This window comes from Siniperca chuatsi, linkage group LG12 (assembly GCF_020085105.1).
Source record: "Siniperca chuatsi isolate FFG_IHB_CAS linkage group LG12, ASM2008510v1, whole genome shotgun sequence".
NCBI classification, from domain to species: domain Eukaryota; kingdom Metazoa; phylum Chordata; class Actinopteri; order Centrarchiformes; family Sinipercidae; genus Siniperca; species Siniperca chuatsi.
In genome coordinates this window covers 24,667,103-24,938,033 of record NC_058053.1, presented here as the reverse complement: position 1 = coordinate 24,938,033, position 270,931 = coordinate 24,667,103, and the positions used below count along the sequence as shown (strand labels likewise).

The following is a 270,931-nucleotide window of genomic DNA, read 5'->3' as shown; positions in this document are numbered from 1 at the left end:
TGAATGTGTGCTGGGAGTTTCACTCATTTGTTTTGAAAAGATTTTGTGTGCAAACCTGACATTTTGTCCTGATGGTGAAGGTAAAGATGGTAAAGGAAATCAATGTGACTTTCCGAATGATAAGAGTTCATCCTCCGGGGAGCATGAACACGCTCAGTGCATTTACTCTTGTGTACAAATTAAAATGCTGTCTTGGTTCCTACGTGTTCATGCATTGTGTGTGGTGCCTGCAGTGGTTTCCTCCAGGTGCCCCGGTTTCCTGCATGTTAGGTGAATTGGAGACAGTAAAATGCCCGTAGGTGTGAATGGTGGTCTGTCTATATGTGTCAGGCCTGTGAAAGACCTGTCAAGTGGTCACTTGCCCAATATAAGTGCTGGTTTTGTGATTCTGGGCTTTAACTTTGTCGTGCTTGAGGAAGGGTCACCAAAAACATTATGAATCATCCTCTGGGGACAATGAACAGCCACATACAGTATTGATTATAGCTGCTGATCTGTGGAGTAAACAGCAGAAATGCGGATTTCAAGAAAAGTCCATTTATTCCCTGCACAGAGCAAATTCAAAAACAACAAATGCTGCCCAATATCATTTACAGAGAAATGTAGAATACATGTAAATATTTAGATTGAAAATAAAATGGTAAACTAGTGAAACAGACAAAATAAAAGTAATCATGCCATGACATGTGGAGTCTCAAATGCAGTTGTATAAATATGGGTCTTAAGATGGCAGTAAAGGGTAAACTATCATTTTTAAATTCAAGAGGCAAATTTGAAAATGTCGAGCCAGAGTCTTGGTATCTGTTACAGAAAAACATTACAGTTACTCAAAAACATTTCCAAAGTCAAACAGGTGCTTTTCTATAAATATCAGGCACTTCAGCCAAACGACAAGACGCTTTAAGGACGATGGTAATATTGGAGAAAATGAATCTGTTGCCCTGGAGTTGATACTTCACCAAGAGGCTTTGGAAGTGATTCGTCCACTTACGTTACAAAAGCAGTAGCGAAAGTTCTTACTAAACTGTAACCTTGCTGAGACAGTGATTTGGACAGTGTTTGGCTGGTGGTAATACAGCTGAGACATACTGGAACGTCTGTGTGCTCTATTAAGGAACAGTTTGCCAGTTTGAAAGTAGAGTGGAAGCTTTTCCTGCCCATTCATTAAAAGCAAAACACCACTACAGTATGTCAGCTGTCATCCAGACGCCTTGATTCACTTTTCCCCCTTATAGTTTAAATAAAGGTGCGCAGACCTAAGATGAGCATCTGATAAGAACAATGCTGGGCCTTGATGAAGACGCCCTGGGAATGAGAAGGGGTTGGTATTCTACAACTTTTATAGTTCTTAAAATACCACTCATCAATAATCTGTCTATTACCAATGAAATCAATCAAATGACTACATGTGAAAAGGGGTTTCTTATAGTGACAAACCGGTAGAGAATTATTAGAGAATTAAAGTCTGCAATTCTATTGAGCTTGTTAGCATCTTTTAGCAAATTTCTTTGGTTTTATGGTACATTTGGTTCAATCTCAACGCTCCTATTAACCCTGTTTTCAGCAGCAGCTGTTTTCAGAAAAGCTTCAATAAATCAACTTCACGCTGCTTACCGGCACCAAACAGCAGACAAACAAAGACCAAACCAGAGCTAAAAGGAGAATAAATATCGGTGTACGTTCATGAGGTGGATACAAACAAAACTCCCCCCCAAAAAAGGAGGAATAGCCACAAATGGAGAATGTGGTGGTAATATTTACAACAAAGCTATATGTAGAAGAATAAATGTGGGCCTAAAAAGGAAAGTCAACCATGTAATCACACAGTTGTTCTTAAAGTGAAGTCTTCAGCTCATTTCCTTAAGAGGCTGCCTGTATGTTGGCCTTCGTCCAGGGCTAACCATGTCTCTTTCAGTCCCTTTGACCCTTCTCTTCTGGTTTTCCTGCCTCTCCTCCTCCCACTGAACACATCACCTTATCAGCATGGAAGCCATGTGCAAGCTGCTCCAGTGTCTTTATCCTCTCACTGTGTGCTACTGCCACCTAGTGGACAATATGGCACCTAACAGCTAAGTCATTGTATGATGTTATTGTCAAATGATGTTTCGTTACACCCCATTAAAGCCCTGCTTAGCTCAGTTTTAAGCCCTCTTGCAGTTTTTTTTTCTTGTTCTAATATTATATTCATTCATTCACATAATCCTTTTCCTTTGACTCCAAAATGTGTTTTGCAGACACGAATTCAGAGGGAGGATCCAAGATGTGTCACAAAATGTGAGGTAATATGCAGAAACAGTTACCTCTTCTATCCCTAGAAGCAGGTCATGAACCTTAATGTGGAATTTTAAGCCCACTCTCTTGACTCTCTTTTATTGCTGCTGCCCTCTGGTCCCTCTTGTCTCCAGTCCTTGGGGTTCATGCATGTTGTAAGCCAAAAGAAAACACAAAGCAAACTCTCCTAAAGCTACAAATGTAGAAAGTGTGCAGTTACACTAAACAGCTGTACTTTATTCAGGCATCCTCACACTAGAAAACATTACCCCTGTCAGTGATATCAACTCATGTACCTCATTCAGATTAAGGAAAATAAAAATGCCTGTGTGACTTCCTGTGCATTAGATAAAACATCAAGACCCAAAACATTCGAGCTCTGTTGGAAGAAATGATAGAGAATATCTGGTGGCAGTCCAGTGGTGGAAGAAGTGTTCAGATCCTTTAGTTACGTAAAAGTAGTAACACCACTCTGTGAAAATGCTCCACTACAAGTAAAAGTCCTGCATTGAGCAGTAAAATGCTCCTGTCAGTGTTTTCCTGTTATATCTGATGTTTCTGGATTAATATTACTGCTGCATTAATGTGTTGCATTTTACTACTGAAGGTTGTGCCCATTTTAACTACCTTATATACTGTTGGGTAGTTTAATCTACAGCAATGCATCATGGTCTATAAGATCATATGTTTGTAGTGTCGCTGTCCTGTGAGAACCACGAATCTCTACAAAGTCAACTTTTCATGAGCTCAGATGAACAGCCTGTTTTCAGCTCTGTGATGATGCATTTTCCTGCTGATCCGAGGGGGGGTTAAAGAGTTTATTTAGCTCAACAAGTAGGAGAATTTTCACAACCCATAAAGGAAAACTTCATCCTTCAGTTCATCACAAACATTCACATTCAAAATCACCAATCACTTGAGTAAATGTACTTTACATTCCACCACTGCAGTCCACTTTATATTTGAAGCATTATGTCTCTGTATTCAGGTTCTGAGGGATTTAAAAGTTAATAACTTGAACAAAGTGGCGATATACTCGACAAAAGGGAGGTGAATTGGATTTCTGCTTTACAAACCATCTCTCCCGAGGGCTTTAATGCAAGGATGCAAAACTTTTATATATTGTTATTATGGTTGAAAGCTGTTTCTTCATTGGATATACAGGTTTTTAATCACATCTCAGTAAAGTGAAACATACATATATGAGCTTCCTAAATCACATTAGTCAGTGTCAGACAGCCTTTTATTCTGGTGGACTTTGGCTGTATTTCAGAATCAGAATCAGAATCAGAAATACTTTATTGATCCCCGAGGGGAAACTCTTTATCTTCATTAGTAGTTCCACTTCCCATCAGCCCTCGGTATTACGTAACAGCATACGTTGCACAGAGGCCACTTGGAGAGCAGAGGGGAGGAGTGGGGGGGTTAATGGAACGCACCTGCCCTTGTACACTTTCCAAACTATCATGGATCGATCGGCAGTTGTAGGCTCGGCGCTATACTGCATTTTACAAATCATCAGAAATATCTGCAGACTCATTTCAATGAGGCGAAGGCGTCTTCTTCATTTGATTGCAATACATAGGCACTTTGTGATTAGCTGCATCAGTTTCTGATTTAGAAATGTCTGTTTGTGATCATTATTATGATTATTGCTACGGGTTTATGATATCTTACAAAACAGCAAATTTTCCATGCGTTTACAAATAATGTTGGGAATACAGAAATGACACATTAAACTGAAGACGACAACAATCCAAGTACATTTTTACTGCAATTAGTTACTGCCACCTAACCATGGGTGCATGTTCTTGCACAAAATGCATAACTGCAATGCATTGTGGGTGATGTACACCTCTGAGTGAACTGATCGTTGTTGACTCGCTCCCTCAGCCCTCCGAGGGTCGAGCTCACGAAGTTCACCTGAGTTCTACAGACAATTGGAAGTGTCGAGGGCATGTTGAACGACTAATGAAACGCAGCCTCTGCTCCAGCTTGCACTGGCGTGTCACTGGTGTCAACAGATTGACCCTTGGTTCACCCTCCCAGGTGTTTCCACTTATTTTGAAGAAGATTAGACTTCTTCCCAGGGCTGTGTGGCCGTGTGTAGATTTTGCTTGATTGACATCTCCCTCACTCTCCTGTTACCCTTCTTCCACCTGTTAGGACGGGACACCTTGAAGGTTTACCATTTCGTTTCTGGTACATGGACTTTGATGACCTCACGTACCTTAAAAAGATCGGCTCACATGGGAAAGAGGAGGCTAGCATGCTTAAAACCTCCAGTACAAGGTGATGCAGGTGGGGGTATTTAGTGTTTTGAATCACCCTTTCCTATTTATAGGAAAGGGTGATTCAAAATTTTTCATTTTTTGACAAGTCAATGCGTGACTATAATTTTACTGTTTTAGCTGGTCTTCCCACCCCTCCAAAATGTCACAAGATAATTTATTAATTATTCATGGGACACACATTTGTATTCAATTTTTTAATATATTTTCTAATCTTTGCTTTTTTGTGAAATATTGGAGAGCAATTTAAATTTAAATACAACCACAGATTACACGGGACAGCACACTTTGGTGAAATGACTAACAGCCTGAAATGTGACAAGGGGCCCCAACTGCTTCTTTGTATGGGGCCACAAAAAGGCTGGGAACCTCTGCTTTAATATATAACTGTCTTTTATAAACTTATATGTTTTTATGTAAAATCTTAAACTGAAAAGTAAAAAGTAACTACACCTGTTAAATAAATGTAGTGGAATAAAAAGCGCAATGTTTGCCTCTCAAATGTAGTGGAGCAGAAGTGTAAAGTAGCAGAAAATGGAAATAATCACTAGTAACTCCTGTGCTTTTCCTACTATGACTAGTCAAAATGCCTGCTGTGAAAAAGGCCTGTTGTCCACTAGATAAAAAGACGGCATCACCTATCCACACTTTAATTAAGATATACTGTCTACGCCAATATGTTTGTGCATGCAGAATGTTTCTCTTGGGGCCTTTTTGGCAACTCTTTTTCTGTATTTGGCATCCATGAAAACTACAGTGTGGCTATGACAGACTCAGAGGGGGGAAGCAGCACTGGGGCTGATGATTCACTTGTCCCAGGCAGCAGTTCCTCCTCTCTCTACTTCCGAGAGACTCTAATTGGCGAGTTATTATCTAAATATGTCTGCAGTCTGCGTGGCTGACTCAGCCTGACACAGCTCACATCTCCCCACTGAACATTATAGCTATAACGATGTCCTTTAGGCAAACTCAATGCCATTGTTCTTTCTTTTGCCTTGTTAGACTAAAATAAGGCAAGATGTGTCATTGATTAAACAAGGAGCGCTTTAGTGGTTCTCACCCCACCCTCACCTCCAACCACCACCCAACCTCACCCTGGAAATGTGCTGCAACGCCCTCAGGAGACTCAAAGTGACATTTCCACTGCCTCTTTCTGACATTCATCTCAAAGTCTTGGTATTCATTTCCACTATTATTGGCTTTATCTTCAAAACTAATGACCCAAGATCAAGTTTCCAATGGCTGTATGTCAAATATAAATCTAGGTTAGCTAATAATAGGATTATATGTGCACATTGACTCTGTTTCTGCCCCCCATCCACGTCCCTCTGCCCTCCTTTTCCCTGCCATTAACAATGAGTGATATTACCTTTTTATTTTGTGGCTTGATTTTTGAATACTAGTGATGTCAGTGAGCCTCAGGCTGATCTGCAATTTGCCATAGTTCTTTCCTCTGTGGCTGAGGATTAAAATAGGACTGCACTCAAACAAATCAAAAGCTGACTTTTTTTTTTAATATCTCTGATTTGACGCTGTTATTAAGACAGAAGATTACAGCAGCAGCAGTTTGAGGAGATTTTTGTTAACTGAGGGGTTTGAGGTAAATCAGGGAATTTGTCTTGACTACTTATGACAAATTACTTGTGTTTTGGTTTAGACTCAAACCATCCACATGTGCGTCAGCTGTTTCTTAGTCACTGGGTCCTTAATGTATATTTCTGGAAAAGGTTTAATATGATAACCCATCCTCTGCTTAATTTGTACAGTAGGGGGTAAATTCATGATTTGCAGAGAATACTGTGCTGCTCATGTGCCGTATGGGGTTTAAATTAAATTCAGTACTTTACAATAAAGTGAATTTGTTACCTCTGCCAAGGAGATCATGTTTCTGTTCCTGTTTGTTAATTAGCAAAACAAGTTTCAATGAAATTTGGTCGAAAGTTAGTACATGTGCTAGTTTCTGGTGCAGCTCCAGAGATTTCACAATATTGTAAGAAACAGTGTCTACTGTATGATCATTTGACAATGTTTTCCTGATCTACAGAATTGACTTTAATGGAAAAATGTATGCATGTATCCTGTAATGATCTATAAATCTGTGTATTTTGATGCAGGATCGGAACTAGACTATAAATCATTTCAAAAGGTTTGTGATTAGTAAAAGAACACATTTTGTGGATTGTGCAGCCTCGGTGGAAGTATGTTATCTGAATGCGTTCTACTTTCTTTTTTAAATAACAGAAAAAGGATTAAAGGGTCATATTTTGCCATTTAAATGAGTGTAATACTTCATGAGACATAGGACTTTTTTAAACTATTGAACAATCACACAATGTTAAACAGTTTAAACTGTATGTAATCCTTAAAACAGTTTTGTTTTCTCCTTGGTGGAGGTAATACACTAATGAAGACCACATGGTTCCTGTAGGAGCGTTAGAGGGATGATAGTGAGTTTTCATAACATTTTGACATCTTCCAACAGTAATGTCTTCACTGTGAAAGGATAAAGAGACTGATGTGTCTCCAGAGGTGAGGAGTGTCAAACATAATGCCACCTCTGAACTGCATCCAGGCAGTCTCAGCTTTAATTTTTAATTGTGATTTCACATAATGGATCCCATGTTGCTCATCTTTTGCTGCACCACCGATGATATGAAGAGCAGCATTTTTTACTGGAGTGTAAGAAGCCTGAAACAGTGCAAAGACCATATTGTGACTGCTTGTCCTTTCTCGTCGACTCATATTGCCGCCGCTCCCCTCTGGCTGCCTGCTGATCACAATGAATTACAGTGAGTTCTGTAGGCAGTTTCTGCAATGTCGTTCAGACTCCATCAACAGTTACAAGGATGCATGAGTCAATGTTTATTTTAAAGGCAATTAAGAGGCTCTTAAATGAACAGGAATGATGCAAATGTGTAACACTTTTATTTTAAAAGACAACTCGTTTTCAGCTGGGATGAACTCTAGTGATTCCTGGACTGACGTGTGAGCTGTGAACAAAGTTCTGTTCAAAGCAATACTTTCACTGCAACATAGATTTGATGGTCTGATGCCATTGATCAGTGCTGGAGGAAGCATTCAGATCCTTAAGTAATACCACACTGTAAAAATACTCTGTTACAAGTAAAAGTCCTGCATTGAAAATGTTACTAGTAAAAGTATGTAAGTATAATCTGGAAAATGTGCTTAAAGTATTAAAAGTGAAAGTACTCAAAGCAGAAAAACGTCCCCTGTGACTGTTATACTATTATATATTATATCATTAGATTATTATTGCTCATGCATTAAAGCTCATTTTGAACAATTTTGCATCGGACTGCAGCTAATGATTATTTTCATTATGGATTCATCTGCTGATTATTTTCTCCCTCGATCGATCGATCGATCGATTGGTTTGTAAAAATTCTGAAAATAGTGAGAAATGGCGTCACAATGACCCAGAGCCCAAAGTGACGCCTTCACGATGCTCGTTCTGCCCATCCAACAGTCCAAACCTCAAAATAATTAAAAGGAAAAGCAGAAAATCTTCACATTTGAGAAGCTGGAACTATTTTGCATGAAAAATGACTAAACGATTATAGTTGTAAATACATTTTCTGACAATGGGTTAATGGCCTAATGGTTTCAGCTGTACTTGTACATTGTCACGTGTTTTGTGTGCAAAAATCTTAATTTGCCAAGTAACTAGTAACTACAGCTGTCAAATAATTGTAGTGGAGTAAAAAGTACCATATTTCTCTCTGAACTGTAGCGGAGTACAAGTAAAAAGTGGCATGAAAAGAACATCCTCAAGTAAAGTACAAGTGTCTCAGATTTGTACTTATAGTACTTGAGTAAATGTACTTAGTTACATTCCACCACTGTCATCGATCAAATGCATCTTGTCAATCTGGGTGGTGCACACTGAAAATGGTGTAAGATACTCCACAGTACGTTAAAGCACTGCACTTTCTGGGATCCTATGGTGGAAAACCTAGCATTGGGCCTCTTTGTGGACTGTTACTTATAAGCCATGGCAGTGGTTTTGTTTACAGAAATTATGCAGACTTCTCAGGGTTAATGTGGTAATGATTTATTGATGTTAAAATGCTACACATAGCACCTTTACATGTCAGGGGTCCACAGTAAGGAGTCACTGACAAAGGTTGGAAACCCCTGCTGTTTCCTGTCCAAGTGAATACAAAACTGGAGGGCTCAGAGAGCGAGACGCATGAGTGGTCAGAGTTAGATGCTTGCGAGATGTTTGTGTTTTCGCTGTGATTGAAGAAATCCTTTATTTCAGAGGAAGAAAATAATACATTTGAAACAAGCAGTCAAAGGACACGGATCAAATCTGCAACATCTACACCTTGTCCTGTTAGCATGTTAAAGTTACTGTGGCTAAACAAAAGAAAATTAAACTCTCCAACATTATAGACTATTTAATAAGTCTCAGTAGTATGGCACCATTTCAGGCAGTCATAGAGTCCAGTGTTTTGTGATGAGAGTACTATTTACAATTTAAAAAATGGGGGGGGGGGGAAGAATCAACATAGGAGTTTGATAAGCATGTGTTTTAAAAATAGTGCTTGAAACGAGTGACTTGACGTAAAACTATGTACATACCTGTATTTGTCAAAGCTTGTTTGCCTTTATATACACATCTTTTTTCACATTGTTAATAAGTCACATCAATCATATTAAATATAGCAAACATTTCTGCTGTAGTAAAAAGAAAGGGAAAGAAACGAGTCAATTCGAATGACACGTGTATCACATTTCATCATAAAACATATAACAATAATATTAATACCAATTGTAATGACATTATTTAAACAATTCAATGGAAATCTCTTTTCAGCATCTCTGCTTGATGAAATAATTCTTCTCTGCATCATTTTCCGGTCATTGTGCTATGTACAAGAAACATTCAGAACTGTATCCTTCCAGTAGAGATCTCTTTTTAATACTCACATTTGGTTTTTCAGTGTTTGCCTTTCTGTAACTGCTCCAAGATGCTGTGTAGACCTGAAATTACTGCCCTGATGTATCACCAAGTTTTCTACCATTTGAAAGGAAAAGTCTCACATTTTGGGGAAATATGTTTGTTTTCTAACTCAGATGACAAGGCAGGTGAGAAGATTGGTATAATTTCATTTCTGCGCATCCAGTATGTGTTTCCCTTCCAACTCTGAGTGAGACAGCAAACAAGATGTCTGACTTTTCCTTTAAAAACTCTGGTTTGATTGTACTTTAATGGAGTTGGGTCTGAATTCACTGTAGAATGATTTTCCACTGCTTCCCTCTGGAGAGCAAGTGCAACAACTGCTTAGCTACAGGATGACAAAGCTTTAAATTTTCTTCTTTTTTTGTACAAGAGAATGTCTTACACATCAACTTCAAAACAATCAAGAATGCTTACTTGCTGTAGGACATGAATAAATAGACAAAATGAAAATGGACTTCTTCTAATCGAGCCAGTTAAACTTTTAACAATGACCAAAATAAAAGAGAAAACGCATCCAGAGGTCCAAGATTATCAACATTATCAACAACAACAAAAATAATAATTCAAGTGGTGAAAGATACAAATGATGACACTAACAATTGTATAGAAGTGTTTGTGCTTGTGAGGACATTAACCCATCACCTGAAATGTACCTCAAAATAAGAAGAAAAATGCAAACTGCTCCATGTTGCATCCGTACTTCAAAGATAAACAGGGTCTGTTGTTTTTATAACGCCAGTATCCCTGACTACAGATCTGCATTAAGTGGGTGCTTGAAATAAAGTGCAGGATATATCTAGCCATAATTTCCATATTCTATACTTTTTTCCAAACATATATGGATTAATCTCATTGTTGACAAGTAAAACTGTTCAACAAAGAAATCACTGAACACTGAAAGATTACATTCTTGTAGCATGATGGAAAACTGAAAACTGAGATGCCGATGTCCTGTCGACTGCCAGTACCAAAAGCCTGCAATCACGTTGGAGTTGCACTGACGACGATAGAGCGTGGGTTTGTGTGTGTTTTATTGTGCGTTCAGATACAAAGCAAATCAAATGACCCTAACCCTAAAACTAAATTATAAATAAAATCAGGACAAAACTCAATAAAAGCCACATGACAACGAACTGCATTTGATGCTTGGCCAGATACTAATACTCCAGACCCTGTCCTTTCTGGTCCTGTGTCTGTACATTCATGAAGTGGAGACATATATCAACCTCTCTTTGCCTAGTTTGTCTGCATCCTTTGCCTGTTTTCACATCTTACAATTTATGGCTGCAACCGACGATCATTTTCATTATCAATTAATATGTTGGTTATTTTCTCGATTAATAGTTTTGTCTATAAAATGTCAGAAAATGATGACAAAATGCTGATCATAAATTCGTAGAGCCAAACATGACATCTTCAGATGTCTTGTTTTGTCTGACCAACAGTCCAAAACTCAAAGATATTCAACTTACTTCCATATAAGACAAAGAAAGCAGCAAATCCTGACATTTGAGAAGCTGGAAGCTGCAAATGTCTGCTTGAAAAATGATTAATCAAATTTGTTGATAATCCCTTGATCTACTACAAGTGATATTTATTGGCTTATATACAGCTACCACTGGTAAACTGGTATCAATCATTTACCCAACACCACCCATTATTAACCCAGTATATCCACATTTTTTAAGACATTTGTTCCTTTTATTATCTTGTTCTTTCACTGCGTGCAGATTTTAGATTTATATATTGAATAATTGGTATTGAACCCCCCGCCCAAAAAATCCATAATCCAGTATACTATCCATAATATTTGTTGACTCTGAATCTAAATTGTGCTTTGTGTTGTATCTGAACGCAGATTTGTAAAACTCAAACTCATAATTTACCTCTCTGTATTACTTAAAATAAACTCAGCTGAGCACTCTTGACTGCATTATTGTAAACAAAGGACTCATATGATAATATGACTTGAAATACAACACAATGATCCCCTCCCCCCACAAAAGAATATTACAAATTCGAAACAAAATAAAGAAAAACATATAGGCCTACATTTATTAAGCTTTGCTTGTCGTGTTATCTAGATGTATAAGGCTGGTCCAGTTATTGTGTGTTTCTGGCCATTAACAGTGTCCTGCTGCATGACTGCTCCTGATCAGCTGGTCAGAGGTAGAAGCCGGTGGCTGGTGGGTCGGGGAGGCTGGACAAAGTCTCAGGGACGGGCATCTGCGCAGTAGGGGGCGCTGCTCCGTTCCTGTTGGGCAGAGCACAGCCTCCTGGGTAAGTACTGTTCAGGATGCAGCCATTCTCCATCTGCACAAGGCAAGAGGACATCATGAATACAGACAGCGGGTTAGCGAGTAAGCGGAAGCAATGGTCTTAAAATAGAACCCTTGTTATGTAGATTTCAATCCCTCAACATCCAGTTTTGTCGCTGGTAGCTATTCAATAAAGCTATATGAAGGAAATATTCAAACCCAACTGAATGTTTTGTCATTCCATCAAATGGAAATGTGCATCATTTTATACAATATGGTATCTCCCCAGAATTCAGTAAAAACGGACAAATTAATTCAAAATAAAGTTCTGTGGATTTGAATAATTTGTCTGTTTGGTCAGACAGTTCGGGACAGTGGGATTGACAAGGATGTTTAACATATATTCTGAAAGAAGATGTAGCTAAACGCATTTTGATATATGTTGTGTATGAAGACTGAAAACTGTGGGAATAAGGGTAATTTTCCTGTTTGAAAAAACAATACAAGCATATAAATGTCATGACGTCATGTGATGACCTCACACACTTGCTTTATGTATGCGTATATCGAGATCTGTGTCTGCCTGAAAAATTCAGTATTGATCAGTCTCTACAACAAATGCTCACAAGTTCTGAGCACACAAAGTGACATCTTTAAATCTATATCTAGTCTGACTAACAATCCAAAAACTTAAAGCTATCTAATTTACAGTGATGTAAAAACAGAAACCCCAACATTAGAGAAACTAATGTGAGTCTGTTTACCAAGAAAAGTTTATTTTTTACTTTTACTGGATAAATTATAAAAATCACCAATTCATTATCAGAATGGTTTCTGTCCATTGACAAATCCATTAAACCACCAAGTGTTTCAGCACTAAATTTGAGTATGTTATTTTGTATTCTCCAGCATAGAAACATAGAAATACTACTATATTTCAAACTTTCTGTTAAATAAACTGGTATTTGTTGGATACATTTTGTAATCAGTCTTGGTCTCATGCACCATTTGTTGGTGGTTGAGAAACCCTTCACTACATTAACGAAACCTGATACTTCTCTTCTCATCCTGTCTGCAAACACTTTCAGTCTCTGCAGCAAATAAAAAAAACTTTGATTTTTTTTGTAGGTCACAGAGAGAGAGGAAACAAATTGCGCCAGCACATCATATCTTTTCAATCTTCAAAACTTTGAGCAATGACTCTAAATGAATAAAACAAACAAGACACAGATGTAGAAAAAAAGACAGCTCTGTGCCTCTTCTTAGGTTTCTGCCTTGGGTTGGCAACTATGGTCCTATTCCGGCATATAGACATGTTAGGCCTTCCACTACCAGGGTGTAATGATTTATCTGATTTGATTAAATTTTTATAAAATTAGCAAGGATTTAATGTAGTGTACAGTACTGTACTATGTAACGTTTGAAATATGCTACACATATTTTATGAGATAAAAAGATGTTCTGTAAATTTGTGTGCACAAGCTACTAATTTGAGAGAACAAAAGTAAGTAATTTGGGTGCAATAAACTATTTTAATAAAAATAATTCTATAATTCCTTATACAGTATATTGCAATACAAAGGTAGCATACATCTGTGTAACTACCTTTAAAAATGTCATGACATTTTTAGAAATGTGTTAATGTGTACTTTAGTCTGAGTTTTACAAACTTCTGTTGGAAATTAAGATGCACTGATGCACAAACAACAACAAACAATATATTGTACATATGCTGTCATTCAAATGTAAAACACCATAAACTGGCAAAATGCTGAACTGACAAAAGGCAGATGTGATGCTGTTATGTGATAATAGTGTATTGGTAATGCATCACGGGAGACAGTATTACAGTATATTCTGTGTGACTGGTCAGGCATCACTCAAATTCGTAGGGTCCTTCAGTGGGGAACATTCATTTTCTCTACAACTGTCATGGCTGTCTGCCCGTTAGAATTTGATATATCATGTATAAAATGTTGACAGATTACGCTGCGGGTGGCACACCTGGCAATTTTAGGCTAATCATTGAAAGGAAAGGTCAAAGTGTGAACAAAATCATTCATCCTCTGTGTGTCATGAATATCCACAGCAAATTTAATAAGAATGCGGTATTCGTTTTTTAGGTATTTTGTCATTAACTGAAATGTTGGACAAGTGGAAAATGTGAACTGTTGGTGGAGTTACATGAAAATTCTGCAGATCACCAAAGTAATTGGACCAAAGTATGGCTGCAACGATCGATTATTCGAATCGATTAATCTACATATTATTTTCTGAAATTAATCATTTTATCAGTAAAACTGTGAAAAAAATGTCAATCACAATATCCTGTGACATCATTAAATGTCTTGTTTTGTCCGACCAACAGTCCCAAACCCCCAAATAATTATTTTACTATAATGTTAGACCAAGAAAAGCAACAAATTCTCAGATTTGCGGACCTGGAATCAGCAAATGTTTGGCATTTTTACTTGAAAAATTACTTAATAACATTTTCAGGTTCATACTTTTATTTGAGGGCCCTACAAGAACAGGTTTACATGCTTTAATGTTCAAAAAACACATTATTTTTCTCATACTATACATTGCTGCAGTACCTCTATTCACCCTTTGTCTGAAATGCTCCGTTTTAGCTCCCTAAAAAGCCCAGTCTGCTCTGATTAGACAAGCAACGGAGAAAAAGGCAAAGTACAAACGAGGCATTTCAACCAGGTCAAGAGCAGTGTTTTCTGTAGGAGACATTAACTCCCTAAGGCGTGGGCTGTGTAACTTTGCATAATATGGCCTCTTTAAACGATTCATTGATGATCAAAACAGTTGCCAATTAATTTTCTTTTGATCAATTAATCGACTAATTGTTGCAGCTCTAAAGTATTGGACAGACCCCTGTAGCACAACTACTAGTGTGGCTACTAACAAAAAACATGATGATAATAATGCATGATCATACAGCAACGCTTTTTGAAAAGTTTTGAGAACCATTTCCCCAACAGTATGTGTTATTTTGCAGCTGGATACTGTGAAAATCACTTTTTAGCTAACAGTGTGAGATGCAGTTGAAAGCTCCGGAAAGCTAGCAAGTATACCTTTTGAGCTTGCATTACACATACTGTTCCAGAATTCAAGAATGAACTCAAACAGCTTTAGCTAGTTATGATTTCGACACCATAACAACATATCAGTGTTTCAGCAACCTCACCTTATTGGGACTGGGGTCATGAGGGATCTCAGAGGTCACCATGCCATAGTGGTCCAACTGCCGGCAAGGCTTGCTCACTCCTAGGATCTGCTCCAGGGAAGCATTGGGGGGAGGGCGCTGTGACAGGCTGGAGATGATCTGGGTCAAAGGAACTGGAATCTGCTCCTGCTGCCGTTTATGGTTCATCCCCTGGAAGGATGAAACTGTGGACTCAGCCCCGTGCTGTTGTCCACTCCTCCCAAACAAACCATTTCCACTAATAGTGTAATCTGCATTGTCAATATCAGGCATGCTATAATCCATGCCAGAATCTAGTGAGGTGCTTGTCAAAGGTTTTTGGCTGTTATCAAGGCAGGGGTGGCTGTCTAGACCCTCGCTGAATCCATAGTCCTGCCACTCGGATTTTCCCGCTGAATGCTCTGTGCTGGAGCTGCCACACAGTCCGTTGAGGTTGGCTGCCTTCTGTTTGGCATGGCACTGCTGTGAGAGATGGTTCTGCATCCTGGGTTGCTGCTGTTGCTGAAGGTAGCGTTGATGCGTTTGCTGCTGATGAAGCTCGTCATCCAGTTCTGAAGCCTTGCCATTGAAAATAGTCTGTTGTGTGTTATAGTGTCCCGGTTGTATCCCTGCACTGACTAGAATGTCTTCAGCTGTCCATTGTCCGTTCGGAATAGATTGATTTTGCCCCAGCAGCTCTCTGTTAACTATCGTGTTAGCCAAACGGTCACTCTGCTGGCCCCAGTCATGTGCCACTTTACCCGGTCGCATGTTAAGGTGCTGTTGCATCTGCTGGGACAGCTGGACGATGGGAGCCTGCCCCACCAGGGGACTCTTATGGTGAGGAAACAGCATTTGCACATTAGTGTCAGAGGTGGGATTACTTGCAGGTAGTGACACTGTTGTGGCTGCCGCTGAGGCAGTACTGAGAGGCACTTGTCCTCCATGGTCTGTGGAATCAGTCTTACCTTCTATAGAGTCGTAGATATATGACAGAATCTCATCGTTTGTCAGCAGATCGTCCAAGGTGGGCACATGTTCAGGGTCCATCTCAACTCTGATCATCCGTTCATCCAGCAACAGCAGCTCCAGGTCCTCGGCACTCAGCCCAAGCCCTTCCAGAGCTCCAAACAGCTCGCCATTTGAACAACCCCCCTCTTCCGAATCCACAACCTCTTGGCCTTCCAGCGAGAGGGAGTCCAGAGTAGCCAGCAGTGGGTCAAAACTGGTGCCTAGCTCTGCGATGCCTGGACCCAACACACCATTGCTTGACTCTTCCCAGCTCCTATGCAAGCTGGAGGGTTCAGAGTCAGAGAAGCCCATTTGGTCTCCAAAGAGGCTGCTATGGAATGACATTTTGGGCTCCAGGGCAGGCTGGCAAACGTATACCGACTCATCTTGACTCATGAGTGCCCCTAGAAGAGAGCCAGGGTCCACGCCATCCCTTATCAGCCTGTCAGTCCGGCTCTTCTTTGACTTACTGCCATTTTTCTCATGGTTTCCATCTCTAAAGCCTGCTATGGGATGGTTGGACTGGTAGAGCAGGGCCTCACCTGTAGCATAGGTAAAGGGTAGATGCATGGAGCGCTTACGCAAGTGTTCTCCTCCCTCTTCATCCCTAAAAAGACAGAAAACATGATTATTGTCTGGAGATATCGCCATGGAAATTAATTTACAAAGGATCAAAGTTGCTAGCTTGGTTGCTGGCAGAGTTGCTGGTTTAGTTCTTTTACCCACTTTTCCATGATTGAATGTGTCTAATAAGTATCATACATGTTTGTGTGTCACATCATAACTGAAAACTATACCTACTTCCCTCTCAGCCCATTCTCATTCCCAGGGCATCAAATACGAACATTTAGTCAAAACCCTCTGCGTCAAATAAACATGCACAGAAAGCCTTTATGAAATCAGGTGACCTAATGTAAAGAGCGACAAAGTCTGCTTAAGGAGGAGAAGATGGGGTGGTTGGATGGGCCAAAAAAACCCAGGACTTTCACCGAGGACACCGGGGTGTCCCTTGTGAAACTAAAAGGGAATGTTGACTTTTAAGCTTTTAGTTTTAAGTTACATTACATGTCAATTATGTGACTTTTGCCACGTGACTTCCTACTGCCTAACCAAGTGGTTTTTTCCCTAAACCTAACCACACTTTTTAGTGATGTTACATCGTTTCTGAAGGTGTCTCCTACTAACGCCAAAGGGTACCCTGTGCATGTTAATATGACACAGAGGGGCATGACAAAACGTCTGCCTGGGAATGAGAAGGTGTTGTCCCTCTTTGAATAAACTTTTAAACTCCCTGCATAAAATCAGATTAAAATACACAGGAAATTATTATTCATCCCTTTTTGAACTTTGATTTTAATATACATGTGCAGTATATTATATCAAGGTTCTGTTACAATAAGCTTGTTTTCTGTCTTTGAATACAACATTGGTACATTTTGTTGGTTTAAACCACAACATAAATTAATAGGAACATACAAAAGAGGCCTCTGGGTGGCAATGATGTAGTCTGGTTTGCCGTTCTTGTACACCAGCCTGGCATTGGCCTGGACCCATTTCCAGCGATTCTCCTTGGTGAGGAGCCTGAACACGGTCAGACCACTCTCTCCAGTCTTCATCACTACAAATATGGAACACAAACACAGTTATAATGAGTAAAATGAATATAAACCTACTGAAAGCACTTCATTTCAGCAATGAGTCGAAAGCTGTACTTTGTATTTTTGTATATTGGTGGCTCCAAATGGCATTAAGGGGTACTTACATTAAATGGAAATTCAATCGACAAAAATCCTGTAAATCCTTGTGAACAAATGGAGGTTGTGGCTTGCTGATGGCAAGTTAGCAATCATCCCTAGCCATGAATATCAAGAGAATCTTTCATTGACATCTGGACAGTTGTTGAGAAATTTAGTGATGAAAGTGGTGGAGTGACGAGCCAGCTCATCTTCTAGTGAGTTATTAGTTATTACAAACATGTTTATATATTGTGTTTTCACTGCTTCATATTACAAATTACTGAGAGTGAAAAAGTTGAGTTCTACTTTGATTATGAGCACTTATACGGGATCATCTTGATATAAAAAATGCTCCCTTAAGCAGTATGTCAGAGCCCATAACTCCGATTCTATCTTCCTTTGAGAAGCATGGAAAGTAAATTGGGAAAGCGAGCGGGGCCATAAAATCCTACTTCAACATAATATGTTAGACTGAATGGAGAAGCTCAGTTGGCTCTTCCGTGTAGAAGTTCGACTTGTTTTTACATTGTGATGAAACTACATTGACCCTTGCACTACAGTAAGGAGAGAGCGGTCAGTAACATAACTGACCTCTGAAGTGTTTGTGTGTTGGTGCTGCTGTATGGATCATCTGTGCTGCTTTGCTCATGCAGTGGATTTGTGGACCCTATCCTCTCTTCTGGCAGCTCTACAGCTTTGCTCAATCTGCTCCGTAATCCAGCAGGATTACTTGCGAAAGCTGTCTGAACTCCCTGACCAGGTTGGACCAGACCTCTTCAACTTTTTGACTAAATCTAAAATAGCAACATGTTTCTGTCAGAAAAACATCAAAGAAGGATGGATTCTTATTATATATTCTCTTCATTATAAAACAGTTTAAGACTACATAACAATCATCTCTTTTGGGCCACCTTAAAACTGTGTTCACATCCAACAGCCAACTTTATTGTAAGGCTGCAGTATAGAGGAATATGTTTTTGCCCATTAAGTCTTAAAACACAATGGTATAAAATCTGCTAAACTGCTACCTGTGAAACACCTATGTGTGTTTATCCTCAAAAAGTAGTTGGATCTGGCACTTAGGCACATTGTCCTTAATTATTTTGCATGTAAAAAACATCCTTATATTCCTTATTTTTTCAGTTGTTACCCAATAAAATGTCCTTAAATGTGATTAATCAGGGGTGTCCTTGTTGTCTAGGGGTTGAAGGCGCTCACCAAGTAATTGCAGCGGCCCTGGTTTGACTCCTGCTGGTGACCTTTGTTGCATGTCATTCCACATCATTTCCTGTCAGCTCTCTAGTGTCCACTGTCTTCTAACAAAGGCATAAAATTCCCCCAAAGTACTTGAAAAAATTGATTGTGTCGATTCAAGATATGTTTACATGGGTGAAGTCTTGAAATGACCCTCATCAAAGTATTTGGAGAATACTGCTTTCTGTAGCTTGTTTTGAATGAGTTTCTGTAGACCAGTAAGACTTTAAGTGTGCTAAGTGGAGAGAGTTTCTTTGTCAAGAAAAGGCACTATCCCACTTCAAAATCTGTCTTTAAATGTATGTTGGTCAACGCTTTTATTGCCATACTCTTACATAATAGATTATTATGTAAAACTGTACACTTGGGGTGTGCCAATAGAACTTACTTCTGACGTGGTTCTCTGCGCAGTACAACATATCTGCTGCATGGATGAACTGATAGCCAGATCCTCGTACCCGCAGTTCAGCTTCTGTGTACCCCAGCACTATCTTCCCCCTGTACAAAAAGACCATACTTCATACTTGTTCATTGTACAAGGCACATCTCACATCCATATCTGGTGAATGATCCTCAAAGTATTGCAGCAAAACAAATACACAGGAGAATGAAACCACACATGCTATTTCAATCAGCCTAATTATGAAACTTCTCCTACATGAATGTAACATTAATTCCTGTAACTATTGCTTTATCCTCACAAAAATCAACCACCTTAAAAAGCCAAGTGACAATACTAGACGTGATACAACTTATTAAGATACAAAGGACTGAGAACGAAGAAATTTTACATTAAGACATGTTTACGTGTATGTTGCATGTCAGTATCATTACTTTGCATCACAGGCCATGGGTGTGAAGTCCAGCTTGTGTTTGGTTCTGAAGATCATGTTCTTGGTCCTGATCTCCAGGATGGATGGAGGCTGCAGAGGAGTCGCAATGGCGAAAAGGGCGAGCTGAGGCGGGGCCTTTCCTCCGTTTTCTTGCCGCTGGTTCTGTCCATGCAGAAACTTCAGTCTGCCCTGGATGTTCAAAGCCTGTAAAGAAAGGAAAATAAATTAAGTTTAAAATAGTTAAAATAGTCCTTCAAATGTGTTAATATCTGAGAGACTGCAGAGCCCCATTCAGCCCCACAGTAGCTTCCTTTACTTGCACATAAAAATCCAATATTAGCAATTACCATTGCAAGGCATTACTATGATTGACATTTTTCCATTGGTATCACAATAAATGGGGGTGTATTTTAGGAATTTACACTCCCATCTAACCCCACTAATGTACTGAATTTCTATGACGCCCATGGCTTTCAGCATAATCCAATTCTCTGCTGTCCATCCATGTGCTCCTTATGTTCTGAATGCTCACTACAATTTTACTAAAAATAATGTTTTCATCTAAATCCTCACACACAACATACTGTAAAATACCAGAGAAACAAGGAAATAATACTTTAGATTCTCCCTTCTCAACATGAAGCTATTTTTTTTTAAACATTTAAAGGCATTTAAGAAGACCTACCTGTATGTTTTTGTTCATTTCTCTTAAAAAAGTTTAGTGACAGTTGTAGTATTTCTATAATCTATAAGAGCCACGTGCACAATAGTGAAGACAAATTTTAAATTTTAAAAAACCTCATTGTGGGTGGGAGGTATCAGACAGGAGTGGGATGGTACATCGTGGGAGCAGGTGGAAATGGTGGGAAATCATGTGGGAGATTTTGGACTGTATGTCTACGAAGCCCATTGCATCAAAAAAAATTAAATAAAAAAAAAGTATAGCAGCAGACAGGTACATGTCAAAAATCCAAATTTTTAAGTCTCCAGCTCAGGTAAAAATATACATTTAGCCTGCAGGTTTTCTCTCTTTTGTTTGAACATTTAACCTACCAGAAAGCCGGAGGAGTTGTCCAGTAGGCAGCGAAAGCGACACATAAATCTCCTCTCCAGGAAGGACGAGTTCTCTGGGGGAAGCTGTTCAGGTTTGTAGGTGACCACAGTTGAGCTGCTGTCCGGTTCCATCTCTGTAATTACAAAAAACACGAGCTGTCAGTGACAATGACTATAAAATATAGTCAGTTTAACTTGGGAATTCAATAATCCTCCACATCTCTCTACAGCTCCGTATCGCTCTGTATTTGATTCTTATTGGAAATGATACCCAGCTCACATACTGAGTTTCACTTGGAAATATGTCACTTTATGGAAGCTAAAGATAGTCTAACTGCCATTCCACTGTTACTTAGATTACAAATAATACAAAGATTGGTTTGGACATGTACTGAACATCTCTATAAATTAGACTTTCCAAATTAACACAATGAAGCAGTGTTTCTTGATTCCTTTTGTGTTGGAATGCCTTAATAATGTCACAAATGTGAAAATTAAGAGCACATTTTAAGAGTAAACAGTGGCCTGGCATCATGCCATCCTTTGTATTTATTCTTGAGCTGGACTTTACTGTTGTCTCACATCACCAGCTGCCCTCCATTGTATAAAATTATCTTATGTAATGAGGCCTGGAGCTAACTCTGTCTTAACACACCAAGTAACAGCATCTGTTGCAGTTAAAGGGGTGAAGTTTCTCAGGGCAGGAGTGGGTTAGTTCAGTTAGTGTCAGGACTGTGGGTCTTACACTAAACACATTGCTCAGAACCAAAGCACACAGACATAAGCATCTTAAAACCCAAATACAGATCTAGAACCACTTCACCTCATAAACCACAGTGAAGATTACAGGGTCATGTGACCTGACCTGAGGATGGTCTTATAGCTTAATGCCTAAACTGTGTGTTCTTAACCGTCTGACATTGATGTCCAAATGTGAATTTTCACACAGGCTGTGGGCTGCAGTGAAGCGAAGTGAAACGCATTTTGTGTGGACAAATACAGACGCTTTACACAGACACCTGTTCAAAGCAATGTTTAACTTTGGTAGACCACTGGGATGTATAGCTTGCAGGTCATGCAGCAAATATTCACAGAGACTGATTTCACCAAACCCTTAGAGTTCGTAATTAAGTTGTAATAAATAGCACATGTACAGTGACTTGTAGGAACTTGTGATTATGCAAAAAGAGGAGTCAATTCATTTTCAACCAATACCTGCATTACGCACTCAAGTATCATTGCAAACTTTACAGATTTAACAGCCCTTTCTGCATAAAATAATACATTTTGCAAACACTACTAGGAGCTATAGTCAAATAAAATTGACATACCAACCTGCTTACAAATATGATATTGCCTTGACAAGGTGTGTTTTTTGTGCTTGCCCATCAGTTTAAAAACCTGTATTCAGTCCCACCAGGATCTCTCAGTATTGTTGTGTTCTTAATAATAGACTCATGTAGGTGGAGAGAGTGATCACCTTGGGGGGAGTCCTGGGTAATGGCAGATGCAGTGGCAGGAGGATTCAAAGCCCAGTGCAAGTTTCTCCTGAGCTCCTGCTGGTCCTCCGTATGGACCAGTTCATACACACTCTGGTGCATGACATCTGTCTGAGAAAAAACAACGAGAGCAATAATTAACTTATGCCAAAATAAACCACTTACATGCAAGTAGAGACATACAGGATGTGGACAAAATTATACACCTGAAAAAGAACTAGTATGGGGATTTCATTTACACTGTGACTCATTGTATACAAAAGTCAGTCATAATGTGCTTAATATTAATAATCCAAAAGCAACAAACCCATCATGAAAATATGAATCATATCAGGTTGCATGGCAGTCAGCAGCATTTGTCAATCTTGTCCATATAGTATATACAGTTTATCATCTCCCTGAATAGTCCCTGTTTTCTGTGTCTTTACACTGGTGCCTCTGCAGTTGGGACTGGGAAAATGTATCCTCTTTCATGTTGATATCAAAGAGCTGATTACCTCTTTATATAGCTGACACATGCTGCTAAGTGGCTTTCAGCATAATAACAATGACAAACAAAAGGTTAATACTAAGTTTCTTCAGAATGTAACTCCCCTTCCTTATTGTGGATGTGGTGTAAACATTATGTCTAAGCGCATGCCATATCCAGTTGATTATGTACAATGTGGTACTTTGTCACGCAGAATACAATGTTGCAAAGTGAGAGCGTGGCTAACGTGAACTGTTTCTTTGAGCAACAAATACAAACTACAAAAGGTTAAACTATCAGAACAAGGTCTATGGATGTTTGCTGTCAAACATCACTAGCTGGTTGCTGGTTGTCTTGGTAGGGTTGTAACTATGGTGTTGCTACATGGCTGCTAAGGCATTGCTAGATTGGGACATGTGTTTGGTAATGTTGCTAAGAGTTACTGTGGGGTGTCTGGGGAGTAGCTGTTCAGTGGGTGAAGTGTTTCAAGTTGGCTACAATGGTGTTCTGGGTGGTTGCTAAGGTGTTGCTAAATGGTTGCTAAGGCATTACAAGGTAGTTATTAGAATTTTTTGGATGTTCCTATTGTGTTGCTTGGTGGTTTCTAGGGTGTTTGGGAATAGTTACTAGTCACCTGGGTGTGCTACTCCTACTACTACTACTAGTGGTAGTAGTTGTAGCAGCAGCCGCAGCAGTAGCATTAGTAGCAGCAGTCACATAGGCTCAGTGCGTTTGGCTCCAGCAGTATGCATGAGAAAAATCTCCCTGTGGTGTTTACTTCTTCAAAACATGAGTGTACAGGTGCACTGAGCTGTCCAAAGAGTCTCAGTGTGTGCTGCTCAGTTGAGCTGTGGGGCAGAGATGTGTTGTTCACTGCAGCCCACTGCTGTGACTGGTGGTTTGTACAAAAGGCCAAGCTATAAATAGGTCAGGTCTTTTTGCTGTTGTTTGAGCCTCTGACTCTGCACCATGCAGGGACCAGACCAGTGGATCAAAGACCCCCGAGCAGCTCCCAGCAGATGCTGCACGCAAGCCATCCATCCAGGCCCAGCTATCAATTGCTAAAACAGAGCTTCTGGATGTTTAATGTGGTAACATATGTGCCTCTATAGATTTGCACCTCTCTGTGTCTAACTATGCTCCTGAAAAAATAAGGAGCAATAAATAAGAATGATGTAATTAAATCTTGGCTAGGTTAGACGATAGTTAAATGTCAATTAATGTGTTAAAATCCCAAATGTGTCACATACAATTGATGTGTTTTTCAATTACACTCTAAATCATAAGCATCAACTGTGTGTGTGTTGGTGTGTGTGTCCTAAGCAGTGGGTGTCGCTACAGCAGCTACAAGCTCTTGCCTTCACGCTGTTTTCTTCTACCACTAGCGATCCAACAAGATGCTGGAACAATTACCCAGGTGTCTGACTTTGAAAGGGAGTCTCTTGAGTGTCAAGTATGTGGGAAAGATGATAGACATGTGACAGAAAAGGTAGCCAAGCTAGCACTAGCCCTTCACTGCTAGCTTATGGACCCAGGGTGTACTTAATGTACAGGTTTACAGGAGTTCAAGCCCATAGCCCCAGCATTTTGGAGGTCCCCAAAGAAAGAAGAGCTAGCGGGGGAAGGATCCTGCTATGGCAGCTTGTCTGCAGCTCAGGTGAGCGGCACACTAGGCATTACCTAAATTAAAAATTATCAATCATCAGTAAAATTGTAACAAAAGGGGACACTGTTAGCTGTGGAAGACAGAGAGTTTTATTTTCCTTACTGATTCTGCTCAGTCTGATTGTTGCTCTGATGGTTTCACAGCACTCGTAATTTTCCTTCCAAAAAGTAACCATATAGCCAACTCTCTCCGTGCTTATCATAGCAGTCCCTCAAGAGTCTCCTGATTTTGGAGACACCTCAGCCCTTCCTGAGAGGCGAAGCTAATGAATACAGACTGTAAGTCAAGCCGCAGGTGTTGGTGGTGTATGAGCATCTCTAGACCCAGACCACAGTGGGGATTACGCTCCTTACCACATTAGAATGATTCTCCTTACCCCTAAACTGCTTCTATTTCTAATTCTGGTTGTGTTATCATTGTTGAGGAGAGTGTTGAAACAATTATTGGAGGTGATTAAAAGTCAGAGGTATAGAAAAAGACTGGTAGTGATAAAATACCTGGTGGAAGCCCAAGTAGTCCTGGATGGTGTGAGAGGAGTAGAAGATGGTCCCACTGGCAGTGATAACCAGGACAAAACCGTTGAGAGCCTGTAGGTCAAACAAAGGATACACACAGACAGTTAGCAGAGACATTCTCTCTTGTTAATGATTTAGAACAATTATTTCTCATTGTGTGAGAGCTTTCAGTCAAGAACAAAAGTCAAAAGTTCACCTGTGTAATGTTGCAGTCAGTAATATTTTCCTGGCTCTGAACCTTGTTGGGTCTCTATAAATAATATTATAAAGAGCACGGTCTAGACCTGCTCTATAGGAAAAGTGTTCTGTTATGAATTGGCGCTATATAAATAAAATAATAAATAACCACCAAAATATTGCATATGAAAGGAAGGTTTGCAAGTGATCCGGAAAAATGTCAGTCATATAAGGGTTTTCTAAACAGGCAGAGATGGCCAGCTCTGTGTACTCCCCCTGATCTACCCTCGATAGCCTCTGCATTGTGGTAGTTTTGGTGTTGACACTTCCTGTTTTATTTTGTAGTAGTCTTCTTCTCTTGTGTGTCTTGTGTTTTTACTTCTTGTCTGTGTTTTTCCCTCCAGTTTTGATTGTTGGTCCTCCCTTGATTGTTGGCACCTGTGTCTTGTTATATCACCTCCCCTAGGGTATTTAGTCTTGGTCTTTTCTTTGTTCAGTGTCGGATCATTGTGGTACACATGGTGTTGTTCCTTGCCAAGCCCTTGACTGTGTTATCTTGGATTCTTTGTTCTGCGGTGGACCTTGTTTGGATTTTGGATTTTGTCTGCTCATTACCTGTCTGCTCACCTCTGCCTGTTCTTGCTTACATTCCACCCAACAATAAACACGGTAGTCATCCAGCTACTTCCGCTTCCTCGTCATCTGCTTTTGGGTCCACGTACCTGCATATAGCACCTCGCCATACGACATGCATTTGGTTTCCTTTCCAAAACAAAAGTGAACATTGGTGGATAATTTGAAAAGTGGAGGGAGTTTTAGCCTTTGGGTTTGAAATATCTTCATCACTGACATGGAGTTGGCCTTATATTTGGATCATAGATGGCCACATGTTTGTCGTTGATGCAACACAGCAAATGTCAGCTCGCCACAGTATCACATTCACTATGTAACATTTTACACCAGCTGTGGTCTCATTGTCTCTTGTCTTGGAGGCAGCATCCTGGTTCCTGGTTCTGATTTGCTGTTGAATTGTATTGTGTTATACTGACAGGTGTTTCTATTATTTTGTCCACCCCATTTATATCAATGGGGGTAGGCTGAATAACAGACACCTGCAATACAGTTGCACAGCACCACAAACTTCATCCTCCAAAATGATCATTCAGTTGAATCAACACCTCTCTAAAACATTTCCACCAAAAATTGAACATTATAACCTTCATGAAGGAAGGACTTATTGCAGGACTGTTGCATTTGACTGCATTTTAGCTAGGTGGACCCTATAAACTGGCAACAGAGTGCATGTTGCCTGCATATCTTGGATGATGGTCATTGGATGCACTAGCACGTACTGATTCTGAGGCATTATGACTACAACATCGAAAATGCTGGATTCTTTCTGCTGGAACTCTTTTGTCATGTTAGGGCCCTGACACACCAAACCTGCCATTTGGCAAGCTGCTGGGCTGTGTATGGCCAGCTGTATACCTTTGTTTGCATTTGCCTTTCTTGGTTGCTTCCGCTCGTCTCTTAGTGGGAAGTGATATTGAGGAAGTGAGGAAAAGAATGGGGGGTGAGTGAAGAAGAGGACAGAAGTGAACAAAATCGGGGCAATTGTTTTCTTATATTGTCACAAAAGTCTGCATTCAGTACAGTTAAGGTGGCACTATCACAAACTTCAGTCCAACACTAAAACACAGACCTTTAAAATGCAGCAATGTTAAAAATAAACATTAACAGAGTTTCTAAAATAATTTTTTTGTGCCTAGATGCATGTGGATCTTAGCGAACAAAGATATATGAAGCATATTGGCATACACATATATATGAATTATTTAATTTCTTCAATTTCTGTAAAAGGAAAAAAATTCTATAAATTTCCTCCATTTGTTAGCCACAGCTGCAGTTGTTGACCAACGTGGATATTCAGGTTTGTGATGTGTGAGTAGATGGCAGCACTACAGTAAAAAAATTGCTTGGCTCACAAAGGGAACTAGGAAGAAGGGAAAGGAAGATCTACGAAAGGAAAGGAAAGGAGGAGACTAGAAAAGAAAATGTGGAAGTATGTTAAGTGAAATGGAGCGCACTCGCTTCAAAGTGGAACAGCTGGTGCAAAATTTCCACCTCACTAAACGCACACGTGCCCTCCCACCATATGAGAACACTTTGTAAACAAACACACAGACATGTATCAACAAAGACAAACACACACACTGTCCTCACACAGCCACAAACATCTGTACAAGCACAGTCATCTCTTCTAAAGCAGCCCACAGGGTGCAGGTATGACTAATGCTGGAGACGTTATTCTTTTTGATAATACACCAGTGATTCACCACAATTATCTGCCACACTTCCTCCAGAGTAAACATAAACACCCAAATGTCAAGGCTGAGTTTTTCACATAAACGGGATGCAAAATTTTATGATATTTCAGTTTTTCAGTTACTGTTGCTACACTGATTTTGAAATAATTGAATCTCTTTCCCGCAATGTTTGTTCTAATGCTCTGTTGCTACAGGAACCCAATTTGATGTGAAAGGCTGCGCAACCATCAGAAATGAGGCCGTTTCTTTTAATGCCAGATAGTGTATTCATGTGTACTCATTAACCTCCCAGCTGGAAATGAATTGATTTAGTCATGAGTATGAGCAGAAGAAGAGCAATGGCAACAAATGGTGTTTTAAAGAAACAGAACACTACTAAAAGAAGAGGCCAGTCATTAGAGTAGGTTGTTAAAGGTCCGGCGTGTAGGATTTAGTGGCATCTAGCGTTGAAATTGCAGTTTGCAACCATTTGAATACCGCTCAGATCACCCTCCCCTTCCAAGCGTGTAGGAGAAACTACGGTGGCCATGAAACTCGCGAAAAACTCAAAAGGCCCTATCTAGAGCCAATGTTTGGTTTGTCCGTTCTGGGCTACTGTAGAAACATGGTGGTGCAACATGGCGGCCTCCGTGGAAGGGGACCCGCTCCCTCTGTAGATTAAAACAGCTTATTCCAAGGTAATGAAAACACAACTTATTTTCAGGTGATTATACACTCATGAAAACATATTTATAAATATTATGTTCCATTTCTGCCAAAATGTTACACAGTGGACCTTTAAGTCAGTTTATTTATATAGCATAGTTTAAAAACAACCTGCGGTTGACCAAAGTGCTTTACACAATACAGATTATGACATGGACACTTAATTATATACTTGTAAAAAAAAAATTTAAAAACACATTAGAAAGCCCAAGAAAAAAGGTGAGTTTTTAGCCTGGATTTAAAACATTTGGTGGTGGGGACTGATCAGACATGTAAAGGGAGGCGGTTCCACAGTTTGGGCCTGGCTGCAGAAAAGGCTTGGTCACCTTTGGTCGCTCGAACAACTATCTGGGAAGACCTCAGTGTTCTAGGCGGGGATGTAAAAGGTCACTGAGATATGTTGGAGCTAGCCCCTTCAAAGCTTTAAAAACAAATCTTTTAGTCAACTCTAAATTTCACTGGTAACCGGTGCAGACATTAAAATTGGAGTAATATGACAATTTTTTTAGATTTGTTAGCAGACGTGCGACCGCATTTTGCACCAGCTAAAGGCGTGACAGAGTAGTCTGAATGACTCAGAGATGTAGTGTGCTGCAGTATTCCAGGTGGGAGGAAATAAAAGCATGGATTATCGTCTTAAAATCTCTAAAAGGAAACATATGCTTGACCTTGTTAAAACTCTAAGATGATATTCAAAAAACAAATGTCAGTTATTGTCAAAACTGACCAATTCTGCGTGTGTTTATTTTCAACAATGACTAAAAAGTAAAAGCACCAGTAATACGTTCTGCCATGTGTCCTCCATTTTCTGATTCTGAATAATTGATATGCTCACAGCTCCTCTATAATTCACCTCGGTCTGAAGTGACGAACAGCAAAGAAACCGGCTCAGACTTGGGTTACGAAATAAACCTCACATTCTTCAGCCTGTGAACCACTCGCTGTCCATCTCCCTTGTCCCCAATTAGGAGGAGGAGGAGGAGGAGGAGGAGGAAGAGAAGGAGGCCCCCTGTGGAACACTCACCCTCTTTTTCTCCAAATGAGCTTTCATTTCTCATTACTAGGGGAAATGTAGGCTTATCAAAATAATGAAACCTCCCCGGTAGAGTCGGGGTATGGCGAGCAGGCTGTTTCCTCTCCTCTCCTGGAATGCCAGTGTGATGCACATTGGGAGGAACTGGACTGGAAAATCAATGACTCCGGCAGATCCCAAAAAGATCTGGCAGGCAGCGAGCTCCCTCTCCACTCAATCACACATACAGTACACAGAGGGCACAAAAACCCCCATGAACCAGGAGAGATTCTTTCCCCCAGTTTCACTGGAATGTTGATGGCCCTTTCTTAAAAAGCTGAACCGTGACCTGAAATTCCAGCAAAATGTAGAGATTTTCAAACTGAAAGATGTTCACTTTGACAAAGAGATGATTTATCAATGATGCTTATTTGGATTTTATTCGATCGGAATGTTTGTTTGTCATATTTTAGCTGATAGCACTCTGGAGCAGCTCTTCACAATCATGGCATGGTTAAAGGAAAATCCATTTCTTAAATGCATGTAATTTTGTCTTTCATTCCTCTTGGTAGCAACATCACTACAACAGAGCACAGTAGAGCAGCAACATGTAATGTCAGATGGTCAGGCCACAGTTTAGTCATTTTCTACACTCTATGACCAAAAGTATGCGAACATGTAAAGCATTACACCACATATGGGATTGTTGAACATCTCATTCCAACACCACAGTCATTAATCTGCTGCTGAAGAAGCCTCTGTTCTTCTGGTTTCAGGCTTTTCAAAAGATTTCGGAACCTGGCCACCTGTTTCCCTAAACCTAACCAAGTTGCGTTTGTGCCTAAACTGAACCAAACCTTAACCATTGTCACATAAAACAAATGTATTTTTCAACAGTGATTTGTAACGGTTTGGGGAGGTACAGACAAATGATGTCATCCTGCCGATAGAGGTGTCAGATCAGAAAACGCTTCTCTTAGATGAGAAGATTGATACCACTCTCACGTCTGTATAGTAAATATGAAGCTACAGCCAGCAGCTTTTTAGCTTAGCACTTGAGCTTTGCCTCTTGTGTGTTTGACTGTCTCTTGAGTCAAGTTTGGGATTTGTGATATATAAATAAAATTGACTTGACTGACATAAAGACTGGAAAAAGGGGAAAACAGCTAGCCTGGCTTTGTCCAAAGGTGAAAAAATAATAATAATAAAGTCTGACAACAAGGCCTTCCTGGAGTCCTGTCACCATGTGTTACCTTTGGATAGAGCCAAAGATAACACAAGGAAAGAGTGTTTCCCAAAATGTCTAACTATTCCTTTAAATGCGACCATAAGTGACAGGAATGAAGGCCCAAACTACAAAAATATGACCCAAGTTGTAACAAAAAAGAATCCATGTTCAAAAGCATCCATATTTAGGCAGCAAGTTATCCCAAACATAACAAACTCTTTAGGTCAAATTCAGATAAGTCCCAGGTGCAAGTTTTACCCACCAGTTCAGCAGCAGAGTCGCTTGACTAAACAGTAGACTAATGTTTCATAAGGGCACAGCAGACTGTGCCAGAAGTATTGAGTGGTAAGCTGCCCTGAGCCCCTGAGCCTCAGTCATTGGTCTAAATGGATTTTGGGCACTTGTCAGGAGGAAAAAAAACAGAAAACACGAGAGCGGTCCAGACGCACAAATTAAATAAGCGCAGCTGCCCAACAACAGTTGCTGTCCCTCAAAACATATCGAACATACTGAACAGAGTGGTTTGGCTGTTTGGAAACTGAAGTGTGAGTTAGCAACAAACACTCTCAGATATTGAACCTAAAATCAATTAAAGAGTTGATAACTGTACAATATATTGTGGATAAAACAGACAGAATGAAAATAACAATAAATCCAGGTTTAATACTGACCTGCAGCAAAAGTTCGCCTTCAGGAATCTTGGTCTCCACCACTCCTGCTGGTCTGCTGTCGTCATCTTCCACAGCAGCTGGAGTCACTCCGTTCCGACTGTTCAGGGCGACTGTATAGAGGGACAGACACACAGGGCGGTGGTGGTGGAGGTAGGGAGAGGAAGACATGTTTTAGTCCTGTGATACTGTTTGCAAAGCACTGCTGTCAGATTGCCATAAGATGCCGCATGCACGCCCGATCCCAGCTCATTAGATGCAATGTGAAAGTCTAATTCACCAAATCCAGACCTTTATTTTGTCTAACTTGCTCACATCATGATTTCTATGACATCAGCACATCAGTGATATACATTACAGAAAAACACATTTCTTTTTGTTGTTGTCCTAAAGCTGCCCTGTTTGATGTACTGTATATACTTACTTAGATTGACTGAAATGATGAATATTAGTCTTTGACATTCTCAACACCACAGTATTTCCTGATATTTTATTTTACAACCTATATAAAGAAAGTTAATCTGCAAATATTTTGATTAACAATTAATGTTCTTAACTGTGAGTATTGGCAGATTTTCTTTGTCTTATCTGATAGTAAACAGTATATATTTGGGTTTTGTTGGTTGAACAAAACAAGTAATTTGAATTTGTTTTAGGCAATTGTAAGACATTTTGAACTGGTAATTGTTGCAGCCAACACCGCTCTCAACCCTAATGTTCTGTTTGGGGTCCTGGAGACCCCGGGCCCTCTTTTAACGGCTCAAAAAGCAGCACTGCAGCACTACCCATCTCAAATCCAGAGTAAATCTATTTGGATTTCTGTTACTGCAGTCGTATAGCAGTTTGTTCATAAGGGGACCTCTCTGGAGTCTAACTGACCCCAATTATAGGTAACATTCTGTAATGAAATAACATACATTTCTGACCTTTTGGCAAACAAATGGAATATATACTGTATTTGTTCACGCATTGCCCATATTACATATAAAAACATGAAAAATGTTCATATTTGGTGTAATAGCAATGCTTTATACTAATTTCTGTATCTTGTCACCTTTGTCAAATATGCAAGCCCAGTTTGTGGCAAACAGATGGGTTATCACTCTACTTATTGACTTTTAATTAAGTCAGAAGAAAAGAAAATATATATTTGAAGGTAAAAAGTGGTTGACTTTTCAATTATTATTTTTACATATACAGCAGTGGGGTCTAAGGCCCCAAACGACAAGGAAGTAAAGCCAATGTCAACAAAACACAAGGGTTAACAAATCTAATTAACACATTTAGCCCAAACATTTGTGTTTTAAGTGTGTTTGTGTGTGCAGGTTTCACAAATGTTCCACACACACTGATGAGAGAACAGAGCTGTTGCAGAAAAGCTTTCTGTTTTTCTCAGAAATGTGTTGTTGCCACATTCGAGTGACAAGAGGCGACAGTTCGTTCAGGCGTCACTGTTTTTGCACTTTACTGCTTGCTCAGCTCAACTCAACTCCCCTCCCCCTCCTATCCAGTCTCAAACACCCCCCCACCCCCACCCCCCTCTGCTGACCCTCCCCGTCCCTGCCTCCCAGTCGTTCATTGGCTGGTGGCCCCAGCTGTTCTTATCCTAATGGGATTCTCCCTTCTCCAGCGTGACGTCATAACTTTTTTTCTTCCATCCAATCATCTCTGGTGCTCCAGGCATGTGAGAGGGCGAGCAGGCTGGTGGGTTAAATAAGTGGAGGGACCACTGCTCATGTAGAAACACTTACGTGTTTTCATCAAAAGACAATTATGTGCACTGGTAAACTTGTAGATTAAGCTTTGATTAGAATAATATGTGCATCCTGAGTAAGTTCAAACCACCACAAACATCACGCAGACATCTCGATTCCACAGAACTCAATTCAGAGAGAGTTGAGCTTAAATACTTAATTTTAGGAAAGGCATGTTTGAAATCCTCCTGTTTGCAATTTTACCAAAATGAGGATAAAATGATGAGAGTACAGAACAATTTGAATTAAAGCAAAAACCATGAACATTGCACAGCATTTAGCATGGCAGCATTATACTATATACAGTGTGTTTCTGTCTGCACACCAAACTCTGATTACCTTCCTGCGTCGCTGCCTAAAAGGTAATCTGAGTGAGTTTGATAATCGCATTGAGAAAAAAAAAAAAGCAGCTGGCCCAATATAATTTAAGAATATGAGCTTCACTAATCATAATGCTAAGAAACTATTACCCAGTGTACCACAGGTTGAAAATAACCTTGATAAAGTGAGATATTTAAGTCATGATCATGAAAACTAATTAGCACAATATAATTAATAATAATAATCATAAACCATTTCCTATTCCTGCACAAGAGTCTTTTTATAATAGTCTTTGTTGTCCAGACTCATTTATGATGGTATAACTGTACAATCCAATACAAAAGCCCTGCAAGAACGTCTACATGTGTAATGGTTATAATGTTCAGTGTTTGTTGACACTGTGCGGTTATTTATATAACAATAAGAATATTATTTAGTGGCATATTAGTTATTTATTTTTTACTTACAAATAGTCTATTAATCGATTGCTTGAATGACAAGTCTAATGACTCATTTATTAAGTTAAAATTCCAAACAATTTCTGTTCAGGCTCTCCAGTGTGAGGATTTGCTGCTCGTCTTTGAGTTGACGACTGAATATTTGGACTGTTGGTCAGAATAAAAACCAGTTTGAAGACGTCACTTTGGACTCTTTATGAAAGACATGCAGTTATGACATTTTTGACAGTCTGACTGAAAACATCAATAGCTGACAATAGATCATCAGTTGATTAATGATAATAAACCAAATTGTTAGTTGCAGCTAATATTCTCATTTTGTTATGTCTATAACGTGAGACAATGAGCTGCGGTGATGTCACAAGCACATTAATCTCTGACCCCTGCAGGATCACCATGCAGCGACCTGTGATGACCTTTGACCCTGAAGGTGATGTATGACATGATTGGGCGACTTGGTTCTGGGTCAGATCTTTTGTTCTCTTCAAAAGGGGGTTAACAAGGAGTCCATCCGAGGTGGTGCAGTGTTAGGGGTGTCAGAGCAGACACTGGATAGCATATGGGCTTTGTGTTGGGAGTCCGACGTGGCTTGTACCTTCACACGAGACAGAGCTTTGGTCGAAGACCCCTGACCTTATTCCCATACAGACATCTTGGATCGACTTGTAGAGGGCCGCTGAGAACAATGTGGCACATCGTCCAACATATTGGTGAGGAAATGGTGTGAGAAATGCATCGCATATGCTAGATAGGCTCGAGTGTGGCGTTCTTGTCCCACGGGGAAATGCAGGAGTTACTCACAGCTGACAGCAAAATAACGAAATAAAATGTCCATTGGTGATGCAATGGCTCCCAGACAGCACTGCATCATAAATAAACATATATAAATAATTTACCAGTAATCATTTATTGGAAATTTGTTGCTATTTGTTTAGTTTAAGTGTTCTTATTTGAAATAATTTTTTTCCACAGATGCTGTGCTGTTGAAATTATGTATATTCTTGTTGTATGACGGTGTAGTCCCTCATTCGTCCAGGAGTGTTCTATCGTAGAAAAGGTTTCAGTCGTAGTCATCTGGACACTGTTTTCAGAATCAAGACGTTTCGGCTCCCATCCGGAAGTCATTCTCAATTGTGAAAAAATTGGACGGGAACTGGAAATTTAAGCTACTCTGTGTTACATAAGCCCCGCCCTCAGGAAGGAATCTGCCCGAGTATCTGTTAATAGCTAGTTTCACCTGAAACTGACCTAATAGTTTGAAGATGGCCCAGTGATCAGTAATCAGGCCTATTGTTCTCTGGCTGCATCTACTTCATCACTGTTAAGTGCCTGATTAGCATGTGATAGGCGTGACCAAGGTGATAATAGATAATATTATCACCTTGGTCATGGCCATGATGACTACGACTGAAACCTTTTCTACGATTCTTGTTGTATACTAACTGCCAAAAGTGCATTGTCAACATGTCAAGTTGTGTCTTTTATGATAACTATCAAATAATCTCATCTCAATTTCATAACGTGCTTTCCTCGCTTGTGACCCCAAAACGATTATGTCTGGATCACAAAATTACATAATCATTATTTTGTGATTATGACATAAGCTTTATTTTGTCTTCTCGTCATTATTATAAAAACATGTGAGTCTCTGGTGTGATAATTGGCAGACATAAATCAATCTCTAATCTAACTAACTGCTCCTTACCACAGTCAAACAGGCACATTATGAGTTGGTAATTATATTATTGCAGTGATGTTTCTGTAATTTGGTCACTATAGACTACTGTAAGCGTATTGTCGACTACCACAGGCTCACTATCAATCACTAAAACAACACTGCAGGAACATTATGGGACATTCAGTTTGGTTGCAGCTGCAGTTAGAATCACTAAAGGTCAGTCTCTGGCAGTGACGTCTGCTGATGATTACCGCAATATAATCTAATGTTTTTATCCAGAGATCACAGAGACACATTTTTGGTTAATGCCAAGATCAAACTGTTTTGTCATCACTAGAAAACAAAGGTTATTATATCTTTATCATATGATAATTATGAGAAAACAGAGGTTGTTAAGACCATATACAAATCAGATGTACGGTGCTCTCTGTACATCGTGTGTGTTGTGGCTGCACTGCGTTTGTACTTTGGTAGTTTACACATCAGAAACCACAGGTACGCCGCAGCTTCAGTAGCATAATTCAGCCAGAAGAAGTGGGCCAACACAGAGCCTCTTCAATGGCCAGAGGAGGACAAAGCAGCTCTTGTTATCAAGCTTCAGTGGGCAGAAGTGTATGTAATGAAAAATTTACATTCCCACATACATGTGGCATAGTAGTGCTCCAGCAATCACCCAGAGGTGTTTCCAGTGAATTAAATAGAACAGCTTGGCTTTCCCAAACATGCTTAGCTTTGCATAATCAAGCTCCAAAGTTACTTGACAACGAACATACATCAAAACACAGAAGTGGCCTAATATGACAGACAGGTCAGCCCCCATATCCTCTGTGACCACACCAGGCCATCCTCCCTTTTCATCCCTGCACAATAACTTCTGTTTCTCTGCCTACACTTTGAAACAGATGAAAATAAATTTAAGTAGACTTTATTTCATTTAGGGGCACTCTGTCGGTCATTTTGAAGGAGACAGACACAGCAGACAGATTTCCTCATGTGCTCTGTCTATAAACCTTAACACTGCAAATACGCACTATACAATGTACACAATATGAAATTATATTAACTTTTCCAAAATAATCACTTTTTCAGATGACAATTACATAACTAATAATGTTTTGAGAAGAAATAAGTTGACATTTCGCTGTTATGGTGGTTTCTTACAGTAGTTTATTCTTGGGGGTCCCCAGGAACCCCAGTTGGTAGTCCTGGTGTGTTAAATATGTTGGTAGGATGACGGGTAAACTTGCAATGATTTTGTGGGCAGCGGAAACGAGTCGTGAGCACAACATTGACATGTCACCTTTTAAATTGATATGGCGAACTTGTTAAATAGTTGTTTATTTACACATCAAGCAGTTACAGTACTACTATTATTCATTTGGAGTCATGTTTGTGTCACCTGATTAAATCCAATATTCACTCTTTTTTAGTTCAGTTTTCGGTCTCCACCAACTCCTGAGGAAAAAATGTGGCTCTGTAGTTACTAAATGTTGCACTATGTTCATCAGCTGGTCTCTGTCTGCGGTTTGCTGCTGAGCAGGCAGTGTGCAGTGGATTTTTAAGAGCTTTTTTGTTACAACAGCCTGCTGCGGCAAAAAAAACCCCCAAAAAAACGATGCTATGTGTTATAGTGCGTCGAGCAAAAAAGCAGGAGTACAATGAAACAGGACCCAAACGCAGACTAGCAGGTAGAGCTGGTGCAGATTAATAATTAATTAACAAAAAGGCTTACACTGAATTGGTGGGCAAAAGCAACTCGCAGCAGGTAAGCAGTCCAAAACAGAAAAACAAGTCCAACGCTGAGCAGGCAAAATCCACAAACAGGCAAGGTACCAGGGAAACAAAGACTCCAGAACTCACAGGCACAAGAAACCAGGGCGCTAGACAGAGATACAACAACAAACTGACAAATGAACAACCAAGGACAAAGAATGAAATACACACCTAACCACAGGTTAGGGAGACAACGAGACACAGGAGAAAACAATCAAAGCAATCAAAGACAGGAAGCAAAACTAAAAGACACTTGAGGGAAGGAGACTATTTCAAAATAAAACAGGAAATGACTGAACACAAACCCCAAAACCATGACACTATGAGAGCTGTGAGAGTGAACCAAAACAGTAAAGTTGTAGCCGGACAGCTAAACAGTGAACTGAAACTCACTATAAAGCTCCGTAAAGCCGAGGCGAGCTGCAGCTGCAGCTTGTCATTCGATACATTGCTATCAGAGTTTCCCTACGGGGATCAATAAAGTATTTCTGATTCTGATTTCTGATTCTGATCATAAAAACGTTGACGTTATTTTCCTGCGCTGCAAAATCTCCATCCTAACAAGTCATGTTTTCTATTTTTGAATCCTAAAAATCTTATTTTCTTATTTCCATTACAGTTAGTTATTTTTTTATTTCTGTGCCATACCTATCATTTAGCCCATATGTGAATACAATACACCTCTATTTATCAAACATTAAAAAAACATCATTACAAATCTATTTCCATCTGTTTCAAATACAAATCAGTTCTTAGAAGATTTTTTAATAATCATGTGTCATTTTCTAAATACTAGTGGAGTGATAAACCTCATAAGCAGCCTTTAAATGGAACTTTTATTTTGAATTTAAATAGTTCAGTGTTCTAGGCAATTGATAACAAAAAATGTTCACCTTGTTACCTCTCTGTGAATGGTGTAGTGAGTAGTAGTAGTTAGAGGTTGAGTCTTGTTGTTGTAGATGTTTAATTTAGCAGTTTGAATGACCAACTATGGTGCCATGTTTTGCTCTGACTGCAACAGCGAAATGTTCTGAAAGCACCAGAACTCTAAATCTTCTCAAGTCGGAGCCATGAAGTCTCCATCTGTTAATTTACAGCAGGGGAAAAAACATTTGCAGTTTTCAGAATTGAAAGATTAACGTAGTTTAGTATTATCTGCTGTCTTCTTTCAATTCTAGAAAATTCCTGAAACAAGGGAAAGAATCAGAATAAACCCAGTCCACTGGCTGAAATGTATGTAATGGGAGGCTCAACCTCACATGAAATGACTTACTTGTTACTGTCACTTAATGAATTTCTTCAAGCTTTCAGAGAAATCTAAATCATTGATTTGGTAGTATGAATGTGCTCCAGAGCTGCAGTACAGTGATGGAAAGGAGACAGTGTGGGTCTTGCTTTCACTGGGCCCCATGTCGGCCCTCGGCTAACGTATCTGCTCCAATAACTGAAAGATCAAATCTGACAAACAAGCAGTGACCCTAAAAATCAGACAGTTTGTCATACTTCAGCTGCCTTTGGAGGCCTTTTATTATTGCATGGTGTAGAAGATAGTGATGCAGCTGGAACCAAGAGGTTTATTATAATATTATAAAATTAATTTCACTAATTGTCATTTATCCAAGTAATAAAACTCTCAAGTCAAGGCTTAGGAGTGTCAAAAGGTACATTATGGTTTTTTAGACTTTGCAGAATGGTGCAGTCTATCCAAAATAATTTATACTAAATTGTGGGACCAATATTTTAGAGGGTGGCATTACAGAAACCATCTGATTTTTAGTACTTTACTAAATATCTGCTGTCCATGTGATTTAATAATCATCAGGATAAGGTAGGTTGCAGTAGGCTGAAGTAAACTTTTATTAGACATCTATCTAACATATAACAGTAAAGCACCTTTGTCCTTAAAAATAACGACAACACACACAGAATCCCCCACATTTCCTCCTTTTATGACTAAACTCCTCGACTGAAGCCTTGTGATTGTATTGCTTGCTGTGTCCTACAAACTGATCTACATCTTGCCACTTGCAGAACATAACTTCAAAAGCGCCAAATGCTCTGTTAGCATTTAGCTCGCTCACTTTAGCACAGCCCATATAGCTAGCATCATCAATGTGGCATACACAACTGAGGAGCCTCAGCTTGAAAAACCTCCATAATCTTTTATATCCCACTAATTAGGAAAATTGTGATCTTGGTTAAATACTGAAAATACTGACTTTTTCTAACCAAAACCACGATCTTGCCCTGGCCTTAACCAAGATGTTTAGTGTCTCAAAGCCAACCACACATGGTACGCATGATGCAAACCCCAGTCTCTGGTGTCAAAGTCCTGCACTTTGCACTTTGCCAACCATCCACCACAGAAGAACGTGGCACTTCCTGAAGAGCAAAAAACTTTGCCAGTGGTCATAATCCAGGCAGCAATTTTGTTTCTTCCTAGAATATAAATGTCATTTTTCAGATCCGCATAGACCCGCCAAGCCAAATGAAGTCCAGTTGTCGACACTTCCAGAAGACAAATCTTTCTGTCCTGGGACTGTGACCCAGAGGCCAGCTTGGCTCTGGTCCCGGCCTTCATCATAGAGCCTCCAGCATAAAGCTTACTGACACCGCTCCACGGAGAGCCGGGTCTGCTGGGGTTTACCTCACAGAGGGCTTTTCTTTGCTGGAAGCTGAGACCCAAAAAACATTTAGCACACTGCAAATATTTATGAAATATTTGACCACTTTCAATTTGTCCCATCATACTATTTACAAAAGGATTAGCGGGGATGTTCTGTGCTTGTATCGCTTCAATTTCCTGCCCAATCCCTACATGCCACGCTGGCATCTTTCCACGTTACAGGTCACCATGTACCCTTGGAAACAAACAAACACACGCACGAAGCTGCCAAAAAGAGACTTAACAAAGTGCTTGCAACCAATCACAGGAAAGATTCAGGATAAAATGTTACTTAACACCAACCAGCTGCTGTTAAAACCAACACTAAGTGACACTTTCTCTTGTCGGTCAGTATTGAGTAATTTTTAGACAGCTGGAGCTGCGCAGACTCACCATGATTGACAAGCTCAAGCTACAGTGTTAGATAGTGTTAGTAAGTTGGTGGTGGTATGGAATATCTTTATTTATAGATTAATTAACTAATCAATTAAAATATACATATAACCCACTGCTTGCTTCTCACAGTCAGTGACTGAGCAGTGCATTTAGCACTCAGAACTAACTTGTTTGTTTACACCACATAGTGTATGTCTCTGCTGTCAGGTCACATGAGATAACAATAGCAGGAGCCCGAATCATGAAACAGTGCTATATTTGGACAGCGTATTTAAGCACACACACACACACACACACACACGTGTGTTATTGGGCCGCAGTGACATGCTCAGCCGTTGTGTTAATGCTGACGGTCAGAGGACATGCCCCACCCCACATGGCCCATACTGGTTACGTTGTGGAGGGTGGTGGAAGCGCTGTAGTTTATTTTGGATCCATGCCAGGACCGATTCAGACTGCAAGCAGCGAGGACGAGAGCAAAATAAAGAATTATGGCAGTCAGTCATTTGTGGCCAAAGCCATCACACATCAACACATCACACTTCATTTCTCTTACATAATATATTTACATGCAATCTTGCATCCTGGTTATGTGTCTTATCCTGATTTTAATACTGTCTGCTGAGTTTGTTTCTTTTGTCATCTAAAGCCACAATACTAAGCTCATCCTCCACATTACTGGTGACTTTCACATATAGATCATTCTACGTATTCTATCTATCATTCTATCACCTATGTTTATTCTCTTATTTTTGGCTGTTCTCTCAAACTACTTTGTGAATCAAAAATGCACCTGCAGAAAGTAGACCGTGGATCTAGGTTAGGTTTATTTGCCTTTTTGAAAATGCATAAACATATTTGACAAATGGGTAGTCTTAGGTAGGCTGTACAATAGAAAATCAACAGATATTTCCTTTGCTAAACTAACACAACAAACTCTTCATGTGATTGGATGAACATGCTACTTGCTGGTCATTTGTCCTTGTTTCTGATGGCTGTTCAGGAAAACTTGAAATGTCTCCATAATCACCAAAATCTGTTTCAGAATCAGTTTGAGATGAGGAAAAGGTCATGGAGTTGCAGATTCATGCTTCATTTTAGACCTACAGTACACAGCCTAGTTTTAAAAGTTGTACATTTGACACAACTGATCAAAAGATTGAATCATCCTTTGGTTGGTCTTTCTGATGCCTTGAAATGGAATCTGTAAGTTTGTGTTGTCACTGGGGGAAGTAAAGTATGTGATATGCCTGACATTCAGGCGGCATTGCCATGCTCTGAAAATCAAGTAGTCATACAAAGACTTAAGACTTCAGTATAATATTTCAGGGAAGCCTATCGAACATTCAAATCCAGAATGCAGCGCACCTAGAACTGAGTTTGCAACATCTCTGCTAAAGGTCTGTGTCACAGTTCACGATACATCAGTGGGTTAACTGCCCTGGGCTCTGACTGCAGGCTAGCCTGTACGATGGAGGCTACAGGACACGATATGCATCCTAGTTTGTGAGAAAATAAAAGTTTTGTACCATAAGCCATGCCAAACTAAACTTGAGGATAACCATAACAAAACATAACATAACCAAGCAAAAGTTGTGAAATATAGTCACATAGAGTTTTTAAGAGGTTGTGAGTGAAAACAGTAGCTGTCTCACGAGATCACAGCAGAGATGTGATTGGATCACTTATGGCACATCCAGGGTCAGTTTTTCATAATACATTACTGACATTGTTAATGTATGCTGAGTAAAGAGGTAGGTTCCCAATCAGCTCCATACCATTTCACTATTATGGAAAGAAAACTGCAAAATTATTGTATATTTATGGGTTGTTAGAATTCTCTACATGGTACAAAGGGCTAATTTATCGTACACATACATTAATTATTCTACACCTGGCAACACTGCATTCAGGTGGTTTAAGTTATTAGCTGTTAGCAACAACAACAAAAATGAACAATGGCTTCTTCCCTTTTAAATTTCTTTAAAAAAAATGCATTTCATGATCTTTTGGAATGAGAATAAAGTTGACTGATGAAAGAAAATGTAACCTGACAGTGTAAACCACTTCCATGTGAGCTTCTTTTAGCACACTGTCATCACAGGAAGTCTAAAGTCACTGCAACGCTCTTTAAAACTTTCTGCTCAGCTCAGGTGTTAATCTGTACAGTAACGTGTTAGCAGCTAATCAGGAAGTACAGGTCAGGATGTTGATACTGTAGCCGCAGAGAAAGCACTCTGGATGCAGATCAGAAGTGACATTTGACGTGCTGTCTGTGTGTGCATGTGTGTGTGTGTTTTCTTTTTACAATTCTGTGCTGCTTTTTTACTGTGCCAATCACAGTGCAACCAGAATTCAGCTAGTTTTTAGGTGAAATTATGCTTGACTATGACTTGCTGTTTGCAGTGCATCGAGGAACACTTACTGCTGCTGCCTTCGCTTTTTCAGCAGTGCTATTTATGAGTGGGATGTTATGATTTAGTGAAATGCATCTTTCTAATACAGCTTTTTTGATACTGTTTCAAATTAAAAACACGACAGCATTAAAAACGTTCTAAAATATACAAAACATTATATAATCTGTTAGGATCCTAATCTGCATTACGAATGTAAAAGAACTACATACCATCATAGCATTCAACCATTGAAAGTTAGCAAGCTACATTTCACTTGTGCACAGAAATTATTATATTTCTATATCCCTTCACTGTGCTGGACAGAGTGTAGGAGCTTGAATGTGTGTGTTAGCATGTACAGACAGTACAGTGCATGCATATAGTATGTGTGTGTTTTTGTGTTAATTATTCTACCAGAATGTGAATGGCAGCGAGTATATATAGAATGTTTCAACTCCTTCACCCCCAAACAGTGCAGTAAATGAACACATGATGCACACATACCTCCCCCACATCCTTTAACATACACATGGATGCACGCAGCAGACACATACAGCCACACATATAGAGGCTGAACATGAACACTCGGGCACTAATGCATATTAACGTATGAGGGGTGATCCAGAGAGGTGGGACGTGGTGAAGGTGATGAGGAGAGATGGGATTTGGGCTGGGTAGGGAAGGGAGGGGTCACTACTGATTACCAGGTTTTCCCTTTGGTGGCCTGCATTCCTCGCTGTGCCGTATCGTGATCAGCGGGGCTGGGGGATGGGGTTCAAGCCCTGTAGGGGAAGGACGGAGGGAAGGACGGGCAGAGGGAGGGAGCGAGCGAGGGAGGGTCGTCATGAAGGGATGACCTACTGCTGATCATGTAGCCCAGATAGCTCTGCCTTTCATTTGTGTGCAGATAGATGACCCACAGGAAGGAGGGGGAGGGGAGGCGGTATTTCAAATAAAAATACATCGCCATACATACATGTCACAAGACGTGCACAACAGCCACACACGGCCCTCCTGGAGCAGCAGCAGCAGTGGCAGCAGGCTATAGAAACGTTGTCGAGTGCAGCTCTGACAGATATTTCCAGCTGTGTGCCAATTCTATGCGTGCCACGAGATGTATGGACATTCATTTCATTAAAACTGAGTTGTTTGGCCTCATTTTCTTTAAGACATCAGGCATGTAGCAACACGTTCTGCAGATGTACACACACTGAATTAATTTGAATTGATTGACGAGAATTCAGCTGCATTATTTGCCAATTGACTTCTTACAAAACAGTCAAGTGATGTTTTGGAGGAAAACAAGAGATGCATGATGCTATTTAGTTTTTTTACTATTGAGATGATAAAGATTCATTTCTCCTCTACTGCTGTGTTATTCTTTTGTTCTTTGTGATTTGTGGCTTAATAGATTAAAAACAGGAGAAAATCAGGTGGAAAAATGTAAGAGTTTAGGAGTTTAAAAATTGGATTATATAATTACCATGTGGATATAATTGGAATATATTCAGAAGTCTTGTTTTCTCCTCACGTTTCTCTTTACTTTCACACAGTAAAAGCAGGTGTCCTTACCACACGAGGACCCTGTTAAATGTAAATGTGTTGAAGGCCGTCAGCAGGAAACACTACAACTTTGTGCTGTTTACGAGCATTAAATTATATGGAATGCAGTTTAAAGGTCCTGCTCCTAAAATAAATTCTGAGTGACTTAAAACTTAAAATATGTTCAAGCAACACACTGCTTTGTTCAGTGATGGAAGAAATATTAAAAATCTTTACTCAAACCTGCAATAACTGAACACATTTTTTGGCTACTTTGGGGCAGTAAAACAGGCTGTAAACACGAACATTTACTAATTATCACTTCATAAAGTTCAAATGGCACACATGTTAGCAAATTGTTGCTGATTTACACATCCAGCAGACACAGAGCAACATTCATTGTTGGTGTCATGTTTTATGAATGTAAGTCCAATATTCACTCCAATATCTGGCTCTCCAGCTTGCGAGATGCTGCACTGTGTTGACCAGCTAGTCACTAACTGTGTCTGCCTGATGTTCAGTGTTGGGCAGGTAGTGTACAGTGGGTTTATCCGAGCTTTTTACTAAATGCAGCTGCCTGCTGCATCTGGAAACGTTTCTGATAGGAATGGTGAGAGTGAGTCCAAAAAATAAAATTGCAGATTGTAAAACAAAAACAATGAGCTGAAGCTCAGAGGAGCTGCAGAGTCAGGTGATCATCTTCTGTGGGTTTGTCACTACGAGTGACACCTTTCACATTACACATACTCATTTGACCCGCTGTCCATACACAAATATTGATTCGTGCAGCTTTAATGTAAACTGTGCTGAACCTCTGGCAGGAGGAAACATCACAAACTTATGATGTATGTGAACATCAAACACTATTTTATTTGTATTTAATTGATCCTTTATTTAGCCAGGAAGGTCCCATTGAGATACAAGATCTCTTCTTGTTAAAACAAGTACAATACATAAAAGCAACACCAGGGAAATAGTAAAAGAAGAGAGGCATACAGGCCATACCAGCAATATCCATAACACATTCCACCTCAAGTCAAGAATTATGTAAAACAGCAACGTGTTTCCTTCAGGGCAGTTTGTAAAAGACCTTTAAAGGTATCCAAAGGTGGGAGTGCTTCTAAGGTAATGGTATTTTGGAGTTCATTCCATGCCCAGAGTGAATAAAAGGAGAAAGCATTTTTACCAAGCTCTGAGTGCACCCAGGGGACATTAAAAGAAACACTAGTGGAAATCAGTTAAAAAGTTGTACCCCTATTCAAATATTCCACGTATTTTTCTTTGAGATTCTGTTCAAACCTGAAACAATATGCTTTACACTTTCAAGCATTATACTGAACTTGAACTTGATACACACACAGCCAACACCAAACCACAGTAAAGTGAATCCCTCTGCAGTCACAGGGATTATTTTTTCTAATCTCTTCTATATTTACAATAGAGTGTATCTGAAAGAGCTGCAGTTCACTTTAACAACAGGCATGCTGCTATGATAAAATCACAGGAATAATCATAATTTCATATCCTGTCCACTATAGGTTTAAACTGTGATCTATGAACTGCCATCTGACATGCATCTGCCAGAGTACTGGTTATGCAACAGCGGTCACGTGACGGCAGGTTTGATTCTTGATGCCTCTAAAACTCAGGGATCCTTTCCAGAAAAACGAGAGTAGCACCAGAAGAGATCGGGCGTGAATCGGGGGGGGGGGCAGGAAAAAGCAAAAGGACAATCAAGCCGCTTGGCTGCAGGCAACGGCGACTCTTCCAAGAAACCCAATAGAGACCTTATTGGCTTAGTTGTGTCATCCCGGATCTTGTCAGGGTTTTCTCCACTGTAAACACCGTAACAATTTCCCCACGGGACCAATCCTCACTAAAGAGAATGACCACTGCTCATCAGCTGGAACTAACAAGTGAGAGAAAAACGTAATAGCTATGCTGTCATACACACCGGGCATGTTTTGAGATAATATTCAATGCTGTCATATTTATTGAACGTTGCCACAATTTCTTTTACTTTGCCCTTCAACTTAAAAAAAAGAAAGCATACTAAGTAAGATGTACACTAAGTGAAAAATGAATTGTACATTGTAGAACAACTTGAGAAGGTGGATGGAAAAGTTTTACAGGAAATACATGATAACACAATGTTGGAGCAGCTATCAGCAGGAGAGGCCATTTAGAGGAGGAAGAAGAGGAAACATCTCCAAAGTTATCTAAAAACAAAACAAGCTGCTCTCAACATACAATAGCTGCATGTACTGTACAGGGCAACTTGTATTTTCAAAGGAAGCCATCAGTATCAGCATGCCTTGACAACACTGTTGATGGTTTGAAGGCCTGAGTTCCTCATAAAGGCCACAGTGTTTATTATACTCCGTATCCTGAACTTACTCGACCGAATGGACAAATGCTTACAGATAACTCCATTCTCAGAGTGCTGATAAACAAGCTTTTATGAATGTGCTCAGCAAATATATGTCTATCTGGCCATTAGTTTTCAAGTTACTTCACGGAACAAAATGTTGGTGAGTGGAAAATTTGAGCCTGAAGGGGGCACTAGAGGGAAAGTCAGGGTGTCTCCCAAATAATTAGAGAATTGTTAATATCCATACAAAATTTTATGGCAATATGACCACTAGTGATTGAGATATGTCTCTCTGGACCAGCGTTTGACACACCGACTGGAAAACTCACACCACACATGGATAAAGAGGAGAGAGCAGACCAGTACTAATAAGCATATCATTGATTCTCCACACCAAATTATCTGTGATAATACTAACACAGATGGAAACACTGCATGTGGCCTTTCAGTGCAGAACTGTTACAAAAGTTACAAAACCACCAGAAATTTGGTTTCAGCCTCAAGTGTAAATCTTGCAGGATGTGTTGGCATCACAGCGCTGGTGACAGTCGCGCGTGATGCATTAGAGGAAAACACATGAACACTCTGACATCCGTCGACTTCTAACCTGGGGCTACAGCACCTCCAGGGACACAAAGTGATTCACAGACAAATTTCAATACTTAACTCTTCAGCTACCACAGTTCTGTTGTCACACACGGAGCATAAATGATCCAAAAGGCAGACAACAGCTGCGAAGATGCTTGTTATGACTGAGAGCTACCTCACACCCAGAGTGCAGAGTTATCGGTTTTAAGAGAGCTAACGCCCTCTCTTCAGACTAGCTGAGAGGGATGAGCCCATTGTAGCTCCTGACAATAACAAAGATGGCAGCTGGGCTGGATAATACTGTCGGCCAGATTAACTGCCAGGGCTTTGTTCAGCTCCGACATGTTCAATTACATGCACAGTCATGACCGGGAGTGTTTGGGTACAACAAAAAGAGATACAGTATCCAGGTAGAAAAACTCTCCACAGCACAATGCAATTCTAATGCATTTTAATATTTCATGTAGGTGAGCCTCTCTTAGCGTTTAACAATTCCTCTAAACATCCAAACAGAGCAGCGACAGCAGAGTGTTGAAGCAATGGCAGCGTTCCCAGAGTGCACTGGAGCTAAGTCATCGCTTCACAGACCCCCCACTTTCGGATGCTTCTGAGAAGCAGGATTTGCTCTGTTTACAAACAAGAATTTATGGCTGACCACAGAGGCAGCCCGCAGCGATGGGCCCTCGGGGTCCACAGAGCTTTCTCTCTGTGGAGCTGCTTCTTAATGTAGGAGCCCTGAGCTCGTTAATTACTCAAAGACCGTCCAAGAAGTAGACTAATGAAGTTAGACAAGAGGGTTTGTCTATAGGCCACACGTTGACCTACTGGTACTGAAATCCACTATTAATAATTCACTCTGACAGGTCGAGTAGGCGGCAGGCACGTCCATATGTTATTGAATGGGGAAAATAAACACAACTTCTATTAATAGCTCTAAAATGGTAATCATAGAAATTTGTCAGAAATAAAACAGCTTCAGAGAGGACTTCATCTTGTGTCTCAGGGCCTCAAAAGCCTCTACATATACACAACATATGAATCAAGTAGCCGCACAAAATACACAAGCACACACACAATAAGAATATGAAATGCATTTGCTACATCCGCCTAAAACACACTCATATCACCGGTGCTGTGTCCTGTCCGTCTCATCCCAAACAGCCATCTCAAAACGCCGCTGCCTTAAACAAACATTGCTCTGCCTCCATTTCATAAATTCTTTAAACTCCAGGGTTTCTCTCAATTATTTATGCTTCAAGAGCATCTGACGGCCGCATTGCAGCATTCTCTTTGAAAGATCAGCGCTTAAAATAACAATGTCTTCATGCCACATAGTAGAGAAGATACTACACATCCATCCGTTGGCATGCAACTCCGATGCTTTGGCGTACAGTTTTAATGGACACCAAGCAAAGCTCCATCGCCTAATCCTCGAATAAGTGATGTCACACACACACACACACACACACACACAGACATGGGTCTCAATGAAATATTGAGGGCCTTTCCCTCGGAAGAAATCATCTGAATAAGGTGGTGGCTGGTTGCTCTTTTCTTGGTGTGGTGATCTCCACATCTCGGGTTGATGAGATGAGCCATGAGATGTCGGGAAACACATCCAGCACAAATAAAGAGCGAGAAACTCGGCGGTTGTGACATTCTTGTAATGGTTGGAGGGACCAAAGCAATGACTGAGGGGCATTTAAAAACAGTCACCCACTTTAAACTGCTGCCTCCTGTTTAAATGTATCACTCACTTCTCTTTATTACAAACACACAACTCTGCCAAGATGTTAAAGAGCTGCAAGGGTCCTGTGTATCAATATTGCTTAAAGGAAATCTGTAGGAAATCTTCATAGGCCAAATTAAGGGGGAAACTGCTAGCTTAACAATGTTTTCAAGAAGAAAGAAATGTACTTTGTATTACACTTGTCTTATTTACACATTGTCTAGTAAGCTAGACACTAATCCATCCAAGAGTCAGGTGGGGTTTAATTCAGAGTTAGAACAGTGTTGAACTAGTTGAACCAGCCAGTGGAACAGAAGCTGTTCTGCGACTCCTGTTAGCAATGCAATCTCTCATTAAGAGTTCTTTCACTAGTCTTTCTGAAAAGTGAACGGTGTTCCTGGGGTTTAACATTCATATTCCAAGATGAATCAGTATCTACTGCAGCACTCGATATTGGAATTGTAAGCCTGTCGTGAAGATTTTCTAGTGTGGCAGTGCTTGTATTATACATCATATGTAACTGTTTGTTTCTCCTTTGTGCACAATATCCATCCACATTCTCATTTATACTGGCCAGCCCTTCCTGTCCTACTCGGCCACCTGACTGGCCTAACTCTGTTGAAAGTAGTGATGAAAAACCCTCAATAATAATTGTGAAAAAAGGTTTTTTGTTGATGGCAGGCTGGCTGTTTGTTGTTATATTGTAGGGCTGGATTTTCAGAAACTGCATTATTACTGATGTCAATGTGATTTTGAATTATGTTTTCTTACTTCTGAAACAGAACCCATAAGTTCTGGTTTAACTATGGCTCTCTTTATCAGGACAGAAAAAAAGCTGCATGCAGTTACTGTGTTCAAGAAAGAACTCCAACACTAACTGCTCCTTTTTCCACGACTGTTCACTACGCTGTAATAAACTGTAATAATGTTCGTTAAGATGTAAAGAAGACAATTGTGGGATTGATGGAACATGTATTTTTTTCACTTGATGATGGAGCTAGGCTAGCAGTTTCACCCTGCTTTCAGGCTTTGCGCTAAGCTAGGCTAAACATGTCTCTCTGTGCTGGACTCATACAGTAGCTCATTTATTTGATTATCATTTCATGGCAAACAAGATGATTTCCCAAAACTGTCCCACTAACTGGAAACAGGTTTATGTGACAGACTTGATCAATGTATCCATATAACTAATACCAAACAAATTAAGATAGTGCTAAATGACATGATATTAGATATGATAAATGAGCAGTGTTCCAGGTTCGTGACAGTGTGTGACCTTTGACTACGCTAGGAGCCATTCCTGTTGTGTGCCAAGCATCAATGATTCAGTTCATGTTCTCTTAATTGGCAAATTTACCAGAGAAGAAGTTCTTGGCTCGCAGGTAACTGACACTCAGGCGGAGGATGGAGAGTTTGTCCAGACTGGTGGTGACCTCCTCGGGGAAAGGCAGCAGGCTGGCCAACCGCTCCAGCTCCCCGTTCAACCTGTCTCGATGCCTTTTGGACGGGTTGGACTTGGCCCCATCAGCTGGTGGCTGCTTCACCCTGACGAACATTAGAATTGGAGAAAGAGGTAAATCATCAGCAGTCACTCAGAGCCCATTTAGGGCTCCTCAGCCACCAGGGGTCCCCAAACAAATTTAAAATCATTCTGTCAAGTTTTCATACTTGAGCTGAGGATATTTTGGATCAAAAAACACATTTATATATTATAACACCTTGGTGGTACCAAATTTGGGACATTAAATTCTGGGATTATACATTTTTTAGTCCACTATAACCAATTTGGGGATTTTAACAACTAATTTTGGGGACACTATACCACATTTTGGGGTTTGAGAGTTCTATAACAAAGTCAGAAAGGGTATTTTAATGTTATAATAAACTTTTTGCATACTTTTATTTGCGCTTTCCAAAAGAATCACACAGTATTACTGTAAATTATAACAGCAATATTTTTATATTTAGTTTACATTTTTAATTTTTGCTGTGTATGTGTGTGTGAGTGTTATCTTTAGCCGTATAGCTTTAGTTGATGACATGTCCCATGTCCCATTTCCCATTTTACATAAACTGTCACCAATGGCCTGCCATTTCCAAAGACACCAAATGTGTCAAACTAAATTTTGGGGAAATGTGAGACAATTTAATTGAAATATTTCACTCAGAAGAAACATTGTAAAGCTTCAGTGGTGTTGGAATTAGCAGATTCTGTGCTGCCAGCAGTCTGAAAAGGGGACATTTGAATGTCTTAAAAAACATAATTTTCACCCGGGCCTCCTGAGGCCCATAGCTAATATTTTTCAAAATACAACACATGCACGATGGGAGGAGGCAGATTATCTCTTTACTGTTTTATTGGCCCATACTCATCTCTGATCAATGAATCAGTATCAGTGATTTTACCTGCTGTAGGTGTTTGTTAATGTGTGTGTTGATGTATTTGTTCATGTTTAATAAGGACATATATTATTTCTTCATAAAACAAAAATGCTTCATATAACAGAGCACAATAACTTTTCTTATTTGTGTGTTTTAAAAATGATTCCAGTATTTAACTGAGTAATTTTTAGTTATGTAATAGTTATCTAAAAAATATCTTAATGAATAAATACAAAGTAGTGTAATCACTTCAGTGACGACTGCCTCAGAGAAATCATTTATGGTCTGAAAGGCAAATCATTTCAAATGATAAAAACTTTATATAGCAAAGCTGAAAGAAGGGTTTATATTGATATTTGGAGATTATTGGAACAATAAATGATCCAAAAATGTTAATATGTTTACAGTGTCAACACACAAACTATTTCCCTTCTACCATGATGCCAAATTGATCAAATGTTTTTCTCTGATGCTGCATATAATATTGGCAGTTTAATGTGTTTCAAAATGCAGCTATAATTAAAGGTAAACTGTTAAAAGCACAATGATGAAGTATAGTTGTCCAGAAATGATGAATTTTTGTAGTAAAACCCTGAACTTTGCTCCATTCAGACTGCAGAGCTTTGGTGGAAGTTCTGCAAAGGGTTTTTGAAGAAAATAATCTCTTAAACAAATAATTCTGACTCATGATAAAAACACACTTGAACCACACATACAAAGAATAGAAATAGAAATATTAAAAGAAAACAGTTGACATATTTGTGGGTGTGATTTATGTCATGGAACAAAATATGTTTCAGCTTAAATGAACCACAGACTTTATTTTTGCCATAAATGAAAATACCCCGGAGAAAAATCTGGAGAGTGAACCCTCAGCTCAAATACTACAAACAGAGATATGCAAACACAGGAATAAGAATATTCACAAGTTAATCTGATGACGGCTGGTAGATGAAGAGTTTAGGCAATGATTCAATAATGTTCTCACAGTGGGAATTCTGACCCTCTGCTCTTTTTCGATAGAAGTCTCTGCAGGTCAACACATAATTATTGGACAGCTGATGTATTCAATACAGAGAATGAAAAAAATCAGGTAAACATGTAGAGATTATGGTGTGTTTTTTTCTTAATTAGATATTTATTTATATTTTAACCAACCCACGTAATTGTTGTTGTTTAATACTATTCATATATATACAATTTATTATCTTGACCACCCCATTGTATTTGTATATTCTATTTAATTCAGTATTTTTTGGTTTCTAAGGTATTTCACCCTCAATTAGTTCCCAAGTCACTGACTACAGAGTCATCGTCTACAACAATAAGAAGTTCTATTGACAGAGCAGAGTCTATACGCAGTCTATAACAACAGTTCCCAACTGGGGCCTGCAAGAGACCTCAGCATATATTGGATGATTAACAACAAAAGAAAAACCTGCACAAATGTAGGTTTAATCTTTCCTGTTTGTTTTAAACAGTGGACAGCTTTATCTCTTCAGGCCTGTGAGAAGTATTTAAATGAAGTAAGTACTTCACAGTCGGTGTTGATGGCTTGATCTAATAAAGAGGATAAGGATTAGATTAAGTACATTTATATTCAAATAATTTAAACTTTAATTTACAAATGTGAGCATTTTGTGTTCCTCTTTTGAAAAGAGACCATTTTATTTGTTGTTTACAAACATTACGTATGAGTGGACAGCAGGTCATGTGTCATGACTGTTCCTAACTCAGACACACTGACACTGTAACATTTTATCACGGGGCATGAATGTGGATGGAGATCTGTTTCTATTAGATTACACTGATGGGATGTCACTGTGCTTTACCTGCAGTGCTGTTCGTTCTTGTGTGTGCATGTATACGGCTGTAATAAACAATTATTTTCATTATAATTAATCCACTGGTTTTAGGTTGTTTTTTTTTTCTATTAACTGCTTAGTCATGAAATCATATGAAATATCTATCAGGAGTGCAAAGTAATGTATCCAAACTGCTTATTTGATCTGACCAACAATCCAAAAACCCAACGTTGCTCAATCTGGAGGATTCAGAGATCAGTTCGAAGGTCACTACTCGAGTGGCAGACCACGCTTTTCACCACACTGATAACGGACTCGGGGTTGCTTGATTAGGATGGGATCATGGTCATTTCCATCATTCATTCATTATGGATAAATAAAGTGAACCTTGATTCACAATGATATGAAACACAGTGAGCACAGAAAAGCAGTCATTTTTCTAAATTGGGAAAACTGCAACCAGCAAGCGATAAATAAACGGTCGTTGATCAATCAGTTTATCTATTTGTGTGTGTGTGTGTGTGTGTGCGCGTGAAAAGCCTCGTCATGAACCGCAACCCGACACTGTTCCTGCTCTGCCTCCTCAGCTGAAAACCTGATCCACTAAGTCAAGTCTCAGCATCTTTATAACCTAAAGTGGCTCACCTATAGTTTTAGTCAAGCATGCATCTGTCTCATCACAAAGCGGGATTATGGGGAGTCTTCCATTTTCAGACGCCGAGTCTCCTTTTTAGGAATTATCTGTGCACTAGAGATCAGGTTCTGCCTTCAAATTCTCCCAGATGAAAGCATTTTAAATGGAAACAGTCTCACTGCCTGGGTAACATGTTTCACTCACAGGTTGAGTCGTGGATTACTTTAATCAAAAATGACTTCACTAGTAGAGCAAAACCCACAGCAGGGCCATCATTTATTGACACATACTGTGGAGCTGCAGTCATTTCATACAGCATGTCCTCATCAAGCAGCAGCTGCTGTCTGACTGTTGTGTCTGAACTGTGCACAGTTTGGAGCTTTTCCAAAATCAGTCACATATGATCCCATCTTAGAACAAAGACGATTCTTTGTCTGTTTGCATTTTACTTGACTTTTATTTTATTTATTTTTTTTAAATATTGACAGGGAAATGGCGTCAGTTTGACGATGATGTCACACCAAAGCAGTTAGCCTGCTGTAGCTGCTCAGAATTTCTAATAACATCAGATGGTTCATCTTTAATTTGGACGATCTCATCATCACTGCTGATGATTTAATCAGACGTTTATGCTGAAAAACGAGACGTGTGTGGGTGTTCCAGTCAAGTCAAAGCCTTACAGCAGGTTAATTTAATGAAAAACAGTCAGGGCCGGTTGGAAAATGGTTTTTTTTCATATTAAGATTTTAGCCCAACAAACACATTATTTTATTAAGAAACTACGAAACATTTAATATCTTAAACCTATCAAAACAACCTGACGAGGAGAAAAAAAAACGGTCCCTCTAATCCTCTGAAGGGCGTTTTGACAGAAAATGGCGCAACACCCTGCATGAGGGTCCCAGTGAGCCAGTGAATGTTTTGGGGGGGAAAGAATGAAAAGGAAAAAAAACTAATGTGTTCTTTTCGTTTATGTAGAAAACGCTCTATAAATAAAAACCAAAGAGAGACGTGTTGAAGGTTAAAATCAGGCCGCAGTTGCAGGCCTGCAATAATCCGCAGGCATTACCAAAGAAACCCTGCCCAACATTTTACAACGCACAGAACATTTCCTCCCTATAGTTCATTATATAACCTCACGAAATATTCTATAAGGAAATATAAATATTCAGAATATCGCAGGTGCATTAAAATGAATGCGTTAAGAAGCAAACGAAATCATAAAGTAAAATATATTTCCTGAATCGATTAAGAAACTGTTTTCCTTAAAAATACTATAGAACTCTTCAGGCTTGTCTCAGTTTGTGCATTTAGAAACTGGCCTCACAATTCATACAGGCTCGCCAGGTCAATTTTACATTTTAATACGAGGCTATTTTCAGTGAATTGCATTAGAAGTGACGATAAAAAACAAAAATAAAATGAACTTACGCTCTCTGGACTGGCTTTCTCCTCTTGCGTCCTGCATACATGACGGCTCGTCTTATATAAGCCTCTGATAATTCCCTCAGAAATACACAGAGCCTTTCTCCGCTACATGTAAGCCACCAAGAATATTCTGCTATAATCCTCCAGATCAAGACTGTAAACACATTTTTTTTTAAGTCTAAAAAGCAAATAAAAAGCAAAAAACACAGCCAGACACCAAACGAAGTTAGGTCGAGAGGACGTCTTTTGCCTCGTTTTTATGGGCCGCTCCGTTTAGGAATTAAATCTAAATCTGCACCAAAAAAAAATTTAAAAAAAAAACAAAACAAGGGACAACTCAGAAAATACCGAAACAGTCGTTATCCCATCAGCCCTACGGAAAGATGAACTTGTTCCAAGTAAAAAGGCGATGTTGAGTTTTCATCCTCAGAAAGAAAAAAGGGAGAGATCATCAGAGAAGAGGCGCAGCCTGCAGAGAAATCCTCCTCATCATTCCTCCACTTTATAAACACAAGAGAACTTCAAATAAACGCAGTAAAAGCTTCGCGTATTTACATCTTATAATCTACATCAGTGGTGCACTCCAATTAGCGCCGGACGTGAGCTGCAAGGAGGGGGGGGGCAGCGGGTGCGCGCATTCCACTGGCGAGCACGCCAGACACAGATTTCTGACGAGCGCGCGCTCAAGAAGCTTCTTATAAATTACAGCAGGGGGCAGGAGGCACGCGCTGGCACGTGGGAGAGTCTCCTGGAAACACAGGCCGAGCGCGTCCACGCCGGCGCGTCCCCGAGCGACTCCAGCCGTCCAATCAGCGCTCAGATGGATGTGCTGAATGTGGGTCAGGGGTTAGACTTTTAAATAATGCAACTTCGATCATGTAAATTCATTTCAACATTCAAAAGAAGTCTCTGTGGGTCTTTACCTGCAGCGATGGGAACGCTGGACAGTTTATCTCAGCTGGTGGGAATTAAGAAGAACCTGATCATCATGAGGCAATAAACAATGAGTAGAATGAACTTAATAATAATTGAGATATATAATGTATATAAATAATTGATCTGCAACAGAGATATTAAAAGTATTATTTAAAGCGGCTATCACTGATACTTTTGCAATATCGAAATGTATCTCATGACAATGTGACCTACAGAGAATTAGCACCTGAATCGCAGCTCCCTGGCTTTACAGAGCTTTATATTGAGTTTCAGCTCATTGTTTCGCTGTCTGGCTTCAACTTTACTTCTTTTGGTTCACTCTCACCCTCTCACTGTATCATTTCCAGCTGCAGCACTGCCCAACAAAGACAGGGAAGCAGAAGACAGATAGAAAGTAGGCTGAACATGGATGTAAACGATGCAAGCTTTAAAATACTTTAAAAATCAGCATTGCAAGTGTTTTATGAGGAAGGAAATGTACTGGACACAATGTGTTTTGGTGAGTAGCTAACACTGAATGTAAACATAATTTTGTTTGTTTACAGGAAAACTCCACAGGACACCTTTAAAGTCCAACTGAAAACAGCATACATTTATGGTCTGTAAATCACTTGTCCTGTAAATCAGAAACCAAAAGGGAGAAATGTATATATTATATTTTTTGGTTTCATGATGGCGTCTCCTTAGGCTAATTCAGAACAGAACACCGCTGTTCCGGTCTCCGTCCAAGTAGATGGGGACCTTATTTCCGTACAGCCAATCAAATCTTGCATTAAGCCGTTTTCAGAGCAGACGGTCATACTGAGCCAGAGAGCAGCCTGCTACACATTAAATACTAGAGATGGGAGGTTTGACTCTTTTTACTGACTCGAGTTTGTATGAGTCACTCACTGAAGAGAGTCGTTTTTCAAGTCACTCAAGTCACCCAGAGCATGGCGAATCCCCCAGCGGCCCCAGCGCCAGGGACTTCTGCTGGCCGAGCCGGCTAACTTCCGGTTTAGCCCTTTGCTAACTTGAATGGGATAAAATAATTTAATTGTGCAGCTCTTCTAGACTTCCCAAATGTTATCAGACTAAATGGATCAAATTCTAATAGTGAAATGATTCATTTTGCGGGGGGTTGTGACGAAAAATGATCCACCTTTTTACAGCTGCGCCTTTTCCCATGATTGTGCACGGGAAGTCAGTCCCATAAATCTATGATCGGAATGGCATCCATAGCAACACAGTCAGACAAATTAAAATTCATGGATGGTAAATGACTGTGGCATGGAACTGGTGGGTGAGTGATTCGTGCAGCCTGAGTCAGACCTTCAGCTCAGGGCAGGGATAGCAAGTAGGCTACTGAGTTGAAACAAGCGCCAAAGTGGTTGCTTTTCTCACAGGGCTAGGGTAATACAATAATTAACTTGATACATTTCCACAAATACCCTGCAGTTAATATAAGAGTTGCACAATAGTGTGAGTGACACGTGGTCTTGCCTCGTCTTCGAAGTTCGCACTAGCTAGTAGCAGGTAGGAGGGGCGAGTCAGTGAGCGAGTTACTAGACATGAGGACTTGTGACTCCCCAGTCAGTAAAAAGGAGGTTGGGGTGGATAGATGGGTCAAACACAGGGTTTATTTCAGTTGTCTTAATTTTTTATGTCTTTATTGCTGAAACACGTATTACCTTTTCATTGGAAAAGGAAGCCGGGGTTTGGATTTAAAAGCAGCGGACCTTGAGATGATCCACCCAGCCAGATTAACTGGACCAGACACCATAGCAGGTGCTGTTTGATTGCCCCAGGAGGAGAGGAAGAGCTTGGATGGGAGCCAAGCTGGCCCAGTTTGGATATAAGGCTGCTCCTGGCTAATGTCTTATAATACAGTGTTTTACCTTGTGGTATTGCTACTTTAACTTAAATAAAAGTTTTGAATACTCCATATTAATATGGCTCCATATTAATGGACTTCCAGGTCAAAATATAATAAGTGATCTCCCCTGGGGACTGATGCCTGTTACTATTCTTTTTGTACACCTTGCAGGTCAGAAAAGGGGGTATGTTTCTTATTTCATACATGAGAAGTAAAGATGGATGACAAATTAAAGGGAAGGAGGGTTGAACACAATTCTTCCAAAATATATTCCCTCATTTGGTGTTTTGATGATGGTGGCGGAGAGCGATGTCTAACACCAAAACCTCCCAGAGGTGTTCAGTTGGGTTAAGATCAAATACAGACTATACCCATCTGTGTATGACCATATAAATTAGAGTTATTCATATGCAATTTGACTAACTAGCAATATTAACAGCTCCTTACATGATAACATCTACATTCATAAATAGGAATCAATGCAATGAAACTAATATTGTTTTTATTGTTATTTATTTTTATCATCATCATCATCATCATCATGAAGCACAACAAAAAAGGAATCAGTGAACTAAATTAAATATAGCCTCCTGTAGCGCCTCCTGGAGGGCAAGAGGGAAAGTCTCCGTAGCAGAAGCGTGCTACCGTGAGTTCCCTTGGCCCTGAGACACATGCTGAGACCACGTTTTCCGGCAATAGTCTTTATTTATTTCTTTTTCTCCACATACAATTTTTTCTTTCCGCATCAGCCATTACTCCGACCGCCTCTGCTTCTTCTGTGTCCAGAAAAGCCAGCTTCCCTGGCTGGCTGTCGTCTCCCTCAGGTCCAGCATGCTACTGTATTTAGGGAGAGCATAATTAATTCACTGGCTTCAGCTGTGCCAATTACCTCTCCCTGATGCTGCTCACCTGAGCCACTCCACCACCTCTCCCTCTGCAGCTACCAGCTACCAGCTACCCATACCCACCTCCACAGTCTCCTCAGGAAGTAGAGCTGCTGTTGTGACTTTTTGACCTGGGTGGCGGTGTTGACGGTCCAGGAGAGTTCCACTCCACCTCTGCTCCATTGATGCTATCAATGCCATCAGATCCTATCATCACAGTGTCATCTGCAAACTTGATAAAGACTTTGGAATGCCTACTTTCTGAGCTTTTGAGACAGTTAGCTCACTTAAAAAAAAAACACAGAACATTTCCTATTTTTCATTGTTTGTACACCAGAATAACGTAATGTTTTGTCAAGCCAATTCATGAAAAATCTACAATCTTAAATTGTCATAGTATTTAAAAAATGGGACTTACTTTACGCTTATCTCAGATAAGACACCTCGTAAAAACTATTACCCTCCTGAACATTTTGGAATCTGCCAATTTCAATAGATGAGATCCAGGGCCATGTTTGTGGTTAATATGTAAATAAATTTGACCTGTTTAACACTTGAGGGAAATGAGCCAGACTGGTATTCAAATGAGGTGGTAAAAAAACAAGGAGACTCCTGCATGGGGGATTTCAGTGTGCTGTGACTCATACAGATTTAATGAATCTAAAATGCAGCTGGGAGCATGACCCTGTGATGTCTTACGTTTAAACAGTAAAAGCTTATTCCTCCAGTTTCTTTCAAAAAGTTACTCAAAAAATCGAAACATTTCTCAGGGGAGGGATACAACAGATAATTAAGGTTCAACAATGGCCCAGTGTTGTCAGCCTGTTCCGCTGATGGGCCAAAATCAATTGTTAGGTGCAGTGCAGGAGACACATGGCTATTTCTTTAATACTTTTGCTCGTTTAAAAAATACTTTTCAGAAATTGTCTGCTTGATCTAAACCGGAGCAATGTTTTGTTATGGTTTCAGTAGGCTAGAAGGACAGCAGTTTTTGCTGGGGTGAACATAGAGCTTGAGGAGGCTAGTTAGTCAGAACAGAACAACAGAAAAAATCAGACTTCAACAATGCTAAAGATTCATGAGCCCTGTCCACTGATAGACCAAAATCAATTGTCTGGTGAAGTACTACTGACATTGAAACTATCAGGTGGTGGAACAGACATTTAAACCACGAGATTCATATGAAAATTTGGCTCTGGCAGTAGTCACTGAGGTAGTCAGAGCAAAATCATATAATTTGTCAGTGGAGGCTTCAATGCACTGACAGGAGGGAGGGATACAGCAACAGAAAATCAGAGTTCAACAATTAGGTTAGGCCATGGTCCAGTTTTGACAGACAATTTTTGGCCAAATAGACATTCAGGTGCAGTGGAGACATGGGGCTATATTTGGAATTGTTTTGTTTGTTCAAACTATACTTTTCCGGATGTTTCTTGCCTGAACTAAACCTAAGAGGATTTTTGTTATGGTGTAAGCAGGCAAGAAACACTTCAGTTTTTGCTGGGGCTGGGAGGATTTCAAGGAGGCCAAAGTCGGTTAGAGGACTGAGGAACAAGAGGCAGGGCTTTGACCAGACTGTTCTCAGCAGAGGAGGAGAACTATTGACAGACATGCATCAGTAGACCACAAGGACTGGAGTGGGGATGAGGACAGTGTGTGAAGAGCTTGAGGAGGTCTCATGCAGGTTCTGGCAAATCGTCAAAAGGCGGAGGAGGAGGGCTCATGGGAAGCTTTAGCCATCTTTGTGTCAGAGGTCACTGATGTCGTCCACAATGGCAACCCATCAGGAGTGCCTTGACACCATGGCCGTGGACTAAGGAGCAGTAAGGAATTATCTGGGAGGGAGGGACTTACACGGTAATCCTTCAAATTTTTCTCACAAAGTGATGGAGAAAAACTTAATTTGCATGGGAGCCTTTAGCATACAGGAGGGAGGGATATTTGATAATCAGGGTTTGATAGTTCACAAAAGGTTTTCAGGTGCAACGGAGACATGTGTTAAATGCCAAAGGAGGTTGAGGACATTTCGTTTAGCTGAGAGGACTAATGAATCAGGTATCAGCAGACTGGAAGAACTGCCGCAGAGGTGGAGGGTATGGTGTAGGAGGAATACAAAGAGGGCATAAACAGGTTCTGGTGAACCGTCAGAAGATTGAAGAAGGAGTGATGGGGCTTTGTCCAGGCTTTTCACAGCAGAGAATTACTGACACAAATGTATTGGCAGGCTAGAAGGACTGCACCTTCTGTGGTAGCAAAAGCTGCTGTGCAGGATGAGTTCAAGGAAGCCATGAACAAGTCCTGGCAAACTGTCAGATTACTGAAGGTAGGCTTTGTCCATGCTGACTTCGACCTCAGAAATAGTCGGGAAGTGGAAGGAAGATTTGAATGGTCAAAATGCCCTCTGTGAAGGAGGAAATGCTGGAGGGCTCAGGGCAGGTAGTGTACAGTGGAAAGGCATCACAAGTGCCTTGCAACCACCCCCATGTAACAACCACCTACCTGGCAACCACTAACCCCCTAAATCCAACAACTGAAAGGTTGCTTTTGCTTTGTCCTCATGTACACATACATTTTTTAAGGATTTTTTTGTTGTTGCAGTTTTTGTTGAATTTACTCTGCAGCTCATTGTTTTTGTTAATGCAGATATTAGAAAGTAGTCTGCATGGAAGCACAGTGTGGTTAGCAGAGACTGTCCTCGCCTGAGTGACCACAGCAATTCATTCAAATGCCTAAAACAACCTATTTGCATGTTTTTTCTGAGAAGCAACCTGTAGTGTGATGTTGTTATAGCAGCCCTAAGCCTCTAAGGGAGGAAGTTGGGATGGACGATGGTTGGTGGTTTTCTATTTGTTTTTATTTTCCTTTTTTAAATGTCCATCCATCCATCCATCTTCTTCCGCTTATCCGGGGCCGGGTCGCGGGGGCAGCAGTCTAAGCAGAGACTCCCAGACTTCCTTCGCCCCAGACACTTCCTCCAGCTCCTCCGGGGGGATCCCGAGGCGTTCCCAGGCCAGCCGAGAGACATAGTCCCTCCAGCGTGTCCTGGGTCTTCCCCGGGGCCGCCTCCCGGTGGGACATGCCCAGAACACCTCCCGAGGGAGGCGTCCAGGAGGCATCCGGATCAGATGCCCTAGCCACCTCAGCTGGCTCCTCTCGACGTGGAGGAGCAGCGGCTCTACTCGAGCTCCCCGTGTGACTGAGCTCCTCACCCTATCTCTAAGGGAGCGCCCAGCCACTCGGCGGAGGAAGCCCATTTCGGCCGCTTGTATCCGCGATCTTGTCCTTTCGGTCACTACCCAAAGCTCATGACCATAGGTGAGGGCAGGAGCGTAGATTGACCGGTAAATCGAGAGCTTTGTCTTTCGACTCAGCTCCTTCTTTACCACAACGGTCCGATACAGCGCCCGCATCACTGCAGACGCTGCACCGATCCGCCTGTCAATCTCACGCTCCATCCGTCCCTCACTCGTGAACAAGACCCCGAGATACTTAAACTCCTCCACTTGGGGCAAGGACGACCCTTATGGATTATTTAAAATCAAGGCCAGTTACGTCGCCCGGATTGGCGCTACCGGGGCCCCACCCTGGAGCCAGGCCTGGGGTGGGTGCCCGACGGCGAGCGCCTGGTGGCCGGGCCTTTCCCCACGGGGCCCGGCCGGGCACAGCCCGAAGGAGCGACGTGGGGCCGTCCTCCGTGGACCCACCACCCGCAGGAGGATCCGTAAGGGGCCGGTGCAGAGAGATCTGGGCGGCAGTCGAAGGCAGGGGCCGGCGACCAGATCTCCGGACACAGAAACTGGCTCTAGGGACATGGAATGTCACTTCGCTGGGGGGAAGGAGCCTGAGCTTGTGCGGGAGGTTGAGCGTTACCGGCTAGATATAGTCGGCCTCGCCTCCACGCACAGCCTGGGCTCTGGAACCCGTCTCCTCGAGAGGGGCTGGACGCTCCATTTCTCTGGCGTTGCCGGGCGGGAGAGGCGGCGGGCTGGTGTGGGCCTGCTCATAGCCCCACAGCTCAGCCGTCACGTGTTGGAGTTTACCCCAGTGAACGAGAGGGTCGCGTCCCTCCACCTCCGGGTGGGGGACAGGTCTCTCACTGTTGTGGCGGCCTACGGGCCGAACAGCAGTGCAGAGTACCAGGCCTTCTTGGAGTCCCTGGGAGGGGTACTAGACAGTGCACCACCCGGGACTCCGTTGTTCTACTGGGGACTTCAACGCCCACGTGGGCAACGACAGTGACACCTGGAGAGGGGTAATCGGAAGGAACGGCCCCTGATCTGAACCCGAGCGGTGTTCAGTTGTTGGACTTCTGTGCTAGTTACAGTTTGTCCATAACTAACACCATGTTCAAGCACAAGGGTGTCCATCAGTGCACGTGGCACCAGGACACCTAGGCCGGAGGTCGATGATCGACTTTGTTGTCGTATCATCTGACCTCCGCCGCGTGTCTCTTGGACACTCGGGTGAAGAGAGGGGCGGAGCTGTCAACCGATCACCACCTGGTGGTGAGTTGGATCCGCTGGCGGGGAGGAAGCCAGACAGACTTGGCAGGCCCAAGCGTATCGTGAGGGTCTGCTGGGAACGCTGGCGGAGCCCTCTGTCAGCAGGGTCTACAACTCACACCTCCGGGAGAGCTTCTCCCAGATCCCGGGGGAGGTTGGGGACATTGAGTCCGAGTGGACCATGTTTTCCACCTCCATTGTCGATGCGGCGGCTCGTAGCTGTGGTCGCAAGGTTTCTGGTGCCTGTCGCGGCGGCAATCCCCGAACACGGTGGTGGACGCCGGAAGTAAGGGATGCCGTCAGGCTGAAGAGGGAGTCCTATCGGGCCTTGTTGGCTCGTGGGACTCCCGAGGCAGCTGACAGGTACCGGCAGGCTAAGCGTGCTGCAGCCCGTGCGGTCACAGAGGCAAAAACTCAGGACTGGGAGAGGTTCGGAGAGGCCATGGAGGAGGACTATCGGTCGGCCTCAAAGAAATTCTGGCAAACCGTCCGACGGCTCAGGAGGGGGAAGCAGTGCTTCACCAACACCTTGTACGGTGCGGGTGGAGAGCTGTTGACCTCGACTGGGGATGTTGTCGGACGGTGGAAGGAATACTTTGAGGATCTCCTCAATCCCGCTGTCACGTCTTCCGAAGAGGAAGCGGAGGCTGGGGACCCGAGGCGGACTCATCCATCACCCTGGCCAAGTCACTGAGGTTGTTGGCAAGCTCCTTGGTGGCAAGGCTTCGGGGTGGATGAGATCCGTCCTGAGTATCTTAAGTCTCTGGATGTTGTGGGACTGTCTTGGCTGACACGTCTCTGCAACATCGCGTGGCGGTCTGGGACAGTGCCTCTGGACTGGCAGACCGGGTGGTGGTCCCTCTGTATAAGAAGGGGGACCGGAGGGTGTGTTCCAATCACAGAGGGATCACACTTCTCAGCCTCCCGGTAAGGTCTATTCCAGGGTACTGGAGAGGAGAATTCGTCCGATAGTCGAACCTCGGATTCAGGAGGAGCAGAGTGGTTTTCGTCGGTCGTGGAACACTGGACCAGCTCTATACTCTCCATCGGGTGCTCGAGGGTTCATGGGAGTTTGCCCAACCAGTCCACATGTGCTTTGTGGATCTTGAGAAGGCATTCGACCGTGTGCCCCGGGCGCTTTGGGAGTGCTCTGGGAGTATGGGGTCCGGGGCCCTTTGCTAAGGGCTGTCCGGTCCCTGTATAACCGGAGCAGGAGCTGTGTTCGCATTGCCGGCAGTAAGTCAGACCTGTTCCCGGTGCATGTTGGACTCCGCCAGGGCTGCCCTTTGTCACCGGTTCTGTTCATAATTTATATGGACAGAATTTCTAGGCGCAGTCAGGGGCCGGAGGGTGTCCGGTTTGGGAACCACAGGATCTCATCTCTGCTGTTTGCAGATGATGTCGTTCTGATGGCTTCTTCAAACCAGGACCTGCAGCATGCACTGGGACGGTTTGCAGCCGAGTGTGAAGCAGCTGGGATGAGAATCAGCTCTTCCAAATCTGAGGCCATGGTTCTTGACCGGAAAAAGGTGGTTTGCTCTCTTCGCGTGGGTGGGGAGTCCTTTTTTAAATGTTTTGCTCTCTTATTCTCTTTTATTTATTCTTATTTTTTATTTGGTTTTATTTCATTTTGTGCCTGCAGTGAATGGATAGATTCATCCAAAATCTAATTATATTATTTTTGGGAGACAAAATTCTCACATAATTTCTGGGGAGTGACTGCATGTTGTGATATCAAGGGGACTATACCTACTCATCCACTGCTACTGCAGTACGTAGATGTGCATCCATTTGCAACACAGTCTGTCTTTAGATCTTCAGCTTAACTTTTTCTGACATAAAATTGTGAGAAGACACTGTTTATCAGACATAATACGGGACTAGTTTATGTTGTGTCTGGTCTATTAGTTAGCCCTCTATGTTATGTTGGGCTAATAGTGAGTATCTCCCTCCAGATCTGTCTATATTTGCAAGTACACCAATAGTAGAAGTATTAGTAGTAGTAATAATGTAAGTTGCAGCAGTGATAAGGATAGAAAGACTGACATGACTGGTTATGAGATAGCAGGCTAACCCCATCAGGCTCAATTCTTGAAATATCTTATAAGCATTTCAAACTTTGGTAGGAAGTTATATCTAGTCTAAGTGGCATACTTAACTATAATTCTCATACAGGTATCATGGTGTTCAGTCTCAGGTCCAGTCATTATCAACGTTTTCCAAGATCCTACTTTTCGGGGGGCATCAGACCCTGTAGACCGTTTATTAGAGATCAGTGATATGGTGTCCCTCCCAGTCCCAGGTATCAATAAACATGCACCACTCAGGAGCAAAGCACACACTATGTCCTCGTCAAAACTGCATCATTCTGCTCTGTAGGATTTTATCCATACTATTTCCAAACCAAGTCTTGTGTTATTCTGCAAGAACATGAGATATAGTGTTGCACACTGTGCCTGCCCACAGTGGCAAATAGGCCAAGTACTTGTGGCTGTGCCTGCCTCAGGTTGTTCCCAGGTTCAGCAGGGGAATCCTACCCGTCATAAGCGAACCAATCTTCCATACTTGCCTGTTTTTTTTTTAAACATGTTTTTCTTATAAATTTTCTCAGCCTTTTTCTCCATCTTAACATCGCCTGTCAAACCACGTCCTGTGTTCCTGCAGATTGTACAAGAAGTCACAGTGTTCTCGCACACTGTGCCTGCTCACAGTAGCGTCGAGGTCAAGTACTCGTGGCTGTACCTGTCTTAGGTCGTCCGCAGGTTTCACAGGGGGATCGTACCCGTCAAAGGTTAACTTCCACACTTGACCCTTTCGTATGTGTGATATGATCACATTTGTTTTTGGGAACATATCAACCAGCTTTAAGAAGAATCTGAATGTGCCTGACCTGACTGGTGCAGAATCAATACTTAGATGATAGATGTCTCTATCAGGCCTTTTAATATTGAACGTCTTATTCTAGCTCCTTTGAGCCACCCTATACAAACACTTGGTTAGGGTTAGGTTAGGTTAGGTTAGGTTAGGACAATGCACAATGCTATTTGACTATCAAGTTTGGTTGTTTGGTTATTTCTAGGTGGTTGCAATGGTCTTTCTAATAATTTACATTTCCTTACCTCAGTTCTATCACATCTTAAATGTTTTCCGTATTGATGTGTATGCGATTGCTTGACCTTAATATGTTTTGTGCCCTGTTTTTTATGACTTACTGGGAGTGTTTATGTTGCGGCCTACCTCTGTGCCACTCTTTGTCTCTCCCTGTTCTAGATACCCTTTTCCCTGCCTCTCGTTCTTCAGTCTTTGCCTCTCTTCTTGTCTCTCCTTCTCCTGGTCTATTCCTTGCTGTGACACTAACAGCTCCCTCCTTACATCGTACTGCCTCTGTGTCTCCTTCGGTTTAGTAGTGTCACCTGAAACTAACAGTATATGATAGGTTAAGTGCCCAATTGTACACCTGCACCCCTCCCAACAGAAAAAAGTCAAAAATAAAGTGAAAAGTAATAAAACGTGACATTTTTGTCACTTTAAGTATTCAGATATGCAGTATCTATAGTTTTTTTTTTCTAGTTGCGTGATCATATGTTATATATCTTATGTCGCTGAATATTACTTTTTGCCACAGCAGTAAATTCATTTCCCACAGTTTCATCTCATGTCATATTGAAGGAATAGTTCAACATTTTGGGAAATATGCTTATTCACTTTCTAGCCGAAAGTTAGATGAGGACATACTTCACTTTCATGTCTGTGTGTTAAGCATAATAATAAAGCATAATATAGCATCCACATAATAGAAGTACACATTGTGACAGTTCAGTGTATTCTTTGCTCCTTTTTATCATGATTTACACAGGAAAAAAAATCAGGAGTCACACAATAATTGGTGTAGGTTGAAAATAAATATTCACTTTTACATTGCAGTTGTGGCATGATATAAGGATGTGAATACTTTCATCATGTGGCTCTTACTGTAAAGCTGCATCCGATTTGGGTTTGGGTTTTTTTGGCCACTTGGGGGCCTAAGAACACCACACCAAGCTGACAAACACTCACCCCGGACATATTATTGCCCCATAAAATCATTTTGGTCACAAAAGTTGCCTATTACAGACATATTTCAGTCAGTACTCAGAATGTATTGTCACTCAATAGCCCAACCTACCAATCCAGTGTGGTGAAGATGCTAAAACAGCATTTAAACCTTAATGATATTTACAGAAAATATACACAGAACAAATAAAATATGAATCATATAAATAATTAAAAAAAATAATTTGGTGCCTTGGGGGGACTTGGACTTATGACTTCAGTATTTCAGAAATCCTGGCTACGGCCCTGCACAGCTGAACACCATGAACATGTACAGTAGCTTGTCAGATTTTGTGAAAACAGACATGCAGAGGTTTAACACAATTGTGCTTTGACAGCAGACAAAGACAGATATGTCTAGATGTTCAGCTATGGAAATGCATACAATGAGTTACATGGCCAGATCAGACCCCCTAGGGTGCTGAAGACCCCCACAACACATGTAGAAAGAAAAGTAGGCCACCATGCTGATAGGTTGTATTGTAGTCAACACCATTTATTTTCTGCTTCATTTGTAAAGCACTCCTCTCCTCCTTTTTAGGATGACATATATTTTTATTTTGTAGCTTAAAGTCACACATTTTTGACCCATGGGAGGTGGGTCCAAGGATGGGCAACATGACCTCCATGAAATCTGGTTTAGATATTCAAGCTTACTGGAGGATTAACACTTAGAGTTAGGACATTTTTGGTAATTTTTCCCTGTTTTATCCTCTTAACAAAATGCACATAACATATATACAATCTAATAGGCAGCTTGCCATAAAATTTACTGAGCACATTCATGTTCCCCAGAGGACAGACACTTGTCTTTAAAAGGACAGCCTGATCGTTCATCTAGGGCTAACCTCAGGAAAAAACCTTTCACTAAAACTAGCTGAACAGTGTGTTGTTTGTTGCAATGTAACATTGGAGCCACTAGGGGCCAGTATAGGCTTTAGACTTTTAATCCCTCAATTTCTTGAAATTGGGCACTAGCACAAATACCTGGCATAAATTCTATTATTTGATCTGAGCCTTCATCCAGTTGCTTCTGTATTTCTAAGGACAAAAAAAAGAGACACACAAAGACATTCAGCAAAACACTAATTTATGTAAACCTGTTTTACTCCTCAAACACCACCAAACACAGTCATATGTAAGCGTTCCTTTTGACGTTGACCTGACTGTGTGGTGACTACCCCATTTGTTTAAGTGTAAATGTTTGTGTTTTTTGCCTGTACACACTGCTGCAGAAAACTGTAGGCACTTGCCCTTCATGCCTCCAGGAGCTGAGGGTTGGGGACAATGTGTGTGTCCCACGGGGCAGATGCCACCACAGCTGTGAATGTGTTTTTCATGCTCTGAGCCCAACAGAACGAGGAAGAAAGAGAGCTGCGGTCTTTTCAGTCTGTCTGCTAGTCACGGTCGTCCTGTCGGCCCGCAAGGGAGCCGTGCACTCAGCACAGGAGTCTATTCAGACTGAAGGAACACATCAAGCTTGTAGGTGTGGGACGGCTACAGTATTTCTTCCATGTTGTGTGGATGGAGAAAACCCCCACCTTGTACCCCCGTTTGGTAATATAAAGTTAGCCCACAAGACAGCTGCTACATGTCTTCCCAGGCATTATTCAAAGTTATACTTCAAGGTGGTTCTTAGAACACATACTGTACAACTGCTGTATAGTTCAGGTTATGATGTACGTGTTAGAGGTTTGATTGTATGTTGATTGTACTTTTGCCCCATGTTTTAAGAGAACCGTACTTAAACTAGGAGACACTTCAACACTGGTGTATCAAATTTTTTATCGAGAAAAGTTTTGGCGCAGTGGGCCCTGCAGGAAAGCGCCTGACCCTGTCCGTGCACACAAGCAAAAGCATGTTAAACCACCTGTTAACAATTCTCTCAGCTTCCTGATTGGTTGGTGAGCTCTCAGTTACAGATTACGTGGGGTGCTTGGACCCCAGTATACTTGCTTGCTTGCTACTACTATTTTTACTTTTACTAAAATTATAAAATAGATAAAGTACAAACATTTTTAGAGCAAACACATACGTAGGCCTATATGTTCACTGTCCAGTTTTAGTTGTACCTATATACATAGATGTACATCCATGACTTAATGAATCAACTTATGTGGAAACAGGTCAGTTAAATGCTAGTTAAATTAGTCAGTCAATTTTTGAAAATTCAAATGTAATGCAATGTAATGTAATGTAATATTTTTTGGCCACTTGGCAGCAGAAGAACCGATAAGCTGATCAACCCACAACCTGACCATGTTACCTATATGTTGGCTAAAGTGTTAGCAAACAACTGACTAACTTCGATCCAGCAGACGTGGAGAAACATTAGCATTTCGTATATAATCAGAAGGAATGTAACTTCAATATTCACTCTCCTTACAGCTTTGGTTTGTCTTCACCAGCTCTGGGCATTTTAGCTGCAGTTACTTTCCTAACCTTGTCTGCTGTTTGGTGCTGGGCAGGTAGCGTACAGTGGGTTTTTCAGAGCTTCTTTTTTTGTTGTTGCTGAAAACAGGCCCTGCTAAACAGACCCTGTGGTGAAGCCATACTTTGGAATAGGTTTCAATACGGAAAAAAAAACAGAATGCTGGCCCTTCAGTACCTCATTATTGTAAGTTTTAGGACACTGAAACTATTAGGCTTCATCAAAACCAATATTCCCCTGACAGTTAACCAGACAATCTTCAGATTTTGACTCCATTCTTATAATTTTATGACTTATGACTGACTATTGCTAATATTATTAACTTTTTCAACACTATCCATAATATACCATTAATATATGCAGGTTAAATAAGGGAAATAATAAAGCCCACTGTCCAGTATCTATCAGTAAAACAAATCAAGCCTTCAATCTTTTGTGCCTGTGCAGCATGTTGCCTGGACTCATTTTGTAACTGTGTGTCTGTATGAAACACAGCCTGTAGGGATAAATGAAAGGGATAGGCAAGAGAACTGGCAAATCAAATCACACAATCAGCTGTATATAATATTACATTAGCATGCAGGCTCTTTGTACTCCAACCCTAGAATGTGCCTTTTCAGTGGAAAAAAAAAATAAACTACTGAAAAATGTATGAGGGTTGTGGCTTTGTAAGTGATCATTTAAATTGTGGCTTTGGGCCCACTTCTGTTTGGGGGAAAAAAGGGCCTGTTATTTTACAGCTTTCAAGAAAATACCAATTAAAATCCCTTTACAAAAGTATAACAACATGTAGCCTTAATGAGTACACAGTCCACAAAATGTATTTGTTCTTTTATTCTGAATAAAACCACAAGCACTTGCTGTTAAGGAAAATAAATTGCTACCATATAGTAGTTTTAAAATATATATATATATTTTTTTACAATTCTTCAGGTAAATAAAAGCTGATGAAGGATTCTTCACATTAGTTACCAATAACAGAATGATGTTGGGGGCCTCAATATCAAGCATCAAGGACAACATATTACTGTAGTATGCGGTACTGCAAGAAAACATACTCCCCTTGATTTTCCTGCACAATTTGTTGTGCTGCAACAGTAGAGTAAAATGTAATGTCTGATATAAAAGACATTGTATAGAAAAAAAAATCTGAAATGAAATACCTGATTTTTAAAAAATATATACATACAAATACATCATTACAAAATACATCTTTAAAATGAAATGAAAAAATTCAAACCACACGATTGAACCCTACTGAGTGACAGTAGGCCAAACTGTTAAACGCAATTTAATGCATGTTTAAGTCAGGATTACCTGTAAACGCAGCAAAAGAAAAAGGCCTATCGTTAAAAAATCAACTCTTTCATTACACAAAAGAGTGTACCTGTAATTTATATGAAGAAAATGTTACTGATTTAACTGTAGTTATCAGTAAGAATGCTGCATTTCATGAGGACAGCATAGGGACAGGCTTACGACCATAGCTGGGTACGTTTACTCAAGTACTGTACATTTCAGAGGAAAATATTGTACTTTTAAATCCACTATATTAATTTGACAGCTTCAGTTACTTTACAAATTCGTTTTTTTTAATTAATTGCCAACTATTTTGATAACCGTCATTTTCCATGCAAAAACATTTCATGGTTCATCAGCAGAGTAACCCATAATGAAAATAATCATTAGTTGCAGTCCTGTATAAATAGTTAAACAATTAGAAAATGAGCTCCACCTCAACCAGCTACAACAGTGAAATCCTGCTTTTACATTAATGCACGAGTACTAATAATCTAATGATATTAATATATAATATTAGAAGAGTCACAGGGGCCATTTTTCTGCATTGAGAGGTTTGCTGTAATACCTAACTTTACCCAGTTTGTTCAATCAGTGGCAGCTGATAATAACCGTTCGTTTATTAGCTCTTATTTCAAATACACAGTGGCTGGAATATTTGTTCAAAACTAGATTGAGTATTTTGTTATGTTTGCCATGAAATTTGGCAGATGATAATAACTTATTCTAATGCGTGCCTTGGTGGCTTTGTTAATCATGCAGATTTCTCTTATCGATTTATTGTTCCATAAGGCACGCCACCTGAAGTATTTCACTAAAGTGAAATGAAATGTCAGTTCAGATTACAGGCTCGGATAAGTTTCTTATACACTGTTTAAAATATAGCTTTGTTTTACTTTGTTTCATATATGTTAAAGGAGACAGGAGCTGTCTTTGACAGTTAACTGCGTTTGAAGTAGTAAAAGTAATAATAATCATTTATTCATCTAGCACTTATTTATATTTCAATATTTATCGATATTGACGTGACCCATGACTCATTCAAAGACTTCAGGGCTAAACCCTGGATCTCCACTGACCCTAGAGGGGCCCCTGGTTTACAATATACTAGTGTTGTTTATGTGAGACACTGATGGGTGAGTACGGGAAGAGTGGGCCCTCTGGTGGATAAACCATCATTTCTAAGAAAACCAGCTCAGAGTCTTTCTTCCCTTCTTCGTCACATGACCAGTGTTGTGTTGTGTGTCCCCTTCTTTACGTCTGAGCTAATGTGCCACCTCGGATGGACGAATCACATTTACCAAACGGGACATCCTCGCTCACACTGGGTTAATTTTGAAGACAGTTATTCATTATTCATAATGCACAGGTGGTTTAATTATGAACCTATAATTTACATTTTGCACACATCTAATAATTATTGCTTAATAATGAATAAAACAGAGATGATGTTATTGCTGCCATTGATACTGTTAGTCAGATTGTTTTTAGTGTTCCGACTAAAGATTATTTTCATTATCACATCTGTTGATTATTTTCTTTATTACTATAGTAACTAATTGATCTATAAAATGTCAGAAAATCTCAATTTCCTTAAGCCCAAGGTGATGAAATAGAACATTTTATTTATATAAAAAAGTTGTAGAGTCTCCAGTTTTACAGGCTCTATATGCTCATGTACTTTTGTTGACTCACACATTTGTTTTGCCTTTAGTTGTTTCAAATGCACACAAACACTGAAAAGGAGAGAATGAATAGCATTTTAACGCTGTTGCACTTCTGTGATGGTGAAGTGGTCTGATCAGTTTGTGATCAGACCACTTCATCTGAAATGGACTCAGCCTTTTATGACAACATAAGCAAACAACTGACCCAACTCTGTTCACTTGTCCCTTTCTCCCTTCTTCTCACTTCCCACAAGTCACAGGTGGACATGAGGGAGGAGAGGAAACAAGCAGGAGGAAGGACAGATATCATTGGCAGACAGATACTGTCTCCAACAACCTAAATATGACATTTAAGGTCTGGCAATTAGTGTAAAAAGCTCTAATTTAAGTTTAGCAATGATTTGTGACTGGGGTCTGTCACTGACTGTGCTTCAGTGAATGTAAATGAATCCATTTACAGTATAAAAGCAATCCTTGCTGTCCCATACTTCCTGCTGAGAGCAGCTAACTAGTTTTGCTGCAGCAGTCACCAAATTTCCCTCCAATAAAGTTTCATCTGATCTTTAACATCGATTTTATAAAGATATGAGCCAAACACAGTTTTATTCATTGCACACATATATTTATGAAAAAGCATTTAACAGTGGACAAAGGGTGGTTATTTGTTTAACATATATCATGATATAGATAGGATAACTACTTGGCTAAATATAAGTCATTACATTAAACTGAATAGTTGTGATTTTTTTTTCCTTTTCTTTTTTACAAATAACAGATATATGGCAACTGTCAAGGCACGTTAGCTTAAAAACATTAACATCGCTGTGAATAAAACATTTGGCTCCAGGTTTTTCATAGTGGCTCCAGTCATGACTTGTCTGTTTCAAAGTCCAATATCAAAGGCTTATAGGCTGTCCTTAGCCTCCACAGTCTTCTTCACATTGAGATCCTCTAAGTGAGGTTTTCATCACTGCTCTTTCAACATTAAAATGAGCAACCAGGACACAGGAAAAGAGGCTAATCTGCCATAAGACCCTTAGGTTTTTTTCCTTTAAGATTTCAATTAAGATGGTCATTTTTCCATTTTTGAACATTGTACTTGAAAGGTATTTCCAAAAACAATAGATTCTTGAGGAAAGGTAAAATACTAAGTGATTTCCCACAGTGCGCAGCAGGAATACGGTAAAGCTGCTATGTCAATCCAAACCATTATTGTTGTTTTTGTAGTGTGGATATTACATAAACATCTGGTGAAAATCAGTTAAAAAAGGAGCCAAAATAGACTGAAGAGTACAAACAGGAAACAGACACAGCAAAGTAAATGTGATCTGAATGCATTGTTAGACCAGTTAAAATCTCCACATTCTTGATTCTAAATACTCTGCTTGGTACATTTTCATTCTGTCCATCAATGAAAGAAACCTTATCATCTCTTTAGACATAGGTCACGACTGAAGTGAAGTGTTTTCCCTTATTTACATTGTTAAAGATGTTTGTGTAATTGAAAATGGACTACGAACATGGCTTTCCTTAAATTAGCAGCTCCAAAGGATTGCCTTGTAAAAAGAACTTGTGAGTAAAATGTTATTTTAAGATGGTTTATACAAGAAGGCACAGATATATTTATATGGATATACTTTTCAGCTGCTTATTCAGCATGAAGACACAAGAAAATGTATATGGTCATGCAGCTCAGCGGGTATATCATATACATTTATGTTTGGGTTAAGGCAGTATACATTTTAGGCTGTTCCCATGTAAGATCAACAAGTATCTGAGAATGGAACAGAAATCACACACATCCCTTATTGTCCGTTTGAGGGCAAGTTTGCTGTGATATAGGTGAATGTTTTCGACTTACAAGTTGATGAGGAGCTCCTGAACGCACCATTAGTTTTGGTAACTGTTAGAATGGCTGTCTCATTTAGAGGGGAGGTCCATGTTCAGTGTGGACCCACTTTTTGTTGGCTGCATCATTCAAAGGAGTTGGCCAATGAAATGGGACACTGCATCGTCAGTGAGGTAGAGCATTTTGAGAAAGAATAAGTTGTTGAGTTTGACATAGAAGATACAGGCTTCTACTGTAACTCATGCCATACTCCAATTATTAGACTTTCTTTTTTTGCAATCACTAAGCATTTTGTTGAGATGAGTGCATGAATATGGTTCTAAAATATGGTAAATGTTTTTTTCAGTTTTTAATGTTGAGAACGCACACACACACACACACCGAGTGTGAGTTTCAGTGCAAATCTGTCAAAATTAAACTATGAATTTTCTTTGGGTGGTGCCGCTCTGACGAAGACACGGTATTTTATGACTTGTCTGTTTTATTTTGCTGCCTTTGTGAAGCACTTTGTAACACAAATTTTGACAAGTGCTCTATAAAAAAGATCATTATTATTAATATAATTATAATAGTTTGGTGGCAACCAAACCATGTTTCCCAATTCTGATTTTCTCTGATTATTTCTGACATGTTAACTGTTGGTCTCAAATTTTGGGATTTGAGACATCGCTGCATCCCTAACTGGAAAGTATTCTCCATAAAGGCACATTTATACTGCACACAGATAAACACATGTATAACATGTTGATGTATTCTGTACATATGAAATTTTTGTGAGCCAAACAAATACTACTAGTACAGTGAATTACAGGTTGTATTTAAACATTTATGTCAACCACACTTAAGGGTTTAATTTAATATATACAGATTATTTTATCTATAATAATATTCATTTGAAGGTACAGCTGTCAGCTTTCGATCACTGATTTTTACATAGAGGAGGACTTTCAGAAAAAGCCTCCACTTTGTCAGCATCAAAGTTTAGATTGATTATATAAAAAAAAACCCATCATGTTCAGATTCTTTGTATTTTTAGGTTTCCCTTATAAAAAGATATTTCTTTGGCTTTTTGGATTTACTTGATAAATCCTCCTAGCTGGATCAAGCTCCATCCTGGTAAACGTATTTGTGGCTTTATACTTCATTATCATTATTATTATCTAGTATCTTCACTAAAAACTGATAAGCAGCAGCTTTTAAACTTTACAGACCGGACAAAGTATATATGATACAAGAGTGATATAAAACATACGACAATAATGGTAAGCATGAGAGGCTGTGGATAAGCACTGATACAGGCAGACTATACTGTGTTTTGTCCTTCTCCTGGACTTGATGCAACAGAAATAACAATATGGCTTGGCTCTACTCTGACAGGTACATGGCTACGTCACGGGCAGGAGTGGCGAAAAATCCATTACGTTCAGCGCATACTCTTTCATCCTGCAGAATAGAGCGAACAGAGCAGAGAGAATACATGATTAAAGAGTTGTTGTTGTTTTTTGCAAACAAGCACAAAAAACACTAAATGGAAATCTGAAAAACAGAAAATGGAAAATAATCATGCACACTTAGCCATAAAATTAAACGTTACAAAGAAAATGCTAATTAATAAAGGCATGTGTATTTTGAAATCAGTCTGTTATCAGTATTTTATGCAGCACACAATAAAATAACATTTGCCTCCACTGTTTTTTAGTGATAGGGTGAACTGACCCTTTAAGCTTTTAACTGAAGAATCTTACATTTAAGATTTTACCTTCAATATTTCTGGTTTTCAATTCCACTTTCAATTGTCATTTCAAAATCAAATGTCTTTTTTGCTTTTTAATTTTCTTTTCTTTATTACATTTAATTAGTGCTGCAACAGAAAATGTACTATTTTTGATAATCTGTGTAAATTATTTTCTAATTAAAGCTCCTCAAATGTGGAGAATGTGCCACTTTTCTTTGTTTTATATCATAGTACATAGTATATCTTTGGGTTTTGAACTGTTGGTCTGACAAATTAAGCAATTTGAATATGTCACTTTGGGCTCTTGCAAACTGTAAATGACACGTGTTACTATATTCTGATATTGTACAGACTTAACAGTGAATTGATAAATTTTAAAAATAATCGACAGAATTGATAATAAAAATAATCCTTGGTTGAGGCTCTACATTTAATTATGGCCTGAAATTATTTTTTAATCATTAATTTTCTCTTAAAATTTCCTTGTTGGGTGAAAGTGGGCCTGTTTACCTGTGTCTGTCTGTGGCGTTCCAGGTAGTGCTGAATGCTGACTGTGTGCTCTGAAGAGGACACGATGGGCGAGGCAGTCATTGGACTGATGTTGGCGTTCTGCTGGTCGATGGCTGTCGTGCCTACCACAGGCTCACTGTGGCTCCACTGGAAGTAGCAGGAACCTTGAGGGGGACTCTGATCCAGAGACGTGTCAGCCCCCCTCAGGCCTGAAGACCCAGAAAGCGGCAGGATGTTGCCTCCTGCTGGACTGGAAGAAAAGTGCTGGTCGAACATGCAGCTGCTTTGAGAAGCTGCCTGGCCACATGCCAGCCCTCCCTGTTGAGTGTGGTTCAGTCCGGTGGCACTCCTTGGCCAAAGGCCAGCACGTTGGAATGTTTGGCTTTCTGAAGTTTGGCTGTGGCATGCTGGCATCAGCTCATGTCCATTATGCATGATGCCAGCATGAGGCAGCTTCTGCTGCTGGCTCTGCGGCCACTGCTGAAGCTGGTGGTTGTGCGTTTCCAAAGGAGGGCTTCCTTGCAGACAAGCTGTGGCAAAGGGAATGGAAATATTAGGTGTGCTAGAGGAATTAAAGTCATTGCAAGGAATCAGGGGTGGCAAAATGTCCATTAGGCCGGGTGCTACATTGGTTGATTGGTGAAGAGAGCCCTGCAGAATCTGTCCATTTGCTGCCATTGCAGGAGCTTGCAAATTGTTTTGGGGACACAGCAGACGTTGGCTGGACTGTGTCTGTCCAGAAATCCCCTGAGGGCAGCCCATGTGGCTGATAGATGCCTGCCCACAGGATTGAAAAGGGGCTGAGGCACCAGGAACAGTGAGCTCTGGGAAGTCTATAGACGGTCTGAAAATGTCCTGGAGCTGCAGCTGTTGAAGAGGGGGCAGGTTGGTGTCAGCCTGAGTAATCAGGGAACCATGGTGGGAGAGTTTCTGGGTGCTGCTGAATATCTGAGCAGACTCTGCTAAGCTTTGCCCTGTAATCACTGGTCCATTCATCGTATCCTGCTGGGGAGCATAGAGACCATTCACTGGAGAGTAAGTACGATTAGGGCTCGGTGTCTGAAACAACTGTGGCTCACAGAGGCCAGTGGTTGAGGGCCGGACAGCCTGAGTGAAGGGGACCTGCTGATTATTGTTGACTGCTGTGAGGCAGCTGGGAGGGCTGGAGTTTAGACAATCTTCTCCCTTCTCCTTGAACAAAACATTGTCAATGTAGTCAAATATGTCATTAGTGAGTATGCTGTCCAGCTCAGACCTGATATTGTTCTGCTGATTCTCATCCTGACTTAATCTCTTGACGGCGTTTTCCCACTCCATCAGCTCTGCATCACCGACCTCCAGATTCTGCAACACTGTACAAAAGTCACCATTTTGAGCTATTTTTTCCAGGTTGTCAATCACAGCCATCACTGACTGTTTGGCCTCCTCTTTCACTATAACAGGGTCACCTGTTGTGGATATAGCCCCACTTTCCTTCCATTGGTCACTGGCAACGCTGACCAGGGCCCGGCTGTCCATGAACACCTGATCCACAGGTAAGGGGGTATCCACTGTCTGGGTGTAGGCCGTTTCATCCTGTCTCAGGAAGCAGTCCACCAAAGAGCGGGGGGCCGCATCCTTGTTCACGTCATTGTTACTAAATATTTTATTGAACTGAAACTGTGTGATGTCCACTGTGGGGCCGGAGTTGTAGAGGACGGCCTCTCCTGTGGTGAAGGTGAAGGGAAGCTGCAGCCTCCTCTGACGCAGATACTCCTCACCCTCAGCGTTGCTGAAACGGACCAAAATAGCACACGTTACATTACTGACACCAAGATCGGAGTCTTACTAAGCTTAGTAAGAAACGTAGAGGAGGTGTCTTTTTTCCCCCAACCTGTCCTGCTTGACAGTGTGCTATTGCTATCTAATTTCACAATTTTAGCAACCAATAGAGCCACTGACAGTGAAGTTATTAAAAGACCAAACACTCACACTAAAGCTCTCTGATGTGCAATGATGAATTCAGGTCTTCCTTCTTTGTAGATCAGCTTGGCATTGGCCTTCACCCACACCCAGCCACCCGACTTACTCAGGAGCCTGAAAACAGTCATACCGCTCTCTCCTGTTTTAATCACTGTGATATAAAGACAAAAACAGCACACAATGAGAGGTTATCAGTATAGTGGCAGTAAATGTCTGTTGTAACTATTCTTAAAAGGTAACCATGACATGTTTTATTTTTTTGCCTGTTACGGTTTATTCACCATATACTGTGATGTACTGCTCTTAGAGCTTCACCAGAAGTGGAACTAAACATATAATGTTTTCCTTGAGGATGACCTTAGAAAAAAGGCCAATCAAAAAGTTTCATCCTTTGGGTGGCATGAAGACTGTGCAAATTTCTTTGAATTTTCCTGTCAGATGTTTCTTGACTCCAAGCAGAAATTACTCAAAACATCAGGATTAATTCTAGGGGGGCCACGAATAACAACAATAAACAAAGACAAAATTTCATGTCAATCTGGGCAGTAGATGATATTTCATCTACTACTACTGATGATATTTGACTTCTCCAGTGCTTTCAACACCATCCGGCCTGCCCTGCTGGGAGAGAAGCTGGCAGCGATGCAGGTGGACGCCCCCCTTGTGTCCTGGATTGTGGACTACCTGACTGGCAGACCACAGCACGTGCGGCTGCAGCACTGTGTGTCAGACAGCGTGGTCAGCAACACTGGGGCCCCTCAGGGGACTGTCCTCTCTCCCTTCCTCTTCACCATCTACACCACGGACTTCAGCCACCACACAGAGTCCTGCCACCTTCAGAAGTTTTCTGATGACTCTGCTGTGGTGGGATGTATCAGCGGTGGTGATGAGACGGAGTACAGGGCTGTGGTGGGTAACTTTGTTTCATGGTGCGAGCAGAACCATCTGCAGCTCAATGCGACAAAGTCAAAGGAGCTGATTGTGGATCTACGGAGGGCCAAGGCACCAGTGACCCCGTTTCCATCCAGGGGTCAGTGTGGACATTGTGGAGGACTACAAGTACCTGGGAGTATACTTAGATAACAAACTGGACTGGACCAAGAACACTCAGGCTGTTTACAGGAAGGGCCAGAGCCGCCTCTATTTCCTGAGGAGGCTGAGGTCCTTCAACATCTGCCGGACAATACTGAAGATGTTCTATGAGTCTGTGGTGGCCAGTGCTATCCTGTATGCTGTTGCATGCTGGGGCAGCAGGTTAAAGGTAGCGGACGCAAACAGACTGAACAAACTGATCCGTAAGGCCAGTAACATTGTGGGGTGGAGCTGGACTCTCTGGCGGTGGTGTCAGAGAGGAGGATGCTGGCCAAACTACACGCCATCTTGGACAGTGTCTCCCACCCGCTCCATGACGTGCTGGCTAAACAAAGGAGCACCTTCAGCGGAAGACTCATCCCACCAAAAAGCACCACAGAGCGCCACAGGAAGTCATTCCTGCCTGTGGCCATCAAACTATTTAACTCCTCCCTCTAAGGATTAGTCTGTTTGACCCTAGGTCACTAAACTGGTCATTGAGCATTACATCTCCGCCATAATTAATAATAATTGTGCAATATTCTGTTTACTCCTCAAGTGCAATATTAGTTTTCCCTTGTTAGTTTTTCTTATTTATTGTTACGGATATACCTCAATTACTCTCGACAGTACATGCACCTCCGCTTTTACTATTATTTATTACATAATTAGTGACATTGTATTTATACTGTACTTCACCATCTACCAGTAAACCCACTTGGTACTCGACACTTAGTTTATCTTATACTTATACCAACATGTTACTCAATTTATTTATTTCTGACCTGTTTATAGTGTATAATAATATCGTTTTCTCCTGTGTGCACTGACGTAAAGGCGAGCTACTGTAACAAAGAGTTTCCCTACGGGGATCAATAAAGTATTTCTGATTCTGATTCTGATTCACTCTGGACCAAAGTGTGATCTCAGTTTTGGTAAGAAATAAAAAAAAAAAAATGTAAACCCCTTGTTTTCTTTTTTATACAAATCATTTTTATACAATTAACATTTTAAAATGGCAACACAAGCTAATTCTACAATTGGTCTCCACACTGGAAACAAGCATTTAAACATGCTGTATCATGTAAAACAACAGGACAAAAAGCCATGAGTCTTGCTTTATTTTCTTAAAAACAAGTATTTTTCTTTTGAATACCTTTCTTGTGAGAAACAACTCTACATGCAAATAAGTACACTTGACTGCCTGTTTGATCACCTCTTGCATCACACAAACAATGTGAATGTGTTGTTGCATCTCCATCAAACACCAAATAATATTAATAATTATTATGTAAAAGTCAAGTCGAAATTGCCAACATACTGCGGATGTGGTTGTCGGCGCAGTACATCATATCAGCTGCGTGGATGAACTGGTAGCCGGAGCCTTTCATACACAGTTCGGTCTCTGAATAGCCCAGAACAATCTTACCCCTGGAGAGAGACAAAAGAAAAAAAAAAACTTTGTTCTGCTGAAATAGAACTTTAGTTAACAAGCAACAGATGAAGATGAAGAAATGAGTCATGGTTAAGTGTATTGTAATAAGACCTAGGAAAACTGCCCAATGTTGGAGGATGGTGTTTTGAGATGGAGCATCTGGAATTTTTTGTTACACAATTTATTTAAAATGATCTTTTTTTTATCACCTGTTAGGTTGGCAAAAAACTACCTAAACTAGCCAAAATAATAAATGAATAAAGCAGAATGGAAGAATTTGTAGTACCTGCCATCAATGCCCGTGGGTGTGAAGTCCAGCTTGTGCTTGGTTTGAAAGAGGAGCATTTTAGCTCTGATCTCCACAATGGATGGAGGCTGGATGGGCATAGCAATGGTGAACAGTGCCAGCTGAGGTTTGTTACAGGTCCCGTTGTCCTTCTGGCCATGGAGGTACTTCAGTCGCCCCTGGAACTTCAGAGCCTGGTTTGGGTAAAAAAAAATACGAGATGAGTAACTCAGGGGGTCTCAGTCTGAATGTTCGCTGCAGGTAACAGCTCTGAAGAGATTTTAAAGGGGCGAAAAGGCGAAAAAGCTTACTGTGTGTTAGTTTCTTGAAATGGCTCCTAATATTTTACAAGAACTGGCAATGGCAATTTTTAAAATTAAAATATTGTACTAACCAGAAAGCCAGAGGAATTGTCCAGGAGGCAGCGGAAGCGACACACAAAGCTCCTCTCCAGGAAGGAAGAGTTCTCTGGGGGAAGCTGCTCAGGACTGTATATCACTGTATTACCACAACTCTGCAAGACTGAGAACACAGGTAGAAATAAAACATTACATGTCGGAACCATTTACCTCAACCATGAACCATTGATTTATGTCTACCACTTATTTCTTCTCTTATTCACGCAGCGGTGTGGAAACTGACCTCATGTCAAAACCTCGTGGTTCAAACCCTGAATAAAAAAAAGCCTTATTTTTCATTCACAGTTCTTACCGTCTCCACTAACAGTTGGAGGGTTTAGAGCAAAGTGAAGCTGCTGTCTGAACATGACCCGGTCATCAGTGTGGATGAGCTCAAACACACTCTGATGAACCACATCGGACTGTCGGCAGAGGAGAGAACACAACACTTCATCAACAATTCAAGTCATTTAGACACGAGGTGTATACCAATTCAGGAGCAATGTATTTAGCCATTTTTTGGCAAAACCATGAGTGTTTAGAACATACTGACCACATGAAATGCCAGCTCAAGAGTGGTTTATACTGAAGGAGTGGTATAAGAAGTTTCTATTGATGTTTTGTTACAGGGCACAGGGGCTCACTGAATGGTTTGATGAATATGAAAATGATATGAATCATAAGCTAGGGCCTTCAGTCACTAGATTCGAAACCGACTTAACATCTACGGGAGATTTTTGGACCCAAGTGTTAGACAGCACTCTCCGCCACCACCACCACTAATTTGTCATCCCTCTGTTAACTGACATGAATTCAAGGAGCAAAGCACCAACTTTTAACAGCCACATTTCAAGCCTACAAAGGATGACTCGAAGACCAGCATCTCACCTGATGAAAGCCCAGGTAGTCCTTGATTGTGGCCGAGGCATAAAACACAGATCCCTCTGACGTGACCACCATCACAAACCCGTTCAACGCCTGCACAGGGAACAGAACAGTCAGTCAGCACTCAGAGGTTTCTTAAAGTAGTGCATGCACATGTCTTTAGGTATATTACTGACACACAGACCAAGGAGGCATGCACTTCACTCAGGTATACATGTCAACTTTAACAGGCACAAAATCACTCATAGCACAAACATATACACAGGCTTAAGGGTGCAAACACATTGTACAATAACCTCATTATGTAACAAGAAGCTGTGGATGATTGCACCTCATTTTTGCTTTTTACCTTTGTTTCATTGAAATTACAATTTCTAAAAAAGGAATAGTTTGGTACGACAGGTCGTTTTTGAAAATGACTTAACTTTTCATAGTACCAGCAGTCTGAGAAGGTGATAAGGTTTTCATCTGGAATTTATTTTTATATGTATGACAAAGTTTGCTGCTACCAGAGGGCAGTTCAGCAGAGTTTACAGTAAACAGGGTCCTCTGGTGACAAGGACAGCTCAGAATATGCTTCCACTAACTGTAAGTCCCCACAGAAAAAAAACAGCAACTACAGGTTTGACTTGCAAGTAGCATTTTATAATCAAAAAAATAAACATAGATTAAATCCCAATCTGTCAAAATTAAAACTGTTTTGAATTTAAATCACTTGTAATTTTATGTTTTATGTATTTTTTAACTACAAACCATTTTTCAGTCTAAGCGATGCTTTGCAGACACTGAATTGTAAATCCCGCTGCTTGTTCATTATTCGAAATCACGTCAACAGCTGCTGCTTTTCAAATTCAAAATTTTTATTACATATAATCACCACCTGTTGTGATCATTATGCAGAACAAAGTGTGAAAATGAAGCTGACAGTAAGAGTCAATAAACAAGGTGCAGGGTACTTGACAAGCACAGGTTTTGTTAAGAACCACAAAGCGTGTCCAAGCTTTGATAAGACAAGCAGCCTCACCTGTCACAACTTCCTCCTAAATGGATAGACCTGGATTAGCTCCACACAACACGACTAGTGCACAAATAAACACAGTCTGACAGTGCATTTATGCACCTGCTAGCCTCAGGCTGTTAAGTTATCAATCAGGCCGTGGGACTTTTTCTTCAACATCCAGTAGTAACATCACTTAAACTGTGTAAAGGTGTATTTACATTATTTTTACAGTGTCTGTCTGGCTTTAATCTATTACGCTGCCGGTTGTTGTGATCTTCATGTGAGCTGTCTTGTGCTGCTTTCCTACTGACACAGTTACACAGCTTTATCCTGTGTTGGCAGTCGATCAGTGAGTAAATGTACGTCATCTGACCTGGCTTCATGACTTAGCTTTGAAGAATAGGTGTATCTTTCAGGGATGGGGAGTTTCTCTATTGTTCTTTAAATCTTAATTACATTTAGTCTATGTAGCTACTACAGGACAAGTCTAAAAATATCAAGAGAAAAAGAGCGACAGAGTGCAAACAGTAGGCAAACAGTGCAAGTGCAAGCATGTTGGAGATAGTAACCAAACCAAAACTGAAACCTAATTTTATTTTAAACTTATTTTGGTATTGAATTTTATTTAATCTTATTGAGCACAATTTTATCTAATGCAATTCTGTGTAATATTGTGGTTTGGAAGTGTGTATGGAACTACAGTTGAAGACTGGAGTCTCTGTGAACAGTGACTATCAGTGACAGCAGTGCTATATGAATAGATCAAATATGCACTTACAATAACCTGTCATACACGGTTCTCCTGTATGAAAGGATTAAAGGTAGCTTCATCTGAATAGCTGGACTCACGGGGTTGGCTCTCTGTGGTTTTGGGTTGCACTTGGTGCAACACCAAGCCTGCTTCAGGCCAATTAATATGACCTCAGGTGACTTCAATAATGACTCATCAAAATTCAGTTTCACATATTTTCAGTGAAAAATACCTAGGATCTTTGTTGAAGTTTATCTTCAGCTATCTTATGTTCATATGCATATAAAAGTTACAGTATCTGCTGCTTGCTGTAAAAATAAAAGCCAAAAGTAACAAGCCCCAAACATGGCATGGCAGTGTACGGCGGCATTAGGATGAATAATTCATGTATGACAAATGTTACAGCTATTACAAATGTGACCCTTTAAGATACATTTACATAAGGTGTCTGAACAGGTGTTTTCCCCCAGAGGTTGACTTGGGCCTGTCTTATACCTGGAGCAATAGGTCCCCCTCAGAGAAGCCAGCGGTGTCCCCGTTCCTGTTCTGCCCGTTTACTCCAGGAAACATCAGACTGCTGTTACTGCTCTTCACGGTCGCTGCACAGAAGGTGACAAAACGGTAATATTAACATCGTTTAAGGTTTGAAGCATTCTTAGCAAGGTTACACATTGTATCCCTCAGCTAAATCAACTTTGTGTGACTGACAGCGATGTGATTAGGATTTCAACGGATGAAAGGCTTAGGTGGGGGGCACCAGACTCTCTCTGGTGTTAAAAGGAACATTTTGAATTTGTCTTTTTTGACCATCCTTTCCATTAGTTATACTCTAGTTATATTTTTTTCACCAAGATACAGTTATTGCTGAAATCTGGGAATGAACCAACATCTCTGGAACTCAACACAATAGAATAGTGTTGAAGACTGATTGCACACAAATCCACATTACTCTTAATCTGTATTTTCTTAGACCTGCTTCTTATCAATCATCACTGACTCTAACAAAGTAGAGAGCCATGCTCACATCCAGGGCTCAACACTAACTTTTAAAAGTGGTTGCCAGGTTGGCAACCAGGCATCAGCTTTTGTTTTTTAGTCACTTCATATTTTGATTTTGTAATTAAGATACTATGCAGTTATATATTATTAAGCATAATAATGAAAATGTGATATAAAAGAATGTTTACAAGCTTTATTACAGTAACCAAACCGAAGTTTGTGTTTTATCTGATACTTTGAATCTTTAGTGTTATCAGCTAACATGTCCACCCTCAATTCCTCAATTCAAAATACCAGCATTCGTTTGTGATGTTGACGGGTTAGTTGAACTTTTCACCCCACAGTCAAACAACTTAATTTGCTTTGCCATTGTCTCTAAAACAGATACCTGTGTGCGCACGCTAGTAAAAGCACCAACGCATGTGCAGCGTTGTCTGGTTACGGTTCGGACTATATCAGCAATATTTAAATATCACTAATGCAACAAATATTAAACATGTATCTATTTTGGGGTGCACGTTTTGCTGTCCCTATTTTTTATATGTTAAAAAGTAGGGGTGTCAAGATTCTCCAAATCCATGATTCGATTTGACTTTTGATTTCAAGGTCACGATTTAATTCTATTTTTGATTTAAACTTTTTTTTTTTAAGCACTGGCGGCTATGCCATTGTTAGACTATCGTCTGCGTCAGTACAAAATACTTTTTGGTTTTCACAATCACTCTGCAGAATTGGACTTCCGAGAATTTTGACAGAGTGAAACCTCTTTTCAGAGTTGCAGCTTTGTAATTTGCCCCAGAAAGTTCGGCCTCAAGTAATAGGACACCAATAGCATTCATTTGAGCCACTGGGTGTCAGAAACATGCCAGCCAGAGAACAAAGCCAGTTTAGACAACCATTTCCAGTTAAGGGATTACGAAAAACTTGGCAACATCTCTTTTGTGTTTTTATATTAGGGAGATGTGTGAGATGTCTTTGCTGCAAACAGATAACCAAACTTCCAGTGTAGTGATGCAAAAGTTGCAAAAGTTGCATCACTACAGGCACTGTTTGGAGTTAAGCAATTGTTCTAAGAGATGTAGTCGTGGGAAAAATTTTTGGTTGTTTATGGTTGAAATGGTTGGACATGCTTGTGCTGCATGCTTTAAGCCTCATTATGATGCAAAAGTATGCAAATAAAAGTATTAGTTAACTGTGGCTCACACACAGCAAGCCAAAAACAGCGTTTTTAGTTCGCTGTTGCAGCACTTGAGTTCATGTGCTTGGTTACATTCTGAAACTGGTTATCATAAGCTAGCACAACTTAAGATTTATCCTGAATTCTTATGGCTTGTATGATTTTAAAGGGTAAATCCACACTAAATGGCATACTGTTCCCTTTGCTTGTATGTGATGCCTTTTACTGTGCAGACTGCATTTTTGCATCCCTGTGGCCGCCCTGTGGACAAGACTCTTTTATGGATCTATAAATAATCTGAATATCAGATCACGAGTGTGCAGCAGTGGAAAAAAACCGCAAAACTGGCTCTCTGGCTTGAAGCGAGCTTCACTTATTGTTGGTCCCCCGCCAGAAGACAGGTTTTCTCATTGGTGGAGAACCGATTTGGCAGCCTGCATTTCTGCACACACATAACACATAGGGGCCTACACAAAAAATAACACACACAAACACACTCAGTCTTCTTGCATCTGCCCCTAGGGGTTTTTTGTAAGCAATAGCCGACAAGAGCGCTTCCCTTATCTGGACGGCCACTACAGGAAAATCCCAGGATATGGCCTCTCCCAACCCGTCCGTCCAGTCCAGTCACGCAACTTCTTTAAGGAGGGAAGGGCCCCCTGAACACTCCCCCTCAAACACAGACACATAGACACCCATCAGCTATAACTCACACAGCGTTTACACAAACACCCAGACCTGCACAGCCTGACAAGCACACATCTACACCACACAAAGCTGCAGGCCTGACACACAATGCAATCCACTGGAGAATAACTGCAGCTGCCCTGACCAAACCAGATCGAGTTGCAACTGCAGCTTTCCATGCAAACACTGATAATAAGAACTGAAACCCCAAGTCTCTGTAGACTGATTTAATCGTGTAACACCCATGAACCCCAAGACAGTAGTAAATTTTGTCTTTGACATCTGATTATTAAAAAACAAAGAGCAAAAGAAAGAATGTAACATTGTAAACAGCTAAAACAGCCCGTTTACTATATTTAACAGTAATGACACAGTGTCATACAAAACATTTTACAGCTGCCGTATAAGTTTCTTTCAATACGTTCAAACTCTTTTTCAAGCCAAGGTGTAATTTGACACCAAGAGAGGTCACTTTTCAGCATCAAACTATAGCTTCATGTTTCAGAAAACAGGCCATTATAGGATTGGTGAAACGCAGAGCATGCTTTTGATACAAGATTCACTCCAGGCAAACATCCCTGTCACTCAGAGAATGAGATAACTTCTAAAGGATTTGACGTCTTTTCATCATGGGGTAATTAAGTGAAATCCAAAGAACTATGAGGGGCCGGAGTTTTTCTACATGCAATCCAGTTTGACTATTCAGGGAAACAAGTTAAAGCAACGGAAAACAAGTTCAGAATAAAGTAGTGGCAGTGAAGCTTGAAGCACTGAATAGTAAAAAATTAAACGCAGACATAACTGGCTTAAGTCTTATATTTTGGGCAGTGTTCAACATGACGGATGGTGAGAGAAAAATAGAAAACAAATAATGAAAAATAAAACTGAAACCAAAAAACTCAATCTTGAAATGTTGAACTAAAATGACCTATGTACACAGTGTCTACTTTAAAGTATTAGCATGTGATATGGAGTTTGGACACACTGAAGGAGAGAAAGGGGAAATGCTGTCACGGGTTGGAAGTCTGCCAGATTCAGAGAGAGTATGAAGCATGCCAGCAATGCATAGGGGACTATTATCTTGATTTGAAAACATTTAGTTCCAGTAGATCCTGTACAGAGATCTCTGTTCTCACGCAGAAGTGCAGGAAAGGGCAGTGTTTGCAACAAATAACAGCCAATGAGCTGGGTCACTCACTCCATAGGTTCAACCTCCTATTAGTCTTTTGATTAATGTCCCCGTTTACTTCCATGACTTCAGGGGAAGGAAACACCTCCGTTTTTTCATGATCAGACAAGAGTGTCATCTACGCATGTCAAGGAAAAGAAGGAAAGAGCAGCTCTGGATGGAAAACAGAGGTTTGCACAGCCAGCCCAAGGCTTATTATGGCTTTGGAGGCACTATTTTGCAATAATAATTTAAAGGAAAAATTACAAGTTACAAAATCCTATTATAATGGACATTTTTCATTTGCAATGACAATGTACAACAGATTCAGTTGTACCAGGTATTTTTTCTCTGAGTGATTTTTATTTTCATCAATTGTAGGTAACTGTGTTGGTCATCACACCTTCTTTAGGGCCCCAAAAAGCTTTGAGCCAGCCCTGTAAATTTGAAGAGCTTTGTGTACTGCAGCACAAAACCCACAATCAGACCTTGACGATCAAAATAAACAGTGATCATATATAGGCCTGTCACGGTAATCACGTTATCGACTTATTGTACGATACATGGACGTGACATCGATCATTTTTGCTGACCTCAATATTGCCCGTTGTGTTTACATGCGCGTTTGTTTACATAAGAATGTCACCAACATTTTAGCCAACATGATGCCAGAATAAATAGCACGGTTTTCCCTACCATTATAAGTTTTGGTGCCACACACAGTGCCTAAGCCCAAAATAGAAAAAACTATGCTGGGACACGTTTTTCTCTCATTTCTGGTCGCCTTGCTTCTGTCCTCTCGTTGTCTGCCCTGTGTGGAGTTTCACCGTGGGCGGGGCTCAGGCAGCTCCACCACACACACACACACACACACACACACACACACACACACAGTGGCGGCTGGGCAATAGAGGGCGCTAGGGCGTCGCCCTCCTTGAGCCTTTGAGCCACAAAATTAATAATAATAATAATAATTAGAATAAATTAAACAAATTGTCGATATTTGTGTGTTTGAACTATTGAATAATATGAGCAATATGTGTAAAATATGAAAATCATCTGCGCAACATATATGTGTTTCCTACACGTCCCCTCCACCTGTCTGCATGTCTCACGGGAGGCAGGTCTGAGTAGCAGTTTAGCCAAAGATATGTATGACATATGTATGTAACGTATGACATAAAATTTAGCCAATCAGCGTCCTCAAATCTAATCTGAAAAGAGCGATTTTTTTATCGCCGCAAGCAAGCCACTGCTGTAAGGACCTTCTTTTAAACAGTCTATGGTTAGGACCTCTACAGGCGCCATTTTAACTACATGATAATGGTGAGTTCGATCACAAACTTACTCCTCCAAGATCCAACCCTAACTCGGTAAAATCTCTCCTCCAAGATCCGTTTCAGAGGAGAACTTTGGCAGAGAAGCAACAGGTGAAAGAGCTAGGCCCGGATCAAACTGACCTCGCAATCAGACAGCAGGTTAGTGAGAAAGGGAAGCAGTACATGCGAGGCTGGTACACCAGAAATAATAATAAGCTTTATCTATATAGCGCCTTTACAAACCAGAGTTACAAGGTGCTTCACAAAATAAAATACCATACAGATAAAACAAAATATTAAAAAGCATACAGATAAAACAAAATATAAAAACAAAAATTAAAATATTTGAATAGGCATAAAAATATTATACAAATGCTAGTCTGTACAGGTTTTTAAAAGCTTTTTAAAGTGAGGTACTGACTCAGTACTAAAACAGTAAAAGCATGATCCCCTCTGGTTTTGAGCCTGGGCCGTGGAACTTTATCAACATTTGATTTTCTGATCGGAGGGGTCTCAGAGCCGAGTAAGGAGTTAAAAGATCTGAAATTTACAAGGCCTGGCTAGCCGGATGCAGTCTGCTTTTTAAAAACAACGGGGACAGATCCAACATGGACAGTTACGGGACTGAGGGATATGAAGCACCTGTCTGAGAAAGTAAAGAAGCTTGAGAACACCAGGGCACACATGGATAATTTTTTTCAAGCTACCTTTAGCCACATTAGGCAGAGTGCTATGCAGCTGGAAGACGGCCACATGATTGCGGTGAGGAAACACAATGAGGAGGTGGATTAAAACATTTTATCCAAAATAATCGATTGTGTGAAGTTTTGTGGGGGCTTTTGAGTTGGCCTTGCGTGGGCATGACGAGACGGCTGATATTTCCACCCACTGCCAGCTGGTGATTGTGCTAAGCTACATCGATGCCAACAGTAACATCCAACAGCGTTTTTTTCGAGTTCATTTCCAACCGCCAACACCATCGCTACAGCGCTTCTGTAGAGGCTGAGCACCATACTCCCAAATGGACATTGAATAACCAGGTATCAAGCAGATGTAGTCAAACTTTGACTGGTAGTGTACATTGTTCATGTTCAGCCCCAGTGTGCGTTTTTGTGCGATGCGCATAGTTGACATTTTAAAAAAAAATCTCAAATTATTCCATGTGTTAGAGGTCAATTGAAATTTACAAGATAGTTATTATTTGGGGTATTTCTGTCTGTTAACTGTTTTGTATTGGTTATCACGAACCCCACAATTTATTTTTGAGTATAATTCAATTTAATTCACTTGTGAGAGAGTTTTGAAGCAGAAGTTTGCTGGAGTTTACCATCTCTACACTATAGAGCACTTGACTCTCATGCTTATGTCCATTCAAGTGTCTGCAAATTAACACCACTAATTGCACTTCATGTTTACTTCTCCTGATCTTTACCTCCCTATTGGTTTCCCCAACAAAACAAGGTCCATAGGGGCATCTCAGTAAATAAACATTTTCTATTACATGTTTTATATTATACTGAATTTGCCTGTGTGGGGGACCAAAATAAGATGTACTGATGTGTTTGTCAAGGTGTTACTTACTGCTTTATTTTATGTTGGAATAAAATAATTGTAAAATATTTAAGTGCAAAGTAGTAAATCCTTTTTGATACATTCACTTCTTTTGCATTAAATCATACTGGGATGTTTGCTGAAATTGATTGGATATGGCACAGCCCTACCTAGAAAATTTCCACCAGCCGCCACTGCGCACAAACACACACACACAGTGTTACCAACTTAACTTTCTCACTAGATTTAGCGACTTTTCAGACCCTCTTAGTGACTTTATCTCTAAAAAGCGACTAGCGACAAATTTAGCGACCTATTCAGACCACCAGGGAAAAGGCAAGAAATATATTCATATATTATATTGTTACTTATTCACATACATACTGCTCAGAGAAATCGCAGTAGTAAGTGTCTGATTATTTGGCTATTATTATTTATGATTATTAAAATTATTATTATATATATTATATTATATTGATATATATATTATTATATATCAGTCTCTAGGTGGTCAGTCAAAGCTCTCAGAAGGAAGGAATCATGTAAGGCAACAGTTTGAGGCAGAAATACCAACTTTGTCTCCTACAAGATGTCAAAATTTAGCCCTGGCAAATCAGATAGTGAGTACTTGCATGTTGAAGCTGCTGGCAGATGGAGATGAATATAAATGTTTGAAGTCTGGAAATATATGCAAATTACAATCAACACTAAAAGCTAATTTACTTTCCTAGGTAAAAATCTCTGTTTATTTTTTCAAATTCCTTCCGAACCCTAACAGATTTGAATCATAGTCGTTGCAATAATAAATCTTCTGTGTTTCTGATCCTCCAACCAAACTTTGAGTGGGATGACAGCTGAATTTGGTTCGGCACATAAACAAACAGCATTTTTGGAAGACTCTAAATGTCACAGAAAGCCTTGGTGGGCAAGCTCGGCTCCGGCCAGCAGGGAACCAGTTTGGGTATGAAGGGAGATGTAGCGCTGTGGTTTAAAAGCTGGAGAGAACAAACCTTCCAGAGAATGGAAATTGGAAAAAATGAAAACATGATTAAATCTGTCTCCCAGTGGTTGCTTGCATTCTCACGATATACTGAAAGGCGAGTCAGGAATCAAGAGCCAACAGGCAACTTCTGTCACCCCAGTAACATGTCCTCTTCTTACATATTATGATACTGAGTTGACAGGTGAATTATGCTGAGGTTTTAAGGGCACGTATATGTAAAACGCACTTCTTTAAAAAAAAAAAAAATCCTCATAATGAGCCCATCGGGATTCAATAACAAACAAGACTGGGCTTCCCCACACTGATACTCTCTCCTCCAAGCTGCAAACATTTGCCAGGACTTAAAATGTTGTTCTTACCTCTTTATTCCCTCAGTTACACTTGTCATGTGTATGGGTTTGTGCGTACATCGTTCAGATATCCCAAATACCAAATTATATGAAATTATAGCACATGATACAGTGTTACCACATCAACTATGATTGCTAACAGGCCCTGGATGTTTTCAATGAACTTGGAAAGCCAGTCCACATTTTTCTCAAATTTCTAACAGCGTCACACAAATATGTCAGCAGCAGTGAGCCACAAGCCTTTCAAAATATCCAGTACTGCCTCATAAAGTCACGCTATGAGGCGAACAGGCCAGCTTGCTCAGAGAGATCTGCCATTTCAAGGCAGCCATAACTAGCTTGTTTCATTATCAGGTCTTTAAATCTCACTCCTTCCCCCTGAAATTGCTTGTGTTTGTTCTTTTCTCTAAAGCCTAAAGTCTTTAAACAGTTTATGGGATCCTTATCTTAAATTCTAGGCATGCCCCCACTTGAACACCCATCCCAGGCTTATGTTTTGACTGGGATAACCCCAGAGAGTCAACCTTGGTGATCTCGTTTAGATATATAGCAAAGACTCTGTTGTCTGTCTAAATGCGAATTCATCTTGTCCAACTTCATACAATTGAAACTATGGCTAATTTTAAGTTTTCCCACTTGGTGGAAGTTTAGAGCTTTTCATACTGCACAGCTGTGTGCAAATCTGTAAATGTGTATTTACTTTCTCACAAAATCTTATTTTGGGTGAAATGTCTGCTGACTTGGTATTACATTGCGTGAATCCAATGATTTTTAAGCCATTTCTCTCCAGAGTGTAGAGGTCTTTAAACACATCTCCAAACACTGCCCATTCTTACATCAAAGCCAGAGCATTCTCAAACATACCTCTAAAGTTTCCTTATCATTTGATCCTGCCTCTGTAGCGCTGTCCCCTACATTTCCTTAACAGGGGAATGTGTGTTTGTTTCATACATACATTCACTGGTAAACATGCAGTGAGTTGACTGCTGGGTATAGTGCACTTGTTAAATAACAATTAAAATTCACACTATTATGAAACAAATGGTATGGTATCTGTACCAAGCTATACCACCTAAAGGAAACATAAGATATCGAAAGATAAAACTTTCCACACCACATGCCCTCATTAATCTCTTTGTCCATTTCCAGATTTCACGGATGAATTTAAGCTTGCTTAAATGGCTGTCCATACTGAGTAGCTCTAGCAGTTTGTGCCCAAAATGCTATTAGAGCTCTCATTAATCATTTCTGCAGCCGCAATAATTCTCCACAAATAAACGGACAAATGAAGTGTTGAAAAACAAAGAAATCTTTGTGAAACATAAAACTAGGAACCCCAATTACTTGTATGCTTATTTACACAGGACTAATGTCATCAAATTACCATTGGGTTTGATGAAATATGGTATAGCAATCTGTTGTGGAGTTGTACTGAACAGATAATGTACAGCACTATAATTATTACTAACAGGACTCCGGTAAACACTAGCCCTGTGCCATTAGGGTTTTATTCACAATCTGTATTCATTTAATTTATGAACGACTATGTTCTTGAAAGGCTCAATATATAATCTGAGAATGTCCCTTCTACTAGTTTGCAAAGGTCTTATGGTTTAATATTCCGTCCATCATAAGAGTAGCTGCAACAAAATCACAATAATCTTGCAATAAGCTGATCAAGTGTCTGAGAAATCAGTGCCAATATACCACCTGATAATGAACAACTCACTTTTTTTGTCTTCCATTGTGCACTTATCAAACAGCTGTGTCATCAGTACAAAACAGATCCCTTTCAGCTGAGCTTTTCAAAACACTTAGTTGGCACACAAGAAGAATATTGTTGCAGGTATATCATGTGTCACATCCATGCCAGGGCCAACAGGTAAAGGGTGACAGGCTGTGTCTATAAGAATGTGTTTGGTGCCTGTAAAAGCATTCAGGGGCGTTCCATTTTAATCCACACCCTAATACCACTTTCACACAGGAGACAGGCGTTTAACCTGTGTTAAAGGTTAGTCTCTGACTGTTACTGTTAATAGAGACTCCAGTCTGCTGTGTAGTTAGCTACAATTTACTGCTAAACCATAGAATTATGCACAATTACATTACATAAATACCAGTCAAGTTTCCTTTTTCTGGTTCTTTCGCTCACCCACACGTACGCCCTTTCTCTCACTCTCACTTTCTTCAAGGAGTCAACGTTTAAAATAACCTTTAAACATCATCATTGAATTAAGTTTACATCCCTAATAAAGAACCCTGGTCAACACAGCTTCAACAAGGTCAGGAGGAGTGTCATGGCTGGTGTGTTGACCCAGATTTGACCCACACCACAGTGTCTGAATAGGGCATCAGTAATCAGAGGCAACCTTCACATACATCATAATGCAATTAAAGGGGTAGTCCACTGATTTAGTATTACAGTTCCTTAAAGTTAGGGGGCTCATAAGAGACAGATTAAAGAAAGAACAGTCGAAATTAAAGCAGCAGAGGCTGAGGTATCCAAACTTTAATGGCTAGTGTGTGTCAGGCTTCAAAAACATTGGATCCTACATTTCTCAAAATGTTACCAATGGCATCTTTTCCCTGCCAGGAAAACTCTTAACTATATATTTTCAGTTAGTAACTAAAATGTTCTGTTAAAGCCGAGATTATTTCATTAGACTTGACAAACTGCAGAGGCACCGGGGGCATTATTCAACTGTTTTCACAGGCTGTGTAGCACTTGCATAAAGCACAATGAGCAGAACTCCGATGTCAGTGTTATGAAAGTGCCTGTTAACACAATGAACCATCTATGTTTTCACACAGCAAAGTAAACTGCTGGATGAAACATACCAAAGATGTCCTGTTAATGACATGCTTCAACCTTGTCTCATCCATTGTTTTTGTTTTTTATGCTCTCAAGGCTCCAACAAACTTCCTGTTCTTCCAGCTAACAGCCTGCTAACAACTATTTAGTGAGTGGTGCGTCTTTCAGAATACAATGAATATCTTGAAGTGGAGGGGGCGTCTTCAGCCAGTAACTCACAGACTCAAGCGCTGAAACTAAAATTAATGGAACGATCCTGGAATCAACTAATTTTACCCAGAGCAATACGGTCTGATTATTGGAACTGGATAATTGTATGTGTATCTACACAAATGAATGAGTAACTGACCATTTAATCAAAGATTACTTCTTATTACCTGCTGAGACAGCAGAATGAAATAGACTTGTAAATTGTCTACAGTGAGCGCAGATCTACTGTGACAAAGCAGCAGTATTTATGGTCTGATGAGTTGCACATGGGCAGTGTAATGTGACATGTGATTTTGATCCTGCCCTCCACTGCTAAAGGGTACAGACCGTCTTTTCAGTGTGCCTGATTACTGCTGATGTCAAACAAATTGAAGGAGAGGCATAAAGAGTAAGGCAGTGTCAGGGAAGCGAGCAGTGGCATAAACACTGAGAAACTGCAGGGAAATATCTGCAAGTATAAAGCTGCACAAAGAAGAAAAAGAAAAATAACCCAATGGCCCATCACATTCTCCATGACTGTCTTAAGACAGTTATATTGCAAGTTTTTCAATGAAATTTCCAAATGAGATGTTCTACAAAGACCAAACGCCACTGAATATTTTAAATATGCAGTTGTTAGTGTTTCTCACCATTTTAACGTTTGTTTGTGGTCATACCTCTAAAATCCGACACCAGACAGAAAACAGCATGCATTCACAACCAAAAATGATTAAGGATGTCATTTTTTCCTGAAACGACTGCACATGAATGCACCATTACCGCAGCCTTTTAAATCAGTACACAGTTTCAACAGCATTTTTATGATATACAAAGGAAATTTTTGCGGGGGTAATTTTGGAAAGGCTGCCTGATATTGGAAACACAGGTAGTTAGGTCAAATGTCACTTTGGTACAGGGATGTTTTTGGTTGACCTTTAACTAGTGCTTTGTGGGTGAAAATGAGGGTGGTCGGAGAAGAATGGCAGTTAAATGTAAAGGGCAGTGCTGTGATTGGTAAAGGACTCAAACTCTTCTGAGACTTATAAACAACAGAATCTGAGGCTACATGCATAAACTCAACCACTGCCCAAAGCCAGAACATGCATAGCTATTCTTTGCGTCAGATTTATAAATCCACATGCACACATTGGTCTGTTTTATACTGGCATAATTAAACTTGCTAGAGGTGTAGACTGCAACATGCACTGACATTGGATTTCAGCCTTTTTAGATTCACTCTCTCATCTTAATTTATTTTTACTTCATTCTAGCACTTGTCTGGTACTGTAAAATCATGTGTTTGCATGGTCTGAGGCATGTGTGAGGTGCACATATTCTCACTGCATGTCCCTCATTTATCAATACCAGTATATGTGTGAGAAATTGCATGTGTATAGTTTTAGTGTTTAAGCATAATTTATACATCTGGCACCAGGTGTTAGATAAATTGGCCCAAAACTCCTGTAGTGTGAGCCCAGCTTTAGGCCACTTCCTCAGTACTACAGATTTTGTTGACGAAGAGAGCACAGATTTAATGGTACATGTCCAGTATAACTACAAGATCACATAGGCAAAACAATGCACAGAAAATGTACCAAAAAGCAACAAAGACAAGACACATAAATTCTAACGACATCAGTAAAGCCAGAGGCCACCAGGCTACTTACTCAGCAGCCCGTCTGCAATCACCTCAGCTAAAATGTCTGTTTAACTGAAAGCTATCATCTGCGGGTGGTGGAGATGTTATATGCGTGACTCACATATAATTGACTCAAACATGACTCATCAGGTTTTCAAAGCCATGGTGCCTACAAGTTTAATCAACTTACAGTGAAGGCAGTTCATACATTTCTTTGAGTGATTATCAACAGTGATTATTGTAGGTGTTGCTAACAGAGAGGGTGGAGTAAAGTTACAAGTATTGAGGATGTGTTGTTTCCTAAAGCCAGATTCCTGCATGCTTCTCATTCCTGCCTTGGCTGTCAACTGTACTGCTGGTGCATTTGCATATGTTACTCTCAAATCACTTCCAGTTCCAGTGTATCAGTGCTGGCCAAGTTTTTTGCCCATTTATCCAAGCTTTAATTCTACGTAACCCACTCTACCCAAGATTGTATCCATATATGTGTTAATCCATATAGTGCTAAGGTGTTTAAGAAGATGGGATATAAAAAGACTACGAAACTATGCACACTAAACTAAAATTATTTGCCAATGGAACAAAAGGCAATGGCCATGTTTTCCTTGAATTATATTAATATGCCATTATTCTGAATTAGCAGTTATCTTACGTCAACCTAAACAGTAGTGTGAAGTTCATATAGTGCAGTGTAAAGTAATGGAGGTCAGAGTGATGGATGGGCTCATCAGGATGTGTCTTAACAACTCGTGTCCCAGGTTCACGTCCTGACTCATGACCCCATGAAGTCAATGTTAGCATATTTTTTTGACATGGTTACATGAAGGAAATTGTAGGAGATACAGTTACAGACTTGGCTGGTATTTGACCAGCCTGGTCCTCACCTTTGAAGTAGCTCTTGACCCTCAGGTATCCCACACTGAGGCGAAGGACCGACAGTTTGTCCAAACGAGAGCGGACCTCATCATGAAAGGGCAGGAGGTCTGTCAGCTGGTCCAGCTCCCCATTCAGCCGATCCCGGTGGCGCTTCGAAGGGTTCGATTTAACAACTTTATTACCTTCAGAGATCTTCTTTCTGTGGAGTAAAAAAAATATAGCTGGTTACTGAAATGTTAAATATGCTGTTTGAGAAAGCCAGTGATTGTGGACCAAGACTGATTCAGTTCAGGCCTGGCTAACCGGCCCAGCCAGAGTCTGCCATCTGTTGTGGGGTGCAGTATGTCACATGCCAATTAAGCATGAGCCATATTAACGTTTAGCAATGTTCCAAACAGCTTCGAACTTACGAAGGGAGAAGAGAGGCAGCCATAGATGTGACTAATAAACACTGCAGTTCAGGTGAGTCAACAGTACATCAGCTCCCATGATGAGTGTTAGATACAGGAATGCTGTCAAAGCCTCATGAGAGCAGTAGTTGTTGAATGCCAACACAATAACAGAAAATTTCAGAAAGATTGAGCAAAGAAACCCTTCATGAGGAAATACACAGAAACAGAGATAGTGGAACAGAAACTAGCTTAGCTTTTTATAGAGGGACAATATAAAACTGTACCAAGCATCACAAACATATCTTGGTTCTACATAAAAAGAATCACAAAACGTGATGTTGTCACCATCCTCACAGGGTTTATTTTTGCACACCAGTCAGAGAAAAGTCAACTTCTTACTAAACTTGGCTTATTTCCTATAGAAGTAAGTCATGCAAATAATGTAAAAGTTTTTTATATCTGACTGATTATACCATTGACACCTCCTCAATTTAGCTGCTTGAGCTAACCTTCACAGACTGAGAGGATGAACTAATTAACAGCCTGAATCCTTTAAGTCTCAATTAAGAGCTATTAAGGTGATAAGCATTAAACAATGACATTTGCAGCTTAAATTTTCAACTGGTGGATTGTCTACTGTTGGCACTTGACAACTACCTAGCTACAGTAGCTAGCTGCTAACTACCTGTCTGAAAATAAAGTAATGCCATCAGTGAGATTGTTTATATAGAGAAAGATGGACCGGTTTGTTTCAAACATGAAAACAAGAGAGCGGGTTTTTTTTTTCCTCAAGGAAACAATCTTCAGCCCAAAATAAATAGTAGACACCAGCATGCAAAATATACAACGTGACCACAAGTCATTCCATTGGCTACTTATGTAGTTTGTCAAAATGGAAACCAGTTTTTTACCATGACAGCTGCTTTAGTTGCTCTGCTTGACTTTCACTTTAGGGGCAACAGGGTTTGAGACCACCCATGCTCAAGTACAAAATGCAAACTCATAAGGCTTGCTGGAGATACATGTCATTACTCACAAATCAGACACACATGCTGCACCGGGAGTGAAACCAAGTATCAGTGAAAGAGAGCAATGGGGACGGCATTCCTTCACTACACACAGCTTTCAGGTCCTAAAAAGCCTATATATTCATATTGACTACATGTGATGGTAAAGAACCTTTTTTGGAGTTTTCAGAAACCACCCACCTCAAAATATATGGAAACTCATTGCTGCCAGGAAAAAAGGTCTCAAGAGTATAGTAAGTATCTTACAATTATGATATAGTAAACCAAAATTATGATAGTATAGATATGCTTTCTTAAATTGTAGTATCTCACATTCATGACAGAATTTAATTTCCATCATTCTTAATTTTTCATATATTTATTTGTTTACTTAGTAGGAATAATCTTGTACAAGTTCAGTCTAGTGAATGTCAAAATGCATACATCCTCAGATGGGTGGGAAAATAATCCACATCCTTAGATGCATAAAAATCTCGATTGAGACGATTCTCTGCAAAAATGCCGGCTGCCAGCTAAGATCCGACTACTCGCCTCTGCCAGGCCTGCTTATTTTATATACAGCGTTAAAGTCACATTTTGCAGAAGGAATGGGGAGTCTAACAAGGTAACAGGGTTATTTACCAAATGAGATAAACGTGATGTTAATAAGCAACAGCCACTCTGCCCCTCGATGTTGTTTAGTTACCATGTTTAATGAAAAAATTCTGAAAAGAGCCAATACCTCTGCTAAAAACACATCTTTAATCTACGTACTGACAAAAGCTTTGCTGCGTGCACTGAGAAAGCGATTAAAATAATGGCTATGCTCTGCTTATGAAATATGAATTATTGAGGTTAATTAACTTAATTATTATTAAGTTATTATTATAAGTTAAGTTATTAACTGTTGATCAGTCAGGAACACTCTCATCACAGAAATGCAATGCAACCCCCCGGTATACAAGAGTGGGCCTAAGAAAGACACAATACCATTTCCCTTAGAGCCAGGTTAGGACTTTGACTAAAAAGGTGGAGGCTCTGGTGGTGGAGGCAAAGCTTTGCCAGCAGCAGCGGTCAGTGAGGCAGCATTAGTGTAGCAGAGATCAGTGAGGAAGGAGTCATGTTTAAATGGGCCGCCTTGTTATGAGAATGGGCTGTGATTGGTGTGTGACTGATTAGAAACAAGGATTCAACCAGCTGGCAGTCAGCTGATTACAGCTGGGGCGTATGACTTCAGTGTCCTGCATGAACTAACGCAATGCTTCATTTGTCATTTTATGATCAGACCTTACACTTACTAAGCTACTGTAACAACTACCATACACATCTTGAGCGGGAGACTGATTGTGGACTCTAGTCACTGTTTTTTTATTTTTTTATTAAAGCCAGAGTCTACAGCTGTTTAAACTGACTGAGACCCAGCTGATAGCAGCAGGCTGTTGCTGTGTCCTGTCCAATCACATACATGTATATGATGTAGCATGAGACACCCAATCATTGCATCCCTCTGAGTGACAGCTGAGCTGTGACAAATCTATGTGTGGTAGAGATTGCACTAAAAGCAGCAAGCAATGATGATCAAGACCTAACCAGAATAAAACTGTATACATTTGATCTGTTACATTAAAGACCCTTGCACTGTAAAAGTATTATTATTGATGGTATTGAATTTATGGGTGTCAACTAAGTATGCTCTGATTGAAAATCATCTGATTTTCATTACAGATTACCCTTTGGTTGGAAAAAAAATATGATAAGGCAAGTAAATAAACATCCCCCAAACAGCGTTTTCATTGCCTGATCTGTCATGGTTACTGATCTCAGTAGCTCTTTTAGATTTTCTTAAAAGGTCCAGCGTGTAGGATTTAGGGGGATCTAGCAGTGAAATTGCAGTTGGCAACCATATGAATACCGCTCGCCTCACCCTCCCCCTCCAAGTGAGTAGGAGAAACTACGGTGGCCGCGAAACCTGCGAAAAACGCAAACGGCCCTATTTAGTTAGTGTTTGGTTTGTCCGTTCTGGGCTACTGTAGAAACATGGCGGTGTAACAGGGCGACCTCCGTGGAAGGGGATCTGCTCCCTATGTAGATAAAAACGGCTTATTCTAAGGTAATTAAAACACAACTATTTTTATTTTCAGGCGATTACACACTAATGAAAACATACTTACAAATATTATATTCCATTTCTGCCAATAGATCCTCCTAAATGTTACACACTGGACCTTTAAGCAGGAGTTTTCTCTGTAAATATTTAGGAAGAGGAACCAATCGGTGATCTCTATCAGACTCTATCTAATTCTAATCACATTATCAGTTGGTTTCAGCCCTAAAACACATCAGAGTATCCTTAGCGTCAACAACTTATCCAGGTCAATTACCAAAGCATGTCTGCAGTTTCAGGCTGTAAATGCTATAACTTTCCCTAAATTTCTCTCTTTACCGAAACTTTGGTTAATGATAGGCTATAAAATTTCCTCCACTGCCACTGAATAGTCTGCAGGGAATGCAGCCTGAACTTGATTGCTGGCTTCAGACCCGAGCTGTACCTTCTCAGAAATGGAGCAGGACTGATCTCACTCTCAAGAAATGCCTAGCAGAGACAAAAGCCAGCATTCAGAACCATTTTTCCACCTTGATTTGCTATAGATCTCGGGGTTGATCAGCAGACATCAGGGCGTTCATTGTAGGAAAGAGGAATGTTTTACCTCATCCCTCGAGTTCTATTTGGATTCCTTATCTCAAGGACAAAAGAGAGACAGAACTCAAGCACATCTGTCTCAGAGTCAAGGCAGCCCATGTTGTACTTAGTCTGCTGTAATGAAACTGACACACATTTGCTCAAAGCAGGCAACACTGCCAGATCCAGAAGGATGACTCAGTGGCTCAAAAACATGGAAAGCATGCTTTCTATACACATGTTTGGCAAACACAGACTGCAAATTTGGAAGGAGGATAGTTTACACAAGCAGGCTCTAGTCTACAAAGAGCTTTCCAGACAGAGAGGTAAAAAATAGAATAGAGAACTCCCACAAAATAACATATTTTGTACATAAATGTACAAGAGCAAAGATGATGAATGGGTTACAACAAAAGTAGTTCTATTTAACAATATCCTACAGAGTAGAGCAAGGTTTTCTGTTACTTTATGCTCATACTGAGAGAAAAACCACTCCACAGAAAATGTGGTGAATACTGCTCTCCAGTTGCATCATACAACACAAAACAAAATTAAGAAGCGGCATGAATGCGCACAAAAACCAAGGACAGATACAATCCGAGGCACCACTTTGCCAAGAAATTGCTAAATTCCCAGACCAGCTTCAGAGCTATGTAGAGGCAATAGCGTGACACGGAATATTCAATATTCAGCTATGTTCTGGAGAAACTATGGATGTGGAAGAGTGTTTGAAACATGTGGAAACAGTGGAGAACTGGATGCAGAAGTTTCTATGAGAAGTGAGAAGTCCATTGAAAGTACCATCCTCCGGGAGGGAACAAGCCACATACTCTTTCAAACACTGGCTTCAGCTCAGGTTTGCACCAAAAGTTTTTATAAGCTCTTGGGTTGGGACTGGTTTGGGCTAAAACTTCTGGCCTGGGTAGTACTCTGGGACGCAGCCTCTTCTGTTGTCCAGTAGGGAAGGGAGGGAGGCATGCTGGTTGCTTCTCTTATTGTAATTTTTTTTTACTTTTAGAGATGCTGCTCCACAGTACTCAGACAGTACTCGTGTCTGGAAAAAATCCCAATCTGTTACAAGGAGTCAAAGACACATCTGTTCAAAACTAAATTTTTTTCCCTACACACATCAGGAGCAATTTGGGGTTCAGTGTCCTTTAGGGCACTTTAACATGTGGACAGGAATAACCAGGGATCAAACCTCCAACCCTACTTTTAATGGCCTACCAGCTCTACCACCTGAGCAACAGCCTTATTTGTTTTACCTTGCTCCACCATGCAAACACAACATAATGATATATGACTGATCGAGAAACATCACAGCTTTCAAATTTTAATGAGATAATGATAATATAACAATAAAAAAATGAGTTTAAGCTACATGAATTGATATTCTTACACAGCTATAGTATTTGTTATTCTATTGTTAGCTGTTAGCTATGTACACTCACCATTTAGGTTTAATTTCAAGCTCTGTCATAAATGGAGACATTTTTCCTGTAAGAGTGCTAGACAGCGATAAAAAGTGTTTAACGGGCGTTTGTGAGGATTCCTCTTTGAAAATGAAACAAAGGGCAAAGAACAAAGAGCAACTTTGTTGCTGTTCACCGGGCGTGTTCTGGTGTTCTGCCAAACCTCTTATCAGCATGTCTGCCTGTGAGTGTTTCTCACAATCCCTTTAGATTACTGTGCAAAAAATATTTGCATTGGTGAAGCATATTATGCATTCTTATTAAGGATACACTTGCTAAAATAAATACATAGTCACATTATAAAGTGTTTAATTTATAATCCACTTAGTTTTAAGTACGCACTCACACACACATTACCACTGTACTCTCAGGGGGGCATTTTTGACATTGGAAGTTAAGTACATGACCCAGTGGTAGTTAAAGGTTCTGTAAATGAGATTCTGAACAATAACATAGCGGCAAACAACTCTTTGCTATGTAAAGATATAGTGAATTAATGGCGTCCTGAGCAGAGAATGACGTCACACTCCCTCTGCCTGTGTTGTTACGGCAGCCTCTCTGTGCTTTGTTTATACGTCTGCATCGGCAGCGCGTGCACGTGAGTCCCTCTGTGAAACGGTCCGTCCGTGAGGAGAGCGATATAACGGCTGTTTCTTTTCTCAACTAACACGGTGAATCAAGGATTTATTTCGAACGAACCTGAGTCGGTGGTTGTTGGAACAGTGGAAAGACTAACAAAAACGGTTTTGGTGAGTTTTATTTTGTGTCTTTCCAGTTTGAATGAAGTGTGTTTTATGATTATCTGCGGTAAAATGACTGTTTTTCTCAATGGAGTCTGGTGGGCCGTAGCGCCCACTTGTTTTGATCTGAGATGCTGGTGCTCTAGTGCGACATTTAGTGGCAGTGAATGTCACTTACAGCTCCTTTAAATGCATGAGAACAAAGTTGCTTGCAAATTGATTCAAAGTGGCTGCTTTAAGAGTGGAAGGCTTGTTCTCTTTTGAAAAACGCTACGTCGAATACATTACATGGGTAGTTTTTTATAATATAGTAGGACGCGTGGCAAAGGGGTCCGGGTAATAAAACAGAGAATTTGGACGGCCATATCTGCCATGGAATGCCCCTGTGTAGTGACCACAGCTTTTTACAATCAGGCTCAATGGTGCCTTTGTGCAGCTGAGCCCAGCTGGCCGTCCAGGAAACCTCAGTCCTCATTGCACAGACCCACATCTTCAGAAACACAGACGTCTGCACACAGGCCACCTTTTTATTTTGGGTTTTTCACTGGGAACAGCCTATACGCAATTTGCCAGATCACTATAAAACATATCTATAGCCTACTACACTCTGTTGACTCATAGTGCATCTGTGTTTATCAATATGATTTAAAATAATTGTAAAATGGTAGTTGTAACCGCTACATGATACACAAATACTGCTTATGTAAACAAACCTCTACTTGGATTTAGTTTGTTGTCTATTGTTAACCCTGTATTAAAAGAGACATCAATCAATTCAAAAGTAATAGCAGGAAACAGTCCTGTGTTTTGATTTGTGGAGGGCAAGGCCTTTTGTTTACAATTGGACCAGAAAAGGTGCCTTTAATTAACTGTAACTATACACTATTGCTAAGAATAACATTTGGGGTCAGCTGACGAATGTCCAATATTCCCTCTCCTTTTAGCTCTATTTTGGTCTCCACCAACTCCTGAGAAAAATATCTGGCTTTTCAGCAACTAAGTGCTCCACTGTGCTCACTAGCTAGTCGCTAACTTTGTCTGTCTGTCGTTTGGTGCCGGGCAGGTAGCGCGCAGTGCAAATCAGAAGTGTTTGTCAACTTGTCCTCTGAGAATGTGATGGACATTTGGGATGAATGATATGCAAAAAATAAAAAATAAATAAATCATATTGTGATTATTTTGACAGATATATGATGATGATGTGATTTTTGCTGGGGTCTGTACCAAACAAGTATGTTCCCTTACCTCTGGAGAATATGATTTGTAGGCCGGGGCGTCTCTGTAGCACCACCATGCTTCATTTAGAATGTTATGTTGTGACACATTTAACCTTTATCAAAAAATTGCAGCTCCTGCGATTTGAATATTGCACTTGGCCATATTGCATTTCGATAATATTTGGATTAATTGTTCAGCCCTAATGGACATTTCAGAAACCAACCCATTATTTAATTAACTGAGAAAGTAATGTGCAGATGAATCGACAATAAAAATATTTGTTTGTTGCAATCCTACATATAATGCGTTTTAAGAAGTCCCACAATGCAGTAGTCAGACTACAGGTGGACAAGCCCCAACATTAAAATGCTGCTTGTATGTCAATGCATCAATAATTCAACACTGAAAAGGAGCAACTCTTCGACTATTGTTTGAGTACATTTTGATGCCGGAGTAAGAAACTAAAACCACTACTGCTACTATTTCTCTGTTGTTGTATTGATACGTTTACTTAAGTACAGCATTTGCGTACTTCTAACTAACTGTAATGTCACGGTTTGCCGTGAAATAAACTTTAAGAAAAGATAAGAAAAAGAAACAAGAGGGGAGGAAAAGCGAGGAACAGGCACTACAGCTCACACACACACACACACACACACACACACACACACACACCATGAAGCTCGAGGCCGTATCAGATTACAATAACATACTCGGAGCCCCCCCCCTCCGCCTTCCTCGGAGCATCGCGTGAGAGCAGCAGCCGACTCTCCAACTTGATTGTGATTAATGTGCGAGGACAAGATATCCATGCCAGATCCAAGCTAGACACATTCTTAAGGTAGTCCGCAACAAGTGGAAAACAAAACCAGAAGAGACCATAACCGTCAACACAAAACCACACATTACCGGGTCTTACTCGTTATTCTGGCTAAGTTTTCTCTCTAAGTTTTACCTTTGAGTTATAGATATTTAGTTGACATATCGATGATAGGAGTTTACAAGAGGATGCGGTTAATTCGGTGAATCTCTAATTGGTTTTCATAACTTGCCGAATATGAGCCAGTCTAATTTATAACAACTTTTCAAAATGAAAGCACTAATTAAATTCTTTACCCACCTTTCTATAACTCTCAGCATTGTTAAGTACACTGAAAGTTAGGTGGGCTCTGGCTCTAGCTGGTGCATTTGCTGCACTGGCCAACGTGAAACGTACTTAAACTTTATCTTGGACTTGCGTGCGTAACGTTGCAGTTTCACGTAGATATAATCGGAGTAGCCACAAAAACGGCCATCTGAATGCATAAAGAGAAGAGCTCTTAAATCACATAAATCTGTTCAGCACAACAGTTTCCGACAAGTCTTACTGTTTGAGAACAGGCTTCTTCCTCTTCTTGTTGGCATAAGACCCTGGGTTCCCCAACATGGTGTCACTTCGTTTAATGCTCACTAACTTGACGTTAGGCTAACAGTCGCTTCACTCATCCACTCCTTCGCTACCAAGGCCTCCTCTATCCATATGGCGACAGTCGGTGGTCCGTCGTTTATTCAGCCAGTGAGTCCAAAACTCCCAATTTAAAAAGCTGCCGGGGCACGCGCAGGTTTGGTGCCGCGTAGACAAATCCGGTGGGCGGTCACTGTCGCTGACCTTGGTCGGCGGTGCGGTGCGGGTGAGATTGAGGCAGTAGACTGAATGCTGCTGGTAAGTTTTGTGAGAGGGAAGAAAGGGAAATTTTTTAGGGAAGTTTGGCGCAGAATTCAGCCTATGTCCAACCCGCCGTCTTTGGATAAACAAAGCAGGCTTATTGCTATTATTCAGTCACTTGAGTTTTCCTTCTTTTTCTTGCACGGGGCGTTTTCAGGAAATGTGTATGTACAGTCTGTCAGAGCTGTGTTTTAAGGTGGACTGGACTCTATGTGACTGTCAAGTAGGCTGTTTCTGCTTTTGCAATATCCCGAATGTGTGTGTGTGTGTGTGTGTGTGTGTTTTAAAACTTAGTCGGGAAAATATGTTCTTTGGCTGAGTTTTCTCACCACAGCAGGAAATATCACAGAAAAGTTTCCCTAATAACTAACATAATATCTGATGCACACATATCATCGTTTGTAACTCGCTACAACTACTTTAGAAGCATCATCATCATTTAGCCACTATATTACTGTGTGCTGTTGTAATCATATATTAAGATACAGAACCCATGTACTTTATTCTCTGCTAGATAGAATAAACTAATGCTTACACATTCATGATTTATTTAAACAAATAAAAGACATAACAACACAAACAAACAAAATCCAATGGACTCTTATTAGAAATAATTAGGATTAGGTTCGGTTCTATATATATTTATGAATTAATGAATTACATCTCAGCACCTGTGGTTGGCACAGAGCATCAAGCAATACAATGTCCAGTATGGCCACTGGCTGCTTCAGGTTTTATACAAAGGTGACGATTGTTCTAGTACAGGGTAAGTAAAAAAATAAATAAATAAAAGTAACTTGTAAACTATGCCCGTATTTCATACTACATATTTTATTGCATGGCTAAAACTATGTTAACACTCAATCAAACTAATCATTACACCCATATGTGATTTAGCATCTCATTCCAAAACAATGGGCATTAGTATGCTAACATCAACCTCCACTCTTTCTGGAAATGCCTTCCACAAGATTTTGGACCTCGGCTGCAGCAATTTGCTCCTATTCAGCCGCAAGAGCATTAGTGAGATCGGCCAGTGATGTTGGCCGACGTTTCCTCTCCAACGGGCTTGAATCTCTTCCACGCTGAACTGTAAAAACCATTTCTTCATGGACCCGGCTTTGTGCATAGGGGGCATTGTCGTGTTGAAACAGGAAAGGGCTTTCCCCAAACTGGTGCCACAACAATGGAAGCACACTATTGTCCAAATTAAAATGCTGTAGCATTAAGACTTCCTTTTAAATGTCTTGGAACTAAGGAGCCTCGCCCAAACCACTGAAAAAAGCCCTAGACCAAAAGTACTCTGATGTACGTGGACAGATGTGTCCACTATCCACTTACATTTAGGATGCTATTTGGTAACACTGAGCATTTCTAAGCAGCGTTTAAACATTTAACGAATGGTTTATAACAGCCTCTAATGTAGTTGTGAGCAGATATAAAGACATCTTTAAGTGTTTATTAATGTACAGTATTTGTCGACAGTTATGACATGAAGACATTCAATATTATTACAACTGTGTTTTTACTATATTGTCATTCATAATATGTTTATACAGCAGCTTCCACTTATGAGTGTCCACAGGGGGAGTTATAATTGTTAACAAATACATTAATAAACACTTATATCTGCTTACAGCTACATTATAGTGTGTTATAAACCATTTATTAACTGTTTATGTACCGCTTATAAATGATAATCGGGGGATGTAAAGTGTCACCCGCTATTAGCCAACGATGCAGTGCACAAAGGAAATGGAGCTGCTTACTGCTTCAAAAAATTCAGACATACACTCAGTTGCCAGTTTATTAGGTGCACCTAGCTAAAACTAATGCAGTCTAATACAACAGTCCTGCTAGAGATCTTACCTTCATGAAGATTATAATGGTTTTTTTTTTTTTTTAGAGGTGTTGATTTCAACTTTGCTTCTATTATTTTGCTCGCCCATTTATATCAATGAGGGCAGGCTGGATAACAGAAACGCCTCTCTGCATACCTGTTTGATGTTTTGATTTCCTCAGTTATTTGAAAAGCAGCTTTCTAACATTTGACACAAGTTGTTGAAAAGGTGATTTACCTCACCACACATCAGTGACAGCTAGAGACATGTTGCCGACAGTTCCCATGGAGACCATTCACACCCTAAGCTTTCCCCAGCCCGCCTCTGTAAACAGCAGTGTTTATCTTGGGCACACTGTACTTCCTCATAAGAGCTGTCTGTCATGTTCACATTCCCTGCTCGAAGTTTGTCACTGGTTCAAGTACTAAACTCTGTTTTCTTGATGGCACAAAAGAAAGCACTTTAGCTTTTGATCATGACAGGCTGACATTGTAGAAAATCCTGACTGCATGATTTCACTTTTGTGTCACAACTAAATTATTTCACCTCTAAATGCATGATCTGATTCGCTATTTTGAAACAAGAGAGTTTTTGTTTTGCTGCCTTTAGTAAGCGGGTGTTTAGTGTTTTTACAGACACAGCTTTATTGTTTGTGTCACTATTGTCAAAACAGTGCAGTGTTGTTTCCGTATTGCCCTTTGAATAAACAGAAAAACTGTAACACACACACACGCACAGCAGCAAACCTCAAAGTGCAATACATCTAAAAGAGAGGAAAGCAGGCATTTCATGCTTTCATTAGGCACTTTAGCAGAGTTTGCAGCATATCTTTGACAACTGAGAGTCTGACTGCTGGATGAGAGAGAGACACCCGAGGTGGAGGCTTTGACGTGGAAGCTCTGCCATGTCTCTGTCTCTGTCTCTGAGCAAGGATACTCTTTGCCTTCAGGCAATAGAGTGCCGCAGGGATGACATATTTTTGTAGGCCAGCCCGGAAGTTAGCATTGCCCTGGCTCCCTCGACAAAAAAACCTATGGGATTTTTCCATTGCATGTTGGATTATTGCAGAAACTAAGCTCTATGGCAAACAAAAGTTTATGATACTTACACATTTTGCTCAGCAAGATAATCTTCACAAATGAACACCACTTTATGATTTTTGAAGTGTAAATTCGCAAGTGGGATATTTACTGACATATTTTATGTTGTGGAAGAAAACGTGGAAAATCTCTAAAGCTCGGGTCAACCACAGATCTTATTTCAGGCATCTCACCAAAAACCCATTAAAAACCCCCATTGACTTCGAGACGAGGGAACTGGAAGTGCAAAAATGCGAACTCATTTCCGGGTTTTAGGACTCATTCCTGCAGCATTCTGTAGGTATCAACAATCTGAAAAGGACATGATCAGAGTCATGATTTTGAGGTCTGGCATCAACTGTATAGACGGTACATTTTTATAAACAGTGGGCAAACATAGTAAATAACTTGACTTGAAGGAATTGTTTTTAGTTGTTGGTTATTTTAACTGATGGACTTGTTGGTTTGTTGGTGGGTTGGTTAAGCTGCAGACTTTAAACCTGTCTGATCACTGGTGTTGAAGTCCTTTTGTAAAGCTTTGTCTCACAGAGTACGTACCCCCACCCCCCACCCCCACCCCCAAGATCTCTGCAAGGATTATTATCAGACAATGTAAAATATAATAATATTAAATATAACTTCATAGGGGATAAATCATCGGCCCACGGCTGCAAACTCCACAAACTATCAGCGCCTCGTGAGAAAACATGCTCACGGCAGGGGTGGTGGAAAAAGAGCCACTTCCTGCTAGTATAATGGTGAGAATACCTCAAGTCCTGGGGCCGGTTCCACAAAGACAGACCTGTCTGTAGTGTCAGACCAGTCTTCATTCTGCTCTCAGATTAGTCTAATGCAGTAGTGTTTAACAAAAATGAAGACTGACCTCTTTTAAGCCGAAAACGTTTACCACCCTACCCACAGGCTAACTCGGAACAAAAAGCCATGTTTCCATGGTAACAATCAGTGACAGTGGCTGACTAGTGTTTCCTTGGTAACAATCAGTTACATCAAATGACAAAGCAAAAAAATGTGCCTGATATGAGACAGAATTGTCAACTCGTTACACTCCATTTCCACTTCCATCATGGTGGAGTGGGCAGAGTCAAAGGTCTGCAGGCAGGCAGACAAAAAATGACTCGTAATTTGTGGTTTGCTAACAATGTTGTGGAGCGAGCAATGAGAAGGGAAAGACTGTTTAGAGACCGCAGTAACCTGTTGGACTATTGTTTGTGAAAAAAGTCTTAATTTACCCAGAATTCATGGCAAATTAGTCCTACTTAAGATACTTAAGAGCTAGACAGCTTTGTGCAACGGATGAATTTAGACGTCTATCTGAAGTCCGACTACTTTGATCGAAGCCGTAGTCAAAGTCCATCTGTGTGAGACCAGCCCCTGCTGAACGAGCTAAGATTAGATTTGGAGGGGCTGTGCAGCAGCAACACTGGGAGAAATGAAGAGAGTCAGGCTAGATAGTGCAGAAAATGTCAAATTCTCAACAAGACAGCGCGAATATAACTGTCACAATAATGCTGTTGTATTTTCTGAAATATCTTTTTTCCTGACATTTCTAACGCTGCCTCTGAAAAACAAAAGGGTAAATCGAGTTTCTTCCGCGCCGTCAATTCATCTTATATTGACGATGGTACCTCCATCCGGGCCGCTCCCCTGAGGGCAAGTCAAAGCTAACCTAGCCACCCGCAGGCTGTGTGCAGTGGCAGAGACCCCCACACTGAGCAGGATAACAAGGCAGCCAAGCACTGAGGAAAATGGCAAATGTGAATATGGCAGCTGCCGTACCACAGAATTTGGCGTGTGGTTGCTGGTGAGCGCCATGCAACGGTTCCCATGCGTTTAACCCACTCTGTGTGCTTGTTTATTTGGCCTCTGTGCATTCCTGTGTGACAGCCACCAGTGCATGGCCATCAACACCAGGCTCAATGTCTTTATTTCACACTAACTTTAGAGCAATGTTTTCTTCAGCCCAGCAGTGGTTTTCATTTAGGAAGGCCAGCCACCTCACTGCCTTTTATTGTTCTCCACCCATTGCATAACTTCCCTCAAACTTATTACAGCACTGCTTTTTACTGTTTTGATTTCATCATTTGAACAGTTCAGTCTTGTCCTGGGGTCTGTTGCGCTCAGAGACAAAGTATTTGAGGCTGAGGCAATGAGGCTTGGACGCTTTCAGGGATGTGTTAGAAATCCTCTGTGATGAATTCTTTCCTTTGCTCTGAGCAAGATGTATGGAAGCTCATTCCCACCAGGTAAATAAACACATTTTTAAAGAATGATTTATGATAAAAATACAAATTCTCATTTGACAAAATGAGGTATCAAAGTCAAAATTAGTCTTAGAATAATGATAACTCTCAAAGTCAAATTTATGACTTCTTATCTCATAGTTAAAACTGTATCAAATACATATGACATAAGTCATAATTATGAGATACTCAATTATAGTTTTAAGATACAGAGTCATAAATAGGGGAAGACTGTGGCTTACTAGGAAGTAATTATGAGATATTATCTCATAATTATGACTCACTAAGTCATAACTAGCACGGAAGTGTGAGTATTGAGCGGGGCATTGAATGCATTAAGTGTAAAAAAGAAATGAAATTCTGTCTCATAATTTGAGATTCTACCTCATAATTTTCAAGTCAGTATCATAAAAATAATCAGGCATTTATTTGAGTCTTAATTCTGATTTACTATAACATACATACTGATGAGAGTTTTCATTTTTCGCCTTTCAAACTTTATTAGTGTATTTGTTTTGGTGGTAGGAATGGGTTTCCATAAAATTTGATGCTGAAGTAATAAGTGGGAAAGTAAACCACTCTGCATCGCCCATCAGATATTCTGTTGGCCATCAGCTCTCTCTGAACTGCACAGTCCTTTTCACACAGACAGAGGCTTGACAAGAAGCAGGACTGCTGCCTTCTGGGAGGGGAAGGATCGCGTGTGAAGGACAGGAGGGCAGTTTTTAACACAGTGGGATGTAACTGAGATCCATTATACCCTCAACCACAGCTCCATTAAAATGAACATCAGGTTGTATAAAGCACCCTGTGAGTGTCATTATTTCTTTTCATTTGCACTTGTGTGGTCAGATAGTTTCAAGTGTGATATTATTAGTTAGGTATGGAAGCTACTACTGTGTGAGAGACCCCACTGTCAGGAAAAAGCAGAGAATTGTACCTTTTTGAGTACAAAATCGTGTCACTGGGGCAGGAAGTACATAATACAAGTACACATACAGTAATCATGGGTTTTCATCCTGAGTCCCATATGTGGTTAGGCTTACTGTATGCTACTTAAACTCCTGTTTCAGTGCTGAAACATGATGCCGAAGCATGGGCATGAACTTATTAAATGTCTTACCAAGATCTCAAGTGCTGTAGTGTAAGCTGCATAAAATGGCCATCAGTATGCTTGTAGGGGAAAGAAATGAAAGGCATTCACAGTTACAGATATCTTCAAAGTAAACATTTTCATTTTGCACTGGCAGCGAACACTGACATAAATGTTTCATTGTGATGAGAAAAAAAATCTGGGAGGCATTATGTTTAATCTGAAATGTATTAGCCAATGCAAATTAGTTGTATATGTTTAGGAGACAGCCACGTGGGTCCTCTGATTGACACCGAGTCACCAGCTGCTTCTTTTCATGTGACAACACTAACAAAAACACTTTGCCTGTAAGATTTTGACACATTTTGGTAGGGTCAATATTGTGGCTGCGACTAACTAATTTTCATTATTGATTGATCTGCGGATAATTTTCTCGATCAATTAATTGTTTAGTCTATAAAATGTCAGGAAATAGTGAAAAATCACAATTCTAATGTCATCAACTTGCACTTCAAAACCTAAAAATAATGAGTTTACTCTAAAGACAATGACAAACTGCAAATCTATTAAATTGAGAAGCTGGAACTAGAGAATGTTTGACATTTCTGCTTGATAAATGACTTAAACGATGAATAAATTATCTAAACAGTTGCCAATTGTTTTCTGTTACTAGACTAAAAAATTATTCGACTAATCATTTCAGCTTTAGTCAATATAACCCACATCAGAAAAACTGTAGCAAAACGTTGTGAACGCTTTGTAAAACAACAACACCGGGTTAACTGTCTGATCTGACCAGTATTATTGTATTATATTGTTTTCTAAGCGGTTGCACCACAGTCTACAATTTAAAACAGTGTCCATTAACATAACACTTTAAATCCATGCTGACATTTTAATGTCAGTTAGTCAATTTCTTTCAATTGAGAGATGCACTACAGATACAAAACACAATCAGAACCACTGGAACACAGGATCTTATGTTTTATAATCACTGTAAAGTCAAGATGAAGCATGTTACTACTGCTGTAGGTTTCTTTGCACGGTTTGAGGCAGGTGTCGAGTGGAGCAGAAAATGTACGCTACTGTTTTCGTTGCCATGCTTTTGAGTTGTTTTAATGAAAAACAATGCAGGCAAACCTCCTCCCTGCTGGCACCGTTAAAGCCAGTCCAAACTGCAGAGGAGCGAAATAAAACTGCTGTAAAACCAGGGGAAATTTGGCAGAGAAAGATCTGCCAAACCCCTCTGCTGGCCTCACAGGGCTTCAGCCGTGAGACCTGAATGTGGAGTATTGTTGTTTTACTGTTGACTAATTACTCTGGTTCCTGTGTGTGTGTGTGTGTGTGTGTGTGTCTTTGTGTGTCAGGATGGGTACACAGGAAAGTGTTGGTACTGTACTGTAACAGTGTGTATGTGTGTGAGTGTGTGTGTGTGTGTTCATCTCTCAACGTTGGCTGCAATGATCTATTGCATGCATACAGAACGTTCCCCTCACAGTGTTCCTCCGCTTTCCCCGCACATTACAGCTGCTATCGGCCCCACAGCCGTGAAAGTTGCTTTGGAGCTTCATAGCCCCCAGAAGATGAAGATGAAGTGTTATTGGTCCCAGGCCTTTCCTCTAGTGTCAACATCAGGTTAAAATTTCTGCTTGCACAAAAGATATCTCAGTTCATGAAATTTGCTGAGTATGTTCTCCAAACCCCTTTGGTTTATGATGACCTCCCTGGCTACCCTGTCTCCTAAAACTTATGTTTATATACTACTAAATAGTTTTGCCTAATAATGTTTTGGAGAAAACAGAATTCATGTGTGGATACATTTCATGGCAAAGTTTTTCCAGCCCTCAAGCTGCTATGTTCTTGTACCGTGCAGAAGTTATGGATGGTACAAAGTACAGCGCTTAGTTAGGGTTAGGGAAAGCTCGTGGTTTTGGTTCAATATTTAAAAAGTACATGTCTCGTGTCCAACCAAAACCACAAGCTTTCCCAAAATCTTAACCAAGCGCTTTAAGTTTCCTAAACATAACCTTAAAAAACGTAATCATCCTTTAGCTGCCACAACTCAGAAACGACTGCAGACTGTACAGAACCCAGCTGCTCGGCTGTTAACCAGGACCGAGAGGTACGACCTCATCACACCTGTTTCAGCCTCTTTACATCGGCTCCCTGTTGGTTTTAGGATTGATTTTGAGATCTTATTGATGACTTTTAAGGCTCTTCATGGCCTGGCTCCAGATTATATTTTAGACCTTGTAATCCCTCATGAACCTTCACGTAGTTTGAGATCTTCAGGCAGGGGTCTCCTGTCTGTTCCTGAGTCCGGGATGAAAACTAAGGGGGACAGAGCTTTTGCTATCAGGGCCCCGAGGCTCTGGAACAACTTGCCTGAAGAAATTAGGTTGTCTGAGTCAGTGGCTTCTTTTAAGTCTCCTGATTTGACCTGAACTGGCTGCTTATTTTATGTATTTTCTTTTATATTTCATCATTAACTGTGGTATTCTATTTCTCTTTTTGTGAAGCACTTTGTACTTTGTTTTGATAAGTGCTCTATAAATAAAGTTTTATTATTATTATTATTATTACAAGTGGATATTGTCGGGAAAACAAATAACATATGCTGCCATTGAACGTTTTGCAGATAAATTCTGTATGAACATAATGCAACTTTGCAGATCATTAACAGATCCTTATTATGTTGATAAACACTAGGAGACAGAGTTTCTCTAGCTATCCTCAGTTTAATCCCACTAGTGTTTATGCCCTTTCATGTTGTGGGGTGTAATAAACATTATAGCCTCTAGGGGCCACTACTGAGGCTTTAGACTTTTAGTTTTACAGGTACAGCTAGCCTACATTGTGAAAATTGTTTATCTAAAACGTGTTATGTCTCAAATAGATCAAAAAAGATGGCCACTTAGAACATGATGTAAGATCCAAGGTGTGTATTTGACAAAATCTAGGGAGGAAGAGGACTCTGGGAAAAAGAAAAGCTGGGAAACAGAAATAGATGCAAAAAGGAGATGGCTGTTATTGGTGTTATTATTTAATTGGATTTCGATCTGCCAGTGGGTCTGTACGAGCAGACTTGGCCGTGCAAAGCTGAAGCGCTGGTGCTCATACTGAATGGCCTATGAAATAAGAAGTGGTGAAGCTGACTGTCAGCCATGTTTACATTGGTGGTTTCCTAGCCTACAGAGGAAACAGCCAGTGAGTCACACTTGTATGCTTACAGGCTGGAGGGGTTATGTAAAGTATTGAGCATTTCAGGTGTAAGCATAGTGAGGTTGTAGCTGCAAGGGAGAGTGCAGGGAAAGATGAGCCTAACCAAAACAGAAGGTGATTGCATTTGTGTGAAGTCATCACTATCAGTGTGAAACCAGAGAACAGAATTATTTATAATCATTTGTTTGGGTATGATTCTCTGACATCATGTTGCTTCAGGTTCCACACGGGGGGGGGGGCATTACCTCCCCCAGATACACACTGTGTTTGTATCTGCACCACATTACCCTGCCGTAATGTGGTTTAAATCCTGCTGTTCACACCATCACATACAAAACCTCAGAGATACAGAGCACCTTTTTGAAATTAGTTTTGTTTGACAGTCAGTGTAGTGTTACAACCATTTACATTTCTGTCAAGGGAAAACAGACCGAGCTAAATTGTTAATCTCGTTTGTCTCATGAGCTTCGTCCAAGCCAGTGCTCCAACTTTTAACTGTTCCTGCTAACCTCGGGGATGAAAACCTACAGGGGCCCGTCAAAGAAGGGGCCAATTTGTATTCCAGCCTACTTTTTCATTTCAGATGGTCACACTGCAATGAAAACGTTTTTTATGAGTAGACGCATTTGGGATTTACTGACATCAGAAGTGAGGCAGGTTTATTGAAAACAAATCAATACTGCCACCTGTTGGTAAAAACACAGAGAAACACACCAGGCATGGATTTAGTATCGGATTTAGTATCCTTGTGAGGGCCCACTAGGACTGCTACCATGGAGTCATGGTAGTAGTCCTAGTGGGCCCTCACAAGGATACATTAAAGTGGAGTCTATGATCAGAATAAAATATAATTACAAGAATGATTAGTCATTCTTATGGGGAAAAAATTGCATGTTAGTACACACATATTTGATTATAAAACTCAAATGATAAGCCAATTAAGCGATTTGTAGATCAACATAAAATGAATTGTCAACTATTTTGACAATCTGTAAAATATGCCATTAGCTGGTTGCACCTTATCAAATGCGAGGATTTAAAGCTTTTCTTTGTAATAAAAGGAATATCTCTGAGTTTTGGACTGTTGGTCAGATAAAACTAGCAACTTGAATATGTCACCTCTGGCATTTTTCAGTGTTTTCTGACACTTTATAGGCAAAACAAATGATCTGTTAACAACAATTTATTATACACTGTAGGAGGGCTTTTAAATTGGTTGTTTTGTGAAACATAATTTATTCATTTTGACTTTTTCTATCTATATACTTTTATCCGCTATGTATTATATGATAGATTTGTGCAGTTTCATACATGTTGTTTGGTTCATCAAAAAAAAAAAAAAAAAAAAAATAAAAAAATAATAATAATAATAATAATGATCAGGCAACAACGAGACATAGTCAAACGTATAATGTATGAGACAACATTAAGCAAAGGCCCTTCCTGCCTCTGACGTATTATTCAGGCGCAGGGTTGCGGTGATTTTTCGGGTCAGGTCGGAGGGTTTTTGGAGGACAGTTAATCATGTCCCTGCGGGTGATCCGACTGGTCATCCCATCGGGAGCAAATGCCTTTAAAGCGGCGAACGTTGCACAGAAGGTAAGGACAGGAAACACACAGACACGGACCATTATTTGTTCTGCAAAACGTTTCAAGTTTACAAGGGCAAGCTAAATTTGCTAGCCAGCTTCCTAGCCTAGCTGTCATCACAGTCGGTCGCTAACATGCTAACTTAACCTGCTGGTTTGTTTATGATGTTGTTGGCAGTAGAGAGCCAAGTGGGTTAAAACAAGCTGACCGTACATTAAGCAAATGCAAACTATTTTTTTTTATCGACGCATACATGACGTTCCCATTCAAGCATGTCGACATACCACCGTGCAGTGATGCTATTTGGTTAAGCTAGCCGGTCCCGATGTTGCCAAATGCAGAGTTTCGACCAAAAAAAAAAAAAAAAACCCCGAGTGTTTAAAGTTGTCTTTAGCCGCATTTGTTACATCAACACTGATTGGGTCACATATAGCGTTCCCAATGCAAACCCGCGGTGGGAAAGGCTCTTTCTTTAACCTGTTATCCAAACGAAGAGCTGCGTCTTCAGATGTAACTTGTTTACGTGATCTTACAGAGGTCAGCTCTCTCCCAGTGATTAAATGTTTGCTCGGGGCGAAATCAACGTTTAAATCCAGTGTTTCTACAAAATGTGAATCTCGATGTGTGCCCGGAGACTAAGTAGTCCTAACATTATCGAGATTAAGGAGAAATCGTCACATTATCAGTGAGCTGTATTGCTGTGTGGTTTGTTGTTGGCACTCCAAATCGCTTTCCACAGGGAGAACAGTGAAACCATGACAGCCAGTAAGATGTGTTTTCCATAGTCTTGTCTGGACTACCAGCTGAGTAAAGCGGGCAAATGTGCTAGGCCCCAGGTTGTGAGTGAACCAATTACTTTGTGGTAATTATCATTAATTGCAAATTTGTTTGATAATATGTACCCCTAAAACACAATCAAAATTGAAGTGGCAAGGGCCCTGTGGTGGTTTGTGCATTTTACCTAATGTTGAGGCCCTTGTCTTGTAGAGGGGCCTTGTGTCATATCTGGTTTTAGTACCTGTAATAAGTCAGTTGAAATGATGTTTACATAGTGTATATTCTCAAACAAATTTGAGTTGAAATTTTCACAAACTAACTTACTTACAGTAAACCTGGGGCGGGGTAGTGTTCCTGTGTAGGAATACTTAGTTGGTTGGTTTTTGTGACTTTGGGCAAAAGTATGGGCCCATTAGTGGATTAACCTGGCTCTGGTCTGTATTAACCCCATGTTATCAATTAAAGGTGGTGTGTATTTTGTCATCCAGGCAGGTGTACACACAAGCTCAGTTAGAGGCCTACGGTATGGCTGGTGGACCTATGCACTGGGCGAGAGGACGACGCCACGATTAAACCAGTACAGCAAAATCATCTCCGTGGATGGAAACTTGGCCTCAGGGAAAGGAGCACTGGCCCAGAAGCTGGCTGACAAGCTGGGTAATTATCTCACTGTAGGGAATATTTGTTTTTATTTTTTATTTTTAATCATAAACGCACAGCTTAAACATTTTTGAGCCTTTAAATCTGGTTATTAAAAATTGTGACCAAGAAATGGACTGAGTGGGACATTTTACTGTTGAAAAATAAACTTGTCATAACTCTTGATATTTTGGGAAATATGCTTGCTTGTTGTCTAAGTGGGAGGTATACGATTGGATTGTTGGTTCACATGTAAACACAGCCAGTGTCTGAGCTGCTTGGATAACTCTATGGGACAACAATGTGGACAGTATTCGTTTTGAAAACTATAACTTATAAGTCTGTATCTACAGGGATGCTCTACATGCCCGAGCCCGACACCTACTACTTGGACAAGATGACCGCGGAGAAGGAGCCACTTCCTGTTGACTTCAACGGGATGTGCAGCCTGGAGAAGTTCTACACAGACCCCAAAGCTGCTGATGGAAACAGCTACAGACTGCAGCTGTGGATGTACACCATGAGGCTGCTTCAGTACTCTGACGCCATCGAACACCTGCTCACCACAGGTATCACTGACTCCGATGCACTGTTGTTTCCTCTGCTATGCTAACATGGGAGTCAGACTTGGGATTAAGACTTGCACCTCAGTGGCCTGTTAGGTCACTTACATGGTAAACAGCGGGTTTGTACGTATTTTGAAAATCATGTTTGTGTGTCATATACAAATATACAATTAAGTTTGCAGCCCTTGTGATATCAGTAGTAATAATAATAATATTATATTTCAGTAATAATATTTAGAAATGGGTGTATGTATGACAGGATTTACAGTGTATTAACGGAATTACTCATCTGTATCCTGATCTTCTGTGTTCAAGGCCAAGGAGTAATCCTGGAGCGTTCTCCCTTCAGTGACGTGGTCTTCCTAGACGCTATGTTCAAGCAGGGATACATCCGGAAGGAGTGTGAGTATTCAGTGTCACTAAAGATGCAGGCAAATGGTCTTGATTTAACCTCCCACTGAAATATGACAGCACATAGCAAGCACAACCATCAAAAGTATTGACAGGGATTTCCCAGTTCAGTTCTGTTTTCATCTCATTTGGTTTCATTTGGTCAGACAAAATGATAAAATCATAAAAATACATGTAAAATGTGGGCATGATGTGTATTGCAAAAACAAATTGCGGTCCACACATGACACATTTCTTAAAGAAATGTCCTGTGGCTTGCAGGTGTGCAGCACTACAATGAGATCAAAGGCATTAGCATCTGTGAGTTCCTGCCGCCGCACCTCGCCATCTATGTTGACCTGCCAGCTGAGGAGGTGCAGAAGAAGCTAAAACAGAGCAGCAAGGTAGCGAGACACACTCACTGAAACCACAGGATACTGCCATCTCTTTAGGATACTCTAATTATGTCAAAATATTTCAGTCTCACTCATTCACTCTCAATAGAGGGCATAATCTTCCATTTTCAGTTGGAACAACAAAAACACCTCAGAGGATTGGATACGCTGATTCCAAATAAAATGTTTATATAAAAAGGACAGTATAAAGTGGGATGTTCTAATCAGGCTTTTTAAGCTTCATGTTAATCATTTATTAAGAGGGAATCTGTTTATTCTCAGTCTTATCTTCAGAATGTGCCGCTGACATATCTGAAGAGCATTGAGGATAGCTACAAGAAGTCGTTCCTGCCCAAAATCAGGTTAGTAGTTAAACTTGTGAAAAAAGACTGTGTAATAGATCTCTGACCACTGTCAAATTACATATGTGTCTTTTGTGTGAGTGTGTGCCTAAAGCGAGGTTTCTGTGTTTGTCTTTTAGCGAAACATCAGAAGTGCTCGCATACGATGCAACCCAAGCCCAAGATGTTGAAAGGGTAAGGCTATAGTGGACAGTAGCTGGTGAATCATTTTTGGGTTGAGTTATTTCGACCCCTAAAAACTATTTACTATTTCTGTAGACAGCTTATTAATTGTGTGCTGTTCACAGGTGGCAGAAGACATCGAGTATTTGAAGTTTGAAAAGGGGCCGTGGCTGGAGCAGGATGATGTCACCTACCACCACATGAGGATGTTGTGAGTTCTTAGTGTTATAAGCTTCCTAACTGAAATGCAAATTACACAGAGAAACATCTTCAACAGGTGAAGTCAGATTCACACCAACATATCACAGCCTCAGCCATGTCACACTCATTATGGGTAAATATGCAAAGTACCTGAAATGAATCACACGGGGAACTGAAAATGCAGATTTGTTCTGATTGCCTTTTTTTATACTGTACGCCATTCATACATCAGCTTCTACCAACACTTTGCTATAAGCTGATTTTTTTTTTTCTCCATGTTTGACAGCGTGGAAGACAAACAGAAGGTGGCAACCCTGACCCACATACCAAGGTTTCTACCAGAGATAACCATCGGGGCCCACGAGTACGATGAAAAATACTATGCCTATAAATCGGTATGTACAGATAAGATGTTCTTTCTCACTTGCCGGTCTGGCCTGGTGGCTTTGCTGCATGTCATTCCCCATCTCTCTTTCTATCTCTATCTAAAGATAGAGATATATTAGATAGATTCTACACAGAGATGTCTCTCTTCAAGTTGCACACATGCCATGTTAGATGGCTGCTGCATGAAGCAGAACAGCAGTGGAATGAGTGAAAATCCTAAATGATTTACTTGCATTGAGCCAATCCAGTTGAGATGTATATTTCTAACAGGAGAAAAGCTCAGCATCAGGAAAATGCAACCTGCATCACAGCTTTATTTGAATGTTTTCCTTTAATTTGGGTTTTGTGTGGTGTCCTGTAGTTACTTGTATGGTATCTTTTTTTATAGTGTTTTGTATAATCATGTCAGTTTCCTCTGTAGTGTCCAGTAAGGTTATTGTGGGGTGTCCTGTGGCAGTATGTGTCCTCTATAGGTTTGTGCTCTATATAGTGTTGCGTATAATATCTGTGGAGAGGAATGTGGCTCTGTTGTGGCAGGAAGGTTCTCTCTTCGTCCTCAGCATGAAAAAAAACAGCAGCACGTTAGAGGCATGATCTGAGAAATGCTGAAATTGACACAAAGTGTGTGTTTATTTATTTTTTTTGTTTTTTTACTGCAGTAAACGAAGCAAACAATGGTATTTATTTTTATGGTTCATTTTGCAGTTCTTTGTATCAGCGTTGTGTGTTAATATTTCGAGAGAGCGTAGTGACACAGTTTGTGGTGTTTGAACACAATGGCTCACAATATAGCCCAACTGATACTAAATTTAGGCTGGTACAATAGATATGTGACTTCTGTGAAAATCTGATAATGATACATCGGCCAATGTAATTGTGAAGTTAGAGGACTGAGGAACAAGCTGGATCCCTTAAATGTACCCTGTGGATTTTTTGACTGCTTATGGTGCTATGCAGCAAAATTTTTACGAGCAAGTCCCCGTTTGTTTTGTGGTCGCAGGCTTCAAGGATACACACAAAGCATCTTGGATTGGAAAACTGAACGTAAACAAGACTTAATTTGTGTACAAGAAAACTCCACGGGGTGCCTTCTTTTTTTAATCTTTTTTTTTTTTATCTGGTCAATAAAAAAATGCAACCAAGATGCCTTGAGGACCCCCCCACTCCGCTCAGAGCACCGCGAACGTCCGCGCGTCAGCACGTTGGCTGACATACGCAAATACAGATGTACTGTATCTTTGATAAGCTAATATTGGCTGATATATTAGCCTGCGTCTCGTTCACAGTACACAAAGAATAAGAAATGTTTCCTTGTTTATTAGCCAATTTTCTTTTTTTTCTGCCCTGATCAGCTGGGGACATCCGTAATGAGACATTGCTTGCTGTGTTGTGTTCAGTTGTGTGGCAGGAGGAAGGGTTGGTTTTATGTTTTGTTATTATCTGAGGATAAGTTGCATTATTGTGTTTAATGAAACCTACCAAATCATATTGAGGAGCCCTGCCTCTGTCTAAATCCTCACTGTTTATATTAAATACTTCTATTTCTCTACCCTTTGCCATATGAAGCCTGTGCTGTACTGTCAGCCTAATGACACTCATTTCCTTCCGCTAAAATATCGAACAACTCATAGTTACAGAGAAGGCAAATGCCAGATGTGGAATATTCTACAAGGCTTTTGGTATCATCAGTCTTGCAGGGAAACATTTGGGTCTGACCTTTTCTGTTTATTGACTGGAGACTTTTTTGTCTCCCCCTGCTGCAAAAATCAGGCTGCATAATGCTACAGGAGGCTGTGACCTGACATTTTGTTCTGAGCCTGGATCTCAGTGGAGAGAATGAGAACTGTGGTGGCGTAATCTCCCTCAGCACATTTCAGATGACAAAGTAAAGTCATGGAAGGACGTTTGCGACACTGATGTATTGCAGCTTCCATTGTACATTTTATGAAAAAGTATTGTTTAAAAAAACCTGAAGGTATTACATTTAAAGGTGTAACAAGAAAATGGTTGGTTGTTGTTTTTTACTCGCATGATTTAACTTATTAATCAGCTGTCATAATTGAGTCATTTTCTGCTGATCAAATAAACAACCTTCCTGCACTTGTAAATTAAATGTCTTTTATATTTAGTGTTAAAAGTATCAAAAAATTAATCAAATAAATTTAACAGGTAACCCAGTTATCTTTCAGCTATTTCAATTAGAACCAGTTCATTTGAAATACAGAATTATACTTAATTTTCCAACATGCCTAAGTTGTTTTTTGTAACTTGTATGTGATTCTGCTGTTTTGAATGTTCAGTCTTGTTCCTTTTTACTTGAATTGTTCATTTGTGTTTGTCCTTGTAGCTCCCTGGGAAGAAGTATGCCCCTGGTTATAATGCAGACGTCGGAGACAAATACATCTGGCTGAAGTGAGTCCACAGGCCTGTCACTAATTCAGCCCCTGCCACTGGCTGATCAGCTCCCTGAGTGAACCCTGGGCCACTTGTCCATTATTGATCCAGCTGTCTTCTGTTGTACATCCTAAATAATATGTATGTATTAAAAGAATAAATTTTGAATCTACAAAATGTGTTGTCTTCTGTTGTGACTGCATGCCAGAGATGAAGGAAAGGTAGAAATTCTACTTTCTTACATGGAATCATGAAAAGAGGGTGCGTCACTGCCATAATGAGAGAAGAACTGGGAGACAGCTTGAACAGTCCGTTATTTTAAAATGAACGGAGCAGTGGAAAGTCAGACTCCAGCCGTATTTAAACACAGCTGTATTTCAGGTGGTTTTGTTTCTAACACTGCTGTATTATTAAATAAAGTGCCAATATTAAATAAATAACTGATCCAATAAAGTGCAAAATGCTGTTCTTTTTAAAAAGTTTTATTTCATAATGATGATTTTCCTTTGACATTTATTTCCTAATAAGCATTTTTCCAATCGCCAGTCACCAATCACCGCTCCCTTATCACTTAGCCAATCACAGCCTCCTTCAAAGCTTAACGTCTGTGTTCTGTTAAGTCTACTTATTTGGTCTTGTATTCTGAAGGACTGGGTCAGCGCTCCCCTCTTTGAGAGAGATTATTAGTTTGTGTTCCTATTTGCTGGCGGAGGCTCTTGTTCTAATCAAGAATTGATCACCAGCACAGATACAAGGATAAACTGCGTTCAATATCAGAGTATACAGGAGAGATGTGGGGAAATCTCCATTAACTTGCTTCCTGCTGCCAGTTCTTAGCAAAGATATCACTCAATTATACCTTCATCCTCTGGCTCAGCTCCCTCTTCACCACAACAATCTGGTACAGCGCCCAGACTATACAAACTAATCTAGCTATATTAGATTGCTCACCAGTGGATAGTGAACAGGTTGCAGCACATCCAAGACCCCACAATATGTCTCCAGCTCTCCAAGACACCCTCTGGAGCCCTGAGGATGAAAAGAAGAGCGAAATATGAGGCAGAGAATACAACAGGACACACAGAATCACACTATATAACCAGATGTGAATTGCAATGTTAAGCTGGATGTGTGAAAAAATTATATATCTGTCATTCGTTTGGCTTGCCATGTTGAAACGACCTGAAACCTAGAGGCTGAATTATGATGCCTTGCTTGGCTCTGACTTGAATGGTCACATGATGGTGGATTAGTTTGACCTGAAAGGTCCCCAAGACATCAAAAGCCCTGAGCACATGTAGAGAGTGTAGTTTTCCTTTTGCTGCCGTGGAAGCAGTTTGCGTACTGCTTTTATTAATGAGTATTAAATGCGGCTCAATATGTTACCATGAGTCTGCTAAGAGAATGATTAAAACCACATATTCTGTACCTGTTGTATGATGAGCCGAATCCTGACCAGAGACAGTGGTCTGCGCCGCGTCTCTCCATCATCAGGAGTTTTTTCGTAGATCTCTAGCAGGCCAGACATGGATGAACCAAACCAAGCTGTTCTTGTCTTGCCCTGATGTTCTCCAGCATGGCCACCTGGGAGGAAAAGAGAAGACAATAAAGCTACTGTCGCAATCCTCCATTTGTATTATGCTGACAGAGCAGACAAAAGCTCTGTAAGAAAATATGTGCTGCCCAAACAGTCCAAAACCTTATCATCAAAACGACTCAAGCAACCTTTTCCTCTGAATTCCTGTATGATGTAGGGACAGGACCCGCTGACAAGAAGGCCATGCTGATTGCGATAATGACTGCCGTCTGAAACAAAACTCTGCCACCTGCAGTTAATTGAAAATTATATCTATTATCTCACCAGAAATTAGTTTTCAACATAAAGAAATAGGGATCTGTTCTTTTGAATTATAGGCCTAAGAATATTCAAAGAGCAATCATGGACATTGAAAAGAAGAAGTGGTGATTAACTTCAGCCCCTTCATTATCCTGTCATAAAAATGACTAGCTCCTAATGTTCACAGTAAGCCTCCAGCCCCACACTCCTCTGGCACAAAACATGCTGCTGAGGGCTGCTGGACTTGACATGCTGTATGACGTAGGCAGCTTCACAAGATGGTCCAGGTTCTCAAAAGTTCTGCTTTCCAGGACAGCGGAGTAGTTTTGAGCCAGGACAAGCTCTGTGAGGAAGCTCCCAGAGAGAAGTCTGGTTCAGCCTCTGTAAACTTTGGAGGTTGATGAAAGTTCTGCCTCCTACAGAAGTGATGTTATTCTCTTTCCAACACTTCAGACCTCAAAGTGCCCAAAAGGAGCCCCAGGGGAGCTCTGTCAGAAGGTTCCTTGAACAGATCCAAATACGTTGTGTTGAATGGGAAGTTGCTCAGAGCAGTGAAGAAATTTCTGTCTGAGCAGTTGCTATATTTCAGGTCTGGGAGACACTTAACATCCCTTTTAACAAGCTTAAACTCCCAGAAGAACCGAAGAGGCGAGAAATGATAGTGAAGGAAAAGTCACCTAAAGGCAGAAGGGAAAAAAAGAAATATATGTCGTCTTACAAAGTTTCCTAATCTGTTATACTGTTATAAGTTAGCATACAGTATATAAAAAACTTATTACACAAAGCTACATGTATCTAAAGACCTACATTACTGTACTTCCCATGCAAATTGACTGATTACATCAACAAAAAAGTTAAGTGTGAACAAAACAAAAAAAGTACTTTGCAGGTCACTCAAAGTGTAACAAAGTAAAAAATCTACTCTTACTAGTCAGCAGACAGTGGAGGCCAGATGACTGCCAGGAGCTGAAAAGAGGTTGTCTACTTGCACTCCCAGTGCCAGAGCATCAGGGCTACTCAGACAAAGGGAGTGTGAATAATTGACAGCACAGCAGCCTGTAGCCGTCACATTGAGCTAATGGAGGATAGAAAACATGACCTCTGGAGAAGGGAAGCTGGCACCGTATCCTGTCTGGTATAATGTAACACAGAGGTCTTTTCAGGCAGGGGAAAAGGTGGATTTTTTTGTAGAACAGAGTTGTAACTCTACAGACATTTCTGAAGTGGGACTGATCTGGAAGCAGAAACAACTTAGTGGTGGAGTGAAACCCACAGTCTGGAGAGAAAATAAATGCAGCACCAATGATGTCACTTTATACGTCTGTCAGGGGACATTTTAGGGCCTGGAGTTTGTTTTTTTTTTAGCAGAAAAACCTAATTTTGTGGAGAGGGCCTGGGTGGGACAGGCAACCAGCAGTCAGATACCTGTACTTCAAGAAGCCACAAGTCGTTAAGAACTAATATTTACTGGAACAGTGTTTCTCGTGGTGGTGTGACACTTAAAACCTCAAAAAGCATTCCACAAGAACAAAAATGTTTCTAAGCAGAAGCCCAATGCAAAAGGCAAGAAGTCAGTGACATTATAATAAAGCCAGTCCGCAGCCTGCAACTTCACTGTTTGGGTTCAGTTTCACCACTCTCGTCGACCTTGTTTCCAGTTGCAGCAGATAGCTGTTTTCAGCCCACAGCACGCTGTACCTGCTCAGCACCAAACAGCAGACAAAGTTAGCAACTAGCTGGTGAACAACATAGTGGAGCATTTAGAAGCTAAAGACCCAGATATTTCATGGGTGGAGACTTAAAGAGAACAAACAGAGTGAATATTGGACTTACATTCATCAGGTGGCCAGCGATACCACTCCAAGTAAATGCAACTGTTTGTTAACACATTCATAACAACTTTAAAAGGCGATTCAGCTTGTTTCCCTGCCACCAAGTGGCCAAAAAAATCAAATTCTAATCTAATTTAAATGACTGATATTGTTTTTAAAATGTAATACCCAATTCAATATTTATATTTGCCAGTTATGTCTGTAGCTCCATTCATTGATCCATCCATCCATCCTTCCTTGAGGGTCATGGGTCCATTCGTTGAGGTTTAAGTCATTTCTGACTTCATAGAATCTCATTGGTTAAAACCATGATGCCAGTCCAATTATTATTCCAATTATTTGTTTCACTTTGAACAAATAATACTGTACTTGATCTAATCCCACCGTGCCTTGCCTTGGCCCAAGAGATTCAGCGATTTACAGTTAAATACAAATGAAGATTAGAATTTTGGAGATTTTAAGAAAATCCTGTCATTAATCAGTGGCCTGAGTTTGTACCAAGAAACTGAACGTGTTTATAGATTTTGGAGGCAAATGATGGCTACAGGAGCTTTGTCATGTATTAGGGATTTGGGAATTGACATCCCTGCAGAGCACTCCACTAAAAGCCTTCTTTAAACTTTCATCTATAACTCACAGCTTCCAGGATTAAAACTAATTTAACGCTATACAGCAGACTGATATTGAATGTGTTGCACCAGAAAGCAAATATTCGTTCCATAATAATGCCTTGGGAAGCTTTGCAATGAATCAGTGATGAAACTGAGGGAAGATTATTGGTGCTGGGGTTCATTTCTCAGCTGCAGTGAGCTGCAGGCTGCTGCTCTGTATCATGGGAGCCCCTGAGCCTGGAACAGAAAACCAGAGCAGGAGAGAAAAGGAAGGTTAAGTCATCGCAATCAACAGGGCTAATTACCATTCATTAAGCACTTGAACATAACTGCTTTGTAAAATTATTTCTTCATGTCTTTTTCAGGGTGTCTGTGAAAGGCAAAAAAGGAAGCTGGTCTGATGATAACCCATTAGGCTTTAGTCTGGAGGCAGCAGATGGCAGTGTTGCTATCTGGAAGCATGCGGTCTGAAGGCAGTGTCTTGAGAAGGTATTGTTTTTACAGTATGTATGTAGCTCTGGGTATATGTGCCTCTGAGTAACATGACTGAATGGCAAAATACACGCTCTCAGAAACGTGAGTTACTGTGTGAAATTTGTGTGAACACCTTTCTCTCCTCACATTGGATGTTGTTTGCATTGTAGGTGGGTAGAGTTGCAAAGTGAGAAATATTTCCTGCATTCACTGCATATTCCAATTGTAAGTTGTTTTACTGATATCCTCAATATTCATCAATAAAAGATAGAATCACAGGATACGTGGGTATAGAAAATGGATGGATGGATAGACAGAAGCACAGGGGATGTCTTGAATGATTAACAATACTACCGGTATATGTTGTCCATCAGTCTAAATAATTTCAGCTTTGGTTCTGAGAAATCATTGTTTTTTTTATTCTTATGGCGGATGGTTGTTTCAGTTGGTAACAAAAAAACGCTGCAGCATAGTTGCTGACTTCATCCAAAATTGACCCAATATCTGAAATGATATGTTAATTGATTTAAACTGCTAAATGTTGTATCTGGTTTCTACAAAGCATAAGCTTTAGCTCTCGCTCGCTGTTAGCATTGCACGCAACTGAATCTTAAGCTTGGTGATTGGTTGTTTCTAACAGAAATGCTCGTTGGGAGTCGTAGGTGACTTTGACTCTCCTTAAAGGATGATGCTGGTGTTTTTCTATATTTTGCCTTTTGTCAATAAATCTCACAAAAAGACCAAAACCAACAATGCGTTTTCCAACTTCCCTACTCTGTCTGTGGCACTCATCTGTAAGCCCATTCTTTCCTACTTAAGATGGAAATCTATAAAAAAAAATGTCTCGCATAGAAGTTTCATTTCTGTTTTCAGCTGTATAATATAACAAGAATACAGATTTGGTGCAATAGTGAAAACCAGGATGGTTTATGTGGGATTGACTAAAACATAAACTACCTTGCCCATGTTCATGGTTATGCAAGAACATGTCACCCAGTGCAACAGTGTGACTTATCGATGTGTTTTTAATACGTTTTGGACATCAGGGCCTATGGCACAGAGCACTAAGCTAAATCAGGCTCTGGATACAAAGACAATATTTGTAGCAGGCACTTTTTATATTCGCAGCTTGTGCCTTTTACTTTTTTATCACAGAACCTGAAGTTTTGTGGCACTGTTGCTTATCTTTTGTACCGATGAGTTTTATGTTCATCCAAGCATTGGGAGTGTTCTGATTGTAAGGCACTTACCATTGTCTATGCAGAAAATGAATGGAACGTTTACTTCCATAACTCTGATGAGCAAAATAACCTTCCACTTTGCATCTCTATATGGGTGTATTTTTGACACGTGTAGTAAAGGCACCTGCACCTGGTTAAGGGGCTTCACGCTTCACCTTGTCATGGCAGAAAGCTCACACAGAATGTGTGAATGTAACAACATGAGCCATCCATTTAGGTTGCTAGCTGCAGAAGAACTAACAACAAATGATTTTTGCAGGCTGTTGTGACGTGACATGGTGGCAGGGTTCACTGTCACATCCCCTGGCAAGTCATATAATAGGGTTATTGATAATCTGTCACCTCCGGTACTTTATGTGTTGCTGTGGTTCAAGTCTGAGTGAAAGAGCCTCCCGTACTCATGGATGTTTCCACCGGCATTCAACTGTACACTTTATTGATGCCGTGCACCATTGATCTGACCTGTTATTTTCATTCTATCTGATTCCCAAAAGTGTAAGCAATATTTTTCTCTATAATATATGTGCCTGAGAGGTATGTGGGCTTACTATTGGTATCTAAAAAAGGGCCAGCTACTTGGCCAGACATCAGTAAAATCTCTGATAGGAGCAAAGTGTAACCTTAACCATAACCAGATATGGATTGATTAGGGAAGATGAGCTGCGGACGCGGAGCCAACAGCTTTTATTTTCTTTTGTTGCTGTGTTCTATATTCTGGCTTTTATTACTTGCACGTCAAAACTTTTAAGGAGTCTATTTTCACAAAATCAGTGTTTTTTCCTGTGTGCATCTGCTGCCAGTTCCTGAGTAAAAACATTTAAACCGAGACCATAAATTAATAAGTGTTACAACACTTTTCTTTCTGTATCTCTCACTGTTGTTGACTTCCTGCCTGCTGTGGACATGTGGCAGCAGGAAAGGAGCAGAGTGTCCAAGTGGCTCTGCAGGATGTACAATACATAGGATGAAGAATGGGTAAATGTATCTTGTCTTTTGTGCAAAACACCAACCTGTGTGCCTTTTTCAAACTGTAATTGCCACCTGTAATTATCTGTCCCTGAGCTGCTTCAGGCAGTGCATTGTGACACTTCTTTTGACACACTTTCAAAAGATATCTCGACAATATGTCATCTGAGCGTTTTCAAAGAATATTGGGCTCAAGTGAAGACTTCCTCTTCTTTGTCGGCTTTGATTTTTCCTCATAACAGTTGAAGTAAAGAAAATTTGATTGCATTAGTTGCACAGCATCTATCTGACAAATGGTCCTATACACTTTGTACTCTATGTCCTGAGCACAAAGTGTATGAATCTTCTGCTAATTAATGTGTGTGATATAGGCTTGCAGAATATATTTACAATTGGTTCTTGATAAGTCTGCAGAGGATGATAATGTGAATAGAAATTTCCTTTGTTATCTCGTGACTGGTACAAATGGTTGTATAGCAAATGTAATTTCCAAGCCATTTCCTTATCTTTGCCTTGCTTTCCCTTATAAAAGCATTGCTTCTTATATTGTAGAGGAATACGAACATGAGATGAATGACAACTATCCCTTTGTTTCATCTTACAATTGTGGTGGTGTTTTTTCATTCTCAATTCTTTCTCTTGGAGCACTTCAGCAAGGATATTCTGAAGAAGTTCCAAGTGATGGACACGAGTAGGTGCCCTTTGCATGAGCTCAAAGAACAAAGCACTGAAAAGGAGCAGTGAGTTGCCTGATTGACAAGCTACAGCCAAGCCCTCTGTGGGGTTGTTAATCTTCCCCTGTGAGTGCTGGAATTATCTTGCTGGACCTACTGCCCTTTCACTAAGAATAAGAAGTCAACTTTGGGAATTAGACAGCACAAGGACGTGCTTCATCATGTTTAAGCGGCACAAGGGAAGAATTTTAGGTGAAATCTCATCCGTCTAAATAACAAAGTTGGGCTGAATTTACCTACAATTTCCTTCAATCTAGATTTAAACCAAAATGTAACAATACAGTTAGGTAAAGGGGAAGGGATAATAGCTTTCTGGGGAAGATTGGGGTGGAAAGAGGTCTTCAAGCTGTCAAAAAGAGGCTGATAAACACACACTGCATCTTTAGTGAGCAAATCCAAACACAATAAAAACTTAAACATGTTAAGAGATGGCATGTGCTGCTTTAAGAAAGCGCCAATCAACATAGTATCAAATTGTGACGTCATTTTAGGAAATATGCTTATTTGCTTTCGTGCAGAGACTTAGATGAGAAGATCGATACCACTCTCATGTCTGTACTATGAATATGAAGCTACAGCCAGGAGACGATTACTTAGCTTAGCATAAAGACTGAAAACGGGGAAACAGCTAGCTTGGCTGACAGTGGTATCGATCTCCTCATCTAAAGCAAATAATCGTTGTGACAAAGTGGTGAGAGCACACCATTTGTCCCATGTGCACCTTTATGTGTTTCTAATCATGCTTGCTGTTTATTTGTTTAACCAGTATAACTATCTATATCTTATATCTTTAATCTGTGGCATTGCAAACACTTACTATCTGGATTTTATTTTGTTATGGTTAAAAAAAACCTCTGAGACACATTATCTAAAGATATAGTTACTCTAGCTGGCATTGTCCTGGCCTCCAGCACCACCGTAAGGAACCTAGAGTTATCTTTGATCTGGATTTGTCCTTTAACTCCCACATGAAATAAACTTCAAGGACTGCCTTTTTTCACCAACGTAACATTGCAAAAATCAGGCACATCCTGTCTCAAAATGATGCAGAAAAACTGGTCCATGCATTTGTTACTTCTAGGCTGGATTATTGCAATTCCTTATTATCAGGCTGCCCAAATAAGTCCCTTAAGACTCTCCACTTGATCCAGAATGCTGCGGCACGTGTACTGACAAGAACTAGGAAAAGAGATCTTATTTTTCCAATATTAGCTTCTCTGCACTGGCTCCCTGTAAAACCCAGAATAGAATTTAAAATCCTTCACCTCACCTACAAAGCTCTTAATAGTCTGGCACCATCGTATCTTAAAGAGCTCACAGTACCTTATTACCCCACTAGAACACTGCGCTTCCAGAATACAGGGTTACTTGTGGTTCCTACAGTCTACAAAGGTAGATTGGGAGCCAGAGCCTTCAGTTATCAAGCTCCTCTCCTGTGGAATCAGGTCCCAGTTTGGGTTCGGGAGGCAGACACCATCGCCACATTTATAAGTAGGCTTAAGACTTTCCTCTTTGATAAAGCTTATAGTTAGGGCTGGCTCAGGTGAGTCCTGAACCATCCCTTAGTTATGCTGCTATAGACCTAGAGACTTCCCATGATGCACTGAGCTCCTCTCTCCTCCTCTCCCTCTCCATCTGTATGCATTCTTATCCCAATTAATGCATGTTACTAACACGACATCTTCTCTCTCCCGTAGTTTTGTGCTTTCTTGTCTCTCTCCTCTCTCTTTCTGTCGCTTTCATCGGGCATTTCTGCCTCCAGAGCTGCAGAGTCTGGATCTATGATTGCGGGCCACCTGCTGCCCCCCTGCTCGACGACTGCTGCTGCAATTATTATTATTAGTCTTATTACTTTTACTATCATTATTATTCCTATCACTATCATTCCTTTTATTATTATTTTATTAATATTAATATAACCACTACCATTACATTATTATTACTTAAACATCATACAGGTATGTGGAACTTGCATTGTGCTTTCCCACAGAAATTAACAAAACATTACTGACACAAAATGAAACTGAGAAACACTCAAAGAGCAAATATCTCTAATAAGGCTGCACAATCCTGTCCTGATAATCATATATGATTTGCCATTTTATTTCTCTTCATTATTTAGTTCATAATGTTCTGTTCGTGTTAGTCGTTTTCTGTTTTGGTGGTGGTGTTATTTTGCCGCGACCAATTAGTAGTAGTGACTGATGTATTTTTCCCACTGACATCATTTACAGTTGACACAAAACCTGCAGTAGTGGTTTTTAGGAGCAGTTAATGTTTCTCATGTCGATTGAGGAAGTATGCAGATTTAAGAGTTCTTATTTCTGTAAATTGATTTGAAACAACCTGTACAGCTGTGTCAATCTCATCCATGCTTGTTGCCATTTTTTGCAGCCTGCTGTTTTTTTAGCTTTGGACATGGATTCAGCATTCAGGTGTGCGTGTTCATGAGAGCATCATTCTCAACCAGGAAGTGAAACTCTGAGGAAGCAATGGTTAGAAATAACAGCAAACAAGAAACCAAATAAACAATAATCGAATGAAAACATCCTGACTAAAGCAGATACATTAATTAACTAAAGTGGATCCAGAATTGATATGCTAAATACATATTACATAGTAAAAAAGTAAAAAACATGTCAAACTAAGCTACTGAATAAAAGGGCTTTTCACTTGATTTGTAAGGGAATGAAAGAATCTGCCTCACACGTGTTAGGACAAGTGGTAAAAAACCTATTCACAGCCAATCTAAACTCAAGCTGAGCTCATTGTTACAATTTGCATATAGGTTGTCACTGATTTCTGCATTACTTGAACAAGACCAACTGCCCATTGCAAACAATAGGCAGACATCTTGACATGTCACAGTAGGAAAAACACGGTGTAATTATTAAAATTAATTATGGCTGAATTTCATTTTATTTTAGCTTCAGTTCTAGGGTCCTGGTGTTAGTCATGTTGGTTCACTGTCACACTGTCATGGCTTACTGACACACTTTAATAGAATGGAGTCATTGTTAATGTTATTAGTATAACCTGTGCTTTTCTCAAGTCAAAATGTGCGCTGCGAAAAAAAAAATGTAATGGTCAGATTGAGAGGGCTTTGTAACATGTGGAACGAATGTCTTCTGCCTTGAATTGAATTATATTCTGTTAAAATGGAAATGACAAATATTAAAGTAACAGTCCCATAAACAACCCATGTAGGCTGTGTCCGAAATCCCTCCCTTGCTCAGTCATTCCCTACTCTTTATATAATGGACAATCAGTAGTTTACTCACTAGTGAGCAGTAAAGACACTTACTTATCATCATCATTTTTCAGCACTAACAGCTGTTGAGTTGCACAACTGTAATTTTCACATCTATAAAATGTAGCGCATTGAATTGTAGGATTGTTAGTAGAAAGTAGTGTACATGCCATGGTACTCTTTTCATTCATTATGGCTTTTTTGAGGACACTATATAGTGGATCAATTTTCACACTTTCAGATTCAGACACTCAAATAAAATTGTGGACAGTATATGTAGAGCACTATATAGTACCTAGGGAGTGTTTTCAGACACAGCCATAGAGGGCCGAAGTGAAATCATAACTTCCGGGTTCTGTTACAGAAGTTTGAAAACCTCATTCAAAATCCCATTGATATTTGTAAATTACTAAAAATCCAGCCTTGAAACCTAGCTGTTCTCAGCAGTATGTCACATGGTTCTGTTTTTAGCTGCCTTTATTGAACACCATTTCCCATATGCCCTAGACCGCAGGTTAAATGTAAGGGCTCAACAAAAGAATCAAGTCCATGAGAGAGTCAAGAAGCCACGGCTAGTTCGGACATGTCTGTAATAACAGCAGGACAGAGAGGAGCAAACGGTGTAGAAGACAGCAGAGAGTATGGCTAGAAAGTTGGAAATATGACTTTAGAAGACAGCGTTGGTGAATTTTATGGATATGGACAAAACCAAGTTACAATGATGTAACCAAGGTTTCAGTGTCTAAGAGCAACTGCTATAATGGATGCCGATTTGTCTTAGAATATGGAAAGTAAGCCCTAGGAACACGTTTCATTTTTTCAGAAAGGCCAATGAAAGAAATGCTGAATGAGAGATTGCAGTTACAGAGGCTAGTGGAACAGAGGTGCTCGGACGTGACGTCACAACTTCACATCTGAACTGAAGTACCTGGACTCTTCTCTTCATTAACTGATCTTGGTAGCAGTAGGAGTATTGCAACTTCCGGGGTCATCACGTGATGTACACTGGCCCAACAACATTTTTTCCACACCCAATCATTGGAAAAGGAGTGGCTGTAAAACAGTGAATACATTTTTCTTAGCGCCACAAATACCCTGAATGACTATTTTTATTATCCGAATTTGATCAATTTGGTCCAATAACCTTTGGAAAGTTTAGAAGAACCGTATGATTAGATTATTTTAACCCATTCATGTGTGCGGAGAGCCAACAGGAAATCAGCCAGCTCGGCTAGCAGAATTCTCAGATCCGCATGCTCTCAATTAGAGGACTCTGTGGGCCCCAAAACAGTGAAGCGTGAGGAAGCCCAGGGAGGCTTTTTCGGCGAATGCGCCCAGTGAGAAACTTTCATAAGAATGAATGGGGCATCATCTGTGAACACAGTATCCAGTTCTTCTTAACATCCCTATGGTTTACACATCCAGCTGACATGGAGCAATATCATCATTCATTTGGAGTAGTGTCCTTTATAGCTTTATTCGTGGTCTCCACCAGCTACCGAGGGAAATATCTGGCTGTGTAGTTGCTACATGCTCCGCTATGTCCACCAGCTAGTCGATAACTTTGTCTATATGCCGTGAACCAAACAGTAAACTTGTGGGCTGTAAAACCCAACCAATGAGCTGAAAGATGCTGATACACTCCATGAAGATGAAAAGGAACTGCAGAGTTGGGTGGACATTTTCTGTAGGTTTGTCAGTACAAGTGACCCAGTTACACCTAGTTACACCAGTTTTTTTTTTCGATTGCTGATATACAAATATACATTAGTGCAGCTTTACTGACTATACTGTGATTATTATGCACATGTAACCACACCCATTCTGAGTACAGGTGAGGTTATTTTTAGTTCATCCTAGTAAATTCTAGGTTATTTGTTATAGGAATGTGTTGTAGCTCCTGCAGTCAATGATCTGTATTGTTATTCCAGTCTGGTATGTGCCTGTGCTTTTGTCTGAGTTTCTCAATCTCTCATTTCCACTTCAGAGCAAGTTGTTGGTTAATTGGAATTTTGTTTTCTTTGGCGAGCAAGAGGAGACATGCAGGCTTGTGACAGGGGTAGGGCACACACAAACACACACACACACACACACAATGCATACCAGATCCATTAGTATTTGGCTTTGAGAATATGCTAATTATCATTGCTACACTCCACTCTGTACTTGTAATTACTATCATTATGATGATGGAGTTGATAAGGGGTTGATGTAAATCTGAGTGTGAGAGAAAGCAGGTTGGAGAGCCAGAACCATTAACACCACTGATTATACTGTAAATATGACCAGCAGGTGTATCAGTCACCTCAAGCACTTTTAGTGTTACCTTTCAGTGCTGCGCATACATGTGCAAATGAACATTAACACTTAATAATAAACTCATCATGTTTGCTGATGTTGTGTTAAAACCTTGTAGCTCAATCTCTGTGACTCATGTTCTGGTTGTGGCTGAGAGCCTGCATGATGTGCAGCTCCCTCTGACACTGAACTCAAGAATGCATGATGGTAAGGAGAAGACTCTTGCGTTAATTTCCTAATTTTTTGAAGAAGCAGAGCGTATGAGGGTACATAAAAGGCTTTCATGCAAAGAGAGCAATAAATAAAAAATTGCTTTTTTAAATAACCCCACTCTTCCTTGGAGGAGTGCACACACTGTGATGGAGAATGAATAAAATCTGGCACAAATTAGGATTTTAATTTCCTTTCTTCTTTCTTCTTTCTTTGGTTTTTCCTTTTTTTTCCTGGCTCACACTAATTCTTAATGTTAAACATTTTGTATGATTAATATGTAGTACAGCACACAAGTGTGAACAGATTTCAAAGACAGTCCCAGAGGCCTACATAGTCACAGACATAACTACACAGGTGTTTTCACCTAAAATAAAGGTACTTTTTATCTATTCCTGAACATGTCACGCACATCATATATGGGGACATTTTACTATGTTGAATTCTTCACATCAATTCACAGAATGTTGTTCACAGTAATGTCAATGAATACATTACTAAAAATACTTTCAACACTATCAACAGCAATCATGTAAAAAGTAATTAATATTCGCAGCATCAGGAATACTGGTACAGATGGTGTTACTTGTAATAACAGTGGAGGTGTCCTGAGTGTGGAGCCTCCATTGAATATTAAAATAATAAATAAAATATCCTGAGAGTAGAGAAGTGTTTTATCCACAAAGCAAAGCTTTTGAAGACAACTCCAAACTTTCTCATCTTCCTCAAAGAACAAGTCATTTTCTTTACTACTTTCAACCATATGAAAAAGAAAAAGAAAGAAAGGCAAAGGACAACAAACTCTGGGAAGATCTCTAATCTTTTTGTTGATCTGGGCAGGCAGCGCGGAAGGCAAAGTTCAAATGAACTATGACCTGGAAGGGGTGGAAAATCACATCAGTTGGATGCTAGTAGCAAAGCAAATATCGACATCCGTCTTTTATCTACTCCCCAAACCGCTGCTAAACTCACACATGAAGTTCAGACAACAGATCAGTCTTTTGTCTTTTAATGCAGCCACATTTCTTCTTTTGCTGCCCCTCCTGTTCCATTTGATGACAGTGACTTATTTAGATAGCAGTGGAGCAAAAATCCAAAGGCTGGCCAACACACTCTGGGAGCAGTGGAGATGCAATGGAATAACTTTATTGGTCTGCAAGAAAGCCACAAATGAGCAACAATAGGAACATTCAAGACACCTCGTCATGTGACATCGAAGCTAGAAGGTATGACCTACTCATATAATCACCAAAACCTTTACAAGTGATGATGTAAAAGTCAGAGAAGTGGAACTGAAAATAGTTGTGGTACAACTATCATTCTTCTCCTAAACCACACACTGAATGACTGGTCAGTGATGACCCGCAAATCCTGCGAGAACGCCAACAGTCGCGTATTCTTGTACCAAAAAAAAAAAAAAACATGGACGGAAGCTTGCACTGTTTATATGCAGTGCTGAAAATACCAGAAAGGCTAACCAAGCTAGCCATTATACTAGCTGCCGGATGCTAACATGTTTCTAATACAACATTCTAAGTGTTAATTTACTGGTGGGCTAACTTATTTAGCTCTTTTACTCTTACTCTTGTGTACTCTATGTGAATGTTTACTAGATTACTGTCATACTTCCCATGGGGACTTAATGTTAATCTTGACTGGTGATACTTTGTTTCTTCGTGGCATGAGGGGCAATGCATGTAATTTGACAGCTAGTATATTCTTTAGTAAATCCACTTTCCTTGTTTCTGTCCTAATTCATTTTAACAATGCCTTTTGTCTAACTGTTGTTGGTACCTACGCACATAATAAGGGCAGAAGATTCTCATATATTTTAGTTTAAGTAATTGTAATTTTCAGCTCAGTATTTTACGCCCTAAAAAACTCCTATCAGATGCAGCTCCTGCATTAATCTGTTTTCACTGTGGGCTGAAAAACAACAGTGGAAGTAGCAGTGAACTGTTTTTGGATTGACAACTCGATGGACAGCTAAGTGTGGGAGTTGTCGGAGGTTCATGGTGGCCGCGCAGTGTTCTGTGTATTTCTACCAGGAGTATGGAGCCTCCACAGGAAGCATTTCATCAGTGGACGTCTGCAGGCAGGCTGTACTGAAGTCCCACCCTGTCACTTGGCTAGACTCAGTTAAACCTGCATCAGTGTATAGAAGGTTTCTTTTGTCATTCTCCCTGAAAAGCTGAAATATGTTCTTGCGGTTTTCTGCTGTGTCCAGTATTTGACGTTTTAGAAGCCTAAATAAGCCTGACTTAGTACTTACTGTTGCATGTTTTTAATGTATTCTAATTCGTTTTCGAAAGTCTGCCTCTCAACCCTGCTGGCACAGTATCTGCAGGCTGTCATTAGACGTACAATGAGTACCTGAAATAATTGTAGAACAGCAGCAATCTCTGAGATACTGCTTGCCTCTGTGAGTCACAAACCTCTCCATATGTACCGCCACAAATATAGTGCAGCTGCATTATATGTGTGTTGGCTTATGGAGAAGTTCATGCTGCAAAAATACTGCAGCATTGCAATCATTATGCACATCTTTACATTGAATCCTCTAATATTTTAGTTTGCAAACTCAGTCAAGTAGCTCCCACACAGGAAGTTAAAAGTGTGCTTAAAAGAGCATCCCATACACCACAGCTCATTAACTTGGAAGTTTAGGGGAAAGAAACTTCAAGTTTTCTTAATGCTAAAAACAGTACCTGTGCTCCCAGGAGTTTGTGTAGGTGGCCCTGAAGTCAAAACAGAAAGTGCTGAATCTAATGAATAAGCAGTGGAGGTGATTCTAACCACTTCATCTCATTTCCTGTTGTATATGTGTGTGTGTCTGTGTGTGTATTAGTGTCTCAGGGACAAAGGAGGGAGAAATTCAAATACATGAAGGCCAACAGTTGGTGAATGGGATACATGTGAAACCATCTGGGGTGATTTAAAATGAATACCAGCTGCAAGGCCGTTCCCTACATGGAGTCATCACATCTATCATTTCATTACATCAAACTGATAGATGTTCACCAATCACAACTTGTGCCTGGTACTGTATATTTTCTGCCCAATTTGGCATGATTGGTATGGCTAATTATGCATAGTAACCTCTATTAACACAGATGGGAGCCCTCTCATAGAGCTCAATAGTCTGCACAGTTCATCTTTGCAAAGATGAGTGCTGAAATTAACATACCAAAAGGTTCTATGACTAGCATGATCATTCAGAGATGTGGCTTGACTGTAAGGCCACATTAATTGACCGTGATTGTCCAATATAGGTTAGTGAGGCTTGTAGGTCAAGCTTTGGAGTTTTCACCATGTTGAAGTAAAATTGATAGCAGTTTTTTTCAACTTTCCAAAACCAAAAGCTCAAAACAGTGTGTTTGTCTGTTTTAATCTTAGTTGCTAACATTAGCATGCCTAGCTAACTATCTTACCATGCTACCCAGAGTAATAACGTAGCATTACTTCCAAAGCCAGTGGGTAGCATATTATTAGCTACCAGTGGTGGCAGAAGTTCTGAGATATTTTACTCAATGTAAGTAAAAGTACCAATACAATAATGTAAGAATACTCTGTTACAAGTTAAAGTACTTCATTCAAAATCCTACAGCAAAATGTACTTAAAGTATCAGAAGTAAAAGTACTTGTTCTGCAGAAGAATATAGGCCTTATGACCCATATATTACATATGACATTATTAGATTGTTAATACTGATGCATCAATGCATAAGCAGCATTTTACTGCTAGTGGTTGTAATGGAGCTAGTTTTGACTGCTTTATGTATCAAGTAGTTTAGTCCAGGGGTTCCCAACCTATGGGTGTGCCCCTCCAAAGGGGCCCCAAGATAAATGTGAGGGGTTGTGAGATGATTAATGGGAGAATAAAGAGAAAAAAAGAACTGCAGGTCGTCATCGTTATCATTATAAACTGCGTAGATGCCATGCTAAGTGTGCAAGAGTGCAAAGCTTGACAGGTGTAGCAACAGTAACTAGGGGACATAGTTACTGCAGAGAGTTAGCATGGAAAGGATACTTAAACCTCTTGGTCAAGGTTATGAGGGTCCTGGTTAAATGATAAAACTTTCAACGATGACACCTTTGTGATTGGATGTTAACCTGCTGTGGCAGTGTCAGACGCAAACACTTGACCCATTCCTCACCTCGACTTTCACACATTAAATACCATTGCTACTGCAGAATAGCTGCATACAAACGTAATTTGTAGAGCACAAGGTTGTTCGGTATCCATAGCATTTTACTGAACTGTGGACCAAAAGGGGATACTGGTTAGACACTAGGTGAGAGACTGTTACTTGACAGTACAGCCTCCACAGCCCATCAACACCTGTGTAGAGCAGCAGGTGAAAAGCACAGCATGACATCAGAGGCAGAATAAAACCACACAGAAAACCTCTCACACCTACATGTACCAGCCTGTTGACACAAAGCTGTTATAGATGTATAAGTATAAGAGTTGAAATGTATAATTGCATGTTACATAGTGTCACACATGGGCTACATTTTTGTTACCATAGCAACTTCAAGAATATCTATGCTGCTAAGAGGATTGACTCTGGAATACAGAACTGTTTCTACTTTATTCTAACTTTTAGACAAAACACAACAAAGCTCACCTCAAGTGTTACCACATGAGTCTATGTATACATTTGTATGTCTGCCTACTGTATATGCATGCATGTGTATGTAGGTTCACAGATATTAGTGCTGGTCTGATGTAACTATTAATGTATATTCAAAAACCTAGTGTCAAATAGTTATCTTTTTTCCCATTTTTTCTGTACTGTGCTGCAGAGCTGTAGCCATGAGACTTGGGACTTGGTCTCGAGTTGGATTCGAGTTGTGAAACTGAAGACTTGCGACTTTTTTTGACTCTTTTGCCTTGAAGACTCAGCTTGTCTTGAGGGCAAAAATCTGAGACTTGACCTCGGATCAATAAATATTGAAAGATTCTATGATGTGCATAGTTTTGCATTTTGCAGCCAATGCCAAACTGCCATGAATTATTAAAAATGTGGAAGGAATGTGCATGCAATGTTTCCATAATGTTTTATGTAATGAGAGTTTGAGAGTTTTGTCATGTTAGACAATGCAGCACACTAAATCAATTGAACCCACTTCTCACTGTAAACCCTTGTTTAATTGTTCCAGGAGCTCAAAAATCAACAATGATGGGAACAGGAACAGGGAGAAGCCATCAATTGAACCCCCCAGTCATGATGATCACTCCTTCTGGAGGTGCAGCGGCTATTTGTAGACTTGATTTGACTCCAGTCTCAAGTTTAAACTATAAAACTACCATCCTCTCAATTTTGAATGAAGTTGAATTCCCACTGGTTTAGACCATTGGATGTTTTCCAACCTGCTTGATTTAAGAAGGCCATTAAAGTATTTGCCTGTCCCTCATGTACACTAATGGTATAAGCCAGTGAATTATGTGGCAGCAATATTAAGCAATGCCAGTGTACTGACACTGAATACTTAAAAAAAAACAAAAACAAAACATAACTCACCTCAAGAGTGGTTAGGAAATTGATGTGTAAAATAGAAAATGTGAAGTCATATGCACCAAGTACAAATGCAAGTTTGCCATGAATTTGCTTAATGGTGTACACACCTTCACTGGCCTCACTGTCTGTGCACACAAGACCTAGAGCTGTGTGCCTGTTGTTGTTATTGTGCTGTTACAATAGAGCAATTTATGTGATTTTTAGAGTTGCTTTTCATTCCTTGATCCAGGCTTAAAACTAAAGGAGACTGTTTCTGAGGTTGTGGTTTCTAAACTTTGGAACTCGCTCCCTTTGGACTTCTGTGGACACCTTTAAAAAGCAGCTCAAGAACCATGGACCTGTTATACTCTTATTTTAATTTAGGTCTCTTTTTTTGGTGTTTTATTCTTCTGTAGTTATGTCTGCATTTATGTCGGTTGCCTTGTTTCCTTTATGAAGCACTTTGTGATGTTCTGCTCTTGAAAGGTGCTATATAATAAAGTTATTTATACTTACTTACTTATTCTTAAAGTTTGAATTTAACTACCGTCCTCTCAGTCAAACTGAAATCCCAGTGGTTTATGTATGTAACAGCCCTAACATCCTGTGTCAGCAGGAGATATATGTAAAAAAAAAAAAAAAAACAATCATGAGAGCTGCTTTCAAAAAGGTCATTAGATTAGTTGTAGTCCCCCATGTGCAGTCAGAGGGCACTGGTTGGTTCTAGTATAATTGCTAGTGACACTGATGGTATAAACTGCTGATTGTGGCAAGTTAGGATTTGTAGCTGCTTTTACCCCTGCTGAGTAACAAAGTGCCCAAATCACTATAACTTATGTCAAGAGTGATCAAGATAATTATTTGGTGTAAAATTGCAGCCATTTGTAGTCTTGCAATGAAGTAAGTTCATGTGTGCTGAAAAACAGCAATTGTTGGGAATTACATATCATTAAAGAAAAATACTGACAGACTTAAATCCACTGACACTCCCTCCATTCTTTCTCTTCAAACCCCAGCAATGCTATATGGCCAGACAAAATAACTACTTCACCCAAGTAGAAAGATTACCATTAGGAGTTATGGAATCATGACGATGTGTCCAGTGGCTGCAGTACATGTGAGGTCCTTGATATGGCAAGTCTCCTCTTTCCTCTCGTAAGCTCATGTTGAAAAATCTAAACTTTATTCAAATGAGGGCAAAATTTGTGTGGTTACGCAGTGTTTTTCTGAAAAACTGACAACAAAAAGCAATGCAGTGGTGGGCCAGCAAGTTTAGTTTTTACCTGATGTGTCTGTGAAAGAGAAGATGATTACTGTACTTTCTGGAATCCCTCTTTTCTATGTCCCTGGCCTCCAGGATTACAGATACAAAACAAAACAACAGTGCTACTTGGCATAACTTCATGTAAATGGTTGGTAGCTGACATGCCCACAGCAATGAGTGAGAAGTGGAGGCAACAGCGTTGCGTCATTTGTTGTGCCAGTGGGTCTTTCACTGTAAAGGTCCTTTCAGACACAACGCGACAACACCACTGCGCTCTGAATCCATTATTTCCAATGGCTTGAGCCACGCAACAACAGCTTTTCGTTGATGCACAGTGCGCTGCTTGCGCCAAAGGCTCTGTCTCTTTCAACCCAACTGGCAGCGGCAGATGGCCACCCACCCTGAGTCTGGTTCTGCTCGAGGTTTTTCCTTGCCGCTGTCACCAAGTGCTTGCTCATGGTGGGAATTGTTGGGTCTCTGTAAATAATATTATAAAGAGTACGGTCTAGACCTGTTCTATAGGAAAAGTGCAATATGATAACTTCTGTTACGAATTGGCGCTATATAAATAAAATTTAACTGACTGCACAGCAGAACATGTGCTTGCATTTCAAAGGTAATGCACAACACAGACACTAAGAGGCATACAGAACATAAAAAGGAGGCTTAGAGTAGCAGATACTCAGCAGCACCACATACCAAATAATTTTCTTTGAAAATATCTGTACAGGTAGTTTTGAATGGATAAGCAGTACAAAATAAATACATTTACATAAGCTACAAATTGTTTCTGGTTTAGACTGTTGGATGCTTTTCAAAGTCCCTCTGTACATTTAGCTCCTTACATCCTGTGTTAGCAAAAGATACAGTTTGTGTAAACAAATGTTTGTGATAGCTGCTTTTTAAAGGTCATTAGATTATTCTCCAGTCCTTCATGTGTACTCAGAGGGCATTGGTTGACTTTGACTCTAATGTTATAAACTATTGAATGTGATAAACATTGTGTTGTAGCTGCTTTTACTAAATAATAAAGTGCCCCTCACTACAGGATATTTTATATAATCATTATCATTTATTTCAAGAGTGGTCAGGAAAATTATATATGAAATTGCAGTCATTTGCTGACTTGTAAGTAAGTTCACAAGCACTGAAAGGAAGTAAATGCAAATGGATTGCTCTAACATCTGCACTAGTGATCTGAGTCTGTGCACATTACCTCACTTCTTTCTCCATTAGGAGTAACAAAGTAATTTACATGTGGCCAGCTGCTGCAGTGTACACCAGTCTCATGATATGGCACATTGAGCTGTGTTTTGTTTACTGTAACTAAAAATGTAAAAGCATGATGTTGAGATTGATGTATGACTTTTTATGAAATCAGATCCAATTATAATTATAGCTGCTGTGCAGCTGTGAGTCGGGGCGGGCATTTTGAGGAGGAGGAAGAAGAAGAAGAAGAAGCAGGAGGAAGATGAAAAATACAGTTCATCAGCAGAACATCCCGGACCAAAGTTATCAAACCTTAAAGTCAGGCTTCTCTAATCCACACAACACAATGCCTCATTAGACATTAGCATGTTTATTCTGTAACACCCAGGACTTGAGCTCACAACACAGTAAGGGCAAGTCATGATCTTGCTGAGCTACCTACCAAGCAAGAAACCATTTTTTAGTTTAGTGTCAACTGAGCAAAAATGTGAGAGGAAGCAGCTGAAGCTTGTCTGGGGCTGGATAATGAGTTAATAATTAGAATCAGGTGTGTTAGAGTGGGGAGCTACCTAAAACATGCATGGCAGTAGCTCTCCAGGAGCAGGGTTGATTACTACTGATATAAGATGTTCATTGTGCATCACCCTGGTTTTGAACTTACAACTTTTGTCACCAATGGCAATATAATATTCCATAATGTTTTCCATGTAATTGTCAAATTAGCATAGGCGTGGTGTATTTGACATAAACTGCTTAAGTAATTTATAGCAACATGATACATTTAAATGCCAGTGGTTAAGAGTCTGACTCAAACTTTTGCAGAATTCATCTTTTTATTTCTGGACATGATTTAGGTCATAATTGTCTATCAGTATGTATATTTTGATGCAAATCTGAATTTCCTAAATACCAACCGTTTGGCACAATGATAATGAACATATATATATATATAGTGAAAAGTCTAATCTTCAAAAGGTGTAATTGCTTCCAAATTAGAAACTTTGCTGCTACATTTCTTACATTTTTAAACCCCTTTAGCAGCTATATTTGAAAAACTAAACAAGCAATACATCTTTTCACCTGCCAGCAAGGACCTTGGTTGGGCACAACATAGGAGGTTCATTCAATCCATCTCCAGATCCCACCCCCTGCAGGTCTATCCAAGTAGTGCAGCAACAAGGGATTACGTCCCTCACTGGCTTCCCACCCACAAACACCGTGAACAATGTTGGACTTTTGATTGAAATTACTGCTGTGCTGCCACAGGAAAGAATACAAGCCATTTAACAAAAGATGATTAACAATATATTCACTTTTATTATTAAATTATACATCTATACAATAGATCCTTAATAAAACTGCAGCTATACAAATCATTAAGAAGAAGTAACTACGTGATATTACCCATTGCAATAAAACCAAAACACTCTGAGAGGTATGTTTTCATTCACTGACACTGGAGATCTGCAAACTATCACATCTTGAGACATACTTAGATAACAAGGACATGCACAGATGGGGTCCAAAGGATCAAGACCCTATCTTTTGACCATGCCACTCTCCTGTGTCACTTTCAGTCACGTAATCTTTAGCCATGGTAGCGGTCAGGCTCCAGTAAGGGTGATATTGTTTGTCAGTCTTTCCATCCAGCTGTCCATCCATCAGTGCATTAGTCCAAAAATTGGAATCAAATATCTTCATAATTGTTGGATTGCTTTCCTTGAAATGTTGTACAGACATTCATGATCCCAAGAGGATGAATTATAATGACCAACACTTTAGTTCATGACAGGATACTCAAGAAAAAAAAAACAATTAGGCTACTGCATTCCTGTCGGAATTAGATTCAGCTTTTCTTTGGGCTTCACCCTTATGTTTAGCATTAGCAAGAGCAGCTGAAGCCAATGGATAATGAGCTAAATCTGATAATGCAGAGCTGAGCCTGACAAGCTGATTTTTAAAATTTAGGTAACATCGCTTTTCCTCTGGCACCATCTTCAGGTCAAACTTTATATTTTTTGTCCTACTAGTGGTAAGGATCTAAAAAAAAGCAAAGTCATCTCCATTTTTCATCCATGCTTTATTTTTGCTGTCATTTTTATGTGTATTACAGGCTCGCAGGACCACTACGTTGGCTTGGTTTGTGTGTGTGTATGGATTTTTACTTGGATCAACCAGTGAAAGATGTATATAAAAAGTATTCTGACTGAAATATATAGAAAACACCACTTATCCCTGTAATTGAAATAATATATAAATAAACAAGGTAACATAGTGGTCCTTTTCTTGGTTGCAAAAAGCTCTAAGCACTGCTGGCTAGCATTGCAAAAATAATGGACACACTAAACTTTTGTACCAGTACTTGTTGAGGTTGGTACACACCGGGTCTATACTGGTACGTAATACTTCCCAGAAATATCACAGCCTCACAGTCTTAACACGGCCCACCTTCTCTTGCCAAGCTAGCAACTGAGATAAAAGCATTACAACCTTAAACAGTGGTACAAACTCACTCAAGTACTGTGACAGAAGTGTAGTAGAGTATGTTGTGACTGACACATTTTACACCGGAACTTAAAGTAGCTGTACAAGCCCCAATAAACTTTCTGCTGTCATTGTTTCATCCTACAGCAAACTTGACTCGACTTGCATGCTTGTTAAACCAGCTTCCGTAAGTACTTGCTGGACTCAACACTTGCTGTATCAAATTGATGCCCATCTGCCAAAGAACACCAAAGATACCACTTGGGAGCTTTGTGGTTTACCAGATTTTATACCAGAAGTATCACTATACGCAGTGGTTTTCAGCCTGTAGATGCTATTACTGGCTATATGCAAAGTTTGGCGAGATTCTCGACTGCAATTTGGTTGATAGTTACACCCCTTCCTGTACGTGTTTGTGTAAATGACTGTATTTATTTAAATACAGTAATCCTCTCCATTAATTTCTTATTTCTGCTACTCTGATGATACAATATACACAAGTGTTTTTGGATTTTATGTAATACACAAGTAAAATTTACACAAATAAATATAAAAAATCCATGATTTCATAAGTTATCATTTAAATATTTCCTACAACTAAATATATGTGGCCTGAATGGTGTACAATGCTTTCTTAGGGACAAAACTTGAAACCCTGAAACACCTGAAACACAATTGTTGAGAGTTACAGACCTGGTATGTATCCAGTTAACAAAAGATTACAACTTCCTGGATTTAATGGACTTTTTAGGTTTGTCAATTTCCATTCAAATGGTGCAGTGGAAAACAACTCAGTGAAACATGACTGAGAGTCACCCATTACTAATGGTCAACTGGCAGATGTTGTGCATGACTGGGAAATTCAAATTTCCTTTTTATTCTTTGTAGTGCGGGGTGCAGAAGTGAATGACAATAAGCTCATCTCTGTGTGAATGTGACTGCTTTTGTGCAACTCACATGAATAACTTCTGAAATGTTAAAATAAAAACTTGTATGCAAATTAGGCACTCATACAGTATAGGCAGTATTGTCCCCTTTTCTTCTTCTACAACATTCACCACCACTGGAAAAAACAAAGACAGCAGCAAATGCACGCAGATCTGACAGGCCTGGCTTACATTTCCTGCCTTGCAAGTACAATTTAGTGAGTTCCACTGAAATTTGGAAATATTCAGCATATGAGGGTTTCCAACAAAATGTTTTAAGTTGTGCGCATTCAGGATGGACAGCCGCTTTACGCTCACTGCACTCATGGTGTTCCTCTGTCCACCCCTGCAGAACATTCATCTTTTGCTTTACACATTTTGCAATGACAGAAACCACAGGAGCTTGATTCTGACAGTTTCACCAACATCAAATACACTAACAGCTGTAAAGATTCAGCCACTTGCTTGTACTGGAGCATTATAGGAGTGGAGTACAGGCTACAGGCTTTTGCAGTGTTCCTGAGAGACTTCCAGGGCACAGAGATGTTTTGTTGTAAGAAATCCTGCAGCAGCACATCCACCTGTTAGTCCTTTATAAGAGAGAGGTAAGTTTGTGGCTTAGGTCCACAGATTGCACACTGTGGTCAGATGTAGTATTCCTTCATGTTGTCCCTGACTGAGTTGTGGAGGTGCAGCTCTGTCCTGTAGTCTGTGTACATGCTGTGTCTGTTCTCCTCTTTGATGCTGCTGCTCCTCTGGGCCCGCCGCTGCTGGTAGAGGAGGCGGCTTATCACAGCCAGAGCACACACTGCGATGAAGACCACCGCTGTGACCACACCTGAGAACACAGCAAGGAAGATGGTTTAGTAGGTACCAGGGTACATCCGAATCGAGGGTCTAAGGACAGATTGTAAAGCCCCTTGAGGCAAATTTGTGATATTGGGCTATATAAATAAAACTGACTTGACTTGACAATGCTGTCAACCAGGGCTGTTCTCATAAAGTCTCTTCTGATCCTGATATAAATTGGTTACAGTAATGTCCATTTGCTTTGACTCAGTTGTCAGAGAATTCTTACCTTTAAACACAAAATGCTATGCTTAGATACAAAGTACAAAACCCTACACCACACGCTCACTTGTAAGAATACAGCAAACCAATATTAGCACAGTGTTTAGGTGTTTATTACTGGACATAGAGATCATTAATTCAGTGTCTTGTACTTTGATAACACTGCCCAGCTGAGAAGCATAATCGGTAGTTATTTCACCACAGCTGTACTGAGGTTCTTTGCATTTAAATTGTGGTTTATTTTTTATGCTAACAATGTAATTGCAGTGTCCTTGATTGTTTTGTGTTTGCCAGCATTCAAGTATTTACGTATTGTATTTCAGATGATTACAGCAAACCTAGAAGTGATTGAAATATCTAATGTTCGGTATAAAAAACAACAACTTTGTTGAAGGTGTAGAACATAATTTGATGCATTGAAGTACCATGAAAATCATGATATTAACAAGGGTAATATGTAGGATTTACTGCAGGAAAATCGTCATGTATGTATTACCAGAAAGCAATAATAATAATAAGGTGGAAGGAATCATTATACAACATCACATGAAAGTATTAAGTAAATATCTAATCGCTTTTTGTGTAATCTAAACATGAAATGACCAATGAGTACTTTGCTTTGATCAGAATTAGATGCAAGTATGTATGCATTACCTCATTTGATATAACTGTTTAAATTCTCATGCTAAATGAGAATTTTGCATTTTAAAATAGTTAGTTAGCTTTATTTGACAATTCATACAAACAAGTGTACACAGTGCAAACATGGGACACAGTAATGCACACCACCAATAAAGTTGATTAAGATCCACATTATTTTGCAGGTTTAAACTGAAACACATGTTGCTATAATAAAAGGTCCAGAAATTAAACAGGCTTTATAGAGGTGCTTTTGACAAATTAAAAAATGCCTTCATCTAATCCTCAATCCTAAAGGAAAAGTTTGACATTTTGAAATATCCTTATTCCTTTTCTTGTTAGATTAGAAGATTAGAAGACGGATACCACTCTCATGTCTCTATTGTAAATATTAGGGACCAGTGACTTCCCGGAGTCTCCGCCGGTTGCCGGGCAACTGGTCCCGGCCAAGAAACAGTCCTGCGCATAACCCCACATAAAACGGAAAATTTATGTTTTTTTGCTTCCGTTTTTGTAATTAAACAAACAAGATAGAATGTGTTAATTAAGGAGCTTTAGAGGTGCTGGGAGGCAGATTTTGTTACCTTTGGACAGAGCCAGGCTAGCTGTTTCCCACTGCCTCCAGTCTTTATGCTAAGCTAAGCTAACAATCTCCTGGCTCTAGCTTCATGTTCACAGTACAGACATGAGAGTGTTATCGATCATCTCATCTAACTCTCAGCAAGAAAGCGAATAAGCATGTTTTCCAAAATGAAAAACTATTGCTTTTATCTAAAACGCAATGTTACATTAAAGAGACAGTTCACCCAGTTATTTATTGTGTGTTTTGATTTGCTGACAAAAGCAGCAGCGTGTTGATCAGCCTCTTTTTGACTCCTGTTTAATCCAAACTAAACTCCTGTTTAATCCAAACTAAATTTTACACAGACACGAGTTCTCTAGACACCAGTTCATTAGTTAGCTCTATTTTCCTCCCCCAAACTCCCCCAGAAAGCTATTATTCCTTTATATAACTGTATTGTTACATTTGGGTTTAGTCTACAATCTGCAATCAAACGATCTGCAACTTTCTGACGTTAAACTCTGACAAAACTGAAGTTATTGTACTTGGCCTAAAACGCCTTATCGAAAGACATTATCTAAAGATATAGTTACTCTAGCTGGAATTGACCTGGATTCCGGCACCACCGTAAGGAACCTCAGAGTTATCTTTGATCTGGATTTGTCCTTTAACTCCCACATGAAATATACTTCAAGGACTGCCTTTTTCACCAACGTAACATTGCAAAAATCAGGCACATCCTGTCTCAAAATGATGCAGAAAAACTAGTCCATACATTTGTTACTTCTAGGCTGGATTCTCCAGTTGATCCAGAATGCTGCGGCACGTGTACTGACAAAAACTAGGAAAAGAGATCATATTTCTCCAATATTAGCTTCTCTGCACTGGCTCCCTGTAAAATCCAGACTAGAATTTAAAATCCTTCTCCTCACCTACAAAGCTCTTAATGGTCTGGCACCATCGTATCTTAAAGAGCTCACAGTACCTTATTACCCGACTAGAACACTGCGCTTCCAGAATACAGGGTTACTTGTGGTTCCTACATTCTCCAAAAGTAGAATGGGAGCCAGAGCCTTCAGTTATCAAGCTCCTCTCCTGTGGAATCAGGTCCCAGTTTGGGTTCGGGAGGCAGACACCATCTCCACATTTAAGAGTAGGCTTAAGACCTTCCTCTTTGATAAAGCTTATAGTTAGGGCTGGGTCAAGTGAGTCCTGAACCATCCTTGTTTATGCTGCTATAGACCAGACCTAGACTGCCGGGAGACTTCCCATGATGCACTGAGCTCCTCTCTCCTCCTCTCCCTCTCCATCTGTATGCATTCTTATCCCATTAATGCATGTTACTAACTCAACATCGTCTCTGTCCCGTAGTTCTGTGCTTTCTCGTCTCTCTCCTCTCTCCTTCTGTCACTTTCAGCAGGTATTTCTGCTTCCAGAGCTGCAGAGTCTGGATCTTTGATTGAGGGCCACCTACTGCCTCCATGTTCCTGCTCGACAACCGCTACTACAATTATTATTAGTCTTATTATTATTATCATTATTATTCCTATTATTATTTTATTAATATTATTACTACCACTACCATTGCATCATTATTATTATTGTTATTTTAAAATCCTATGTGGAATTTGCATTGTGCTACTGTTTCCTCTTCTCTCTCTCTCTCTCTCTCTCTCTCTCTCTCCACTGTCGCCAAAGTGCTTGCTCTTGGTGGGAATTGGTCTGTCTGTGTAAATAATATTATAAAGAGTACCGTCTAGACCTGCTCTATTGGAAAAGTGCAATGAGATAACTGCTATGAATTGCCGCTATATAAATAAAATTGAACTGAAGTGAATTGAATCTAAAGTATTTCCCAAAATGTCGAACTATTCCTTGATTTTATTGGTCTAATACTGATCTTGCAGATCAGCTTGGGGCATCTCTATTTTCAACAACAATACAGTTCAAAAGTAAGGAGAAGTCAAATGCAGAGCAAAGGTTTAGAAAGCACACATCCTTTAACATTATCATCTTCAACTTAAATTTAATTTCAAACAAAACAGTGTGACAGTAATGACAATGAGCTTGAGCTAAAAGTGAGAGAATGACAAATAGCAAACAGCTGGAACTCATTTTCGATTAACCAAAGACAAATAAACCAGCACAGAAGAGAGAAAAACAGACCTGCTATTACAGCCAAATCCTTCTGGGTGCCGATGCCATGCTGCTCCTTATCTTTATTTGCTGTTACAGTTTGATCTGGAGAAGCAGAGATGAGAAACAGACAAATACCCCTCATTAATGGTCCTATCATATAGGAGATGCATGTATGTCATCTTTACCCGTGAAGTGTTGTTTGTTACACCTCACTGCCTGGCTCTAGAATTACACAGAATTATATTACATGATAACCAAATTAGTTTCAGTTTCTCTCTGTGTAAGCACCAACATATCTATAGATCTCTCTGGTTGGTTAAATGACTTAAATATCATCGACATCATCTCATCTCAATATCATCGACTTTCAGTTTCAATCCCTAATAGAGACTATTAATGGTCGTAATCGTTTTAACTAATTTTTCTAGGATATTTTATGATGTATATTTATATATGTCGTGGCAAAATGGCATTGGCTAGATGTAAGCAACTTCCAGAACCTGTCCGTCCTATGAGAGTCACTGGCACTGCTTACTCTGATGAAGACTTAAAGCTTTTTAATAAGGTACAGCAACTAATGTTTCAACATGAAGCACTAACCGCAACTGTGTGCTCCATTATACTGCATCCCTTCCCATAATTGGAAAAAAATAAGATTTGACAATTGTGTCACTGTTAAGAGGCTGGTGTAGACAGCTCCATTGGTAAAAGAGGAATTACATCTGTTCTGTCAGAGAGACGACTGAAAACACAGCTGGTGTCTGGTTTAGACAGATTTTTATTAGCTATATTCACAAGTCACTAGTTACAAGTCAGTTTTAAAAGCTGCAACAGTTTAACAGGCATTTTTAGATACTAAGCTTCTCTATGAGATGTAGGTGAAACTCACTCACTGGATCACGATTAGCTGGGCGCACTCCAATACGTTGTTTGCAGTCACATGATTCTGATGAATCCGAAATTCAGAATGAGGCAGGAAGTGAAAGGCAGAACGGACGAGATGGAGGAAAAGCCGTACTGTGCTAGTTATTGTTTACTCATTGCGTCGTCCCAGTCAACATGTGTGTGAAATCCGGAACTGCCCAATTAATAAAATAAATAAATTATGGCTAAAAACCTATTTTGAGGTCACAATGACCTTTGACCTTTGAGTCAAGCGTGTCACCTATTCAGTGTCCAACCAACTGTGAAAGCTGGTCACAATTTTGCCTTCTGTTCCTGAGTTATAGTGTTGAATAATGATCAAAAAAAGTATTTTTCCTGGACATTATGATGTCACAGTGAAGTTGACCTTTGACCTTTTGGGTAAAAAATGTCATCACTTCATCGATCAGTGTGAAATGTCATAATTACCGCATCAATTCTTGAGTTATGGCCAAAAACGTTAATACTTTAAAACGTTAACGACAACCTGAAAACACAATGCCTCCGGCCACAGCTATCGCCGATGCGGAGTCATACAAATGAGTGGGTTAGCAGCTATTTTTGAGGCTTAACTCCTTGGTATCACTAAACTATATCACTTTTAACCAAGATAGATCACCATAGTATCTCATGCTGCATAAAGCTAACCTGCTTAAAAGGCGGTTCAGTTCAGAGGATCAGTTCAAAATGTGTAAACTATCTACCTTTTCCAAAGTAATTAGATCATTTCCGCAGGATCCTGACATGGACAAACAAGTGGCTCTATTGGCAGCAGTTCCTTCAATAGACACTAGATGCTGTCTCCAAGAAATAGCTGCAAACTACTTGTGTTGGATGCGCGTCAAAACACCCACACCTATTGTTTTCTGTGTAAAATCCCACACACAAGACTCTGCCTTGACTTCTGTCTGTATGGTGTGTCCAGTGTGTGCTACAGGCGTTAAACGACGTGACACTACACGATGCCGTGAGTAGAGTTTCACTGCAGCCGCCCTCAAGTGAAGCAGGGAGAAGGAGAGAAGCGGCAAGAAAGAGCCAAATAGCTAAGCAGCAGCAACAACAGGCACTTGAAGTCTTGGTAAAGGCCAAAAGGAAGAGAGATTAATTAGGTCTGCAGCTTTTTTGTTGTCGATTAAAGTGTCAGTTTTTTTAATCGTTAGTCTATGAAATGATAGTTAATTGTGAAAATCATCCTCATTAATTAATTGCCCATGGTGGTGACATTCACTCATTCAGTTTACAGATATTTAATATACAACGATTTAAAGGGACAGTTCACCCCATAATCAAAAAATACATATTTTTCCTCTTACCTGTACTGCTATTTATTATTTTGGTGTGAGTTGCCGAGTTTTGGAAATATCAGCCATAGAGATGTCTGCAGTTTTTGAATATAATGGGACTATATGTATATGGGACTATAGTTCCTACATGAAACTGCTCACAACAAATCTGTGGATTATCTTCAGTAATCATCAGTATCATAATTTCTGGAAAGAGACATTGCTGTTGAGTTTTTGCTAAATAAATAACTGGAAAGATGAATAGATTTTTTTGTCATCAACTAATTGACTGACAGTTTCGAATACAAACATTCAAATGTTTGTGTCTGTGTAACAGTTACCAGCTTGTGTGATTCCCAGTATTTGTTGCTTTGCATGTAGCTCAACCTGAAAACTACTATTTAGTGCCAGTGTACGTGGATGAGTTCCACAGCAGATTGTGTGAGTGTTTTACCTTGCAGTGTGTGCGAGGTGGACTCTGCCAGTGCTCCACAATTTGACTGGACCAATGGACCACGGATGGTGACTAATGAACTTCCTCGATTCGTCAGTGCTGCCTTTAGCGGCGCCACGTGATTGAACTGGACCGAGGAGAGGCAGCCAATGAAACCTTTAGAAGCTGCTTGCATTACTTCCTCATTGAAGTTCTCCATCCCTACAGAGATACAGTCGATAGGTAAACATATATGTTGTTACTGTTGGAGACATGTTTGATTTTTTTTAATTACAGTAATTTCTGAGTAGCCAAGTCAAGAATGACAAAAGAATGGTGACAGGAAATTGTGACTGGTTAGAACAAAAGAGCACAGAAAAACAATAGAGGGATGACGTGGGAGTTTTTCAGCAATTTTCTGAACATCATGGGAGGACTTACTGGTGACTTTGCCCAATGTCAAGGATCTGATTAAGATCAGCTCTGCATCAGATGACAGTGTGTACTTTGTGTGGATGTCCTGGTCGATCTGGTTGAGTGGAGAGAAATCAAATAACAAGCTGATTACAAGAAATCTAAACCGAGGAAACACCAGCAGCAGCAGCAGGGAGCGCATTTCAATACATTATAGATTGCGAATTGTGTTCTCTACAGCTTCACACAAAACCATAGCCGCCCACAGTTAGCTTTAAAGTGGTTTAGACCTTTCACTTCTGCACTACCATGCTGACTCAGTTGCATCACTTAACTTGATGATCTGCAATAAAACAGTGCAGGATTTTGATGACGTCCATTGCTGTTTCTAAAATGCCTACAGTGGTACATCTACAGACCAGCCGATGACCCAGCTAAGAATAGATTTCATTGCAGTGGAAAATTGATTTTTAACACCATCTCTCTATTGTTAAGTGTTTGGATAGCAGGTAGAAAATTGTATTCTTGTTCCTTCCTTATATGAGTTGTCATTGTACAGAATTAGATTAATTAATATATGTGTTGCACATCGTTTGGTGGCTTATTATACTAGCTTATAGTAGGCCTTTCTAGTATTTTATAGCAGGCAAACTGGCAATGATGAATCAAATATAAATGTAATCTGGCTTTGAGATTGACGAAATCATGTTTACTCAAGATCCACTTCCTTTCAACCACAGAGAATCAGATGGTCAGTCTTCATCACCAGATGGAGTTTGCTTTAGTCATCACGTGTTGTAAGTGTGGAACTTCAGACATGCGATAACAATCATACAAGGGGGAGATTGTAATCCTCGCAATCACAAAACTTTTTGTTTTGATTGGCTGACTCAAGATTGACAGAACTATAACTTTTTTGCATTGGAAAGACAGTTTGGGGAAAAGCATATTGTCGTCCAGATGCAGTGCCAGTTTAGGGAAACTACAGAGGAGAGATGATGTGAAACTTTACATGATGCATTTATTGGTCAATACTTCTTTCAAAAGGCCGAGCTCCGATCATACACACCCACTGGCTGTGAACACATCTGCAGCTGCTCTGCCTGGCTGCGCTGGTTGAAGCTGCGACTGTGGATATGGTCATTGCTCGGTCTACGGCTGCATTTGTGCTTGCAGTAGCTGTATTGTGACTACAATTTACCGCTCCTATTAACATTAGCCAAGAAAGCATCATCAAGCAAAAATTTCAGCAAAGAAATTGCCACCGTGACCTTTCCGGGGCTCCGTACTGCTCACCTGTACATAGAGGTTTTTTCCCACTCGGTGGATTCTGATTCGATGGAGTCGTCCATCTGCCAGGTTACTGAGGGTGGGGCTGAATACATCTGGACTCCTGTCTCTCTGAAGGTGATACCAGATCTGCAGACTCCCTGGACACAAAGCATGAAAAGACATCTCCTTTAAACAAACCTCTGTAAAAATCCTCATCGGAGCACTTTATGATCATTGATTCACTATTGTGCTCACTGCTCAATGCGAATTTTAAAGCCACAGACTCAAGTCCAGTCCACTGACATGAAAACCATATTTTATATTAAACATATCCTACTTAGGCTTCAAATATGTGTACATTGCATTATAAAATATATAATGATGTGGCTGCTTATTTATAAATAGGCCGCTATATCCAAACTTCTTCAATTGCCTTTTGAGATATTTATCTCATAGCTCTTCGCTCCCACACTGAATAAGTCAATATGTTCTCAGTGTTCCTCCCACACACACAATTGCTACCAGATCAAAGAGTCAGAAAGATATGCATTGTCAAGTGGAGCTGGGTCTATATTACAATTCCCGGTCTGTAGGTGATGGCTTTGTGTTGTGTTTCATTTCAAATCCTAAGAGTGCTCCTATGGATGAAGGTCACTGTCGCTGAAGTGTCTCCTCTGCCCTTCAGTGTTTACAGAGACCTGAGAAACATGGGCGTTGTGATTTAACACAAAAGGCCGACTCTAACAACTGCACATAGGTGTCACTCAATATGATACTCTAAAGTTTGGATACAGCTTAAAGGCTGTCAGCTTAAAGCTTTGAGGCCTTTCTTGTGTCAGAAGCTGAAAATACTAAGAAGTGCGATGACAGCAGGAAATACCCTGTAAAGTGTTACAAATGTGAGGACTTTTTCTGAAATTTTCTCCAGACTTATAGTGAAACAGTAAAGACCAAGCGCTTTTGGGTATTTTTGTTTTTATTCTTTTATTGTTTTGTTTAGTGAGAACTGTCCATGGTCTTTTTAAAAATTGTTTTCTTTTGGATAAACGAGTGCTTTTATTTTACATATGGACTAGTTTAAGTTTATTGGACTTTCCAAAGATGCAGAGGAGGAGCAGAACCGCGAAGGTTAAATCTATTCATTAGCCTATAATCAGTTTGTGCAAAGGTGTGGGGGTGGCTCCGGTATTATATTCATGCTGGCAGCTGTGGCACCAGTAAAATACATATTAACTGCCTGTTCACTGTCAGCCTCATTTTCTGTTCTGCTCAACTCCTTTCAACATGCAAATAAACTTGAGATTTCTAGGTTTTCAGGGTGTTAGGTGTAACTGGAGTGCAATTTGATTATGACTGAATAATTTTTATTTAAGTGGATTGCTTTTTTTTTTTGGCCTAAAAAGGAGTATCTCTGTCCGCTTCCAGGTGAACTCTGGTTTATCTCATTTGTGGTGTGAATGTAAAGTGGACCAGCACACTGTCAAGGAAGCAATCTCCTATGTAATTATGCAAGGTCATTTGGTAACCATGGGAACACATTTATGTCAGCCTGTGAGTACAGGGATTTTCCTGAATATCATTTACATGAACAGGGGTTAAAACAGAGAACAGAGGTGTGCTGAGCTTGTGTCCTACTCCCATGCCCTGTTTTGGTCCAGTTTCTAGGTTACCTTCCAATGAAGTAAGGTTCGTAATAAGTCAGTGTTTGTTTTTGTTTTGTTTTTCTTTGGTTCGAAAGTGAACCAAACTACAGGTGTGACAACATCTTTACGGCCTGGTCACACCAGAAAATGGCACAGCAAAATGAATCCGTGCATCTTGAAAGTCAGACAGAGGAGGTTAAAAACGACTGGATGGTGCCACGCAGCTAATAAGCTACAATAGCTTCCTCCATTTTGGACTTTCCGGCTCTCTGTTCCCTCGAAGGTCAGCACAGTCAAGCCAGCTTGCTATTGGTCAACGGCGCAAATTTGCGGGTCAAAGGACGCCAAAGTTTGCACTGATTCCATGATTAGAAAAAATAATTGCACTGATTTACTTCACCCACGAATCCACTAATTGGGGAAATTCCATTGGAATGAATTGATTTTGTTTTGCAACAAAATCAGGACCATGTCTTTAGTTTTTGTTTTTAAAAGGATTTAAGGCCTAGTGGGTTACAAAAATTCGAAATAACTGAGCATAATTGAGCTTTACACCTGGTTTGGTCACTGAGCTACTTAACTGGAAAAAGTTTTGATTCCATGACTGCTCATCCCATGTACCCGGAAAAAAAGAACTTTGAAATCACAGTCATCGCGTTAAATCCCATCACTGTCATTTCAACTGAGGGCTGAAGGCCTGTGGGCAACGCTGAGGGCTTCACATATCAAACAGTATGTTTCCATCCACGTTTTTGCTGCCATATTATGATGCAAACTATACAACATTTTATCCGACAGGATTCGAAATGGTTTCAAATAGCCGTGGACAAACGGCACAGATATGATATTTTCACAGATATGATATTTTCATATGAACATAACAGAATATAAATGCATAAAATATCCAGTGCATAAAGGGACTGTTTAGCAACATTGCTTTGATGTATGTAATTAAGTGGAAGATGTGTTTGCTAACAATGCAGCTGCTAAAGTTATCTGGCTGCCTGCATAGGCTAATTACTGTTTTCTCCATGTCTGTGATGAAGGCTAAAGATCATATTCAAAGAAGTATATAATCACTTAACTACAGTATATATATCATTGCCATAAGTTATTACTGTGTAGCAGGTAGTTTTTCTTTGATATGTATGTATAAATGTAAACCTGTATGTACCGTTCTTGGCCAGGATGACAGTGATGTACTGCTGGTTGAAGGTGCTGACAGTCAGCAGCATGGTGGGCCTCTGGGAGGTGACGAAGCTGAAGGCCACGTCCTCTCTGGCCCTGCTGCTGCTTTCTGTGGAAACACTGGAGGCCTGCGAGCTTCTGTTCTGCATCACTGAGAAGGGCTCCTGGAAGGTGTAGGTCACTGAGGACTCCATGTCAAAGGACACTGACACTTCTGCACACACAGGTACACAGAGAAAAAAAGGTTTCAGTGCAGGGAGCTCTTTTAGGGCTCTTTCTGAAACAAGATTAAAAGACTAAAACCCAGCTCACGGCCTCCAGAGGCTGCAATGTTCATTATTCCACATAACATGAAAGCGAAAAATCAACACAACCTTATCAAAAGTGGGGTAAAAAATCTTGTTTACCCAATGGGTACAACTAGACGGAAGGCACTGTTCTGAATGAAAATATGTCCAAAAGCAATGTCTTCCTTCAGAGGTGCAGCAGTGTGTATATACAGGTACATGGGAAATCTCTGCGCAGGTGGATTTACTGTATACCTTCTTAAAAAGAAATATGCATTAGTGTCCATCTTGCAGAGCAAGGCTGCAGCAAAACATGTTACAATATTTTGTGTACTCTGTGGTGTTTTCTGCACACAGGAAACTTTCGTTCCCTGACTTTTAAGGCAGTCCTTCCTGCCAGGCAACAGTGTACCACCATAAGTGGCACCAAGCCTGAATAAAAGTGTTGTCTTAAGGATAAACTTGAGGTACAAAAGCCCATCCCGCTGGCTGTCTTTCTGTAATCTACAAACTTGGTGGAGGGGAGTAGCTAGCTAATTATGCACACGCACTACTACAATTAAGAAGCGAACACACCAAAGCACATTCTTAAACTTCATTAAAAAGAAGAAAAACAACCCAGAAACAAGCTAGCAGGAGGCGCATCTCCATGAGGAGACGATGACACAGATAAAATGTTGACAACAAACCAGTGGCTGCAACAGCACCACAGGGACTCAAGTGTTGTCGATCAATGCCATTCAGACCAATGTTACCTCAACAGGTGCTGACATTTAAAACTCCCTTAAGCAAGCCTGTGTATCCTCTTATTTATATTTTATGGTGTTTTATGTCTGTATGTATGTTGGATGCTTTATATCTTTTGTGAAGCACTTGACATATCTGCTCTCGAAAGATAGCTATATAAATAACGTTACTTACTCCTCTGTGTTTTGGTGTGTGAAAAAGCCAAATTTCAAAATAAATACATAGCTCCTGGAGTAGGGGATGGTGGAAGGGATGGAAGCCACAGTATGCCAACTTACTAAGATGCCATTACAACACTCTCTTGTTTCACACTGCTGCAATAACACATTTACAATGACAGTGCCTCAGTAGTACCACAGTCTCTGCTAGTAACACGTAATCTCTAGGCTACTGCTGTTCAGCTGCATATCATTGCTGGGTGCCTTGTTTTTCACAAAAGTACTAATGTATTTATACACTAAATAAATACCAGAAAACAAAACTGCTTTGCAAAGTGGCAACGTTCATCATGTGGAGTCAAAACTTGAACAACACAGAGCATTGAAAATCTGCCATTATACTATCATCCAACTGAAAGCATTTATCTTTTTAACTGCATTTTATTCCTGAAATTTCATGACGTTTAACTCATGAGAGAGACATGGAGTCTATAACCTACAGGTGACATATCTGATAGGCTCTTCAACCACAATAACACAACTAACTGTGGCAAGATCTAAGTTGTAAGAAACTAGAAATATCTTTGAACAGCAGTCGGATTAGCAGCATCCTGGCATGGGTGCCACTTTCATATTTAACACAGTGAGCAGGAGGAAACAGTGTAAATAGTGCAGTGTGGTTAGCCACATTCACAGCCAGAATTCTCATCTCTCGTTGTTCAGAACGCGCCTTCAAACTGTTTCTCTCTACCATGTCTACACGGCTGTTTGCTCAGCCTACTGCTATTCTATCTCTGTGTCGGTGGGTTTCAGTTGCCGTCTGTGCTCTGTTCTGTGCTCACATTTTGCAGGAGATAATTTGGTCTAATGCATTTTAAATGTTCTTGGAGTCTGGAGTCAGGACAAGTATTAATTGCCTCTTGCATTACTCGCATTTGTATTGATGCGCTGTAATGGAATAACCTTGACAATGATCGATTATTTGTTTGCTGTAATCAACATTAATCTATTAAAAGAATTACATTAAGTGTGAAGCTTTTGAGATTGATCAGCACTCACCTTGGTTACAGGTGGTTCCCCCATATGCGGACTGGGAGCAGTCGCACACGTAGCCATTGCTCTTCTCGATACACCTCCCTCTGTTGTGGCAGAGGCTGCTGGAGCCGCTGCAGTAGCCGGGACAACCAGAGCTCACCCCCGGCGTCATCTTGGCCCTCTCCTCCAGATCGAAGCTCACGCCGTTGATGGTCAAAGTCCTGATGCAGCCCAGGAAGCCCCTCTGCTGGGTCGCTGTTCCTCCTGAGACGAGGACAGCCGTTAGTCACATCTAATGCTTTCTGGCTGTGCTAAGAAGCATCTTTGATGACTTTATAACCACGATTCCCTTTAAGGCTGATGAGGATTTACGACAGACATTTACTTAATTCCAGTGTGCAACTCTGTAGCCACTTAAGCTTATGAAACCTCATTAAGACTAAATATACAATGCAATGGACTAGACAAGTTTCCAAGAGATGTCCCTGTGAGATGTGGGAAATGTATCAAATTGTTATGCCTATAATTTATGTGAGAAAAAACATACAAACAGGTGGGTATAATCTCCTTTCATGATCCCCTGAGGCTGATAATACTTGTTAAATCCTGTACTATTTCATACGGAGTGAAACTTTGCTTGTTTATATTTCAGGCATTTATTATACGTTTGGTGACTTTAATTCAGTGTTTGGTATATTTTGATGACAAGGGTTGGTGACACAGCAGTGCTTCCATACATACTAATGTTATTACTGGTAATATCTAGCAGGAGAGGCGCGTCTATCGGGAGGGGGTCTCTGTGCTCTGGACATATCATACATGCTAATGTCACTGGTAGTTATATATTATGTGAGGTGGCTTTCATGCTATCTAACTGTGCTGCCTGTTGATGGTCTGGGTCCTGGGACACACGCACACCATTTCTCACTACCTGAAAGAGCCAACTTTGTGTCATTTGAGTTAGCGTTATAATGCTACTAGCCGTTTCTCACTGAAATTACATTTGTCATGTTTAGCCTTCAGATGCCTATCACACTGTGGTATGTTGTAAAAACCTGTTTGAAATGCTAAGATGAGAACCACATATAAATGTACGTCTAAAATGTAATTGTACTTGTTTCTGTCAAATTGCATTATTCCTACTGTACATGCTAAAAATGTCGGTATATAAGCTAAACATGTTTTCTGCCCCAGAACTACATTCGTCCTCGGTTGTTTGCAAACTTGAAAACTGTCTATATGTGTTCAGGTCGACTATCAGAATCAAGGCATTTAATACAGCTTGGGGTTGCAGCCTTTTACAGTGTAATTACAATGTAATTAGACAGAAACATTATTTAGTACAAATCTTGTGTTACTTAAAGAACAGGATGTATCTGTCACTGTTTACTAAAATCTATAAAAAATGGAAGGAGCTTTTAAATAAATAATTAAAAGCCCTACTGTGTTACATAATATACTGTAGAGCTACTGTATATTTAAAACATTTTCACAGTTATAATCCTATGTGGAGTAAGTGAGAAATTCAACATTCATGTCAGTATAGTGCGCCTCGGTGTTCCATTATCCATCACAAGAGTTGTTTGTGACCAACGAGCTACATCTGTCTTCTGTCGAATAGTGCTAGTGTTAAACGTCTTGGATAAAATACGACAGAAACTAATACAATGTTATTTTTTAACCTTTCTGGTTACATCAAGATAAGTTTTGTATAATACAGATTTAGAGTACTATGTAGGCAAAATCACATAATGTTATTTTGTTTGTTTCAGCAAATATATGGTATGTACTTGTAGACATATTTTTTATATTGAAAATGTTTTAAAACAATCAATAAAACTGTGTTTTTTGTTATCTTCCCACTTCTTATTTTATAAAACGTTAGTAATTTTTTTTTTATCTACTGTTTCAAACTAGCAATCAGTTTTAAAATGGCCGGAAAGCCTTTAGAACCGACATAATCACACATTCGTATTAACTTTGTATTCTGAGAGAATGGATGCGTCCTTTCATCTAATGACAAGTTCTTCTGAGGTCCACAGAGGATTATTGCTTCCATTTGTCATTTCACTCCTCTGATAAATTATTTCTTAAAGTAAACGATCCATGAAGTGCATGAACTGAGGCCTAAAATGGAGAACACGTGAAAAAAACCCCACTTTTTTAAATGGTGTCTCTGTCTCCTCCAAAGGGCTGGTGTATTATTAAGGAGACACATTAAAATGTCAGAGGGGGAAAGGCTGCTGGAGAAATGTGAGAGGAGAAAGAGAGCAGCCATGCTCCTGAACCAGAGCAATAATGAAATAATAATAAAATACATTAGTTCTTCACAGTAGCTTACAGGACAGGTTTGCATTTTTTCAAGTCTATATTAATACAGTACTCACAGGACAAATGTACGTTTAAAGAGTTATTGTTATCTGTAATCACTTCTCTCCGTTCTGGCTGTGAAGAGACACCTTTGTAGTACGACTACATTGTAAGAGATAGAGGACAAAATCCACAGTCCTTTCTCTGTGTAAAAATGCACTTTAAAGTTTAGCCAAAGCTAATATGAGACTTCTGTAGTCTGAGTTAGCCAAATCAAGTATCTTTGTCCTGGTAGTTGTGCATACAGAAGAGGAAAACACAAAGAGGAACATTTGTACTACAAAAACTATAACGCCCACTTGATTTGGAAGCCTCATCGTCATTAAACAGCAAGCCTGGAGGACTTACATGTCACATTTCTTTCAGTGTAGTTACACTGTGCTACAAAAGGATGACTTCAAGGCCAGTTTGGAGAGGAGGAATGATTACAGCGACCAATAACTCTTTCAAAGTCAAAGCACATAGGCTATGGCATGTGAGTGTTGTGCTGAGACAGACTGAGACTGAAATCTGAACCTTTCCTCTAAAGCAGCACTATCATTAATTGTTTTTATATTAACAATGAAAAAAAATGATTACGTGCAATGTGAAAAGTGTCGCTCCTTGTGATAAACCCACAGAGAATAATCCCCCGACTCTGCAGTTCCCTTCGGCTCTCCGGAGCGTCTTACTGTCTTTCAGCTCACTGTTTTGCTTTTAATTGCCCTAAAATTTACTGTACTGGTTTCATTCTCCCCACTCTCATCAACCTAATTTCCAGCAGGGTTCTCCACTAGTCACTTTTTTTTGCTCCTGCTAGAAGTTAGCAGCTAGCAGGTGAACAGTGTGGAGCATTTTGCAGCTAAAGGGCCAGATATTTCCCTCAGGAGTTGGTGGAGACCAATAACAGAGCCAAATTACTGCAGATGTTACTCTGTGTCTACTAGATGGGTAAATAGGCAACTGTTTGCTAGCTTGTTAACCATATCAGTTTTATAAGGTGATAATATGTCAATGTTGCGTTTACGGCTTGCTGCACTGCTCCCCCAAAATGCACAAAAAAATGAATGAATGCAGGTTTATATAAACCCATCTCTGGTGGAGGTTTAGTCAATCTGATGACGAGCCTACCTACAAACAGCTGGCTGCTGAGCCGTAAGCGGGGGTGTCCGTCAGCTGGAGCCTCCAGGAAGCGGAGGGGAAGCTGGTCGACCTGCAGGGATGCCTCCTTCACATTGCGCTCTGCCCTCACGTAGTGCCACTGTCTGTCATTCAGAGGGAGGTGGGACTTCACGGACAGGACCACCGGACCGTTTCCCACATCAAAAGAGAAAGTCACCACTGAGGGAGCTGGGAGGCCCGTGGGGAATCATACACACACACACATGACAGCCAGGTCAGACTGAATGTGATATTAGGTTTTTTATGTGCTACTCTATCCTCCCTCTCTGATGCAATGTGATACAATGCTGCTGGGAAAACTTGATGACCTGAATAGATTCATGAGGGGGCTCAGCTGACAGCTCGTCAATATTTCACAATATCTCTGATGCTGCAGTAATACATAGTGGCTCCAGATATCCTGAGAACTCCTCATTCAGGTTTGTAAAGAAAACACAATGTAATAAAAAAATTCCACATATTTTTAACACCTATAATAAATAAACTAATCCACTGATTCTTGAACCACCTCTCTGAGGACTGGACATGTAACCTGTGCTTATTAAACATGCTGTTTGGTAAGTACAAGCTCATGTCCCTTAATTCTTTAATGCAAGAAAGATTTTGCCTGAGGGGCAAAACGGACTTATGAGCATAGACTAAGTGCAATAGCGACAGTGTTTTGTTATTAGCATGGCAACGTAGCAGTGTGAAAACATACAATACACAGTTTTTATGAGGCTTAGCACATACACTGCCCCAGTTTGTTGCCTGGCGGTGCTATCAGAGTTTAGCCTAACGTAAGAGCTCTGACCTGCTGTTTGTAGTAGTTGGGGAAGTTTGGGAGTGGGAGTGCCCTTGGAAGGCAATGGGCCCAGTGCATTCTGGTTGTTGTAGTTTTTCTACCTTTTGAACAACAGGGAATACCACAGCCCCTTTTCTCTGGTCATGTATTACCAATTTAAAAAATATTTTATAATATCTTTCTACTGCATAGACAGCCCAGTTTTATGAAAATACCACCTTTCCAGCGGTGAAATTTCCCTTTAAGGATTTCAGATTCATTACATGGGTAGCAAGGAAATGCATTTAATGTATACTATGACAGCCTGACATTGCTGTTGACTGTGTCATTAGGTTCATGCTGTGCAGACCTGACAGCCTGCTTCTTGCTGAAATCAACTACAGTACAGCTAGCATTTCCATGTGAGAAAAAAATAAGTCGCTGACAGCTTTTGTGGGTGTTCTAATGTATGGCTGTTCCTTTTTTTGCATTCTGTGTGCATGACCTTGTCATGTTCTTTGTACATGCTGCACTTCTCTTATTCTGGTTGACTCACAGCTGAGCTCCATTCTGATGAAGTCCTTGAGGCCCAGGTTCTCCAGAAACACTCCTGAAGGAGTGCTAGTCTTGAAGTAGAAGGCGATATCAGAGGCGAGCTCGCCCTGCAGGGTGGGGAAGTAGAGGTAGGAGGACTCCTGGTAGAAAGACGCTGCATTCCATATAGACTCTGAAAGAAGAAGGAAAGAAAAGATGACCGTAAAGTGGAGGTAGGAGAAATGTACCAAATAAGGTGAGTCTCATTTGTCTAAATTGTCTCCCTCACTTGCATTCTTTCCTCACATTCACAATGAAGAAATACAAGACAGGAGGGATTTAATGAAACATGACATCTGATCTGTCAAAATGTTTCTAATGTTGACTTCTGGTTTCTGGTGTCACACACTTTGTACACTCGACAGTCTCAATCTCCTCTCTGAGAGGTTTTGCAATTGTATAACAATCACTGTTCTAATGGAGGAACACAGCCATTTGCAGAATTGCAAGAGGTCCATTGTCAGGAAAACATCATAATAGATAGTTTTAAGCATTTTAAGCATTTGAAACAACAACCAATGCTGTTGATTTTGTGGTGAGACAGTCTTTGTATTTCACAACGTATGACGATTTCCACCAGGTGCCAGCTTTTCAATGAGCTGTTTTATTGGAGCACATAAAAAAATTTAACTTTTTTTTTTTTTTTTTAGGAGAACTCATTGTTATGGGATGCTGTGGTACCAGAGTTAAATGATGTCAAAAAATACCATAAGAGTAACAGTTTCCATTATGTTTGAGATTTTTGTTTTTTATTAAGCAGCAAAGGACTATTTCAAGGTAAAAAATACTGGCTTTCGTTTTGCTGCATTACTAGAAACTAAATGCAAACTGCCTAACCTATTTCTACTCTCAGAAAAGTGTTTGCCATACAATTATTTGCATCTGCTTTTATATAAAAACAAATTCATTTACAGTTCATGTTCATATATTCATAATAGTCCAGATTATGATAAGAATGTCTCATACACATCACAGGTATTGTTCCTGGAAATATTCTTGATAATAATACATTTTAGACATACTTCAGCCTGACATATTTGATGTCTTTAGGAAACATTGGTATCTCCACTTGGATTTAAAGTTTAAATCATGGGGGTTTGAACTACATTTGACTGCAAATGAGCTACTAAAAATTCCCTGCCCTATGTCCACAGCTCACTCTGGGACATGAAGCTGTAAATGTCTACAATCTCTTTCATGTTCCAGTGCTGCTGTCCATCTTTGACCCCCCATTTTGGCACCCCTGCCTGGCTGCACAACATGAGTTTGTAAAGATGGACCCACTGGTAGTTCCAGCTGATTTTAAGAGGTTATAGTCCACACAGCCAGGTGTCCAACTTGTAACAGAACAGATGATGTTCTACTCTCTATCCGTGAATAAACACATGAGGCATAACGACATCATCTGAGAATGTTTTGTCTCTGATCAACACTAAGCCTGTAAATCAAGGTCTCCATCTGCAACCAAATCTGGCACAATAGCTTCCTCACTGAGGTGATCACCTACTGTCTCCATAACAACGCAGAGGGCCGATGTGGTAGACGGCCTGCGAGCCCGTTCTGTTGGTGTCTCCAATCACTATCTGGCTCACTGGTAGGTGGTCTTTATAGGAGAGGATTCCTGTGTCATTAGCCCTGTGACACAAAAAATAAATAGTAACACAGAGCCCTTGGGACTGGATGCCTTTATGGGGTCCAGATAAAGGCATCCATTCCTCTGCATTAGCACAGAATGCAGAGTAAACACATTAAAAAGGCAGCAATCTATCACAATACAGACAACTGCCTCTGGAAATATGCAAACTGAGCTGAATCGAGAGAAGCTTTGGAATAGATTAACATATTGTAAACAAAGACATTCAGAAAACGTATAATACAAAACTATAATGCAGCCTTTGTTTCTTCATTCAGTGCTTAGAAATTAATCTGATTAGTTTGATCATAACTGTATATTATGAATGAGCTGTAATTAATCATTTCAGAGTACCTACTGGTATATGAAATTGTTGAAGAAATTCAGACACCATCTAAGGCAGATAATGAGCTCCAAAAATGACATGAATATTTTTTACATATACATTCATTTTCAAGAAACTGAATATTTATGTAGAAAGATGCAGAAGAAAAACACTGAACATATTCTGGACTCTGAGCTGCTCTTGGTGCTCTGTGAGTGGTTTTAGCGATTTAGGAATATTCTCTCTGAATAGATTTTTGTTAAAAGCCTAACTAATTAGGCTTAAGTATCTCAGGATGGTAGTTTATGGTCAACCACAGAGCAATTATGAGAGATCACTGATATTATCATATGTAGTTTTTTTCTCTAGTGGTCTTGTCTCTATTTCTTTTTTTTTTTCATGTTTGTTAATTATACATATTTGGATCCTCATATTTAGAGCAGGATGGGGATCCTATAGGTGTGGGTTAGACATACACTCAGTTGCCAGTTTATTAGGTACACCTAGCTAAAACTAATGCAGTCTAATACAACAGTCCTGCAATACATTTTTTAAACTAAATGTTCAGTTTTTGTTTAAACTATTTCGAGAGGTGTTGATTCAACTTCATGATCACTGTGGAGGATGTAGTTTGTGGTGCTGTTGAACTGCATTATACAGAGAGGTGTTTCTGTTATTTAGCCTACCCTCATTGATATGAAAGGGGTGCACAAAATAATAGTGTTTGCACTATGTACCATGCGTCTGTATCAGCATCACAGTTGCAGAAGTAGTTCATGTCGATGCAGTTCCCCTCCAAGCTGCAGGAACACTGCTGAACTCCAGACAGGAAGCCTCCCCAGTAGCTTCGTCTCTCTCCTTCCCGGTCCAGCCACCAGGAGAGCGGACTGCCATCTGCAACAATACACCAGACAGTCAGCGACCACTGCAGCAGCCTGATGCCTGCCAGATCCCAGAGCTCAAGCTCAAGTAGGTCAAGGTCATGGGTTATATTTGAAAGATTGTATTGCTTTTGCTTCAATGGCTTTATCTTAAAATGCAAAAAAAAATATGTATGGAAGTGCACTGGGAAAAAAAAAAAGATTAACAAATACACCAAACAAAAATGAAAAATTTGTAGATAAGCATGCTACAGAAATCCTGTTCTGTCAGAGGCAGCTGTGCCGAGAGGCTTACATAACACGAGACGTTATAATGAGAATAAAATCAAGCAAATAAAACTGGGACTAAAGGTAAGTAACCAAACCTCACAACATAAACAAAAAACACAGGTTTCAGATAATTAGAAGATTTTGGTCAAAAGTCAGCGCATCAAGTGTTCAAACACTGGGAAAGACAAAAAAAACTATTCAAGCACACTTAATTTGTCTATTTGTTTGCACTTAAAAATAGAGCAATATGCAAGATATAATATACACATCAAGATATTCACATACACAAACACAGCTACATATACTGTACACACATACATAATACATTTCACATACTGTATTCATACTTAAAGTCACACACACACACACACCTAGATGTCACTGTTTGCAGTCATATGCAATACATACACACATGCATATAGATGTGTAGATTGTTCGGCTGTTTTAACCCAGAGCCGAACCGGGGACGGGGCTGCAAATCAGCCACAGCTAGACGCCCCGTATACGTTGCATCTGTTGCATTGCAACTAGAGTGTTGCATTTGTATGTAACAATGTTTATCTGAATGGTCCCTGTTAAATAAACTAACAAACAAACAAATAAATAAAAAACCTGTGCTTATACAGAGACCTTTCCGCAAAACTCAAACCAACATAAACACATTGCTTTAAATATAAATAAGAATAATATGGGATGGAAAGTAAATTACAGGACAAACAGGGTAAAACAGGAATTAACAACTAAAGAAAAAAAACGTGACTTAGTTACAGAGCTTTCAAGTCAAAACAGTTCATTTCTGATACATTCTTTTTAAATGTACAATTACCTCATGAATCGTGCAAATGTTATTTCATTGCATGAATTTATTTGTTTTGATTTTTTTGCTGACATTTCATGACACGATGTGAATGTCAATGAGGCCACAGTGAAGCCATAAAGGCACAATTTGTTAATTCCACTATGGGGTCAAGTGGTCCAGCTTCAATCATCTGTCACACAGTGTGACCCTGCATTGGAGATGAGGCCAGAAAGCGAGAAAAAGCCCATTAAGCTACGTGTCACAATACTTAATCAAGTGTCACGCTTCTGCTGCGATTTCTTTCTTCCCAGCATACATTATAGCTGTATTAGGCAACATTTTTATATATGGATACACATGTCGTATTAATCTAAGTCACCAGGTCAGTCTGAGACAGCAAAGAATGTTCCATCTCCATCAGTTCACTCTGTTTGCCCATGTGAAATTCTGCTCTTGTGTAGATAACACTCAAATCTTCTCCAAACAGGATCTGATGGCCTTCGACTAACAATGCCACAGTCTGACCAAAATTGGAAAGACAAAAGTTGGTTGTATGCAATGCTGAAACACAGACAGGATAAGATCATGTGGGCTAGAACAATGGTGGCTAGACAGCCTCAATTTGCATTACAAAGGTTGATAATAACACCTGCTTTATTGTCTTTACCCTCTATCTCTGTCACTCACCGCAGACATACCGCATCCCTTTTCCTCCTATTCTGCAGCTTGTTTTTAAAACACTATCCAGACCCTGAACAGGTACACAAATAAGAAAAGGCAACAATCAATACTTCCTGAAGGAAAGGTGAGTCTCACCCTCTGCCTCAGATTGGCTGGATATTGACAGGACTTGTTCCCAGCAAGAAAGCAAATGCATCTTACTCTCTCCTTTACTGGAATGACTGGAAATCAAACTTCTGACAACTGCTGCATAAAGCCCCACAACCAGCCAGAGCAGTCAGGTGGACAAAGATGAGTGTGTTGTAGGCTTTAATTAAGGTTTTCTAAATGCCAAGTTGCCTCATACAGTATACCCACACAAACAAATACCTAAACAAATGTAGCAACACTGAAACAATATTGCTGGATAAGAATGTGAAAATAACAAGCAGGACTGAAGAATAGGACAGCGAGAAGAGCAGTCACTAAATTGCTGCTGTGAATGTTTGTTTCTTCACTATCATGTTAAAAGCCACAGAGTTGCCTCAAAGCAAACTTAATTCATTACAGGTATTGAATAAGAAAAAAAAACAAGTGTTTAACAATGCAAATCATTACAATGTAAGGCAAGTTTATTTATATAGAATACTTCAGCAACAAGGCAATTCAAAGCGCTTCGCACAAAACATCAAAAGCATTGTGACTAAGTGCAAAAGAAACACACCACAAAAGGACATCTAAATGTCATTAAAGAGCCAAGAGAATAGAAAATAAAAACAAGATAAAATAGAAACTAAAATAGCATAAAATACAACAACAGAAGTTACAGTGCAGTGTAAGAAATGAATAATTATTTGATTTAATATAAGGCAGCGGCACACAGAAAGGTCTTCAGCCTTGATTTAAAAGAACTGAGAGTTGCAGCGGACCTGCAGTTTTCTGGGAGTTTGTACAGCTAAACTCTACAACTGGAGGTGAACTTCAGAACTTCTTGGCACATGCCTGCCTCTGTAATCCCAGTAGGCTACTTCGAACAGCTGCGGTTGTTGTTTTTTTATCTGTAAATTAGCATAAGTGCAATTTTGTCCAATAATTAATTTTAATATGCTGTAAAGTACGTTTGTTGTCAAGAGTGATATTGTTTGTGTCGACAAGTGAAGCATAAAGAGACGTTTCACCTTCTTCCACAGGAGATGTCTGCGCTCACACAACAACTGTTTCTGAAAGTGTTCATGCAGCTATAAAATAGCCAGATTTCTGTCTCTCTTTGATGTCTGGTGTGATAATGAACTTGTTTGTTTGCACACGCATGGCACCAGGGGAATGGCGGAATCTGGGACTTCATGAATGTTTCATGATTTAAGAGCAAATGTTTGGATGTTTGCGACACCATAGGTGCCAGAGGAGTTCAAGATGAATGCACACAAAAAGATTGGAGAGCGCCTTTCTAGTTATTGTATGAATATAACAAGAAGAGCGAAGCAGAAGGCAGGGGGTTGAAGGGGCAGCAGCTCCTAATGTGACAAAACACAGACGGCCTGACTTTCAAACACTCCCCTGATGCTGCAAAGAACAGAACATTCAATACACACAACGTCCACACTGTGGCCATGTTCAGATTGACTTTAACTGTGTGTGAAAAACCTGCCTCAACTTTTGCCCCAACACAATGCAACGTCATCTGGCAAGGTGCTGCATTGACGTGCAAGTGGACATTTCTGGTAGAACACTGTAACAGGAATGCTGTATTTCTACTGTTTAAGTTGCGATCGTCACGACTGATGATAAAACAGTAAAGAAAATCCTGTCTCACAGTATTGTAAGCCATTTTGCAGTGTTTTGGCGTCTGATAAGCCTTCAAACGCATTCATCTGTTACTCAAAATACACTTCCTGTTCGTATTTCATGTCTCAACACTCCTCCACTAACGCAGGCCTTTGCATTTTTTAGTTTTTCAGTTTTCAGTCTGAACACCAACTAAGTCGGCTAAATCTTTAGGTCTCCAAAACAAAAGGACAGCAGCAAAATCTCGTCTTTCTTCTCCTCTGTTGGTCGGCAAACTACAAAAGTGTGCATCGTCGCCAATGTGTGGTCAAGGGTGGGACTGACAGCCTGGTTACTCAAATCTCAGCTGTTTAAAGTGAAATCAAAAAAACATTTTAATTTCTAGATCTAATCCCGTATCCCTGTTTAGTTATCTCTTGGTAGATCCGAAATATATGTGAAAAAAAAAAAGAAAAAAAAAAGACCCCGCCCATCATATAAAACCCAACTTGACTGTTGGCTTGTGAGTTGTAGCAGCTTGCAGAGCAATATCTTCATTAGAGAACATAAAGACATTCTAATTTCCATTTCTGGCTTTCAACCTTCGGGTTTTAATGCAGCCACACCATATTTTATTTTCACATATTTTACAGTTTTTGTCAGCATAAAACAATGATGTGATCTCAGCTCATAAATCCTACAGCTCTGTGCAAGTTTCACATTCAAAGGAAAATAATACTCACCTTTTGTATTAAAGAGACGGGACTTCTTGCAGTTGTAAACCACTTCCTGTTGGCACTGCTCTGACCCTGATACGATGGCACGAAGTTGTTCAGGTGACGTGCTGTAGTTGAACTTCAGGATGTGAGGTTTGCGAAAAGAGGAGCCCTGGACTGTAACTGGAGCTGTGCTGTTGTGCGTCAACACCGTCCACACCTTCTCCTCTAAATGAAAAACGTCTTATTGTGTTAGCATGAACCCACTGTATACACAGATACAGTTAGATTGTTAGCATGCTCTAACACTTTTCATCTGCAAACAAAAACAAATATGCGTTAGCCTGTTAGCATGATCCCACTGTGCTCACCAACAGTTCACACCTTTCACTGTTGTCATATTAAACAGCAGCATTACAGCTTTCACTAACGTTTCGATGTCTATATCTGTAGAATATGTCACAGACATGAAAAATAACTTTTTTTCACACTTCCTAGAAAGACAGGGCTGGCGGCAGCAGCAAGGTAGCCGTCACGCACAGGTAGAGGTAGGCCAGGTGTGGCCTGGGCGTTAGCCTGGTAACATGAACCTAATGTCCTTATTATGTCCTTTAAAATGAAAACTGTTAGCCTCTGAATACAAAAAACATGTCACTCTGTTAGCATACTGCCCACACCTCATACAGAAGAACTGCGAAAACCTGTTAGCATCAACGCTTCATGCGTACCATTTCCTCTAAACACATATTTTTTTAGGTTTATTTCCTAGCGCAAATGACACAATCTCAATTGTCATGACGGGAAAACGTGATTTATAATTTTCAGCACTCATTGCTGTTACATTAAATCATTAAATCTCACATCCAGGGTTGACAGAAAATTCGCATTTCGAAATTCAGGTAATCGATGTAGCACCACCATCACAAAAAAATGTGCATTCATTTGGATGAGACGGGGCCACTGGGGTAAGTTTGGTGGACAGGTGCGCTTTTAAGAAATAAAAACAAATTAAAGACTAAATGAAAAATATATGCTTTCAAGTAATAGAACATATAAAACATAAAACAAAATATAGACCCATACTTAATAAGAATGGTTGAATTGAACTAAACAGTCAAGTTAGAAGCTGCTGTTTAAAGTCCACAAATAAGGGCATTAATGAACTGATTAAAACTAAATCATTTAATACAGTAGGTGTTTTGATTTATCATGTTGCTACGCAATTGCTATTGACAGTGATTCGGTGTTGTTGGATAAACCATCTGTGTTGCTGGTGAGATTTCACAAATCTTTGCAGTTTTGCATCACTGAAAACCCAATGAATGCACTTGTTTCCAAGCAACAATTTGCCAACCTTCTCTAACCCCAATCTATGAACCTAAAACCTCCATCATCCTGAAAATAAACCTTACAGTTCCACATGACACCATCTTATCACAGCAGAAGAACTCTTCTTTTTTTTTGCCAGCAGCATTTGTGCATTATAGTATGAGACACTTGACTTTGAATTTCTAACTCTTGTTGATTGTGAACTGACTGATTTTATATCAATTTACATACAAAGGGGAGTTAAGAGTTTGTACAATAAAATCAGACGAGGAATCCATCCTATTTCCATCCCCACTCGATTTCCATTATGTGGATTTTATGTGTTTACTCAGCCTTAGAGAAAATCCCTCTCCACTTTGTGATTATTCACATCAGGTTGTCAGGCTTAGAGTTATTTACATTTCTAATAGATTCCTTAATAGAGGTCAAGTTGAGGCACATCTGCTGCCGAACAATTCAGATCTGTGAGGAGGAGACTGAAAACACAAAATGCCAGAACCAGACAGCGAGTGGTAGCAGCGCTCTCCTCTGTAACATCACCGGGACATTAACCTTGGAAAGGACAAAGTAGCTGAGAAAGTTGTGACAGCTCGGTGATGAATACTGTCTCCACAGTGTCAAAACTTAACTGAATATGTTTTGTCCTATATGTCATGAGGACCACGGATCAGGTTGTGTCCCTCTCCCTGTCTGTCAAATGTCACATTTCAGGTGACAGTTCAGGTGATACGGAGCACATTGTGTTCTTGCCATCAAAAATCACACTGATACAGCAGGTCTAATGGGATGATAAAATGTAAGGTCCAAGTTTCCAAATTCAAAAGACCATTGCTTTTAGACTGTCAACATAAAACTAGTTACACAAATCCAACTGTCCTGCCAAATTATACTAATTGTATTCTGTAAATAATTAAAGGTCAAATGGGAATTCCTCGTCTCCAAAACTCAACAGATTGCCATGAAATTTAGTATGGATATTTGTGCTGCCCAGAGCATGTTTTGTTATGATTTTATTGACTCCTTACCCTTAACGTTAACCGCTTCTCCTTGAGGAACACATTCATGGTATTTCAAAAATCAATGGGCAAATTTCTGTGAAATTTGATGTGGATATTCATGGTCCCAGTTGTACACAGGGAAATCCAAATCTAATGGGTAGTCTGTTGTGGAATTCATTGAGAAATGTATTGTATATATATATATATATATATATTGTATATATCAATGTATTTCCATTTTGGACACTTTTCTACAGGACCACCCTTAGTTCAACATGTCAGTCTTGCACACAAACTATCTCATAATTTAATGGCAGACAGCCGTGAAATTTACTGAGCAGATTAATGCTCAGGGGATTAACCCTTTTGATTTTAATGACCCCATGCTCTAATGAAAACTGCAGCCTCTAGAGGCCACTATGGGAGCTTTAGACTTGCAAGCTTGTTCAGTTGTAATCTTTTCATGACTCTTTTTAATTTGAGAAGCCAAAACTTCTACATGGCTGATTTCAGTGAAACCTGAAAAGCACAAGATGCTTCTTGAACCGAAGGGTGCTTGCATTGTTGGGGGAACTAAGATAACTTGTTTTCCCTTTTAATTAAAGTTTAAGACAGGAAAAGGCAGGGTGTTGTATAAACATAATGACTTGTCACACTTTATCTGGAAGGTTGTTTTCTCTTATTTTAAGAAAATAAGTGTTTAGGACCATTAGAGGGTGCTTTCACATCTGTAGTTTGGTTCATTTAGCCAGACCAAGGGAAAATATTATACATTGTTGCATTTAAGTTCTGGTCTGGGTCGTGTTCACAAACCAAGGGGAGTAAACATGACAGGTAACTTACTGATTGGACAGTTTTGCTTATTGTTATTATCCTGTATCATCAGCTTATCATCAGGACCCACGTGGGGAAATCAAATTCCGGCGACTGACAGCAGGTCATGCAATGATTCTAATGTTAGTTAGTAGGCTAACATTACATTAGTAGGCTGCAAATCGACTGCAATGACAAACAGATAGAGACAGGACAGAAAAGAGGCGTACAGAAATATTCTCTTACTTTTTAATGGACCTAATGAACTGGCAAAGTACACGGAGTAGGATAGAAGCACAACACACTGCAATTTTAACCACTTTTGACTGTCTGTTTGATCAGGGAAAATCCCCATACTCACTTGCTGACGCGCATACATGTTACCATGGTTATCAAAAGATTTACATACATTGCTTATACAGATTGATTATAGGATCGCTTCCTCAACAGCTCACAATCAGAAGATGGATTTAATAGTAGTTTAGCTTTTGAAATCATGTTAAAATCTCATATCTACTATCAAAAAATATTGTGGTTGGTCCGTTTGCTTTCACACCACAAACAAACCGCACCAGAGTCCGCTTGGAAGCGAAGTGAGACCCTGCTGTTCAAGAGGTCTCGGCCCGATTCTTTGGGCCGCACCAGGGTTCGATTGACAGCTTTTACACCGGCCCAAATTAACTGGTCTAACTGGGCAAATGTACCAGGGTTTGTTTTAACTGAACCAAACAGGTTAGGTGTGAAAGCACCCTGAGATGCTGAATTGTTGCAGTGTAACCACATGGACGGTTACAATATTGATTTCCCACAGATATGTTCTAAACTCTCAGGAACTTCCACGTGGCCGTAATGATTTCTTACTGGATGGTAAATTGTCAGATAGCCGTTGTGGTATGGATCGATGCAGTGCATCTCTGTGAGTGAGTGGACTCTTTACTCTGTGCTTTCTGCCAGTTCTCAGTGGAACTCAAAAAGAGCAAAGGTGACAACATATGAACTCCAATGATCTCACCTGTCATGTTGCAGTATACCTGTGTGGGCCCCAGGGGACCACTCCCATCTGGATCAATGGAGTAGAAGCCCGAGGAGCTGCCAATCAGCTTGTAGGCCTCGCAAGACGACTCGTAGATGGCTGGAAGAAGCGGAGTGGGGACAGAAATCAGTTATTCCTCCAAGAATCAGCCCACGCTCCAACAGCTTTCTACTGGCTGTGATCTTTATTTATGAACTGTTCATAAGTTATTGTTTTCATACTTGTGAATAAGTGGCTGTTGGTGACATATGTTTCTGCTCTTTCTATAGCCTTTTTGGATACTACAGCTGTATATATGACTACTGAAAGGCCTGAACAGAATTTATTCACTATATAATTTTGAGGTGTATTCACTGTCCAATTAAAAATCTCTTTGAACAGGATTTATGAAAGAAATGTAATTTTATCATTGCTTAAAGGACATGTAATCCGCCACACTAAAGTATCTGAAATCAATCACCAAACTGAATGTTTGCTGATTCCCACCCCCGTTAGTTGGGTCATTATACGAAAACGTGCCATTTCCCACTTTTAATGTTTGATTTTCAAAGTACTGTTTTGAAAATCTTTAAGCCCCTTTTTGGATGAAGTAGATCCTTACCTCTCAGGGAAATGTGCCGTGCCATCTCAGGCTATCTTATTTTTATAATTTTTTCATATACCAACATAAATGTGTGTGTTTGGTCAACCCTGTTACCGACATATTAATTACTTTTTGAAAAGGTTTTAAATACATATATAGAACAAATCTGATATACTGTGAAAGACAATCCCCATTGTTACATTAAGAGTGTTTGTGAATTGAGAATATTGAAAGTTTTATCTTTTTTAGTGGATGAATATATTCATTTACAAATGACACTCTCCCAGCATCTTCTGTTTTAAGAAAAATGTATGGAAACAAAAATAAAACGCCTCAATTCAATTTTGAGTGGATTATTAGTCTCCCTTACTAAACATTTACAATTAGTTGGTTACATTTTTATTTTCATTTTTAAATGATATTAGAATATTATACAAGTAACAGGGTTGACACATCAGTAACAGGGTTGACAACAGTTACTGTATTGGTTACAGTTATGGTTGTAATGGAGTCTTAATTGGACATTCATAAACCTTTAATTCAACATGACTAATTAGCATATTTTGTAGAATGCTCTATTGAGATATTTTAGCATAAAAATTATGAAAAATTATGATGATTCTGCGGATGTAAATGTAAATCAATTGTTTTATTAAAACATTAACATTAAAACATTAACATTACATTGCAATTAAATGACCAATTGAACATGTTTGGCCTTAACAGAATAAGCAAAAACCACTAACGATCACTTACTAAAGGCCACTATAAAAAAGTATAAAAAACAAAATGCAGATCATAGATCAAGTGTGTTGTAACATGGAGGAAGTAAACTGGTGAAAAATCTTATGTCTAGAGAAATTGGGTTTCAAGATTAGACACATATCGACATTTCAGAGTGGCCATTTCCTGATTCTATCCTGAAGGTGAATGGTGATGCAGTGATTTCTTTTGTTAACCATTCCCGCCCAGTAGACAGTCGTTAGTCCTCAACTACGTCCACAACAACGTTTTAAGTACTGGCGCTCAGGACCGGAGCAAAGGAAAAGCTAACTGTTGAACATGTTTGGCCTTAACAGAATAAACAAAAGTCAATGATCACTAATGATCACTTAATGTAACATTCCTGTCTGCCTACCCAACAAGTTTTGACCAGATGTCTTTCCGTATTTCTACGTGCCGTGCTTTCTGTGAAGGTTTAACAGTGTATCAACAAGAAATCTCTTCTGTTTTTTTACTTTGTTTAGCGTTATTGTCTGTTTTCTCCCAGTGGTGACCCGACTGACATCATCCCGGTCATAGAATGCTCTGATACTTGATTTTATATGTGTTGGAATGCGGAGCTTTTCTTTCGAGAGAAAGAAAGTGTATTTCCATCTAAAGTCTTCCACCTTCTTCTTGGAAGACCAATGGCACTCTGTCCATATTTCTGCATGCGGTACTTTTTCAGTCATTTAGAACTAAAGAAAACCCTTGGATGAGAGGCAATATCTTCAAATATGGAAGTACCAAGTCCAGTTGCCCTTGATTTAATCCTTCTTGGGTATACAACATGGGTAAGACACACAAAAGCATACTTGCGTCAACCCTGTTACCCTGGAATGGTAACAGGGTTGACGGTAACAGGGTTGACGAAAAGGTTATTGGCGGCCATTACTAGCCATGAGGTATAGGTAATGACACCACATTATGTGCCTTAATGAGAGGCTTAAATGTTGTTATATATGTAAATTTTTAAATATGTACAAATAACTTTTAACGTATGCTTTTCTGGTAACAGGGCTGACACAATGAGCGTGTCCCTGTCTTTCAGACATTACATAAACTCAAAGAAAATTCATTAAAAGAAGAGAACACTTCCTTGTCTTCTACCATCAACTTCATGAAAGGCAGATGATGTCACTTCCTGGAACTGATGCAACTTTTGGAAAAGTCCATTATCTTTAAAGAGGGTTTTCATAAAAAGTAACAGGGTTGACGAGAACCTAGGGACCCGACTAAATTGTATTTTTTTAAATTTGACACATGTTAAGAATAAAATCCATTCATGACTAATGAACTGACACTTAAGGGTTTATAGAAGTATATGTTTTTATGATGAGTTTGACTTTTTGGCCTCGATAGCAAGTAGAAGTAGAAAAATCCTACAGAGGACAGGCCATTTTCAACATTTCTGCAAGATGCTTTGCACAAAAATGTGATTAAAATCCTTTAAAAACAAAAGAAACAGAAATTAATTTATTCTTATATTTTGAGACATATTATGGAAACTAAATTATAAAATATTTTATTTGTTTCATGGTTTATTAAGATTTACAGAGCTTTTTTTTTCTGAGGGACACAAAATGGCACGTTTTCGTATAATGACCCAGTTACTGTTGCTATGCCTGTCGCTTTGTGTTCGTGTACAGCAGTTTACAGTTGTAACGGTGGCAGATTTACCACTTTGAAATTCTCTCTCTTCATTGAAACAATGGCTCCTTGATTTCAGACAGAGGTAGACAAAAGCAGACTTCAGATATTTAGCTGGCGACTGTCATTTTTGTTGGCTGAAATGACATCTAGCAGATTTTATCTGTTAGCTGTAGCTAGCTCAATACTTAAGCTAATGTTAGCTCCATGATTTGGTTGACTTTTTTATGTTTCCAGCTGACTCGTTCTAAAATGAGAACCCTGTAAAAGGGTCTTGAACATGCATTTGATGACTATATACACCATGCTAGAAGACTGAGGCTAAAGCTAACCGGTCCCAGGCAAAAAGTCAACATCCTCACCAGTTGATGATCCATGTAGACATGTAAATAAAGAAGCAGCGTTGCTCTTGTAATGCAGCATGGAGCTAGTTAGTACCAGTATCATAAATATGATGAGGAAAGATCAGAGTTGTATTTCATTATAACTTGGCTTCTACATACTTTGTTTGTATTTTAAAATATGTTTCAGTTTGAACGTACCAGGCTTACAAAAGTTTGGGGAATGTAATGCTATCTTGGATAATGAGTTCGACTGGAGGTGCTGTAGTGGAAACTTGCCCAAATGAAGTAAAGAGAAGGACAGAGCCGCTAACATTACCCGACACTGTGATATAGCAGCATCCAGGATCAGCTTCCAAACTGTGGGGAAATACTACGCAGTGGATGTGCTATTGCATTTTGTTTTTTTAATGTAACCCTACTATAGGTAGTAAGATGGTTAGCTATGCTAACATTTGCAGCTCACAGCAGAGCAGAAAAACACACTGTTTAATCCATTCCTTACACTTTTGCTCTTGTATTTTCTGGTTTTGGAAAGGCTAAAGAAGACACCACCTCACACGCTTTACATAAAGAGTATTGCTCCTACTACAGCCAATGGTCAATTGGCAAATGGTTTCAAATACTCAAGTTTCATATATTCAGGTTTAAGCTGTAGATGAAAAAAGTTGATTTTATGTGTTTTTTGGGGAAGTTGATGACTGTTGTGGTGAAAAGAAATTATAAATATTTTGAACTCAGCAGATGCTCTCATCTGTCATGTTCCCTCTGACTTGCAAAGAAAACTGTGTTTGCCTGTATATAAGCAAGAAATCAGTATTCTGGGACAGGGGAATTTCACACAGTTTCCAACAGCCGTCTCCACAGCAAATATCAAGGCGATGTTGCAGGATGTCAAAAAATGACACCCGTAAGGAAATACTCCTACATGTAGAGTCAGTCTAAAGTAAGCAAGTCTAAAGCTATTTAAAGAAATAGTAAAAATCAGATTCTCAGACATTTGAAAGTGAGAATAGCAGCAATGATTGTAAGGTCATGTCAGGTTGAAGCAGGACAAGTTTTTGCTTTGCCTCTCAGTTGCACAAAGCGAAGAAAGCTCTGAGCAAGACAGGTAAAGATGTGTGTGTCGAATCAAATGACACAGCTCAGTAGACCTAGAATACATAGGGAGGTGCAGAGGGTATAATAGCAGGTTTGAGACTAGGTGAAGAAATGAAAGTGAGACGAACTGCTCACAGTTGTGACAGGTTGCTCCAGAGTATCCTGTTCCTGAACAGTCGCAGGAGAAGGAGCTCCATGTCTGAGAGCAGCGGCCTCCATGCTCACACAAGTTAGGAAGGCATCTGAAAAAAGAAGTTTTTACACGACCATTAACTATCAGGAGATTATTTTCATTATTGATTAATCTGGTCATTACTTTCTTGATTATTCAATTAATTGTTTTGTCTATAGAATGTCAGAGAATAAATAAAACAATATACATGCTTGTTCTGTCTAACCAGCAGTCGAAAATTGAAAGATATTTAATTTACAATGATATAAAACAGAAAAGAGAGGCAAATGATCACATTTAAAAAGCTGGAACAAGAGAATTGATTATCAAAATAGTTGCTAATAGATGCTAATTATGTCGGTTAACTAATCAAATCATTGTTTCAGCTGTTTACTGCTAATACACTTTTATCTTCAAAGTTTGCCCAATTTCCAGCGCTTTGATACTTTCAGAACAAATATTAGGAGCAGCACAAAACAATAACAATTTCTTGACAGCAAAACAAAAGATCATACAAACCTCTCAGGCATTTGTATTAGGTACTAATAGAGACACTTCTTTTGTTAGGCTTTGCAAACCTGATCTTTTATTTATCAGGTAAGCAAGACCCCTGCTCACTGTTCTCTTTATTCTTTTGTATGCAATTATGAACACACGCTTTGGAACTCACCCAAAAGACAAATTTGCTGTTTATTCATGTTTCATTAAAAATCCCAAACAACTGTGAAATGATGGTGTCTCATACTGTGCCCTTGTCTGAATTTGAAAGAACTGACACGCTGCAGCGTTTCTCTAAAAATAAAAGCATTACTGTCACCTTCAGACTAGAATGCCTGTTAATGGGATTTTGACACAATGAGCGCTTCACAGAAATTTCAAACCACACTCTTCTGATTAATAGTCCCTTCCTCAAGCCTCCTTCAGTTTCACATAATTGCCAGCCTTTCGAGCATGCATCTATAATTTCATACACTTTCATCTCCCACCTATTAACTGCAGCGGAGCGGGCCAGTCGCAACATGGATAAGGTTGCAGCCATTGGTTTAATTACCATCAAGCTATTTTCTGTTGTGTTCATGGGTGCCCTTACAGGTTATGGAATTACAGTAGCCAGCACATCTAAGTGCACAGTGACTATAAACTGAGTCACAAGATTTAATTAGACAAAGAGAAAAGGAGAATAATTCTGATAAACGTTAATTTTGTCATATTCAGGGGTCATTAAATAGGCCACAGTAAGTTAAATCACACTACCGGAATAAACATTTGCAAAGCTGAGTACAGCAGCCTCACACGTCATGTCAACAGATTATAGCACAGGATGTTGCAAAGACATCAGAGATAATGTGTGGATAATGACACCCGCTCACATACGTGCATACCTTTCTTTGTTGCTATATATACATATACTGCATAATGCATGAAGATTGGTTGCTTCATTTATAGGATACATCACAAACTTTCTATGCTCGCATTTTTTTACGAAATAAATTATGCAGTGACTATTAATATTTTTCAAAAATTAAGAAAAAACTACACTACAGTAGAGTTTTTCACAACTCTTAAAGCTCCATAATCAATACTGTTTATATGAACAATAAGTGAAATGACTACATGTTTTGCAAAAGCAGCCATTTGAAGTGACAAACACAAAGAGAATTATCAATCACTTCTGCAGCTCTAAGGAGCTTTTTAACCTCTTTTTGCTTATCGGTTTGGTTTTATGACACATTTACAGTTGTAGTTCAGACTCACTGTCCTTATCAACCTTGTTTCCAGCACCAGAAGACAGCTGTTTTCAGCAAAAAAAGCTCTGATAAACCCACTGTATAGTATCTGCCCAGCACCAAATGACAACCAAAGTTAGCATCTAGCTGGTGAAGAAACTAGAACATTTAGCAGCTAAAGAGCCAGATATTTCCCTCAGGAGTTGGTGGAGACCACACCAGAGCTAAAAGGTGAGTGAATATTGGACTTAATGATTATGTTGGTCTGTGTCTGTTAATGTGTAAATAGGCAACACGTTTGCCATATCAACTTTACAAGATGATAATATGTGTTTACATCCAGCTACTCCCTCAAAAATGTTCAAAGAATCAATTAATGCAGATTTAAACCCCTGTCTCTGGTGTAGGTATGGAGGCAATTGTTGAACTGTTTGCTAACATGTTGGCCATAACAATTTTATATGAAATAATATTTCGGGCTGTGTCTGTCAGCTTGTTTTGGAGTTATTCTGCCCCTAGTGGCCAAAAAGTGATCAGTGTAGCTTTAAGGATATTTCTTGATTAGAATGTTTAGAAATGTGTTTTTTTTTATCCATCAGAAAGAGTTCACCAAGAGCTATTTAAAATATAAAAACATTTTACCCCAATTGCCACACCACTTTTGCGCTTATCCATCTATATACAGTATACATTTTTTGGAAAAAACCCAAAACATTTACACATGAAAAAGATGAATGCATCTTAGCTTGGGAAAAGAAAACATCTCATTCCATCGTTCATTTCCTACAGTGCATCACTTCGGCCACTGACATAACTGGCAACGCTGTTGTGTTTGCATATCCTCTGACAGCGAACAATCTAGACAAGAAGCAGGTAGTTTGAAATCTGACAAAGGAGAGACTCTCCTCAGGGCAAATACAAGGAAAAACTGCAGTTTGCATGTTTGTCTCGTTCCTATAAATGTTCAGAGCCACATGCAGTCATTCAGGAGCTCATAGGTCTGCCAGTCCCATTCACAGGGCCCACAACTGTGCAGGGTAATGAGGGCTAGGGATAGGGAGGGATGCCACACAGGACAGTAGGGAGCAGATTGTTAGCATAGTCCTTTGCCAGAGAAGGTGTTGCCGAGTTTGTTACAATTTAATTGGATGATCCTGTCAGCGTTTGTCTCTATAGGACAAGATGTCAGTGACTTTCAGGCAGCTCTGCAGACAACACACTGCGATCCACAAATTAACAATGTGGGCATGAATATCTCTCTGCTGCCAACTTGGATAATGTTTGACACATTTATTGTTTGACACATTTTGACTGTTGAATGTCAAGGTTTTCTGTGAGATATCTGTGAGAACTGTTTCATATTAGGAGCAGCACAAAACAATAACAATTTCTTGACAGCAAAACAAAAGATCATACAAACCTCTCAGGCATTTGTATTAGGTACTAATAGAGACACTTCTTTTGTTAGGCTTTGCAAACCTGATCTTTTATTTATCAGGTAAGCAAGACCCCTGCTCACTGTTCTCTTTATTCTTTTGTATGCAATTATGAACACACGCTTTGGAACTCACCCAAAAGACAAATTTGCTGTTTATTCATGTTTCATTAAAAATCCCAAACAACTGTGAAATGATGGTGTCTCATACTGTGCCCTTGTCTGAATTTGAAAGAACTGACACGCTGCAGCGTTTCTCTAAAAATAAAAGCATTACTGTCACCTTCAGACTAGAATGCCTGTTAATGGGATTTTGACACAATGAGCGCTTCACAGAAATTTCAAACCACACTCTTCTGATTAATAGTCCCTTCCTCAAGCCTCCTTCAGTTTCACATAATTGCCAGCCTTTCGAGCATGCATCTATAATTTCATACACTTTCATCTCCCACCTATTAACTGCAGCGGAGCGGCCAGTCGCACATGGATAAGGTTGCAGCCATTGGTTTAATTACCATCAAGCTATTTTCTGTTGTGTTCATGGGTGCCCTTACAGGTTATGGAATTACAGTAGCCAGCACATCTAAGTGCACAGTGACTATAAACTGAGTCACAAGATTTAATTAGACAAAGAGAAAAGGAGAATAATTCTGATAAACGTTAATTTTGTCATATTCAGGGTCATTAAATAGGCCACAGTAAGTTAAATCACACTACCGAATAAACATTTGCAAAGCTGAGTACAGCAGCCTCACACGTCATGTCAACAGATTATAGCACAGGATGTTGCAAAGACATCAGAGATAATGTGTGGATAATGACACCCGCTCACATACGTGCATACCTTTCTTTGTTGCTATATATACATATACTGCATAATGCATGAAGATTGGTTGCTTCATTTATAGGATACATCACAAACTTTCTATGCTCGCATTTTTTTACGAAATAAATTATGCAGTGACTATTAATATTTTTCAAAAATTAAGAAAAACTACACTACAGTAGAGTTTTTCACAACTCTTAAAGCTCCATAATCAATACTGTTTATATGAACAATAAGTGAAATGACTACATGTTTTGCAAAAGCAGCCATTTGAAGTGACAAACACAAAGAGAATTATCAATCACTTCTGCAGCTCTAAGGAGCTTTTTAACCTCTTTTGCTTATCGGTTTGGTTTTATGACACATTTACAGTTGTAGTTCAGACTCACTGTCCTTATCAACCTTGTTTCCAGCACCAGAAGACAGCTGTTTTCAGCAAAAAGCTCTGATAAACCCACTGTATAGTATCTGCCCAGCACCAAATGACAACCAAAGTTAGCATCTAGCTGGTGAAGAAACTAGAACATTTAGCAGCTAAAGAGCCAGATATTTCCCTCAGGAGTTGGTGGAGACCACACCAGAGCTAAAAGGTGAGTGAATATTGGACTTAATGATTATGTTGGTCTGTGTCTGTTAATGTGTAAATAGGCAACACGTTTGCCATATCAACTTTACAAGATGATAATATGTGTTTACATCCAGCTACTCCCTCAAAAATGTTCAAAGAATCAATTAATGCAGATTTAAACCCCTGTCTCTGGTGTAGGTATGGAGGCAATTGTTGAACTGTTTGCTAACATGTTGGCCATAACAATTTTATATGAAATAATATTTCGGGGCTGTGTCTGTCAGCTTGTTTTGGAGTTATTCTGCCCCCTAGTGGCCAAAAAGTGATCAGTGTAGCTTTAAGGATATTTCTTGATTAGAATGTTTAGAAATGTGTTTTTTTTTATCCATCAGAAAGAGTTCACCAAGAGCTATTTAAAATATAAAAACATTTTACCCCAATTGCCACACCACTTTTGCGCTTATCCATCTATATACAGTATACATTTTTTGGAAAAAACCCAAAACATTTACACATGAAAAAGATGAATGCATCTTAGCTTGGGAAAAGAAAACATCTCATTCCATCGTTCATTTCCTACAGTGCATCACTTCGGCCACTGACATAACTGGCAACGCTGTTGTGTTTGCATATCCTCTGACAGCGAACAATCTAGACAAGAAGCAGGTAGTTTGAAATCTGACAAAGGAGAGACTCTCCTCAGGGCAAATACAAGGAAAAACTGCAGTTTGCATGTTTGTCTCGTTCCTATAAATGTTCAGAGCCACATGCAGTCATTCAGGAGCTCATAGGTCTGCCAGTCCCATTCACAGGGCCCACAACTGTGCAGGGTAATGAGGGCTAGGGATAGGGAGGGATGCCACACAGGACAGTAGGGAGCAGATTGTTAGCATAGTCCTTTGCCAGAGAAGGTGTTGCCGAGTTTGTTACAATTTAATTGGATGATCCTGTCAGCGTTTGTCTCTATAGGACAAGATGTCAGTGACTTTCAGGCAGCTCTGCAGACAACACACTGCGATCCACAAATTAACAATGTGGGCATGAATATCTCTCTGCTGCCAACTTGGATAATGTTTGACACATTTATTGTTTGACACATTTTGACTGTTGAATGTCAAGGTTTTCTGTGAGATATCTGTGAGAACTGTTTCTAATTAAATAAAGGTGTAAATAAGAAATTCAAACTACTTTACCTGTCTCTTATATTACAGGTGTCAAACTGAAGCTCATTAGAATTTCCCAGCAATCCTTGCTGTACATGACTGAGATTCATTGGCTGGCTGTTGATGAAAATGAGCCGCATACACCCCTGGAAGGCCGGAGTCAGGTGCTGACAGTCCATGGTGGGACAGCCTGGATGGAAATAACACATGATAGAAGATTTCAAGAAATATACTGTTGCAGTGTGTGTTAAAGAGAAAAAATTAAGTAATCTTGCATTGTGAGAATCGACTAACCTCCAAAGTAAAAGTTGCCTCTTGATTCCAGTTGTTCCCACAGCTCAATTGCGGAGGATGACTCACCATCCACAGTCAAAGTGATCTGTAGATTCCTCGTGTTGAGACTCACAGAGTGCCACAGACCATCGTTGACTCTGTGACCTAAAGAAGAACATTTCACATTAAGCCTCGCTGAAATGGCAAACAGTGGTCTGTAGCACAGAAAGAGATATTTGTTGTGTCCATTTTCCTGTAGACCTGGAGGCTGTGAAGAATTTCTACCACTGCATTCTGGTTCATCTGAGTGTGATATTGTCAGTGGTAGTGTTTCCACAGCAGCCACCAGTACCTGTGTTATCAGGGCAGCACAAACAGTGGCAACAGAAAAAGATGATAGTTTATTATTAATTTCACCTTTGTTTGGGATTAGTTGAAGATACACTTCTTATATACTTTTAATTTTGTAATAGTTGCCAATACTGCCGACAAATCCCCAAATTTCCTCTCAGCACAGTTCCTTCACACAGTTCAGTTGACACTGAAACAAGAGAACAAAAATACCTCCCTCCGCTGTGTCACTTGTCAACAAAGCTGTAAAATCAGCTTCTTTGTGTTCATTAATTATTGTCAACAAATACCGTACGTGCATTACTACCAGTACCAAGTACTGTACTGTATTTTATACTTCTACACTGTACATTGCAGAGGGAATTCTTGTACTTTTTTCTTCACTGCAGTTTTTTTGAGAGCTATAGTTATTAGTTACTTCATAGATTAAGATTTTGGAAGCCTATGAGCATATCAAATATGTAGTATATAAAATATTTAAAATTAGCTCCACCTTGACCAGCTGTAACATTACAATGCTGCTTACATGTTTATCTCTCAGTAATAATAATCTGATAATATAATATAAAATAGCACTGTGATAAGCTATTTTGCTTGCACTTTTGATACGTTTGGTACATTTTCAAGATAATACTTCTTTATTTTCTTTTATTCAAGAAAACAATGGAATGCAGGACTTTTACTTTTTTATAAAAGTAAAGGATCTGAATACCTCCTCCACCACTGATTACAGCCAACAACTAGACTGGTGTGGAAGATATTTTTGGATAAATGTCCATTAGGTGTAGGATATAGTAAGTGCACTGTGTGTTTGCATTTTTTAGCCATGACACGCATTCTTACCTGGTGCCATAAATGTGCACGAACCAAATCACTTTTAACCATTAACCTCTCACATATAATCACCATCAAAAAGGCATAAAACTGGCTCAAATATTCTTATTATAAATTATAAATCATACATTTTCCCTTCGAGTGCCATTGGGGGGAGGGAGGGGACCTTCTGTTAAAATAGCCAAAACCTGATGTTTGCTTTTTACACACTTTTTACTGTTTGCTTAACCCCAAATTTTAATACCTAAAAATCCAACTAAAAATCAGTTTAAACCCATTCAATCTTTAAAAAATCTGTCAACCGTAAAAGATGAGTAATAAGGCAACTCAGCTTGATCCACAAACCATTGCTTTTAAATTGACAGTGACGGCTCATCTCACAGAGCTGTAGCTTTCAAGAGGACAATGCCCCAATCACAGCTGTGAATGGAAATTACTGAGCCACACCTCCATTTTGACTGTGTTGGTCCCAGACTTAATTAGCATCCAGATTGAGCTGTGCTGTAGCTTGGGAGCTCAGAGGGGACAAGACGGTCATGCAGAGTGCACACTGGGAGTTATTTTAGTTAGTCTAAAATCAGATCCATCCAGGCTCTTGGGGAAAACTTGAGAATTTCACTCACAATCCATGCAATGATGCCTGTCGTTTACAGAAAAACCTTTTATCCCAGAAGACTGTGAGCCATGGGTGTTTTTTCTCCACTCCATTGACTGTTTCATGGAATAAGCAGTGTAGCCATGAGGGACTGCTGTCGAGCATCAGTGGAAGTTTCCCTTCCCCCTTTTCAGCTCATATATATATATATATATATATATATATATATATATATATATATATATATATATACATCATCTCCATGCTGCCCTGCTGCTGACCAAGCTTGAAGTGTCAAAGTATTATCTAAGACACAGCTCTAATACTTTTTGTATCACATCAGTGATCTGCATTACTGTTGCTCAACTGTTAATAAAAATAAAACATTTGCCTATGTTTCCTCTTTCTGAGACGACATCTCTGAGCCCCACCGCTGCCTCCAGGAAATACACAGTTTCATATGACAGTTTCATGTCATTACTGTACCAGGCTGCAGTGGCAGCTGCCTCAAGTCCTTGACAACCCCAACTGGCAGTAGATGCAGAGTGAGGTGAATGAAACAAAAGCTTTGCTTGTGTGAAAATCAAGCCCATACTGTTGGTGCAGATCATTTCTGGGCTGAACAGAAGAAGATACAGATCAATATTTCCACATTAACGCTCTTGAGCACTTAGCTCAAGTAGCACTTTATCAAGCAGGGCCAATTGCATTTCTCCTTAAGCGATTCTACTGTCTACTTGTCAAACTGAAAAAGAAACAGTTTTAAAGAATGAAGTGACATTTCTAATAAACTGAAAAGTGAGAACAACATAAGGTTAAATTTCAAAAAGTTAAATGATTTGCAACAACTTTGGTGAGCCCTGCAGCTCAGCTTAATGATCGCACTGAGACATCTCTGCTGCGCAACATTTGACATTGCTATGAGGTATGTGATACTGTTGGGAGGAAAGTGGTGGGAACGGTGAGAATATTCTGTAAATCTATGAACTTGACTTACTTTTAATTAAAATCCACAGTTTGAAGTTCATATCTTCCCTCTTTCCTGGGTGTTAACAGAGCTTGGAATACATATAGAAATGCATGAATTTTCTCTACTGGAGCAACAATTTCATGTTATTAATAATTCTGATGATTTTGCAGCTGAAGATAATGTCACACAGTATTGAGGCTCCAAATGGCAGCAACAGGTAACTTTTTTTTAACTTAAAATAACCCTAACCCTTCACAACACGCTCATGCGCACTGACCCAGCCGATCTTCAAGCACCACAGGAACGATAAAGATTCATCAGCAGTGAGTCCAGTTTTTCTCTGCTTGGATCTCCTAGTATCATGCACCCTTTTCACACTGGACTAATATTACTTCCGAATGAAACTAAGGAATTTACCCCCCATGTCTGTGTTTGATGCAGCAAATCTGCAATTTACACACATTTACAGACTAGATCCCAGGGATTATCTCTCGTACGTTTAAAATGTTACCGGTCTCTGTGCTGAGTAGCTAGATGAGCCCCCTCAATTTGTAAGCAAGATCCTATCGGAGTTCTTGCTCAATAATAATTTCAGCTGTGACCTCCAAAGATCCACCCAGGAAGAAAAAACTAGGAATCCTAAAGAAAACAAGTGGGTAAATAATAGATAAATACCCCAAATTTCTGAGAAGTCAGCTCATATCAAACTAATATCAGACTCTCTCTCTCTCTCAGACTCTCTTTACTCTGCTAAATTAATTTGCAGTGAAAGTTTTACTTACACATTGTTATTGTAAACAACAAGAGCACTCCAGGTCATGCTCCTCATGTGCTGCAGCTCTAAGGCTGATAGTCCCAAGTGCAGATAGGTAATTTAATGCAGCTTGAGGTAAACTATATAAAAGGGAATATTGTTCCTGCTGTGGTTGTCTTCTCCATCTATATTTCCCTGCAGCCCACCATCTGCTGAAAGTCTGGCTTCCCCAAACAATCATGGTTATCTGTATTATCTTTGCTAAGCAATCCAATACAGATGATTGAATGATATTTTTCACCAAGTAATTCCAAGTTTATTGAGTACAAAGGTGATAAAAGTAAGTCGGATGAAATTACTTGCTCAAGCTCTGTCTTTCTTTCTACTTTGTCTTAGTAGAGGGAAGCACACAAACAAGCAGTCAGGTGGAGTTGGTGTAGTCCATATCACAAACGGGGCATTTTGGGGTCAGCATGATCGTGTGGATGTGTGTGTCAAAGTAAGATGAAAAATATGACCCAACGCACTCATCTCTAAGGTCAAGTTTAAGGTTATAGGTCTTAAATTTAGCATTAAGATTACATTACAGCCCAGATGTATTTGAGGTGTGGTTCCTTCACCAGATTCACCAAAGTTTTTTAATTAATACAGAAGATAAAGTCAGTGGTTCAGTTAAAGGTCCCCTGTGGAGTTTTCTTGTAAACAAACAATTGAATGCATTTCCTTCCTCCTAAAACATTTACAAAGCTTTTTAAGTATTTCAAATTCAGCATTGTTTAAATCCATGTTTACTTGCTTGCGGTCTTCTTCTTCCCTGCCTTTGCTGGCACATTGCAGCATATCTTGGCGTGTTACCACCATCTGTAGATCAGTGGAATAGTGTGACACGATTAGTAGGACTGTGTATCGTGTCAGAAAGGTCAGAAACGCCACAGGGACGCCACCTTTAAGCCAAAAAACGTACTAGTTTCATCCTACTACATAAAGTACACCCTTTAATATTTCAAATGTAATTTTGAAGATGTACACAGAATGTAATTTAAGAGCTTGTGTAGTTTAAAAGTGAACTGATCTGTGGAGATGATCAAATCCACTTACAGTATATGCACAAAATGTCTTTCATGTGTGTTTTTTGTATGCATGGCTTGTGGACTCACCAGCAGAGACCTCTGATTTCGGTCGTCCTGAGCTGTGGAGGGTCAGGTGCAGCCGGCTGTTGCTGATCTGCAGCTCCAGTCTCTGGGTCTCCGGGTTCAGCTGCACAGCGAGCAGCAGCCCGTCCAGATTCCACGTCCTGAACTGGAAGCGAACAGAGAAACCCCCTGTGGCAGATGCTGCTGATGGAAGTGTCAGGAAGCTGCTGCTGGAGCTCAGAAAGGTGCAGGCCACCAGCTGGGGCTGGGAACATGAGAAGGTCACATTGCCCTGGAGGACGACAAACCCACGGACACAGATTTAAACGTCTCTTCAGCTACTTGTTGAGGTAAGTTGGTCTCATGGGAAATTCATTGTGACATGTCTGGAAATGAATGTCATGGTGATATGCACAAAAATGGAACAGGTGGTTAAAGAACCACGAGCAAAGCCCTAACCCCAACCAAAATAATTAAATGTAACCTTTAATCAGTTGTCAATTTATCATCAGCAGCAACTTGTTCTACTTAGATGAAAATATAAATTCATAATAATGATACAATGTAGTGCATGGGAAGGAAATTTAAACAATTTCAGTAAAAAAAACCCATCATGATTAAAGGGATAGTTTGACATTTTGGGAAGTATGCTTAAATGTGTCTTGCTGAGAGTTAGATGAGAAGATCGATACCTCTCCATTTCATATTATCCAGGGGATGATTTGCTTAGCTTAGCATAAAGACTGGAAACAGGGGGAAACAGCTAGCCTGGCTCAGTCTCAAGGTAACAAAATCAGCCTACCAGCACCTCTAAACATATAATGTGTTAGTGAGCTTTAAGCTGATTTTAACTTGGACAGAGCAAGGCTAGCGGTTACCCCCTGTTTCCAGTCTTTATGCTAAGCTAAGATAACTGGCTGCTGGCTGTAGCTTCACATTTACTGTCCAGATACGAGAGTGGTATCAATCTTCTCATATAACTCTTGACAAGAAAGTGAATAAGCATATTTCCCAAAATGTTGAACTATTCCTGTAAGAATGTCATATGGATAATAATTTGAATATTTCCATTTCTTGTCATTTATTACTTCTTTGTGAATTAAAGACAGATGTTCCCTGCAATAAAGATGAAGTCCATGTCGTTCAGAGGCTGTCTAAATTAACATCCATCCAAATAAATCCATCTGTGTATTTGCTCCAAACCAATATGGTAGAGCAGCCAAGATAATAAAACATTAAGTTTACAGTTCAGTTTAATTCTGTGCAGTGCAGAGGTTGTGTTAGGTACATTTAAACACAGACTGGTCATGTCTGCTAAGGTCAGAGTCCTATCAGTCCCGGTGCCTGCAGGGCAGCACAGAGCAATCACAGCTCTTTGACTCTCAATGTGATTCTTTCCTATCAACCTCAGGGAGATAGTCCCATTGAAATTCCATTACAGCTTCCATCATGACAGTCTGTCTCCACCTCTCTGCTTCTGTTGTCAGTAAAGACCTTTTAATGCAGCAATCACACTTTAAAGGCAGAGGGTGTCTCAGATGAGATGTGGCATGTGGATCTTTGGGCGACCACTCTGATTTGTGTGGGAGGTTGACTCTACAGATGTATCCATTCACACACTTGGACTTAATGATATGTTAGTTAGGATCACAAATGGATGTCATGATTGTTTTCACGTTATTCTCTCCTATAGTAGTTAGGATCATAATGGATGTCATGATTGTTTTCACGTTATTCTGTGTGTTTTTTCCAACGTCTGACCAGAATGCTGCCTTAAATCTGACTGGTCAAATATCGTCACAAATCAGCTGAGAGAAAAATGTGAAACCTCACAGCAATGAGAAATAATATAAAACATCAATTTTAACTCCACTAGCGGCATGGCTCTGGGAATGGCAATGCATGTCTGTTGGTCGGTCGGTCCACCATTTTAGTCCAGACAGAAATGGATTGCCAGGACATTTGGTAGAGACTTACAGGGTCCCAAGATGATGAATCCTAATGACTTTGGAGAGCCCTTGACTTTTCCTCTAGAATCACCATGAGCCTGACATTTGTGGCTTTGAATAACATTTCACAACAACTTTTGGATGGATTGCCAGGACATTTGGTACAAACATTCATGTCCCCCCTGGATAAATTGTAACAACTTAGGTGATCCTGACTTTTCAACTAGCGCCATCATCAGGTCAAATTTTTAAGTTGTCCAATACTGTGGTTTATGACAAAATACCTGCAAAATGAATAGCATTCCCATCAGCCTCAGCAGTACCTTGTGTTTAGTGCTAATGTTTAATGTTTAATGCTAAACATTAGCATGTTAGCATTATCACATGTTAGCATGCTGATGCTAGCATTTAGCTCAAAGCACCGTTGTGCCTAAGTACAGCCTCACAGGGCCGCTAGCATGGTACGCTTGTTAGAATTAATCTTTTTGCGCTGAGTGGTGAAGGACAATTTACTGCATGTGTCTTATTGTTTTATAGCTTTGGCCAGTGTTTAACCACAACCAATTTAGTTTAACCAAAACATGTTGGAATTGAAAATGAAACATGCAATATTACAGACTGAATTGTAAAATCTATATAGTAGAACAAAGTTGAGCCAGGAAGAGATTTTGCAATAATCTAAAGGGCATTTACAGTTAACTCACAGCTCGCAAGCTGCATTTGGATATTTTCCTGCATATATATGGCTCTTTTATTCATATACTGTTTTCTTTTTTATTTAATTCTAAATCACTTTATTTATATCACAGCCTATATATATAAATCATTACCCGAAGAGAGTTGACCTCTTGAGTTAATGAAACAACAACTCTTATATACGGCTGTCATACAGGAGACGTATATGAATGTACATTCAACACACATATATGATTATTAACCCGTCATAGGTTAATCTCTGGTTGTCACTCTTAGCAGAGACTCTAGTATGCAATATAGCATTACCAAATTAAGCTAAGTTACAGTTTTACTTTTCTCCTCTCAGTATGCTCTCCCACTTTCTCTTGCTCGCCCACACATGTGCTCCTTCTGTTTCTTTTTCTCTCTCTAAATATCACTGAATCAATTTCCATCCTTAATAGAGATGCTCTGCTCTATAAGACTTCACTATCAGATGGCAAAAGTGCTTTCTCACATCTCTGAACTTTTTAAATGCAGTAAATCTGTTCTTGGAAGAGAAGCAAAGGACTATACTGAGCTCCAGGAAGTCATTTGAACAGACGCAACCTGGATCTACAGGGGAAGGTAAAGATTTTTCCTGACCTGGTCTTTATCAGCAATAGATTGGCAGATATTAGCTTGTTAAGAAAAAAGAAATCATTATACAGAAATGCAAAAAACATCAAATTTAAGACATCTTTTAAGTTAAGTGCTAATGTAAAAAACTGAATATGGGCCATATTATCAGATTTTAAAAATCTCAAGCATTGATATCTGTATTTGCCTCAAAAATCCAGTATCAGTCTGGCTCTATTCATTCAACTCAAGCTCTTCAGAACACATCTTCAAAAAGAAGATCTGACGCATTTTACAGTGCATGTGCATTGATTGCAGGTGGACAAGCAGCTGACTCCCTAAAAGTGCATGCGGTATGCAGCACTGTCTAAAAGTCGGGACTCTGAATGAAACACTATGCAACTCACCACGCTGTGTATCTGTGGCTTGCGTCTCTTTGCCAGGTCTATGATATTGATTCCGTTGTAGTAGAGGTTTTCCATGCAACCGTGGAAGTTCTTCCTCAAAAAGGTGCCAGGTTTACCAGGCAGTGGGATGCCTCCAAAACTCAGCTTTGATGAAGGGAAAAAGAGATAGACCCCTTAGCACTAGATGCAGAAATTGATCCAATATAAACAAGTACAAAATGCATATTCATTTATGCTATTTTCATAAAGAAATATAGAAAATGAAAGTCACATTCTGTTCTGTATTTTACTGCATGTTAAACCATCACCATTGTAAATGTATATTTAAATGCACACACCAGTTACTGCATGAACAACTAGTCAGCCAGTGATTCAGCATGTGAGAAAACAACACTCACTCACTGGATCCAAACATACACTGCAGAGCAACTATATGGATACAGTACGTGTACTTCCAATCTAGGGCTGTTTTTCATGGCTTGGTGCATGTCGTTTAGTTCCAACAAAGGAAAATCTTAATGCTACAGCAGTTTGGGAAACCCCTTTCCTTTTTTAACATGACAATGCCCGCATGGACAAAGCGTGGTCCTTAAAGAAATTGTTTTCTGATTTTAGTATGGAAGAACTTGGCTGGGCTGCAGAGAGCCTTGGCCTCCACCCTATCAAACACCTTTGGGATGAACTGGAACTCTGACTGTGAGCCAGACCTTATCGCCCAACATCAGTGTTGGACCTCACTAATGCTTGTGTGGCTGAATGGGAGCAAATCCCTGCAGCTTGGTTCCAAAATCTTTTTGAAAGCCTTCCCAGCAGAGTGGAGGCTGTTGTAGGAGCACATTAATGCCCGTTTGGAATAACATTATTGTCAATCACATGTTGGTGTAATGCTCGGGTGTCCACATGTAGTCCATCCAGTAAGTATGTATGTTGTATTTAAACATTGGCTGCAATTGTGCAAATTCAAACTGCATCTTTGAAGTTGATATTTTTAGGAATTGACCATAGCTAGAATATTTTTTCAGCTCTAGCTAGCTTGCTAATTAACCTTAGCTCCCTGAGTTGGTGGAAAACACTCTCTCAGGCTGATTCATTTAAAAGGAGAACCCTGTAAAACAGTGTTAAATATGCACTTGATGGCTACATAAATTATATAATGCTAAAAGACTGAGGCTAAAGGTATCCTCTTGAATTTTTTGGTTTTGGAAACGCTAAAAAAAGCCATCCTTTAAACTTTTTATAAATAGAGTTTTGTTCTTAGAGCCCCATGCACACCACTTATGTGGAGAAATCCAAAGCTTGACAGGCCTGCCTTGCAGTTGCTAAACTATGATTGGACAATAGCTGTCCAGGGGGAGGGTTTTAGTGAATGATCAATTAATGATCATTAATTACTAAATTACTGAAGAGGGCATATCTCGTAATCTCTTTTGTTAGAATATGGTTTCAATATGTTTAGAAAATTGAATATGTTTAGAATATTGAAGCTGGAATAAAAAACAATAATGCAAATTGCAAATGATTCCTATTTTTCTTGGCTTAAAGCAAAATGGCTAAGTTTCCACAGCATGCGATCCTTTGAGACAACAAAAATAACTTGTCTGCTACTTTTCTGTTTCTTTCTTTTCTATCATTCATTACGGAGACATCATTTCAAAACATGCCCCCTCCTGAGGGCCAACATACACTAGACTCTGTTTACCATAGTGCTCCACAGCTCATTACTAACTCCACTGCTCATCACTGTGTTATTAATGATAGGGTTGTCTGGCCCTTGCTGGATAAATTCACTAAGTGATACACTCACATTTACAAAGCTGTTCTTGCTATGTCACCTCCAATTGATGTAGTTTTATCATTCCATGTACTCACCTCATAGTCCACCTCCAGTGAGTGTCCTTCTCCTTTGGTCTGGAAGTGCTGTGTGTGGGAGTCCACTGTGAGGTTAACCTGCTTGTTGAAGCGCTCTATATGAACAGAGTGCCAGTGCTGGTCATCCAGCAGACTGCCCACAGTGACGGCAACGCGACCGCTGCTGAACCTCAGCCTGCTGTCGTCTGGAGCAACACAAAGAAAACAGCAGGAACACAGTGAGTAGCTTTACATCTTCCACAGTGAACCTGTAAACGTGTGAGAGCAGACAGGCTGAGCTCAAAAACCCACATACACACACAACGATGTCCTATCCCTTCACTGATGTATACATTCATATGATATATACTAGAATAGAAACAGGTAAATTGGTGTGAAGGTAGATATGTTCTGCTTAAATAGTTATTTGGACAATGAATTACTCTGTCAACAACAGTGATAATCAATTACCATTCTGATACTCGAGGAATTGTTTAATTCATTTATCATCTAAAAATGTTAAACATTTTGCTGGGTTAAACTTTTCAAATGTTGCCAGTTTCTTATTATCTCTCTCTCATATTGTTGTGATTCAAATGCTTAGCTTGGGAAACAGTAATCTGACTTGAATATACTTATACCTCTACATCCTTTGTTTGTTTTTTTTACTTTTGGTCTGACAAATGTAACAATTTGAAGACATAACTTTGGTCTTTGGTATGCTGTGAATAGACTATTGTCATTACTGGGTGGAAATGAGGTGGGATGTACAAGGATGTACAAATGACAAATGAAAGCATAGTTCACCCAAGTTGAGGTAGAGGTCCAATCGTCCCCTGTGAAGCTCCAGGGTGATGTAATCTCCTCTCTGCCCCTCTCCATGCAGTAAAACACCCTCGGCCTGATGGCTTTTGAACCGCAGAGAGATCACGTCCTTCACTGTTGACATGGACTTCTGGTTGAACCGATACAGCAATGAGCTTCTGCCGTCAAAGTCTGCCACATATGACTCTAAAAGAAAATCAGAATAACTCTTAAATCAGTATGGCACACTGAAATTTCAATTAATTATTTAATAAAAATTCTACATGCTTGTAAAAAACTGGAATTAAATGTAGTTGCTATAGTGTCACGTTTTGGAAAATTGCTCTCACAATTTAGTCTGATGGATCGGATGAGACGACCATTCTGCAAATATGGCGCTTTAACATTAAAGGAAGGCTTGACTGAACAAATGTGTCATGATTTATGAACTGAACGCGTCATTAATTGGCTACTTCAGGAAATATTTTAATTACTTCCAAATAATTTGCCAAACGTAGCCATTTCATTTTACTTTTAACTGTTAATTACTGAATCACATGCATGATAAAACACAAGACAATTTCTAATGGTAAATAAATGTTTATTGTGTGACTTCTCTGAACTAAGGAGGCAAAGAGTGCATCTATTTCATGTGTTCAGAAGGTAATCTAACATGAGATGGATTCATTTTTTGGGCATCGATCCTATTGACGCTAGTGTCTATACTCAAAACAAGATTAAGTATCGTTAGTATCCATACTTTGGGGATCAATCTGCCCACCCCTAGTGATAAGCCATTTAATTTAAGGCATAACATAGCCACTGGCTGCAATAATATGTAACAAAATCAATTTAACACACCACAATAATCCATTCAGCATTACCAGTATCAAAGAATCAAAAATTAAAAATGTAATTAAGTAGCAGTAACAGTCAACACAGTCTTTCCACAGTCAATACCAAATAAGTGCACAGGTTTATCAGACGTGCAGTTCTGTTGATCACTGTTTGAAAGTGGTCTGGCTTTGTGTTGTCACACCGCAGCAGTGCTGGGAGCCTGGCTGTTATACAGTAATCTGAGTGAGAAAGGAAAAGAGAGCTGTACTCATGATGATGCGTTTGTTTACAAATGTCTTTGCTCATGGCACCCAAACCAGCGGTCAAAATGGAGAGAATCTCAGTCTCTATTACACTCTCCCTGTTTCACCTTCCTCATCCATATACAATTGATTTCAGGGAGTCCTGAAGAATATATCTGCGATCAGTTAATAGTATGGGGGCATTTTCAGTGTCACCTCTATATAATCCTGCTTCAGAGAGACACTCCTGCATAGATTACAGTCTGTAATGCAGCAGAACGAGCTGCATAACAATGTAACCTCCATGTGTCTCTTTCTCTGTCTGTCTTGCCTGATTAGTAGTTTGTGTAATTAAAGTCATTCATCAGTTATATTGTAATTTATATGGTATTTTCAGTAGTCTATATACATAGGCAGACACATGAATCCAAAAATGAAAAAAAAAGGAACAAGGGGTATATGAGGCAGCTTTAGTTTTATGCCTTCTTATTCAACGGTAACACACTTCACTATTGTGTGGTGGTTGGGCATCATAAAACTGATCAGTGTGGGATATTCTGACTGTGTTTCACAGTGCATTAATTCACTGGCTCATCTAGTTAGTGCTGCTTCACAATGCGTGGGAGAGGTGTGTCAGTGAAACCCCATTATATGTATTTTATTGAGGATTGCTCAGGATATAAATGTTACTGTGAGTCTGAACAGAATTTTTTTCACAGTGGGCCAGTTGGTTTTTGCATCTTACTACAATTACAAGTATGGAATTATTTTAATGTACTCTTTTATGATTTAATCTTTTAAGACTGTTATTCCCAAATAATAATTGAATTATGTAATTTTGAGAATTAAAATAATTGAATTATTTAATTGTCTTAAGATAATTAATGGTAGTCATAAAGCCAAGCATTAAAGGGACAGTTCACCCCAAAATCAAAAATACAAATTTCTCCTCTTACCTGTAGTGCTATTTATCCATCTAGATTGTAAATAGTTCCTACATGAAACTGCTCACCACAAATCTGTGGATTATTTAGATGGATAAATAGCACTACAGGAAAGAGGCAAAATATGTATCTGTAGACATTGTTTACTATCTAAGCCCACACACCAGCGGTGTCTTGGCATGCGTCTTCACAAGCTGATGCTCCAGAAAAGCAGCAGTTTTCACATTTGCTCCCAGGACTGGCACATCTGTTGTGTGCTTCACTACTTGAAGCCAGCCGGTATGTGTTGCACTTTATGAATAGCCCCAATTAGTTACTCCTTTGTCATTTTACTGTGTCCTTTATGTGGGACACATTTTTTTCTGTCATGGCAGAGAGCAATGATGAAACCCACATGCCTGGATAGACTCCGAAGTATAAAAGCATGTTATCCTGAGATAAAGAGGCATTTAAGTTGTGACAACCAGAAAACAATGTTTAACATCTCAAGATATTTTTACAATGAAATTGGTAAATTTTGAATATAAACAGCATTTCACATCATGAGACAAGGAGATAATTAAATATTGGGAAAGACAAACAAGCAAACAAAATTATGATTTTAGTATTAATCGGCGTAAGTGTAAGCAGTAAAGGCATCAATATTAGTATCAGCAATGTAATGATCTAAGCTGCACTGGGCAGGTTTTTACAGTATCCATCTCTACTTTGTGTTTTTTTAGGTCATTATAGTTCTTACTAATCATACTGTACTTTGCAAGAAAATCAGGTCCACTCAACACTTTGTTGTATTTGTAGCTGCTACAGGGTAAACAAAGCTATAAAATAACAGGTAGCCTGCTATCTAAACTAGCACAGACTGGTCAGACGTCAGACAGAGCATAAAAATTGGGAAATAGATAGAAATAGAAATAGCTTGTTTTGGAGTATTTTGGAGTTTTTTCAGTTTGCTGTTTAGCACATAAAGTCTATAAAGCTACATACATGTTCAAAATAATATTCCCTTTCACGGTCAAGATGATATTGTTGTTTATTGTACTAGTATTTTGCTAACAACTGAAATCCAGAGCCACAGTAGTAGTAAGTTTTTATTTCTGGAACAGAAGAGGTGATGTGCAAATACTGAATGTTTCACACCCTGGGTGTCTGGTTTTTGATTCATCATGACACAGCTGTCTGGAGTATCAAACAGCATGTTAAAACCAAGTAAAGAGAAAATAGGCCTCATTACTCTCCATCAAGAGTTTAGCTGCAAAGCCGGATGTATAAATGAAGAAATTCCTTCTAGGTGGTGTAACTACAGAGGTTTGATGTGTAGACTGAGTGCTTTCAGAGTGTGGTATTAACTGTAGGGTGTGTGTGACTCACTGTAGGAGCAGCCGTACACCTCCACTCTGAGGCCCATCCAGCCACTGGGGTTCCAGCCAAGAGGGACGAAACGCAGGAATCGCGTTCTCACTGGGTGGGACAGCTTGTTCTGGACAACAGTCTCTGAATTCACATTCCCGACAAATCTCTGTAAGACCACAGACGGAGAAAGATTGTGGTTATAATGGCAGCATAAAACCAGTGACCAAGGCTCCACTGAGAAACAACAAATGACCTCAGATCCGAAATGAATAATGAGTAGAAAAGTTTAGCTGAATACTTGAAATGTAAGCAGAATAAAAATCAAAATCCTTGAATAGTGCAGACAACAACAAAGTGCTGACAAAGCAAACCCAAAGGCAATGTCTTCTTCCTATCCTTGAACATACTATTTGATGTGAACTGATGAGAATCATCGTGTGGTGTAGAAATATGAGAATATCCATTCGAACAGGTCCATGTGAGACAGAGGAAAAATCACCACTGAGGCAGCCAGGGGCAAAATAAGGGCTTGCGTATTGTGTTTTCTCCCTGCAGAGCTAAAAACAAAAACCTCTGAGTACAATTGTGAGATGTCATTCTTTGTTTTTCCTTTACGCCCCTCCTCTAAAGCCAGGGGACATGGACAGAGAAACAGAGAACGTGTGAAAGATGGAGACAGAAACAGAGACAAACAACCTCTCCTCTCAAATGACTGATTACCAGCTTCTTCATAACCGATTCTAGGCAGGTGACATATCAAATCAATAAGTACTCGTACTATAAAGAACCAAACATATGGATCATTGGCAGTGGAGCTCCAGGCTTTTGTGAATAGTTCAACACAGTCAGACAAGGCCAATAATTCAGCTTTCTTTAACAACAGAAACACAATGACCAGCGGCACAAATGACCGTCCGATGCTTTTAGAACGCTGCAAAGCAGAAGCATCATTAAATGCACCAGGATCCTGCCTCTTGGTAGATAATCAAGGCAACAGTGCGACTGTTAAGGCTGTTATTGTGATTTATGCCAGTGCTTTCCCATTTTGAGCTGTTTGCTGAGTGGAGCCTTGTGGCTGAATCTTAACACATGTACAAGCTAGGCTTATTTCCACATGCACAGTAATTCACGTCTGCACAGGAAGGATTAACAAATGGCACCGGGGCTTATACATTTGGTCAAAGCAAATTTATTACTTCAGTGCTGCAAACAGCTTTTAGAGCAACCGAAATAAGAGACACCTCGAAAAAAACAAGACCTACATATTCATGACACTTCGGTTTTCTAAAAGCCAAAAAATCAAATGTAGTCTTTAGCGTTTTATCAGGAATGAGGCTGATGAAAACATGCTGCTGTGCCTGTCATACAGGGCGCCATGACCATGTTATTTTCAGGATTTGTGTAAAACACACTGCAGTAGACTATTTGATTGCTCTGCATACAACAGCTGTAATTTAAAGCCCCTGAAGATGGGATTTAAAATCTTACGTTTTTCCTTATAACATATTCATATAAAATATTCATGACTAGATAAGCAACAATCAGAATTAAAGTTCGGAATAAAACAATCTTTAGTAATTATTTATTAGTCAAACAAGCATTCACAGCCTATGTTCTTCTACATATAATGTCATTATTATTATTATTATTATTATTATGATTAATAATGATAACAATTAACTCCTTCTACATTTTTCAACATAGAAACTTCATTCAAACATCAAAATATTCAGCTCAATTAGGAATGGTGAGCTATTATTCAGATTTTTGATAACTTTCATAATTTCCAAAATATGTAAGGTTTTCCAGGAAATTTTCCCCATTCAAATGAATGGACAGAATGTTTTTCAATGTTTTTCAACTCTTCTCTATTCGTTCATACTTTCAACTAGAAACTCCATTCAAACATCAAAATGTCACACATCTTCTGTACTTTCTGGGTATTTGTGGGAGAAAAACTTGACATAAAGGTTTATGGGTGTAATAGAATTTATAAGGGGTCTAATAGAATGCGTGGTACTTGGTCTGACAAATGGTTTCCACAAGAGAGACACTAAGGTCGTATGTTTATGTAATTTTGGGTCAACAGGAGCCGGCTGTCTGAGGTTGTTGATAAGGTGGGCCTTGGGGTAATCGCCTAGACTCCTACTGTTCTGATTAGTTGCACATATTGAATCAGTCTCTGCTTTACAGTTGTCTCCTGATTTATGATCTGTATGTACCTCCCTCTTTTCCTATAAGTACTGAATGTATTTGGATGTAAGGCTGAGTTTTGTGTTGGCTGTGCCTATGTGTACACGCTGCCACAGTGCTTCTCTGTCGACGGATTTGTTTGTAATAAACATATATTCATGTAATGCCAACTGGGGCTTATGGGCAACTGGGCCTCGAGTTATTCCTTTAATCAACTGAGGCCATCTCTTCAGTGCAAGTTTTTCTTCAACAGTATTATTCAACCTTTCAAATCCCATTAAATCTTTTAAAAAGTTATTGTTTTTTTTTTGTTTGAAGTAAAGTTACAATGGCAGTCAATGAGAAACGCCTTCAAACTCAATCATCTTCAAGCTTTTACCACTAAAACATACATTAACGTAGAAACTCCATTCAAACTTTAAAACGTTCACAATCCTTGGGACTTACTCACATTAATTCAACCTTTTCATATCTTTCATACCTTTTACACAATCACAGTTCAAAACAGAACAAAAAGAGTTTACCATGAGTGTGTATTGGGTGAGATGTTCAGAGTTAGAGTGAAGGACCAAACTGTCAGAGTGCAAAGGAAAAACTCTTCTCTTCAACTTGCTGTCATTCCCACAATTTGAAAATGTGTGCCGGTCGCAAACATGTAACTATGGAGTCAAACAAACTCAGGAGGGAGGGAGGCAGAAAAACTGACTTTTCTAACCTGCTCTCATTCCCACATTTTTGACACTACACGCACAAATCTCACACAGCCTCTGCAGCAGGTTTTCCTCTCTCTTACGCTGTTTTAACTTTGGCGAAAGGAGTTACGGTCTTTGAGCTAGAAGCAGGAATATGAGAGGTGCGCCTCAGCTATGTCTATGAAATGAACTCATTCAGTCAGAAGTCACACACAGCAGTTAGCATCACCATGGCAACCTTGGATCTCAGGGAAGTCACAGCTGATTGACTGCTAATTAGTGCAGTTTGACACACACACACACACACACACAAACACACACACACACACACCTCTTTCTGTCTCTCTCGGTCTGACTGTCTCCCTCATCTTTTTCAGTCTGTCTGTCTGTCTGTCTGTCTGTCTCTGTCCATCTCTCACACTTCCTGTCTGTCTGTCTGTCTGTCTGCTTATCTGTCACTCACTCTCTGTCTGTCTGTCTGCCTGTCTCTCTTCAATAAACTCAATTTCTGCAACCCCTGCATCTATTTAGCTACAGAAACCATACAAATATCAAAATGTTCAGCTTTTTAATGACATTTATGCTATGGTTCAGCTATTTTCAACCTTTGGTCCTGTAAGCCAGTGATTCCTCCAATGGGTACTTCTGCAGTTACCAGGGGGTATGTGGAAAAATTGTGCAGCTCAGCTAATTTGAAAATATAGAAATTTTGATTTGATGATATATATCCACATATTTTTGTTTAGGAGAAAAATCAACACACATGTAAGATTACAAATTTATGTGATGGTGATCTTTATAGTTATTGTCACAATAACTTACCAACTATGGTAGTCTGTACAAGACATGCCTCCATTTTCCACTAACCTGAGTCAATTGCAAGTTGATTAAGACTGCAGAAAGTCTACTTAAAAAGATAGCTAAAAGTAAAGTAAATGGTTGAAACAACCAGTTTCTGTTATTCCAAATGGCAGTAGTACAATTGTAAACTTGGCCAAAACTACTGAAAAATACCATTGAACAATATCATAAAGTCATCCCATCCATCAAAGGGGTACTTAGGCCCATCTGATAGGGCTGTGTGGGTATGGCTGACAAAAAAGGTTGGGAACCACTGCTGTAAACGACAATCACTGCCACTAAATGTCGCACTAAAGAACCGGTATCTCAGACCAAAACAAAAGGTAGCTACAGCCCACCAGACTCCATTGAGAAAAACAATAATTTTACCTCGCAGATGTACTGGACAGAAATAAAAAATCCTAATTCATAATTCGAATCTACCTCTGTCACACACACACACACACAGTGTCATTTCAGATTTTCAAAATAAAAGCCCAAGATGGTGAAGACCTCCATTCAAACCTTATGTTCCACATCTTTGATACATTATTGCTACTATTCAACTTTTAAAGCCAGCAATTCAGTTTGACGTCAGCTTTTCAACAAACCTTAAAATATTCCACATTTTTCAGACATTATTGGTATTATTCAACATGTATCATTCAACAGCCAGCATTCACACACAAATTGCTTCTCTAGTTAATCCAGTCTTTCCGCTTGATTCCCAGCTGAACGTCTGGAAAATCTAATAAACCAAATGAACTCTGATTGAGGCTGCAGTGCCGTCATTCTAACTGTTCATTAGCTAAGAAAAACTCACATCAGCATGAGTTATTAGTATTCAAGAGCAATACCACTACAAGAACACCACTGAGGCTGTCCTGAGCTATGACGTTTGTTTTTTTCCTCTGTGGATAAACTTGCAACAGAACATCCTGTGTGTTCCAGCTGGGAGATGAAGTAAAGTCTTGGAATAAAGGCCTGAGGGTGCAGAAGATTTTCCAGAGGTCCAGAGGACCGAGGTCGGTCCTTATCCACATAAACAGTCCTCACCCCACAGTGACATCATTATTTCTATGTATGTTTCTGTCTGTGTGGAACTGTTTCCCTCTCCATTCATTAAGACTCTTTATGCGTCCTCTCCAGTGATGAGCTCCCTTGTGTCAGTTTTCCTTTGTGTTGCATACAGCACAGGCACAAAAGTTTATTTTAATTAATTCACTGGGGGATAAATCCTGCTTCCGGCGATGAAGACGCTACAGTATGTTCCAAAAGGTCATTGGCCAGTTAAACAGCCTAAGGGAACACATAGTGAAGAGAAAGCTACAGTTTGCTACATGACCTTGTGAAAATACTACAGCATTCCCTGATTGCCAGTTAGCCAGAAGTCCACTGACCAGGATTAAAAATGCCTTATATATTTTTTCAATATTATAGGTAGTAAAAGAGGGGGGTCTTAGATATTTCTTTGTCTAATGTCTAATACACCTATTGAGTAAAATTTTGGGTAAAAGTTAGAGTTACAGTAATAAGGTACTGTCAAGGTTTTTCTTTAACTAGTGCAGTGCCCATTCAGGGCATGGCCGTTAGGAGCACATGCCCGTTTGGAACAGGCTGATTGCTTAAAGCATGGCCACTCAGACATCATATCTACACATGTCCACCAAATGTGGTTGCAATAGCACAAAGCGTTCAGGAAGAAAACAGGCAAGGCAGGCAACTGCTTGGGGCCCCAGGCCGTTACGAGGCCACCGAGGGCTGACAAACTTTACTCCACAGCAGTGTCTCAAAATGTGGCTAACACCGTGAACACATCCCCCTTAAACACTGGACTTTTTGAAATTACATCTGTTTAGAAAACCTCCCTGAAGGGGCCCCATGTCATTCCCGTCAAACTTGCATGATACATAAAGTTTGAACTGAAAGTCAATGAAAATGAAGTGAAAAAAGAAGGTAGTAAGTGGTAAGTGGAGCAGATAATGACAAGTTATATAACAGTAAATAACTGTCTGAATGATGTTATTTAGCCTAACGTTAGCCTTAACTATGGGGAAGACACTTGAATAACTTCAACTAGCATTAGACTAATGGTGTTTATTCTATCACGTTTTTTGATAGTTAACCAGCTCCTCTGCCCGTCACACTTGAATAACTTCAGCTTGCGTTAGACTAATGGTGTTTATTCTTTCATGTTTTCTGTTAGTTAACCTAGCTAGCGGAGCTGGAGACTCCAGCCTGGACTGTGGGTCCAGGTCCGCCGTTAAGTGCAGCACTCCACTAAATTGCTATCTAGCAGGATGGAAGAAAGCGAATAAGCTACAGTATTGAAACTTCACACAACCATTCAACCATTAACATTTTCTCTGGCATTCCTAGAGTAGACCTTTTGTATGAAACAATGGAGTGATTCGGAGGGAAAAAAACAGCTAACTGTCAATAGCTTTTTCTGCAACTTCACTGATGAAAGCTGTGTCCAAGCTAAGTTATGAATCCTGTAAAAGCTATGAATAATGAAAGCTGTCCAAAGAGAACATTTGAAAGTTGTACTTGAGGAATTAATTATATAGTGTGAAAGCATTTTGAATTGACATGCTACTAAGTATCATATAGGCTACTATATCACTTTCTTATCTCTCCTCAAGATCGTAGCAAAGGTTTCAGTCATAGTCATCTGGACACTGTTTTCAGAATCAAGACATTTCGGCTCCCATCCGGAAGTCATTCTCAAGATCATTATTGAAGTTTCTGACCGCAACAAAAGAGGAGGATAAAGTGCCCCTTCCAAATGCTGATAATGAAAACTGTAAGTTTAGTATTCCACTTTAATTGATAAAATATACCATGCCCTCTTAAGATTCTTCATGACAGTATATACCCTGTTGTTTTTTTGTCATATCAGTTCAACGTCCACCTCCAGTGGGATGATGGCCACCCAACCTACTGCCTGTCATGAGCAGGAAGATACACCAACACAGTCAGATCAGTGCTGATCTAACTGTTCATATAACTGTGAGTTCAATACATTTCACTTTTATTGAAAACACATACCCTAGTTTCTTTATGACAATATAACCCTGTTTTTTGTTATATCAGTTCCTGAAGTTATTTAGTTGTTGCCTAGGGCCCAAACAGACTGTAGAATCGCCACTGTGTTGAGGTCAAATTATGTGAAACATGTAATGTATGTAACATATGCACACCCATATCAGAGGCCGCTCTACAGTTTGCACTAGATGACACAGTCTAGAGCATGATCCAGGACACCACTGTCGACGTCACAGATGAGATCAATGGATTCAGTGAGTCTGTGGTGGATTTAATTTGTAAACCAACACATCACAACCCTGTACCCACAACTACAGTTAAACCATTCCACAACCAGAAACCATGGATTACCAGAACTATGCGGGATGCCAGAAACATATGCACTGCAGCCTACAACTTAGGGCTACAGTCTGGAAACATGGACAAGAAGAAGAAAGTGAAAATACAATTCCAGAATCCCAGAAGCATGTGGCAAGATCTAAGAACTATGACAAATTACAAATCCTCAAACTATGTGCTGACCAACTAGCGCCGGTGTTCACAACGATATTCAACCTTTCCCTGGCTCAGTCTGTCATACCCACGTGCATTAAGAAGTCCATCATCATTCCTGTGCCCAAGAAAACAAGACCAGCCTGCCTGAATGACTATCGCTCAGTGGCACTCACCTCTGTACTGATGAAGTGCTTTGAACGGCTGGTCAAGGATTACATCTGCTCCTCACTACTAAGCACACTGGACCCACTACAGTTTGCTTACTGTCCCAACCGATCAACGGAAGACGCCATAGCACACATCCTCCACACGACCCTAACTCACCTGGACAACAAGGAGAGCAATGTGAGATTGCTGTTCATTGATTACAGTTCAACATTTAACACCATAGTTCCCTCCAGGCTAGTCACACAGCTCAAGGACCTGGGATTAACACCTCACTGTGCATGTGGATCCTTCTGTGGATCCTTCTACCCTGTCTAAAGGATATTTACACCAGGCGCTGCAAGAATAAGGCTAGTAGAATCATTAAAGATCCCAACCACCCGGATAACAGCCTTTTCTCCCTGCTGCGGTCTGGAAGAAGGTACCAGATACTCCAGCCCAGCACTGAAAGGCTCAGGAAGAGCTTCTGACCTCAGGCCACTAGGATCCTAAATGAGGTCACTGCCTAAGACTGCCCCCCACCCTTCACACATATTTATTACTATTCCTATTCTTTTTAATGCACAAATTGAAGGAACTGGCGAGATTACATTTTACTGTGATTGTACCTTATATGATTACATGTGGCACATAAGCTGTTTTTGTTTTTGTGTTAAACAACGGCAAGGTTAACATGCTGATGTATAACAGGTTGTGTTGACAATGTTCACCATCTTAGTTTAGGGTCTTAGCATGCTAACGTTTGCTAGTTAGCACTAAACACAAGGTAGAGCTGAGGCTATATTTAGTCATAAACCAAAGTATTGGAAAAACTTAGATTATGATGATAGTGCTAAATGAAAAGTCAGGCCATCACACCAAGGTTATTATAATTCAAGCTCTGGGAACCTAGAATATCTGTACATTTCATGGCAATCGATTCTACAGTTGTCGAGATATTTCAGTCTGGACCAAAGAAACAAGAAACACACACAGAGATCACATTTTTGTATACATATTTATGTTTGAATTTCCTATGAGATACGGCTGTATAATATTACAGGCACAATCATCATACAAGTCCAATCAGAGGTGTTATTGTTATGTGTTATTAGAAGAAATTAAATTGGGAGCAGAAAATTACTCAGATAAAAGACAAATTAGCACTCAGGCAAACAAATTTTAATCCTTGTTAGATCCCCATCTACCTGAACAACTAACAAGCATGAACATTAATGCTTAAATCTTCCCCTTAAGGAATAGAATTTGTTTCACACATTTATTCACAACTGCAGTAAAAATAGATTTTTAAATAAGGCTTTTCAAGGATAATGAAGGTAATCTGGAACCCCCTGCTAGAAAACATTCCTCTTCCCACCTGTGAATATTTGCAAAGAGCATCCAGCTAATTCACCGTGGAGTAGATTGCAAATGTTATACAGGGAATTAGGTTAAAGCAGGATTTAAATCAGGGGCTCTGCCATTTTTAAAGAGTTTACTTTTAAAAAGTACCATCAAGCACAAACCTATTTTTTCACACTTTCAAGAGTAAATCTTTGTAAGTCAGTAGTTTTTTCACAGCACAAGGTGATACAAGTTTCATCAACGTTTCCACAGATTTTCTCCCCTGGCTTGCACTAATTAGGTTATTATCAGCTTGTAGAGTAGTGTGATCCTGTTGTTTCACATGTTTCTCTTGTGAAACAACAGGCTTTGCTCAGGAACACACGGTGATGTCAACACTGTTACTGAGGTCAGAGAAAAAACAGGCTAGTGAATCATTAAAGTGAGACAAAGAAGTTAAAAAAGGGAGAAACTATGGAAACTTAATGTTTGCACAGGAAGAAGAGATTATATGCATTTATGTTTTGTTATATGTCAAAGGCTATATGCGATTTAATTTCCATTGTCACTGTTTTTACTTGATTTTGAGTGTATTAATACTGAGTGGTGCAGCTTAAAGGGACAGTTCACCCCAAAATCAAAAATACAAGGGAACGATCTATGGAAAGAAAATAGTTCCTACATTAAACTGCTAACAACAAATCTGTGGATTATCTTGAGTATCCGGGTCATGATTTCTGGAAAAAGACATTGCTGTTGAGTTTTTCAAATGTATTTTTTATTTTTGCACTTTGAACAACAGTACCATATACTCCCATTATAATCAGAAAAATGCACACATCTCTATGGCCAATATCTCCAAAACTTGGCAACTCACATCAAAACAATCTAGATGGATAAATAACACTACAGGTAAGAGGAAAAATGTGCATTTTTGGATTTTGGGGTGAACTGTCCCTTTAAGGATGAAGTGAGTAATTCCTGATGAAGTCAGTAATTCCTGCCAACACTTTGATCTAGGGAAAGATATGTCCATATGTTCAGATTGCCATAAAATGGTCCTCAGAGGACAGCTGCCATTGATTTTGGTGACTCTTCGACTTTTTCTCTAGAGCCATCATCAAGGAGAAATTTCCCCCAAAACTAATCTCAAAAACTGCTCGCCAGATTTAAGTGAAACGAGACAAAAATGTCAACTTTGCACACAAAATACAGTATCTAATAATCTATTAAGAATGTAATTTATGCTCAAGAGGATTAAACTAAAAATCTAGCGCCACCCTCAGGACAAACTAAATATTATATTATGTTATATATCATTATATATTTTAAGACAGACTACTGTAGGGACTTTAGAAATATCAAAATTATCAGTACTTGTTTGTTCCATACCATTTTGTTTTTAAACATTGCAGGAGATGGAAATGCCAGCAGGAGAGTCGACCTTTAGCCCTGTTTTTTACAGAGGTAATTTTTCTATGGAGCTAATTTGGTTCGGCATTAGCTCAGAGTGGCTGAGAGCTAGCATTCATATCAGCAGCTGCTGCTCTCTCATTAGTGCCCCTCAGTTCAGTTTCTGGCAGTGAGCCGTTACCTTTGAGTTTCACTTGTTAAAATGCCAGACGGATGTGAGTTAGTATCAGCAAGGTCTTGGTGAAAGCTGTAGTTAGTCAGCTTGGGTGAGAGTTTCATTAGAGATTGCAGACTAATTGGCTGCCATTCATCCTGCACTATTTTAAGTTAAGTTCACATGAACACCCCCCCTCCCCCCCAAAAAAGGGGGAGGCGTGGGATTTAAATTGTCTGTGTGTGTGCATTTAATACACATCAGTAAATACAAAGACCAGTCACACCTGGTTTTAATGCTTGCCAAGTTTCAGAGGATGATGATGCCTGTTTTGACTCGTATGACAGGCCACTGAATGCCATGGTTGAGTGCTATATGAATTTAAAAATTTGACTCTCATGAGTCACTTATAAAGGGTGATAGCTGCAGGTCATGTTGGTGATATCTGTACATAAGGTCTTCTCTTTTCACTACACGGCAGCTTTATTTTCCTTCTCAAACATAATGATATGAGGACTGACAGTGTGTGGAAGAAACTGAGCTATTTATCATGATATTTCAACCGGTCAATCATTGGCTCACACATAAAGAAAATGTCTGTAAATATTTCATATTATTTGTGGGGAACTGTACACTTTTATTTATATTTTGACACTAATTCAAAATTGAGTTCTTACTCTTACTTTGTTCTTGTTTAAATAAACAAAAAAACCTCTGGTTAAATATCTAAAACGACAGCGAATGATGCAAAGCTTGTGTCATGACCAGACTGAGCTGCTGCTTAACCACACAAAAAACCTCTGCTCATAATTTAAGTGTTTAAGTACTATTTTTTGTTATATTTCAACCCTCCATAATAAAGAAGGAAGTATAGCTGGAGTTAATCATTGCAATTTAACTTTGTTTAAGCAATTTCTTTTGAAGTTGAAAACTACCCATCATAAATTCCTTGTATGCTGACTTAAAAAAGGCTATATACTTTTCTAAAAAAAAAAGCTGGGCACTGTAGTTTTTAGTAAACGTTACTCAAACAGAAGTAAAATAGTGTGTTCGTTTGTTGGGGACTATTGTCAGCCTTGGATTGAACACATTTTGTGTGAAATTTTTACAGGGCTTGTGGAGGGAGATTCTGACTTGGCTTCAAAAAAGAGTTGACCTGTCTCAGAGTTAGAACCGTCTTATTATTGTCTTAGTGATTTTTCATTTCATTTCTAATTCATTCCAGTAGATAATGCATTTTTAAAAAGATAGAGGAAGATGAATAATTAAAACAACACACAACACATTTCAACACAATGAAAAAAGACCCACTTTGCAGCAGTGACATGCCAGTGGGCAACTAAACAGTCTGTTAATTGGACTGCCAAGTAGAAAAACTCACAAAAAACCAATTTAACATCTTGTCAGCAGCCCTTGACATAACTGGGGCAAGCACAATAAAGACTTAATGACATGTGCCAACATTAGGCTATTTTCTTAGACCCTGAGTCCTTATAAAGGCTGGCATAACAACTTGTGACTGGCATTACATGGAGGACAAAAAAAGCTCTAGAATAATTGCGTTGACACCAAACACTTCCCACACCTTGAAATGTGTCAGAAAAAGTGAGAGGATGTGCTATCTGACCTTGACCTGCAATGTCATCAAAAGATTGGTCCCGAAGAACAGAGCATGAAAAAGAGATATCTCATGTGACAGAAGGCTAAATGTAATTCTTACTGTCCGTGTTCATGATGAGAATAACTCCTGCAAAAACATTGCATATATATATATATATACATATATATATATATATATATTATATATATATATATATATACACTACTGTCACAGCCTACTTACTGTATATTATTTGCTTTTCTTGTTTGTTCAACATTTGTAAATGAAAAAAACCCCAATAGTTTGCGAAATATGCTTATTCGCTTCTGGCACAAATTCACAGTTGTAAACAGTAAACAGCAAATCAGCGATGTATCAGTCATACAGAAAGCTGATCAAATTAAACATCTGTGTGTAGACTCACCCCTACACTGTCCTCATGCCTGTACTGTTTCCAGGCATGGCCTGTGTCACTGTAGAGCAGCAGGTAACTGCTGACCCAGTCCCAGCTGTCATACCGTCCTTGTGTAGCCACAGCCGTCACCTCCATCTGCTCCCTGAGGTCCACCTGGAGCCAGGGGTCTTGGTCGGTCACCATGGGAGACCAGCCTCCTGCTCCTGAAGGAGGGCAGAGAAATACAGGCAGAGGGGATCCATTAAACATTGATTTTGTTGACTAACAGAGGATTGTTGTGGTTTATTCTCAGTCGCCGCTGGGCTCAGATTGCAAAAATGTATAAAGTCCTGATTTGTACACAGGGAGTGTTTGCATATGGAAGGCTTCAAGGTGAAGTTACACTCCAGCCGCCACAGTGGAGGTCCTCAGTTCTTCGCTGATAGCTGATTCATTTTGAAATGTGTACAACCTAGCTTGAAAACGTATAGAGAGCAGAATCCTGCTAGCTCAACAAGCTAGCCTCTGTTCCACAATGTATTCCACAATATTGAGCGTGTCTGTCATTTGTCTTTCTGGAGACTGAAACATGAAATGTTAGTCTGTTCATATTATAAGCCATCCATTAATGCACCTGCTAGTAATATTTTAGTACCTTTTCTACAATCTAAAAATGATTATCTTTGTATTCACCAACTGTAATTCTAATTAGGTTTAGATGACATACATGAAGTATGTCCAAAGCTCATGGGAGCTGTAGTTGTTGAATGCTACTTATTCAACAGCAGTTCCCTTTTTACCTCAGAGGCTATAAATTGTATCAGAGGAGTGACTGAGACTAAAGGAGCAAGAGATGATGACAAGCCAGTTTACTGTTTCACAGTACATTTTAATGAAACAGCACCCCTTTGAATTGCAACATGTGGAAATGCAGCAAGTCCTCATACCTCATTTGTCATTGCCTTCAAAGACAACCCATTTGACCATTACAAAAAGGGGTCATATGAGTGTTTTATGTCCTGCTACGTCTATGGTTTAGTTAGACTGGTAACGGCTGGGAGAGCAGGTGGGTGGTGCGTATCTGAAGCATGTGGAAATATTGAATCCATGCGAGTACTCACCATCTCTTCTGTTGAGCTTGGCGTTGTGAGCAGCATAACTGACTGAGGACTGAGAGGAGCTCTGAAAAGATGAATGGGGTAATGTGGATAGCAGAGGACCATTGCAACTATCTGTGGAAGAAAACAAAAAGAAAACATAGATAATTCAGAGGCCATTAACTTCAACAATTTGTGTTTTTTTAAATCTTGTTGCATATAGTTCATATAATGTATTTCACATGTGAATCTGACTATTTGAAGAATGGTCCTGAAGGGTTTCACTGCTTGCCATACTTGGATTTTTTCAGCTGACAGAAATAATAGAAAATGCATCCTTGAGAAGTTAAACATGTTGGTTCAAAGTGCATCTTTACCTGTCGGCGGTAGAGTTTTAAAGAAAGAACCGGGGAAAATAACAGGGCTGGCTCACTTATCCAGTTCTCAGACACCTCAAACTGTCTATTAACACATGCAGTGACCCTTGAAAATAGCACAGAAAACACTACGGCTCCCTTTGTGTGCATGTGGGTGTATGTGTGTGTTCTTTCTAATCCCATAGTATGAGATTACATCACGTCCAACAGGCAGGAGCAGATTAAGAGTCCAGTAATCTAAACCTGTCAGTCTCATCTTCCTCTGATCCACCCTGCCTGCCACAATAAGAGCAGCGAGTCGCACAACAACAGCCTCTCTGCTGTTTGGCTTTACTTTAGTGCAGAGCTACATTAAGGCCTGTATCTGAGAACGTAATGAAAACTGGCACCAGCCTGATTACAATTATCCCTGTACTCTCTCCATCAGAGTGCAGTTCACTCCTGAGTGCGTGAGGCTTTTTGTTTTTGGATGCCTTTCTACTTCGAGTTCAGATGGATTCTGAGCACATCTGGAGTGGCAATTGGCCATCCATCTGCTAGACAAGAGCACAGCAGAACTGACAGCATGAGCTCGTTCTGCTTTTGGGCGTCCCCCTGAATTTCGACTGACCTGATTTGACTGCTCTCAGATCGGTAGCCAAGAGATTTCTCTAATCCTGATTTCAAGTGTGACTAAAGTGGATCAAGCTGTTTTGTCCAAGACTCAAATTATGGCAGAGCTGCAGTTGCAGATGTTCATTGGGGGAATGAGAACAGTGGCATGCAATCTTAACACACCACTACTGGAACTGCGGTTATTATGCAAGCACAGCACTGTTAATCTGTCAAAAGTCTCCCAGATGCTACTTTGATCCCTAAAGGGTAACTCTCACTCCTCCTATCTTTTTTTCAATCTGTATCCATGCATCCTTTCTGTCATGATGCATCTCTGGTTGAAGAGCTGACAAAACCTCTCCGATGTGAGGTTACACATCCAAAGCCCGGACAAATGCTTTGCTCCTTCACTCAATCCACCCTTTACACCATCATATACAACAATGAGACCTTGACAGCTTAGAAAAGGTGAAACAAACCAACAATATTTCGATGGTGTATGTTCTCATATTGACAGGTGATATGAGCTGCTGTGCAAGTGCAGAGAAAGTTTCTCTATGTGCAAAATGACCCTGTTGTTGTTTACAGATTTGGTCTTGAGCCAAATGCCTGGCTGTCAGTCAGGAAGACTTATGGATGGAGGATGATTTGTCTGCAAAGCTGCTCCTTGGCCTGTGGGATAACTGAAAATCCTCTGAAGCTGACTCACGATCTCTATGCAAGGCTCAGGGGCTTGAATGTCATAGCCAAATGAACCCAGACGTGCATCTGCACACATAGACATAAACACATGCACACAACTGCAAGACAAGAGGGAACACTTAATCTCTCTTGAAATCACAAGTACATCAACTGCTATAGAGCAAGAGCTTTCAGTTTCAGTTTGCTAGGATGATATTTTTCTCTACAGACCAACAGAAGGCCAGCACAGAAAGTGTCATGTTGACGCTCTTGGGTTTGAAGCACACCAGAGATAAAAATAATAGATGAAAAAGAGTAGTGCCTGCAAGCTGCAAATTTATTTGGGTCAAACTTGACCTGATGTAGTTCTGACTGAAACCAAAATGTTGTCTACTTAAATACATTTGTGGTTTGGAGTCAGTGTGCAGTTTCATTAAAGGTTAAAGGGACAGTTCACCCCAAAATCAAAGACAAATTTTTCCTCTTTCCTGTAGTTAAATTTATCCATCTAGATTGTTCTGGTGTGAGATGCCGAGTTTTGGAGATATCAGCCATAGAAATGTCTGCATTTTTTTGAATATAATTGAACTATATGGCACTCGGCTTGTGGTGCTCAAAGCGCCAAAAAATACTTTTGAAAAATCAACAGCAATGTCTCTTTCCTCTAATCATGACCCGGTTACTCGGTAGAAAGAAAATAGTTCCTACGTGAAACTGCTCACAACAAATCTGTGGATTCTCTTGAGTATCCCGGTCATGATTTCTGGAATGAGACATTGCTGTTGAGTTTTTCAAATGTATTTTTTTGCCGCTTTGAGCAACAGTACCATGTACTCCTATTATATTCAAAAAACGCACACATCTCTACAGCCAATATCTCCAACACTCTTAGCCATTTATTCCCCAATGAATGACTGCAAACACGTATACTGTAGATTCAGTGAGCTCTCACTCTGCTCTTTGGCCTGTTGTCATATTGAATGTAAATAACAAATAACCTTTTCAACTCAAGGACATCAGGCGTCTAAGAAGTGAAGCAGAAATGCTGTTTGGCTATAGGTTTCACTTTAAGCTGGGATAACATGAGATCTTTGAAACTTCCCACTCATCCTCTTCATTGTGAGATTCATTGTTTGATAGTAACTCAGCCATACTGTACATACAGCCCTCTTTCCAATGCTTTCCTCTGCTCATTAGCAAGCCCGCCTTAACCTGAGTGCTCAAAAGAGATGATGTTTCAATCAAACTCAATTATCACAACAAAGTGCCCTGTGTAGCACACACGGCCTGAATATTTGAAGCTCTAGTTGCAGAGGCATAATCTCACCTGAAGACGACTATACACCAAATCAAATAAACATGGCTCACCAGATATAAGTAAGCCTGAGTTTCCTCTTGGATATCGAGTCTCAGGAAATGTACAAACAGTTGAATATGAAAAAATGCCAAAGGGATTTTCTAAAAATAGAACATGCAATAGAGATAGGCAAAGGGCAGAGCATAGCATAGCAGGCTTCTCAATCTGACCCGATCCTCTTCTCAGGGTGGATCAAACCCATATGATTAAAGTTGCAGCTGCAAACTCAGAGTGCAACTCACACACATAGCTCAAAGAGACAATATTGTACAAATTTAATGAGCTTCCAAACCAAACAATTGTGACATCAACTGGTCTCAGCAGCCTGTAACTGACACAAACAATAAAGTCACTGTACACAGAGGTGAGCAGTAGCAATGATAGTGGACAGATATTTGACTTCTGCCAATTAATCAGAGTAAGTGATGCTAATAACAAGTGGTGGAATGTAACTGAGAGCATTTAAGTACAGCACTTAAGTACAATTCTGAGGTGTTTGTACTTTACTTGAGTATTTTCATTTTATGCATCTTCATAATTCTACTACACTATTTTTCGGAGGAAAACGTGGTACTTTTTACTCCACTACATTTATTTGACAGCTAAAGTTCCTAATTACTTCGTAGATTTGGATTTTACATACAAAATATATGATCAGATTAAAAAATACGATGCGATTTGATTAATTGTAATCAGTATATACAGAAAAATATTCACAATTATTGCCACTTTGACCAAATACGACATCGAGTAGCAGTGATGGAACTGGATTTTTTATATGAGAGTATGTACTGTACAAATGTATACAGGGTGGTCCAATGAGAGCAGTTCCCCCTGTTTTGCATGATTGCCTTGTGTACACAGGACAATTAAAGCAAAAGCAAAAATCCAACATATAGAAAAACTGCAAAAATCTAAAATGCAACAGTTTGGGATAAATTATTTGTCTATAAAAGGTCAGATGCCTGTTACAAGTTACCACAGCCTATGTTTTCAAGTTGCTAAACTTTTCTGACACACAGTCCAAAAAAACTCAAAGCCTTAAATCGCAAAGCCATGAAATAGAACAAAGTTGTCATCTATTAATGTTCTGTGAGTTATTTTGACACAGAAGAAAATATACAGGCTAGAAAGAGATTATTAAAAGCAAGATATTAATTACTCAGTTATTATCCACCTCTGGAGCGGTCTCAACCATTACTTCACTGGTATTGCTCAACAAGATATACACTATTATGCTAATGATTTCGTTTTACTGTCATAACATAAACAACCTATGTCAAAACCACCTAGACATAACACACATGTCCATATATTATATCATGAGCATGTTCTGCTATGGGGCAGTGAAACACTTAAAACCATATATAGCACCTTTATAGCAGTGATAAACCCCACAAGAGCAAACACAGACCACAGGGTCAATAATATCAAAGGGTACAGAGATATCTGGTAGCAGAGCAACCTCAGACCTCTGTGTGGTATTGATGAAGCTTCATATGATACCTCACATGGACTAACAGGCTTTGGGGCTCAGTGACCTCTGCTCAGCAATAGCCTGAGTAGAGCTGAGGTATCGGTTGACAATTAGTCCCAAATGCTGGCTGAATTCAAGGAAGCACACATCAATACAAATGATTGAGAAACACGGCCTGGTTTACTGTAGCACTTCATTTCTCTGAACACTGCATATAATCTAAAGGGACCTTTAAGCATTTACAGGCAGCATGCAGGATGTTTTACTGGGCTATCGACAGCTTCAGTAATTATACACATCTCATCTGTCAAACATTAATTATTCAACCCTCATTCAGGAATGTAGTGAAACAGCGTTTGTGTTAATTTTTTGTAGGATTGCCGGGGAGCATTTTACATAACAGCTTGGTAACGACGAGGTAATAATGGGATAATGTCTGATTAACAAAGGGGTAATAATGTGTACTGCTGTGGTAATTACAAAGGTAGTAACCATTAGTGGCTAATACCTTGGTAATACATTTATGATATATTTGTGATATTAGGGTTGGGTTTAAGTAATAGGGTAATATTAGGGGGGAGAATAACATCATAATAATGTTTGTCTTTAACTGTGTTTATTGCATGATTTGATTGCTCGTGCCTTTGTCTAAAAGTGGGCAGTTTGCTTTAAAATAATCTTAAACTAAAATGAGGTTTCATTGAAATCATATCCTCCAGGTATCATTTGAGTATAAAGATCTCTATAGAAGCTCCATTTACTTTTGAGTAAAAACACACTATATTGATTAAGTAGCTGGATTTTAGTTGAGACAAGAGGAAAACATATTTGGAGAGAGTGGGTCCCATGGAGTGGTATAGATTAAAAAAAAGAGGCTTTGAGTTTCGGTCTTATAGCGTTACATAGCATTTTGTACGTGAGTGTGGTGGTGCATGGGCAGTAACTCAAGAAACATTTATAGATATGGTGCCTGTGTCACTGTGCTACCTTCAGTCTGTCTCAAAGCTGCTGCAACAGGCTGAATGAGCCACAACAAAAACAACACACAGTAAAACCATATTTACGCACTGTAAGAATGTAGACTGCTGGTTACCTATAAATGGCTACACGTCCTCCAAATTAAAATACATTGTCGTTCCATGCACTCCTGAACATGTCTGGAGTCTGAGTGACAACAGGTACATATTAGCTGATTAAAAACAAGTGGGCTCTTCCTAATGGCCAATGTCTAAATAGTGAACAGAAGATATACTGAACCAAAAAATACATTGATTTCTAGTATGTAAATATCTAGACCAATGTAAGGCAATAGGCAATCAGTTTTTATGTTTGTATTGCAATGTAATATTTTGATTGGGGACACTGTTGTACATATTTGAAAGGTGACTATTTTCAATTTTTGCTGAAATGAACTGAAACACTGCACCATAGTCCCGAAAGTGCAGCTTCCTTTTCTTTAACTCTGCGTGCTGTTGATCCTGTGAACCAGCACGTCCAGATAATAAGTGTTTATTTCAGTTCCTTTTGAATCCATCACAATCAATATCAAATCATAGTGTGAACATGCAGGCCTGTGTCTGATTCATAGATAATCACACAATATAATTACATAATATAATAAACTGCGCTATACGGAATGTGAAATCTGGCTAGGCACGTATGAGCAGGCCTTGGCACTTTTTTCCTTTTAATTTAACACCTAATTTTTTCATTTTTGAGACTGAATGTTCAAAACATCTTTTTTTTTGTCTCATTTTTCACCACCGTAACCGTCCCTTGCTGATTATTGCATCAGTCTTATTGGCACAGTCAATAGAAAGTGGGTGTTGATAATCCTTTCAAACCCTCTGCCAGTAACACTGAAAATAAATAGAGGATGAAACTTACAGAGTCTACAGCTGTTTGAAGCATATTCATTGCACTCTATAGATTGGGAATTGGTGCAGCGTCAGTGTGTGACCAATACAGCTGGAAATGGAAAGGCCTCCACTGGCGCCACATTCATCACAATAGATTTTTTCTGCTCCTGAGGGACCAGGCAGAAATTATTTCTCTAAATAGTCTTATATCATGTGTCCATTGTATTTTCTTCTTTCTCATTACAATCAAAAAGCATTTTGTTCTGTTACACTGAATCTGCAGAGGACAATAGTATAAAAGCTTCCTTGTACCATTAGCTTTCTGAAGACAGTAAAAACACACATACAGCATGGCATTTTAACTGCTTCTTGTCCAGTAAGGGTGGGTGATATAATGATGAATATCATGACATGATATAAATTGGTCTACTGTCAAAGATTTTGCCACAAAATGGTATCTATCCCTTTAATATCTAATATCTCTTGAATATATTTTGATAACATATAAACATTACATATGCTGTGATACCACACTGACTGTAGTGTAGAAGTAGAATAAATTACTTTACCAGCAACATTTCACGCACTCAGATATTGAGTTGAAAACCTGAAATATCAGCGTGAAGACAGCAGCATCTGTCTGTGTATCGTCTCCACACCACACAGCCAAATAATTCAATAGAAATGGATCAGAAGAAAGCAAATACTTTGGCCAAGATAAAATAAAAACTGTAAAGTTTCTTCATGTCTCTGCAGAGCTGCAGTTAGTCAGAGAACATGCAGAGAGCTCAAAATGCTGTATTTACTCAATTTAACCGAATAAACAGTCCTCGGCAGCAGTGCTCTTTATTCAACTTTAGCTTTGAAAATCAAGTCACACTGATGGAGATTAATCGGGAAGGAAATATAATCTTGTGGATTTATCACATGACGTAAACCCAGTAATCTATCCAGAACCAAACAAAATATTATAGGAACGTAGCAGCTGCACTAATAATAATAATTCTAATAATAATAATAATATACTTTATTTATTCAGCCCTTTTCAAAACAAAGTTACAAAGTGCTTTACATAGTTGAACCAGTTTAAAATAAATTCAGGAGGCAATCAGGCAAATAAAAGCAGACAATTAGAAATAATACAAAAATGAAAATGGAATAAAATACCCAACAATGATATAAGATAAAAACAATAACAATAATAATGAAACAATGAAAAGATAAGACATGTTGTAAATAAAACAGTGTGCTAGCACTAATAAAACGCTTTTCTTAAAAAGATAAGTTTTGAAAAGAGATTTAAAAGATGTAAATGAGAGATATTTACAATGGATAAAATAGTGGGACCAACGCTGGTAAAAACCTCCTTCAGAAATCTGACAGGCAAAACATCTACAGGACTTGATGAAGGCTTTAGTTTGGCACTTGTGTCCCTTAAAGTGCACAATGAAAGGGCCTCAAAATGATGGCGTAAAGCAGAGGGGTCGCAGTGTAAAGAAAGGACCTGGAGTATGATTTCATATATTTTGTTTGTAAAGAAGTGCCTGGGACACACAACTGACTGAGCAAGATTAAAAGAATTCACAATGTCTATAAAATCCATAGTAAAAGACGAACCAGAGGGGCAGCAATAGCCAGTTTAATAATTACTTTAATACCAGTTTTAGTTTTAATATGACCTAACAAGATAAAATTTTAAATAAATAATTGACATTTTGTACATATAGTTCACAATCGCTGTGGGATCAGGGTGATGAGGCTCATATACTATTTCTGTATATACTGTCATTACATTGCATCATATGTCATGCAATATAATGACAATTATATCACATTGTGAAGCCAGTATATCTGGGTGAACTGCACATTGCTCCTAGTTCGTTTTATCTCTAAGATGAAATGTACTGTATGTTTAAACATGAGGAAAAGTGCCTGCACTGTCACACAGCAGTGTTCTGCCTCATTTACCTTTTGATAAATTCATCAGGCCTTGAATATGTACAGCAGTAGGTGTTCCTTGAGTGCCTACTTCTCATTCATTAGCAAGAATCTGCAGCTGCATCGTCTCCATCACACACACCGTCACTTCTGCTGTGATGCTGAATGCCAGCTCTTCTCCAGCATGTTCCAGGTGCTTCAGATGGGAAATAATTAGTTGTGAAGTATCTGCTCAATGAGCTAACTTGAAGCATGAAATTTTAAGTAAATATATGTGTGTGGTGCTTTGCCACACCGGAAAGAGATTCTAGCTCATGAAAGATGGATGCCTGGTGCAGCAGTCTCCACCTGCTGCGAGGGAATCACTGACAGTGTAGCAATATTCCTCCCACAGACCTGTGGTGAAGAGTGTCATATTATCTGGTAATAAAAGCCTTCGCTTTTTCCAGCCAAAAGCAAACTTTAAAAAACTCGTGTTTCCACTCATAGCAGGAAGCATTCCCTTAAAGGAAAGCTTCACATTGGCCTATGACAAGGCCTAGGTAGGCTCTATACAAAAAGGTGATGTGCTGGGTGAAGCAGATTATATGAATTGTGCCACAGCACTACAAGAATGGTGCAACAACAGTGTATTGGAAAATAACATTGGGAAAACAAAAAAAACGTCTCAGCTATACCAAACAGGATATGACAATCACCCCTGTGCTGATAAATGTGTAACATGCTGAAGTTATCTAATAAAAATATCTAAATACATTAGCATTGAAACTGTCAAGTAAAAATGCCAAACAGCTTCTCCAGTGTGAGGATTTGTTGATGTTGTTTTTTCGATGTTTGATATTGACAATTAATGATTAATTGATTAATCAAGAAAATAATCAACAGACTAATTGTTAAGGAAAAGAATCATTGGTTGTACACCTAAGATACATATTTGTATAAATTGCTGTAATCTATTACTCATAATGTAATACTCATTGAAAAAATGATTACATTACTCAACAGCAAAAGCATTTAGTTGCATTACTTATTAAATTACTATCTGTTATTTAGCCCACTCTGCCAACGTTGCCTCACAACAGCTCCAAAGCTGCCCAAAACACACACTGCCACGTCTTCTGTTCACATACCTTCCGACTCTAAACAAAACTCAACGTAGGTTATAAATAGGACAACTTGGGAGTTATAAGAAGGCGTATTTCCTCCTCTTTTGGGGGGAGGCAGCCTCTAGCCCCAACGCCGAGCTAAGCTAAGCTAAGTTCGAGTCTGTTCACTGATTGCAAGACAAAACTGACACCAACCCTCCCATCCAAAAAATGTCTGCGTAATGGAGCTTTAAATTGTTATCCCTTACACTACTTGTTACTCAGTATTGTAGTAATGCACATGGCTTTGGTGTCAGCCAGAATATTCTGGACAAGGCACTAGTAAAAAACAATTCAGCATCCTGGCATGGACATCTTAGTTGTAAATATAAAACCACTCTAGTAGTAAAGTAATTAAAATAACTTTAGAACCAGCAGGGGAATTGTGCATGGAACTGAATACAAAACTCCATGTATTTTAAAAGAAAGCACTCAGCAGTTTTCTCACTTTTACTTTTACTGATATAATTGCTGGAGAGGTTTGCTGTTTTCAAGACAAATTTTCACTAGTGGACAATAAAGTTGTATTGTACTGTGTTAATAAAATAATTGATAAAGGCAAAAAATCATTGTTTCAATACATTTGTGAATAGCTCCTCTGTTGCCAGTCATTTGGCAATTACTGTAAAGGTCACACCAATACATTATCAATTAACTCCTGCTGAAAAATGACAGATGGAGTGTTGATGTATCGAATTAATTACTTGTTATTGTCGATTTGTAAAGCCAAAGTGCGGAGAGACTTCTGAGAGGAAGTGGCTGCCACACAAGGCCACACAAACCAGCCATGACACATCTCTGCTCCCCTCCTTTTATTTCTCAGTTTTAAATATGAGAGCAGCTCTTTGACCTCCAGGAGCATCTCTCCATTTCATCTCAGCACAGTATGTCAGACCTGATCACTGCACACGTTCGAGAACCAAAGGACTGTCATAAATGAGTAATGCAGCTGTCAATTTAGCTCAGTTAGCTCATCTTAACATAAACTGCTAAAACCCCAACACAAGCCTGGTGTCACACTCGCCCTCAGAGAGCATAAACAAAAAGATCAACTGATGTCATGCCTCTGGTGTATTCATTTACTGTTGGGAATCACTTTTTACATGACAAGATTTCAGGCCAGGATGAAGTGACTGAGGGGGATGTTAAAAATTGCGAGGGGGTAATTTTTTTTCATAAAATAAAATTAATTGCCTCAGAAAGGCTAAATAACAACAACATAAGGCTACTGTTTCAAAATCAAAGAATACTTTTATTAATCAGAGCACTCAAATAAGAATGTAGCACTAGCAGAGCGCTATATATGTTTTGAATTTATGAACGATTCTCTGTCAAATCAGCAGGGGGAGGCGCGTAGAGACAGCAAAACAGCGCTGTCCATGGCTCTGAAACAACAGCTAAGCGATAGTCACGTGTATCTCGGCCAATCATTTTGTTATTTTTGCTATCTTTCTATAGATACATAAAGCTTAAACAGAGGGGGCAAAAAATACAACTGACACAAAAATGTTATGTGAAATGAACACTATACTGATGATTTTGTTATTCTTAGTAGTACATACGTCACGGGGGTCATTAAAATGTGCTCACCAAAACACATTTAAATCTGACCATAAGATTATAATTTTAAATTAGATTATATTATTGTGTGAATAAATGAATGAAAGTGGAGCTAGAACAAAACTCACAGAAAGTCCAAAATGGAAATAAATGGAAAGGTTCATCTTCTGGGGAGAATGAATGCAATTTAAATCAGTAAATTTGCCCATTAGATTTTGTGTAAAAGTGGAGATATTGGCATGAATATCCACAGGAAACTTCATGAAAATCTGACATGTAACCCATGGAACAAAGGGTTGAGTTGGTCATAATTTCAGCTATCTACCTCATTTCATTATTAAAACAAAAATACGAATTTTATGTTAAAACACATAACTTCCTTTGTGCCACCGTTTTCTTCCAGGTAAAGAACCAGTACCAATACCAGGGACATGTGGGAAACCAGATTGAAATATTAATCAGAGAAAAGGCAGGAGCACAAAACATACTAATATAAAATGTCAGAATATTCCAACCTGGGCCCTGTTCGTCGTACGTGGATAACCGAGTTATCAGTATTAGAATGTTGACCATTTGACACGAGTCTGGATTTTTTGGTTCTTCTAAACTTTCTTAAAATTCATCTGGGCTGGTTGTCGGAGTAACTAGTCCTTAAACCCAAACCTGCTAAAATGCAGGCTTATTGACAGTTATCTGGATCATGACCAAGATTTTTTATGGTGAACCCCATACATGAAGTCATTTTCAAATTCAAAAGGCTTGCTTTCTTTGATTTAGAATGAAAGAGTGTTGATATAATAATGATTTTAAAAGATAACATGCAGGTTATTAAGAAATCATTATAATCTGTTGATGTAATTATCACAATATAATTTTCATAATGAAGAGTTACCTATACTTAAACATGATCAAATATACAATACAACAAAATAAAAGTTTTGTACATTATAAAAAAAACCCAATCCAAATGTAGTTTGAGATACTGTGAGCAAAAATACATAAACTCACATAAAAGATTCTGACTGTTAAAAGACCAAAGAAGCCAGAACATGTGGCATTTGATTTGAAATTAAAATTTGTCATTTCAGCACTGAAACTTATTAAATTATTAACTGCAGAACTCACTTTACTTAAAATTGTTAATGCAATTAAAGCTGCTTTTTTAAAGACATTTTTAGTAAAGTTTCATTTTCATAGCAGGCTTATGATTATCACTTAAAAGTCTCTGCGCGTCCATCGGGGAGAACCTCACCAATCATGCCCCAACATCACTTGTTGTCTGACCACATTCACTGGTAATATCTCATGTTTAACAGGGATCACAGTGTGGAAACACTGTGGAACAAAATGAAGGAACACACATAAAATGAGACTTATGAATTAATCCACTGCCCCAGTGCATGCTGGGAGGGTTCCCAACACACCCACCTCGTGTAACTGCAATCACATGATTAGCACTCAACCAATCATATGAAAGCTGATCATGATTTCAACAATGTACTCATTTTGTCTTTATTTCGAAATAAGCACACACTGTTACTCAAGATAACTTCATCCATAATTAACAAATTAATCCTCGAACTGCTTTCAAAGAACCAAATTAGCTGGATGAGAATAAACAGGATTATTTTAGCCTGATAACAGCATGTTAGCCTGACTTTGAAGGACAGGGTCCTGGTCTGGTAATAAAACCTATTGTGGCATCCAGGTTCACCACTGACAGAATGAGCTCTTATAATCACTGCTATATGTCTTATGGCTGTTCTTATGTTGGCAGTTGGGATTTTAATTACTATTGCTTTTTTATCCACTATTTTCCTTAATATGCTTTGACAACAGAGATACCATAGTATGTGATAAATAAAGCAAATGGAAACTGAAACTCTTATTGTAGAATGTTGTCAAAATAACACGAATCAATTACATTAATGCACGTTACTGTTCATGAAATTCCACTGGGGCAGTGTTTTATGAACATCTGTAAAATCAACAATATAAGTCCACTCAGTTGCCAGTTTACTAGGTCCACTTAGCTACTGTAAAAACCAATGCAGTCTAACAAAACAACCCTGCAATAAATCCTACATTCATGAAGGTTATAACGTTAATTTTGTATTGTTTTGTATTTTATAACTGTTGAGAGGCGTTTCTAATATTTTGACCATCCCACTTACAGTATATGACTGAGGGGAGACTAAATATTAGACACAGCTCAGCTAGGTGTGTGGCAAGTAAGTGTACAGTATGTGCACCATTTAACACACTTTTTGTATTAACAGCGACCTATGTCTGCAGGATTTCTCTTTAGTTTGGGTATGAAGAGTTTTAACCTGGATGTTAGCTCTGCTCATTGTTCCCACTGCAGATTTCTAAATGAATTACTGCAGCATGGGTTCAAGATAAATAAAGACTATTCTTTATTTATTTACTATTTTTCTGCTGATCATTTTCTTGATTAATCGTTTGGTATATAAAAAAATGGTAAAAGAATACCAAATTTGACTTCAAATAGGTTGTCCTGTCCAACCAACAATATTCAAAACCCAATGATATGCAGTTTACTATGGAAAGTAGAAGCCTTCACATTTGAGAAGCAGAATTTTTTTGTTTTGTTTGGTTATTTGCTTGAAATGATTGATGATTTATCAAAATTGTTCTAATCTCCACATATTATTGGCACCACTCATGCAATTAAATACAAAGCCCAAACTGTACAGCTTCAAATTTAACATGAAAAGCCCATGGGGAAAAGCAATCTGTCTTTAGTGGAAGCTTCCGCAGCCTACAGTGTGTGGTGTTTTCACGTAGGAGTCGACCGATAACAGCAGCTGTACAGCTGTGGCCGTCAGCAGCTTCTGTTCCCCAATACACATCAGCAAAACATGTCCAAAGATCGACTCTTAAAAATACCAGACTCAAAATCACCTTTACCGGCCAGGTATGTGGCTCCACATACAAGGAATTTGACTGTTTTTTTTCATTGCTCTCAGTGTACTTACATACAGCTAAAATCAAGGACAACAAGCTGGACAGGGTAAACATAAACAATAAACTATTATGCAGATCTAAATATATATATATATACACACACACACACACACACACACACAGTATATACACAGTATATATGTACATGTTTATATAGATATATATAGTATAAGTATATAGACCTATATATAAAGTATATATATAGGACCTATATAGCCTATATAAAAACAACAACAATGACATTTGTAGACAGTAAGACAATACATCACATGAAGGCTTTGTGTGCTAAATAACCCGAGGTGTACCGAGTAACCCCGGGCTGCAGAGTGTGCACATGCAGCCCGGTCTGACTTGTGAATGAAAAGAAATGAACCTGTTTGCTTGACCTTCATCGCACACCGAGAGGAGAGGAAACACAGGCGAGGAAATAACAACAACTTGTTCATCTGCATGATACTGGCACAAAGGAAACCGTCTTAAAGTAGGCTACTCTTCAAAGTAGACTTCAAATCAACACCAGCACATCTATATTTTTATAGTCACGATGCTCCCGAGTCCTTCTGCAACAATAGGAGGACGCAGGTACCAGCCAGGCGTAAAAACTTGGCCGGTTTGAACAGCTTCTGTCTGATTTTATCCATCAGCCCCGCCGTCAGCTTTAACTTGACAGACTGGAGAGGAGAGGAGCTTACAGGTGAGCTTAGGTGAAATACTCACAGTGAGTGGCGGCGGATGCTCCGCTAAAGACGCTCAGAGTATAAAGGGTAACCATATGCAGCAGAAAAACCATCTTCCCAGCCGTGGTGTGGTATTATCCGTGTATCCGCAGAGAGGAAAAACAGAGGAGAGGTTCCTCCTCGCTCCTCCAGCACGGAGGGATAGAAGGAGTCTGATTTGGAAGAGCAAACCGCTCCCACGACGACACTTTCTCACTGTGAGGTACAGCCCATCTCTCTCTCTCTCCCTCCCTCTCTCTCTCTCTCTCTCTCTCTCTCTCCCAGTCTTTATTGGCAGAACAAGAGCACTGCACTGTGATGCCCAAGCACTGCTATAAAAATGCAGAACAATGGCAAAGAGCCACAGGAAAAAAAAAAAAAAAGCTGTGTGCCACAGTATATTAGGCTTCAGTGAATTCGGATAACTTTACTGTAAAATAATAAGTGTGGTTTGAGCTTGGTGTAGCAGAGTGTTCTGGCAGGCTGGGGAAATGACTATTATAGCTTTTGCATGTGTGGTGGGGAAGCATCATTGTGAAGCATCAGCTTGGAGGGAGGTTTTCCATCTTGTCATGTTTTGTGCAAAGAGCAGAAAATCTCGGACTATCTGTCTAAAATTAAAATTTGTTTTATTGGCATGACCATAATTAAGTACAGAATTGCCAAACAATGTGGGACAAGGTTTAGAATATACAGAATGTGTGAAAAAGACTCTGAGTCTACAGCAATAACAGGTTCTTTAGGGAGCGTGCAGTTTTTTTTTTTTTTTTTTTACTGATTTAAAAAAAAACCTGTATTCTGTAAGCCAGAAAATATATATGTGCAATACATTTTAAAAAATGCCAGATGTCATATAATCCAGTGGGCCATGCATCTGCTGGCATTGTCGTATTCCTACAGTGTTGTCTGTCTGGTACCCCTTGAAGGGCCCCCCAATGACCTTCATTTTGCTTTGCTGTTTTGTTTGTCTTTAAATAAATTTTTAAAACAGTGTGTGAAAAAGTTTTTCAAAAATGCTTGATGTTTTAATTAATTTAGTTTGACATAAATGAGTCAGTTATGTGTTGTAGAATGCATCTGACATAAATCTGTGTGATGTTTTAAATTAGCGGTGGCAGTTTTTTTTTTCCAGAGATAGTTGGTTCCACTGTTACAATCTACAAGGGATAAGTGAAGGCAAAAATTGAAAGAAAACTAAACTCTGGTGCACATATATATTGAAGCAGAGAACTTTTTTTTCCTTTTGCAAATCTTGTGTGTTCTTTTCATTTTTTTATTCTTTTATTTCATGTCTAACTTCATGGCTGATGGTGCCAGATGGAAAGTTAAGGGATCATCAGAGTTGGTACAATTCATCCTGAGGAGGACATGAATGTCTGCACCAAATTGCATGACAATCCATCCAATAGTTGTCGAGAAATTTCACTGAAAACCATAAATGTCAACCTGCTGGTGGCACTAGGAGGAAGGTCAGGGGATCACCAAAATCAGTAGGATTCATCCTCTGGGGACCATGAATATCTGCACATAATTTTATGGCAATCCATTCAACTGTTGCTGACATATTTCAGTCTGAACCAAAGTGGTGGACCACCCAACACTGCCATCTTTAGAGCCATGACTCTAGCATGGGTCAAAATCTGAATATAACAAAAAAAGAGACCACCAATGGTTTGCACATTACTACACTATGCAATTACATTACTATATATAATAATAATATACTATAATAAACAAATCAAAGAAAATAGAATAAATAACAATAATAACAATTAAATGTGATGGTAATAGTGAGAACCAGAGAATAACAGAGATAATAAAAATCAGAAGAGGAAGGAGATTTTGAAGGCGTTCTGCTGGTTTTCCCTCTCGCTATGTCTCTGCAAGTATGGCATAGTCCGTTTTTTAATCTGAGGGGTCGTATTCTTGGTATTGGAGATTTATTTTGCTAAAGAACTTGATTCTAATGTCTTTATACAGGCTGCAGTGTATCAGGAAGAGCTCTGTCTCTACATTTTGTTGGCAGAACCGACTCAGTCTGTTTTCTTTGGGTTGCCAGGTTTTTCTGTGGCAACGAATCTCAGTGGCCAATTTGTGCTCACTTGTGTAGTCACCCAGTCTTTTTTGATTACTTCATTTCTCAGTTTCTGATTGCTCACGCTGCCCCACTCTGTGTTGTCTGTTCACTGCTAAATAGCATTAAAGTTTGCTTTGAGTTCTTGTTGTAGATGACCAGGGGCTGATGCACTTTTCTTTTTCTGTAGGCCATCTGCTGTTAGGCTGGGCTGAGCCTCATGACCAGCTGGTTGAAACTCTCTCCATCTTCTTCTTTTGGCAACACAGAGCATTGTAATAGTACAACATCCACTGTTGCATTTTTGTGGGCCCCACACTTGACTACCATATAATAACATTTTAGTTTGGTTATGGATTTGATTATTTTTTAGCTCGGTTCAGTTTGGTAAAAGTTTCCTCTAACTTTGAAATAACAAATACAACAAAATAAGCTTGGAGTAGTGTTGGTAATGTCTTTGTTCTCACCAGGACAGTTGGTAACTTTTGTAAAAGTGAAGCATTTGCTCAGATTGGTAAAAGGGTTTTTATATTGTCATGATTTCATCTAGTCACGTTTTTCACACAAATAGCAGAAAAATGGTCTGTTTACCCCCTTAATTCAGTTCAAATGAGCTTTTTGGCATGACCATATTTAAGTACAGTATTGTGTGTTGTACAAGGTTTACAGAGTAATACTAATGTTAAATAATAATAGACAAATGTTTTCATATTACTATACAAGATACATTGTTCAACACCATGTATACATACATACGTAACATATGCTATACTGCACTATACAACTGTTACTAGTCCATTATAATGAAGGAAAAACACACAATAAATCTATAGAAAGAATATATATGATAAGATGAAATATACTTTAACAATGGTTGTTCTATGGTTAGAGCCATAGAAAGAAATACAAATAAAATAAATTTTAAAAAAGGAGAGGGGGCAGATTTTTGAAGAAGCTCAACACATTTAATGTGTTTTCCCTCAGGCTCTGACACATATTGCTGCTTCCCTGGTAATGGCAGTTTATTCCCCAAGTAAGTTTTGAATTTTGTTTTGGTCTGAGAGTGTCGAATTTGTGGCATTTCCTGGTATACAACTACATCATTATACTACATAGCAGATAATAATGAAAGATAAACAAATGATTGCAAACATAACCTAAAAAAGATATTATGAGATGAGATATACGGCAGATTAACATTTGAATATAATAAAATAAAAAAGAATATAATGGGATAAGTGAGAGTGTACTTGTAATTGGTGCACTTCCAGCAAATTAGTTTCAATTAACTCCAGTGTAACCAGGAGAGTCTTCATTCGGTGCACAGCGGGTCAGCTGAACATGGAAAAATATTATGTTTTTTTAAGGGCAAGTGCAAATTCAACATGAAGAATAATGTTTCAGAGACATTTCTCTGGAAATCAACTACTACATGAGGAACACCAAAGTGTTAACCCCTATTACAATATTATTAGTATACAGTATGTACTATACTAATGTTCATTGTAGTACATGGTAAAAGTATAGGACTTTTACTTGTAATGCAGTATTTATATATTGTAGTATTTTTACTTTTACTTAAACCTGTATTTATTGATTATTTGTACCACTTTGGAGCAGCTGAATAAACTGTAACCACAACAGTGACATGTTATCACCTTACAAAGTTGATATGGCTAATGTGTTAGCAAACATTTATCAAGAAGACACAGAGATCCATTAGAATTCATTTGGAGTCATGTTTGTGTCCATCTGGTGAATGTAAGTCCAAAATTCACCCTCTTTAGCTCTGATTTTGAGGGAAATATCTGGTTCTTTAGCAGCTAAAGGCTCCTCTATGTTCAGTAGCTAGCTGCTAACTGTGTCTGCTGTTGGGTGGTGGCCAGGCATGCAGTGGGTTTTTGGAGCTTTTTAGCTGAAAACACCTGCTTGTTGTGGCGAAAAATGTTGCTGATCATAGTGATGAGACTGGACCAAAGGTAGATTATAAGTATAGATTACATTTTGTGACTATTTTCACGAACTGCTGTGATACTGTGTAATAATTTTTTTAAAGCAGCTTTAAATAAAGGATGTGAAAACATCTTCCACCACACACACACATCATGTTGCTGCTTCTTTTCTTTCTCTCTTTCCCTCTATCTTGAATGCAGTTTTCATTTCTTGCATTATCTCGACCCCTTTAATTAGGCTCAAGGAAAGTTGAGTCCGTGGTGCTCTCATCTAACAAGTGAGTCGGTGGAGCAGGGAAACACCAGAATGTTCCCTTGCATTTATGCATCTTGCTCTGAACATGCTACTCTCTGCTTCCTAGGAATACTGTGAATTTGTATTTGTTGTGCAATATGTCATATTTATGTCTGTCTTGTGTATGTGCTGCTGACACAGTGAGCCGAGCCTTGTTTCCATGCTGTACTGACAACAAATTCTCTCGACTCTAGTCATGTAGTCATTAAGGTTAGGTAAAACTAACATTAGTAACTCTACTAGTGATTTCAGGGGGTGCAACTTTTGAAAGAGGAAATAATATATTTGTCCTTATATAAATAATTAGTTGAACTCATAAGCAATAAAACACACCCTTGCTCAATTAAAAAAATAGGTTTTACTATACTACAGCTTTACTCGGTCTGGTATGACCAGCAGCTTGTGGTGGCTAATGTTAGCAATCTTTAGATTGATATCACTATGTAAGTGGCATTAGTGAGTCAGTTTGCTGCTGACTTTATGACTCTTTGCTACTCATGGTACTGTAAAGCTACATTTCCATTTTAGCATACCATTATCCTGTTACTGTGACTGGAGTGCCCACTGAGATAAACTAATTTCATTACTCATTTCATTGTTTGATGCTGTATCTAATAGATTTTTAGCTCCCTTAGCAACACGTGTGGAGGGGGCATGATTTACAATTTTATATGTATGGTGTCTAAACATCATCAGCCTCATAGCTGGGGGTCTCAGGCAGTTGCTTACCTTGCCTGATGGTAAAATCCCCCCTTGAACTCAGGAAGAGATTTTCATCACAACTGGGAAGTGTAATTGTAACTTACTTCCACCTGTTTTCTGGTTAGTTGGACACTGATTGTGAAGGAGAACACTTCCCTCAAGGACACTATCAACAGAAGTGCTCAGGCCTAAATGTGAGAGTTCTTTGCATCTGAAAACTCCTGCTCATCCATCATCTGTAAGAGTGAAACTCTCAGCAGTGTCTGTGTTTCCCAAATTAAATTCTCCACAGTGGCTGCATCAGAGGACGATTCACTCAGTAGTTTTGTGCCAGATAGAGGATCCTGACAAAGCTGCAATCAGAAAGGTGTCACAGATTCAGGTGATCTGTGAGCCCCAAAAAGGGAAGCCTATACTTCTCCCCCAGATAGCCTTAGCAACACCATTTCACAGCTGCCAAGTGGACAGAAGCCCTGCAATTCTAGCGTCAGAAGGGGAATTAGACTCAGCTTGAATGGTCGTAATGTGTTCCTGTATCTTTAAGTGGGCTTTTGTGTCCACATAATGCAAACATAGTTGCTCATATTCAAATAGCCTACAGCTGTAGTCATTGAACCAAATGTTCCAAAATGTTCCCCTCCTCTGTACTGAGCTCCAGAGAGTCATGATCAAAGGAGCATGTCGCTGCGAGGACCTGAACACGAGCAATGCTACAATAGCAAATGGAAATGGCCAACTGACATTGTCGGCCACTTCATTTTAATTGCATGGATTATGGAGCTCGTTTCCAAAGCTAATGTTTCTTGTTTCATTGCCTTTCACGTTCCTCCCTGCTTTATTGCTCTCTCATAGCTTTTCTTTCCACTGAAAAGCCAATTAAGTCCCTTCATGCTTTCATTTGAATCACATTTTTGTCCACCCCAAGAAAAATGCCCACATGGGAAATGTGGAAGAGGTCGTCATAACCTCTAGTCAGTGAACTAGAATCCACTGAGGAGTTAGCAGAACAATCTCTCTTTCCTACAAAAACCTAGATGAAATAATTAGAAAAATTCAAGTTCTTTTAAACCTTGTACAATAGCTACTCTCTTGTCACATTGATCACATGGTCTCCTGGTCTCGGCATTGACAGAAGTTCCTTGTTCCTCTGTTGGAACCTGACAAAACTGTCTTGTCTAAATAAACTTTGATTTTATTTTCTGGTGGAGACAATATGAATTGTCAATCCAAGGACAGCAGAAAATAGCCTCTACAAGTGTTTGAAAAGCATATCAAGTTAAGACTTGCTCTACAGTCACAAAAGCAACTTTAGAGAAAACCAACTAATCCAGCAATCACACACAGAGATAAAAGCTGCAACACATTATGCAACGTAATAAAACAAAAGCGAGCATGTCATCTCTAACAAGATAGCATCCCATTTTCAACTGGGTGGGTTAAGTTGAAAATAAAATCCTCCACCAATCAGCTGAGGATAAATTAGATCAGTGGTTTCAAATGTTAAATCAAAGCAATGTCAACACCTTTTCACAGGCTGCATATGTTAAATCAAAGAGTTTTAGAGTTTTGCACCTCTCAGATTGTTTAATTTTAATATTATTAGAAGCATGGAGAGATAGAACTACTGTCCAATTATCATCGCCCTCCAGGCTTATACGCCTGGAGGGGATCATGTGTTTGGTCGTGTGTGCGTGTGTGTGTCTCTGTCCCATAGACTGTATATAAAGATGGACGATGCATCTCCACTTCCTTACACTTTACAAAAGTGAAGCCAAAATATCCCGGAAACGATCGAGGTCCCACCCATACACAAGGCCGACCCAATCGCGAGCCGGCCTCAGCTGTCAATCATGACGTGTAACCCCCTTTTTATAGCATCAAATAACTAGTTAAAACCAAACTTATCAAAACACTTTGGGAAAAATGTATTTGCTGTGTACTTTGAGTTTTTAGTTTGGCTCATGTCCCATCCGCTAACATGGAGGGGGCGGGGTTTCTTCACGTTTGGGGAGTCTATGATCTGTCGACAGCTAATTTGCATACTACTGGACCCATGAGCCTAATATTTTTTGTGCACATTTATGACTGTATGCTCAAGGACCTCTCGTGGTTGTGGTGATTCACAATTTTTGAAACCTATTGACTGAGCCTATCATAACGCTTAGACTTTTGTCCTTTCAGCAGTATTCACCATTTTACAATATGCATTACAACATAGCAAAAACAAGGCTTACCTAAATCAAGAAACATGGAACTTGGAAGGAACAACTAAAGCAGCATCTTCATTCAGTGCCACGTACAGTTACTGTAAGACATGCCTGAGTTCCCTCCACTGTAAAGTATCATGGTTTCAATGTACATTTTGGTAGAATGCCTGAAATAAGGACAGTAGTTATAACAAGCTCAAGACAGGTTTATTTTGTGAAAATATATCATTAAATGTGTGTCCGCACTGGGCTGTGTACACTAACATGCTTTCCACTTAAGCACCTGCATTGCTGCTGTATTCCGGTATATTCCTTCATGTCACATTGTACACACAACAATATACTGCCGTACATGGCAGAAGAATCATATTTGGCAGGGGATTTGCTGAAGTAACTGGGTGTGGGTTTTTTCATAACATTGTACTGTGGGCTCAGTTTATAAAAGTCAAAGAATTTCATTTCAAATATTTAATAATCTACGAGTGTGCTGTATTTGTGCTTCTCTCCGTTCATTCTCATTTCTTTCCTACTTGCTAGGAAAAATATAAGCAGAACTATAAGCAGAACGTTGGACATTCACGTCACACACAGTCTAACACATATAATGACTGCAGTGCATTCACAAAGCAGCTAATTAAATGGACTCACAGTACACCTCACTCTCAATTTTATGGAACAGATATTCACGGGGTTTTCAACCACTTATTGTATTGCACGTCCCTGTTTTTTGTCTGCTTTGGTTGACAATCAGCACGTTATTTGTTTTTATGCTAATTGGCATTTACAGAATGCAGGACTTAATACTTGCAAAGCTGTGACAAAGGAGTCACAAGTGGTAAATCTGGCTCATATGAAAAAAACAAAAACAATATCTGTCATTTAAAAAATATTTTCTGGTTCTTTGGCCTGGAATTGTAGCAGACTCAGATACATGCATCACTTCCATATCTCATAAGCAGCAGTGAACGGCTCTAACAGGCTGTGTGATAAGATCAGTTATTTTGCAAACTAAAAGCTGCATAAATGTCATCACACTAGAATAAATACCTGATATAAGTTCCTAATTGTGGCTGGGGAAAGAAAAAAACATAATGCAGGGTTAATGGAAAAACTCCACGCAAGGCTCAAGGTTCAATTTACTCTTCCATAAAATGATGGAAATTACACTTCAATCCTAATCTACCAACACTGATTACAAAACATAAGACATAAATACAGGTAAAATGAAACCAGAGATAAAAATAACATAAAAACAACAACAGTTTTTTTCATCCTTACAAACTCGTTGTTGTACTGTTCAAACCCCTGCACCAGCTGTCTGTGAGGTCAAACTTAATATAGTTATAATTGTATAATTGTTTAGTGTTTACTAAGTAGAGGTTTGCGTATCACCAAATTAAAACACAAACCAGTTCTAACGTAAAAGATGAGTTGTTGCTAAATGTTTACTCATAGTAACTGACGGACTGAACCAACTGACAAAACTAGCTTGTTAATATATGACCTGTTTAAAGTTAAGAATAAAAAAGTTTGGTTGATATTTCTGACCTGACACTTGAAATTCTGTTTAATAATAATACAAACTGGGAAGATTTTAAATTATAGTTCACAAAAATATCACAATATACCTCAGATTCTAAAACATTACGCCAATAATAAGTAAGGTTGTTAGGTTGTGTAATCGGATATTTCATTCATTCATTTTAAACTACATGAATGGGTCTACTCATTTTTCAACACATATTTCTCCATGTATGGATATAAAACAAAAACAACGTAATGCCTACATTTACAAAGGATCATCAGTTAGGTTTTATATATTGCTTGGTGCCTAAAACTGTTATCAGAGGAAGTTATGTTACAGCTTGGGATGTTTCAGTTGATTGCATTTGATTGTATGGTGAACAGATGTTTCCTAACAACACATGACATGACTAAGGTCTTAACTTCCTTAGACATCCCATGAATTCTAACTTGAATTTAGTAAATCCTTAATTTGAAACTAACTAGTAGTTATTAAGAACTTAGGAAGAACCTTACGGAGGACGTTGCGCAACGTCAGGTGTGGCCACATCTCCCGGGTGTTCCTCATCCTCCATAATCTTAAAGAACATTTTAGGCACCATCGCAGAACATAGTAGTTTGAAACACAGAATATAATGAACACAAAAATTATCCTCAGCATTTAACTTTCTCAAGCAGCAGAAACATAGGCAGTAGATAGTTTCAACCTAAACGACAGCATCAGCCGTTTCAGCGAGTGCCCAAAAATGACATGTGTTTACGTTCAAGTGACAAAGCTCTAGCAGCTGTATGAATTATGACTCTCGTTCACCTGAAGCAAAGGAGGAAGTAGTTTGACGCTGTTACAAAGCCACAAAGCAAAACGTGGCACTTTACTCATACGGGGTATGACCTGAGGCTGGATGTTAAATAAAGACCCTTGTTTGCAAGGTTTGTTATTCACTCTCAATCTAAAAGGTAGTTTTTACCAAAATACCCAGATTTGAAATGGAATAAAAGGGAGTAGATTAGTTTAAACCTGTTTCACCTGTATTTGATTTAAACTTCCAAGGTAACAGCAAGTTGTAATGTTTGGGGACAGTGTTCAGCACAGTTGATCAGAACAGCCAGGTCCACATCAGTAGTTCAGGGTCATGTTTCATTCCACTAACAAAAAGAGAAAAAGGGCTTGTGATTATGCTGCAGAGCAGTCCCTCAATTAAAAAATGAATTACAATCCAATTTTCATTTTGCTTTATTGGCTTGCTTTCCACCTCCTTTTTTAAGATTCAAAATAAATATTTTATTCATACTGTGTGACCTCTTCACTTCAGGAGAAATTGTCATTTTCTCAAGCAGATAATGGAAGAGGCAGGTGGACGCCACTGCTGGAATCATTCTGGGCCACGAGGCTCCTATCCAGCATTGTAATATATTGCAAGCATACTCTCATTTTGAAGGAGATTTGTCATAATACCAAGTTGGCCAGATGCGTTCCCCCAGTCGTAGAAGCTTTTCCTCGCCCACTGGGTCACCCTGTCAAACACAGAAACATATACTCTTTGTCATACTTGGGGTCTCAGCATCTTACATTACAGAGAGGGAGGGAATGGAAAGACCTTGGCTGAAAATCACACAGCTGACAAGTCGGAGCTGCAGATTTAGCCTGTGCAACTAAGTGTATGTGTGTGAGTGAATGAGTGTGTGTGGTCCTACATTGTGGGGAGGAGAAGACAAACAAACGCTCTGTGAATCAGTGGTTGTATCTTGTCTTAGCTAAGAGTCTCCTCTTAAAACTTAAAGCTGCTGAAAGCAGATTTAATTGTGGAATGGAGAGAACTGCTAAGCTAAGAGCTTTTATTCACAGTGGTTGGTCGACAGGGGAAATAAAACGTTCATTAATATAGGCTACAGAAGTGGGAGTTACAAATCATGTTGCCAGCTAGTAACATACATAGATAGATAGATAGATAGATAGATAGATAGATAGATAGATAGATAGATAGATAGATAGATAGATAGATAGATAGATAGATAGATAGATAGATAGATAGATAGATAGATAGATAGATAGATAGATAGATAGATAGATAGATAGATAGATAGATAGATAGATAGATAGATAGATAGATATTTGTGATTTAATGAATAATTCTGACAAACAGCTGGAACAAAAGGTCATTTGCACTGAAAAAAACTTTAATTTTTTTCAGACAAGTAGTGAAGCGTTATGCAAACCTTGATCACCAGTGGTACTAGATTGTTTCAGTTTGTTGGTAAAGTGATTGTCTCCCTACCAGATCCACCACCGTCAAAATACCCTTTGTGATTGCGTCGGTACCTTTTAAAAAGCTCTATAAATCTTAATAACTACTGTACCAGCAGCTGATTTATCTCCAACTTCTCAAATAGGAGCAAGTTTTAGTGTTGAAATGCTTTGTGAAGTACTTAGTCCAAGGAGTCTTATAGTTAGGACTGACATGCAATATTTTTTAGGGGTTTCTCTTAATGTGTGTGATGTGTTCTGATGTGTTCTCTCTGTGGTGCAGACCGACAGTGTCTACACTCACAAAGAGCCAGGTGGCTTGCATTGTATTCTGGTCTATTTAGAAATTCTTTTTAGTTTCTTTGATGAGTTTGTCCCTGTGTTACTGTTGATCATTGATGCAACATTGCAAGTGTTTACCACTGTTTTCATAAATAGTTTAAAAGTTATCTGCAATCAACATTTATTGTAGCTGAACTGTAACGGCCCTGCAATACTTTGTAAAGCTTCAAATGTTTGTTTTTGTTGATACAACTTTGAATTTTAACAATATAGTTAGGTGGTGTTAAATTGAAAGGTGGGGTGGAAGCAAAAAATAAAGGAAATAAAAAAGAAGCTGAAAAAGGTCCAGCAAATGTATGGCGGTTTTATTCAAAAATCTGCTTTCCCTTTATTGACATGCCAACTTTGCACCTCAGCTAAGTGTAAAAACCCTTTCTCCATGCAATTTTGGGCATTTCCATATTTTTTTGTTTGCAAATCATCATGCATATGTGTTTAAAAGTGGAGGGAATCCCAAGGTACTCGGACCAGAGCCTAGCATTTATACTTGATGGCTTATTTGAATATCCACCCACCCATCCATCTATTTTCTGCTGCTTATCAGGCTCCGGGTCACAGTGGCAGCAGTGTAGCTGGGCTGGAACTATCTCAGTGTGATTATCTGCAAGGCCAGATTATCAACAATCATTCAACGTCGGTCCCAAACTCAATCCAACAAAGTACAGAAACTTTATTAATATTCCTTGAGAGTAGCCTACTGTAAGTTTCCTCCATGATATTTGGATAATGCAGAGGCAAATCCTTGTGCATTGTTTAAAATGACTTACTGAAATTGGAATACATTTGAGACAGACAAAAAAATAATCACCTTTACTGTTAGTCCTGGGAGGTATATTCCCCATTCTCATCGGGGTACTTTTTATGGATTTTCCCCTCCACAAAAGATGGTATAATCACTCACCACTGACCAACTGTCAGCACCAATCGACAAACTAGGCATAAGCAAGGAATCCAGCATGCCTGGAAGACAACAAGCAGAGAAAAGGTCATTATAGCAAAAACATGATTATCATAGAACATGACGCCTTGTAGATTAAATCTGGAGTCCAAAAGCATTTTGTATATCTAACTAATGTACAGGATGGTTGAGCGCCCTGAGATCTCAAAATGGTAATTAAGAAAATTCACCAGTGTGCTCTAAAACCCACTTGCTGATGACAACTTTTCAGATGGCATTTTGACTTTACAAAGGAACGCAGTGTCCTAAAATTTACTTTACTTTTACAGTCTTCTGTTATAGAGGTGTATAATGAAATACTTTTTCAGTGACAATGCTGCTTTTTTATTATAATTTCCTCTGTCTCTGCTTGAGGACAGAAAAGAGGTCAATGTGAGTGCACTCAGCCTGTGGCAGAGCTACAAAAGCTTCACATAGAGGCTAATTCACAGTGCAGCCCTCCACCATCAAAGTGCTCGGTTGTGGATTTAATTGAGGGCGGCTAAGCTCCCAACTGGGGATTCTACACCACGGCCAGCTGACACTGGCAAATCATACCACCTTGTTATAACTGAAGCTCTCTTTTTGCTGAGACAATAAACTGAGTTGATAGTTACAACTACATTCTTCTCTCTCATCACCACGATAATTATTCCCCTCTGAACGTCTCCGAAACTGAGAAACTGCTGTGCTGCTACAAACCACACTGGCATTGTCTTATTTTGAAATCGGCACATTTTTATCCCCTAGCCAGTTTTTTCAGATTTTTTTTTTTTGTCTTATAGGAAAAATTAGTCGCATCAATAAAACTGCCAATATCCAGTGGAATTTGGAGGTTTAGCCCTACCATGTTTCAAGTGCTATAATTGGCATCATTGACATAAATATAGACAACTATTAAACAGACGCATAATTATACAAAGTCCTTAACATATACTTGCATTTAGAGAAAAGTACAATGCAGTGAACACATGATTATCTAGCATTGCATACCTTATGGATATTTTTTTTAAATGTGTCTTTTCATCAAGCAATGAAAGAAACTCAAACATTTAAAATAGTTTGCTGTGCCAATCTTTACATGATATCATGAAAACTTCAGTCTGACAAGATACTAACGTGTCTAAATGACGAAAAGTTCAACAATGATTCAGTCCTTTAAATTTAGCATTCTACATAATGCAAAAACACTGAGGACTGCCCTGGCTGCTGTAGTTTAGTTACCAGTCTCCTAGTTTAGGATGCGAACAGTCCGGGGTGGGAGCGTTATCAGCTGATGTGGCTCACCTGTGCAGTATTGGCCCTGAAGGCCGTACACTGGTCACATTACTCACACTCTCTTCCCCGCAGGCACCTGTTTTTCCTGGTCTGTAAGTTTTGGTTTTCATCCATCAACATTACCATGCTTTGCATGCAATACTGACATGATTATTTCCCCGCTGTTTTGTTCAGTTTTAAACTTGGCTATGTTATCTGGTTTCCTAATGCAATTTTTGATTTTGTGCCTTCTGTAACCTAAACCTCCTCTCTTCTTTTCTCATCTAACACAAGGTTAATTACTACTGGTGAAATTCTACCCAAGGCTGTCTCGAAAAGTGGTGTTTCCTCAAGTGACAGTTAAGCATCTGCAAAATATTCTTTGTGAAAATAGCTCTCTATAATTTGATATTTCTGAGCTGCCAGCTGAATGTGTCATTTTGCACATTCTTTGAGATCAGACCCTTGCACTTGCACAGCCAGTTTATTCTCCAGAGTTTCACCTCAGAGTCCTTCAGTTTTTCTCTGGAATTTCCTGCTTTGAGTGACCTTCACCATTTCTGATTCCAACTTTCTCCTACAACATAGAATTCAAGCTAGGCAAGGGCAAAAGGAAACATGAGAAGAAACGAATGACCAAATCAAGAGACATGAAGATGGACATTTTACCAGGCATTCTTTTTCTTTAAATGTATCTTGATCAAGACCAGATTTACTGTTAGGCATTGACACCTGCTGTGTCCCTCATGAATACAGCATGAAATATACTCGTTGAGGCTTCAGCCAATGTATACATTGCCCCTGGCAAATGTTCCTGTCTGTAGGTCTACCTCTCACATATCTCACAGATCAACAGGTTCACCACCTTGAACTGTATTGATGAGATAAGGTGTGAATTCTCATTCAAATACAATGAACCAGGATAATTCTAACCATTTAGTTATGTTGGTTTGTGTGTGCGTGTGGAGCCGGGGGCTCATCCATTTTTGTCTTTACAAACATCTGGGAGGCCTGAAGAACTTCATGGATGCACTGGGAAAATATCCTGTGTCTCGAAAATGTTCCCTAGTTTCAAACAGTGGGTTGGTTGTACTTGAGTTGTCAACAAATGGTAGATCTTTTAGCAAAAATGCAACTTCTGTGGCTGTTCTGTGTCCAGACATGTGTAGTATGTGGTTTCATATGGCCTTATCCATTACAGGTGGAGAAAATGCAGGGCTTCTAACTTTGACTTTTGCAGTGTCTGATCTTTGTTTTATCTTTCAGCTGCATTCTGTAATATCGTTTGGATTATTAAACAATTGTGTTGTTGATAAGACTGGTGACATAATAAATAAGCAGTTGACTTCTGGAAGGACTTTAATTTTTAAATGGAGCCGATCAGCGAAAGTGCTAATTTGTTTCATGTTGTTAGGTCCTCTTGGAGAGCTGTCAGCACTGGTGTGAAGTTGTGGCTGAAAAGATTGTTTAATTTGTGTGAAATGTTTTATGAAAGTTTTTGAGTTTTGATGTGAATTTGAAGGAAAATCTTCAACTTTGCCAACTTTTGCTCCATGTCATCTGAGAAACTGATTTTCACTTCAGCACAGCGGGTCATTACAGGATTAATGTGTGTTTTGGCTCCCTGAGGGAATCTCTAATCTGATACCTTACCTCCTGCAATTTGTTAATGCTGGAGAAAGCAAAAGCTCATCCCCACAATAGATGGTGTTGACTGTAAATGTTTAGAACTGTGATATTACCAATAACAGCTCTGTGTAGACAAATAGTTTAAGCCCAAGTGTGATTATACACTACCAACATCATCATTGACTTCCTGTCTCTATCTGTGTGTTGCTTTCTGAAAGAGAGCCACACAGAAGCACAAGGAGCATCTGATCTGTGTAACTTTTATACAACATGCCCAAATGGATGCTGTCCTCATAACAGCAAACGTCTTTCTATTTTCAGTGCAAGACAAAGACAACATTCATTGAGTGAAGATGTTCAAATGAGTTTTTACAAAAGACAAAGCTTCCGTTTAATTTACTGCCATACATTTGATAAAGAGCAGCAGAAATGAACGCAGATGTAAATGAAACTAACACAGACGGTCAAAAATTGGGGTTATCGCTGGTATTGTAATTCATGTAATTCAGTCTGGTGTCACACTGACTTCACTTGTCTGTCCAAATCCGAGTTTGATTTCTCCTCTCTCCCCTAAGCCCTCTGTCTTCTTTCACACTTGTCTATTGACCTTCTAGTCTGTGGTATGTTTGCATAATGCTTTCCTAAGGTGTTTACCCCAAAGCAAGGAAGAATGTCCGCACTGATTCTGATGTACACAAAGAAAATGGAGAACATTTAAAGGACAGGTGGAGCCAATGTGGGCACGACTCCACATGAGCTGCAAAGAGGTAAAAAACAAGCACCCTGCTTCCACTAAACTCCTGGGAATCAGTCTCAGTCTTCAGAAACAATATACTACATACTAATTTAAGCAGACTAAAGCCTAAAGCCCCCCTAGAAGCCCCCCAGAGGCAGCAGTGTTATTTAGAAACTGACAGTGAATTTGCTCAGTAAGTTTCATCACAATCTGCCCATTACTTCAGAGGACTTCAACCTTTTTGGTTCTGGAGGCTGCAATCCAAACCTAGTGCCCATTTCACATAAGATATTTGCGAGCACTGCTTACACGTAGATCACAAATGGAGGTAAACAAGAGTCTACCGCCATGCAGCTCTGTGAGGCCAAACCCTTTTTGTTGCATAACATCTTTATTTTCACCAGTGTTTAGATGGTTTTCCATCCATGAGTAGCTCCCACATTTCCACTGTGCACTGTACTGTGAGACAACAGTTTCTATCCACATCAACATCACAATCAAAAATTGAAATGCACAATGTGCAGCTGGTACATCATGCTGAAATACCGTGGCTATTTCAGTTTAATGTTCGTACAACTTGTGTTCTCCCTTGCATGCAGTGATACAGCACAAAAGCAATCAAACGAAAGCCGTCCCAAACAGGCAAAGAAAAAACGTGGTGCATAGAAGAAGGGGATCTTCAGGAGTCCCTCTTACCCAAGAGATGGGGCTGGTTTCCTCCAGAAGGCAAATTCTAAAGAATCACAAGAATGCTTCATCTCCCTTTGATGTCTTTCTGGGATGAGATATAAACCCTGATGGCAATAACAGACCTCTTTGAACAATAAAAAAAATCGAATCTCAGCGTAACAACACCAAAGGCACAGAGAGGCAGTGCTTTTGTAAACAAGCTGTTCCCTCGAGTGGATGAGGCTGCATTTGCAGGGTCGCTGATGCTGAGCTGGATCACACAAGGAACCTCCACTGTCCTGCAGGAACACATGGTATTGTTGTTTCCTTATCAGTAAGCTGGTTTAATAACAACAATGTTATAATTTAATTATTAGATGTTTGACTTGAGCAACACTGTATTAAACTCTGGAACGTGTCAGTTGTGCCTTTTTGCAGATCCACTGCTCATGTGACTGCACATTTATCAGCCTGTAGATAACACAATTACCATCATTTTGTCAGTCATGGACTTGTACTTCCTATACAGTTATTTTCTTGATATGATGTGTGTACTTGACTGTTTTGTGAGAAAGAAACCCAGGTTTGTGCATATGACAGACATGGAAATGAGTGTGTGCTCGTTTTTTGTAGACAGGGTTACTTAGCATTTACTGTTACTTGAAAAAAGTACACACATTTTCTACTGATACAAGCCTGAGCAACATAAGTAGGAGAAAAGTGAATCTGAATAGCAAATGTTTCGTCAAAAAAACATAATTAGGCTGTTGTTAGACTAAAATAATGTTATAATTCTCATCCAGCTAATTTGGTTCTTTGAAAGCAGTTATCATGAATAATACTGCACACTTATTTTGAAATAAAGATAAAATCAGTACAAAGTTGAAACCATGATCAGAATGATTGGCTGAGTGCTGATCATGTGATTGCAGTTACCTGAGGTAGGTGTGTTGGGAACCCTCCCAGCATGCACTGGGGCAATAGATTCATTCATAAGTCTAATCACAGTATCCCAAACTACTTTTGGTTTGGTTCTTTTTGATTTTGTTGTATGTTACCATGTATAAGTATAGGTAACTCTTCATTATAGTGAAAATTATCAATAACCCTCTCAGAGGTTGACGCTGTGTTTTTTTCTTTTCAGTGTATTATTGAACATGTTTTTTGCAGACCTCATCTGCTATACCTAGAGCCACAATGGTTAGATCAGAGTGATTCTACAGTAGTTCTTTTGGGGTTAACTAGGCTTTTACTCTTGTTTTCAAATTATTTTCTGCTGCTTTGATGTCTTTTGTATCCTTTTACCTTTTTATCTTGTATTTCTTGTTTCAGTCTTGCATATTTCAGTGTCTGTTTCTCATTGTGTTTGTAATTATACATGTAAATGTAATAGTTATGCTTTTACTGGCTTGTGTATAAATGGTCCTTGTGCAAAAGACCACTAACACCTTTAATGTCAGCACCAAATAAAGGCTCAATCAATGAAAAAAACAAATTGAAATAAAAGATGACAATGACATCATCTTCCTGTCCAGGCCAGGTTCGTAGCCTGGTTCCAGACCTCTGAATTGTCACCCACATCTCTGATTTTTTCAGCTTTTTAAATAATTGAATTAATTATTGAATGAAAAACAGACCTTTTAAAATGCCTGACATTTGTATGACATTTACAGTTTTAAAATAAATGGATAAAATTAATAGTTCAGTTTCTACTATTTAGGCCTATCTCTCTGTTTTTTAAAGCAGTTACACATGATTCACCAGGATTGTAATATAAAACAAAGTTAAAGGGACTACATGTTATGCAGACATACTGTATGTACATTTCCAAGTGCATTACATGTATAAAAAAATGCCGACATTGTAGGCAGAAATTGAGATTGATTTCATTATGACTTACTGTGATCTAATGGAGGAGTTTGTTGCAGAGCTCAGCACACGCAGAATTCAGTGAGAATGATGAGTGCCAAAAGTGCAGCTCTCCCCAGCTCACTGCCAGCTGTAACTGTGTCACAACCACTTGCTATGTCAACAGGCCTGCCTTCCATCATCAATATTTATCAGAGTGTCTGCACACCGAGGGGACTACTGCACTCTCCTACTACGCTCAGCTCATATATGTAACTTTGTTAGGGAAGTCTCCTGAGCTGACACTGCATGCTGGTCATACAGAGAGACTTCTCCATATATGCCAAGTGAGGACAATTTGTGCATGTCTACATGGCCAGGCAGAGACAAATAACCACAGATTTTAGCTGAACGGATTAGCTAATTGGCAAACCAGACAAAAACAAATTCTGGTAAACATATATGAAACATTTAACTTCTTCATAATAAATAACTTCCTTTTAACAATGACATGGGAGTATGTGCAGAAAATGTCCACATGATGTAATGCTGGGTGTTTTATCTCTGTAAGTATCATATAGCTTCAATGAAGTATATGTGAATATATATGTGATGTCTGTCATAAAAGTTCAAATTTAATCTTAAAGAGACTTGGGTTGAATTCTATAGAGTTTAAGGGGTTAATCTCACACATCTTATCTAGTCCATTACTTCAGCACAACTCTACTTTCCTGTGTCCTCCATGACCTGGATTTGTGAACGCTGTCAGGCTAAATTCAAGCTTCTCTGTTCATGTGCGAAACGTCTTGGAAGAAACTGGCACTGCTGCACCAATGAGCAGATGTCTGGGAGAATAAATTGGCTGCAGAAAGTTTTTCAGGCACCTGTTCAATCCATCCTGGTTAGAGACATCAGACAAGAGCCACATTTGCAACAGTGACAGACTTTCAGAAATAGGATGGGATGATTTAGCAGATAGTGTGGGTTGTGGTTTTTGTGTTGTGACTCAAAACTTTATCAATGACAAAACATAACAAACCAATGATAAAAGGAAAAATATTGTATTTCTTGGTTGGGATCAGTATCTTCCTGGAGTTTCCATTGGTTGCCGGGCAACTGGTCCTGACCAAGAAATACTCCAGCACACAAATTGCATAAATTGCAATTTGTCATTTTTACACTTAAGATTTATTATGGATTTTAAAAAGAGACAATGTTGTAAGAGAGCTTTAGAGCGGCTGGTAGGTGAATTTTGTTACTTTTGACCCCGAGCCAGGCTAGCTGTTTCCCCCTGTTTCCAGTCTTTGTGCTAAGCTAAATTAGCCAGCTGCTGGCGGTAGCTTCATATTTATCATATAGATTCAAGAGTGGTATCAATCCTCTCATCTAACTCTCGGCAAGAAATTGAATAATTGTATTTCCCAAAATGTCTTTTCATTTGAAGAATATATGTTGGCATTGTTTAGCTGAATGAAGGAATATGCCACCTAAATTAAATGGTTTTAACATAATTGTCTCTGCATCTCAAAACAACAAATTCATTTATGTTTTATAGCTTTAATTTTAAATAATAATTTATCTTATCTTGTCCTGACAAACATTTCCTCATGATCATGGTGCTGTCAATTAATTACCTCAAAATCTCAGGATATGTGTTAATTATTGTGTACAGCTACGTATAGACCTTGCTTCTTTAGACTCCTCTCTAGACTTCTCTCGAGGGATAACTCTCTCAAGGCGCAGAGGAATGACTCCATTATGTAACTGACTTGAATAAACCATGAAACACAGAAGCTCATTATCTCAGTTTTAATGCCCAGTCTGTGGTCTGAATGTAAACAAAACAGTAGCCACACAACGTCAAAACGATCCTTTTATACAGGGACTAACGCTAACAACTAAATCTAAATTATCTCTTGTAACACCGATAAATGTTTGTTTACATCAGTAATGTTTATACAGGAAATAACACAATATTTTTAGTCATAACTCAAAAACACTGATCTCTCACCTGGAGGTGAAATTATATATGTGAATGTGAATATACTTGTAATCTTTATGGTCGAAGAAAGAACAAAGGGTTGCAAATTGATTTAGCTTGAAAGGCGTGATGAAAAATTAATATTATATATGTATGGCCATAGAATTTCATCTTAAAGACCCACTTTCAGCTGCATCTCATAGTGTTCATCAGCAAATGGAGCGAGCCCAGGTGTCATCATGTGACCTAAGCATGGACAACAGAGTGATGGCACCGTCTCCATTTATTGAAGAAGGCCATGAGATGCGGTTGACAGCTCTGGAAAAGTGTGGACCTTTGAGATTAGATTATTTTGTCACACATACTGTTGTCAAGGTCAAGAATAAACAAGAGTGTCCTCCCAAGAAAAACTACCACATCAGTCCTTTAAGCAAATGCCCAAAAATTAAAATGTGACGTCAGTGTGGTCAACAAAGTTTTGACACAGGAGATTGCTGTTCACTTTCCATTTCCTACTCACAGCCAATGCTTATTTTAACCATGACCATGTTCGTTCCCTCACCTTAACAAAGTAGTCAATTTAACCCAATCCACAATGTTTCCCTAACCACGCTGTTTTTGGGCACATCAGATCAGAAAACACACGTGTCACACGTGACAATTACAAACAATGTATTTTGATGTTTGATTTCAGGGACTTAATATAATTTGGAGATAAATTTAAACAATACATTTGAAGTTATCACAGGAAACATAACAATTTAAAAAGACATGTCTACTTTGGATTTCTGTATCAGTGGAAATCATTATCACTTGCAAATGTGCCCTTTATAAACAGAGTATACTGAGATTTCATAATAATACTAGTATGCTATTGTATGATTTTTGTTATTGTCAATCTTGATACAACATTTAGAATAAAACACTAAAAAGCAATCAAAATATCAGATTCTCAGAATACTCTCTGAGACTGTCGTGACTGCTGTCCAGGGTACTGAATCGGGACCTGTCCTGGACGCTCCTTGACATTCACACCAGCACGAATCATTTGCATCACCTGGTAAGCTCACTATATATACCTTGGTGTTCCAGATCCTGGTGGCTGAGTCTTGGAAATGCCAATGCCAAGCTCCCTCTGCTCTAGTCATTTCTCACATTAACAGAGTTTTTCACTTAGTTCAGTGCATGTGGCCAGTTCAGTTTGTGTTTACCTCACCCATTCTGGCTGTAGATTTTCTTCTTTAGTATTGACCTGAACAAAGAAACGTAAAAAAAAATAAATAAAGTTTGCAGTCAGAAATGACACGTGTGGTGTGTTCTCTGCACTACACAGTTAAGCAACATTACAGAAATATAACGACTTCCCTTTATCCTGCAGTACATCAACATGCAGACAATTTAACTGGGGGTTTTCTATACCTAAACAGATGCTGTCAATACCAGAATATTTAATGTTGTCATTTAGTCATAGAAGCATCTGAATTTAGACCTTCAGTCACGAGGACAACACAAAGACATAACCTTTTGAAATGTAGGTGACTCTGAGGTGATACTTTCCATTAAAAATGATGACTAACTAGCTGCTAGCTTCTTCTCATTCACATGAATCATTCTTCAAATATCAGAAATATCTTTCCATTTCTTGTCTTTACGAATAACAAAAAACATCCAACCCAGCTGCTCTTCATCTCTGTTTCTGAGGCATGCAGCAGCATGTGTGTGTGGACCATGAATAATGCAAACCTGTCAGCGTTGTGTCTACTCTGTATGCTTTAAATGGTTAGCCCAGTTTAAAAGTCAGCTTTGAGTAATCTATTATTTATTCTATTACTCTGCTATTGTCCTGAACTCTGCTGAATGCTCTTGTCACATTTTCATGGAATGTTTTTGAAAATATGCAGCCTGGTTAATATGCTAATGTCGACAGCCTGTGTTTTGCATTTTGACCACTGTGCTATGAATGCAAATAGCGGTTGTGCTTTAGATCATTGCCACATACGCAAATACAATTAAACCTGAATACCAAATTGAAACTAACTCATGCCCACCATGGAGTTTTCAGATTGTCTATGTTCTGCCTTTTCAATATTACACATTTCAAGCAAAGCCTTTAAATGATCCAGTACTTCACATCTACCCTATAATCTACTACCTAGCTGATATAATGAACATTATGGCCACTCTGACCATGTCCTACTGCTTTTAGTCCTGGTAATTACATGCTTTCTGCATTGTGATCAAATCCATGTTTTTTTTTTTTCACCAGGGAAATTATACTGTCAAACCCTGATCATGCTGGGAAAGTTACCACATAGTGACTCCTGGCTTCACCGTGGCTGAGAGAAAGGAGCAGTCCCTGCTACTGTAGAGCGGTGATGTGAGTGGTCTGAAATATAACACCACACAGCATGATGTAGTGATGGGGATAATCTATACAGCCGGGTTCCAGACCTCTGAATCACTGCCTACATCTGAATTTTTGCGGTCGTTTGTATAATAAATATCTCAATGAATCAACAAATCATAATCAATTGAAAAGAAATGGCAATTCAGTCTAATTAACAGGCCACTTGACTAGTTGTTGATTGTCTTATTTAGATTTTACAAGCAATCAGCCATTCCGAACAGGCACGTTTTGAATGGGCACTGCACTAGTCTACTTAAAAACCCACTTTGTTGCCTCAACCTGACATTGTAATTTGAGTTTTCCCCTAACATTGTGCATCAGACGTCATGACACCCTTTCCAGAGTTTTCTACTGAAACTCAGTTGCCATTTTCTTTTGCTCCAGAGATTTGGAGAGAAAGGTAGGTTTGGACATTTTGTTAATTGATGTATTTGACTTAGCTACGTAAGATGTAAAGTTAACTTAATGTTACTTGACGGAAGTGGTAAAATGTTATTGCTGAAACAATTATTTAATTGACTGAGCGTGACCAGCCAATGTTGATTAGCTAACATTAAGTCATGCTAACGTTACAAAACTTATGTTCAAGTCCCTGATACTTAAAGTTGTTAGTATCAGAATCAGAAATACTTTATTGATCCCCGAGGTGAAACTCTTTCGTTACAGCTGCTCACTGTCACGTCAGTGCACACTTGAGAATAGAAGGAATAGAAGTACTAAGCAAATCAAAATATAATACACAATAATACAGCTAAGATAAATTAAGTACAAAGAGGATATAAAGTATAAAAGCTAAAATAAGTGTAAGTGCAAAAGTGGATTTAGAGGTTGATAAGAATGTACGGTATAATATAAGTAATAAGTAATAGTGCAATAATGAGTACTGTCAAATTAAGTGTAGCAGATTAACCATTGCACAGCAGTAATAGAAGTATGAATATCAATAAACAGGGAATATTAATCTGAAAACAGAGTATATTGCACAGGAGTATTACACAGATAATATTGCACAATATTTCAAGTGTAATATTCCTGTGCAATATGCTAAATGTGTCATAATAGTCTTATGATTATTTATTTTATTTTTTTCCCTGGCTCCTTAGCTGGTCTGTAGTTCACCAGTTACCAAGTAAAGTTATGAAATTATTTGCCTCGTGCATATTTGCGGGAGGCACTTTCACGGCCCATTTCCCCAACAAGCAGTTATCAAACCCACTTCAGCCTGGTGTCTGACCAGCAGCACCATGGTGAGTTTTTTTTTTACCCACACAAAAGCACCTGATAGTGACTGCCTGTCTACTTTTCTCAACTTGTAAAGACTCTGATTGGATTCTTTTTTCCCACATAGCAACGTGCTGCTCTGATTAAGTACAGCAAAGTGTACATAAAGTTTCAATGTGATCAATCAGTCAGTGTCTCTTGCATCAGATGGATCCTGGCTCCCTGTCTCCTTATCAACGTAGCTAACATTAGTTACAAGATGACAGTTTCAACAATGGCCTTACTCATTAAATACTTGTCCTTTGGTGTGTCATGTAGGCCTCTGTTTGTTTTTCCTGAAGGTAAATAGTAACTTTGTATTTTCTAAAAGTGTATTAATTTGTTCTTACGTTAGTGGAGAGGCTCTGTACTTCAGGCGAGGTGGCACACCTCCACCATAATACACTGTGGGAATCCATGGACTCCTGTAGCTGTTTATTAGCACATTAGCGCAGTTACCAGGGTAACTATTAGGCACAAACCGAGTTATAAATGTCAATAAAAAGTAATACTGCCGTGACTTTTACATGTAAATGAATGTCCGTTACATTCAAGCCATTGCCAAATTAGTTCACACAATGCTGATTAAGTCACCACCTGGTAAATCGCTCTGTATTTCACAATATACTGGAAGGGCACCGGTAGTGATGAGTGTTACGCATAGACTGTATAAAAGAAGTGAAGTAGCATCCGGGTTTGAAAAGTGATGCCAATGCAGAAGTGCCTTAAACCTGCATTCTTTCTAATGGCCAGCAGGGGGCGACTCCACTGGTTGCAAAAAGAAATCCGATTGTATAGCAGTCTATTAGAAAATGACCCTACTCCTCACTTGATTTATTACCTGAGTAAACATTTTCCTAATGAGTTTACGGTCTCAGTTCCTAGTTTCAAGTCTTCTTCAATACAGCATGATGTTCATTTTGTAAACGATGCTCCCATTTAGAGTAGTCGCTATCACAGCGACCTGTCAGGTATCCTCCCCAGCTCCAACCTCTCGTCCAAATATGGCCCATTCTGGCTGCCAAAAAAAACAAGATGGCGACGGCCAAAATGCCAAACTGGAGGCTAGAGAATAATCTGTGCTGTCCCTGCTCTTAAAGAACTTAGATTTTTTTGGACTTTTAGGTGGTTACTTCAGGCCTCGACACAGCCGACTCCTTCTGGCAGGATTCTGACAGAGAAAGGGAAGGGGAACAATTGAAGGGTCATCGCAGACAAAATGGCTCAGGCATTTGCCTACAGACGACATGAGAAGGTGAAAACAAGAACCCATGATCAACAACCTCATGCACAGATAGTCAGTGGTGTTCGAACAGAAAGAGGTAGTAATGGAAATAAAGTCTGGGTTAAGTTACAGTGGGCAGTGATGCATTGGCCATGATAATCCAAAATTGAGATGAAGTAGTACACTGTGTTTTTATAGAATTAATATTTTATATTTGTTAGAATGGTAATAAACCTTTGTGTTATCTTACGTTGTGCACTGACCTAGATACCATATGTCATATTTCCAGCTGTTCAGGAAACCATAGGCTTATTTTATTTGTCATTTCAGATCAGTGCAGAGTTCCTGAGGCTCATGGCTGTTCCCCTTGAAGAGAAGTTCATGGCCCAGTTAGACCTGCACTCAAGTGAGCTGGTCAGAGTCATCCATGTCAAAAGAGGAGCGACATGTGAAAAGGCTGCTGATATCATAGACACTTTGGATCAGGTAACCGATTGAAATGTACCCAAACAGAGCCTGCTTGATTGCTTTGGTAGCTAAGTGGGCTGTCTTTGTTTATCTGCATTACCCATTAGTGCTGAAAGAATTAGATTTGTAAATCAACAGAAAATGAATCTGCATCTCTTTCAATCAACCATTTAAATCAAGCAAAAATAACAAATATTCCCTGGTTCCAACTTCTTAATTGTGAGGATGTGCTGCTTTTCTTTGTCTAATGTGATGGTAAATAGTGATGTTACGTTCACGAACGATCCGATTCTTTTCAACGACTCTTTGCTTCGAATGAAGGGAACCCGAGTCGTACTTGTTATTGTTGTGCCCATATTTCACTGCCTGCCGTAAATCCCTCCCCTTTACGTGAACAGTGCACCAGTAACGTTACCACTCTAGTCACAAACTGTCTGCGACTCACAGCGCGATAGTAGGTCCACTTGATTACTATCCCGGAGTACGCTGGTGTCGCATCAGCTGGGCGGAGTTAAGTAGTAGTTGTTTAAAGTAGTGAATTCACTGACAAAGCAGAGGGATATGGCATCACAGATCGACATTAGGTCTGACAATACAAGTAATTTAGTGCTGCTAAACATAGTCCACACATGGGAAATGAAATTATATTGGCGGGATGTCTAAGTTGAATCTGATCCAAATGTTACCCAATCATTATCCTAGTGATTATTTCACTGATAAACCTAGTAACTCCTGCCCCCTAAAAAAACAAAAAACAAAAGAACAATGAGCCGTTCTTTTGAATGGCTCTCGGAAAGGAACGGAGCCATGATATGTCGCTCCCTTCAAAGAGCGATAATTCCCATCACTAATTAGTAAACTGAAAATCTTTGTCTTTTGGACTTCTGGTCAAACAAAACAAGAAATTTGAAAACCTCACTTTGACCTTTAGGAAACATTTTTCTGACATTTTGTAGAAATAATCAGCAGATTAGTCAATAATATAAATATTCTGCAGCCTATGGTAGACATTAACAGGCAAATTATCAGACTGGCAGTGACTTATAATAATATTGATCCTGGTATTAAATATTCTGGTATTGTGTATGCCGGCTCACTGATATGGCTGACTGGGACACTTGATGGAACTGAGCCATCATTAACGAAATGTGTATCACCTGTGCTTTTCCTGCTATGACAAGTAAAAATGTCTGCTGTGAAAAAGGTCTATTACAAGAACAATGGTCCCTGTCATGTCTTATCCTGGTTTTAATCAGGTTTTAATATTCAGGATATGATGTGGAACTTAAACCTGGTTATTCATTTCCTTGTATGAGTCTATTATCCAGGTTACTGAGCATCTGTGCAGGAGTGTCTCTGACGCCTCAACATCACAGAAAGTCTCTGTCATTTCTGTATTGACGTGCAGGTATTATCTATATGAGCAGTTGTAGACGCAGTATTCACATCCTTTACTTAAGTACTTAACTAAAAGTAATAATACCACACAGTGAAAATACTCCACTACAAGTAAAATTCCTGCATCCAAAAGCATGTAAGTATTATCAATTTAGCTGTAGTTGTTTAAGGTGGAGCTAATTTTAACTACTTTATATACTTGTTAATAATCCAGTACGTGTTTCCAGCTACTCAAAAGCTGAAGCTTCTATGCTTTTTCTTCATTGTCCCTCTATTTTTGAATAAAAGTGAGAGCAGCCTACAATTTGGTAAGCTGTATGTAAGAGTGAGCATGTCTGTCTTCTGAAATTTGGAATATCAAAATGAATCAAGAATACTTCATCCTAGACTGATTACATGTCATGATTAGAGAGTGTGTGTCCTGAAAGCTCTTGTGCTCCTTCTGGGAGAAGATGCAAATGACCTGATTAAGGAATATATGCAAGTTTCAACGGCCATTGGCATGTCAACGTACCATGTTGAAGGGTTGTACATTAAAAAATATCCTGGATTGAGTGGGTTCACCCAAAATCCAAAACAACATACAGTATATTTTCAATTCCTTCTAGTGGTACCTTTTCATACAGATAGCTTTGGTGTTATGCAACCAAATTTTGAGATTCTTCTCCATTCTGAGATTTCTGACTCCACCTCAATACAATAGTTTGTGATGCTCACAGCTTTGAAAGTGAAATTTAAAGCATTCAGCATTATCATCTTTTTCTAGAATTAGTATCCCTGTTACTCTGGATGTTGAGTGTGTTTGTGGATTATACAGAGTCACAAGAACACTGTTTCTGAAAGATGTGTTACTGGTGATTGTTTTAAATGTCATGTTTCAAAGTGAGCAGCACAAACTAAATTTCATTCACCTCCATTGTGGAGGCAGAAATCTCAGAGACAGATATCTCCGAACTTGGACAAATAAAACCAAAATTATCTTGGCTGGACAGAGTCTACCAGAGGGAAGTGAGAAATTGTTTTTGTCATAATTAGATGAAGGGTGAACCAGCTATTCAACTCCTGTATAGCCATTCTGTAACACTGAAAGATGGTTTTCTCAACTATAATAACCACTATAACTCCTGCAGCCTGGCTGGATGACTCACATTTTATATTTTTTTCATGCAAGTATTTATTTCGTACAGAAGGCATAATTAAACAAAATGCATTGCACAGTGACAAAATCATTTTTTTTGTGTGAGCCTGACTTGGATGATGTGAACATTGTAGTAATGTTCAAATAAGTTGCAGACATTTAGTTGGCATAGAAATGTAGTGATAACTTTGTTTAATATCGATAAGCAGATGTTTGTAAGAATCCCTTGATGCCGGCTTGCATGTTACCAGTTTAGCCATCCTAATTTTAAGCATGTAGGCTTTGCATGGTCACTGGGAGCCTAGTAACCTCCCGGTAGTGAGAGGATCACCACCCCATGTCACTTGCATCGAGCTTGTGGGCACATCTTGGATGCCTGGATTGTTTTCGACCATGTTTTATATTTCTGACAGCCCTCATGTTGTGTGCTATCCTTGCTGTTACAGTGTGTTGTGGAGTTATAGCAGTACAGACATCAAGACATAAAAATAAAACTCGTGTTTATCAGCATCAATTTATGTCCTGATGTCTGTTATGCTTGCTGTTTAGTTACAATTCTGACTAGTGTAATAGTAACTATCTTTCATAACATTTCTATTTATATTCTACACTGTACTGTGGCGTAATAACCAAAAAACAAGTCACTAGATGTTGTTAAATTACTTTGTTGTGCTTCTAAACATTTTTAAATCAACATAACTTCACATTGGTTCTCTTGCAACGTCATAAAATCAAACTTAATCAGTCATGAGCTGCACTGTTGCACATGCTATCTATACAATCTGATCTGTGTTGTAATTTAAATTAATATTCAGTAAATTATGATAAATTGTGCAACCATATAAAAAGCTTTCACATGTCAAATTCATTTTAATGTTTTTATTCCATCTATGAGTATCCTTTGTGAGCATTAACTATAACATTTCTAGAATATTTTGTTTCATTTGATTGCATAAAATGATTTTAAAACATCCTGGAAAAGGCAGAAAAGTTTTGGTCGTTTAAAATCATGTTATGAGACGTGATATGCCATGGTCTTAATTTGTATTGACACTGAGCTGTAACTTTGGATTCTTGAGAAAGAAAAAATATTTCTGAAGTATTTTCTCTATGTTGATTTTTAAAATGTATGTTTTTTTTTCTATTATTGTTCCTCTGATCAGTGGAGACCTGACATGAGTTACAGAGACTAAAAAACCCACCAAAACCTGACACTAGACGACATAAATAATAAAAGTGCAAAACCAGGTTTGTGCTGGGTCCTGCAGGATGTAATTAGATACTGTTAATGAACATATTATTGAAGATAGATTTTGTTGAATTTGTAAAAACCCACAGCTTTATAGATCTTCAGTCAATATCATCATAAGTGGTCCTAATTGAATCTTAATTTCATTCAGCTGGTTTGCTTCATTTGCATTAGAAAGCTTCCGCCCAGTATCTTAATTAGAGGAAGAGTCAGCTAATCAGGTTCAATATTGTGACTGATCTGTCTGTGCGCTCACTTAATTCAATCCTTCTGTCAACTAAATTCATTTGCAAGATTAAATATAAATCAGTCTCCCTGTCTGTAGTGTCTGTGACCTCAAAATCTTGACAGCTTAATACAACAGGACCTTAAGCCAGCATCTCTGGTGACTATAATTAAATGCTAGAGAGAGTTTATTTAAGTTTTCGAAGTAAATTTACTGGATCTGTGCAGTGGACTTGTTTTTGAGCTCGGGATATGTGGTCCTCTTGTAAATTGCAGGAGTTCATGTTTTGTCAGATTTAGTGTGGTCAGGATTCTGTAAGTTACCAGTAGTGAATCCATCCAGGCAGCTCCCACACACAGAAAATATACAGACACCCATCATGAAGACCTGTGGGTGTATTCACAAAAAACAGTCCCAGCTTGGGAGTTATTCAGCAAAGGTCTCAGAGTGAGAAATGGAAAAAAATATGATCTCAGTCTGCAGTTTGGCCCCGCAACTGGGTATGACACTGTCTTTTATACACTGTCATCAGTCAATCAGTCTCATGCACAGAGGGAACCAGACTCCACAGTTCACTCGTATGGCTTATTAAAATGTGGTTTAATGAACCAACAAGAGTAACCAGCGATGTTGACAATCATTGAAAACATCCCCTATTGGTCCTATTGGTGGTAAAGCATATGAGAATATTATTACTTGGACCATAAGACGTTGTTAAAGTGGTATGAGAGTACGTGTAACTATCGAGTCTGTGCAAAACTAGTTGTTTAAACCTGAAAGAACTGATTTTTTGGCCACTTGGAGGCAGCAGAAACAAGCTGTAAACACAACATTGACATATCACCTTTTAAGTTGATAGGGTGAACTTGTTAGCAATCAGTTGCTTATTTACACATCCAGCAGTTACAGAGAAACATTATCATTCATTTGCAGTTTTGTTTCTGGGCACCTGGCGGATGTCCAATATTCTCTCTCTTTTAGTTCTGTTTTTGGTCTCCACCAACTCCTGAAGGAAATATCTGGCTCTTTAGCTGATAAATGCTCCACTATGTTCACCAGCTGGTCTCTAACTGTGTCTGCCTGCTGTTTGGTTTGTTTGACACCAACAATACTGAAGAAGATCACTATATCCATTAATGCTTTTCTGTTGGCTCACAATGTGCGTATGTGTCATTGAAATGAAATATCAACTTTAAGACAGTGACAAAGTGTTAAATGCTTAATTTGTCACATTGGGTGAGAAACACAGCTATGATTTAGATCAGCTTGTCTTGTACAAATTAATCTGTAGCATGTGATTAATTTACTGTTATTTAGCATTTGATGACACTTTCTCCTCCCTCCACTTCTTGCAGCCATTTAGGCTTTGTTCAGACTGCAGGCAAATCAGATTTCTTTCTCAAATCAGATCTTTAAGACAGACTGTCCGCATTGTTATTTGCAAGTGATCAGGTCGCTGTCAAGTCGTGGTGCAGAACTCCTCCGTCACACAAGACAAACTCAACGATGAAGGTACATCAACTTGAAAGCACGCAGCATGGATTCTGCTCAGCCGCTCCATGGATGTATTTTAGGAGCATCCATGATCCGCTCTGATGCAGTTCCATCACTCTGGATTATACATCGTCGATGTTTGCCGCATTGCGAGTGACACAAAAGACACTTTGAAATCCTTTTGAGTGGCCAGAGCGTTCGGACTGAGACACATCTGTAGAAATCTGATTGGAATCGCATTTCAAACCACCTCCAAATGTGGCTTGGATCCGATTTGCAAAAATCGCATTTCATGTAGTTTTTGGCTGTCCAGACTTTCTAAAATCAATCTGGATACAATCTGAATATGCCAAAAAACGGATTTGGGCTGGCAGTTTGAACAAGGCCATAGTATCTCCTCTGCTTAAGAAATTTTAGCTTTCAGCAAACTGTAGAAATGTCCCCCATTTTCAATGCTTCTTAAAGCAGAAGGGCTGAGATTATTTGCAATTAGCTTTCGTCTTTTTTGTCCAGGAAAAACAACGAGAATTTTCTTTACATTTCACCGCTATGAGTAACATTTAGTACTAGGGAGCCTTGTGTATACAGCTCCACAGTACATTTATTTGTACAGACATAAACAAATGTGCCCCCTCATTAGTTCCTCCTTAAAGAATAAGGCTGGTAATATTCTATATTGTTCTTACTGTCAACAAATCCCATTAAAAAGACCAAAACCAACAATGTCTTTCTCTTACTCATGCTTGTGTATCCAAAGCCTAATATATCTTATTCCTCTGTGCCTTAGAGCTCCATTGTTGTCCAAGAACTATTACAAACACATGAGCCACACTGTTGCACTGGCTGACATGTTCCTTCATTATGATGTTAAACACAGGCACTGTAGTTTATTCTGAATCAGTGTCACATCCACCATCCTGCTGCCATAAATACTCATTTGTGGATATTGTTCCACAGCTGAAAATAGTCCCCAACAAATGCACAATTTCTTTCTATTGGAATAATGTTTGCTAATAGCCACAATTCCCTGCTGATTTAGGACAATTACCTATGCCATATATTTATGACCCTTTTGTTCCCCTAAGATTTACATCTTCAGCAAGAACAAATGGGGGCTGAGATCCACAGACAGGGTAGAGAAGTGAGAAAGTTTTGAGAGACGGATTAACACAATGTTGGTGTGGGTCTTTTCATGGGATTTGTTGACAAAACATGGAATGTGTCCAGCTTTTTCTTTTAACCTACGGCCCTCTTAGTACATTTTTCTTTACATGGTCCTGATCTGAAGCAACCTTTTAAAAACTGACTGACCTTCTCTCACTGTTGCCTCTGTTAGAGCTAATTTCTTGACTTTCTGTACTCTGTGAGCTCTCAGGAGTCAGTATTCAGCATATTGTCTGTCACAGGGAATCTGACCTTACTCTATTTTCCTCAGACCTTTGACAATAGACACTACAACTGGCTCTAAGTGCACTACCGCGCTGTGTTACTCTTGCAATAAATGAAAACCACCACAACATAAAGTCCTGTTGAAAACTGGCAGCACCATTTTGTCATATTTGGGAAACAAATGTCATGTTATGACATGCAAACACACTACCTCTTGAGGTAGTATTTCAACCTGTTCTCATTCCCAGGTCGTCAAATATCGACGTTTTGTCACGCCCCTTGGCATATCATACAGACACACAAGGTACCCCTTATTGTCTGTATGAGATGCACTGGGCTTTCAGTTAACTCCAATGTAAAACCATCCGTGACAATATCAGACGCTCAGAGCAACTGCTCCGGCCGTCCATATTAACCTGACTGTGGCGCTATAAGACGCTGTGCGCATCAGTTCCATTGGAGAAACGAGGACCCGCTGCCCGGAAGTATTCCCATGTTATGGATTTTTTTCTTTTTTCTATTCTATTTCTATGGATTTTATTCTAAACATTTCTCCACACAAAAACAAGAAAGTGTCCTTGATAATTCAACAATATGATAAGTCAATGTTACAGCCATCAGTTTTAATGATTTCTCCTTCAATTCTGAGAAATAAAGTTTCTTTGTCCTATTCTTTTCTATTGGCCTGCTATAGACAGAGTGAACACATGGGCCAGCTTTTATAGCCCAAGGGCCCAGGTGAGCTTAATCAGCTGACGACCCTCCCATGTCAGCCAGTTGCCTGCTGAGGTTGCCAGGAGAGACTCCAAGAGAGGGAGGGGGGGTCACACTATGGACACTGTTACGCGTACGTAGGGAATTGTGGGTGGACTTGGAGCGTTGGACTCCTGTTTTGGGCTGTCTGCCGTCAGTGGGCTTCATTCCATTTCAAGTTGCTGCCGGTCGGCTGTAGCCTGAAAACCAAACGCCACTATCTCTGTTGTGAAAAGGCGTTTTATAGCCTGTTTATTTCATTTTTCCAAGAATATGTGGTTGAGGATATTTAATTATGAAATCACCTTTCTGAAGAAGGGGTTATCAAACTGGACTGTACCTTTCACATCCCTCATTTAATCCCCCTCACATTCATATTTATCATCAAACTGGACTTTATATTGTGCATTGCATTAAACCTTTCGAAATCCTTTCGCTATCCAAAACTGACAACAAAAAACTTTATTTCTCAGAATCGAAGGAGAAATAATCTAAACTGATAGCCGCAACATTAACCCATCTTATTGTTAAAGTAGTTATTGTTATTAGTTCTTATTGTTGAAGGACACTTTTGTGCTTTTGTGTGGAGAAATGTTAAGGATATCATTGAAAAAAAACCTTAACATGGGAATTAACAGTGAGAAAAATACTTCCGGGTGGCGGGTCCTCGGATCTCCAATGGGACTGATGCTCACAGCATCTTATTTTTACATTGGCATTAATTGAAAGCCTGGTGCGTCTCATACAGATGCTAAAAGGTACCTTGTGCGTCTGTATGAGACGCCAAGGGGCGTGACAAAACGTCGGTTTTTGACGACCTGGGAATGAGAACACGTTGAGTATTTGGCGTAGGTGACATTTACAGCAACTGTTCCAACCTTTAAACTGACCTTTAACGGGGGGAAATCCTACCAAGCTACAGGTCTGGGAACTTTTCCAAAATACCAATTACAATCTGAATTCATACTTTGTGAATTTCTTACACAGCAGTGCCCAGTAGAGTAATGAAGAATGGAGTGTTATTTTGGGTTTCCAGGGTTTTAGAAGTAAAAGTCAGTTGAAGTAGTTTTCCAATTCTTGGATGAACATAAAACTCTCCTGGTTGAGCCATCAGCACAAAAAAAAGCAAATGTGTTGGAAAATGTTTGGCACAGTTAAAGATACAGGACTATTTAGATAAAAATGCAAGGAGTAACTTAACACCAGGCTGAAAAGCAGTGTTTTCACTGTCCTCTATTGTCCTGTCCTGGACTCCACCTGTTCATCACTGCAGCAAGGTGAGAAGTTCAATTCTGAAGGTCAGCAAAAACAAGATTTCTAGGGAGTGCTCGCTTTGTATCTCTTTAAAGAGCAAAGTCAGCATTTCAGTGAGGAACATTTAATCACCAAGCTTAAAATTATTTTGCAGATTCTGGGTCAATTTTGGATGATTTCAGCAAATATGTTTCTGTGTTTCGTGTTTTGCTATAGTAGTGTAGACCTAAAATTGAGACAAAAATAACAAGGATAGATTCACATTAAGGAGCCAAAATAAATTTGCAGCAATGTGCCAAAAAAAAAAGGCAGAGAAGAAGACTGCTAGCCAACAAACATGGATATAAACAATGTAGGTTTTAAAAATTCGGCTTTGCAAATGTTTTATGAGGAGTGAAAAACATTCAATGCTTGTTACGGCAGCAGGACAGTGAATGTAGGATGTACCAGGCATTTTCCCAAAGGGCTAACGCACCTTGGAGGCCGGTCCCAAGCAAAATATTTAGATTTTTTGCTAATGACTGGCCCATAAAGCAAGGGCAGCAGCCTATTGGTTAATATTCTTTGATGACACTAGACTGGGCCAATCACGTCTCTTACTGGGTTGGTCCCACCCCTCCCCCTCTGTCCTCTCAGTTTCTCGTGTCAGATGCTGTGGTGCTCTGGCGGCATCTGCGGATGAAGGAGGGCTTTGTCAAATGTCAAGATGGATAAGCAAAAACTAAAGATGGGTGGGTGGAGGGTGCAGAAAAGTTGCGGGTCAAAAAAATCTAAGAATCTAGATGCGGATGCACAAATCACAGATATGTTTGTTTCAGGGGCTGCAGCAGTACTTCAACATCTACGGCAACAGCAGTAATGTTATTCATCTTTATGCAGCAACAGGTGGAAAGACAGGTGGCTGGCCATGTGAGGAGCAGTGTGACGGGGAAGCAGAGGAACTGAGTGAGCAGGAGGAGAGTGTAGTTGAAGCTATAAGCAGGGAGTACTGCTGGTCAATGCCAAATAGCAAAGCATAAGCTATTTGGCATTGAGACATTGTTTTTGTAGTCTACCATAGTTCACTAATGCTGTTGCAACTTCGGCTGGCTAAGCAGTGAGTGACCTAGGTACATATCGTATCATAATCAGTGGTGGAAGAAGTATTCAGATTCTTTATTTAACTAAAAATACTAATACCACTCTGTGGTAAAAATACTCCACTACAAGTAAAAGTCCTGCATTCAAAACCATTCAAAGTAAAAGTAAAAGTACTCATTGTGCAGTAAAATGTTCCCTGTCAGTGTTTTCCTATCATATCTGATGTTTCTGGATTAATATTTGCATTAATGTGTATGTTGCTTTTTACTACTGTAGATGTTTAAGGTTGAGCAAATGTTAACTACTTTATATACTGTTGGGTAGTTTAATCTACATTAATTTATCACATTCTATAAGATCGTCATACGTTTGTAGCGTTGCGGTCCTACGAGCTGGCCCGTATCTACAATATGGGCAATCTGGGCATGTGCCCAGGGGCCCCTAAGCGCTTAAGGGCCTTCTGTGAGGGGAGAAAAAAATGGAGTTAATTTAATATACTGTTAGTGATGTTCGGATCGGCTCTGATGTTACTCTGCTCTGAATCAGCATGTACGCATTAATCATCCACCCGCCACCCACCCGAATCCAAAGGAATAATTTTCTCTGATTTAGAGACCCGCACCCGCATGGACATTTCTCTCCACCTATACCGGTCCCATTACCTTTTAAATTATTTGTTGAGCAGTGCAAGCTTTCCAGGTGATTTATTTGTTGTGTGTTGTATTGATGTATGAGTGTTTTCTTTAACGATTTACTTTAATGATTAGAGAGGCTGCTGTCAGTCATTTTAAACGTTTCCATGTGCGTCACCGCAAATATCGTGACATTTTATACAGAAAAACTAAAAACTGTAATTATAAATTTGACAGGACAGAGGACATTCTCCTGAGGACACAGAATAAAACTTTTAGCTCCTGAAAATTTTTTTTAGACAGCTCTGAAGGAGCTCAGGATTTATCAGGAGAATGGCTGTTCTACTACAAACAATTTCACTGTATGAACCTGGACTGTGTGTGTGACCTTTTGGATGTGTAGAAGAGCATAGAACATTAATTAGCATTAGATCCTGACCGATCCTGTCGGCATGTCGGGAGATTTAAATAATCAATGAAGTTATGCTGGGGAGAGGCTTCACCCACCCACGCGACCCATCCGCTATTAATCAGAATGTTCATTTTTATGACCCGTTCCACCCGAACTGCAGATTATCCACGGCCCTAACTGCGATTCGTGCATCACTTATGCATCACTGTGGTGGTATGCTGCTATACAGGTATATGTTGGAGTCGGTTTGTCAAGTTCATTATTTGTTGGCTTTTGCAGTTCTGTGTGAAGGTGCCTTGCTCACTTAGTGAGTCTATGAGCTTCAGTGCCCCGGGGCCCCTGGGGGTACTAATCCAACCATGCCTGTGAGAACCACGTATCTCTAAAAAGTCAACTTTTCATAAGCTCAGAAAAACAGCCCTGTTGCGATACACTTTCCAGCTGATCCAGGGGGGGGGGGTTTAAAGTATATTTAGCTTAAGAAGCCAAGATTGGAGATACATTGTTTTAAGTGCACATGAAGGGTATGGAAAATTGTAATCTGAAAGGTAACTAGTGACTAAAGCTGTCAGACAAATGTAGGGGAATAAAAAGTACAATATTTGCCTCTGAGATGTAGTGGAATAAAAGCAGAAAGTTGCAGTACAGTACTTGTGTAAATGTACTTAGTTACGTTCCACCACTGATCATAATATTATTAAAATTATTAGGCTCAGGGTTCCCTTGATAAAGATGCGTTTGAGTACACTGGTCCACTTACACTGGTGCACCTGTCCTTGGTACTTACTACTCAGCTTTGCAGTGGTTTGGGGGAATAGTACAGTACGCATATTTAAGGTGACCACAAGGATGGTGTACTGGCGGGTGGTGTTCGACGAATTGTGGGTGGCTGGCCTGGGCTGAAAATGGGCCGATTTTTTTGTCCCAGTCGAGCCCGGCAGCGAACAATTGCTCTTTTACACATCCAGTGGACACGGAGCAACATTAGAATTCATCAATCAGCAATCATCAAATTGCTTACCAACATCTTACATAGAAGACAGCCACCTCTGGCAGTGACTAGTTTCAAAGAAGTACACAAATAAGCCGCTAAATTATAGTATTAAAAGTGAATTAAGCAACTAAGTAACTTTTACCTGAGAGAGAGCTCTGGTATGCTGTTAGCAGAGTATCAAAGACAGTAGTGAAGCCTATTTGCCTCATCACTGGATATGACCAGACCAGAGGAAATGTCTCTGACCCAGTGACAGTCAGAGGACAGCTCAACAACAGATGCTCGTGAGTCATTTATCTCACTTGCACTTTGACACTGAAACCGTTATTGTCTGGCTCCTGCACAGAACAGCTCAAGCCTCTCACAGCAAAGCAGCTGCACCACACAACTCATAAATGGAGCCATTTTAAAATCTGAGTATGATT

General features: G+C 39.5%; 4 protein-coding genes and 3 long non-coding RNA genes across 10 annotated transcripts; 2 read left to right on the top strand and 5 right to left on the bottom strand.

Annotated features, from left to right (window-relative positions):
- Window positions 1-8,618: 8,618 nt before the first annotated feature.
- Window positions 8,619-55,658, bottom strand: LOC122885937 (aryl hydrocarbon receptor-like). The gene is made up of 11 exons (XM_044217722.1): window positions 55,080-55,658; window positions 50,185-50,372; window positions 31,160-31,269; window positions 25,022-25,111; window positions 22,371-22,500; window positions 20,891-21,024; window positions 19,839-20,041; window positions 19,393-19,502; window positions 17,491-17,632; window positions 15,007-16,621; window positions 8,619-11,862 (listed from the first exon to the last, which is right to left on the bottom strand). The coding sequence occupies exons 1-11, from the start codon at window positions 55,118-55,120 to the stop codon at window positions 11,713-11,715; spliced, it is 2,913 nt and encodes a 970-aa protein (XP_044073657.1). The 5' UTR covers window positions 55,121-55,658; the 3' UTR covers window positions 8,619-11,712.
- A 122-nt stretch (window positions 55,659-55,780) lies between these two features.
- Window positions 55,781-57,929, top strand: LOC122885938. 2 transcript variants are annotated; one of them, XR_006380219.1, is made up of 3 exons: window positions 55,781-55,911; window positions 56,360-56,511; window positions 57,699-57,929. It is a non-coding gene; the product is annotated as an uncharacterized LOC122885938 (long non-coding RNA). The 2 variants fall into 2 exon arrangements; XR_006380220.1 differs by lacking the exon at window positions 55,781-55,911 and adding an exon at window positions 55,979-56,037.
- Window positions 57,930-73,347: 15,418 nt separating this feature from the next.
- Window positions 73,348-107,777, bottom strand: LOC122885475 (aryl hydrocarbon receptor-like). The gene is made up of 11 exons (XM_044216590.1): window positions 107,271-107,777; window positions 98,403-98,593; window positions 85,120-85,223; window positions 82,877-82,966; window positions 82,302-82,410; window positions 81,985-82,112; window positions 81,591-81,784; window positions 81,191-81,300; window positions 78,808-78,949; window positions 76,837-78,607; window positions 73,348-76,034 (listed from the first exon to the last, which is right to left on the bottom strand). Exons 1-11 carry the CDS (start codon window positions 107,327-107,329, stop codon window positions 75,957-75,959), a joined length of 2,976 nt encoding a protein of 991 aa, XP_044072525.1. The 5' UTR covers window positions 107,330-107,777; the 3' UTR covers window positions 73,348-75,956.
- Window positions 107,778-118,545: 10,768 nt separating this feature from the next.
- Window positions 118,546-125,144, top strand: ndufa10 (NADH:ubiquinone oxidoreductase subunit A10). The gene is made up of 10 exons (XM_044217565.1): window positions 118,546-118,703; window positions 119,960-120,128; window positions 120,464-120,679; window positions 120,992-121,078; window positions 121,349-121,470; window positions 121,744-121,823; window positions 121,943-121,997; window positions 122,111-122,196; window positions 122,473-122,581; window positions 124,921-125,144. Exons 1-10 carry the CDS (start codon window positions 118,629-118,631, stop codon window positions 124,987-124,989), a joined length of 1,068 nt encoding a protein of 355 aa, XP_044073500.1. The 5' UTR covers window positions 118,546-118,628; the 3' UTR covers window positions 124,990-125,144.
- A 386-nt stretch (window positions 125,145-125,530) lies between these two features.
- On the bottom strand, window positions 125,531-127,263 carry LOC122885861. The gene is made up of 3 exons (XR_006380212.1): window positions 126,693-127,263; window positions 126,397-126,551; window positions 125,531-125,996 (listed from the first exon to the last, which is right to left on the bottom strand). It is a non-coding gene; the product is annotated as an uncharacterized LOC122885861 (long non-coding RNA).
- Window positions 127,264-147,691: 20,428 nt separating this feature from the next.
- LOC122885791 (contactin-associated protein-like 5) lies at window positions 147,692-232,955 on the bottom strand. 2 transcript variants are annotated; one of them, XM_044217428.1, is made up of 25 exons: window positions 232,731-232,955; window positions 218,062-218,172; window positions 216,971-217,164; window positions 204,642-204,789; window positions 201,254-201,457; window positions 200,468-200,652; window positions 198,599-198,742; window positions 194,974-195,241; window positions 194,609-194,677; window positions 190,334-190,477; window positions 190,070-190,229; window positions 184,284-184,390; window positions 179,691-179,810; window positions 175,566-175,766; window positions 171,186-171,342; window positions 169,998-170,125; window positions 168,453-168,623; window positions 167,083-167,301; window positions 163,627-163,866; window positions 161,362-161,589; window positions 158,569-158,702; window positions 157,300-157,387; window positions 156,880-157,080; window positions 154,246-154,320; window positions 147,692-150,645 (listed from the first exon to the last, which is right to left on the bottom strand). In XM_044217428.1, exons 1-25 carry the CDS (start codon window positions 232,801-232,803, stop codon window positions 150,452-150,454), a joined length of 3,963 nt encoding a protein of 1,320 aa, XP_044073363.1. In that variant the 5' UTR covers window positions 232,804-232,955; the 3' UTR covers window positions 147,692-150,451. The 2 variants fall into 2 exon arrangements, with proteins under 2 accessions (XP_044073363.1, XP_044073364.1); XM_044217429.1 differs by lacking the exon at window positions 194,609-194,677 and having other exon boundaries at window positions 232,731-232,954.
- Window positions 232,956-241,045: 8,090 nt separating this feature from the next.
- LOC122885792 lies at window positions 241,046-246,277 on the bottom strand. 2 transcript variants are annotated; one of them, XR_006380192.1, is made up of 5 exons: window positions 246,127-246,277; window positions 244,879-245,030; window positions 244,586-244,671; window positions 242,940-242,998; window positions 241,046-242,629 (listed from the first exon to the last, which is right to left on the bottom strand). It is a non-coding gene; the product is annotated as an uncharacterized LOC122885792 (long non-coding RNA). The 2 variants fall into 2 exon arrangements; XR_006380193.1 differs by lacking the exon at window positions 244,586-244,671.
- Between the last annotated feature and the right edge of the window lie 24,654 nt (window positions 246,278-270,931).

Coding starts and splice junctions, on each gene's coding strand:
- LOC122885937 (XM_044217722.1), bottom strand. CDS start 55,120: ATGTATGCAGGACGCAAGAGGAGAAAGCCAGTCCAGAGAGC. Junction 50,373..55,079: donor AGAAAGCCAGTCCAGAGAGC/GTAAGTTCATTT, acceptor AATGTTCGTCAG/GGTGAAGCAGCCACCAGCTG. Junction 19,503..19,838: donor CCCATGGCCTGTGATGCAAA/GTAATGATACTG, acceptor CTTTTTGTACAG/GGGGAAGATAGTGCTGGGGT.
- LOC122885475 (XM_044216590.1), bottom strand. CDS start 107,329: ATGTTGGGGAACCCAGGGTCTTATGCCAACAAGAAGAGGAAGAAGCCT. Junction 85,224..98,402: donor GGTCAAGAGCTACTTCAAAG/GTGAGGACCAGG, acceptor CCTTCTGTGCAG/CGACCGTGAAGAGCAGTAAC. Junction 76,035..76,836: donor AACGCCACAGACAGACACAG/GTAAACAGGCCC, acceptor TCTATTCTGCAG/GATGAAAGAGTATGCGCTGA.
- ndufa10 (XM_044217565.1), top strand. CDS start 118,629: ATGTCCCTGCGGGTGATCCGACTGGTCATCCCATCGGGAGCAAATGCC. Junction 121,079..121,348: donor GGGATACATCCGGAAGGAGT/GTGAGTATTCAG, acceptor TGTGGCTTGCAG/GTGTGCAGCACTACAATGAG. Junction 121,998..122,110: donor AAGCCCAAGATGTTGAAAGG/GTAAGGCTATAG, acceptor TGCTGTTCACAG/GTGGCAGAAGACATCGAGTA.
- LOC122885791 (XM_044217428.1), bottom strand. CDS start 232,803: ATGGTTTTTCTGCTGCATATGGTTACCCTTTATACTCTGAGCGTCTTT. Junction 204,790..216,970: donor GGCATGAGGACAGTGTAGGG/GTGAGTCTACAC, acceptor GTGGTCTTACAG/AGATTTGTCGGGAATGTGAA. Junction 170,126..171,185: donor GATGCTGATACAGACGCATG/GTACATAGTGCA, acceptor TTTGTGTCACAG/GGCTAATGACACAGGAATCC.